The following is a 288,358-nucleotide window of genomic DNA, read 5'->3' as shown; positions in this document are numbered from 1 at the left end:
CGGATACTTTATTACAAATTATTCATTACATTGCAATTTTTTATGTTAAGAAGTAAAAAAAAACTCAATTTTTTTCTTCAAATTTCATTATTTAAAAATCATTTTTGTTTTTTAATAGACAGGAGGCCTCAAATAGGTAAGTGTTCCTGGCCTATATTGACCTCTGAAAGGCCCTGATTATGTATTATAATAAACTGTAAAGAATTATAAACTTTTCAAAATAATTCATTCTTTTTGTCCTGTAGACAATAACAGGGTCTTTTTCTATGCCCATTGTGGGTTCAACCAGACCAATAGTGGGAATTGTGGGATTGATAGGATAAGGCAATCTGCCAAAGGCAAGAATGCCTCCCGGAAAGACTTTCTATAGGAAACTGGCTCCTGAATAGGAATTCAGGTGTTAGACACGTGAAGAAAACCTGGAACATCACATGGCTAACCTGTCGGTGAGATGAGAACTCCAACTACCAATGTCGAGTGGTTTTACCTACCAATGGTGCCATTGCTGGTCCCATTGAGTGGGAACCAATGATGGGCGTTGAGGGAGGAAGACCGACATATCTGAAGTATCACCGAAAAACTAGTGTGGATTCGATTCCGGGTACCTCACAGCGGTCTCGAGCAATCCAGCCGGTTTTTACAGAAATTAGAAATATTGATGTCATTTTTATAACAGTAAAAAATTTACAAATAATTAATTTAAAAAATTGACGTATAATGTATTTAATTCAATTAATTCGTTACAATACTCGTTGCATCTATTGAATTGGAAACTTTTACTATGAATAAATGTCTTCGATATTTTATGATATAATTAAATTAGTTTTAAAAATTTTCTATTTATTATATTAAGAGAAAAAGTCGAGCAATTTCTTCTTCTGATAAAAAACATTTTAAATTCTTTGTTTATAGAACAAAATATTCTTTTTATACCATCCGAAAATCGAATACCCGGAGTATTTCTTTAAAGTTTCGCTGACAATTTTCTCTTTACCATACTGAAACCATCTGTTAACATAACTGAGATCAATCATACGGCATATAAAATAGACAGTTCATTTTTTTTTACTTCGGGTATATACATAAGAAAAAACTAAAGTCAATTCTTTCTCTGTTATCAATGTATGCCCTTATAGCCGAAGGACTTACAATAACTATATGTTTCATTTCTTGAATGTATCAGTTGATGTTACAATGCCATTACACGATATCATATGCTACAAATATAGATTTATTATCCGACTTTCTCGAAATTGCAACTGTTACATTTTTTTTTTCTTTTTCTAACGATCAGAAATGCCGTTTCGTTTTTTCACTGTGCTTTCCTTTGATATTTTTAAAATTTTGGTATATATAAAGGTTTAGCTGTATCTAATGCTTGAATTATTTAGTTTTATATATATATATATATATATTAAGCATCGGCAACAGTATAAAATATTAGCAAAGTAAATCCTATGAGAACATTTAAAATAATTTGAATATTATTGTGAATTTTGTATCATAATCTTTGCATAATTTTCATACTTTGTTCAAATTATTCCACAGTTAAGAAGTTTTCAGTGAGTTCCTTGAGTGCCAACCAGTGGTTGAGTGGATAAAAGTCATAAAACCACCGAACACTGGGTTCAAGCCTGACCAACACACCGGCAGTGTAGTGTTTTCCGCAATTTCTACACGTGTGTAACACCTAAACAGGGGCTAATCTCTCGTAGAAAGTCTTCCTTCCGGAAGGCACTTTCCCCTTGACAGAGAAATGTTTTAGTTTAATCAAATCAGACATTTGATACATCGAAACAATATTCATTAATAAATATAATCTGTTTTTAAGCAAATTAAAATATTTATTTTAGCTTCCAATTAATAAGATTTTAATTAAAAAAAACTGTATTAAGTTAGCTGCAAATAATGAAAATGTCACGTTACATAAATTATGTATTCTTTAATAATTTATATTAAGTTTTTATTATATAAAGCGAACTTAACACAGAATAAACATTAAACTATTTAATAAATCAAATAATATCAATAAATTGATTAAACTGTCAATTAACAGATTGTTATATAAAGGACTTACATTCGTTTATAGAGGGGAGAAAGGTTTATTTAGTAAATAAACGTTCAGAAATCCGGAAAAATAATTAATAAATTTTAATTTTTAACACATTAATTGAACAGATTAAGTATAGGTATGCGATGAAGTTCCCATAAGATTATAAAGGAGTTAAAAATACCTTTATACCTTTTCTATGTTTAGATATACAAATACTTATCATCGTGTTGCATATAGCTTATATGAACAGTAAACTATACCCAGGGCCTTCGAGAAGGGGAGCTGAAGAAAACTTGGAGATAAAAAATGGTTTAAAATTCCTAAATACGTTTAAAATACAAAAATCCAGTTAAAATTTAGTTTTAAAATCAAGGATATTAATTTTGAAGTGTTTCGGTCATTAAAACTCTAATGAAACTAGGAGAAAACTAAAAGAAAAACAGGAAATTAAAAATATTTTATTTACAGCAACAACACATTTTTAATAATATTAAACACCATAAACGATCAACACATCCTTATTATTACTTTTAAAAATGTTTAATCTCAAATGGGGCGTTTAAAATGTTGAAAATAAGCAAATTTAAAGATATAAAACTTATATTTTACATGTTTTAACTAATTTTTATACTAAACTTTATTTGTTTTCTGCTTGAAGAACCATTAGAATGAAAACATTATCTTAAATTACATCCTATTATTAGATGAAGTAAGGTAATTCCTCTTACCTTTAATAACTAAATAACTAATGTAACGAATAAAGAGTTTATTTTTATGGTATTTTAAGTTTTTTTTATATAAAAAAAATTAATTAATTAATTATAAAATTTGCTGAGTACGAAATTCAGAAAGTATAATTAAAATTAATTATTTTATTTTTCTTTTGTTTACGTTAATTTTAATGTCCTATTTATTATAGGCCACATTTTTGTTTACTTTATAACAATGTAACCAACTGGCATAAATTTTAATAAAATTTCATTGCTTGATTGCTTGGTAGGCGCACTTAAGGCCTCGTCATCTCGAGGGGCCTCCAAAATTATGTAGCAAAAACATAATATACCTCTAAAAAATTATTATTATATTATCGATCAATTTACAGATTTAACATGTACAGTACGTTGTAATATTAACAAGAGAAATTAAATAAATAAATTATAAATAAAGGAAAAAGTTGTTATTATTTAAGGATGTCTTTTTAATACAAAAAAGCATTTTTACACAAAGGGCCTTGTAACAAAATTGATCTTAGAGCCCAGGACAGGTACAGTACATAATCACTAACTCCATATAAAATTATTTGTTTATTTTACTTACAAACTTATATAAATAATATTCTAAACTTAATTAAAATTATTTTTCTGGCTCGGAAATAAGTTATAAATTGAAAGTAAATTAATTAGATACACATTGAAATTTGATTAATGTAATTAGTTTATAGTCTAAGCTAATTATTCAATACTATAAATTGTGTAATAGAATGAGAATTACTAATACTGAAACTAACATTGGTGAATCCATCGATACAGAATTCTATACTAAATTGTATTTATATTATCTACAGTTCTGAAAAAGATGCATTTTATTACTTTTAAATTGAATAATTTTTCTCTATTTTACATTATTTTTAAAGGATTTGCATGATAATCTGTATTGATATAAGGTAGATCACCCTTTGTACGGTTCAGTACATTGATAATATATAAAAATTGTGTATATTAATACTTGAATTGTCACTTATAGATATGATTTAGAAGAGTTTAAATCTCCTTCTTCCTCTCCTGTATATTGTTTGATCGCCATTTTCTGCCTGTCAATAATTTTAAAAACATATTTAATTCAAATTCATTTTAAAATGTATTTTATTCTTTTAAACTGTACATTATATATTTTTTTTTTTTTGCCTAACTTTAACTTATACACAAGGAAGAAGTCAACTCCCTTAAAGAATCGCCCTCAAATTAAAGGATGTACAAAAGCTCAATAACTTATTAAGCTTATTATATTTATATTTATTATTTTACTATTAAAGCTTTCTAATTTGACTGTATTTTTTACATACAGTATGCATAATGTTGTTCTTATTTGTTACATCTTGAGACGAAGTCACCTACTGCTTTAACAGGATTTTTATTCTTATTACAACAAGCTAGTAAAATAAATAAATAAATATTTAATGTAAAACAATTTAAATTTGCTTAATCCATATCATTCATTCATTTTTCACCAGTGGTTGAGTAGATAAAAACACTGAACAGTGTGACAGTTGTGGGTTCGTGCCTCATCAATGGGCTGTCCACGTGGAGTTTTTCGGGCTTACTTTGCGTGTCCAACACCTAAATAGGATTTTCTATGAGAAACTTTCCAAAAAAATCCTCCTGGGAGGCACCCATTTGGCAGATCGCCCATCCCAATCCGATTTTCATCCCTTTTTTTTTTTTGGTAATTTAAACCAATTAAACCGGAATAATATTAGCAAAACTCAAAATTTTATAAATACATAAATACACTTTATACTATTAAATACAACAATTTTAACCTTTCTTTCGAGATATTGAAAAAAATCCGGATGACTTCAAATATTTAATCAGAATTGACCGTCAAACACTTGGTTATCAGAAACAAGATTTAACCCGAAGGTTAAAATAATAAAATAAATTCGTTATTTTCGAATAAAAATACTAAAGTAACTTGATAAATATGTAGAATAATTAAACAAGTTTGTCATATTAAAATTGAGCTATTTCTTGTCAAACTTGATGGTTAATTAGTACTCCAAAAGGCTTTAATTAAGTAATGTTGATATATCTTCTTGATTTACTAAATATAGATTTATATAAAAATCTGTCATATAAGCTTTTCAGAATTATTAAATATATATATATATAATATATTTTTTTTCAAAAATACGTAAAGTTTATAATACTTTATTGTACGGTCAAACCTCTGAACAACGGTCACTGACGGAAACATAAACATGGAGGTTATTTTATATATGCAATTTTGTTCAAGAACAAAACATTCCTAAATAAATGGCCGCTGTATAGAGGTGACCGTTGTTTGGAGGTGGCCGTTGTTGAATGTAGAAACGTGTTAAATTAGTCTGTCTGTAAGGGGTGTCCATTAATTACGTGTAATGTTCCAGAGAGAGGGACTGCTGGTGAAAAGCCATCATTGTACAGAATTGGGAGAGACAGCCTAGGCATTGTCTACATGAGTCTTTTTATTGATGTTAGTGTTCTTATAAGCCTACTTACTAGACATATAAATAGACTATCAGTTAAAAAAGTCCTGCAAATATTTTCTGAGTCAGGGATCCACACTTTTGTACACGTTAACTAAAGGGTTTTATTAAAAGTACGTCATTGTATACAACAGAAGGAGGGGGACGTATGATCCTTATAAAGTTTGATTTATTATTATTATGATAGTAATGTAAATGCAAATCTTAGTTAAGTGTTATACAGAAAGTAGAAAAAGGTATAGTCACTTAATAATGAATTTTATCGTGTCTGTATCAGTATATATCTACGTAGCGTGTAGTTAATATTCTGCTTTCTGTAGTATAATGTAAATGTGATTAACATCTAATATTTCTCGACTTTTATGCACTGTACACGGTATGACAGAATCGAGGAATGTACGTATAATAAATATCTTATCCATTTTCCATTTCTTGGACCAATTTATCGATTTTACCAGTATAAATATTTGGTATAATGTAAATGTTTAGGATGTTAACAGATCATTGATATATTTTGTTTGTTATTGAATATGATGTCTGGTCTAATTGTTTTATTATTATTTTATACAAAGGCGATCTGCCAAAGGGAGGACTCTATGAAAAGCTGTCCTATTCATATGTTAGTCATGTGAAGATTTGCGAGAAATTGTTTCTATTTAGGTGTATTCCAGTAGCCAGGAGTGAGGTACGAACCCACGACCTGATTTTATTTTAATGTAAAATAATAAATCAATTATAATAAATGAATATTGTGATGATAAAGTTTTAATTGTCTTTATTATTATTTAATTCACGTTATATTTTTACTAATTCTGATTATAAATATCATACTTAAAGAAATTGTTATAATTTTTTTAATATTAATTACGATGTATATTACGACAAAATTAGACTTAAACGATGACGTGAATATTATTATATATTTAAATCTTACATAATAAATGGTTTTTAAACAGAAATAATTGTCGAAATTAATTTACTTAGTCGTGATTAATCAACAGTAAATGATCTGGAACTGCAACAAAATGCATATAAGGCCAAGGAAATGCTTAAACTTTTATAAAATATGAGAACAACTAAGATAAATTTATGAAAATTGTAGTCATTTCCGTTTAAAAATGTAATTTAAATTAGTTTAAAAATATAAATTTTAAAGTCATTTATTCATTTATATTAATATCAGAGTATTATTGGTATAATGGATATTTTCGTTATAAAGAACAAATTAAATTAATTTATTTGTAGAAAATATGTAAATAAATAAATCTCTTCATTTAACTAAAATAAAGGATTAATTGAAAACAATAGTGAATTATGAATATTTAATTTGTTTGTAAAAAAATGTTTACAGTTTATTTGATTTATTTAATAAATATGACTTTATATTAACCTATATTAGTCTATATTTTATAAAGTATATAAAGCAGAATGTCTGTTTGTGTGTCTGTTCTCTATATGCTACACTTCTAAACTCTTTAAGCGATTTTCACCAAATTTTTCATAATTACTCTCTAGGATCCTGTGTAAAGTATAAGATACCATAAAACCCCCACACCCTACTCTTCCTCTGTTGGGTAAAGTGGGGTGTCAAGGTGTCATGACCTTTGACACTTCCTGAAAAACGTGACTAAAACAACTTTTAATATTTTTATGTTTGTTTTTACTACTTTTCACTTAGGTATATCTGCTAAAATTAATTATTAATCATTCTTTTTTATGATTTTTAATAACTAAACGTGCCTACGCGTTATATACGGGTACATTCATTTTCTCATTGGTATTACGCGTCACAGAGTTACGCTCATAAGAGAATCTTAACTGAAAAATAATTATGGAGCTGTAATCATTTCATGCAAATTTCATAAAATTAGAAATATTATCGACGATGAAGTAGAAGTTAACAAATAATCTGTAATTTTATGATTGATAAATTAACAAAAATATTTTATTAGGTTTTATCGTCATTTCTTAATGATAAAAATCTCCATTAATCTTAACTTAACACCGTGTTAAAAAGTTACTAAAGTTTCTGGTTTTTATTTTTCTGTATATAAAAAGAAATATTAAGGCTGAGTATGTACAGTACTATTTACTCAAATTTAAATAATTGTACACAAAAAAACCTGTGTAAAGAGGACTCGCACGAGTACCAAATATTTTTCTGCCTTTGACAGGTTTCCGTTTTAAGCAGGTTTTTAAAACAGAAGTTGAAACAAATAAATTTTAATTCTTTTTGTGACAATGGGGAGGATTCAAGCCCCCGGTGGATGCTCCCCTGTTTGAGCGAGATTAAATTCGCTCCTGCACGTTCTTTCTTGGGCCATATTTAAATTTAAAATGAATAAAATATATTTTAGAAATCTTAAAAACTTTTTGTGACTGAAGAAGAATACGGGCGAATTTAACCACGTTCCAAATGCTTAAATTAAACTAAAATTTCCAGACTTTCCTTTTGATTCTATGTGTTTATTTATGAAATATTATCCTTCTTTTTAATCTTTGTATTAATTAATCAACATCCTTCATTTACATAATTTTAATTATTTAATTACCCTATTTATTATTACACATAAATTATTGATTATATTCAGCAATGATATACGAATATAATTAATAATTGATATAATAGTGTTTAATTATTTACTGTTTATAAATAATAATTCTTTATTTAAATTTATTGTAAAACAATATCCGTTTAAATTTAAAAAATAAGATATTTCAAGCGTTAAGTGAATGAAAATAATAATATTGTTTATTCATTAACTACAGTAAAACCTGTCTAAAACGGAAACTGAATAAAATGGAAACCTGCCTAAACAGAAAAGAATTCTTCAGAACAGAGCGATTTTCTGTTAAAAAGAACCTGTTTAAAACGGAAACTGAATAAACTGCCTAAACAGAAAAGAATTCTTCAGAACAGAGCGATTTTCTGTTAAAAAGAACCTGTTTAAAACGGAAACTGAATAAACTGCCTAAACAGAAAAGAATTCTTCAGAACAGAGCGATTTTCTGTTAAAAAGAACCCGTTTAAAACGGAAACTGAATAAACTGCCTAAACAGAAAAGAATTCTTCAGAACAGAGCGATTTTCTGTTAAAAAGAACCTGTTTAAAACGGAAACTGAATAAACTGCCTAAACAGAAAAGAATTCTTCAGAACAGAGCGATTTTCTGTTAAAAAGAACCTGTTTAAAACGGAAACTGAATAAACTGCCTAAACAGAAAAGAATTCTTCAGAACAGAGCGATTTTCTGTTAAAAAGAACCTGTTTAAAACGGAAACTGAATAAACTGCCTAAACAGAAAAGAATTCTTCAGAACAGAGCGATTTTCTGTTAAAAAGAACCTGTTTAAAAACGGAAACCTGTCAAAACCCGAAAGTATATTCGTTACAGTTTACACAGGTTTCACTGTATTAATTTATATTTTATTTAATAAACAAGTATTTTATTGATAAGAACAAGTTATTTGAAACTTCTGTTATTATTCTTTGGTATTCTTATCATCTCTTTCATGTAACATAATGGACTTAGTTTCCTCCATAAATCACAAAATGGCATCGACAGTTGCTATGGATACATGAGAGCATGTAAGTAATATGTTTTGTTTAAGTAAGTTAGTTTCCTTTTTTAAAATAAAATATCCTTCAAACAACTTTGTTTTCACTACGATAACGAATTAATTCAAAGATATGGAGATTAAATAAATATTTGATTCCAAAACAGGAGTATATATATACATATATAAATTATTTTTAAATTAAAAAGTCATCATTAAACATAAAATGTTTATATATCAACGTTATTTAATAGTATTTCGGAACTTATCACGGGTTTAAATAAAAGAACAATGAAAAAAATTAGATAAGAAAAGGATGCTCTTGATCTTGTAGAAACGAGGAAATTTATTGGTTAATTCATAAAGTAAGAGTTTTAATTTTAAATCGTAAAGGGAGAAGGATTAATTACGTGTAATCGATAGAGTTGTTTTCTAGTATTATTAATGGAAAGTCAAAGACTTTTATCGATTTTATTTATAAAAAGAATAAAGATAATGGAAAACAAAGAATAAGTCAAGCATAAAATCTAAGTGGAAAAAGATTTAAGGTGAATATAAAAGTGTTGTAGATAAGAAAAACCAGAGAAATAGAGAAAGTGACGAAATTCTTGAAATAATTGGAAGTGTACACACAGTAACTTTGTCCGTGAAACGATTCAAAATTTGCAATTCGTGTCAATAAAAATGAAAAATTTAATACATTTATTATTCGAATTTCATTGTCGAATTTATTTAATTTCATATTGCTAATATTTATTTATTCTAGAAGTGCGGAATCTCTGAAATAAACCAAACGGTTACATACAAATTTATTACGCACGCACTAAAATATATAAATATACTGTACTTAAACAAATGTTTTTTTTTTAAATTAAAAATATACAAAAACATTAATAGAAATTTATTTTAATAATTAATTAATTAAGTTTATTATTAAATTATATTTTAATGTATGGTAGCTTTTACATAGAATTTGTTTTTGTACCGTATAAAAATATATAAACAAATTTGTTTTTATATTTTTTAAAACTAATTTAAAATATTAAATTGGTAAACAAACCTTTTAAAAGGAGAAAAAATTAAAGTTTAAAAGCACTCAAAGTTTCTTTTTTCGTTAATTTTATCTGTTTATCTTTATTAAAGTTTTATATAATTTATTTTCCATTTGGGATAAAACTCTTTTCCTATTCTATTAAATAATACAAACTTCACTACTATATTTTCGAAAATTTGATATATAAAAATGTGTCTAAACTAATGTTTAATGAGGTTTATTTTAAAATTCCTTCGCCTTGTGGGCACTTAGAAAGCCTTTTTCTATACTCATTATGAGTTCGATCGGGCCTACATCAGTGATACGGGGCCCGACGGGGCCTTTCCACCACTGTTAATTACCACCCACGAAAGATTGTGGAGAGTTTTCACTCAGATTCGAACCTGGATCCACCAGAGCTGATGCTTTGACCTCTTCGGCTACCACAACGTCAAAAAATAAATCTAAAATTAAAAATAAATCATTTCAAATTATCTCTCAGAAGATATAACTTTATTTTATTAAAATAATAAAAATAAAATAAAAATAATCTCATCTCTTCTTTACTCTTTTTAATATTGTTATTTGTTTATCTTATCCTTTTGAATTAAATCAATTTTTAAGAAGGTTTTTTTCTATAAATATTTATTCGAATAAAACAAAATATTCAATTTTTCGTATTTATAACTAAATCTAATGAAATCTTCTTCTGTAATCTAAAAAGTTAATGTTATCATCGCCGCAGAGGGGGAAAAACGAGGCACTTGTTTGCCTGTCTTTTTGTATTGATTCAATAGTGTATTCTATAATATACTTGTGGGAAAAACCCCAAAAATTAAATAATTTAATAAAAGTTTATTGATGTAATTATTTGTCTCCAAGCTTTGTCTCCTCCCTGAAAATTTTCATAATATTTACATTAAAAACTATCGCCCCATAAGACAAAAAAACGGGTCTTATATGGAAACAAATCAATGTTATTATAAAAAAATAAAAACGTTCTTTTACTATTTGAGAATATTATTTAACAAGAAAAATCCTCAACTTCAATTAAATATAATTCTAATTATTTTCGTTTTATTTATGTAAACTATTCTCAAATATTAAAGGAGATAGCTATAATATAATCTCACTTTAAATCTTTCATTAAAATTGTATAAGAAACCGCACATTTCATAGTACAGTACTTTTGAATCCCTCCCTCTGTTGTATTCAATGGTGTATTTTTTCCATCCTCTTCCCCTTGAACTATATGCTTAATTAATAGAAATCCCCTAATATTATTATGTTAATATATACATATATTATTATAGTATTACACATATACATTATTTCATAAAGAAGAGAATTTCTCATAGCTTAATTAATTCATTAAATAACTAACAACGAAGTACAGTAAATAAATTAAAGCAATAAACTTAAACTTTAAAAAATCAATATATGTACATTGTACACATTGTATATTGTGTATATACAATAAATCTGTTCAAAACGGAAACCTGCCAAACCGGAAAAAATTCGCTACTATACGAGTCCGTTCTAAACAGGTTTTATTGTGTATACATACATAAACTTGTTTTCTCTTACCATATAACAACCAAGACCGGATTTGTACATAATTTGTACAGTTTAGGGCCTGGTCTTACAAGGTCTTATATTTTAAAATTTGTTATAAGTAAGGTTATCATATATTTTATAATTTAAGGCTAAAACACGTGTAAATAATCCAAGTTAGTAGAATACAAACGGTATTAAAACACGTAAATTTGTATTAAGATCACAATTAAACTTCCGAAATATGCATAAAATTTCTATTTAATAAAAGAATTTGCTATCATTTCGGAATTTTCCTTATTATTAATTATTTTGAAACTGAATTAATTTCCAATCTCTTATGAAATTTTATAGAAAATTTAATTGAAATTTTTGATATATCTTTGTGACTGTCATGAGAAAATCTAAAAGATTTTCTAACTCTTCAACATTTTAAATTCGATATTTTTGATAAATATTTTTGCTTAATTTCGCTTTACTATTATTTTTTATTATTATTAAAGAAATACAATCAAAATATTTTCGAAAATTAAAACAGTAAGAAAATAATAACTGAAGCATCAGATAAACACGAAATAGCGAAGATACAGATTAATTTTCTACAAATAATCATTTTAAAAATTTACAAGAAGAAAATAATTATTAACTCTGAAAGTTTAATGAAAATTTGCTATTGTTGTAAGTATACATCAAAGAATATTTTCTTTATCTTAGTTAATTTAAAATAAGACTTGTACTTATTACAAACTTCTTGTTTCTACGTAAACATTTTAATTTATTTTAAAAGAATTTATTAAAATTCGATGAATAAAACGTCGTAAAATCTTATATTTCAAATATAAACTCAGTTCCTAATACATGGGAAGTAGAGAAACCATTTGGCTAGGCCCTACGATTTAAGAAGGCCTCAAAAACATCGTTACATATCATTTTTTCCATTGGCCTCTGAACAAAATTACTAATGGAATTATTGATATCAAGAGAATATACATTAAAACCTGTCAAAAACGGAAAATATATATTTGGTACTTTGCAATTCCGGTTTACGCAGGTTTAACCGTACAAAAACTGCATTAAGTTGGTCGCATTAAGGTAAAATAATTCGAACTCCACTCGACAAGAAGGCTGGAAAAGTGTAGAGAAGAAGGAAGGAATGGAAAATAAAATGTACAAAAGTATACAAAACAAAATGAATTAATGAATATTAAATATGAAAAGATAATATTAATAAGAGAAAAATAAGAATATTTTTAAAAAAATACAGATTAAATTCAAGCAAATGCATAGAGTGAGAATGCCTACAATAATGCCGATCGATAATAATCATCAAAATTAATATATTTTCATGACTGCTTATGTATGCAAATATTCATGAAGATAATAAAAGAGAGGAAAAAAAATATATATATATATATATTTTTTTTCCCCTCAAAATACAGCGATAGAAATTAGATTTTATTATTAACAATTAATATAAGATTTTATAACATAAAAAGTAAAAAAAAAAATTAATTAAATTCGTATAATGCTTCGTGTTTTTGTTAAATTAAAATATAGAAAATTTAATCAGGTAACGTAAAAAAATATTTATAAATAAAATATATCTTAAATAAGTAAATAATTAGATTTTAAAGGTAATTTATTATTAAATAAATTTAAAATTGAGCTGTAATTTTCAAATTGCAGACATATCACTGGTGTTCCTTTGCGTGTCTGTTTGTCTGTCCTTCATTAATCTCGAAAACCGAGTTAGATAGATGAAAATTAAGATCAGATTTCGACAGCTTAAGGGACAAAAGCCACGATTAATAATATATAAACTTCCAGTCTGGACCGGAAATCACGTGATTTTTCATAAATTTGTTTTTTACTCGTCCCTCCGAATCATACAAAATACTCTTCTTAAGCACAGAAAAAGGGAAGAAATGTAATTTTTTAAATAAATTAAAAGTATAAAAAAGATAATATTTTCATATAAAAAATTTTTTTGTCTTAAATACTTGTTAAAATCGTGAAATTCGTAGAAGTGATGTATACTAGAAATTCTAGTGTATTCCTGGTTAATTTGTCACGATCTTCTAGCGAGTTTAAAACTTAATAGGTCAAGAAATATTGATTTACAGGTCCAGATAGAAGAGAGCCTTTAGAGCCATTTTGGGGACCAGGATACAGAAAAGGGTGAGCTAGTCACAAATATGAGAATAGGGATTGAGCGATGTCACATAGTTACAAATGTAAATAAACAGAAGTAACATATCAATAACAAAAATTTATATTTTTTTATATACGAAAGATTAAGTAACATTAAAGCCTCAAAATTTAGTCTTTCATATTTCTATTTATTATGTGAAAGACTAACTTGTAGGGCTATAAATTATATAATCTTTTGATAAGGGTCATCACTTATCAAAGAAGCTGTTATTGATTTTATTCGTATATTTTTATGGTTTTCGGAAAGGATAATCTCTACGTTTGTATCTATCTCACTTCTCTAAGTCCGTGTTGATGTAAGGTATAAATATCCATTTATGTCTTTTATTTAAAGTGTATTTTTACATTTAATACTTGAAATAATTACGGGATTTCATTTTAAAAGACGAAATTTTAATAGTTTCTCCTCTATAGTTAACAGAAAATCATTGTTAAAATTCTGTATTCATATTCTAACTTCATTTTACAATATTTACTAAGTACATTAACAATATTGATATTTCTCTGACTAATAATGAATTCTCACTTTTATCTCATTATAAATTTTCCGATTTATTTACATTAATGAAGACCATTTTCAAGATCCTAATTCCAACTGTAAACAGTCTAACAGATTTTTAATAAAATATAAATTCCAATTTATCTAAATAATTTATTGAACAAATTCTTAGTGAACAATACGAAAAGCGAATAAATTCGAATCTTATATGATTAATATATGTTTAAAAACGTTTTAATTCGTTTAAATTATAAGATATTAACGAGTTCTTAATCTTAAAAATGTCTTCCGATAAAAATTAATAAATTATTAAACTAATATTTATATATAGGACCACAGAGAGGAGGTAGCAAGAACAAATTATCTAAGTACTAAGAAACGTCTAGTGGATAAATAACACTTGGTTGGTCGTGGGTTCGGGCATGGCCAACAATCTGGCCACTTGGAATTTCCCGGGTGTTCATCACGTTTTTAATACCTAAATAAGGTCCAGTTTCCCATAGAAAGTCCTCCTGGAAGACTTCCCCCCCTTGGCAGATCGCATTATTGCCCTATAAAAACAAAACAAAACACTAAGAAATTCAAACTGCCTATAAAATTTCTTATAAATTATTAGAATATTTATACATTTTATTATTTTGGCAATCAATTATTATTGAAAAATATATATATATATTTAATAATAGTTAAAAAATTTTTAAACTATTATAGGAGAAATGCAACGAGTCCTGTGCCCAAAGTAATTGACAGAGCTTATTAAAAATCTATACAAATTGTATAATTTTTGATAGTTTTAAATAAAATAAACTTGAATTTTATGTAAATATTAAAGAATTGTTTCTATGCTATGTAATAAGGAAAGGGGATTAGCAGAATGCTGAATTCGGTTTGTGTCTCAGCAGCTCTCGATGCATACATATTTTGGAATTTTTAAAATTCAATTCTATTAAATTTTAAAGAATTCTTTTAAATTTAATAAAATTAATGGTTAAAATCTAATATTAAATAAAAATTTTAAAACGTTTTAACAATACTCTAAATCGATTTTTAAATACTTTTTTTTTTAAGATTAAAATAATAAGATTTTTGACAGAAAATTGATTCAAATTTTTTTTAATTTTAAGTTTTAAATCAATAAAAATTTACATATTGTATTTATTTGTGTAAAGTTTCATGTAAAAATTATAAAAATCGAAATCAATATTAACGTATGTTTTTATTTAATTTTAAACATATTGAAATCTAAATTTAATATATATATATAATTGCTATTATATCGCTGGAATTATTAAAAACGGTTGATTTAATTTCAATTTTAAATCCATTTTATTTATTAAAATATTCTATATTATTAATTTATTCCCTTATTAAAAAAATATCTCTTTCTTTTTATATTTTCTAGACATATAATGTATTTTTAATGGAATAAAATTTTGATTTTGATAATTTAACTTCACAAATTTTAGGTCTTTTGAGCAAGCCAACAGCACTCAAGACAGAGATTTTAATTCATTTTTGCACTCGAAGCAAGGTAATATCGATAATGAAACTGGAAAAAACTTCCATCAAAAATAAGGGTGGATCCGGAATCCTTACAAAAGAGGAAGGAAATTTCAGTGATTATCCAGAAGCATACGCCTTTATTAATAAAATATTAATTAAGGTTTACTTTATTGAATATAAATTAAGAGATAAAAGGGAAATTGTATTTTATTATTTCTAGATAAAATATTTATTATATTCTAATATACAGTCTATAATATTTATTAATTTACAACATTATTATATAAACTATAATTTGGATTAAATTAAATATTAAAATTTAATATTCTCTTTAATGAGTTTAGTAGATGCAAGTTGTGAGTTCGAAGAAAATGTCATTAAAATTAATTTTAAAAAAAAAGAGAGTTGATAAACTTTCCCGGCAAAAGAAGTGAAAAATTGTGTATGGCTTCTTCTTTTATGAAATTTTATAAAAAGTTTATATATTTAACTATTATAAAATGGCAATAGATATGACTTTTATTTATTTATTTTAATTGTAAATGCTAATGACGAGTGAAAATCTCCATTAAATCCGACTACACTCGAGATATGACACGTGACTCTATCTCGCCAATCCCTCGATCTGTAACTACCAAAATTCAATAGCATTAACTTTCATAATATATAAACTTCTCTGCAAAATTTCAAAAATATACGACAAAATGCACAGAAGTTATTAAGCTTCAAACTCGAAGAACAAATTAGTACCCCCCTCCACACACACACATACAGAAAAAGTTTCTATGTGTGAGGAGGTTTAAAAAACGATTAAAAGCTAAGATATTAATTTTTAAATTATATTGAGTTTATTTTTTATTTCTTTTATATTAAATTAAAGATTTTTTTATATCAAATGCCAACTAATTAAGTAAAAATTGTTTATTTTTTATATTTTAAAAACTCAAAATTAATGGAGATTTTTTTTCTGTTTTTAATGCCGGAAACTAAATTAAATATTACTTTGCTGATTTTTATTGGTTTTGATGATAAAACTCGTTGCAATAAAGCGTATGAATAATAATTAGCCTCTATCAGAAAACCTTAACCAATTTAAAAATAATGATTTGATAAAAATGAATATCGTGGATTCTCGCTATAAAAATGAATATTTCCTACAATTATATAATTTATTTTCTGCAAAAAATAAGAAAAAGAATATCGTATGAAAGAAAAACAAGTTAATATAATAGACTTTATCTATAAATAATACCAAGAAACAATACTAATTTCCTGTATCATTTATAAGTAAACCTATTGCAAATTTATATTCCTGTTTCGTGATATTGCTTATATTTTCTTCTCATAAAACTCTGCTTATAAATTGCATTCTTAATATTATTTATAAGTAAAGAAAAAATTGAGGAAATGATAATATTTTTTGCTTATAAATTATATTATATTATTTTTTATAATATAATAATTCGTGGAGAGAAAATGAGAGGAGGAGAAAGATGTGAATTTATTATTCCATTCCTGATGAATTCGAAATTTTCTGTTTATCAGAATTATAATTTATTTTGGCTACTCTTTCCCTCTACTCTTTGTATACTCCAATATTATATAATAATTCCATACAGTACGTTAATTACATTAATTCAATTATAAAAGTCGAGGATCACTTTGATGTTATTTTTAGAAGAAAATAACTTAAAGTTTCAATTTATTCTAGCTAATATTTTCCTTGGTTTCTCTTTGGATTACAGCAAATACGATCGATCCCTGGTTTGTCTCAGATCCTTTACCCAATACGAATTTTGCTAGATGGCTGTAATATTCTATACAGCTGACAGTATCTTATAACTCATCGGCAGTTTTATTAGTATAAAACATCAGACAGGAAAATTTATATCTAAGAGGTTTGATCATATAATATTGTATAAAAAACTACCTTTATATTTACTGTATTTGAAAGGGAAAACAAAAAAAAATGAAATGAAAACTTTCCTTAATGATTTTTCTACGTCAAGAGTTAGAATGAAGGAAAGATGCTCTTTCCTTCTCTTTAACTCTTAAGAAAGAACTAAGAGGCAAAAAATAAACTTTTATCTTTACTGAAGTTATGTTGTATCATTAGAAAATACAGTAAAACCTGTCCCAAAAGAAACTTGCCTGCCTAAAAGGTAAAAATTCTTCAAAACCGAGCGATTCTCTGTGTTAAAAACACCTGTTTATAACGGAAACTTGTCAGAAGCTTTATTATAGCTCATATACCGTATAATAAAATAATAATTATTAGAAAATATTAATGAAAAGTTTGCATAAATATTTTGTTTGATTTTTTAAATATTTTTGACTAATAATTATTATATATACATTGTAATCTAATCTCCAGTTAAAGAGAGAAATTGCTCCTTATTATAACTGAATAAATCAAATAAATAAATTAATATTTTATTTATTTTAATAAAAATTATAGTTAATTAGTTAAAAACTACAATAACAAATCTACAATTTTTATTATGGATTTATATTAATGTTTTATTATTAATATTAAACAGATACAGCCGCATTATACAAATACAGTGGAGAAAAGTCTTATAAATGTGAAAGTGATGAGCAAACGAAATGCAAAATGAACTAAAGATAAGGAAGAGCGCCTTTACCTCGTATAAACAGAACAAACAATAATTAATTTAAATCGAATGCTGAGGTGCTGAAGCTGCAATGCAACCTACACCAACCAGTGACAGAAATGTTAATAGCTTCCACGTCTCGTATTGTCCTATTCTCAAAATAATTAACTCTTATCAAACAAATATTAAAAAAATCTTACAATAAAATGTTCTTCCCCTATTGTGTAACAATATAATTATGTATAATAAACTTTGAAGAAGTGATTAGTTTTCCGGGATTAGGGATGTTGGAGTGGCATCACCCCCGTGTACGGTACATCATGATTACATTTGCTTATGTTTATAGGATTTTGGGGGAAGATAATAGGGGTGAGATACCTCCCTAAAACGTCATTAAAATGCATTGTCATTGGAATTAGGTATGTCTTCAAATTTAATAAAAGTAAAAGCGTTTAATAAAAATATTATGTAGGCCTATTTACTTGTGTAAGAGATATAAAATGTTTCTTTATTGTTTAAAAATAGAAAGTTTTACTCTTTTATTCTTAAATAACTTCCAGAATTTGTATTAAAAATATGAAAGCAATAAGAGAAAATCCACAATCATGAAGTTGCAGAACGTAATCACAGATGAAATTTCTGTGATTATGATCACACAAATTTTAAAAATTAAAATTGTTGTAGACAGTACATACAAAGCAGATACAATAAATAAGATGACTCTGTTAAAGAAAAACAACGTAGTATACAAGTCTGAACATAACATTGAAGGAATGTACAGTAATGCAGCCTTGTACCAATAGTTGTCCGTGCCGTTTTCTCCATTACGCGGTTTACAAAATGGCGTCACCCATATCAAACAGCAGTATTGCATTCTTGGCAGCCGAAGGCATTAGTCTTATTGAGATCCATCACAGAATGTATGCACAATATGGAGAATCGTATATGTCGCTACAAAATGCTTGGCTTCAAAAGTCTATGCGGCTCAGGTCTATGTTTGTTTGGCATTTCTTGAACTTTAGAATCCGGTTCAATCGTATGTAAAGTAAAGATCTATATTAATGTATTAACGGGGGATTGACTTATAACAGTATCATAGTAAAGTCCAGAATATAAATATGATACTTATTATTTATATTTATTAACATCACTTTTAATTTATTTAGTAATTTTTATAAAATAATTTTCCTGATTATAATTAAAATTCCTCGATGGCCCAGGTGATAAAACTCTCGTGTTCTACAGGACCCGGACTCGAACTCGAATTGGAATCTCAGAAATTTTTAAGGCTGGTGTGACCTAGATACGTCACATTCCTTCCCTCAACTGCTATGTGCCAGTCCGAACCTAAGATGGACATGAAAAAAGATTCACGTACCCGCAGGCAGAAAGAATTAAAAAATAAAAAATAAAGGTCATAATTACGATCATAAATTTCAAGTTATTTTATATAATGATAATTATAAACCGTTAAATTATTGTTATTGAAAATATTGTTATTTAAAATTCTACATAAAGAAGTTATAACGCTATTAAATTATATAGCCTAAAAAGAAATAAATATTAAACATGTATACAGTTCTTTCCCAATAAGTTAAATGTAAACCAGTAGGGAAAAAAAAGTAATTTTATGGCAGTGTATAATTGAAAGATAATATTATAATTAAATATAATTATATAAGTTAACGATAGAACGTATGAAAATATATCAAAATAAAAAATTGTCTACGAAAATAATAACGTCACAATAAAAAGTTAACAAAGCTTTTGGCTGTCCCCAATATAACTGACATTAATTAAGTTGTTTAGGCCTGTAATTTTTTGTTTTTTTGGGGTTTTTTTTTTGTATTGACAAAGCGTAATGACTATAAAGTCGCAACGATATAAACTTATCCGGTTCTGTCCTTCTACTTAATCATATCTGAAGCATTATACATAACTGTCATCAAAATAAACATTCAATAAATTTAATATTACGTTATTTATTAATTTTACTTAATGTTAAACTCATAATAAGCTTAATGTTTAATTAAATTTAAGTGCTTTTGATTACATTATGATTTAATTTTATAAAAAAGGAATGATTTTTATTTATTTTGTTACAATTATTCAGATTTTAATCGGAGTTATGAGTTAAAATGCCCATAAATAAAACTGGACACAGTGGTGTAACTAACATTTTGCTGTGAAAAAAAATTAAGTGTACCATAAAATACCATTTATTTATAAAAAAGTTATTTATTTTTATAATTTTTTAGTTTAAATTTTATTCCTAAAGCTTCTGGAGGATCTAACGCCCGCATCATTCCCATAAGTATGGTACAGGCTGTGGCGCGTTATCCTATGGGCAAAAAGGGGCAATTGCCCGTGGCCCCGCTAACAGGAGACCCCAAACCAATCGTTTATAAGAAAATATTTCTCCCGAAGAAAAGTGCACGAAATCAACACTGTATATGTTGCCCCTAATTTAAATTATCCTGGAATGAAGCTATAACGTGCCACTGGGCACAGCATGGGCATGAACTCTATCGACAAATTTTAATTAATTTTAAAATTATATAATTAAAATATCCTATAATATAACTTTCCATTAGATCCTTCTTTATAACAATGAAATCAGGAATAAAATAAATATTGCCCTTTAAGTACAGATGTAAATTAAGTTTAGATTTCCATTCGTACTTATAATAAATTCCAATAAAGTGAAAATATTTTATAGATTAAGGCATTAATTAGAATTCTTTTAACTAGTTTCTACTTTAACAAATGGGTTCAAATACCCATAAACGAAATGCTTGGACATAAACTCTTTAGTGAATCCACAAGTAACGAGATATAATCGACTGTCGTAACTTGCTCCGAAGTAACCTCGACTGTGACGTATCTTTATCGGTATTTTATCGTAATTGCTACTTACTCGTTATAGAAACGGAAAACAACTATTTCACGTTGTAAAAGGATAATCTTATTGCTTAACCTTAATGTTTCTCGATAACTTTAAATAAGATAACTTTATAGTTACCAGAATTCTCGGTAATAAATAGAAATGACTCATAAATTCACTCTGGTATCTTATCTCTTACCATTCCTAAATCGCTAAAATGTATAAATTTAAAAATCTATTTTACTTCTGAAACTATGTTTTATACACCACACCGTCCAAATAATATTTTAAGGGCGTACAATTTTATGTGTTAATTTATAAATCACTAAAAAAAAAAAAGTTTTTTTTTATTCGTTCAGAAAATCGCTTTAAGTGTAAGTTCTTGGACTTTATTTGAGAAAATACGGTAAAATCTCGACTTAACGAATCTCTATTTAACGAATTTAATGTTTATATCATATAGGAAGTGTTTATAATGTATTTTTTTTTTCCTTTTCTTTTCTATTCCGGTGTGTGGATGTTAGTGTTTGTGGAAGGGAGGGCAGGATTTTGTTCACCCTCTTCGAAGCTTAATAACTCCTGTGCCTTCTGCCGAAAATTTCTGAAATTTTGCAAGGTGGTTTGTGTATTAGTCTAATTGATGCTGTTAAATTTTGGTGGTTAAAGGTCGAAGGGGTAGGGAGATAGAGTCACGTGTCATATCTCGAGTAGGGTCGGACTGACGATTTTACTCGTTATCTGCATTTATAATTTTATTATTATTATTATTATTATTATTATAAAACTCATCCCTACGCTAAAATTAAGCCTTTTGCCATTTTGTAATAATTAAAAATATAAAAGTTTTTAAATAAAATATCATAGCAGATGGCACCACAAAAATTTTAAATGTCGCTGGGAAAGTTAAGCAACTCGTTGCTGGATTTTTTTATTTATTCGTGGAAACAACACATAAAAGATGAGTAGATAAGTAAATGGGTATAAATTACTCAATGTACTGTACATTATAATAATATATTAATATATTCTGTACAGTTCATTGTAATTCTTTTATCAATATGTGTTTTTAAATATATTCGATTTAACGGATTTTCGGTAATAGCGACAACTTCTTTCCTCACTTACGCTATTAAATCGAGATATATTAAGCTGACACACGAAAATATAAGGAAAAATATATTTTTTACTTCCCTACTGTAAAATTTTATACGTTTTCTCGCCGTTCTTCGTGAATGAATCAAGAACATTTCAGAGTAATTGATGAAGCTGACAAATAAGAAGTTTTTATGAATATATCATACATAAAACTTATTAAATCAGTTCTCATGTATGCATATACATAAACATTTTCGTTTAATTTCGCTCGTGTCTCAGTTATTGCATAAATTGCCGAGTAACTGACGAGCTCTGTTATAATACATAAGGGAAAGATTACCTTCTCGTGATCAAGACAACAGTAATTAATTATCAAATGCAATCAACGCTTCTACACTCAACTGTTGATGCATAGAAGAGTATGAAACAGCCGAATAATCATTAATTTAATCGCTACAATTGGATTTTTATTCTAGATTTGTTTAATGATTATTACATTTCAAAATTACTTTATAAATTATAATTCTTCATTTACTCTATCTTGTAAATTTCCTCCCCCTTTTTTTTTACCGAAAATAATCGTGAAAAAATTAATGTTAATAATAAGAGAAGGCTGTTTAAAAGTGCTCGTGAAATATTTTCTCTATTAAATGATGATAAATGGTAATTTCCAGCAGGTATGATGGAAAGAAATTGTTAAAAATGTCTTTTTTATCAGGGGTTTACTTGTTATAAAATGTGCACGTAGTTTAGAAGAAAATATTCAGGAAGTTTCCTGCAGAAAAAAATAAAATTTGTGAAGTCTGAGCCGCATGAAAACTGATATTGATGAATAGAAAACATTGGAAAGGGAGAGTCAAGCTAGGCAATTTCACTTTCTTCCTCTTCGTATCGTACATTGCTGCATGAAATTACTATTTTCTGTTGTTAGATCGTATTTAGAGAATAATAACCGAGATTGCTCCATAAAAAAATACTGACAATTAAAGAAGATTGCGCAGAATTTTTCATGTTAGCATGCAAATCGATTCTTCTGTTAGCATTTATAATCTTACTTAAACAGTGGATAATATATAGAAAATTAATATTTGTAATTAATTAGATCATATTGCTTAATGTTAATTTGGGGAATGCTCGCATATGGCTATCTGCAAACACAAGTAATTACAGAAAATCTATAGATTAATATCTTCTCTCCACGAAACATTTGCAAAATTTCAGAAATAATTAAAGAATTTTTCAGTTTTGTCATTTATTTTACTTTAATTTTCTAATTTACGCTAGGGTAATAATACCGATAAGAACATAATATAATAAACCCATCTCATAATGTCAACAGTTAGATTTTATTGAAGTAATCGATATTTTCTGAATTAAATTTACATTTAAAAATGGGATATAATTTACGAAAATTTAATTTTAAAAAAGTAAATATAATACAACGAAATGTGATTATTCTTTAATTAATGTCAAGTATATAACTGAATTATGTTAACAATAATTAAATTTTAATTACTATGTTAAATTTTTAACATAAAATTTAGATAAAACTGTATTTTTTTTAATATAAATCATTTGCTTTTTTTTTTTTAGATTTTTTCTGTGCTTTTATTCCTTTTCAGGACTGTAGGAATGCATTACGTGCCAATTTCTTTACGTTCATTTAATCGGATCGTTCTTTTCATTAAGTCTTGTATTGGTATTCTTTCCGTGATAATCATTTCAATTACTTTTCATTGGATTTCATTTCTTTCATTGATTTTTTCTACTAGTTAATAAGAATGGAATTAATTAGTTCTAGGATAAGCTAGATACAGACTTCAAATACTCCAATACTTCATAAGATGTAAGAGATTTTACTATTCCGGTTGTTAAATATAATAGAGGGAAAGTAGGGCATTAAAACAAAAAATGACCCTTCCTACTAGATTTTCACATTTTTGGACTGAGAGCCTTGAAACGTCGAGAAATGAAAATAAAAACGTGGGGAGTTTCTGTACGTATAGATGTTAGTATGTGTGGGAAGGGCTCGATTTTGTTCACGCAATTTGAAGCTTAATAACTCCTGTGCCTTCTGTCGAAAATTTCTGAAATTTTGCAGGGAGGTTTGCGTATTAGTCTAATTAATGCTATTAAATTTTGGTGGTTAAAGGTCGAAGGGGTGGGGAGATAGAGTCACGTGTCCTATCTCGAGTAGGGTCGGACTTAATGAAGATTTTACTCGTTATTATCATTTACAATGTTTTTTTTTTTTTTTTTAATATACGAAACTATTTCTACCCTCAAAATTAAGGTTTTCAGTTTATAAAATCTCATAACAGATGGCGCCACATATAATTTTACCGGGAAAGTTATGCAACTCTTTTCTGGATTTCTTTTACATGCTGAAAAAACGAAATTTCTGATTAATATAATTCTACGTTAAAATTCTTATATATTTAGAAGGAATTTTGAGATTTAATGCTATTTTAAAACGAATTAAACATAAATCGAAATTGCAATATCGGGTTCATTATTGATGAATTAAGAATTGAATTTGAAATTTAGACCAATGCAAATAATTTAATGTAAAACTTTTATATATTATTGAAATTCTAATAAAATTCGAATTAGAATCCGAACAAATTACTCTTTCTGTTAAATATACTAAATGATATATTAATTATAATTAATATTGATTTATTCACGGGAGAAGATGAAAGTATTCCTCTTTCTAACAACTTAAATTACAATTGGATTATTGTTTAAAATTAATTTCTGTAAAGGAATTTAAACAGATTATCTTCATCCATTTTTAAAAACAAAATTATTAAATTCCTTCTTTATAATTATTTATTATTATTTATTTATTTATTTTTTAAACAAAAATTGAAATGTAATATCCTATTTTAACTTTCATAAGTTTAATTTTATTAAATTTCTGCTTAGAATTTTAATTGTTTAACTAAATAAATAAATTTCTTATATTGAAAATTTCAGAACTTTAATATAAAAATACAGCAAAACCTGCGTAAACCGGATATTTTTTCCGGCTTGGCAGGTTTCCGTTTTGGACAGGTTTTACCGTAATTAATTATTTACATTCTTAAATAATCAATTTTCTAACTGTTTTTTTTTTACACTGTAATTCTTCAAAAATTACTGTTTATGTATATAAAAAAATGCGTTAAAAATTGAATTTACATCCATATAAAATTTGAAATTTTTAAAATATAATTTAAAGTTTTTTTTTTTTGAAAGATTTTTAAATATAATTTTCGAGAAAATTTTTATTACTTATGCAGTTACTAAAATCCGTCATATATTAAGAAAGAAGAAGAAGAAAATAGTCGAATGCTGTAAATTGCATGTTTAATACTCTCGTGAATATACTAAAAATGTGTATCGATTTATATTTGATGAATATTTAAGCATAAACACGTGACTAGAACAAATTTAGCCACGCTCTCTGAACTTGCAGGTTATTCGCAAATGATTAATAAGGTCGTAAATGTGAGGAATTCCCTAAAATCTATCCTTGTACAAGGCTAAAACATGTCACGAATTAAGTTTAATACGTGATAGTCGTCGAGAATTTCGTGAAAAATGAGACAGGTGTTCTTTTTTTCTTTATCTCTAATAAAATCGTTGAAGTATTTCGACCGGGTCAATACATTTAAAAACGGAATTAATACTTATTTTATTTATACTTAAAAATACTTTAAACCTGCGTAAACCGGAATCGGACGTTTTCGAATATATTTCCGTTTTAAACAGGTTCTTTTTTTTAAACAGAAAATCGCTCAGTTTTGAGGAATTGTTTGTTCCGTTTGGGTTCCGCTTTTCACAGGTTTTACTGTAATTAAATTAAAATTATTTAATTTTTTACATAATTAATTTACATTTTTTAATTTCGACATTGTGTAATTTGTCCTAATTAATTGCAAAATTAAAATGATTTTTGCTTGTTGCAATGAGATCATATCAAGGAGGGAGGGAAGGAAAAAAAAAAATATGATGTGCATTGATCATATCTAAATCGAAATTTAGATAAGATTTCATAGAAGTAACAATTTAATTATTTGAATGCGCCATTTTGATAAATTGTCTTGCTAAATAATTAGAAAATAATAATCATCATCATCAAGGTTAAGAGGACAGTTTTTGTTCATCAAAAAGTAAAGATGCATTATACTACTTTTTACAAATAATAACTTTTTTTTATGAAGGAATATTTTTTATTGTAGCTGTATAATTATCTAGAATAAATAATAATAAATTACTCCTAGCCTAAATACAGCAGTTCGTTCTTTTGTAATGGTTCTGCGTGTATTAAATCCATCAATATCAGGATTAAACTTCAATTAAAATATCATTTGATCATCTAAACTAGGGAAAAAAATTAATAGTTCTTTTTATGTAATTTGTATCATTGAATAAAATTGGCTTAATATGTTTATTAAGTTAAGTAATTAATAATAAAATTATCCAACACAAATACACACATGCGGAATTTTGTAAGGATTTTTTCAAGATTGTAGTAAAAAAAAAAAAAAATGACGAGAAATTCCAAACAAACTGGGGGAGGGCCAAAATTTGAATTCCATACTTTCCCTGTTATATTCTATAACAACAAAGAAAGTAAACTTCAAATATATTTATTAATAGCGTTATGTACAGATTCCTAAAACAACGCTTTATATAAAATGAAATTACAGTAAAACCTGTCTAAAGCGGAACCTTAATAAAACGGAAACTTGCTTAAACGGGAAAAATTCTTCTGTTTTAAAAACCTGTTTAAAACAGAAAAAATATTTGTTAATCGGTTTACACAGACTTCACTGAATTAAAGTAAAATAAATAAATAAATTTAAATTTAATAATACAATAGAAAAAGAAACTTTAAAATGATGTAAAATTCAGTTGAAAGTGAGAATTGAATGATTATTTATAAAGTAGAAATGATAAGAATGAGATATGACACGTTCTTATGATCAATAAGAAATCACAAAATATAAAAAGCGTTGTGACATATCAAAGAAAGATGGCATTCAAAAAAAAAATATATATATATATAGCTCAATTTTTATATATCTGGATGCAAAAATTGAGAATGACAGTTCTGGACAGATAGATTTTTTAAAATTCTGCGGGAAGAAAATCAATTTAAATATCAGTTATCGATGAATAACAGTGGGACATATCGACTGATACAAGTAGCTCGTCGCTTACATTCATGAATAAAAGTTGAAATAAATAACATGTCTGTGGATCTATACATAGATAAATAATAAAAGCAATTTTCAATTATATTTTTAATTTAAAAAATGAATAAAATATGTAAAGATGGACACATTTTTTTTTCTTAATTAAAAATTTTGTGTTGTTATACAGATATTTACAGTAAAACCTACGTAAAACGGACTGGCACGGTGCCGAATATTTTTTCCGGTTTTGGCAGGTTTCCGTTTTATTAAGGTTTTACTCTCTTATATTATTATTATGATTTATTTACGTTTTATTTTAAGAATAAGCTTATTTATCTCATTAAAAAGTTTCTAGGAATTTCGATCCGGGATGCCCCAGAACGGTAAGATGACTCTTTAATCGTTTCAACCGTTAAATATTTTTATTTATTTTACATTATAATCAATTTTAATAAATTATATATATATAATTTACTCTTAAAATATATAAAAAAGAAACCCTACATTATTTACTTCCTCGACTTTAATTTAAAATTTTAATGGAAATATTTCCTCCGAATTTCTACAAATTTTATATTTAAAAAGAAATATGTAACATTTGAATAGTAATTTTTATACTGTAGAAAAAAGTTTTCCTCGTCTCGATTAAATCTGAAAATTCGTGGAAAAAGATTGTCAAGCGGGAAAAAGATTGTCAGGTTTGACAAGTGACAGTTTGAAGTGGTTGGATTGAAGAATTCTTCAAGTGTAAGAACTGAACGAAAAGTATCTGATCAAACCGTCACTGGAAAATACCAAATCAATAAATTCCAAACTCACTATGGAAACTTCCAACGCCCACTTTATTCTTCACTTCGCTTCTTTGGGTTCCATCAATGAACGTTGCTTGACCGTATGGATGGCCCATTCTTCTTTCAAGTATTGAGGTGAGCTCTCTGTCAAGATAATGAATAACGTCTTGAAGTGTAATTAAATAAAACTCTATTCTTACAAAATGAGTGCCTTATACAACGAAAATTTTTCATTAAATTTACAAAAGCTAACATTATAAAATTATCTTATAATTAAAAATGTTATGTCGCCTTGATATAATGATTAAAAACCTTCATGATCTTTAATTAAACTTCTAAGAATCATTTATTATTGTCTTTTTTCTTTTTAGTTTGATAGTCCTATAAACCAATATATATAATTATGACATAAAAAGATTTTAAGATAATCTATATAACTCGGTTACAGTTGACTTCTCATGCATATATTTATAGGAGGTACAGTACGTTAATGTATAAAATAAAAGTGTGTGATGGCAAAAAGTGCATACTTATGTTAATGAAAATAGCTGAATTTCTTGAAAACTTTTCCGAGTTTTTGCATTAAAATATTCAAGGAAAAAACCTGTGTAAACCGGAATCGTACGGTACTAATGTTTTTTTTCCGATCTTAACGGGTTTCCGTTTTAAACAGGTTATTTTTTTAACTAGAAAATCGCTTCGTTCTGAAGAATTTTTCCCGTTTAAACAGGTTTCCGTTTTAGACAGGTTTTAACGTGTAAAAATTATTATACAATATTATAATAAATAGAAAATAAATGGAATATTTTTAATTAAAATGTCTAATTATTATTCTGTTAATTTTTCGTTATTTCATTAAAAATAGTTAGCATATTTTTAAAAATATATAATAATTTAATTTATGTGTATACAGATAAAAACAATTTATAAATTATATACAGCCAAATTTCGATTTAGCGCCATTGTAAATTTGGTACTAAATCGAGTGTTGGATTACACTGGAGTACAGTACCTCAAACAATAACGATTATGTATAGTGTGAGGTCTATACATAAATTTGATTTTGAGCGTTTGAAAGTCGTGCGATAATGTCGTTTACAATGCAAAATAGTAAATTAAGTAATTCGTATATAAAGATTGTTTAATATTTATAGAATAAAAAGCTCACAGGCTTCGAGCTTGCAAGAGTAGCACTGTCTAGTAGAGCTCTATATAGAGGTTCGACTGGTATTTATAGAGAAAAATCCATTCACAAGTATTTATTCGAGCCTTACACAAGAGTGTCCACATTTAGGGAAGCGCTATATCGAGGTTACACGGGTATTTATGGAGAAAATCCATTCCAGAGTGGATCATTTAAGACTATATGGAATTTTGATTATAATTTAAAGCTTACAATTTACTCCCGTAGAATATAAAAGATTGTAAATAAGCTTTTTATTTAAACGTATATAAAATTCTTAATTATAAATAAAAATATTGAACGTAACTATTGTGTAACGTTGCAGATATAATGATTATTATCTCAATGCATTTTAATAGTGTATACTTTATCAGGGGGACGACGATAACGAAAATAATAGTTGTCACTTGATAATATTAGATTCCAGGAATTGATTTCTGACGTTCGATTATTTCAATTTTCTTTTGGATATCAAGAACAGATATCGGATATTTTCAGTAGACTTATAATAGATAAGTTGAATATCACTTTTCATCAATAACTGTGAGATTGATTTTCTAATATTCCTTAAATGAAAAATTCGAAATTTAATATGTAGAATTATGTAAATATATATATATATATAAAAGATTCTTGCTTTCAAAATAATTGAAAAGTTTTCTAAAGTAGTAGAAAGACGAACTCTATCTTAATATTGTTTAATGTTATACAATAGTATCGAATTAAATTAATATTTATATTGTATATGCATAATAAAATACAAGAAAAGAGGAAAGAAAATACAACTCTGCACACATGAAAATACAGCGTGAGTTTTTTTTTAAATTATAATTAATTTTTTATCATTTATTGGGTTGCAATTTTGAACTGTTCTGTTGTCTGTCCGTTCGTCTTTCGTTGTTCGATTTTTTTTAAAATTAAAAGGCGATTAAAATTTGCATACCGGTATTAATTTTAGACCATTTTAAGTTTTATTTTTTTAATTAAAATTCTCTATATTTATAAATTAATTTTTAGTTAATTTAAATATTAATGATAATACTTTGACGGAAGCCGGATGACCGAGGCGATAAAAGGCAGCAGATTAGTGATAGAGGATCCGGGTTCGAGTCCGGGTCAGTTCAGAAGCTTTCGTGGATGGGTTAACTCGAATATATCAGAACCCTGTATCTGTCCACTGGCTAAACACACGATGAACGTGAAATATTATTCTCCCTTCTCACTCCCATTAAAATATATAATAGCTATTATTTGTTTTAGTATGTATTTAATTAATTTAGTAATTGTTAAAAATACAATAATTAAAAAGTTATGCTTAATTTAATTGTTAATTTTTCGTAATTAATTATTTTATCTCTAATTTAATTAATATTAAAAATTGTTTAATAATAATAATAATAATATACATTTTATTGCTCGTTAAATTCTTATTGTTAATTTTATTATTTATTTATATAAATAATTTTTTAACGTAAATATTAAACATTCTGACTTGAATGTTGTCTGCACTTTACACACATACAGACTTATACACAACTTAAAGGTAAAATTATAACTTTCAAAGCAATTGTAAACAATATTATTTAAATGATATATATATATATATAATTTGATTCATTGATATATATATCAATGAATAATTTGATTCTATTGTATAACATTAAACAACGTTAAAATTTACAATTCATTTGAATCATTTGCTTAAAGATGCCGTGGATCACTTCATCCCTGTTGTTCTTCAATCTGATTATGTATTTATATTATAACGTGTATATATATATATACGTTATAATATATATATATTAAAACTGCATGTATATTATAACGTTTATAATATAATATATATAATCAGATTGAAGAGCAACAGGGATGAAGTGATCCACAGCATCTTTAAGCAAATGATTCAAATGAATATGTAAATTTTAAGAAGGGAGCTAATATTTGGTTATAATTTTGTATAAACTTTGCTAATTCTTTTAGAGCTTAAACTTTTAAACTTAAAAATCCAAGAAATTACTCAAGGTGACATCCGTGGTACGTCCAAGCACTTACTACACCTTTAGTATCGCTATAGGCCTACATGAAAATGAATATTGAACTTTCAATAAAAAAGACCCAGATCCGTCTTAATAAATATTTCAAGAGAAAAACGTGCAAATTTCTCCATATTTCGTGTCTTTAAAGAATGTATTGCATTAGATTTGATACGCTTCTCAATATTCTCAGCATTATAACAGAAGATAATTATAGAAATAATCTGTTGTATACGAGAAAAATAAAGTTATAAAAGTTTTGTCATTACTAAATAACTAAAATATAACTTAAAAACAAACAAACAATTTAAATTTGCTAAATAATAATGTTGTCAGCTTATTAGTACACCCTCGTTACAAAGGAGGCTTTGTAACAAGGGTGTGTACTCCTTTAATGTATATTGATTGATTGATTATAAATACACAGCGATTTTTTTATCACTCCGATAAATCTTAAAATATTGACTTTTTTATCAATATTTTTAGGTTTATATCTTTATTCATATAAAAATAAGACTTGTAAATGAAAAATATTTGCAAGATATTTAAGATGATAAATTATTTTATGATTCGTTTATCACAAAATTATTTCGCATATTCATTAAAAATTCTAGCATGGTTGTTGCTTCAAATTTATCGATTTTATCATCATGAATAAAGTTGGGAAGTCGAGGCACTCCACCTTTTCGTTATTTTCGCAGGAAACTGTTTTAAAATATTACAGGTTGGTTCTTTATTTCGTTTACAATCGTTTAAAGGGGGGAATTGGTTTCTCCTTTTCCCCTTCTTACCACTGAACATTTTTGTATGGTTTCCACCGCTTTGTTTTTTGCACTTAAATTGGGTATTTTGTGTATTTTTCTATTTCCGTGTATTGATATTTAAATATCTTTCTCTGATGCAAAATAATAAGGACGATTCCATTGTTCACGAAGATTAGGAACGACAGCTTAACGGTTTAATAATGCCAAAGATACCGAAGTCAAAACTGAAGCAGTTAGTTAATAATTTTAATGAGAAAGGAATTAGGACCGACGATAGTATTTTGAGATGTGAACTGTGTGATATTACCATAAATTTGGAGGAAATGCATTTCTCTTCACGAGTTGAGCAGCACATTAATTATGCAAAACATTATCTGTTGGAAATTTTTTGTATATTTTAATGTGCTGCTTAAAGAACTAAAAAGGGGACAGTTTTATTTTGACGTCATTGAATTCTACAATGGGCATGCAAGGAAGAAGAAGCTACAGCTTGAATATATTGAGGAATTCTCAAGTCATCCTGCATTCAGAAACTTTCTAGAAAAGTATACCGAGCAATCAGTCCCTGATCAAAGGGTGTTAAGGAAGAGCTATGTACAGCCTGCATATGAAGCAATTTTCAAAAAAGAATACAGGAAGTAGCATGAAACAACCCAGTTAATATTTTGGCTGAAACAATGGATATGCTAAAAAAAAGATACGTGCTGAATATTGTCGTCGGCCCGTTAACAGAGGAGCAAGAACTCAATCCAAGCTGTTTACGAATTATAAAAGACAAATTCCACAACTGTTGTGCAGTCCATCAATCATGAATGTGCCAAATTTTGAAACTTTGCCATTCCGTATGAAAAAGTTTTGGTTACTTATAACAGACTAGGCATTATATGTTTAAGTTCATGCTCAAATATAAAGCTTATGTATCTAAATCTGAGCTACAGTATTTGTCTTGACATTGTCTTAACAAGGTATATGAATAAACTAGGATAGAATTGTCTTGATCCAATAATTTTATTTCGAAAATAAAAAAGTCTTTGATTAAATGTCCTACGAACGTACTGCACAGTATATATATGTAAAGAGACAAGTGGCTTTCACTTCCAAAACGCCTCGTTTATTACAAGGTGTTTTGGAAGTGAAAGCCACTTATCTCTTTACTCGAAATGTTTTTATGTCGAAAGTTTGTCATCCATAAAAGCATTCATTGATAAATACATATATATAAAGAATTTTGACTATAGATATAGTCAAAATTCTTTATAAGCCACCATTTGTTCGTCTCTGACACTAGGCTGAGTGTGGCGCTAAACTGAAGTCGCCTATCTCAAATACTAAGAATTATTTGTAGTAACGATGGCGCTATATCGAGAATTGATTATATTTAAATTTTGCATTAAAAATTCTACATTTTAACGTAGATATGCGTATTATTTATTCAATATTTTGATAAGTGAAAATATAACTTTTTACAAGATTTTCACTTATTGAATGTTTTAAATAAAAAAAAAATCGAAAATAAAACTACACAGACAGCGACTAAATTTTATTAACTTTCTTTTTATAAACTTTTAAAATACGTCTTTATTACCATTATTTAACTTTTATCAGATATAAATTACGTAGACAAATATGAAAAATAAAATAACAACTGCATATTCTTCTAAGTTATATATAATAAGCTTTATAATAATAATAAATATTATTGAAAAACAGAAATTTTGAACTTCCAAATAACCTTAACTTATGTTAATAAAAGTTCTTCAAGTATAAGTTTTATAAAAGTAAACTTTTCTTATCAATATTTCAAATTTTGACAAGAAAAATAAGGAAAAGAATAAAAAGAATTTCATGTTTGAAAGAATGATTGATGAATTTCGAAAATGAAAAATTTAAATCTAGTAAAAAGAATAACAAATGCTATTATTATTTTTTTTTCTTTTATAATAATCAATAAATAATAAAAGCTCTTTAATTGCGGTTTTAAATTCGATAATAAATTTAAAAATTTAAAAATTTTTTATAGTTATAATCATATAAAAATTGAATTTTTAATTATATTTTAATTTAAAAATAAGAAAAACAGACGTAAGAAACAAGTACAAATACTACTACACCGGTACATATTAATTGAAACTGTTGAATTTCAGTCGAAAAATATAAATAATAATTAATTATACTCTTTTTCTTTTATTATCTTATCATTATTTATGTATAATTTATAAACAGAAAGGTAACAAGGGTGGTGCAGAGAAGGACATATGCCACACGCAACGATTAGGAGTGCTTTGAGCTACATTAATAAACAATAAAAAATTAAAAGATTGTCAAAGAAAAGTTACATATTATGCTAATATTAATATTAAAAGTGTTATAAAGAAGCTATTTTATTTATCATCAGTATGTGAATGCTGTTAAAACACGCACTGATGACTATATATTACCCCAGGGTGCCATAAATTCTTCACTGTTTACGGATTAAGCGAGAACGATTTTATTCGATAACAATAACAATTTAAACGTAATTATACAAACAGTGCAAAGCGAAAAATAATATAGAAGCAGACTGTGTATTAATAAATAAATAAATAAATAAATACCTCGAAGATTCTTTTGTTATAAACATTTCCATAAAATTTCATACAATGAATAAGATATAAGTGAAAGTATTCAGAAAAATATGCAAAACTTAACAATAGGAATTGAATTTATTCGGGTGAAAAACTTGTAAGTTGCAACAGAACAAGATCCTATTTTATATGATTTTTGGTGATTTCTCCGTAGCAACACAAAATAAAAAGAAAAAGGGTTTTAAAAAATGGTATAACAAAATAAATTCTATGAGAAAAGGGTATAGGATTTATTAAGAAAATGTAAAGTTTTACTTATATAAGCGACGTATTGATAAAATCTTATTCCATGTCATTTTGTATACATTTATATTTTTGTATTAATTTAAAGCAAACAACGGAATAAGTTTTTGCTTGTCAATTGAGTACAGATAAAAACAGCTTTGGATGTAAAATATAAATATATTTTTCTTTTCCATGTTTATCATATTCATCCACTTTTTAAAAATATTATCTCAGAATACTTTTGTCTGTTTATATATCATACACGAAGATAATATCTTGATATACATTTTTATAAGATTAAAATCGAGTTTTAAAAATAAACTAGATAATATTTTCGATTAATTTTCTAAAAAATATTAGAAATTTTTATAAAAATTCTCTTCATTATATTAAATTAATATTTACATAATAATTTCTTATCGAATATTTTATATATTTTCCATACATTTGCATTTATGTTTAAATAATTCTGTACATAATTTGTCTATAAATAAACTCGTGTATTAGAATTTCATTACTATTTTAAATAGAATAGTTTGAATGGATTCCTACCCTTCAACAGTACAGTTTTAGCTTATATATTATTATTATTATTATTAGGGTGTAGATCCTACTCAAAGATCTAAAGAAAAAGTGAGGGAGTTGGAAAGAAGATAAGAAAGAGAGGAGAAGATCACAGAAGAGTAGTGAGAAGATAGGAACGAGAAAGTAGGAAAATGTAGGATATTTTAACCTAAGAAATACGCAAGACACATAAGTAAATTCATAGTATCAACTTGTGGTAAAGGAAGAGCAAGCTCACTTCTTTATATTAATCTAATCAATAAAATATTTAAGCATTACAATAAATCATTAAGCATTATTAAAGAATTAAATTTAAGAATGAATCCTGATGCAGCATTCCTCTTAATTGTTAATACTGTTCATAACTTAAGAAAGATATTAACTGCATCAAAAGTAATTTGCTCCATAATTAAGTAAAGGATTGTATTTTGCGATCAATGCCAACTGTAATGATGTATAAAATTTATCTAGTTATCCAATGTTTCTTTTGTCTTAAATGAAACCAATTAGTTTAAAATGAACACGTTATATATATATATATATATATTTTGAAAACTTGCTTAACTCCACAAAGAATTTATATTTAAAAAATCGAGCAGAGTTGCATAACTTTCCCGGTAAAAGATTTTAAAATTGTGTGTGGCGCCATCTGTTATGATATTTTATTCAAAATCTTTTTATATTATTAACTATTATAAAAAGGTGAAAAGATTAATTTTGATGATTTTTATTTAAAAATTGTAAATGCTAATAATGAGTAAAATCTTCATTAAATCAGACCCCACTCGAGATACGACACGTGACTCCCTGTATCTCTCCATCCCCTCGACCTTTAACTACTAAAATTTAACAGCATTAATCTCCATAACACACAAACCTCTCTGAAAAATTTCATAAATTTTTGACAAAAGGCGCAGGAGTTATTAGGCTTCAAACTGGATGAACAGTCTCGTTCCCCACGCACTAACATCCATACGTACAGAAAAAGCTCCGAAATTTTGCATTTATCGACGTTTCGAGATCCCCTGAGTCCAAAAATGTAAAAATTCTGGGGAGATGGGTTCATTTTTTGCCATTTTTCCTCTGTTATGTTTCCATATATAACATATGAACATAACAGTGGAAAAGTATGAATATGAGCTATAATCCTAACAAGATAGTAGTATTTGTTACATCTTCTTCAATTCAATGTTTTATTAGTCGTCTTTATAGTAATGAAACATTAATATAATTAATTCAGAATATTCTCAGCTATATATATATAATACAACTTAATTTGTAAAACGTTTCTATAATTATTAAATTAAATTATTTTCTATAATTCGTACTATTTCAACGTTTTTTCTTTCAAACGAAAATTGAAATCATATACTTCGCGTTAATGAAACACAGTACGTTAAATCTCTTAAATACAATACAATATTCAAATAATCAATAACTCATTTAAATTCAGGGCCGGATCATAGCATAGACAAATGAGACAAATGACTAAGGCCTGGTTTTTTAAAGGGCCGGGTCAAACTGTCTATTTTGAAAAGATTTGTAAATAAGATAGTTTACTTTTTTGTTGGACGACTGTATATAATAAACAAAAAATAAACAAAAATATATTGCTTTTTATATGGTTATTGTGAATTCTAAAATCTAAAGAAAATGTGTTCTTATGTTTCTTCTTGTGGGGCTCGGTAAGAAGAAAATGCCTAGGGCCCCAAAGTCGGTTAATCCGGCCCTGTTTAAATTCATTCAAAATCAAAAATACAAATGAAAATTAGGAGTTTCGAAATGAAATTTCGAAACTCCTATTTTTATTTTTATAATATTTTCTAAAAAAAAAAAAAAAAAAAGAAATCTATTCGGTCATTCATTATACAGGTTGTCCGAAAGTCGGTTAAGCATGTTATTTGCAAGCAATTCAGCAATTTTTGCAAGGAAGACAGCAATTTGCGAAATTACGTCAAAGCGTTGTAAAATTTTTGCCCAAACGCCAGTTAACAATGATTAACTGACTTTTGGCTACTCTGTATTTCATATTCTCAAGTACTGTAATAGCCCAAAGTCAGTATAAAGACTAGAAATTGCTGTCTTATTCGAAAATCTTTATCACTTTGCAAAAATTGTTTAAAACGAGATCCTTCTTGTTCATTAAACACATTACAACGCTTTGATACACTTTAACAAATCGCTGAGTTTCTTACAAAAATTGGCTTTCGGGCCACCCTGTTTAAACACAGAATGAAATAAATTCTTTCAGAGGAGGGAGAAACAAAACGATAAAAACGACAGAAAGTTTTTAAGATCGTTATTAAATTAGACAATTATATAAAATTTAAAATTTCATAATTGAAAAATAAATATAACAAGGGAAAATAATATTTAAACAACAGAAATAACTTTTGTATTCTTAATTATTGTACAAGAAAAAAAAAAACATTTTTTCCCCTGTTTTGTTTTTCTTCCTTAAATAAATATGACGTATAAATTTAAACAAGTTATCGATCGCCATATTTGGACATGTTTACTTTTATGGTTTGTAGTGGAAGAAATTCCCGAATAAGCCTTTTGAAGCGAAAATAATTATTTTTTATGATAGAGAAAGAAGAGGAAAGAAATCGTTTGTGAAGCATTCACTTCATAATTCATTAGGTTTTACTTCTTTTCTGTAATCATTAGAATAAAAGAAAGTAAAGAAACGTGCTATTTTTTCCGTTGTTTCTGTCGATTTTTAAAACAGATAGATACTTACTTCTACAATAGTGCGAGGATGAAAAATTCGAATTGATTGTAGTGCTAAAGTTAAAAAAGACCATGTCTTGTCTGTTTGTATTATATAACTCTATACATAAAAGTCAAAATATGTATGTTTACTGTATTTAAGTAAAGGGTTCTATACCGTTCAACGTTATCAGCACCATATTCGGAAAAGGATATCTATCGAAAATATAGAAAAAATCCATCAACGAGTTGCTTAACTTTCTCGGTAACATTTAAAACTGCGTGTGGCTCCATCTGTTATAATATTTTATTTTAAAAACTCTTTATATTTTTAATTGTTATAAAATGGCCAAAAGGGTTAATTTTTAGGATAGGGATGGGTTTAATAAAAAATTGTAAATGATAATAACGAGTAAAATTGTCATTAAGTCTGACTCTACTGGAGATATGACACACGACCTCCTTTATCTCCCTACTCCATCGACCTTTAACCACCAAAATTTAATAGAATCAATAGTCCTAATAAACAAACCTCCCTGCAAAATTTCAGAAATTTTAAACAAAAAACACAGGAGTTATTAAGTTTCAAACATGGTGAACAAAATTGTGCTCCCCACATACATACTAACATTCCTACATACAGAAAAAATCCAGGGTTTTTTCTGTATGTAGGAATGTATAAGGTCTTCTAAGTCAAAAAATATATAAAAGTCTTCGGGGATCATTTTTGACCGATCGCCATATTTTCCCTCTGTTATATATAACAGAGCCGGGAAAGTAAAAATACTATGTGGGTTCCACCCCCAATCACCCCTAAAGCTCATACCTCTTAAGCCCAAGAAATTTTTTTGTGTTTTGCAGTTTCATTATAGTAAATACTTGGATCAATAAACGTACATTTTAGTTACTAAGGCCATTGTTTTTATTGCCCTCTCCCAACAATCTGAAAACCTCACCATCTTCAAAAGCCCGATTAAAGCCGGGCACGTGCACTAATTTTGTATAAAAATAAAATATATAAGCAAAGAAAAATAAATTTTTCATAAAAACTGTAGTTAATCATCAGAAATCTTCCACAAGTTTCGTTATATCAAAGCTTGTGTGTTGTCAATTGAATCACCTAGTGTATGCGTTGTTACAGCTACTAATAATAGATAAACTGTGGAAATTTACCTACGCTTATTTTATTAAAAACTAACGTAAATGAGTAGATCATAATGTAGATAAATAAACAGAAAGAGCTAATTAATTTCAGTATTAGAGCCTCTACTTTAAAATCAGCTGTATGTCCTACAGAGCTTTGCTTTCTTGATAATTGCATTTGTATATGAAAAGATAAAGTAAATCAATGTTTTTTACAGTAAACATAACTTGCAACGAGAAGAAAACGCGTGATAATTAAAGATAAATTATTTATTAAATGTTAATTAAATATTTTAGCCTGCTTAAGTTTGACACACATACCATGTAATTGCCATCCCTGATTTAATATAACATGATGCACTCCTTATTCACTTGTTTACTTTCTCGATTCGCTATGTTGATGATTACAGAACCCCTGCGAAGGCTTCTAATTAATGAAAATTTGAGAAAAATAGTTTTTTTTTAAATTAAATATTTAACGTGATTTCGTGTTAATTAATTGATAGATAACTTTTTTACAGGATGTCCCATAAGTCTGAAGAACAATCAGCGAAGAGTCGCCAAAGAGTTTAACAGTTTGCATCTAGACTCCTTTATGTAATTGGTGGAACCTGTTAAACTATTTGGAACTTTTATTCTAACTGCAGGTCCCTATCATCAAAGTAACTTACTCAACGCCATGCTTCACCTGTAGAAGAATAAACAATGATCAATGTAACTCTTATGGTTCCACGCTTATGAGAAAACCTATATATTTCATAATGACAACTAATAATGTACTTTTATTTCATTTACAATCATTGTAACTGCAACAAATAATCCATTGTCTCATAATTATACTTGATAGGAACAAATATATTACAGTATAAGCATTTAAAAGCCAATTTCCAAATACATTTTAATCTTTTGAATTCTGCAATGCTATTTGTAAGCAGATGGCTTTACACAAAAATATTCCAAAAAGAATTGCTTGCAGACAGTCAGTTGTTCAATTCAACTCGATCTATGGAACAAGAACAATTGAAAAAGTTTAGATTATAAATTCAATTTTTTTTTTTAAATCTATTTTTTATTCTGTATGAGGTTGTTTATTTTTTATTTGTTAAGTATTCTTATACCTCCATATTCTCTTTATTATTTCTGATATTAATTTATTACTTAAAAACTTCACAACACTTTGATACAGTCACAAATTGCTGACTTTCCCGAAATAATTAATAAAATACATGCTGAAATCACAATTAACTAGACCACCCTATATATATTGAAATAGTTTTTTTTTAAATCTAAAGTGAGGACCTTCAGCATAGAACCATTGCAAGAGGTCCTCGCCTCTTGCAATAATTGTTTCTTCTCTCCTTCAAGCAATTTAATATATTTTTAAATATGTAAAACATTGAAATTACAAATGTTAATTACAGTAAACCCCGATTATCCGGGCTAATGACGGGGATAACATGGACGAAAAACCGAAAAACACGAATAGTTTGACAATTTTCATCCATGAGCTGTAGAACTAATACAGGAAAGCGCTCTAAACAAACGTTTTAGTTTATATAATAAATCTTACTATATATATATATCTAATCTATACACTCGTGTTTCCAGTTGGATGCTTTAATGTTCGTTAATGTATCTAAACTTGAATTGCTCGATCGTATTCAAAACAGATTGAAGGATCTATCAAATACAATAGGACATTTCAAATATTGAATAAATATGCAAATTATTTTTCAAAAAAACTACTTAATTAGATTATTAACAACATTTTAAGAAATTTATCACACGTAGAAGATAGTAAATAAACCGTTTACGAGAATAAAAAGGCTGTCGTATCTAACTTATGATCATTATTTAAGGTTTAATTTAATGTTTTCTAGTAAAGCATAAATATAAATTTATTAAATAATTAAGAGATGATTGTGTAGAAAAGATGATAAAACAAAGAATGAACGAGATAAAATACAATGAATGAGTAAAATATATATATATATATATATATATAAAGTGAAAAAGAGCAATGAGCACATCTTAATCTCTAGTTAATTAAATTATAAAAGTTGAGAATAAAATTGTATATCTTGCAAACACATTTTGGGGGATAAATTATTGAATAAGAAATAAAATTTGTGAAGTGGAAAGGACACGAAATATGTTAGCTCATGTTTTTGAAGATAAGACTGGAAATAATTACAATCAATGAAGAGGTGAACCAAGTCTAGAGGTTACCTACAACACAATGTAATGGAGACTTGTAGATTAAAATGAAGAATCAAGGCTTATTTTCGAACATTAAACTTGTTGAAACGAATTATCACTATTTAAAAAATAAATGTATCTGCTTCATGTATAAGGTTTAATATTTTTATTTTTGTTTCAAATTACTTTTAAAAAATTAAAAAGTTTTTTTTAATGCCAAATTATTTACAAGCAAAATGTATCTGTAAAGAGTAAAGAGTTAGTAATTTTTTATTTATAAAATTTAGTAGAAAAACTATAAAAATACGACTTCATTTTATTAGAAACATGCGAAACTTTAAATAAAACGTTGAACTAGTTCCAACAAAATTGTAATTTTTTTTTTAATATTAGAAAAAGCTTTAAAAACATGCAATAAAATTTCTGATAAAATATTTACTTATATATTTTAAAAATAATAATAATAAATAACTCCAACGAAATTATTCTCATCAAACTTCAATCTGAAAATCCCAAAAATGCGTGTAAATAATTTTTAACACTTTAAAATTGTGTTAAAAATATAAAAAAGACATTATTTTGAGGTAAAAATCGAACTGATAAAAAGAAATTAATACTTCAATTAAACTTTTTTTTTGTGAGAGTTTAGAAGAAGTAATGTCGCTTAAGAGACTAGGTTGAATCGGAATGTAATCTTTTTAGTAAAAGATAACCTCAACTTAATTGAGATTTTATCCACGTTCGGCCCAAACCTATCCTTTGTAACAATTCTCTACCGATTTATTTTTGTATTTTCTGCAATAATTCAAAGCGAGATGTGCTCGATGCTTCAACTATTTCGGAAGTTATGTTTCACATAATTTTGGAAATCTCTCACATTCTTCGACAGTTTCTCAAATTATTTTCTATATAAATTTTTCTCCCCCAAAGAATTAACTAAATAAATAACAATAAAAGTGTCTTGTATTTGTTTAAATAATAAGTTTTCTTAAAAAATCAATCTGTTTTTATTGGTTTATTTAATAAACATAGAAAAGAGACCTTTTTAGTGATGCTCATAAGGCATAAGAGGAAGGGGGGTTATATCCACAGGCCCACAAAGAGTTTCAAAAAGTCTTAATTATATAGAATATTTCTTTAATTTAAAGGATATGTATAGGCTATATATGTATTTAAGTTTAAATTATTCATATTTATTTGAAATTTTTGATTTATTGCCTATATAAAAATTGAGATTTTCTGTATACATAAAATATGTATGCGATTTTGATTTCAGTTTTAAAAATTTAGGTTATAAAATATTTGTATTATTTTAACTGATTTAGAAGAATTTATCTTCTAGACACGAATATTTTCTTTGTAAATTCTTTACTGGAAAAAAATTGAATTATGTAGCTCAGTGATTCTTCAGACAACTACATCTTTACCAACGTACCGAACACCACATAATTTTATATATTTTATAATGTTTTCTATAGAATTTAATCAAACTAATATACCGAATTTTTGATGCTGAAAAGGATTTTATTCTCTTCTTTGCCTGTAAAGAAAAAATAAAAGAACATTTAGGTTTTGATTTCTTCTATAGAGATGTTTGTAAAGTAAGCTAATTTAACATAAAAAATACATTAAAAAATAATTATTTTTAATTTTTTTTGCTTACTTTACAAACATTTAAATCAAATTTATATGTTTAGCAATATATAATAATAATAATAATAATAAAATAATCATTTCAAAAAAAGTTTAATTGCAAGGAAAAGGTAATTGCTTTATAAGAGCAGCACTATACTGAAGTTAAAAATCAATAAACACTCGTAAAATATTTATTGATTTTTAACTGTATATAAAATTCTTTATAATACTATGTATAAAAACTTATATTACAATCAAATATATAGCGATTTCTTAAATAGAACCATCTTCGTAAAGTGCTCCAATGAATACAGTATACTTTCGCTTGGGGTCATGTCATCAGTTTAAGTTCTTTTTGACTACCTACGCCTTCCCTGGTCCATTTTTTTCATCAATTTTTAGACTGAGGTCAGGCTTGATTTACCACCCCCTGATATAAAAATCTGCCAAAGTAAAGCTAATTTTAGAAATAGGCAATCGAAAAAATATTAATTAATTAATTAACTAAATTTGTCGATTTATCACAGAGGAAGAGTTTGATGACATTGTACTAATTCCTAGAATAAAGATAATATGTTATATACTGGTAAATCTTTATCTATAAAGATAAAATTGTTACTATTACCCTTTCATGTTAAAAGCGCTTTCATCAGAGCATATTTAATACAGTGCTTCTAGTAAAGTGCAACAATTTTAACATAAACGTATGTACCAAATACAGTATAAAAAACATATACTGTACGCTTGTTTATAATTCTTATTATTTTATTTCCTTTATATAATATAACCTTGTTAATCCGAACAGCCCGTACATTAATTAACAAGGTTATATATACTGAACAGTACTTGTGAACGGATCTTCTCCTTAAACGTTAAATAAACCGTGAATTACTTAATGTATGATTTTGTATTGGAAACAATTTGTTATTACTAAATTTGTGATTTTCAAATTATCAGGCTGAAACATATATCTATCAATATGTAGAACTCACCAGTGGCGAATGGTAAAAACCACAAAACACTGGTTTCGCGCCTAACCAACGTGGTTTTCCGGGTTTATTCACGTGTCCAACACCCCTAAATAGGGTTTAATTAGGGACCTTTTCTTATAAGAAGTCTCCCAGAGGCACTCCCTCTTTGGCAAATCGCCTATGTGTTGCGTTGCCTTACCTATTAATCCAGTCTAATATGTAGATCTCATAAGGCTACTACATGCAATTCTTATTGTTTGAAGTACTTTAGTTTAGCGCTAAAGTCGATATAGTACCAATTTTAAAGTATTTTGAAAAAAAAGTAAAATAAAATATACGTTAAGTGTTCGTTTTTCTGTACAGAAGATGGAACTCAATAAAGTTAAAACTAACAATTTTAAATTTTAAGTAAACAATATTCTTCGAGTAAATTACATCCTTAAAACAGTAAATTCAATCTAAGGATAGAAAAATATCCGACATTCGATCACTAAGTAATGGCTTTTGTTTCACGTATCATACACTTTGTAGGGATAGAGAGGGAAAAAACTATCGATTTTTTAATACTCTTATATTTATGAAATAGTAAAAACGATTTAAAATAAGAACTTCGTAAAGAAGAAAAATAAATTAAAATAATTGATCTGTAATAATATTAAAAAATAGGTAAGCTGGAGGAGCCCATTACGGTCCACCTAGTCTAGGTGATAGCTTAATCATTTCTGGAAAATAATTGGAATAGATCATAATAATCGTTCGAATTTGTGGGCCATAATGGACTCACCTACCTCATTAAGGTATTTTTTTTTTTTTTTTTTAACAGTGAGTGAATTCTAATGGATACTGTTAAAGTGTCAGTCTACCGCTCTGGGAGATCCAGGATCGAATACAAGCAGTCGGCGGATATGCCCGTCTCTTACCATTGTGGACCTGGTCGAACGCTCGATGAGTAAGAAAAAAGACACCTTAGGACCCCCTGGGAGGAAAGAGTTAAAAAAAATCGATTTCTAACATTAAAACAACATTTAAACAATGGTAAATCCAGAAGAAACCTTAGAAAGACGATTTTTAATTTATAAAATATATAAAAATCTTATTACTTTAATAATTAATTAAATTTTAAAAAGTAATAATGAATCTTCTGTTAGAAATAAAAAAATCTTAGAGAGGACGTTGTCCACCCTCTCTGGATCAATTCGACATTTAGAAAAATGAATTAAAATTAATAACAATAATAAAACATTAAACATTAAAAAATATTTATTAACATTTTTAAAATACTATTTTAATATAATTTAAATAACGAGCGGTTTGATTATTCATTTAAAAAATATGTATAAAAATCAATATTAAAAATATATCATTAAATAAATTTTTATATTAAAAGATACGACGTATGTAGGATATTAAAATATAAAAAATTACGTATTAAAATTCTTAAAATATAAGTTTAATAGACCTTAAACAATGAGTGATTTAGACGAAGTTGGTTAAAAATTGCAGTGACTCGACATCCCTTTTTTTCTTCCTGTTTTTTGCTCTTTTCTATCAGGCGGTTTTCTTATTTCAATAGTCTGGCAAATTGATCGATGCTGTTATCTTACTAAAAAACAAACTTTCAAACTGGCTTTTAAAATTGCTCAATGATACTAGAATTAAATTATTTTTCCCCCTTCTTCTTCTTCTTCTTCTTCTTCTTCCATTTTTTTATTTTACAATATACAAATTTTAAATTATATTACATAAAACACACACACACACATACAAAATTATACTTAAAATTTAAATTTAAACTATATTAATTTCTACTAATATATAAATATATTAATTAATGTATCCCATTAAGAGAATAAACAGAATTTCAGATTCGTATATTCCTAAATGGTCTTTTTTTCCCCCTCTCTCTCTCTCTCTCTAGGCACGAAGCGAACATTTGCATAACTAGAAATAATCTAGACAATAGCGAGACCTCATAAAGAATCCATCAACACATTGGTTAAAAGAATATTATATAGTGACTGGTTGGTACATTCCGGATTCTGAAGAGGCGTGAAAAGATGGTCCCTTGAGGGGTCCACACTAAAACATGTCAGTCGTCCTATACTCAACCGGCTCCTGTAATAAGAGGACAATGACGCCATTGGGCCCCCGAGGAATAGATTGCCAGAGATAGATTTCGAAGCATTGTCATCAGCAGCATTCCTTCACGTTCCTTACAAAACCCATAGTGATAGAAAAGAAACATTCAATTCTTTAACTTGAACCCATGCAGTTTTTATTTACGTTATCTCCCGGCTTAATTCCCTCTACTTCATCCATTTATACTAATATAACTTAAAGGATTATTTCTCTACTCAAATATTTATTTAATTTTTTAAAAAATTTTAAAGTTAATATCAATTAATTAAGCTTAAATTTGATGTTATTTATAAATAAAAATAACGTTAAATCTTAATTAAATACTCTAAAAATTTAATAAAATAATGTCTTTTTTTTAAAATAAAAATTTATATAAATTAAAATGGAATTTTGTAGAATTAAAAAATTATTATTTATCATTTTAACTTGACGTAGAAAAGATTTAAATCGAATTAAATGTCTCTTAATATTAATTATTGTAAAATTGTTTAAATATTTTATTTAATTAAAAAAAAATAATAATAATAATTCATAAATTATAATTCTCTTCGCTTCTATAAACATTTATTTAATTAATATTTATATTTATTCATTTAAAATGAAAAATGTGAATGACAAAATTCCAAATAAAAGAGAAAGAAACTGCAATAAATAAATAAATAAATAATTTAAATGATTAAAAATATTTCAAATTATTTTCTTTTATAATTTATATCTACAATAATTTTATAATTTTTTTTTTAAATAAATTAAACGTTTAATTCCTCTTCTTGTAATGTTGATTCATTCCACAAATATCTCGTTTTATTTTATAAAAAAAAAAATAAGAAAAAAATTAAATGAAATTTTCGTGAGATGAAATAAATTATTTAAATAAAAATATTTATTTAAAAAAAGTTTCTTTTTTTACTCGAATTTATTGTTAAAACAGGAAAGAAAAATACTATTTATAAGACTTGAACGTATATTAAAATAGTATAAATGCGTTACATTTACTGACTTAGAAACAGAAAAATATTGCCTGTAAGTTTGTCTGTACGTCTTTTATTAAAATTTCTCGAATTATTAAGATTTAAACGTCGTATTTTCGTGATATTTATTGACTTTATCGTGTATTTTCTACTTTTATAATGAGAAAAAAATATTAATCAATTGTAGAATAATTAAAATACGAAATTAATTTTTTTTTTTTAAACTTAATCTTAAATCAATTACTATGCAATTTAGTTCGATAAGTAGGCCTACTCAACTCTCGTTTCCATTCAAATTATAAAGAATCTGACGAAGTGTTGGGAAAATAATTGTTTACTGAACTATCAAGGAAATATTGTTGAAGTTGATCAAACTTGTACACAAGAATTTAAATAAAAGTTTATAAAAGTATGTAAAAAATGTCAAGACCTTAAGGATAATTTTCTTTGTGGTTAGCGTAGTTATGAGCTGCTTCATTATGTGTATACCTGTTTTAGTTAGAATGATATACAGTAATTATAAAAGTGCCTGATACGCCCTGCCCCCAAGTACCAGGTCAGGTAATAGCGGATGCAGGACCATTCAATTAACCAATTGGGATAAGTATCGGCAGTCAGGTGACCGAAATTCTGTTTAAATCATCAGAGGTCATATCGACAATATACGAATCTCTTTTATTTATCGTTTTCATTTGTTTACTTACCTTTTTTTTACGGCTTCCCTTTGATTGTAATTCGTTTTTATAATGAAATTAATATTAAAAAATAGGCTTGAATAATACATAAATTACACAGGAAAAAAAAAATTAAAAATAATTTTAGTTATAGGTAATTAAAATAAAATAAAATTTAAAAAAATTTTCTAATTCATAACTAAAAGACTTTTTAAATATTTTAATTATGAAAATTATAGCGTATAAAAACTTGTAATAATTACACGTAATATTATTTAATAATTTTTCTTTTATAAAATAAAAAGTGCATTTTTGTATAAACAATCTTCAGGTTTAAACCTTGAACTTTTCTTAAATTCTTTATTTATTTATCATTAAATTGTTACGATAAAAATCATTTATGACGTCACTCCTTTTTCCAAAAATTCGATTCAATTTGACACTTGATGAACCTCAGAAAATAATAATAATTAAAAAAAATGTACACGTCCTCCATTTTGATCTATGCAATTATTATTTCAGTTGCCAAGGGGAGGGAGTGTCAACCTGACCTAAGATTACAGTTCTAACCATTGCCGTGGGATGTACAGAGTCCAAACATTCATACATAATAGGTACTGGGTTAAATTATTCTATATGAGATCATTCATTTTTCTTGACTCTCTTAGTTTCGTCCTGTTTGCAACTTGTTTTTTCTTCGTATCTAACATTAACAAAGAAATTTACTCTTTATTTAACTCAGTTTATTGTTATAAATATTAATGTAAGCTTTATAAATTCTACTTTTTTTTAATAAAAATAAAATTTTTAAACTTTTTATATATATACATAATACATTAAATATTGTACATAATTTTATATTCATTAATATATACATATACAGTAGAGCGTCGATAAGTGGAACGTCGGTAAGTGGAATAGCCGGAAAGTGGAACGATTTTCAGTCGGACTGTGTCGTGCTGAATCGAATGTTTTTGATACTAAATTTACTTCTAAAGTATAATTTTCATGTTTTTTATATTCTTCAATATATTTATTTTGTTTGTACAAAATAAAGAAATAATTTATAACAATACGATGGCCTCGATGATTATTATAAAAATTTTCGTTAGGCTTAAAATCGACGAAAATTCAACACGAAGCGACACGCAACGGAGAAAAATTCAACAGGAAGCGATACGCAATGGAGAAAAATTTGAACATCGGACAGGTTAATGTATTTTTTCGTACAAAGTCGGAAACTAGAACAAATCATTAACTGGAAGGACCCCAGTCCCCAATTGGTTCCACTTATCGACGCTCTACTGTATATACATAGTAGAAGAAAAGGAGCAATTAATCATTTTATAATTATTAAAATATTTTAAAATTTAATTATAGCTTAATTTATAATTAATTTTTTTTTAATTTAAAACTTATTTTAAATATAAGTAATTTTTAATAAATATTTACAACTTATAAATTGCCGTTCGATATTACTTCGCCTTTTTAAACGTGTCGCCATCTGTTGACAGATATAATAAATATTGATTCCTTTTATTAAAATTATTATTACAAATTTATTTCTGTAAATTATTACTGAATATATTTAATTTAATATTATATAATATAAAATAATGTATATATTTAATATAATTTATTTTCTAAAGTATTTTATGTATAATTATATAAAATTTTACTTTATTATTATTTATTGGAAGAATGAGTCTTATTATTATTATTATTATTATTGTTATAGTGAAGAGTCTAGGCTGAAGAAAGAAAGAAAATCAGGGTATAAGAAAGAGGAGTGATGAGTGGTAGAGTAAATGAGAATGAGTGGCACGTTATAACTTCATGGGCCCCAGGCAAATTCGAATTAGGGGTTCCAAGTAAAGTGTTGACTCTTAGCAGGAATTTTCTAAGGAATATATTTTCTTATAAAAGATTGGTTAGGGGACCCCTGATGTGGGGACCCCAGTGCAATTGCCCTTTTGTTCATAGGATAACGCGCCACTGTATTATCAGCATTTAGATGATAAAGTTTATACTACAGTAGAGCGTCGATAAATGGAACGCCGGTAAGTGGAACGGCCGGAAAGTGGAACGATTTTCAGTCGGACTGTGTCGTGCTGAATCGAATGTTTTTGATACTAAATTTACTTCTAAAGTATAATTTTCATGTTTTTTTTTATATTCTTTAATATATTTATTTTGTTTGTACAAAATGCAGAAATAATTTTTAACAATACGATAGCCTCGATGATTATTATAAAAATTTTCGTTAGGCTTAAAATCGACGAAAATTCAACACGAAGCGACACGCAACGGAGAAAAATTCAACAGGAAGCGATACGCAACGGAGAAAGATTTGAACATCGGACAGGTTAATGTATTTTTTCGTACAAAGTCGGAAACTGGAACAAATCATTAGCTGGAAGGACCCCAGTCCCCAATTGGTTCCACTTATCGACGCTCTACTGTATTTGCAATTACTAGCAAAATTACAGTAAAGCCTGCCTCAAACAGATCTTCTACAAAACGGAAATTTGCCTACATATAGAAATGGAAGTGGAAATAAAAAATGAAAAATTAATTTGGAAACGGAACAATTTGCTACGTAAAATAATATTGTAAACAGGAAACCTGTATAATGCGGAACGAAATACCTTAAAAAAAGGTGTCAGTTGTATAACGTAACCTGAGTAAAACGAGAATTGGAATTTATCTTAACGGAAGCCACATTTTACATCATAAAACACTTCAAGTGTGTTGAAGTTTTATACAGTTTTAGACAAGTTGTAATGTGTACGAAATTCTTTAAAGTATGTTTATAATACTTCGAATCTACAATAATCCTCTTTATCATTCTATGGCACAATATTCTGTAGTAATATATTTAAATAAGTAAGAAAATTTGTACTCCATACATTATGTAATATATATGTGTTATGGTTATGTGTTAACGATAATGCGTTGACAATTCTTATATATATATATATTATAGTTACGGTATCAGAAACCCGAAACCCAGCCTGCTGGATATGGGCATATGGGAGTTTCCAAGTAGATTTTGTAAGTTTGTTTTAGGGTTCCATCTATTAAAACGGATTGAAAATCATTGGCTTAACTGATGTATCTCATTAATCCAAATCTAGTTTATTATTTCACTTCGCAAATATATCAGAAATTTAAATTTATAATTTTTAAGGATTATTTAAAACTTAAAATGTGAATTTTATTTATTCATATGTTTGAATATACTTTACCAAATTACAGACGTTTATGTATTTCGAAAAATTGTGTTTATTGGAATTGTTCTATTGAAGCAGATGACTAGCGAATCTTCTATGTGTCTAGAGAATTGTGTTAGTTCTAAACATTTGATCGATCGATTTTGATTAAACTTTAAACTTTGCCTGCCATTTTCCATAAATTGCTATGAAGAATCCAAGAATGTAATAAAACATGGAGTCCATGGGGTCAAAGTGCCAATGTCTATGTTCCTGACGCGATTGAACATGTCTAATAGGATTTTGGGGCCAAAAAAAACTTGTGCACTCCTAACGGAAATGGACACCAAAGACGAAGAAAACACAAGAATAAAGCAATCGGCGCTGAGCGAGTGGAAGGATCGCCTCTTCCGTGCTCATACACATACACAACACTTTCATTCTCGTATACACACGCACGTCCTTACACATTCAAACACGTCAGCGCTCGAGTTAAACGGAGCAAAAGATAATTTATATGTACTAATACTAATAAAAATTTTTAATTACAAAAATGCAAAGCGATATGACAAAGTCACACAGTGTCCCCAATGTTTGCTTATCTGGTTTGATTTAATTAACATTGTATCAATATTATATTAAAATAAATAAATAATCAATATTGTTTTTTGAAAAATCACAAAGGACAATGAGAATTTATAAATAAAATTACAATATTTTTAACTTTTAAATTTATCCGCCCTGTGGGTGCTAAGAGGAACTTTATCTATACTCATGATAGGCTCGGCGGGTCTACAATAAAGGCGAACAGTAAAGGTTGGGTCTACAATAAATGATGAGGAAAGGAGCCTGTGTATCCAGAACAGAAAAAATACCTGAAGCACCTAAACTGAACCCGAACGCTAATGTTCAAATCTAGGGTTGCCACATGTTCCGGATTTTTTCCGACGGCCATCTAGCGACAGGACTTTATTCTAAAAACTGTTCCAACGATGAAGTATGTTTCTCTTTTTCCACATTTTAAAATACCCCTCTATTGCATGTCCTGGAATGAAGCGTTCCAGTAACTTTCGAAAAGAATTCATTGTACAGATTTTATCCTCAAGTACTTGGAAAGTATAAGACCCCATGTCTTTTTTAGGTCGGTTGCCTGTTGTACCTTTGTTGCCTCGCCATTCGACCTAATAAAAAATAATTAAGATTATGTAAATTTTACTGCTACGAATCGAATAAACAAATAAAGTCTCCTTCTTTCGGTCCATTGACAAAAAAAGTTTACACCAAGAAGAAAGAGTTAGAATCGAATGAAACTTCATCAGTGTTTACGTAATGACTGCAATAAGTGATTACACTATCATAGCAATGAACAGTTTCTTGTTACTAAAAACCTATTACCTTATAGGATCTCTTCTTGCGTGGATACTTGAAGCGATAAGATCGAACATGTAGGCATACAGGCATACAGATACCAAATGCCAACCTGATCCACAGACGTTCACAGAAGTTGCAACTCTCGCTCCAGATTCCTCACAATCATAGAAGCTGGAGTCCTATATAATCCCACCAGGCTCAAATCTGGAGACCAGGCATGCCAAGTAAGTGTGGCAACGTGACGAAGACATTCCTAGGAAACCCCGACTGTGTGTGGCCTGGCCATTATCTTGTTGGAAAATAGTTGTTTACGTCGCTATCATAAAATGCAACAAATGTGGTTGTAGAAATTTTTGGGCATACCACTGTGCCATCAGTGTCACTTGCACCACTTTTCAAATTTCATACACGGCGACTGCTAAGCGTTCTGCCATTATCGATCTAACATCATCGGATTCGTTTGCAATTGAACCTTGACAAAGATTTGGTTCTATTTCGGAACGGACGACTACCGTGTTAGAACGTAGAGGGCGATAGGTGGGCACTTCAATCTTTCCTACCATTGAGAGAAACACTGCCCTCACTGCTGATATTGCTGGTTTGGCAAGCCATCTCATATGACAGTCGGTTACCATGAACAGTACTGTAGTACTGTAGTCATTAAGACCTAAAGTAATTCTTTACGTGTGAATATTTTTAGAAAATATAATTACGTAAAACTAATTTTTTCATTTAGTTTTTTTGTTTACTACAATAGAGTTTGAAAACATTGTATAAAACTTTTTCGATGTTAAGATTTTCCTGAAATTGTCTGTTTATTACCATAAGCTCTCACTTTTATATCATAAACAGTTTATAATTTTCTCTATCCTTGATGCGTGGACGTGAGATTACAATAGCGATAACACTATTCTGCAGCAAAATCCTCCTGTGAAAGAAATGCGAATTTCCTATGTATTTTAGTGTGCTGAATATGAATCTAAAGTCCAAAATCTTCTATTAGCCACAGCTTTTTTTTTAAATACTACGCTTTTCTTCAGAAAAATGCCTCTTTTAAACAAACTTTTCATTATTGTTGTTTGAATAACGGAAGAAATCATATTTGCTTAATATCAAGAATAGTTTTAAAAGGACCCCTGGGTGTCTGATAGCTGTCAGCTATCAGATGCCAGGTGGCCTATTTATCCATCTCTCAGGTGTGGAGGCGTGCCCTTTCAGCTATATAAGATCTAGCAGAGATCCAAGAACTCAGTCTTGGACTCACATACTCTCTCTCAGACTCAACATGTCACACGTGTGCAAAAACTAGATGGACTGTTTCTGCTGTATTTGAGGAGATTGATTTTGAAAGCGCCTTTAGTGAAGAAAGACTACCATCGTTATTTCGGCTGTAAGGTGGGAGGTCAACTCGGAGAAAACTCGAACTGCTAAAATATGGTGTGATTTATGCACTCGGATACTGACGGGATAGTTGAAGATCACACACAAATCAATGCCTTTTGCTGTCTCTATGATCTGGCGGGAATCTCGGAATCACATTGATGATTGTTACTTCGGCATGACTGACATCAAAGGCTCTACAGAAAATCAAAAAGCAAGATACAATATCCCAACTGTCCATCTACTCTTCGACCAGTACCAATGATGAATCGATTCTAGTAACGGTCCAACCTCTGAATTTCACGGAAAATTCAAAAGAAGAATCCAATTCTGAAGAAGTCTCGCGAAAACGATAACGAAGTTATAATTAGCACTTCTCACGGAGTCCCACAGAAAAGCCATACCTCATCGGTGATCTGATACATGATTTAGATCTTTCAAAAAGAAGAGCTCAGTTACTTGCATCACGTCTCCAGCAGTGGAAACTTTTGAAGGAAGAAGTTAAGGCGTGCTGTTACAGAAAACGGGAATTACAAAATGTAAAATTTTTTCAATGGAGGACAATCTAGTTTTTTGCAACGATATACCGCATCTGCCACAGGATCCTGAGGTTTGGAGATTCTTTGTTGACTCATCAAAATTCAGCCTTAAAAGTGGTTTGCTGGACAATGGCAACAAACATCCATCCGTTTCGGTCGCTTATATCTATTCACATAAAAGGAACTTAAGACAACACGAAGAAATGCTGGACAAGATAAAATGCAATAAGCATAAGTGGAATGTGTGTGCTGATCTCAAGGTTGTTGCAATACTAACGGGTATTCAAGGAGGATACACTAAATTTTGCTGTTTTTTATGTGAGCGGGTCAGTCGAGAAAGAACCATTCACTACTTCGTAAAAAGCGTGTCCCCATCACGCAGAGAACATTCAAGATCAGAAGAATATTGCTTTTCCTGCTCCAATGGAGAAAACTAAAATCCTCTTATATTAAGCTAGGTTTGATTTAAAAAACTTTGTGAAACTTTGTGTGGATAGAGGAGGAGAAAGCTTTGCTTACCTGAATCAAATTTTTCTCATCTGAGCGATGCAGAAGTGAAGGAGGGAATTTGTGTTAGTTCCCGAGTAAGACAGCTTTTGAAGAATCCTAGTTTCAAGGAAAAACTTAACCCATAGTAAAGGCCATCGTGAGACGTATTCGAAAACATGAGCAAGAATTTTTTGGAAAATCTACGAGCTAGTAACTATGAGGAAATCGTGGCAAAATTGATAACGTCCTACCAAATACTGGGTTGCGATATTAATTAGTAGATTACAGTTACAAATATATTCATTTGGCCATAAAAATTAATCCTTATGCGTACTTACAAAAACGCTGTTAATTGTAATAAAATTACTGAATAGTAACAATTACGAAATAATAATAATTAATATATAAATAATAATTACAAAACCGGCTCTTCGTTACATCCTTGATTATAAGAATTTATTAAATTAACGTTACGTAAAAACATGTTTATGAAGTAACAAAAAGTTTCAGAATAACGAAAACTGCACACAGCCTGTAGTTAATTCATGTTTTTATAAAACGACAGTTTATTAAATTCCTGTAATTATGAATGTGAAGAGGTTTTTTTTTTAAAAATTATTATTTAGTAATTTTTGCTGTTATGTAAATTAATTATGCTAGCAGTTCCGATGGAAGTTTAGCTATTGACACAGTTAAAATTCCGGGTTCTAGCAATAATCTACAAGAAAAATTATGTTGAGTTTGTGCACTTTTTTAAATCAAATTATAAACATGTTTACAAAATAGGACACGATATATCCGGGCGAGCGACCCCAAGAATTTTTCGGGGGTTGCTCGCCCGGATCCGATTTCGGATCCCTCAGAGTGGTAAGCTGACGTCTCAACCGCCTCGGCAATCCAGCCACGTTTGTCATGAATGCCTAATCGAAATTACGATCGTAAAATATAAAACGAATCACACAAATACGGTAGTAATTTTCTTCCATATAAGAGTTTCTGATATCAAATATCGTTTGGGATCCGTAGATACAGAAGGTTGAGGATCGTCCTTGTACATAATTTTACATCGTAAACTAATAACGCGTAATTGTAGCTGTAGAATCATAAATCTTTATAAATTATGGTATACAATTGCAATGCAATGATAAGATTGCTTTATTTTTTCCTATTTCGGGGTTTTTGGGGTTTCCGAGACTTGGTACTGTTAGATCTGTACCTCACGCGCAGAGCCGTGCCGAACAGTTTTGGAGTCCGAGACAAATCTCATACCTGACGCCATGATTTAACGTTAATTACAAAATAATTCTAAGGGTTCAATTTTGGTGTCCCCCAAGATCCGAAGAGGGCACACGTTCGTCTTCGCCCTCTTAGTTGCGCCGCTGCTCACGTATCTAACGGATAATCCGACACTGATTGAAATATAACACTAATACTATAGTATAGTGTGTTAATTCTTACATTTCCTAAATATTTAAATACAGAATATATATATATATATATATGTTACAGTCAAAACCCGTTTTTAGTTAGAACGCGTTTTAACTAGTTGCAACTAGTTTATACTGGATGTCTTTGTTATAACTAGAATTTACTGCTAGTCAAAAATGAATATGAGTTAAAACTAGTTTTAACAAAGACATCCAGTAAAAACTAGTTTCAACTAGTTAAAACGCGTTCTAACTAAAAACGGGTTTTGACTGTAACATATATATTAGCTAAATATTTTAATACATAAAACATATTTAATATATTTGATCACAGATGGCGCCACGAGTACCAGTACGCCATTAAAGTACAGGAATTAAATTTAAGAATAATGCGTTATAAAAATATTTCAAAAGGGTAAAAATAATTATATAATTTTATGATTTTGTATTATATATATTTCTGCTTTTTTTCCCTCTTTAAAAAATTATTCATATGTTTATATTTATACATAGGCCAAGCCTTAAGTCAGTTAGGGGATGTAATCGGATTCTCGCGCTCGGGGGGGGCACGTGCTAAAGTTATAACCTTAGCAAAGGGGGGATCTTCACGCTAAAGGGAAATTGTATTAGAGGACTAAAGTCAGGGATTTCCGGGGGCGGATTTAGAAGGTGCGCGTGCACCTCCCAAATTCCTTCTGGGGGTTTTTCATGAGTAAAGCCGAGTACCTCAGATATTAAAAAGTTTTGTAAGGCATATTTATTTTCTTTCTGCACTCCCCTCTAAAGATTTCTGGATCAATTATTGGGATATACTTAAAGATGATTAACAGTGGATAAATTGCTTAATAATTAAAATTATAAATAGATGTAAGATGCATATTTTTTTTAAATATAAAAACAGCTCCTCTTACGCGAGTCGCGAGAGGCCCTAATCTCGTAACTTTCTGAGGCCTTCAATGTATTTTACATAATGATTTTAGCGAACAAGGAATGAATAATTTGTAACAAATCATTTGAGGCCCTTGATGGTGCTTGTTTATTTTGAATTAAACCCATTTTAAATTATGTCTTTACTTATCTTTTATTTCAGTTTAGTTATATTTATGAAAACTTATATTAATATTTAGTATAAGTGCTTTTAGATAATAAATGTAAAGTACAGAAGAAATCAGCAAATCCTTGGCGCCAAGTATTCACGACGCCTTGTATTTATAGTACTATTTTCCTATTTTTTAAACTGTTTTCGTATGTAAATGGTTTCGAAACTTGGCGTCAAGAGGATTTCCAACTTCAGTCACATGAAAAACATCGAGTAAAGTTTGATATATTAGTGGTTTTTGTTGTATAAATTCAATCGAAATCAGCATCATCCTCTGAAAAAGGATGCGAGTAAAGATTACCAATAGTTTGGAGACGTCATTAATATTAAATAAAAGCTTTAATTTATTCCCTAATTATTTAATTTATCTAACAATTTAATAAAATTATATAATTTCAATTATTTAAATTTTTATGAGGTTTTTCCATGAAGAAAAAACAGAAATAAAGTTCATTTTTCCATCTTTTCCGTTGCCAAAATCGATATCTAAATCAGAAAAATCGACTGACACTTAATCTGGAAGTATTAAAACGTAAAATTCCTGTAAATAAACCGTAAAAAGTACGTAAAAAGTAGAAAATATTTTACTGTGTCCCGATGAACACTGTATACAAATTAATTCAGAATTTAATTGTTTAAAATTGATAAAATTTCCCTAAAAATTTATAAGTCATTATTACATTTTGATTCATCTTTACGAACTGGCACATACACGGAGCCATGGAGAACTTGTAAGGAAGAGCAGGTCCTTGATTTATTTATTTATTTATTTGTGTTTTTAATAATAAAATACATAGAATGTTTCCTTATTAATTAAAAAAAATCAGTTTTAGAGATCCTTTTGTTAGTAAAAATAGCATTTATTTATAGGAGTAGGAATCACAAGGAAGAAAAATCCCAAACTTCCCTCCTCCGGACGGTCCTATTACATTAACGCTATTATCCTTATTAATCATTTACACAACATTTAAAATACAAAAAAAAAAGAAAAATTAATTTAAAAATGATCAATAATTGCTTACTCTTTTAAAAATTTTTAATTATGTGTACTATAAAAACATGACTATAAATAATTAAAAAATGTATCATTACGACGTAATGAATATACTTTTTTAAATTTAAATATCGTAATTCTGTTACGTCAATTTGGAGGCCAAAATGTAATTCCTAATTCTCTAAATCATAGGTTCGAATCCCGGTTGGGGGTGGATATGATAATTTGAAGCCATTACTGAGGAACACTACACATAATTAAAAATTTGATTTAAAATAAAATCAGTTATTAAACAATCAAATAATGCAATTTTTAACTGAAAAAAAGCATTGCCAATTTAACTATCTTTTCAATCTTCCTTCTGTTCCGATGCTTTGTTAGGTCGTGTTAGTCGAAGCCTTACATTCGTCTCTTCCCACAATCTTTCTGCATGGATCATCCTCTAGTCTTTTCCTATTTATCCAAGACCTCTTTAATCTGATTTCCCCATCTCTTCCCGGTCTTCCTTCTTGGTTTACTGCCTTCTATTATCTTTTCGTGTTGCCTTTTTCCAATATATTTAAGGTCTTCCTTGTTGCATTAATGTATAAATTACATAATTAAAGGCAGTAGAAAAGTAAATTATTCTATAAAATTAAATAAAAAAAAATGAAACCTAATTCTTGTATGTAAGCCATTTTGGAAAGAAGTAAAAAAATAAAATATAAATTTGTAAAATAAAAAATGTACGAGTTTTTTCGGACAATCCCCTTTCGTTTTCTTTCGAATCTGGTTCATTTTAAAGTCATGTTGACGTTTAAAATCAATCATGTGAGCACGCCATGCACATTAATTGATACTAATTGATGAAAGCGTCGGATGTGCAACTCGTAACGTGTATAATTTGTATCAAATTTTCGAAAATGGTATCTAAAACAAAGCAAAATTGACCAGATCTTGATTTAAAGTAATAAAACTAGACTACATTTATATTTTAAGATGTTTTTTTCTTAGAAATAAACTAGAAAACAAGACAAATTCTTATCCCAAAATATCTGTTTTTCTGTAGTTTCATTCAGTCACACTTCGCAAAAAATGTTATTTTATTTAATGAATATTTATTCTGATGGTTTATATTTTATTTAATGTGTAAATGTATACGTTTTTTTTTTTTAAGATTAAATATAGAAAATAAAGTGTCAAACTGGCGTAGAAGCTTTCGATAGTTCTATTATATCCGAAGCAATCAATCCTATTTCTAGTGATTTGTCGTCCCGTTGGACTTAAAGAATGCTTTTGTTTTTCTTCTATCGTATACAAAAGAATGTATTTACAATTTCTTTTCTCTTCGTTTACTTGTGTTAAGTAATTTAGTATTTTAAAATGCACTCTTCTCTTTAATTTCTACCTCTAGACAATACTAAAAGAACTAACGTAGTCTATCCTCTACAAAGCATGTGTAGCATTAATTTTATTTTTGAAACGAATTTTTTATCTTTATTTTAATTAATTATCTATTAAACTTTGTAAATTGTAAGTTAAAAAAATTTTTTTACATTTATTGTATTATTTTTTGTTATTTATTTTGCTTAACAGGTGGCACCACGTTTAAATGGTATTATTGTGATATAAAAGTCTCGTGTTTTCCTTATTTTTCAGTGTTATCAGACGTATTCGGTGTAATATTTTTAATTATACATTAGGAAAAGAATTAAATAAAAATATTTTAAAATGAAATTTACGAATTTTAATCCCAATTTTAAGAACAGCTTAAAATATATCCCTTTCGGGCCACCCCCGTACGCTTATTCTAATCAATAGAAATGATGTGATTTACGTCGATTAGAATTGATCGAAAGAATTAATTTTACGTAAATAATTAATTTTAGTTAATATTTTAATGATAAAATAATTGATATACACAACATTAACATTTTGCTACATTAATAATTGAAAATGTACTGAATTAAAAGAGTATTTTGTACAGTATTTTTCTTCAGTTATTAGGAGTAAAGAGGAGTAAAGTACTGGCGTGACATTGTACGTGTCACGTCTAGTTTAATAAATTATTCAATAATTTGATATATATCGATTATTTAAAAAGTTATGGCATGTTTTTTTAGGTTCTATATACACTACATTTGCAGTATATTTCTAATAAATGATAAAGAAATAGGAATATAAATGTCACAATTTTTAATAAATTATTATTTAAAATGTTTCCAGAATAAATATATAATAAAATTTATATAGAATATCGCCGATAAATAAAGTAGAAGGCCCTATCACAGCGGTACAACTAAGCGATTTGTTATGGGCGGGCCTGCCAACAATAAATGATGTAGGCCTCTTAGATAATACAAAAATTATTATTTCAAACTATTTAATTTTGTTAAATGTATATTAATTGAAGAGTTTGGGGATAAATTTTGGTGGTTAAAGGTCGAGAGGGATGGAGAGGGTCACGTATTGAATCTTTTAAAAAAATTATCTTAAAAATTATTAGTTTTTATTTTTTTTAATGACTTAAAAATTATCTTGAGTAGCATTAAAAAGGCATAAACTAAGTTATAAATACATTGTATGAAGGAATTATTGTCGAGCTTTTATGAAAGATAAGAATTTTCAGTTTCAGATTAAATTTTTAATGCATTTTTATTAATATTTTGTATTATTATGACTTAAAATTTCTACCTTTACGCAAACTTTCATGTTTAAACATATATTTTTTATATTTAATACGTATAAATTATTGTTAATTTCCATGGAGAAAGTCACGAAATCTGTTTTAGTGTAAGCTTAATTATTGTATTTTCAATAAGGTAACCCGGGGAAGATACCACTAAATTCATAATTCGTTCATCAACCCATAGAAGTCAGCCAAACTGATTTGTAAGTATTGCTGTGTAATGTATGTAGTGTAAGACACGTAAGTTTATTTTGTTGTATGGTCATTCATCCAAGGGATCTGCGGATTTATGAGTTGACATGTTATATTTCTCTTCCTGATAAGAAAAACTTTTGATCCTGGTTTGATGTAAGTCAATATTTTAACATATTACATGGAACTACGTGGCTTGGCTAACAAAGAGTGGGCGGGGCCGTGTTTCCAAAGAGGCAGTTTGAGCAAGGTCTATAAACACAAGGTCAAGACACCAATGTTTCCCTATGAAGACGCCATATTGGGTCCTTAATTTCAAGGTCACAGTATAGATTTCATGCTATGTACGTGAAATAAACTGCACGTTCTTTCGAGTTCAAGCCACGGAATTCCTTTTGTAATTTCAAATAGAATAACTTTCCATTTAGAGGTTACTGTGACGTATAATTAAAGGCTTTAAATACGTTTTGAAATAGAAAGCTATCAATGGTTTGTGTGATACAAGAATAAATTCATTTAGTTTTGCAATGAAAAATTATAGAAGGAATTTGGAGATATTTGTTAAAATAATAATATATTTAATTTTCTATATTCACATGCATTTTTGCATTACAAAAACTGCAAATAGAAGCTTAGAGTAAACATTTTTGTAAATTAAAATTAGATCAAGAGAAAAGAAAACCAATCTCACAAGTATACAAAGTAAACCTTTAAAAGTGTTTACAAGAAATAATAAGGTTTCTAATTGAGGGAAGTTATGCATATAAACTAAATTTAATTATTTTTATAGAGAATTAAATAAAAGTTTATTAAACAGTAGACAATATCAAGAAATAGAAGCACCAACTTCATTAATAATTAAATAACATAATTATTCATTAGAATATGCAATTTGTACTATGATACTTTACTCTCAATTATTATGAAATATTAATTTCAATTGATGTATTTTATTTTAAATTTTAAAGTATCTTTTCAGTCCACAAACAACATATTATAACATTTAATCTGTATAATAAGTTACATAATGTTGTTATACAACCTGTCAGAAAACTAAAACTTTACCACGGTCTATAGACTAGTACTGGTCTGAGAACCATGTTTTAATGTAATTTAAACAGGGTTAATTAAAACCACTTTAATGATGCATACTGCAAACATTTTAGAATAAGTGTTAAATGTTAAAGCAGTTTATATACTGGATTTTTGTTAAACAACATAAAAGAAATCTCTATTAGTAACCTTATACTATATTTTTCAATTTCACTATTACTTAAGAAAATGCAGCATGTTCACACTAAAGTATGCAGTAAATAGCACTATTTGTACCGAAATATGAAGTTATAAAAGCAACAATAATTATAAAATATGCACTAAATTTCAGTTAAATTTTCCTTATTGAATACATTCAAGTAATCTTGTATGGTTGTTGTTCCTGCTAAAAGAAAACATCAACTAGAAGAGGAAAATAATTTTCTGTAGTCTTCTAAACAAGTAATTATTATTTGTTAAAACGTTTATTATTATATTACAAATCTCACAGCAGAAATCTTCACTATTCACAACAATAAATAAATAATAATAATAATTTAATTAATATAAATAAGATGTTTTTGAAAAATTATTGATTTCTTATGATAATATTATGTAGTTCGTGTGATAAAATTTTTTTTTTTTCAATCTGAAAAAGGAATGTTTAATGTCCTAAAAACAGTTGTTAAAAAGAAGCTTCTAAAATGTAAGCAGAGCATGTTTTTTCATATGGAATCATACGGAATAAGAAAGTTGAGTACATTATCAAACAACAAAATGCCATCTTGGGACAGAAAATCTTTAAGGCAGCATTTCTTTAATAATTTACGATGAAAACTTATTATTTTTCAATTCTAATAAATCTGGTTCCTCTGTATATAATTATTAATAAACCATTAACACTTAAATCATCACTCTCCTGGAACTGGCAGCGGAAAACAAAACAATCTTAAACCTTTCGCTGACGAATTTTTACAACTCAGTGCCGAATACCAAACCATTTAAAAATATAAAATAAATAACTAGAAATTCGACTAATTGAGATCGAAAATAACCAAATTCGCCTTAGAAACACCGTACACACAATCTCAAAAGACCCAATATGGCGACTGCCGCGATTCATCACGGTATCGTGTCCAGACCTTGTGTTGACAGACCTTGGTTTGAGGAATAGACAATGGCAACATCTTTTTCTGATGTTTGGGATAAGATGCCATACTATATTTAGCGTAAACAGTGTTTTAAATTTAAAATATTGCTTGTTTATAGTTTTATAAAGTTCGTGGACCCATCATTTGTCTTTTTTTGGAGAATGTTACACAATTACTTTAGTTATCTAATTTGACCTAAACGAAGTCATGTCACACGCGTTATTATATTTATTTTTGTTCTAAATTTAAAAAAATGATTGATTTGGTACTAAGGGAATGCTACAATATTATAAATACCCTCCTGAAATTCGCTCCTGATAACGGGGTAACCGAGGATATAAAACATCATCATGCCAATCTGGGTAGTTTGTTTCGGGCCTCATACATGGCTGACTGTATTGGGGCCTGGCCACGTAGACAACCAGGCCTGGCCAAATCCATTGTGGGTATTAAAAAACGGCTTTCTTAGTATCCGCAGTTTGGAAATGGTCAAAAAGGAAAAGATAAAAAGAACAATAGTAAAAGCTTCACACTGAAGTCATTTTCATGGGTATGTATCCTCCAGTGTACAGACTGATTAAGGATTAACTGAAAAATTGAAGTATCTTCTAGTGACAAGAGACTGTTTTCATAAGTAGTTTGAGTGCAATATATCAGGCCTCGTTCTTCACAACCCTATCGGGAAACCACCTCGTTGCCAGGTTCCATTGGATGCCCTCGTAAGGCTTACTGTAGGGAACAATTGTAAATTTGTTCGAATCTGTGATGAGGTAGTATATAACAGAACTCAGTACTTACAGGATGAGAATAATCAAAAATAAAAATAGTGGACGTAAGGAAGAAAGAATTTAAAAACATATTGCAGAAACCCAATCATTACATAAAAATGAGATTTCTTTAAAATATTAATCGATCGATGGCTTTAATGAATTTACAGAAAACACTAGTATATAATACTTCCTTTTATCAGAGTCATTTACTAATATTATTGATATTATTATAATACGTAATTAATTACTAAAAATAAGCATTATCTGGACATTTAATGGTTTATATTTAAAAATATTATATATCGTTGGTCATGGTAGAATTTTTAAAAAATTTATTACGATTTAAAAAATGCTAACAATGCAATAAAGTTGTTTTAATCAAGTAAAAGGGTTATACAATAAAACCTGTGTAAAGTGGAATCGCTTCTGTTTCTTATTTTGACAGGTTTCCGTTTTAAACAAGTTTTTTAACGTTCCGTTCCGAAGAATTTTTTCCGTTTTCAGGCAGTTTTCCGTGTTATTCGGGTTCCGTTTTTGACAGTTTTTACTGTATTATAAAATATTAAATAAACACGTTACTTCTTTTTACTTAAGCTCATGTATTTATACGCAATAATGTCAAATTTTCGTCTTAATGAAGCCTTGACAGAGTTGGAAAGTAGTGTATTAACGTTTCAAAACAATGAAAATGAATACGTTATATTGAACAATGGTCGAAACCAAGGTCATAAAGAGTACTTTATCCAACTGTTGTCATTAATTATACTTTAGATAAATGACAATTTTTTCGTATATTAAGTTTGAAGGTTATTTCTCAATTCTGAAGTGTTCTTAACAAGAACAAACAATAAACTAAAGGAATAGAATATAAGTTAGAAGTCGTTTAAAAATCCAAGTGCATTTAATTCTCTTTTTAAAAATTATTTTATAATAATTTAAAATATATATTACTGGAAATATTTTAAGCATATTTCTAAATATACAGGATGGCCCATAAATCATAGAAATTATAAAAATTGTTTTAAATAATATATTTTATTATTAAATATATATAAATTATAACGCTTCGACACACAAATTAGTGAATTTTCTTGCTAAAATTTATGAATTACTTGGGAGAAATGCGGACTTTTGGGCTGCCATGTCCATTATATAAATACATATCGAAGAATAAAACTAATAACGAATTTAAATTAAAAATTACGGAGTATTTTAAGAATAAATTGTATATAATATATTCTTAACAAAATATCTTTTGAATTTGAAATTTGTATTTGCTTTCAAAGTAAGAAGAAGCTAACAGCTTACTGTATAAAGCTTAAAACCCATCCATTGTGGAGGAAAAAAAAGTACATTTGAATATTATTTGGATTGTAAAGGAAAAGAAAAGCAATAATTTAATTGAAAATCAGAAAGGGGAGAGGAGAAATGGAAAAAAAGACATATAAATTGATCCTTTGCTGAAATGTAAAAAGGAGGAGGAGACATTATAAAATTCTTATCTCTTCCTTATAAAATAACTAAGATTATTCTTCAAATAACTAAGTAATAAAGTCGAATGTACAATCATGTAAATAACTTTATAATTCAAGTGACAGAGCAATAAAATAAAAGAACAAATATTTAAACAATTTTAATTTGAAAACTCGATAATACAAAAATGAAAACAATTAGACCAAGCGTAAGATAAACAACAGTTAAAAACTTTGATTTTAACTCTTGCGAAATTGCAAAATCTAGAAAAGATTACTGTTTGTTCACTACAATTCCATTAAATTTAAAAGGGAGGGTAATGTATCTATAACTCATTAATTTAAACAAACTAAAAATAAGTTTAAATTCAATCGAATGGACTAAACATGCTTGAAATTTTATCAGATTTTTTAATGATGTTAACACTTAAACTTACGTAAATATATAAAAAACAAACAGCATTGAAACTTTTGTGAATAATCGTTCAAAGTTGAAACGAAGAGAATTGAGGATTTTGAAACTAAATTAACTCGGATAAAATTAGCAAACAAAATATTTCAACTGAAGATAATTAAATAAAGCTTAAATAAATGACAAAACTGAGAGTATAGAATGTATTTTCGTGTCGAAAGAAGAGATGGAAATGACAAATTGATAATAAAATATCATAATTCTAATCAAAGGAAAGATAATTGATAAAATGGAAAAGAGTATAAATTTGAATGGTCGAATTTTTATTGAATTTAGAAAAATTTCGAACGGATAAATTAGAAATGACGTGCCAATATAATAACATTGAAATTAATAAGCGCTTGTAAAATAATGATTAATGAACGGGGAAAAAAACGGATTGATAACTTGAATAATATTACTTTATAAATGAAATATTTCAAGGAAAAAAGCGTGTTAAAATATATTTTTTCCAATTACTTTCTTGAAATATTACTTAAACAGACTTAATGCTAATAATTATACTTTTTTTTTAACTTAAATAAAAAATAGAATTCTTTTGGAAAATATGTAATGAAAGCTTCATTTTTTTAAAGCTAAACAAATTCATCCAATATAAATTACTGTTGTTGTAATAAAAATAAAGTCAAATTAAACATTTATTAATTAATTATTTTGTAATACATATTCGACAATTTATTAATTATGATTAATTTTTTTAAAGTAATTAATAAATAACAATTAATTATTGTAATAATAATTAAAATAATCGAGAAAAGATACGGAAGATTATTATTATTTTTTTACTTTTTAATATTTCTTTATATAAAAATCGTAGGAGATAATCCGGAATTGAGGCTCGAAAGTGACGAGATAAACCGGAAGTTAGGGGTTGAGACCCGCATATCCGGTATTACGCCCACCCGAAGATCCAAGGAGAGATTGTAGTTACTCCAATTGTGTCCAGCATCCGCCACGTAACACAAATCTCACGAGAGCAGCCAACAGCAGTTGAACGGCAACTTGTGGGGTAGTTGAGGAGCTAAAGACCACCAAAAGTCGTACAAATCCAAATATAGTAGAAGTCCGAATTCAATCTGTAAACCCTTAGAGCATCAAGCAGCCATAACCTGACAATAAAAATTGTATTCAAAAATTTTTCACAAAAAATGAAAATAATTTACAAGAATTGTCATACTTTATATTAATTCAACTAGTGTTTAACTTGTTGAAAATTTTAATTAATTGAATTGTTTTTATAAAAAATATAAAATTTTGCCCTTATAATCTTTGAAAAAAAGGGAAATTTTACATATACACAAGCTGAATAGAGACCATTTCAGGCTAGGAACAGTGCCGGTTGAATAGGGCCTGTATTGTTCCTAGTGAGTTCTGGGTTCCCAAGCGTTAAGGCATTACCACTCTGAGGGATCTGGGAGGAAATTCTAGAAATTCCATGAATTTTTCAAGAAGTGGTTTGTCCCGAATATAGTGGGTCCTGTCCCTTACCATCCAGTCACTCCATTGCAACCTGGTCCAAGATGGCCTTGGATAAAGGCCGCTTTGGTGCCAATAGAGTGGAAAGAGTTCTAAGAAAGTGGACTAGGAATAACCCTTAAAATCATAGAGGACTTTCGGATCTTTTATTGTAAGTTAACAAGTAATATGTCCTCCAAAATGAAGACATGTCCTTCTTTTGGATGTTATATTGAAAACACTCCATTTTAATTTTGAAAAATGATCTCTAATCTTACGTTTGGGCTACTGATTGAATTAATTAACTGTATAATTTAGTTTAAAGATAGATTATTAGGCCACTAAATTGTGTAAATAAAAATAATTTCAAAATAATATGGAAGAAAAGAGTGATACGGAGTGGGACTCGAACCCACATCTTCACATTTCTTATGTATACTTATTCATTAAACATTATATTTCAATGTTATTTGTTATTCAGTTTCGTTGTTCTTTAAATTTTATATACGATTAGGATAGTTTTAAGTCTATAATTTGATAAAACGAACATTTCTATTAAAACTATTTTCTTATAACACTTGAATAAGTACAGGATATTTGTGTACCTATCTAAACTCTGTTTCGTATAAAATGTTATATGTATAGGAGTTTACATAACTTGATACTATTACTTATACAGGAATTGAAAGCAGTTCAATTCGATTTTGTAAAATTGAGTCAATCCAGTATAATCGAATAGAATCTACAAAAACTCTGTACAATTGATAGTTGCATATCTGTACACTCGCCATAGCAAGTGGTAGCCGAATACGTCCTATAAGCTGACAGTTTTAAAAAATTCATTCCATACGATTGACATACAAACACAATATTTTCATAATTATATCTGTTGTAAGTAATTTTATAAATTTAAATATAAATCTGTAAAGTTTTCTGTTATGTTTAAGACGTTTCTGATACGCTAATGAAATTTATACATTATATCCCACTCAGAAACAATACAAAAACCTTGTAATATTTAATGGTAGAACGGAGTTATATATCTGTTTATAACGGAAATATATTGTTATTTAAATATATTTGAACATTCTTATCAGAATAAACATCTTTGCTGCAAATTTAATAATAATAGTTTAATTAAAACATCAAATTTTCTCTGTTATAAACACAAAATAGTGTTATATGTATATAAACTCTCCCCATGCAGTTTATTATCTCAAACAAATCTTTAATGAAAAAAGTGAAGTTGAAAACAGATTTATCTGTGAAAATATGCAAGTAAAAACGAATTTAAATATATTTTATGAAATACAGAAACATAATAGAGTGTTAGATTAGGAAATAATCTTTAAGAATCAGAGAAATTAATGACTTAAAAAAAAAACTATTCATAAATTTATGAAGCAGATTTTAGAATATTATAGCATAAGCCTTCACAAATTAAACAAGAAAGATGATAAAGATTCCAGCAACATAAAGGCAACATAAAGAAAAACCATGACAGATCACATTAAAGGTAAATGAGAAATAAAAAAAGAGAAGAGATAAAGGAAATTTACAGATCTTAGTATCGAATTTAAGGAAATTAAGTGATGACGGAAAAGATAGGAGAGGAAAATTCTCTGTAATGGATAGGCTTATTGCCGAATATATTCTGGAAAATAGGAAGAGAAGAAAAGGGAATAAATAAACGTTTTAGAGGTTTAGTTTAACTGTCAACAAAATAATGAAAAAAGCTGTTGGAAAACTCAACGTCAGGAAATAGAAAGTGTATTGATAGTTGAAGTTACGTTAAACATTGTTACACTTCCTGATAGATTTAATACAAAAGCACTTCTCGAAGAAAATAAAAACCAAACTACTTTAGTAATATTAAATGTAAATTTTAAAAAAAAATATTGAAAAGACATAATTAAAAATGTGGTTTATTTATCAGAGATTTAATTAAATGTTTCATCGAAACTTTTATCAATTACAAACATTTAAAATATGTTTATTTGAACACGGGTGTGTATTTCCGATCGATATAAAACGTGTTAACCATTTACGTAAAGAAATTCAGTAGAAATATTCGTAACTGAAATTATAAAAGTATATATTCGAGTCTCAATTCAACGCCCTCCTAAATAGCGACAACCTGATAAAGCGCCAATGAATACCGTATTATCACGGTTAGTATGGTTAACGAATTCTACGTTAATCGGGGAATGTATTTAATAGAAAATATGATAATTCATTTCAGAAATGTTTTTTAACGTAAAGGATAATTAGAACAGATTTGATAGTGTAGTCATTAAAAAACTACAAAAGAATGAAATAGAAATATGCTATTAAATGTAAATGTACGGACCGAGCACGAACCTTATGGGAAATGGGTCCCGGTGGATTTATCTGGATCTTTCACATTCTGTAGTTCTATTCTTATACGTTTTGATATTTTGTAGTAAAACTACAAAATACATCAAGGATTCAGCCAAATCTATTGAGACCCATTTCCCATAAGGTTTGTGCGAATCTTTTATAAGTTAATAGCACAATTAAAATGGCGTTGATCTACTTTTAATGGTTTACATTTATATCATTTTTAAATAATTATTCTAAATTCTCTTATACCGAGACTCGGAAATGATGGCATTATAACGAATCGTTCGGTATTAATTGAATATTGTAAATCGCTCAGTAGTGAATCCTCACAATAAATAAAGTCGCAATAAGCGAGATGAACAAAATCTTCAGCTTCTCCATAAATATCAGAGAATATTCTGAATTCGTTAATAAATCAATAAGCTATTTTGCATTCAAATTGCACTGTGGTTTACAACCTCTCATATTCAAACCCCATTACAATAGACTTAAATAATTATTGTATAAGGTTCTTCAGTTTAGCGCTACACTCGATTTAGCGCCAATCTAGAAATGTAGATAGTTTTAAACATAGAAGTATACAATTAAGTGCATTTTAAATACAGAAGTTTGATATGTTTTAATGGTTTTCATTTAGGAGCGAGAAATTTTTAATTTTTATAAAATAAACATACATTTCTATTTGAACAACGTTTACCAAATACGATAAACTTAAAAATCTTATGATATTGGTAAAGTATGCTACAAAATTTAATAATATATAACATATTTGGTGAGGAATCGCATTGTAAATGTTGAACAGATGTTTATAACATACGAGAAAACCTGAATCAACAAATACTTAAAAGATTCAAATTTGTCACAGCGAGTTAAATATTGTGCTTACAAATTTTGGTATTTTTTCACAATTCAACTAATATTTATTTATTTATTTATTTTAAAACCTAAAAAAAAACATAAAATAATTTAATTAATAAAAAAGAAATATGTGAATTTAAAAAAAAATAACTGTTATATTTAAATAATTTAATTTTTAAAAAAATATTCAATTATTCTTATATATAATTTATGAGTATATTAATAGGAAAAACATATTTTTTTAAATGAAACATTAAAAAATAAATACCAAATTTTAATTACTGTATCAATTGTATGCAATTTTATCATTTCTGCAATGCATAATTTGGCTCTACCCTCAGAATTCAGTTCCTCGACCTTCAAAATTATTAATTCCGTTGCGTTTTTTAACATAAAAGATTGTATTTTTATCCAATTTTATTAATTAAAACAATTTTAACGTCTTTTTTAGTATATCGAAGGCCTGAAAAAGGCAAGTATTCGAAAGGCATTGTGAAGAGCAAACGTGATATTAAAGTACGATGATAATAAGCAAATGTAGTCTTATTTTTTATAGGAAATTATATATAAAAAAAGTTTATAAATTTAATTCAAACTAGAATAAAACGTGCTTAATTAATCAAAAGTGTATGAATCAATAACACAAAGCGTAAACTAAGATTTATTTATTTATTTTTTTGTCGTAAAGATTTCTACAGTTCTTTAAGAATGGAATGAAGAAATGTTTCTTAAGTTATACGAAATGTCTTTTTTTAGTACAATGGCAAATCTCGGCAATACTTCATAGCTCTGCTAAAGTGAGTAAAAAGCATTCAGGTCGTTGCAAAATAAGGCGGCAAGAGAAGTCGTATAAAAATAAAAAGAAAAAGAGGAGAAAATCACCACAACATAAAAAGGTGCACAGACTACGACCAAGTCCATTAGAGCTTTGCCAAGTATTGATTTCTTCTTTTGCAAATCCGGTTGCCGGTCAATGAAAAATATGGTGATGCACCCATCATTTCTTTACTCCCTTTCTCTGCGTAATACCCACGACTTCTTTTTGGGGCACGTGGGAATTATTAATTTCCAATAAAAACCAATCGGGAATTGAAGAACAAACAGCTATGCCTTGTTTCCATTTACTGAGATTTTAAACATGTCTTCCGATGTCTCTAGTATTCTCGTCAGAGATTCACTCCTCCCTCTCTCTCCTTCTCTCCCTTTCTGTTACCTTGGTAACGTCATTGCACATTCCATCGACGTAAAGTCTCTCCAGTATGTGTTTGATCTGAAATCTGCATCTATTCGATTGACCAAGTTGCAAAATAGTGTCTGATTCGCAAGCTAAATCATATCCATTCTCTACTACACCCAATTAATACGCCCTGTAAATCAAAGTTTCGGCAATATCACGTCTCGTCTTTCTGCTAGATTATATATATATATATATATATATATTAAATAAATCTAAATTTATGCTAATTAAACATTGTCTGCTATTGAAATTTTATAATGATTTTTTTGAATTTTGCTCGACACGATATGTAAATCATCCCATACAAATTTCGCCTGTATGAATAGTGTTTTTTTTTTTTTTTATTTAACTTTAAAGTGTGGTAAAATATCGATTTAATTCGATTTAATTTACTCGTCAAGTCTTCCTTTCGAATACAATAATTTTTATTTTAAGAATTCCCAGCTCAAATTCTGTATGATTAATATTTGATGCGATAAGTTTCTGTAATGAGGTTAATATTATCAATCTTTAAGCCCTGTAATTAATTATAATTAGTTGAATTCAATTAGTATATTTAAAGAAAAAGAAAATTAAGAATTCGTTATCTAAACTTTTTGAAACTAATCTTAAGTATATAAGAATTCATTAAAAGGTTTGATTAAACTTATAATTGCATTTCGTTTCTAGAATTTTAAACGATTCTCTTTCTGTTCTCATAGGATTCTGTCAGCTTTGACGAATATATTCTATAAGCTTTCATGTTTCTATAAAGTTTTTTTAATTACTAATTAAATTAATTATGAATATTGAATGAGGTAGACGATAATCAACTTTTTTACAAAATTTTCTACAAGTAAATTATCTATTTCTATAATAATTATAAATATATAAAATATTCGTTACTGAAGAATTAATTGTTTAGCATTTCTTTAAATTATATTGCTTAAAATAAAAATAATGTAATTTTATCCTCTTCTATGTGATAATTTTAATTTCTTGTTTCACTTTAAATAGTTTATAAAAGGTTAATTCTAGAAATTTTACTGCCACGTAGGAATTTTCTTTTATTTAAATAAAGCAAATTAATAGATGTAATTTAAATTTTAATGTATACATTTTAAATTATATCTCAAAATAGGAATTTAAAATTAGATTAATTTTATTTCTTCTAAAAATAACTCAAATTTTACGAAGGTATATTCAAAATATTAAGTGTTTTTCTATATTCATTTAACGCTTTCTTTAACATTAATGTATAAAATAAATACGTAAAACATTCTTCTTTAATCGACTAATTATTCTTATTATGTGAAACGTGTACATTAATCATGGCCTACTGTAATATAAACTATAATATATAAAGGATTCTTCTACCTTCACCAAATAATGAACATGAGGCCCTAAAGCCGTAGACTCATAGTATGAGGCTCTAAGCTCTCACTCATCAAGCCTAGTGTTAAATATTTTGTTGATCATACAGAGGTGACTGTTCTAAACCTCTAAACCCGTTCTAAACCTCTAGAAGTTTAAGGAAAAGAAGAAACTGATATTTATATATGTATATAAATAAAATTTAAAAATTAGTTTAATATAATATTTATAAATATTTACTATATATAAGAGAGAAATAAACGTATAGAATTTAATTTAAAATAAAAATCGATATAAGAATCAACCATAAAAACTAGAAATGTAAATATCTATTCGAGATTTTTAAATTTAAGTATTGAAGTAATTGCGTTAAATCATATCAAATTTTTTTATTATTATTAATATATAAAATCTTTAATTTATTTTCATAAAATATATCTTAATTTATTTAAATAAGTTTTATATCAAATCTTTCGGTCGTTAAGGTTAACAACTTCAATTGGAAGCGGATTCATCACAACCTGTCTAACACGGATCATTTTTCAATATACACCAGTATTAATTAGTAGCGGTTGACCATCTTTTCTACCGGGAGGAGGTCAACGAGTACTTTTGTTCGACTCCCTTCCGCAACATTCACTTCTTCCTATCGGACCTACCGGTATAGTGGCATTCGAATAGGAACAATAGTGCACAAGTGTAATTTTTAAGTCTGCAGAAAATACGATTTAAGTGGTTTTCGGGGGTTGCCGAGTTTAAATATTTGGTCTTTTTTTTTTTTTTGCGAAATTTGATTGGTTAGCAAATTACTCTTCGGTATTAATTCTTTTTTGGTTATGTGATGTGTTACTGAGAAATTATGTGCATCGAATCTCCACACAGGCTTTAGAACGGGGATGAACTTCCACAGAGGTGTATACGTTTAGTTTTGTATTCATAATAACAAGTAATACTGTTCGTTTGGTTGAGCTGGTGCACACTTTTACCGTTTATTTGACGTCATTTTTAAACTTGTTCCTTGTAAAACTGAAAAGATGACGTCAAATTGATGTTGAAATGTGCACTTTCTACACGAAACACGGCTATGATATGTGACGTTTAGCATTTTCATGAAAATGGCAGTACATAGGTGATCATACTGGAGGGTGTGCAGGATTAAAAAGTAAGTTACTGATATTATATTTTTAAAATATTAATTTAATTGCTAAACAATTTACAGAAACGATTCTAATATATCCTACATATAAATTTTTTAAATGTAATTTTTGGTTCAATATTTATTCATCTTTAATACTATTTTATTTAAAAAAAGAATATTATAATCGAATATAAAATATATAAAATTTTATTATTTGACGAATAAATAAATATATATATTGAAGTAAATAATTTTATTATGTTATATAAATATACGATAAAAAATAAGGTTTATTTGTATGGACACATATAATAAAATTCTTTCTATATTTAATAAAATACAAAAAGTTTTTAAATGGCAAAATATTTTATAAATATAAAATATCTAGAAGCATGTTTGCTTGATATTTTATTCTATTTTTATAATTCTACTGCCTTTGCTTTGATGTTGAAAATTTTCTATTATAAACTTTAATGTAACATTTGAATTTTTCTCCTTAAATAAAAGGCTCAGTCTTATGTACTGTACTGTACATAAACTTATTATTGTACAATAAGAACTAAAAATCTAATTTTTACAGTTTAAATTATTAAAAAAATGTTTACGAAAAGTCTGGAGCCAATTAAATTTACACAACATATATTGCTTATTCTACCTCTGCTCTCATTTACAATATGATTTCAAGTGTTCATCTTGAACTTCCATCCTGACGTTCTTTCAGGATGGAAGTTCAAGATGGAAGTCTGACAGAGACCGCGAGTCTTTGTATTATGGGATAAATATTCCTTCGTATTTTTAAAGTTATAACATAAACTTGCACCTATATTTTTATAGTTAATTGCAAAGATAAACTTTTGAAAATTCTAATACTGTATCTTCGATGTTTATAATGTAATTCAAAATAGCACATTTAAAGAACGTTTGTTTTAAGTAATTGAATTTCATACAAGACATGAAAAAAATATATAAAAATGAATAAAAAATGTGTAGTAAATTATGAGTGACATCTTGTCTAGTTTTTCATATTCTGAAGATGAATAATGTGATTCGACTAAGCACCATTTCCTTACACTTAACGAGATCAGGATAGAATATTTCGTGACATTTCCTTATATTATGTATAAAAAACTTTGCGAACTTTAAATTGGTATATTATACATAAAATTTGTAGAAATATATTGCTTTAAAATATTAGACAAAAAGTTAAATTGCCATAATTAACAACAAACATTAAAAAAAATCAGCATTGTATTATCTGCAGATTAAGTTATTAATTTATTTTATTACACTAATAGTTTAAATAGCTTATCTGGATAACTAAATACTATTGAATAAAAAAAAAAAAAGATTTAATTAATCATCTGTCGTATTGAAGAACAATATTAAAGCTCTAAAGTATTTTATTAGATACCAGAACTAATAGGAAAACTGTAAAAGACATTGCCAACAGGTCGATCACGTGTAAAAGTGTCTGTTGAAACGTGGAAAACACTTGTAATTTTCACGTGAATATCTTCAGCAGTTGTTTAATGAAATCCAGATGACACTACAGTAGCAAGTATTTTGAATATTTAAATAAATATAATTGTTTTTTGTGGCTTATTGTAAGAATTGCCAGACTGAAACTTAACAAAGAAAAATAATAAAGTGGTAGATCGTGGATACTTTTGATTCGTGAAAGTAAATCACATCCTGCAACATAATCTATTGAAAGATATTGTTTTTTTTTTAAAATAGAACAATAGATTTTGACTTGTTGAGTTTGAGAAATGTAAAATTAGTTTATTCGAAAGAAAAAAGATAATGCTAATTTAACAAATAAATAAAAATATTTTGTTTAAATAGAAGTGTTAATCGCATTTACAATCCCTTGAGAAAAGAAAAATGCATTTAAACTAATTAAGGGAATAATTCAGAAATTATCCTAATTATAGTAAAGCTGGAATTTTAATTTTTGCTTCAAAGTTTTTACTCTTTGCTTCAAATTACCGTAAGAGCCATCAAGAAGGAAAAGGTTAAATGTACCTTAAATACTTTCCCCCTTCAAAATAAAGGAAGTTTATTACTTCTTTCACTTTCCTTATCACATTTTTGTGACAAAAATTATCATTCTACAAAGTTTATATCGATTATATCTTTATTTTTCAGCAATATTTTATTTTTTCAATTGATTTAAAATTAGTAAAACTTTAAAGAATTTAAATTTCGTTATTTTCAGAACGAGATATCATTCGGAACATTAGGAAATTAATAGCATTCGTGTGTATTAGAGATTTACTTTTTGTTTTATTTTTAAGTTTTAATTACTTCGAACTCATAATACTCTTTTCCTTTCAGTGGAATTAATGAATTATATCCGGTACAAAATGGTAAATGTAATAATTTTGTTAGATTTATTAATACATTAATGGAAGTCCCGATTTAAATCGGACACGTGTACAACTGAATGCGTTTTTTTAATACTGAAATGCGAATGTCTTGTATATAACGAGTATGAAATTTAAAGCAATCAAAATTTAAAATATAATAAATAAATATAATTTTTATTTATTCAACGTTTTTGCATTGAATACATTCTAATTTTTTTTTTTTTTTTTTTTATAACTCTTCCCTCCGTGGGTATTAAGAGGAGCTTTTCCGTATCCATTATGATTGGTGATGGATTTGGAAAAGGCACTTCATGGGTTGAATTCTGAAGGCCCTAAATGAACCGAATAAAGAAAGACAGGGCTCAGCGTATCGTGGTCAATCCATCCACGCAAATTTCTGAATTGGATCGCGCTCGAACTCGGATCCTCCAGAACAACAAGGTTATGCTTTCACTGCTATTTCTAATTGAAATTAGTAGATAAATGTCAATAAATAAAGAATAAAATTATTATTTCGGTATTAAATATGATAATTAATATTAATTTCTTTTAAGAAAAAATTATTTTTTAATATAGAAAGTTTAAAATATGTAAGAACTATATAAATTTAAACAGATCTATACAGAATATAACCTAATATTACGTATTTGTGGCGCGTTATAGCTTCACGAGACCCAGGCAAATTTGACCAAGAGGCCCCGTGTACAGTACTAACTTCAGATATTTTTCTTCGACGGGATTTTCGGGGGGAAAAAGTTCTTATAAAAGATTGGTTTGAGGCCTCCCGTTGGTGGGCCTCAGGCAATTGCCCTTTTTTGTTCATAAGATAACGTTCCACTGGTAGGGCCTATTTACATTGACTATAGCGAATGTATACACAGTTTATATCCAGAAAGAATTGTTAAAAATTAAAATATCACATATTTTTATATATTTTCATCCAATTTTCAATATTTGTGATCATTTCTATGTAAAAACAATTAATAAAAATTCATTCATTTTAATAAATAAATTTTATTTAAAAAAATTAGCAATATAATATTTTATAATGTAATATGTGTTATATTGTATAACACTAAGACAATTTTCATTTTTTATTAATAGAGAAAGCAATTCTATATAAATCAATATTAAAAATAAATAAGAGAAATCGGGTCAGACCTGTTGCGTGTTGAAAATGTTAAGAAAATCAAATTAAAAGAAATGTTAAAAGGTCAACTACTTTAGCTATTCAGTCAGAAGAATCTCTTGATAGATTGTTCAATTATCACAAGCTATTTTCCGTCATATAAATTACGTTAACATGGACATTATCTGTGATTGTTCGCTTTCTTGTTAGCTTTCATTCTTCTCCATATCGTAATTTGTTTACTTATTGGTTCCATTATTTCAACGGTCTGATTTTCTTCCACTTGGCATTTCATTCCATTTCCCCCTTTTTCATCTCTTCCTTCTGAATAACATTTATTTTTCTTCTATTAAATTGCCATTTTTTTTTTGGTTTTTTTTTTAAATTCAAACGAACAGACAAATAAACTATCTTTCTTTATTTTATTTCTTAAATTTATTAGTTTAATTTTCACTTTAATAAATTTACGGATTATTGAAAAACTAGTTAAAATGGCAAATTCGAAAAAAACAAATATAAATTATTATAAGAAGAATAGGCCTGTTTGTAATAATCATTAATGAAATATTTTATGGTAGATTTTATTTGCGTTTTTATAATTGAGAACTTTTAATTTTAAAGTGTTTTAAATATTTTGAAAATTATATTTAAAAAAATGTTGTTATATTTTTTAACGAGGTGTTTATATTTTAGTTTTAACTTTAGAGAGTTTATTATATAGGAATTTTTTATTATTTTTTTTAAATATTCTATCATGAAGGGTGTCCATAAAGTCCGTGTGCAATTTAAAAAATTTATAACTTTGTTAGTATTCGTGATAGAGAAATTATGTAGAATGTATTGCAAATAAGAAAATCTATATTTTTTTAATTGTTTTATTGTATTGTATTAATGCTACGTTTTTTTCGCTGACGTGTGGCCTACCAGATTGTGGCTTATCGTGGATTAAGACTGTCTTTTTGAATTTTTATATCCATTCGGCAATACAGTTCTTATGAGGTGGTTCTTAACTGTATTCAATTCTAAACTTCCTTTGTACAGTCACAGTAGATTTCAGTTCAGCCAACCAAATGACACAGTTTACTTTTTCTTCGGTTGAAGCCGTGGGTCACACGTAATTCTGAAAAAGAAGTATTCTTAAAATTTCGAAAAATTGTTAAATTATTGTGTTGAAAAGTTAATATTTTTACTTAAAACTTGATATATAAAGCTTTCTAATACTTTTTACTGATTTTTTCTACCGCAAACACTAATAAAGTTATAAATTTTTAAAATTGCACACAGACTTTATGGACACACTGTATTCTATACATTTTAATTAATTTTCTATCTGCTAATTTATCTACAATTTATAGAGTTAATAATATTAAATTAATATTTAATATTAATTGATAATATTAAATGATTTTCCAATTTTTAAAGCATTTTTAACACTTTAATTTCAAATTTTTGATGTAAATATTTTGTGTATTATTCTCTAAGTTCATTACTAATAAAAAAAAAATATATATATGTTTGAAAATTTTTAGTTTTAATAAAATTTAAACTTCTTAGTAATTTATTCATATATTTTAATTTCGTCACGGTAAATTAATTTACAAAATTTATGGTTAAATGAGTTGCCTTCATATTTCCCTAAGCGTTATTAACTAAAAATAAATTAACGATAACATAAGAAAGGTAACTATTTCTGTGGTAAGTACAGTACATTAATAAAATTACTCAATTTGTAAAATAAAAAATTTATATAAATTAATTTTTACACTAATCTTCAAGTAAATAAGCTTAAATAATCTTTAACAATATAAAAAAATTTTAAATCTACAATTCTTAACCTGTATACCACGGACACAAATGAGCCTGTAACTCATTTCGTTTATACATATAAGAACACGGGGTTTGTGTGACGTGTGGATGTGACACTGGCTCATTGGTGAGCCACAGATTTTAGAATTAAAAAGGTTATATTTATTATAATTATTTAATTTTAAAGTTAATTAATCAGTACAATATAGTAGATTTATACGTTTTATAGAAGAAACAGAAATTGGAGAATTAAAAACTGATAAGAGCTCTTGTATTCCTTGTATTCTCTTGTATTTCTTGTATTCCTTGTATCTTGATTTGGGATTTTATTATATTTGTACACTTCCTACGAAATTATTTATTCAAAATTTAAGAGATAAACAGTGAGCTTAACTTTCATTTTTAAAAAAATTAAATTTGAAGTATTAAAATATTTCTAAAAGATTATTATTTTTTAAATTCAATTTCCTCTCTCAAGCAGGGCAGGATTTAAGGATTTCGAGGCCCTAAGCTGAGTGAGGCCCCTTATCAACCTTTTAAAATTCCAGAAGTCAATGATAAAAAGAAGAAAATTGACATAAACATATTAATTAAATACTTATTAATATTTTGTTGGTTTATAAATATTAATTTGATTACGAAATTTGACTTCTATCTCCTTTTTGGGGGGATTTTCGAGGCCCCTAGGAACTCGACGCCCTATCTTACATATTATACTTGTAAATCCGCTCCTGCTTACAAGCCTACATATATTTAAGTTATATATAATGTATGTGTGTATGTAGGTGTGTGTGTGTGTGTGTGTGTGTGGGTGTGGGTGTATTCAAAAATACAGTTTGTGAACTAACGAGTGTAAACATTTATCCAAATTAAACAATACACTGTGTTTTGTATTTTTCGAAAAGGTTTTGAAAATAGCATTGTTACAGTAAATATTTTGTTACTGGAACAATGCTTTAAAATAACAAAATCTGTTACATACTTTTTGAAATTTTGTTGTAGATTAATCACTTAAAATTATAAAATAATTTATAACATCTTTAATAAATCTTTTCGCGTTTTCTTTTATGAAACAGCAATTTATTTTATATAAAGACAGAGATTTTATCGACATAGCGACGAAATCTATTAGAATTCTGGTTTCTTTTGTCTGTCTAATCGCGTGTTCGAATCCTATTTCAGAAATAAATGTTTATGCTGATCTGTTTTGCTCGGCAAAAACATTTTTTCCTGAATTTATTTAACGGAGATTTCTCATGAAGATAATCTATAGTCGCAATGGTTGAACATTTCTTTCTATTCAAGTAAACGAATGGAATCATTCTCTTGAGAAATAGAAATTATTTCCAATATGTGAAAAGTCATGCGCTGGATATTACCAGTATTTTCAATATGTAAACAATTCCTTGTAATTTGTGCAAAAAATAAATTAAGAATAAACTTAAAAACAAAATATGTTATTTCGATTTAGTACCACATCATTTATTTCCGTATATATTAAGATGCAAAACCAAAATATGCCTTTTTTGAGGGGGCCCTGGATCGAATCAGGTCAATCGAAAAACCCCAGGAATTTTTCATTGTTCCGATAGATTCGGAACAATGGAAAGGACGAGGCCCTTCATCCCTACTTGGCCTAACCCACAATGAGTATGGGTTTAAAATATCCAAAATAATTCTAATAATTTGACTATTTAAGAAACTGTTGTAATGCATTCTGTAAGCTCTCTTCTAAGGGTATTAAATGTAATATTTCATTCTCGACATGATTTATTAATACTTAATTATAATTTCTTATATGTAATTATTATTATATTTGCATTATATAATTTATTAATAATATTATTAAAAATTTCTATCAGAGTAATCAATAAATATCTTACGCTACTATCGTACGATGGTGTTTACAAGAACGAAAATAGAAATATAGAAGTTATACAATGAATGTAGTTATATAAATATACGAATAAAATATCTACTGGAAAGAAGTGATCATTTTGTATTAAGTAACCTTCGAAGAAATTATATAAATTCATAAATTAAATGATTTAATTTAGTTTTATTGTGGACTTTTACAGGTGTCGACTAATCAAATAAATAATTACAACACAGCGTTAAACTAAAGACAAATAACAAAATAATTAAGAAGTTAAGGATTGGAATGAAGAACATTTCGATCTTTTTACGTTTGTTTATATCTTCATTTTATATTTTCATATATAATATTACTTTGTTTTTCATTTTGACCCCCTCTTGGGCACTAAGATAGCTTTTCTTCTATACCCATAGAGAGTACGTCATATTCACAATGGGAACAGTCAGGTGACGAAGGAAAAGGACTCGACATATTTGGAACTTACCATCGTATAAAATTTTTGGGAAGCCGCTCGTTCGGATTCTATCTGGGGTCCCCCAGAGCCATAGCTTGATGCCTTTACTGAGAAGTATTAATATCTAAAGCATCTTGATAACTTAATTGTTTATTATGTATAGATCCTTTATATTTTATATTGTTTTATTACGTTACGATATTACAGATTATCGTACAATAGAATTTGGCTTTGCTACTTTTGACACGATTAGTTAACTAGTTCAAGTACAGGAATAATTGATCATTATTTCAACTTTTATCACACTTAATTATTTTGAAACGGGTCTCAATAATTTATATTAATTAAAATTTAAATATTAATAGGAAAACTTCTAATTTCTAGTTGGATAATTTTAAGTTTTGGATAAAATAATGCATATATTCGCACTTTTAATCATGAAATTAGATATAGATCAACTTCATCTGAAGGAAAGGCGAAACATGAGCTATTCGTTCATTTAATATGCAAGATAATTATATATATTTCAAAAATATTCGTGATTAAAATGACTTCAATTTATTTTAAATTGGAGTCAATACTTTCGCACATTTTGATATTTTTCTCCCCATTAAAGTTTGTCTATGTCTAAGCATGTTTAATACGATTCCACACTACATAAAAATAATACTATATTCATTAAAAATATTTATAAAACTTAAAAAAAAATCACACATAATGATAACATAAAATATTTAACTATTTTATGTTATCATTATAGTTTCATATTTACATTTTCTTCTACCGAATAAGTGATACTGTCTTCGATTTTTTGTAATGCTTATATTAATAATGAATGGAAAGAAAACGAAAACATGAATAAGGTAAAATAAAAAGTAAAAATATATATATATATTTAATGGAAAAGTTTTATTTTTAAAAATCTTGCAACATATTAAGAAAAGTTTTTTGGTATTTAAATTTATTTCATTTAACATTTCGATCATATCAAGATTATTAGTGAATAAATTAAAGGAGGCTGGTCATAAGCTGTTAAGATACGGCTTGCAGAATGCCCCAAAAATGTATAAATTACAAATTTATTTTCTTAATTTGAAAAAAAATTTTGGACCTTATCTGTCTTTCCTTAATCTAGAGAACAGAGTTAGATAAACGAGACACGAGACTATATATGTAAATTTTAGGGGCAAGAGGCCCTGATTAACTATTTCAATTCAAAAAGTTTTCCTAAAAAGTGTTAGATAAATGAGTGGAATGATTCCGTCGTTAAAGGAAAAGTATGATTTACAGGGGCAAGCCACTACTAATTTGAGGTGGAGAGCGTATATTTTAAATTAAATAAATTAAAAATATGATTAAAAATTGCAGCCCGGCATTGAAACGATGTCATAATAAACAATCGTTGGTTTTAATTTGATAATTTTATAATTTCGAGTAATTTAACTCTAATTTTTTGCTGTAACTGAAAAAGTGTTGTAGTTTTTACCTGAAAAATTATAATCATCCTCTTTTTTTTGGGTGATTGTTATTATTTTTAGGTAATTTAGATCTTGGAAAACGTATACAGGATGCCCCAAAAATACATTTTTTGGGACATCTCGTATATTCCAAGTCAAAATTTAAGAGGTAATAATTTCAAATTTTGCTTTATTTTTCTATATGTGTATACGTCTTTGCAGATACGTCTTATGGAGAAAGGAACCACTAAATTACTTTATAAAATACAAAAGTTTCTAAGTACATTAATTATGAATAAGCGATAAGAACTAAAATTAAAGTCAAACATAATTTCAACGCTTATTTTTCATATTGACGTATAAAAATATTGACAATTTACTCATTAATGACAATGAATCAGTAATGAGCAAATAGAAAGACGTGTAAATCACAACTTCTTTCGTTTTATAATCAAATAATCATTTTGGTTTATGTTGATCTCAATGTGCAGACAGCGATCCAATTAGTAAAGGATGATGAGACAGAGACAATGTCAAACATCTAATGCGATAAGAATAGCGGTTAACTACTTAAGAGGAAGTGAAAAGACTTAAATATTTATTTTATTATCAACGATTTTTCCATTTTAAACAGACAATAATGACATCGTACAAAGGCAATATATTTATTTTTAGTCAAATTCGTTATAAACAATAGGCTTTACTTGTTATTTATAATACTTCTATATGTCTTCTTGTATAGATTACAATAGAATTGAGAGGTTTTTTAAAAAGATAATGTAACAGGAATGCAAGCCAAACATAAATTGTGGATGTTGTTCTGTCATGTCAAACAATGGTTATGTATATTTAACAATAAATACGAACGAAATTGTATTTAATTTTGATGTAAATTATTTTTCGAAATATTAATAAAGTGTGTTATTATCTTGCTTTTTAAATTTAAAATAATTACCTACAAATTAATGGGAAGTAGTAATTAAAAAATAAAAAAAAGAAGAAACTTAGTTATCTCTATTGTCTCTAGATGGCATTACACTTAAAACTTTTTGAAAGAGCTGCCAGCTTTTCTTTTTCATTTTATTATTATTATTATTATTTTTTTTTAAAAAAAAATTAAACTTTCAACTAAATATAACAAAAAATAAAATAGTTATTTACTATTTTAATTGTTTTTATAAGCTAAAATTACACGTCTTAATTAAAGAAATTCGCCAGAAAAAGGTATTTAATAACCTTTATAAATGCAAAAATAAATTATTATACTTATATTTTAATTAAATTTAAACCAAGATTAGATTCTTGCTTTGTAATGAGAAAATAATAACAATCAACATATAGTAGGCCTACAATTACAGTCTCTTAATTTCGCAACGTGCTAATAAGAAAAAATAATAGAATCATTCATTTCACATGATTTTAAGTTCATGAGTAGTTATTGAATATTTTTATTATTAACTCTATATTGTTTAAATCGGGTCATTGTAAGTGTTATTAAATTATTACTACTTCAATTTAATTCGATACGCTCTAAATATGGCAAACAGACCTGATCTAGACCAGTAATAAATATAAATTGGCAAATTAAACAAGCATTTTTAAATCTTAATATTTAATTAAACTTAAATTTTATTTTTAAATTCTAAACCCCGAAAAAGATTTGAAAATTATAAATTACTCATTGTTCGTTAGTAATTTCAAATCAGAACCTTTTTTTTCAGTAATTTGTATGTTTAATATTGCAAATTAAACTAATTGTATGTCTGCCTACATTCTCACACATTAATTAAACGGGTAAGTCTATATCCGTGCCTCATCATGGCGATACAAAGAGAAGAAAGAATTCTTTCCAATTTAAACAATCTTAAGTACCTCAACATATATAAAGTTTAATAAACAAAGCTTGTTAAAATTACAATAGAGGCGGATTTTATTGTTGAACATGTTTTAACTAGTTGCATTTATGCTTCAACTGCTTCATTTCATTCAAAAACAACTGAACCGAAACAAGTTTGACTTAATATCTTGTTCGAAAAGTAATACAGTAAACTTATTTTTCTTTTTACTTATTAAGACGAAGAAGGTTCAGTAAATTTAAGTACCTTTACGATAAAATTTCGTGTAGTTTTACGTATAATTACAGTCTCATTTAGTAATGTAATATTGTTATTATTATTATTATTTTTTTAATAGTTGGATTTGCCGAGTGGCTTGGGATCGATTGCCGAACTTTATAAAATTTTGACTTCATGAGTAACTATTTACGATCTCATTATAGTCATATGATGCAGTTTAAAGGTATCAAGCGATCCCAGCACCACCAAACGGAGGCAATTTGACTCGGTGGCGGTGGAGAAAACGTTTACAGACGCCGTATCGGATTCGCTGGACGTAAGCGAGGCGTCTGTTGGCCCCCCGGTCCCTCCTTCTTTCTCTACCCGCCCCGCCATCAACCTCCCCCAAGTTAATGGTCGATACAGGACTGATAGTCGAGGCAGGAAAGCGAGCTGCCTGCCGACGGCACACATAATGTGCTATCGGCTCGCTTCACGTGCAGCTGTCACGTAGATTAGAGTGTGTGCGGTCGGTTTTCCCACAATTCGCTGCGAACACAATGGGACTAGAGTTGAAACAGCGGACGGTATCAGCCAGTGCGACCAAATCGTTGTAGCTAAGCTAAGAAGAATACCATAACCGGTAAGTTTCATGCGTTATATCGATATACCTTAACACAGTTGTTTGATCTGAGGTGAGACATGTCGTCAGATTGCTGTTTGACCCGTCGGCAATCTGAAGCAGGTGTTGACGGTGCGTTTATAGCTCGGTTTAAACATTGATCCTCTACGAGACACTCCCGGTGGTGTCGGTGCTACCGGGACTTTTTTTCTTTTTTCTGGGAGGATTTCAAGTTATTGTTGTAAGATCTCGGGAATTAACTGGCGACTTAAACTAAACTTTACGATCGAAGTTTGCAATGTGCGTACTTTCGACCGAACTGGTGTGACGTCCCGATAAACCAGAGGATAATGTTATGACTACGGCCTTATTTGACTCCGTTGGGATGATGTCAGTTTTATGGATGACTGCTTTCCACCAGGCTTAGGTCAATAGCGAGCGATTAAGCGTCTGGTGGTGCAGAACTTTGTGCTTAATGCGAATAGTTCGAAGACCTACGAATATCTCTTTCCATTATATTCTTATTTAAATGTCTTCTCGGCATTCGGAGAAAAACTTGATCAATTTAGTGTAAGAGCGGAATACGGTTCGTGCTTTTAACAGATTATATTGCTTCAAACCTAATCGCAAATACGACTGATTTATAAATAAAATTATACGGGAAAATTAGAATAATTTTCGAATATATAAAATTTATAAGACGATTTATTTATTGAACTTTGAGCATCGATCTATAGACCAATATCTCATTGTTTCTCCTATTATAATAGTTTAATTGCTCTTAAAGTATTATAAAGAACTAAAACTAGTGTGGGTGTATATATATATATATATATATATATATATATAGGCCTATATATATACTGTAGATACACAATTTATTTAGTTAATGCTGTATAGATTTAGACAATATCCGTCTACTCAGGTGGGTTAGTGAATAGATTGTTTATATAGATTCCTAGGTCTATAAAACTTTATGTAGTTTCCTTTTAATTGTTTGTTTCTACAATAAAAATTAATCGATTTTTTTTATAATTATCTACAATATTTTATGTTACAAGTATAAAGGCAACAATCGTTCTACACTTATAAATTGCAAAATTTAAAATTTAAAACTGTTAATAAGATTCCCTTGATGACCTATAGTTTATATCACTATATTGAGAGATTAAACAATTTAAATTTTTAGTTATAAAAAATTATATACTGTATTTTATATATTAATAGTTAGACATAACTAGAATTTCATTTACTATCTTTAAAGGGCATTAATTTCTACTATTTAAGACCAGAATGTGAATAGAACTAAAAGAATGGGTCATATAGGCTTAAAATATTATATTAAATTGTAAATTTAAACGATATAAAATTATATATTCTTTAAATTGTAACTGTAATTTTGTATAAATTTAAATTTATGAGAACTTTATTATCATTATAACACATATAAAAATTAATTACTAATATTATTTAAAGTTTATAATACACAGAAATTTGAAATTCCCATTAACCAGATATCTTTTATAATTTTATTATTTTAAATTTTATTCATTTATATACTAAAAATTTTTTTTTAAAATTTAAATAAATAATATAAAAGTTAATATAAATAAAGAATTAACTGATTAAATTTCTAGTTAAAAATAGCTTTTTAATATAATGCAAAATATTAAAATATACTAATTTTATTCCAATATTGCGTTCTATATACGTATAATATATATTATAATCAATTTTATTGGCATATTTTTAATCGATAAACGGTATTTTTATACCACAATTTGTTAATAATATCCATCATGCCGAAAGTAAGATACTGACAGTTCTATCTATACTCAAGAGTAGATCAACTTACTAAAAATGTACAGTAAGGTATTATATTACAGGAGAAATATCACATTACGGACTTTAGACGTAAATAAATAAATCATTCCAACTGTACCTAATAAACAACAAGATATGCGCTTTTTGTTAATTTATAACGTTTCTTTACGTTAAAATATTATTAAAATCATTAAATCTGTGGTTTATTATTACAGCAGTTTTATTACATTTAAAAAGTTAGGAGACGAGCTTAAAATATTATTGTTAATATTGATTAAAATGTTAAAAGAAATTATAGTTTCTCACGGTATCCATCTTTAGAAACGAAGATGAACCGACAATGAAAAGAAAGCTGTAAATCTCGTGCTATCGCTTAGACCCTGTGTAAGTGTCCTTGCCCTTCTGACACTCCACATCCCTCACATGACACTTCACCGGTGTCTTCGACTCACCTCTATTTATCTCCGACTCAGACGATTTATCTACTAAAGTAAATTTCTTGCTTTTTTCCCCCTTTCTTTCTTGTTTTTTTCTTCCACCCCTTTTCGTTTTCTGTATATATTTTGTGTTTAAGCATTACTAAAATAATTATACGTAACAGAAATTTTATTATCATCGAGTATGGAAGCGTTAATTTAATCGCCAAGAGTGACTAAAGCCATAAAATAAGCATGATTTAAAACAGAATGAAGTGGAGAAGGCGTTACTTGGAAGAAAAAAATTCGGCTGACTTCTGATGTGCAGGTAAGAGAGGTCAAGGAGATTTGGTAGTGGTCGTAACCCCGTCTATTTGCCGGCAGCTATCGCTGTCGTGACCAAAGCTACTGGGGTTCCGCTTGGTCGGTTATACACAAGTAGAGAAGTTATACGATCCTTGCTGGCTAACGTTGTTGACGTTTCTATGTAGGGATTTTTTTTTTTTTTTTTAATCTTTCTTTCGTTCTATTTCCCTTAAAGACGACAATCATAGAAGATTGCCCGTTCTCTTCTATCCTGTTGCTCGTCCCTCCTATCCCACTCCATCGTGTGTTGTTGACAGCTGTTGCTATTTCATCATAACGAGAGATTCTTAAAGTCGAGCACTTAACTTTAAAAACGTTTTATGATTAAGTTTTTCGTGTCGTATTCTTGTAATTAAACTGAAAGTGTTTATTTTAAAACAGGCTTCGACCCACTCTTAAAAAAAAAAAATGCATATAAACAGTAGACTCTCCTGTCTCGTATGATATTGGATAGTTTGCTTTCGTCGTAAATTGAGAAAAATTTGACAGTTTTTTAAAAAAAATCCCAACTTCAGAATTTAGTGAAAACGTCGATTTATCATAAGGTGAACAAATCGTGACTATAAAGGCAGATGCTTCCTTGCCAGTCGCATGTGTTCGTCGGGATTATGATGTGAGTGAAATTATTGTTTGAGAGCAAACTGGCGTGAATCTATCACGCACACAACTTGCCATTGATTGGATGAACGGTTATAAATCTCGAATTGACCCTTTCTATGGACTTCCAACTGTAATTTAATTGCTAACCATCCTACGAAAGGACAGGATTGTATGATTTTTAAATATTATCTTTAGTAATATTGCTTAAGCAATTTAGAAATTTTTTAACAAATCAGTGTGCAGGAATTGCATTTATTTTGTCGTTTACCTTGTACACGTTATAATTTATTTTATATTTTAATATTTAAATAAATAAATAGAAAAAAGATTTAAAGTACTTACGATATTATCTAAAAATACTTATCTTTTCTTGAATACAAATTATAATCCCATTATAAATTTTCATGGAAATAAAACGTTATTTAAATTACAAAAAGGGAAATATATTTGAAGTTTCAAGGGTTTGGTGACTAAGTTTTATACGTTTTCAATTTTCAAATGTATTAAATATATTTATGAAATGCGTAGAAAATTATCCTTGAATCTGTATGAATAGTCAAGTGCATGGGCTCAGAAAATTTTTCACAGGGACAAATCTTGGAGACAAATAATTATATCAATAAATTTTTATTTAATTATTTAATTTTGGGTTTTTTCTTCACAAGTAGAGTAGCCTAGAGAATAAGCTATGAGATGAATACAAAAAGACAAGCAAAACGTCACGTCGTGTAGGTGTAAGGTTGCATATCTCGATCATTTTTACGATTATAATTTGTAGAATATTTTATTCAATCCCAAGGGAGAGAAAGACCCCATTTGTCTCCTCGGATTCTCATGGTCCAGTTGTATTATAGACCCTATATTATATCATAAAATATGATACCGTTGTACATTACAGTACACGATTTTTAAACGTTAATTTATAAAATTTCTATCTATATAATATGAATTTTAAATTATAGTCTGTGATATACAGTTTTTAAATATTATTTAAGCGTAAATCTCTAAAGTAAATAAGTAAATGCTCATATTATAATGATATCCTAGATATACACACTGGATACATAATTACATTTGTCAAATTATAAAATCTTCACTGTCTATATAATATATTAATTAAATTAGAGCATATAATCGTTGAAAGTTATTTATTTTTCTGGCTTTGAAACATTTTCCGGAAGGAAAAACGAATTTTTATTTCTTGGTGACATTTTAAAGAAATACTTTACAAAAAATAAAATATATAATTCGAAATTCTTTGGTAAAATATTTTATTCTATGTAAACAGTAAGGAATGCAGCAAATCTCTGCGGTTTGCAAATTATTTATGTGTTCCTATCAATATATTCCATTTTTCTGTACTAATTAGAGAGATAGAAAAACCGAGATAGCGAAGCTGGAAGACTTCTTAAGACTTCTTGTTTTTCTTATCGTTTTAAAGTTGTTTTCAAGCCTCGGGCATTAGAAAATTCCGTACATATTTCCTCGTTAGAGTTCAGAAATGAAAACAGAAGTTATCAAAAAATGCAGAAAACAAAATGGAAGTATGATAAAAAGATTTTTAAAGTTGCTAAATCAAGCTGTAAAAAGTCGGGAAATCTTTCGGGCGTCAAACACGAACCTGTTCTGCTTTTCCCTTGTGATTATAGCACCGAGCTTGTGGTTGGCTGATAAAAGCTTCTTCTCTCCAACTTCGCTCGGGTTGCCCTTTTATCACATGGGTTACATAAAGCAGGTTTCACCTATCTTACCCGAGGGGAAAGGGACGATTCACTATCCTACGTTGTGCCTTTTTTTTTTAAATCCTAAAGTTGTAAACGATCGGGAGCCGGAATTCTGAAAATTATAATTATGTTGTTCCACTCTTCATCTATTGTTTTATTCGAAGTATACTTTTATATTCTAAACGGGAATGCATTAAATTAACTTATCGAATGTTGCAATGTATATTAAATTTTCGTAATACTTTTCGGGATTTTAAAATCGTAAAAAAATCCCTTACGAATTTTACGGTGACTCTCGCTGATATTTTACTTTAATACCCGTAAAAGTGATGAGATGCCAATTGATTTGTTTATTTTGAATCAATTCGTATGTGATTAATTAAGTATAAAACACAAAAATTTAATGCTTTTATGGTCATTCGATCAATGCAGTCAATGCAGAACAAGTTTGGTGTTTCGGTAGACTCGGGTATTACTAATAAAAATCCTGCTCGTAAGCGATAAACTCCTGCTCATTTCGAATAATAATGTCAGCAATAAGACATCACCTTCCAACGCATGTTGCTAGAATAATTTAATTGACATTTACAAATGAGAAGATCTCTCACGTTACCTTTACTGCCAGCATAATAACGGCGTTTGTATTTCAAACGCCATTTTTAACGATACATAATAATTTAGCGAATACGTTTTTACATATAAAATGCTTAAATATATAAACTTATATATATATATGTAAGCTGATATACATTTGTAAATAACATCTTATCTATAGATTTTTTCTCGCTATATTAATTTTTATAATTATGTTAATAAATCATAAAGTTATTTATATCAAATTATACAGAAAAGTTGGAAAAAATCGTTCAAAATTTGATACATAAAACACAAAACGTGTGGAATCTTACTGGCCCGTCATAGCTTAGGCATGGGGCCTAGGCAAATTTGAAGTAAGGGGCCTTACGTACAGTCATTTTTCTTCGGGAGAAATTTTTTAAGAAAAATATTTACTTATAGAAGATTGGTTTGTGGCCCCTGCTGGTGGGGGCCCCAGGCAATTGCCCATTTTGCCCACAGGATAACGTGTCACCGTGGGAACTTATGTAATATAAAACTTAAAACAAGCAAAAAGCATTTTAAATTATAGTTCTTCTCAAAAAATTCGATAATTGTCTCCTATATATGTAAATTTCCAGACATTATAATGATAGGTCATTTTTTTTTAGAAGTCGATAGAAGCATATTTAAGTTATGCGGGTAGAAGGAAGGTCTCCTTAACTATAAAGAAGCATTCAGAAGCAACGCTTTTAGAATGTAGTTAAATTAGAAGCTTCACTTACTTTAAAAACGTATGGAGTTGGAGATTTGGTATAACTTTATCTAAACCGGATCTGACCTTATTGGTTGGTTACGGCGGACACCACAAGGCGACAACACATCGCATTTGTCTTCCTTGGCCTCATGCAAGCAAAACGTCAGATAATCTTTTATAGAAAGCCTCAAGCTCTTTTTTTTTAAATCATGGACTGTTTCTGAATTTCATTATCGTTGGAATTCCTTGCTTCTACTTTTATTCTTTCCACAGAATATTATTTTCATATTTCCAAGGATCAAACAAATTTTATGAATTCCAAAACGACAGCATTGTTAACTTTTTCTTTATATTTTTGAATTGCAACAAACTTCTTATGATAAATGCAACGTTGTTCAACAGTAAATTCAAAATTATGTTTATAAGACGACAGAGTTTATTTATTTATTTATTATTTTTCTTTTTATTTCTTGGTCGAGTGAAGAACGTAACAGAAATTTATTTGTTAAGTAAATATTTAAATCACGTTTCCCTACGTTGAATCTAAATATGCTAAATAGCTGAATTTTATTGTAGGATATGTTTTTATTCCCAAGATATTTTATGCATTAATAAAGAATATTATATTATGTAAAAATTGATATATTCGGTGTACTTTATGTCACGGTGTGGGAAGATATTTTATGGATTTTCGATTTTTTATTGATTTCTCTATCGTCTAGAAAGTTAAGCAAATGTGTAATGCTAATTCTGACATTTTTTTTTTTAATTTTTAAAGTTAAAATGATATCTTCTCTGTACTTTTATTTTGGAAAGTGGACGGAAATCAATAAAACTCAATCGACAGAAAGAAACTTGTTTGGTGCATTTAGGTGGCTGGACAAAGGTGGGGTTTTAGTTGTTACACGTGTTTCTTTCAGATGCTCTTCTTCAGCCGGAACGTTTAGTAAGATCGAATAAGTAGATCTACTCTACTGACAAAAAAATATATAAGGATTTCTAACTTAATTGAAGATAGAAAATAATTGGTAGACTTACATTAGCCACGTAATTAATCAAATATTTAATTTATATTGTTTATTTTTAAAATAAATCACGTTTTGTAGATGTTTTAATATCGTAATTCCACTTCTGTTTTTTTATTTTTCTTAATTTAAAAATATATTTTAGTATCATAAAACAGAGATTAATTGCTTTAATGGGTTGTAACGAAGTTATTGTTTTGAAGAGTTTAAAAGATTGAATGTATTTGGAAAAGGGGAAAAAATATAGAATTAATCATTGTTTTTATAACATATTTTCTTTTATTTTAAGAATTTTTATGATTAAAAACGTGTTTATCAAACTTATTCATTTAGGAAATCTGTGATTTGAATGCATTTAGCTTATTAAAAAAAAGAACTTAAGCGAAATATTTAAATTTTGCAATATGCAACGTCAGTATTTTAATAATTTTATAATTACAAGTTTACATGCTCTTTTTTCTTTTTTTCTTTTTTAATTATCCACTCGCGTAGCATGGCTTTCATATGTGAAGGAATTGAAAATCTCTTAAGATTGGTCAAAAATCCAGTTTTTGGCGGATGTAATCTTCGGGTTTCCGGATCGATTAGTTCCCAATTTACAGTGATTCCGAGTTCTATGACTTCTTGGTAAGTCTGTAGAGCAGTTTATTACGTTTCTATTCTTGAAAGTGTCCATTCTTTCAAGTTTCCTACTAAATCCAACTTTTGAGGATCCATCCATCCGATTTCGTGTAATATCTAAGTATTTTCTGTTTATTTAGTTAACGGATATGAAAATAAAAAAAAAGATACATGAAGATGATCCAAGGGCCGTCGAGAGAGGGGAGAACTGGGGATTTTTCCCTATGCTGGGATATTAGGGGGTATCTCTAGTGATTCCTATCCCTTATAATGCTAGATTTGCTAACAGAAAATGAAATCTTTATGCTAAGTTTTATTAATAAACAAATATTTAACGTAATTTACTTGTTTAAAACACAGTAAGTTAGATGGTAAGAAGCGAAAGGAACTCTATTATAAGCTCTCGATGGCTCTATGAAGATCCATGCAACATAGAAGGCACCATAATTATAAGTAACCATTAATTTGTATGGAGTTATTTACTTTGTTTCCATGTATTTTCGATTATTACTCATTTAATTTAGTAAAGTTGTTATTAATTTTAATAATAGAGGAACTTTTACATAATTACGTATCGGAAAATAATTAAATAACGTTATTTATTATACATATTTTAATTATTGCTACATAAGTCAACTGTTATTAATAAAGTTATAAGTATTCTTACATAAGCCATGTACTGTATTTAAATTTTCAAGAAATAAGCTAAGAATATAGAACTTAATGTTAACTTATATAAATGTATTTAACAAATTCAGCTTTATATAATAAAATTGATTAAAATCAATAAAATTCTTTTATTAAAGAAATAATTTTGAAAGGTTTTAATTTTTCACGATTTAAGCTTTATATTATATTAAAAAAAAAAAAAAAAATTATTCAATACGAAATGGACTTTTATACAAAAATATCTGCATTTTAGAATGTAAAATAAATAATAATAATATAAAAAAAATTACTTCTTTAATGCAACTTACACATTATAATGTATTTTTTTTTATCCTTCAAATGTAATTTATTTTTATTTATTTTATGAAAATATTCCTACTTCTAGGAAAAAAAATCCGTTAAAAGCTTTCTTGAAAAACATTAAAATTAAAAAAAATATATATTTTTTATATTATCTTCTTTAAACTTCTCAATATTTTAATCTTTTATTTATTTTAATATAAATAAAAATTTAAGCTTAATATATATATATATATATATATATATATTTAAATTAATGCATTTCTACTGATTTTTTTAAATTTGAAAATCGATATTTTATTTGATAATTATATAAACTTATTTAGTAATTGAGCTGCTATTTATTTATAAATAATTTAATTAATAACACGATTATTTATTTAAATACTGTACAATTAATATTTAAATTAATCTAGTTAAATTTTTATATAAATTATTATTATTATTTTTTAAACTGATCTTATAGTGTATGAAATTCAGAAATTAATTGAAAAAATAAAGTAGAATACGTCTTTCGATGATATAATTTGTGTTTTAACTAAGCCAAAAAAAAAGAATATATTCTAATTATACTGTTAAAATATATTCAATTTAATATATAATACTATAAAATAGCGTTATAATGTAACATATAACAATATAAAATCATACGTTTGGACATTTTTAAGCCTGTATAATTAGCCAAATAATGTCGTAGTTGAGAATTTTTTTAAAGTTTAATGTAATTTTATTTTAAACTTTGATATCGAAATTAAATTTAATAACCATTAGAGAAATTTTCATTAAAATATTGGATGAATAGGGAAATCTGTTAAGTAGATGTAAGCTAAATGAAAATTATTTAAAATATAATTATAATGTCTTATACGCAAACAATAAGAATGAAGCAAAAAGTATATATTAAAAATCTTATGAGAAGTTATAAGAGGTTTTAATGTAGATAATATATATCAGAATTTTCTTGTATTCAATGGCGTGTTATGGCTTCAAGCATTGTTCTTCGAGGGAGTTTTTTTGAGGGAAATATTTTATATTAGTTTGGGGTCCCCAAGTAATTACCCTTTTTGCCCATAGAATAACGTGCCACTATTTATATTTGTATCATTTCTTTGTGAAATTATACTCTAGTTATGTTACTTCTTTGATATACTATACAGTACTGTACATCCATGTATTAATGTTCTATATAAAATATAAGAATATAAGATGGAAACTATATAATTTATCTCAATTAAAACGTATTTATTAAATTTATACAGAATTTTTAACTGAAATCATCACACTTAGACCTTAACTCATGATAACAATTTTCCGTACTAATGCAGCTTTACTTTTTCATTTCCAATTTGTAATACATAGAAATGAATAAATAATATTAAAAATTGTTACTTTTAATAATAATTAATTTTGTAAATTAAATTATTTATTAATATAATTACGTATTATTGTGTCATTTCAAACGTTAAGGCCTATATTGGATGTCATTGGATCCGTAAAAATAATTAAATTAGCGTGAAAAATTATAAAATTGTACTGTTAAAAATCACGTTTTGGGCTTTATATTTGACAATTCTCTTATATATTTTTTTTTTTGTCGGTAGGAAAAATCTATTTTAAATAGACTACTATAAAATCCAGGTGTTTGATTCCAACACGAGTTTCCATCCATAATGGATATCTCTCGTTAATAGTCACCTCCTACTCTTTTCCTAACTATCACTTAAATCTTTGGCAAGCAAGACGGCGAGGCAACATCGAGGCGTCACCATAGCAACTGCTACCACAACCACCCTCCTGGCGTGTGGCGTTGTTAATTGTCTTAATTAATTGTTGACGTCTGGCTTCTAGTAAATCGATGTCAAGGCCAAACGATGCTAGAATGTGCGGCAATTAACAAACTACCTATTAATTATCACACTTACCGTTAAGTGGGACTGGTTTAAACTAGATACGGGATCTGCTGACCCTTCTATCCACGAAGAAAATTCTTGTATTCCCCCCTACTTAAAGGCTTATAATTATAGATTTATTTTAATAACTATATATAGAAATAAAGGAGGAATAGTAACGTGGATGAACTTCATGGTTGTAGTTAGTAGAGCAAAGCGTATCGTTGTAACCCACTAAATAGCATTTAATCTGAACGGTGAATGTACCACCCGCAGCCAACAGATAAGGGCTATCCGAATGGCCAGTTTGCAGTGCATCACGGGATTATTGTTGGACCACGTCAGTTTAAATAGCCTATTGAATGAACCACGTCTCTTGATCTTGATTGAGTTGATGGTAACCGTATCTTTAAATGCTTCTTATACAGGATTTCCTATAGAAGTTTCGATGGATACATTGGAAAAACAAAGTAAAACTTTTATTGCCAAAAAAGTAATTTGTCTGTTAAAAGTTTTACGTTAAAAAAAATAATTTAGTTCTAATTGTATACTTGGAAATTTGTGTTATTTTACGCTGTTAGAATTTAAAATAATATATATAAATTTTTAAGATTTTTGCCATTTCTTTTGGCTTCGTGTGTTGAATCTTAAGTCATATTTCTATCTTAAAATATTTAACTTTTTCTAAGTCTTCAAAGCGAAATATTAGACCAAAAAAAGAAACTTTTCTATAAATAATCTATATATATATATATACTATACGTTTGAACCGAAATTTTATGATTTTTTTTCTTCTTCAGGAGGAGAACATTTTCTTAGAAAACAGCATTTTTTTCGATAAATCCATTCAATAGCAATATTTAACATGTAATGTTGAATGTTCATGAGTATATAAATCATTTTTAGATAGAGAACTATTATAAAAATTCCATGGAAGATCCATTATCGTTCTGTTTGCTATTTTTCTTCAACAGAAACATCTGTTTTACTGTTAAACTGCTGTATTGACGATTTACAGTTATATATGTAATAGTTGATTTATTTTTAGTTTAACAACTTTAACATAAATATATATAGTAAAACCTGTGTAAACCGGAATCGTACGGTACCGAATATTTTTTTTCCGTTTTAGACAGGTTTTTGCGTATACACTTTTTTTAAACAGAATAAATTTGAGTACAAATAATTAAACACAATTACTTCCGATAAACGAAATATTTAAGAATCGGCGTGTTATTTATAATTAAAAATATAAATATTTTATAATAATATAATAAATAAATAAAATATAAGTTAAATATTATATTTTATATTTAAATCACTGAAAAAATATTTCTATCTTTATCTGAAACTTCATTTAAAAGGACTCGCACAATAACAATTACCATTTATTCTAATTCACAGAAGCGTATTCAAGATTGTTTTTCAGGATAATTTGACCTTAGAATTTCTGAAAATTAACATTCTTTAGTTTTCTTATCTGTTTTGAAAACAGTGAAGTCAGTGAACAAGGCACTGAGTACAGGAAATACAACGAAGGAAGTCAAGAAATGACTTCTTATCCGAGAACCTTTCTACTGATGTAACATATAAAAGACAAGTCATATGAACGACAAAAGAATCATTTTTAAACTTAAGTGTTCGTTACAGTGATGTATTATTTGACAAGGAAAGAAAAGATTTTTAACTTAAAGTATCCATTTCGTTACAAAACATCGTATACAATCAGACTTACAATCTTTAACAACGAGTAGCATAGGTCTATAGCAGAGAATGGTATAATGACGCTCGACATAAGTTAAACTCTTTTAAGGTTTATTTTAGACGTTTGCTTTCATTAATTTATACGGAAATAATACTTTTAAAACGTTATTAGTTTTATTAAAATATTGTTTTTTTTCCGGGTAAATTTAGGACGATTTCAAGAAAATTATGTTATACAATACAGTAGACCCCCCATAACACGGTAGATACACGCCGTGCACACGGGCTGTGATTGGCTCATGTATTTAAGTGACTCGTACAACACGGATTCATATAACACGGAATGTATCTACCGTGTTATAGGGGTCTACTGTATATACAAACCTAAAAATAGTGACAGTTGTTCGGAGATGGCCTTTGTTTGGAGGTTACTTTGTATGCGTTTTTATTCAGAACATATCCTGAAAAAGTGGCCGCCGTCTACAGGTGGCCGTTATCGGAGGTTCGATTATATAAAATTTTATTTTAATGAAATAGATCGAAGTGTAAGTTGTAGACAGTTTTACATTAATTCTATTTAAATATCCGAAATAAAATAGGAAAGAATATTCAAAAATGATCAATATTCAGGTACTTACAATTCATTTCCAATTATCTGATGCTAATTTTTGAATCGATAATGATTATAAATTTTCCGAGAAGCTTTACTTCTACCGTTCTCCATTAGATTAAGAACGAAACTAAATGTTATCTAGTTGATGCTATAACGTGATTGTATTTTAACCGAATCATCACACCATATAATCGAGATGTAATTGATCTGAAACGGCAATTTACACGGTTAAGAAGTGTAAATTTAAATTATTATTCGTCACTTTGAATATACGAATAACATTATTGTCCACGATATAAAATATTTTCTATAATAATTAGAAAAGAAATTATTTATTTGATTTATTTTCTGTTTAAATTAATTAATTGTGGATGTATCTGGTATTCTGGGCTTAAATACATGACAATTTTTAATTAAAATAATTAAATAAAAATAATTTAAATAGTATAATAATTTTAAAAAATATATTAAGAACTATTCAATTTAAAATTGTTTAATTCACAGAATAATTTTATAACATATAAACGTTATAGTTTTTTAATAAAATCGAGGGATAAATGTAAAATTAACTGACAATCGAATTAATATTAGCTCACAAGGACTATAAAAGTCAATAAATTTGATTAAATTAAGTCTTTTTTTATGCAATCATTTAATAAAAATCTTCATCTGTATTGAAAGATTCATTAGAAGTAACGAAATTAATACATAAATGTCTCTTATCTACACCTATTTATTATGGGATAGGACATTATAAAACTTGGTAGAAATGGTTTTAAAATGGTTAAATTCTAATTTAGTTATTGAGAATTTGTCATTTCTTTTAATTATCTGGGCAAATTTTTCTCTTTACGATTATATTTCTGGGTGTAATGTTGCACTTTCTCTCTCTTTTATCTCTCTCTCATCTCTCTTCTCTCTTTTGAAATACAGTTTTAATTATTTTTAATACGTTGAAAGTATAACATTATTTCATTTATATTGAAAAATATTAATTATTCAAAGAAATTATTCAAATTTAACAGTAAAAGTTTGAATACCATCAAGTATGTCTACGAAATAAAATGTTATAATCAGTAGTATAGCAAATTTCTGTTTTATTTTCCTAAACTTTAAAGCAGTCATTAGACGAAGATGGACCTACTCACGTTGATACACCATAATTTTTTACTTTTTTCTTTTTTCTATTATGAACTTTATTACAAAAAGTTTTCCCATAAAAGACTGAAAGTGTTATTTCCATCCTAAATTGTTATTTTACTACACACAAAATATCAAATAGATATCCACCATCAAAGTACTGAAATAGGACAGTAATATAAGATATTTTTTCCAAAGGATAATATAGGAACCGTAATTTGAAAAATGTCTTTTCTTTCAAGAATAGAAGCTACTTCCTCGGTCATTCTTGGGGACAAATCGCACTCAATCCATATCATAAACTATGCCCATATCTATCAAATTTATGTGATTCTTTTACTATGCTTTCAATTTAATTAAGTACTTGGATTCGGCCATAGTTTTAAAATTTTGTCAGTACGAAGAACATAGAACTGGCTCTGAAAAATGCCCATATTTTGATATATCAGCTACTCAGATGTTACTAAATAGCTACTTCTATATATATATATATATATGTGTGTATCAGTAGAATACTTTGATACATTATAGCGCTTTAATGGGATTCTAGAAGATGAACTGCTTTAAAAGATGCAAATTGCGTCATACATAATTCAGTCAGATGGCCAATCGTTTCCTTCGTTACTCAGCATCTTTACCTTCATTTAATTGCACTTTATCTGAAAACGGTTTTCGTGTCGACATTAGTAGAGAGTGAAAATATATTAAACTCAACAGAAATTTAAAAAACAGTACCTTAATATCTCAGTATTATTAACTTAAAAAAAAATAAATAATAAATAAATACATGAAAAACTATAAGCCATAACTTCACTTTATATGAAAAATTAATAGATTTATATTTTTAAACCGATAATTCTTTTAAATCTGCCAAAATAATTTAGTAAGAAAATTCCTCTTTGAATTAATTTTAAGACAAAATTTAATTTAGTAATAATATTTTACATTTTAATTAAATTATCTTAAATGTATGAAGGGTTTTTTTTTATAAGAGTAAAAAGTTGTTTAAAAAAATTATATAAATTTTATTATTTATAAAAATTCATTTCTAGACTTGAATTTTTCATTTTTTTTTTATGTCTGACTGATGAGTCCACTATCCTAACAACAATTTAACATTTACTTTTATTGTATTTGCATATGTTACTACAAAAGGAAGTGGAATTATTCTACATAAATATTAAATTTTCTTTCGTGATCAGAGAACTTAAACCCGGCTTCTCTCCTTAGGCGATAATTATTAGTCTGTAGTTGCAAACAATTTTTTCTTGTAATTCAATTAAAGTTGAATTTTCGTTGTAAGTCGTTTTCCCTGTAGCTTCTAAGAAATATTAAATTGATATGAAAATTCGGAATTCTTATTAGAATACGAATAATTGTGTTGATATGAGACGTCGTAATTTAGAATAATAAGAAAACAAATTTGTCGAGGAATAATACTTTTAGTAAAAGTAGTAAATTGATTTTTTTCCCTTTTTTAAAAAATAAAATAAATAAAATATAAAAGGAGAAATAATTGAGATGATACGCAATTGTTTTTCGAATTTACTTAAATTAAAATTTAACGTAGTCTTTTCCGTGTAGAAATTATAAAATGCGAGTGTTTTTTTTTTAAATTAAAATTTTAAAAAATTTCGCAACTACTCATACAAAACGTAACGAATTCATTAATAATTCATTGGAGAAGGTGAAAGCTCAAACATGAAACGTTTAACCCTTCATTAAGGATATTATTCTTTTATGGAATTTATGTATTAACACTGAAATAATATCGTGTAACTTTAAAGAAATATTCAAATATTCTAATATAGAATTTGAATTTATCAGTGATATATTCAAATAATGGTAGACAAAGAACTTGAGAGAAACTCACAATTTGGTACAATGCCCCGTACAATCAATGAACTAAAAGACATCCGATACATTTTCCTATTGAAGGTGTAGATTTCTTATCGTTATTTGAAGACATTTTACGAACCTGAGCTTCATTTCTTGCTATTCTTTTAGAATATTTTCAATAAATTTACTAAATCTTCAACATTTTATTTTTCAGTATTTAAGTTTTTAAACAAATGATGCAGTGGAATGATTAATTGTCTAATGTTTAAGTGATAACATTTTCTAATATTTTATCAGAATTTATTGCCAAATTATTACAGAACTTTCTGTGTAAACCTATAGTTAAAATTATTAATAAGAAATTTGAGAATCTTAATTGCAATTTCGGATAGACCAAAGGATACATTCAAAGGAGAATATTTTTTAAACATTTAACCCACGATGGTAATGTATACAATAATACACACAAAATAATAATATAGTTTATAAAACATGCGATTATAACTTAAATTCTTAATCTCGTATATAAAGTTCTATTGGTGTAATATGATAAATATCATCCAAAAATAGTATTTATTCCTTTTATATTCAACATGGAGACAAATTAGGATCTCATTGCATAGTCTGGGTATAAGAATCCGGTCGTAAAATAGCATTAAAGCTTGCCTCCATAACCCAAATTCCTTCTAAAAATTTATATGCCACTCCTTAAAACGGCCTGAAGCGGTAGTGCAACCTCCTCATTGACAAATTTTAAAGCTGTTAGGATGGTCGTATGTTGTTGTCTTGTCAAAATAACTTCTGAGATATAGCCCCTTTATGATTTTATTCAAAAGTCATTACAGATATTATAACTTATTTAAAAATTCCACGCTCTAACATTGTCCATTTTAATAAAAATTGTTTTATTTGTTAATTTTTCACTTATTTATGAATTTTCAATTATTATTAATAATAATAAAGTTTATAAAAAATATATAAGAATAATTCTATTTGAATATCCTGTAAAAAAACTCCATAAATTTACCATTAAATTGCATGGAATTCTCATAGCTTCCTTATGAAATATATAAAAAATAATAATTCTACTGTAGTCTGAAGTACAAAATATACTGATAACTTTGTAAAGTTATTTACGTAAATATTTTACAATAAATTCTAAATGTTAATTCTTGTTTGGAGAAAAATTTTCAATAAATTTTATAAACAGGAAAACCTTGTTTAACGTTTACAAAAATACAAGATAAATGCGAATTCATTAATGAATGCCACTCTAAGAACATAAATACAAGCGATTTCTTTTAAATACTCCGACCACTTTCCTTAATAATAAAATGCCTGACTGGTTCCGATTATACTTGTAAATGGTATTTTAAAAAAATCCTTATAAACCGTGTATAAAAATTTAAAATCTTTTTGAATTTTATACTGCTTAATTATCTTGTTTAACAGTTTGTATCGGATGATTTGTAGCATTTGAAGTTTAAACTAGATTCTGTTGTAAGAGATTCTTCTTTATATTCAAGTCGTTAACTGAAGAAATCTATTGGAGATGTACGCTGAAGATTTTACACTGAATAAAATACATAAAATAAACATAAAAATGTCTTAATTTCGTGTATTTTTTTTTTTTTTTAAATTAAAAACGTATTCCTTAATGCTGCTGATGATTACTTGTTGAAAGCTTATAACTGATTTTTATCAAAATTTTTTTGAAGTTTTAGATTTAAAGACTCGAATTAATTTAGTGAAAAATATTATAAAATTAAATTAAATTTTATAATAGAATATTTTGAAAATTAATGTTATGTTTTAAGGGAATCTTATTGAAACGATTAATTCGTTCATTTAACATCTTAAGCTCACTTTTTTTGTTTTTAAATAAGTAATGATTATTTATTGATGTGTTGGCATCACTTTTTAATGCCTTGTAAAGAAATAAAACTTTTGATTAGTTGGTTAATTGAGGTAAAACCATTTTTATAGAAGTTTTATAATGAAAAATATAAAACTAAATAGGCTATCTACAGATTAATTTTATGTTTGCAGTTAAAAGAAAAAGTAAGATATCATAAAGTTTTTCATCACATATTTCTATTTTTAATGCTTTCAAAAGCAGTTTTAAAAGAAAATTATCTTCGATTCAGCTCAATGGAAAGAAAAATGTAGAGAAATGATAGGTCGTGTCTTAACCCATTCCAGTTAATAGACGAAAATAAACGTGTAATGTTGGAAAATATGTCCATAATAATTATACTTTTAATGATTTTCCATTTTATTAATGTCATTTAAAAAGTAAAAAAGAAAAGAAATTGAAAATCTAAAATGTGGTTTTGCTTTACCAAGTGTGACAGAGGATAATGGCGTAGAGTATGAAAGAATCCATCATAGATCAGGTTAGACAAATGGTCATTATCGAGAACGAGAGAGACATTTTAAACAGTTCTCTCCTGTGTTAGATCGCCCTATTATTTCTATATTCTAAATCGGTTTGAGTAATTACAGAAATGCAAATAAGCGGTTGAATATTGCAAACTCGTAAAAGGGTTGAAAGAAGAAGGAAAAAATTCCGGTTATAAAATAAAAGAGCGGCTTACCGTCGCCTGTTCAATGACAATTGTCACGTCTCACGTGTGATTTACGTCGACAGTATATATTGTCACCAGTCTTATCTAGAGCCTTCCAGCTCGCTACATTGATTATAGGGTAGACGTGACACCAGACTTTTGAACGAATGAACTGAAAGTGTGGAAGGAAAAAATCGATCTCCTATTTCGTTTCTTTTATTTCATTCTAAAATCCCGTATAATTGCATTTGTTATTGCTTATAGATAATTGCTGTTATCTCTTTCGAATCGGTATTTCAATTTCGTTTTATTGAATAGGCCCCATTCATCAGTTTTACGAAGAATTCAGAAATTTACAATACGACTTTAAAGTCGAAAAAAGACATTAAAAAAATTATTTCTAATTAAATTTTTAAAGTGTAAACACGGACCAATTAAACTTAGATCGATATAAAGACAATAAAATCAAAGTTTAATGAGTATTTTATATAATATAAAACCTATTTTTGTACAGAGAACATTAATCATTTCTTGTATAGAATAGTGAATTTCAAAATATTACTCATTCTTGGCATCTTCTATCTATATTCTATCATTTCTTGAGGAATGTTTGGCAATTTCGAATAAGTTCTTGAAAATAGAAAAGTTTTCTTTAGTTTATGCCTCATCTTTTATTTTCAATTCTCTTTCTTTACAACGACACATGATGAATATATTCCATGTTTTTCTTTTCTATAACAAGTGATATATAACAATAAAATAAAGTTAATCTTTTATGTATACAGTGAAACTTACAAAGGGTTTCAGTGTTTAACAAACAAACTGAGGATGTATTTAGTTTTGATAAACATAACTGTAATTATTCTTTATTCTTACGTTCACAAAACAATGCCAATAGGCAAGTATCGCCTCTCTCATTAACGAAACAATAGAACGAACAATACCTCCAATAAAATCATTATTGCTTGTCCGTAAAATAATAATTACTTTCATAAGCATAAAAACTGTATTTTTATAAAGTTTTTCTACGAAATATTGCATTTCAAAACATTTTTACTATTAAATTATTGTATTTTTTAATCAATTCATTGTGAAAAAAAATATGCAGTTTGCTAAATATTGTAATGCTTTAATAGAAAATAAAAATTAACATCACCTGTACATAAAGTCTATATTTTTTCTTCTGTGTGTGGCTTCTTTACGTCCAGGAAGCCACATACACCCACACAAGCATACACACACAAGGAAGTGACTTATAAGAAAACAATAATAAATAATAAAAATTGCTTAGTAGAATCGCGATATTTTTCAATATTGCACATCCCAATTTAAAATATTTTATCAACTAAATTTTCGAATTCTTACCTTTACGGGTTAACATTATTTAACCTGTATAAAATTCATGTATATTTATAACAGATCCCGTTATAAATTTCATTTATGTATTGTTTTTAGTAAGTTCTTATTGTAAATGATTAGCTATAACACGAAGAAAATCCCATTTATTACATAATAAAAATTCAATACTCGTACTGTTCGTGACGTGAGTATGTTATCTTTATTTTCTGGACAGCATTTTATAATATTACAAATGAAAAATAAAAATGCCAAGCAATGATTAGACTACATAATTATAAAGACGATAGAAATATATTTTGCATGTAACGTATTGATTTTAAAAAAAAACTTTAAGAACATTTTCATTAAAATAATTAAAATTAGAGACTTAATGCTTATATGTTCATCCGTATTTAGCGAGTTATAATTTGCATTTTTGAATTAAAATATCATCATTGTTAATAGCATTTCCATGTAAATCTATAACAAGCAACCCATTTCTTCTTTTACCTATCGAGTTGAAAGTTCCCATTTATAATCAGTATTCTTTCAGTAGTTCAGCAAGTTTTGCAACGATAAGGGGCTAAGTAACTCAGAAGTTAGAATGTTAAGTATCAAAGATCGGCGAACAAATTTCAAGCGAACATTCGATAAGAACTTGCAACAACTGCAGCTCTAACGATCTGCATTCAAATCGCTAATATTATGGTCAGAAATCATGAAAGATTACATCAGCTGAAAATGCAAAAAAGAAAACTTTCAAAATATTTCTACCTTAAAATAAAAGATTCTTACGTTATGAATATAGATTTACCTACCGAACGATGAATTCAAAAACTTGAAATAATTTATAATTCGAAATTTATGTTTAAACTTTATCACATTTCCTTCTTATACATTTTTAAAATACAGTATAACCTCCGAATAGCGGACATCATCGGCACCGAGAAGTTTGTCCGCTATTTAGAGGTAAGTATAAAGGATGTATCTAATTTGAAGGGTGTGAAGATTGTTAAACTGTTCGTTATTTTATGAATTACAATAGCGAGCATTGTGATTAATATTTTAAACCTTTTCAACTTTAATAATTAAATTTTTATGCGAAGAAGAGGCGATTAAAGTCATAACTTAGGAAAATAGCTTCTTTTTTTTTGTGTGTGTGTATAATCTAGGCTACTTTGAACAGGCTTGTTGCTATGGCATTGTTTAGTATCTAGTAATCGTTGAATAACTACAATTTTGATGAATCACATGTTTAACAAGTAAAGTTAGAGGATTGCGTGGCCGAATGGAGATCAGTTGCTGACTTATGGTCGTAATCCAGAACAGTATTGATTGGAATACGCTGTAAAACTGTCGTAAATAACCCGTTTCTTTACTGTCGAGCGTGTATTTAGAAGGTAATTTAGTAATATATTTCGATTTTAAATCATGATTAACGCTTTTTGTTATCCTTTTCTAAGGATCATTTTCATTAAATCCACTCGGCGCTAATCTAATTAAGTGCAAGAATATTCTTAATAGCGTAGTTTTGTGTATAACTAATCGAGTTTTATTATATAAAATAGGAATATATTGTTGTAAATCATAAAAATTCAGTGTGATTTTAAAGAAATTTAATACGTTCAATTTTAGCTTAGCTGATATTATGAACCGTAGCAAAAACTTTTATTTCCTCGTAATATAGAAAGATCTTGGAATTTATTATTACATTTCTCTTAAAATAAGTTGTTTAAATGTAATATAAAAAGTCTAATTTGCTACCATTTTATGAGGGAACAGAATGTCTTCTTCGTAACATTCACTATCTAAACCCATAATACGATTTTTATGCAACTCATAAAAAGCTTATAGAATACAATTTCCATCATATTTTTTTAAAAATTTTCTTCCTTTATTTTTTTAAATACACAGCATACGTTTTAACTAAAAATTATTATTATTACTACTCGTTTCTTTTCTTACATAATGGAAGTTGGCGCCATATTGACTAACCATTGACCTTTAAAGTACTTGCACTCTTTGATTATATTTGAGTAAAAGGTTAATGGTTTGCCCTTTCAATAAAGAAGGGAGATTTGATTGCTTCTGTGTATTGTTATCTGTCAATAGTTGAAGATGGGTCTTAAAATTCATTTTTAAAGTCACGAATTCACAATATTCTATTGTTCTAAAGTAGGTTATTTCGTTCTTTGATAAGAATAGATTCGATTTTCAGTTCGTATTATTATTTACAGACTTATTTGAATGAATTCTCCACGTTTACGTATGTTTAATCATTTCATTTATTCAGTTATTTTTATAAATTTATATAATCTCTGCATAGGGACGTTCACCATAAGACATAAATCTTATGTTTTACGTACATACAAGACGTCTTTTCGAATTTATGTATATTTGTCTTGTATGTACATACGTACATACAAGACAAATATACATAAATTCTATTCATTTTTTAAGATTATATCGATTTATATTTTCCAATAATTCTTAAACACTGGCTGTATTATCGCTGTTTTAATATAATGTTAGAATGCATAAGTATTGATTATACAGTTTATTAAAATTATTGATTATCCTAAGTTACCTTTACATTTTTGTCTAGGTCTATATTCACCTCCTGAATGTAAATCTATAGGAGAATACCATATAGAACTAAATAAGAAGCTATAATACTTTATATAAACTATGTTACAGTCGAAGATATTTAAATATATAAATGTTACACGTATATAAATATAAATGATTTTCGTAATTCTATCACGTTTAATTTGGTATAGAAATTTACTATTATTGTAATTGCTTAGTTATAATATACATATATAAATTTCAAATTATATTGTTAAATTGGGCCTATTTTAATGAGGTTTTAAGCTGTTTATTATAATTAAATAATTCATAAATATTTACAGCTTAAATAAAATAATTGTTGTAGATTTGTATATTGTAAAATAACTTTATATATATATATATATATATATATATATTTTTTTTTTTTTTACCTTTTTACTTATAAAAGAGAATCATTTGAATAGCATCTATATCAAATCTCTTTTTCATTTTCGTCTCAAATTCTCATTTTCAGCGCCTATATTTATCGTTCCTTTTCTAGATTTCCACGAAATCTCATTCGTGAAACACATCAGCTGGAAATTCAAAGACTGAGAATATACTCTGTGAAAGCAAACAAACAAACCAACAAGCGAAAGGGGGAGAAACATTCTTTTTTTTTCCTCTTATTCTGCGTCTTTTCATCCTGGGTTTCTCTTCGGTGTTTCGTTGTTTTGGTCTTCATTTCTTCGCTCGATCGATAGCTTTATTCGCTGCTGCTCTAAGATGCATGCATAGACTCTTGTAAATCACACGCTTTCCATTCGTGAACTTTCCTGATTGAAGCAGGTGATATTTTTAATTATGAAACCTATCCATTTCTCCGTATGTTTATAAATAATATGAAAAATTCTGTTAAATCAACCAAACCAAACTACTTAAAAAATTTTTTTATAATAATAACTTTAAATATCTGATACACTCTTTTAAGTTTTTGCGTGATACGAAACGGTCTACGCTTTCACTAAAACTATAAAATGTGGCATTAAATTTAGTAAGAAAATATTTAAAATGTTTAAATATTTACGTATTTAGTCCAAATAAATCGATATTTATCGCTTTAAATTCGTTATCGGTAAGGCATTAACTTCGCTTAACACACTCATAAACATACTTTTTATATACGAATAAAATGATGTTAATTAAATTATAATAGAAGGAAAAAACAATTATCAGTTGATAGCGATAGATTAAAGCTGTAGGCTATATCTAGGTGAAAATGCAATTGTGAGAAAATCCAGAGAAGTAGGAGAGAAAAAGAATAAAGGAAAAAAAAAAAAAAAACCTCATCAGTTACATAAAAGTACATTTTATCTGCCTTGTTTGAACACGTGTATTATAATAAGTCGAATGCAATTTTTATTATAAAACGTAAAAAAAAAATATATATATATATATCTTTTGTCTTTCATTATCTTCTTTATTCGAAATTAATTAAAAATATTAAAATGAATGTAAATTTTACGTTTGTACATTTTCATTTTTTATGCTCCAGGAAGTCTCCTTTAAGATCATTTCTACTTGAGAATATTATAAAAGTATTTTTAATTGCTTAATATTATAAAGTGTTTTTTTTTTTTACAATAACCCTTGTATTATTCTGTCAAATACGAGTATTATATTATATTCAAAATTTTATTTTTATTTTATGAAACGTATTCAAAGTATGAAGCGAATTAATTATATAAAAACTTTTTTAAAATATAATTATTAGAAAACTCAGTTTTATTATTTTACTTTGCTGAAAAAGCATGTTTTTTACCTTAAAAAATACGTATAAAATATAAATAAAATTAAGTTTAAATCTCGACGATGCATTTTATAAAAAAAATGGAAAAAATGTATATATAGTCCCAATATAAATATACAGTATAAGATATTTGAATATTATTAAATAAATTTATTAATTTTTCTATTAAAAGTATTAAATTATATTAAATTTTCTTTCATACAAACAAACATTTGTAACAAATATTTAGTTTTTAATACGCTTACATTAATATTGATAATAATTACAGTATACAATACGCCCAAAGAAATAAACTATAAATTTACAGTTTTATTAAGCGATAATATTAAAAAATAATATTCAAATTAGAAAAATATTGTATTTATTTATTTAATCGTTAATAAATTTAAATTAATGAATTACAACGGAATTATTTAAATTCTGTTGACGTAATCGCTCCTCGTCTGACGACACTTTTACTCTTGTGTTTTATTTTATTCAAATGTGTTACATTGTAAAAGAAAAAAAAAAAAGTTGATAATGCACCAGGCTATATAAAAAGTTACTCCACGTGGCAGCATTGAAATTTTCGAAATGAAGTTGTGTCTAGGCCATAATAAGTTGCATAAGATGGGTCGTTTAATATCGTCAGCGAGTGCATCAAAGAAGAGACGACTTTTTTACTTTGGAATTCAGTAAAACCGCTACCTGCAACGATTTTCGGCGACAGATTTATACCAAACAACGTTAGCTCGGCTTTATAATAGAAAATCAATACGAAACCAAGCGTAATAGCTAGCCGCCAACACTTTACAGGCTTGCCAGTACTCGATGGAGGAAATTCTAAGCTTTCTACTGAACACTCCGACTATCATTGCCCGGAGGCCGATGGTCATATGACGGTTGTCCACGTTTGAGGTACGTACTGCCTACTTGTGAATTGGTGGGAGGTTATCGATTGCAGCACCTATCTGTGAGGTAACGAGCTCGCAGCGACAGATAAGCTGCTGCGCTTTATCCAAACTGCGACTATTGTCTATATTTCATGTTTTCCATTCGAGCTTTCAGTCTGTAAAATCTACTGCAACAATTGCACGCTCCTTTTTTTTCATCGTTTTTATATTTATTTCTTTAAATTTTATACGAATAAAACTGGTATTAATTGAAGAATATTTTAAAAAGTTCATTATTCGTAAGATTTTCTCCATTGTAAAGTTTTTTATTTGGCACATTTTAGTATTTAATTCTCGTTAGTTTTTTACATTGAAAATTTGGCCAAATTATTATTAAAATAACCTTGTTTTTATATAACATTATCATGTTTAATGTTGTATATCTGTTATATTTAATTAATTTTTTTTGAAATTTAATTTTTAATTGTGAAATTTCGTTTTAAGGTTTATAAATTCACTGAAATGTACTTTATATTATATTAAATATCAAGCTTAAGATAATATGTTAATAAATTATAATTTTCTTATTATATTATCTTAAGCTAGATATTTAACATTTTCGTATAGGAAGTTTAATATATTCGTTTTATATCTAATTAAATTTTTATTAATTAATTAAAGAAAAACAAAATACTAGCAAAAAGTAAAGGATACCTAACGTTTTGTTTAGTTTTGCTTTTGTTTCGTTTCCAATTATCTATTGAGATAAATAAAATTTAATTTTATAAATTTATTTTTATACTTTAAAAGTCTCCAGGCCTGTATAAATATTTTTACAAAAATTTTATTTTTTAATTTGTTAAAACGTTTTAATGTAATAGACTACGTAGTGAATAAAAATGGTTAAAGAAAAATACGTTTTATATTAATTTTTTAAAGGAAAAAATATTCTAAATTATTTTTACTTTAATTCTTCGAACCTCAAATTTAATTCTATATTTAAATTCAAAGAATATAAATTTAAGACTATAATTATATTCTTAATTTAATATTATTATTATAATTTAAAATCACATCAGATATATTTCATGAAAAGTATTTTAAAAATTTTTAAATTTTCTTTATACATAAAAGCAGTTGTTGCGCTTTTTCTAATATTATTTTCATTAATTATTAACATTGAAATCATTTATTAAATTTATATGAGTCTTAATCGTTAAGAATTCGAGTTCAACTCATGGAAAAAATCTCTTTTAATCGCTAATTGATCAATCCTTCGGGTGTAACCAACCAAAATGTGATACTGGTAAAGACAATCAAGAAATACAATTCATTCGAGTGCCATTCCAAATTCATTCTTTAAACGATAATTATGGATAAGATGAAATGAGTACAGTTTGATGAATATATCTAGAAATAAAATCGCGTAATTACACTTTCTAAATGGTATTCAGTTAACTATTTCTATCTATACGAAGTTCTAGATTAATCATTTAAAGATTGAAAATATAGGAAGAGTTCTTATAACTAAGCTTTTTATTATAATTAATTGTATTGTGTATTCATTGAATCTATAACCTTTTATAAATCGTTAATATGAAAACTTCTCGAAAGAGTTGGACTTCTGAATAGTGAATGGACTTGAAAATAAAGTCTTTATTTTTTTTTAAATAAATAATTTAAAAGTATTTTCAATAGAATTAATTTTGCTGATAAAAAATATTATAAGTTGGACGTAGCTTTTTTAAGGCTAAGAATAATATTTATTTGTTTAGTAATAAATACCTGCAGGGCTATACCTAGTGGCAAAAGTTATAGTATATATCCATACAGAAGTACCGATACAAAATACACAAATGAATATTAACTTCAATTATGTACAGTGCAATGATAGAAGTTGGCTTTAGAATGTATTGAGATCAAAAAAATATAATTCATATTGTTTTAATAGACACTTTTTTAAAAAATAGATTTATTACAAAATTTTGATCGTAATTAGAGTACCCTATTCAACGTTGTCAACAAAGATATTTAACAGTCCAAATGTACCAAATCTGGCATAGTGTGGAGACATTTTAGAATACGAGGAAGTTATTTCTGTAAAAAGATATTAGTACTAAAACTCACTATTATGACATCTTTTGCGCTGCATTTGTACTGTACAAAATACTCATGCTGTACAGGACATGAGTGTCCCCTGCATTGCATTGCATGCATGGGATACTGCTCAATATAAAGGTTACCATTCTGAAGGGGCAAAACTTGAAGGCGATAAACAGTGTTCAATGGCCAATCGTAGTTAATTCTCTGTGATGCTTTTACATGCAGTTTAATATTGTGTTTAGGGTTGAGAAATTTGCAACGTGTCCTCGATAGACCACGCTTTTGAGTATTTCACAACCAAAAATCACACTAATCTTAATCAGCGTGATTTTTGGTTGTGGCGATATAAAACACATGACTAACTACTCTATTATTGGTAAAATGTCGCAGAAACTATTGTATACAGAGTCTGACATGTTGAGGCGCTTCATCTTTGCATGAAAGTGGTTGACTCAACGCATTGTCTCTATTGCAGTTGGAGTGTGACAAAAATGTTGGGCATTTCTCGATATCTCTGAGCCGTCACAGAGCATGTCTTAGATGCATCGGGACTAGTAGCTTCCTCGAAGAAGAATGGTCAGATGATAAATTGATTTTGAATTAACACAAGACTTGTAACTCGAGTGCAGTAGAATTTACTATACTGGAAAACATGAGACCGTTACGGGTGTTCACTGTTTCACTGAGATGAAAATGTCCTATGTCGCTCCACAGGATCTTTCATGGCTACGATAATTGCCTCCTTGCCAGAATAGAAGTGTCATTCTGGCAAGGAAGGTCAGTCGAGTTTTCCTGTCGGCAGCAAGCAAGCAACTTCTGATTGTGGCTGACCTTATACGAATAATAACGCACCTAACTTTCTCAGTATCTTTCATACTGTGTCATAGGATACATCAAACTGCCATGACACTACTGCACACGTGCTACTGGAGCCTGCAAAATTATTCATGACTGTTCAACAACAGCTGTGACCACTTGGCAACATCTTCAACGACTTGTGAAGTGATAGGTTTGCGCCCTCGACCGGATTAAACAACCAGACGCCCAGTTTCCTTGAATCGAGTGATCATTCTCCCCAGAGTTTGTGAAGTCATTGGCCCTCGACGTAAATTCTTACGAGCTGAAATTCCCGTAAAGCAGCCACGGCATTGCCGTTATTTTCATAAAACATCTTCCCAAGAAAAACGCATCCTGGCAAAGTGTGGCCATCGTAGCTGATAAGGATGGATATTCAGCAGCTGTGGCTACTTGGCTGCAACATGTACGCATATGCAAAAAAGCTGTTTTTTTTATTTTTTGTTCTTTGAGCGCAAAACTTGTCTTCGTTTTGGGGTACTAATTTTTACGAAAACGTCTTTCGCATTACACCAAATTTTGTTGATTTGGACTGCTATATATCCCTATGTCTGGAGCAGTGGTTCTCAAACCGTGTTCCGTAAACTTGCTCCGAGTGTTCCACGAAAAAAAAGATTTTAAAGTTTTTATTGCAAATTTATTCCAATGTACTCCAACATATTACTTTATTCGTAGACAATTCCATGTTTACTATTTTATTCCTTTCGATAGAGGTTATAGCTTCATTGTTTCGTGAGAATAGTATCGATTTTTGAATATATTGATGCTAATGCTTCGCGTAATAAAAATTATACAAATGATGTTCTGTCGCTTCAACAAGGTTGAGAACCACAACTCTAGAGAGAACAAAGGGTACTGTACTTTAATTATGATTACCCTATATAGCCTATACTACAGGTCTGTATGTGTGTATGTGATGTAATTGCCTATCATTATTATTTTGTGGTCTTGCACGAATTAATAGTTTACTAAAATGGAATTATTGAATAATTAATAAATAATTTTTTTCAAAAGAAACTAATATTATGTACTATTAAAGCTGTTTATTTTATAAGTTTCTGAAATTTAAAAAAAAATATATAAAGTTAACTAAAATACCATTTTGCTAATCGTTGATTTTTTCAAAGTTCCAATAATTAAACTAATTTTTAAAAATCCTCCAAATAATAAAGGATGATTCTTCTTTAAATTAAGAAATTTGCAACGTTTTCATTGTCAAACGATTGATTCAAACTAGTTTTTTTTTATACTTTTTCAACTTTTTTTGGCACTAAGTGGGTCTTTTTTCGCATACCCATCGTAAGTTCGGCCAAGTCCACAATGGGTACGGCGAGTGATAAGGGAAGCGACACGACATATCGGGACAGGCCACCCATGAAAAATTCTAGAAAATTCTGGGCTCGCCAGGACTGGATCCAGGATCCCCAGAATGGCATCCTGCGCTTTAATCGCCTCGACCATTCTGTAAGTAAAACTACCAATAATTAGTGATATCAAGGAGAGATTATGCTAATACAAATATGCAAATTTCAATATTTCGATCCTGCAATGAAGACTATAAACAGAAAAAATTTTAGAATTTACATGGCTGTATTATCTTCAACATATTGTAAAATTTAAAAGATTTTATATTTTAAAAGAAAACTGATAGCTTATAATTTTAAATCATTTTATTCTAATAAAATCAAATAAACATTATTGTGAAGTTGTTACATAATATAATTGCAAATTATCAAATTTTTAATTATTCATATATATTTTTATATTTCTGAATGTAACAATCGGGGGCGCCCGTGCATTGGAGCACTTGGGGCACGTGCCTCCTTTCCGTCCTTTATCTAATCACCGAAGGGCCCCAAATTCCAATTACTAACAAACAACAGAAAACTCCCATTATTTCTAGCCTATTCTGCAAATATAAAAGGAAATAATGAACGATATTTACCCATTGTCTCGTGTAACTTCGTCGTAGCGTTGGTCAACGTACTGCGAAGTTGCTGAGACAATGGGCAAATATCGATTAGACACGGCCTTGAAAACAAGGAACGTTCCTTGTTTTCAAGGCCGTGTTAGCCCCAATTGCCACCAGTGCCACCTTGTGGGCGCGCTGATTCGACATTAAATCATAGTTTGAAGCTTCTTCCATAATGTATCATGCCCTTTGTATAGCTTGGTGCCCCCATTTTCTATGATCTGCGGGCGCCGTTGGCAACAATACTATCTTTAAGTATAAATTTAGCTAATTTTTTAGTATATACTTAACCAAATCTTCTCTCTATATAAAATACTTAGCTTAAAATCATCACGAATGGGGAGGAAAAAATAGAAACGGCGACACCGAGAATCGATCGTCACAAAATTTTTGAATTCGTAGTATTATATAAATTCGTAATTTGGAAACGGTATTAAGAAAAACAATTAAGATTATTTCAATATAATAATGGATTTATTTAAATAGATATAAGATTATATGTATTTATATATTTAAAATATTATATTTGGTTGCATTTGATCTCATTATATCTGATGCATTTTAAAACATATTAATATATAACTATTTATCCATTTTGAGTTATATCAAATCCATCAGACAAAAAAAAGAAGCTTCTCCAACCCCTTCCTTTTCTGAAACGAGTTTTTATTGCATCGTTATTCGGTCCAAATATAATTATATTCCTTAGAGTAGTTATTTTCCAAACGTCTTTAGATCTACCCTGTTTCATTCTTCTTCTGTGCTGCAATTCGGGAGCTCTTTTGGATGTCTTAAATATGGCCCTAGATATTATAAATTTAGCCTATAAATAAGGGATTATAAAATATAGAAAATTAATTAGAGAGGAATATTTCTACATTATTTATAATTTGGAAAAAGTTACTTTACAGGTGTATAAATTTGTGTAAACTTAAGCTATTTTCAGGTTGAGGTATAACTGGAAAAATTTATCTGATATATATATAATTTATTATAGATTTTTTTAAAAAAGGAGGTATCAAAATGGATAGTTTGAAAGTTAAGTTTTATTAGAAATTTATTGCGGTGCTTGAAGTATGGTTTGTGCCTGTGCATGCTTGACTGGATGAAATATCAAAGGAATTATGGACGTCTAAAAGATCTATGGACGATTACTTAATGCGTATATTTAGCATATTTTGATTTAAAGTGTCACAATTAAGCAAACTTGTTATAAAAGGCAGGATATAAGAGTCGTTTCCGAGCTCTCAATCATTTGCTTTGTTTAGGAATAGGATTAAAACTCATTATAATATCATTTTAATTTTAAGTTCATTATCCGATTAAATAAATTAAAATAAATCAATTATTACGGTATTAAATTAAAATAAGATTTTAAAAATGTATATTATTGCCAAATTTTAAAGAATTACCGTTATATATTTTATTCGATTTTTATATTATTCAACTAAGTAGCGTAGAATAAGAGTAAAAATAAGTTTAATAGTAAAGTTTTTACTTATTTCCAGGAATATTTTCTTTTATTTTAATCTAGTTTAAGTTGATTTTTAGTTTAAAATTAACTAAAATAAAAGCAAAATAATTCTGGAAATAAGTAAAACCTTTATTATTAAACTTATTTTAATATATATATATATATATATTTATATTGAAAAATAAAAATGTTTTCTAAGCATATTTTATAGGATTTTTTTTAAAATATATTTTTCCAATATTACATATAGAAATATATGTTATAACTCCTATATAAGTTGTTCCATATAAGCCTATATAAGACAGTAGAAGGAGCAATATTATGCTTATATGAAAGTCTTACATTATCCCTTGTATTGTTTAGAATAAACATAAAAGTATTTACAGATCTGTTCAAAAAATATGTATAAATAAATTAAAATTTTTAAAGAAGATAATGCTACATTCTTTAAAATGTTATCAAATACTATAAGAATAAAAGGAGGAAAAAAAAATCACAAGCGAAATTATGAGTTTTAATAAATTATAATTTAATTATAGTAATAAAACATGATTGATTGATCTCATGTCAAATATGACCTTAAAAAGCTCGTTCATGTTTTATGTTAAATGCTTTATTTCGTTCTGTGCAGAAGGCAAAAGGGTGATATCTAATGATTCGAATACATTAAACTGAAACAAAAGTGATATAATAACTAATTTACGAGTTGTAATTGCTTTTAATTACAATAATTTGAATATAAAATTAAAACGAATTAGTGTTTTAAAAGCATTAATTAATAACGTAATAAATATGCATGATGAAAAAATGAAGTTATTTACTAATATAAATTTATGCATTAATACAGTCGCGATTCAAGGATTTATACAGAATTTTATACGTGCTCTTACACAGGATTTATGCATTAAAATAACTATGATTTCAGACAGAGATTTACATACAGGATTTATATAGAGTTTTAACATAATTAAATTAATAATATTTAAAAATTCGAATTATTTTATTCATAAATCAGTGTTCTTTTTTAAGTTATTCTACTTCTTTTAATATAATAATAATAATAATAATAATAATAATAACAATTATGAAAATATTTAAATTCTTAAAAGAAACATTTTTTTTAAATTTAATTAAATTTAATAATAGGGATTAAATGTAATTAAGTTTTGCGAATTAAAAACAACGTACAAAACTATAATTCCTTTAATATATTTATGTATTTTATATTAATTTTTATTGTTAATTTAAATATGCTGTGACTTTTGAGTTTACAGAATTTCATCCCTTAAACTTTAAATAATTTAATTAAAAGAAATTTTATTCTAATTTTAGTTTTCTGTTGTTATAAATTAAAACCTTTTTAATGAAAAACATAGAAATTAAAATTTATAGTTTCTATTTTAATTAATTTTTATTTAAAGTTAGAAACGTGAGGATTTCATTATTATAGAAGATTTATTCTCATCAAATATCCTATTTTCATGTATTTTTTTTTTTCTTATTTCTGTTTAAAATAATTTAAAAATTAATCAGAATCTAATTGAAAAGTTAGCAGATATTTTTATATTTTAAATTACTCTAATTTATTCTTGTTTATATGGCGGAAAATTAAGTCAATATATATATAACTGAAGATTTTTTTACGAATATTTCGCAAGGTAAATTTAAAATAAATTGAAATTTCAGAAAAATAATCAAAATTTCCTTGTTATTAAAATGCATTTTCCAATATCAACAGAATACAAATTGGCGAAAAATCAGATTTATTCATGGAAGACTTGATTCTTCTATGGTGACTAGAGACTATAAGTCGCTGTGTATTAAGCTACTGGATTAAATCGCTTGTGCAAACAACTCGAGGAAGATCCAATTTAAAAACGCCGCACTCCTCAGGCAAGGTTTTTTAACTGTCTAGCTTTATGCTTTCTTCTACCTTTATAACTTCATCTTTACCCTTCGATTTGGCAAGATTCTAGTGAGCGAGAATTGCTGAGTTTTCTATCATCTGCTGACTTAGCGAAAAGTATCTCTAGTAAAGATTGTTCCAAGGATCTTATTTCCCTTGGGTGTCTTTCAATGGACTTTTGGATTGAAGTGTACTGATTGTTTACGAAAATATACTGGAATCATATTCGCCGAGTTTAAGAAATTCGATTTTGCTACGCCTTGAATATTTATAATCAAGGATGAATCACAATTTTTTTTTTTTCAGACAAGCCTGTTCTGTATAAAATAAGAAGAATATAGAATTTTTTATTTTCAACAGAATAATTTTTATATATATACATTTTAATTATCGATTTTCTGATTGGTAGCATTAAATCTCGAGGTGAAAAATAGGGCTGTTTGAAATGTTTTAATTAATTTTTATTATTGTTATTTTTTGAAATTCCAAATGCCAGACAACATTATAGATTTATTTTGTAGTATATTGCAATCTTATTTTTGAGAAAAAGATAGCAGAGTTCAATTCTTTCTCTGTAAAGAATTTATTGGAAACCACGGATCACGACAAAATCAAAAGTTATCATAGACTCATCTTATAATGTCGAAATAAATCTCGAAACATCATTAGTTCTTTAAGAGACAGTTGCAATAATAGATATAATTTTTTTTTACTAAAATCTGTTTTAGTTTTCTTTCCTTCTAAAAAACAGATTTTATTATTATTATTATTATTTTTTTTTTTTTGTAAATTATTGAGTTTTTTCTACTGAGAATTTACCAGATTCCTTTTGTTAGCACTTTAAGAAAACAAATAAAATGCCTTAAGCAGTTAAAAAATCGAAAAGAAATAATTTTTAATTAATCAAATAACAATAGTTTTAATAAGAAAAGTTTAAAAAAAAAAATATTTTAACTTATTTAATTTTTAATGATGTGGATTCTTTCCTGAAAACGTTAATATTTTAATTCATTTTCCGGTTATATTTGTTCATTTTTAATTACGAGTTTTTGAGTATATAAATGAAAATTCATAAAAAATCATTTTTAACGCATTTAATATATCTAAATATAAACTTGCTTCGAGAGTATATAGCAATAAAAAATAAGTGAAATGGTCTCATATTTAAATTTAGTATATTAACATATTTAAAATTGATCACTTATTTTATATATACATATACATTATACATCTATACATATATATTCATTTTGTGTATAATAAGTTATATGTAATATGTGTATATTTATATACAGATACACACACACTGCACAAAGTGATGATATACATGTATACGTCATTGTGTGTGTGTGTGGATCACTTAGGTCTGCAGAGAGGAACAAACGGGGTCTTGCCCTCCTCTGGGATAGACTAAATTTTCCACAAATTATAATCGTTAAACTGATTGAGATATGTAAGTTTACACTCTCGACCATGGGCCGCTTTGTCTGTTTTTTTTTTTCTTTTTTGTATTGATGCAAGACTGTATTCTATAATCTACTTGTGAAAACTGCCCAAAAAATTTATTGATGTAATTATTTGTCTCCAAGCTTTGTCCTCCTGGAAAATTTTCTGCGGATCTTTATGTATATGTGTAAATATATGTGTTCGTATTGTATAAACTGTATACACAATTTAGAGATCAATTTACTCTTCACTATGTGAAAATTATATTTCTCTTTAAGTGATGTCTTCAAAAGTTTTATTATTTATGAATTAATTATAATTAGATACTTGTAATTATACTTTTTCAGATTTTCAAAAGAAAAACGAAAATTTAGTTTACGATTCGTATTCACAATTGTATTGAAATACACAATAAAAAAATGTATGTACGCTGTATTTCTAAACGAATTAAATATACAAAATAATATTATATTTAAATATTTTTAAAACGTGAAGTATCTGAAAACTTGTGATCAAAAATTTAACATTATTTATAAAGAGAACGTATTTCTGTTTGAAATAATAAAAGATTTAGACTCGACTATATTGGTGTAAGATGTCAATTTAGTTTCCTTTCTTTTCATTTATAAAAGTTTTATTAACTTTTGTACTGATTTAGTACAGAGAAGTTGATTTGTATTTAAATATTTTTTAACTTAAATATATAAATTAGTATTTAAAAACCTTTTTTTTTCTTATAATTTAAAATATTTGTTATCATCAGCTTATCTTTCTAATCAGGAGATAATATGTGATATTTTTTTTATCATAAATTTTATTTTTAGGGAATTTATGAGTCCTGTTAATTATCCAAATCTGATAAGCGTAGGTAGATTATTTAAATTTATTATAAAGAATTTTAAATTAAGTTAAATAAATACCTGTACTCAACATGCCTGTATATAAAATTTCACTCCAAGGAGGGTAGACTCCAGTTTCCACTGTATTATTTGATTTTAAAAACTTCAATATCTTTATAAATCTTAGGAAGAGATAAATGCCTTAATACAGAATGATAAAATATATTTAAATTTATTATAAATTTAATTTTATATCGTGTAAATTGATAAAACAGATCAAAAACTTTAATTTTTACTTTAAATAGGCAAGCACAACATAGAAAATTTGTAAATGAGGTGGCAAACTGTGGCTCTTCTAGATCCTTATTGCATCTCCCGTATATCAGACCTTATTATTTAGGGATAGGGGTCCATCTTTGGTGTTATATATATATATATATATATATATAATATAGGTTACATATGAAATACCGTTCCAATATAGGATGCGGCTCTCACGTATTTCTGTTACTCAGTATAAGGCTCCTATCGTGAAATTGTTTGGCCATCTCTATATTAAACCATTATTAAACGTTTTAATATATATATATATGTGTGTGTGTAGAAATAATAATGTGTGTGTGTAGCAACATTAATAATTGTTATATTTAGAATATAGCTAGAGATTATATTACAAAGCTTAAAATCTTTTAAAAACTTTCTCAAATTTTGTATTTAATAAAATCTTTAATAATGATGACTTACTGTAATCTCGTTAAGTTCTCCCAATTTTTGGTGAAATGAAATCCTGTAACCATCTAGAAATGTTTCTCCCAAATCCCTGGGGTCACGACTCCTGTTTGGTAATACAGATAAGATTAATTATTATAAAAATTATGTTGAAATTGTATCATCGACTGAGAACCGTATAAATCCATTTAATCTGCAATTCAGTCACAATCATTTTAAAGGAAACTTCAGAATTAAAATTATAAAGTTATCGTATTAGATCAAGGCATTAATTTACTTGTTTAATTATCAAATGATTATAATTATCAACAGCTTTTGGCACTAATAATTTTCATCATATCAGTATCATAATATTCCAATTTTCTGATAAATATATATTATTCTAAATAATTTTATCCTTTTCTAATCTCTTTAGTAAATTATTCCTAAGCGACAACAGTGATAATTATTATTTGAATTACTCTGAAACATATAAAAATCCGAAACAATTTCGAAAAAAATCGAACATAAAATATATATTTTTTCGAAATTATCTTTTAATTAAATAATTATTTAATTAATTCACTTATCAACTGAGTTTTTAATGAAACTTCAATAGTAAGTCAGTTAATTGTTATGTGGTAGCACTTTTTCTGACTAGCTATTTCAAAATTATAAAATTCATATTATTATTACTTTTAAATAATTCTTTTACGTAGAAAATAAATTTATATAGTTTAAATTTTTTTAAGTATAATATTAAAAGAATTTCTTTGTAGCTCTTATAATTATAAGGCATATATTACGTCATAGGCAATCGTAATCACACGTGTTTATACAATGTACCACGTGAATTTTTCTTATTAAATTTATTTTACATTTAAACAATAATCATAATAAGAAAAGTATTTAAAAAAATGTTTGCTTTTTTCTGATTTTTCTTACTCGTATCAATGTACTGTATTAAATTAACAAATGTGAATCCAATAATGATTTTCATTTAATTTTCAGGAATTAACAATCACTAATTTTTTGAAAAATTTCAAATTAAAGAATTGCACAGTGGATCATTTATGAATAAAATGAATGCTTTTTATATATACAAACGAAACCTGACAAAAAATGACTGTTTTAATCTTCTTAGACAAACATAATGCCGCTGTGGATGACATTTCCCAACTGTTTCGAAACGTTAAAAAATATCGCACTTTCAAAAGTCAAATGTTAAGAATAGAAATATTCTAAAAAGGAGATCTTTCTCTTGTTTTTATTTCGACACAAACAATGCAAAACAGAATTACAATTATTATCCTAAATTGAAATAAACATGTTGCGACACGTCAGTCGCGTAGGCGTTGTGCTTCTGGTAAAACGTGAAAATATATTGCTATTTCTCGACAGTTTTCTCTATTAAGTTTAAACAAATAAATTTGTAATTCGACCTTTTTTTTTTGGCATATCTACTAAAAGTTAAAATGTTACTAATCGCTTAAACACCGGAAAATTAGAGTACAACTATTATAACGTTAGGTATCATCGATTTAATGTATAGAATAGATATAATTTCATTTTTGCATTTCAGTTTCTTCAGGCGTTATTGGACTTTTAAAAGAGATTTGCCACACTGACAATTTTTAATACAATCAGAGACATTCGATAATAGAAAAATACATTTTACAGCCGATCGTTTTTGCGTGAAAGTCGATATTCTTTGCTAATTTGCTAATTTTGCGCGTTTTTTTCGATTAAGAAGCTCTGAAAAGTGTACAAATAAATTCTCATTAAAAGTATTTTAATTTCATGAAAGAATGATTCACTTCAAAACATAAGATCTGGAAAACATTTCATTAAAAATTCTCTTTGTTCCTTTGTAATCAAAGCCGATTTTCTTGCGATAAATAGCATTTTCAACCACTCTCGTTGCCCTGTGAGAATAAAACATTTATTTTCACAAATAATGCAGCTTTGATACTTACTTAATTATATTCTGTAGTTGAATATAATTATCAGTTTATCAAAACTAATGACCGAAACAAATACACATTCTTTTAGGTAAAAATTATAATTTTAAATAAAGAAAATATGTTTATATTACTGTTTTATTTTAAAACGAGAACAATAGCAAATTATGAATTGATAATCACGAGACCGAATAATTCGTTGACGAAAACTGTGTTCGGTATGATGTTTTTGAGTTCAGAACTTAATATTTTCTGATATTTTAAATATGTTTACAGTAATTATAACATTTTTTTATATCAATTGAAATAAATTATATTCGTTTTTTCAATGTCTTTATGGTAGAGTTTACATTGAAATGTTTGCTCAATGCCATTTGGTAGTTACGAAGATATAGAAGGATCGTTACTGGTTGCCATACTCGCTTTGGGATCGATATACTTGATAGAGAACGAGGATCTTACGATTGTAGAAATAACATGGAATCTTTTTCCTCATCAGGCAAGTCGATTTCATCGCTATGTAGTCAGCTGCAATCGCTTCCTGTTCTAATATCTCTTAATATAAGTAAGGTTAAAAAGAATGTAAATATGCACTCAAGCCAAGTAGATATGGTGGACTCGCAATGCAGTCATTAAACGCACTTAGTATGGCTAAATGTTATATATATTATGTTTGCAGAACTCTAAACAATAAAGTATAAAACAATTCGAGGTCAAAGAATAAAAAGTCGGGAACAAACATAGGTATCATGATAGCATTTTAATTCGATTCTGGAAACTTCAAGGACTATTTTTACATCGCTATAAAATAAAAACCACCACAACCAACAACCATTTTATTTAATCTAATATTACACAATAATGGAAAAGTTCCCATAAAAAAACATTACAAACTTAGACAAACATTTCGATTTGTTTTAATTTTTCTAAACTTCGCATCTTGGTCTCTGAATTTTGTTATTATTATTTCAAATTATTACCGAAACAATTACTGTATAAAAGAAGAACATATTCCAGACTTTGAAGTTATATTTTATATTTTATATACTCCAATACTTTGAACTAAAAATAAATTTACACTTACAAAATTTTCAGTTGTTTTGAGTTAAAGAATTCAAAAATTTAGTAATCAAAATAACAAATAGTAGTGTATAAATTATACACGAATCAATAAAGAGTAATTGTAAGTTCAACATAAATTATTAATATTTATTATTATATAACGTCGTTTGTAACTACAGCTTTAAAAATTGTTCTAGTTTCGTTTGTGCCCTTTGCAATTTACATTAAAATTAATCCGTACAAATCATTCTTTCCCAGAAAAATCTAAATCGTTTACTGTATTTCTCTTGTAACTGATATGGCTTCAATTGAATTAAAATGGCTGCCTGAAGACTTTCAAGAATACTCTCTCTAAACAAAAAAATATGTGAAAGAGTAAAGGTTTGGATTAAATTATTTTTACACAAATTATTAATAATGAAATCATTTAAAAATTTAATTACTTTTTTCATTTAATTGAACTATTAACAGTTGATACATAACCCTAAGAGTGGATCTTTGAGGTTCCTACGAGTGAGAGTGGATGAGCAAGATTGTATCCGCATTCGCTAGACTTTAATATAGCATGGAGATCCTATTTCTTAGTATTTATTGTCAAAATATGTTATAAATCGCATCTCAATATAGCTTCCTGCTTTAGTTAACTCCTTACAACCTTGCTTCAAGTTATATTGCCTGTTCTATATAGAAAATAAAGTTATTTGTTTTTAGTATGTGCTTAGTACCTTTTAAACTATTAAATACAAATCGAATTACTAATTGATAAGTATTTTAATATTTTATTTAAATTCCTATTCGTTGATTTTATTTCAATTTGTATTTCTTTTAGTAATTTGATACTTGAGCTAATTGGACATCATAATTCTTCAATAATACATAAATAAATAGAATGTTTATAAGTTTTAAATTCTTCAAGAAGAATTTATTACTCATGATATAAATTATATTTAAAAAAAAATATGTTTGGAAGAAACATCTGGAAGATTTTCCATACTATATCTAATACTTGCCATTAAAATGATCTGTCCACAACTGTGTTTCTTTTTTGAAGAATCCTAAGAATCGCACTTGGATTCCCCAAAAAAGGTGGGATTAGGATGAAATCGATCCCTTTTTGGAAATAATTTCGTACCAATCCCTTTTTCATCCCTTTGAGATGAATTTCATATTGTCTCAAAAGGTATCACTTACCGAGGGAATGAATTTCATGGGAATTGGGAATCCCCATAAGATGATACTTGATAGAATGATGGAGATTGGGGACCACTATATTTGGATCAAAGAAATTCTGATCAAAAGACACGTTAATTGCCTTAAATTAAGAGAAATTTTCTTCTTTCTAGCAGTTTAAATTAATCCGATAAGATATATTTTCAATAAATACTTACACGTAAACAATTAATTATTCAAAACATTTTAAAGGATTTAAAACAATTATAATCGTAAAGAATTATTTAAGAAATGTTAATTTTAAAATTAAATTTATAATAAATTTTATATAACATAATATAAATGTATATATTAGACAATTCAGTTTACAGTATTATGTATAAATTTATCATCATTTTATTTTTATTTTTAAATTTTAGTTTAAATCTATGATAATATAATTTATATTCATAAGAATTTAATTAAATTTCGAAATTGTCTGCAAAGAAAAATAAAGTATATATATATTTAATTTAATATCTTATAAATTAGTAAAATAAGCTATTATTTATTATACTGTCGAGCGAATATAATAGCTTTTAACTATATATTTAATAAGTATTAATTAATATTAATTATAAAGCGCATTTTATAAATGTTTCGATAATTAAATTCATAACATTTAAAGTGTAAATAATACTGTATATTATCAAGAAACGTACAACGAGATAGAAAAATGGGCTCTTCAAATAAGAGCCGAACCCACAATTTTGATAAATCGCTCGAATTAATGGGCATTTTATCAAAGGTGCCCAATTTTTCGGTCTTCATGTCCACTTTGTATTATATTTTATTGTTGCGTTATGGTGTATTGACAGATCCCGAATCTACGCACCCAAGAATTAATATGGCTTTATTTTTAGCCTAGTTCTTTGAGGTGCTGTTGAGGATCCACTATTATTAAACCATAAAAAATGCCCAATTTATTGTTTGGTGAAGGTATCTCCAATTCATTTTTTTGGTAAAATGCCCAATAAATTTAGATTTTACCAAACTAAGTTATGAAAGGTATTCATTTGAAGAAGAATTAAGACATGAACCGAACCCGAATTACTAATTTTATTAGTAAATTGTATGTTCGATTTCTCATTTAATTGTATTTTAGATAATATCTTTTTATTAAGATTAGCAAGTTACTCATTATATATAAAGTTTTATATACAGTAAATTTTAATATAATAAAACTTTGAATTTTATTATACAAGTTTGGAAATTACGAATATATTAATTCATATTCCAGTTTTCTTTCTATTGATTAATTTTCTTTCTGCATCAATGTTAAATTTGATAAAATTTATACTTTAGACTTCTCTGTACATTTTTTTTCTTACTTATTAGTTGTTCATCTCGGTTTCTTGCCAGTATAATATTTTTTCCTCGTATTTTACATTATTAGTAATTTAATATATCTCGTGTTTGTCTATTCAGTAATTTAATACTGTTGTGTCCTGTATTCAGTAATCTAATTTGGCATTTACTAATTACGCCTTTGAAATGTTGTTATTTTATTTAATTTAAAAAATTCATAAATAAATAAAAATTGCGTATTTTATTTATCAGACACAATAGAAAAATATATTTATTTGAAAATTCGCAAATAAAAAAAAATTAACTAATATTAAAAGTTCATATTTATTGTAATGGAATAATAATAATAATAATTGGGAAGATTTTATAACCAGAATTATCATTTCTAACGTTAACAGAATGTCGAATTTTTTGTGTATTTGCTGCTTAATTAGCAAGAAAAAAAATATATGTATTTTTAAATATAATATACGTTAAAAAATTATTTGAATAGCTTATTTAAATTTTTGAATAATAATTACGTGCCTCGGATGCTTATAAAATGAAAACAAAAATTGAAAAAATATTAATTATAGTATCTCATTTCTCGTGTAAAGTCATATCACTAAGCGGCTGGTGGACGAGATGAAAAGAAAATTCTGACGAATGACAGACTTAGGACTTATGGTTGAGTGTTTGGAGATTTATCCTTGGCGACATCTCTACCAGATAACTCGTCCCAGTAGACCCGTACTCCATTGCTGGCGTCACCATTTCAGACTTGAAACGGTCCATCATCCGGCGATTTGTCCCAAGACGCCACTGGTGTCGGTCATGCTGAGGAACATCCAATGATGTGTGTCTTCCGCTCTGGATAAGCTACGTGATGCCGCTAAACTCTCGAAAGACGTATATGCTCTACAACAATGCCTAAATTTAGAATGACAACCGTAAACACTTCCTTCCTTCGTGTTACTTTAAAAAAAAAAAAAAAAAAAAAAAAAGATCCTGCAAACTTCGAACTGAATTTTATATCCATTTAATTAAACATTATATATTTATAAAATAATTTCCATATTTTAAGTTTATACATGAATTAATAATTTTATTTTACTAAGATTTAAATACTGTATAAAGTCGAATACAAAACACTCATATTTTTCTTTACCATTATGCTATTTTGAGTATTAGATCCACTTCTTACATGGTTCTGATGGAAGAATTCTATTTAATTTCTAATATTTTGACTCGATTACTAAACTCATAACTTCTTTAAAAATATAGTAGAGCAGTTTAATGTAGCGAAACTCAACGTGGAAATATGTATAATGTAACACACCAACGATGCGTGACGATGAACGTCATCCACGTTTTTCCCGTTTTATTTTTTCATACATAGTCTACATCCTGTATAATATAAAGGGGAAAAAAACCAACTTCTGTCAGTTTAAACTTCATTTCGAAAGTGTATTATGGTATTTGCTGTTTCGCAGTCTTATAAATAGCTTAAATCTTATTGTGACTCACTAACAAGTTTAAGTAATTTATACGATTATAAATGTCACAAGACGAAATATAAAAATTATGAAAACCTTTTCCGGTTTTTAAGTTGCTCTTCGACGTTCGAAATAGTAAAAAAAATTGATGATGTATAGGCCAAGATCTAGTACAATTAACAAAACAGGAAATTATTAACATTTAATTGGAAAAAAATCATCTTAGTTTGTTATTTTGGTCACGAATTTAGTGTAAGCAATGGTAAAAAAGAACAGGAAAAAATGTTGGTTTTTATGATTTTTTGGTACTTTTATAATCTGTAAAATCTATGAGTTCGGTTAGGTTAGAAGTAACAAATAATAATAATTTAACTTGAGTTTATGATGTGTTTTATGGCCAAAGTACTGATTCGATAAAGGAAAAGGGGGAAGTACAGTAGTATAACATAAAAGAAAAGAAAAAAAATAGTCATTTCTCTTTAGGAGATCATAATAACTCTACCTAAGGGAACAAGAATGCAAATTAACAATGAATCAGCATTTTAATTAGTTCTCCAGTCAAAGATTTCAGGAAATTTTCTCTTGAAGTAGGAATTTGTAAGAAATATTCACATAGTTTTACAAATAAATGTGAGAAGCATTTTACACTTGAATTAATCGGAAGATTGTAAACCGTGATTACGAGTTGAAAAGTAAGAAAAAATAATTCTAAATTTTAATAATCTATCAAGAGAGTTTAATATAATTTTATGTTTTTTAGAAATCTTTCGAACTAAATTCGAGATTTAGCTATATATATATATATATATATATATATATATGTGTGTGTGTGTTTTTTTATTCATATAAAATTCGCTTTAGATTTATAAATGATCATTAAGTTTATTCTTCCACAAAATTGAAGTGATTTCTAGTGGTTTTATAAGTTACCGATGTGTTTATTTTTCAAATAAGTTTTATAACAAGATTTTTCTTCTAACATGAGCAGGATTGTGCATCAGCCATGACGGTCATCTCAGACATTCATTGTGCTATCAGCCAGTCACCTGCAATCTTTCCTCAGCCGGAAATAATCCAAATCTCATAGGTGGGGGCAACGCCCGCACTACCACGCATCCCTGACCATGCTGCACTCGAGCGATTTCTTCGACAAACACAGTGCCATCTGGTTGCCATTTCGCGAATTAAAATTTTCATTCACCCCTTCATTAAAATATGTTGATTTTACTATTTTCCTCGAAATACTTTTTTTTTTTTTTTAATGATAAGACAAATGAATTTTTTGTACACGATTTAATTATTTACGTATAAATTTTCGTATTTTTTATTTTTAAATATTAAAAAAACAAAAGTACAGTGAAGAGTCGATATAGCGCCATTCTAAATAGAGCCACCCTGATAGAGCGCCAATGAATACTTCTGAATATCCATACCGTAAGATTTTGTGAAGATCTCATCATTACAAAATTTTTTATTGTTTGAGCTATACCTCAGTTTAACGCCACACTCGATTTAGTGACGATCAATAGCGGCGTTAAATCGAAGTTTGAATGTGTATCTTGTTTAGCTACATTTCATAATAAAGGATCATCTATAAAATTTCTATTTAAAAAAGAACTGTGACGAGCATGACATTTTATATTCTAATCAGAATTACTTTGTCTACTCTGACTAATCATTGAACCACTTAGGCCTATACATAATTGATATCAAAAGATATTATTACAGAAAAATTAACATTGAAAATATTTATTTATTTTAATAAACTGAATTGATAGATAATATAATTTTTCCTGTAATGATTACTTACCATCATTTTCTTTGCCGAGATCCTTATTGAACTCATTTTCATTCATGAAGAACAAGTTAGTTCCCCAAAACAAGTTTTTTTTACAATGGAAATTATTGACAAATTCGTACAATGTTTTTTTTTTTAAAAATGCTCATCAGAAAGTAATTATCCAATAAAAAAACATTCGAATTCGATGGATTTGTAAGAAGTTTTTGCCCAGTTTACAACACACGGAATGGTAGAAACCTTTAAAAAAAAGTTCAGTAGGTTATTTAGTTGTGGAGTTGATTGTTCTTAGATGCGTTGATCATGAACATTTCTTTGAATTAAATCAAGTTAACTGACTGAAATTATTGGAAAAATATGTAAAAATGTATATATTATATTGTGGTTAATAGCTTTATAATAAGTACTGTACTGTACATAGAAGTAAAGCTGATTTTTTGTGAAGTTCTTTGTTATGAAGTAGGCATTAAAAAAAAAATTCTTTCATATTTTTTAATAAATATAATAACGTATTCGTTATATAAGATACTTTTTAATATTAATTATAAAATATCTCCATTCAAGACACGTTTCTAAAGAATAAATAAGTAGGTTACATTATCTTGATAATTGCATCTATGTGTACAATAAATTCTTCTTATGCCATCTATTGAGATAATTTAGAGTTAGAAAATTTAAATAATATAATTTATTTTAAATTATATAAACAAGAGACGAAAGAAGTTTCTTTGAAAATTTTATCATGTTATAATAAACAAGTTTACAAGAAGAGGAATCATCAATCGTTATTGGTAACACGAATTTCGTGTTTCCACTAGACAAGATCTTTTGTCAAAAACACCAAATAACTAAACTGGCATTTCCCGCTGAGAACTTAATGCTCTTCATTAATTTATGGATGTAATTAAGGAATAAAAGTTCCGCCCATATTCGGTAACTTCCTTTCAGAAGGGGGGAAGAAAACTCTTTCTTTCTCTATCTGTTTGCATATTCTGTTACCAAATGCAAGAATCGAGGGAAGTGTTTTTATCTATAGTTAAATATGATCTATAAACGCGAGTGATGGGGTATTGAAGTGCTCATTTTTTAAATATATTTCTTAGAAAGTCATGTTTGTTTTTTAGATTTTACAACTAAGATCACTTCGTTTTTTCATTCTTCTAGGAATTACACATCAATCAAAACACTAATGTGACATAATAAAGGAAACAACATTACTTTAGCCCTGGACGAACCCAGTTGGAAAGGACACCCTCACCCCTACCATTCACCGGGCTTAGGTCCCCAATCTCACCCGGGCCACGGTCCTCCGCATCACCCGTCGAACCACAGTGCACAATCGCACGGATCTATGCCTGGTCCTATGCCACATCACCCCCCTCCGGGCCCTGGAGTTATGCCACACGGTCCGGCTATGCCTAGTCATCCCATGCCTCATACCATGCCTGATGGTCGACCGTTAGATCATGGGTAAGCATTTATATTTCTTTTCGATTATTGTTCGAAGTGCCACGATTACTGTAGATTTCGACCATTCCTTTACTTGAAAAGTTGTATTAGAATAGTTAATTTTGTTATGGGGAAAATTCTGAAATGTATTGAGAAAAATCAACATTTTCCGTAAAAAGAAAAAAATACCCATTTTTAGAAAAATCGGTGAAGAAATTCAACATCAATCATCGTAAAAATCAATCTTTGTCTTATTATGCTTAATTCCAAAATCAACTTTTCTTTTTAAAAAATAAACTGAGTATCTAATGTATTATTTAATAAATTAATACTGATTATTGACTATTTTAATCGATTTTCTTCCGTAAAATTTAAAAAAAAATTAACAAATTATCCTTAAAAAGTCATAAAATCTAAAAATAAAAACATTATTTCCTCTGTTAACAGTTAACACTTAACACGAGTGTTAAATGTATTTTATTAACAGTGTGTTTTTAAGTGTTAATATAGTGTTTTTGTTAGTGTTAAGTGTTAATACAGTGTTTTTTAATGTATTAAGTGTACGAAATATTTTGTAATTATACTCACAAAATCGTGTATTTTTATACATAAATGTAATGGCTAGGAGACATCTAGAGGTTATTTATATGATTTCAATGCCTTATTACATATATATATATAGCCTTAAACATGATACAAAAATAAATAAATAACTAAAAAGAATATTTAATTAATAACAATATAAATAACCAATTCATATAAATAATGATTAGGATTCGAAGTCAAATCATTTATTAATTTCTACCTATACATATTAATTAATGTTTTCTTAAATACGATTTTAATTATAAATCCATCAAAATTAATTCTGGTTTATCTTATTCTACATTGTTATAAATGAATAATTGTGTTTATATTCCAGTCAATATCATAATATTTTATTCATAGTGATTAGAAGATGATCTACTGTTAAATATTAATGCAATTTGTCATGCATTGCGTGGTAATATCGGTTTGTTAATATTTAAAAGTGGAAAAAAGTCGTCTTTATTAATAGGTATAGTCTTTTCTTGTGTAAGAATGGAACCGATGTTCATGCGCGAAGAAAATAGTTTCGTGTTCATTACGAAATAGCAAATGATATATATGGAACATGCATTAGAAAATTATAAGATATATTTAAACTCATGTCGTGAACACGGGAGGTTTGCCAGTTAATCCTTCCCATTTGTCAATTCAAACAGAAAAATTTAGCAACGAGTTGCTTAACTTTCCCGGCAGCATTTAAAATTGCGTGTGACGCCATGTGTTACGATATTTTATTAAAAACACTTTTTACATTTTTAATTATTATAAAATGGCAAAAAGCTTAATTTCGTGGGTAGGGACGACTTTTATATATATATATATATATATATAAAAATTGTATATGCTAATAACCAGTAAAGTCAACATTAAGTCTGACTCTACTCGAGATACGACACACGATCCCCTTTATCTTCTCACTCTCTCGACCTTTAACCGTCAAAATTTAATAACATCAATCCCCCTAACACACAAACCTCCCTACAAAATTTCAGAAATTTTCGACAAAAAGCACAGGAGTTATTAAGTTTCAAAGAGGGTGAACAAAATCGTGCCCCCTACAAACACAAACGTCCATACATACAGAAAAAAACTCCCAATATTTTTTTTTCCTCGACGTTTCGGGGTCCACTGAATCCAAAAATGTAAAAACCTTGCATTTCTCGTCTTACTTTCCCTTTGATATATATATATATAACAGAGCCGGGGAAGTAAAAATGTTACTATGTTAATAAAAATAGTGTAATGTATTTTGCACTGTAAAGTTTCTTTACTGTATTGTATTACTGTGTATACCTATATACTAAAAATTAATAAATTAAAGTTTCGAAACCCTAATATGTTTTTTTAAACCCCAACCTTTCAAATTTCCGACACTTTTGCAAGAAATTTGAGATGATAAAAGGAAACAAAAAACGTCACACGACGTCATATGATATTACGTTTTGAATTTTCGAAGTTTTTCTTCCCCCCCATAATTCAAACATCGAATTTTGAAGAATTTTCGTTTCTTAACTACGACTTCGGAATGATACACATCCAATATATTTCCTTCCCTGTATATATTTAAAATAATGATATATTTTAACATTATTATATTTAAATAATACGAAGCTGTTCTAAACTGTTGTTAAGCACATCTAAGTTGTGACAATCGATAGAACTTTTTAGCTTTTACATTACATTTTTATTAAATAAAGTTTAATAAAAATTTAATTATAAAAAATTATTATTTTATTTTCTATATTTAATTTTCAATAAGTTCATTTTCTAGAAATATTTGCGCTTTAAAAGATTTTTATATTAGAAAAATGTTAGGAGCTGAGTAATCTTTCTCGTTAGACGAACGAGAGAATTTATTATTAAACTTAATTTTCTAGATATATTGACTTTTATTAAATGAAAGAGTACGTGTATGGGATTTTTCATTTTAATTTCTTAAGTAGATCAAGGAGAAGTTTATTACTTTACATAAAAATGTTGACTATCATTTCGAATATGAAGAATTTATTTATTTATTTTATTTTATTTGTTTTACAAAAATTTCACGTGTTAATTTATTAAAGTTATGGGCTATTTTGTTACATTTATTGGCTTGATCAAATATATCTGTACACTCAACAAATATGGAAACATGGAAAAATTTCACTAGAAACAAAGAATGTTTGTTTATTCGGAGTTGGTTTGTCGAGAAATAAAATTGGTTTCTTTGAATTCGATTTCAATTTATTTGATGATTATATCAATATTTTCCTTCATTGCAGGGTTTGTCATCAAAGTTATTATGTTGGTCCCTATTATATATTATGGCATCATTTAAATGCTAATTGATATGCAACATTTGCTATTATACTTTACAATTTTCTCTTTTCTGTGAATGATTCTTTAGTCGATTTTCCTCTTAGCATTTCCTTCAAAATGTCTATTGTCGCATACAAAAAAGTCGCTGAAAATTTATCTAAAATAGCGTATCTAATTTATTCTAAGCATATTTTTACATAGTTATTTAGACAAATTATACAGATAAAGATGCTAATTGAATTGACAACAGGAGATTAATTAATTGTAATTTTCTAATTAGAAATTTTTAAAAAATAATTTATAAAAATAAGAATAAGAACGAATAATTCGATGTGAGAAACTTTAAAAAATTATTTATTTTATTTAAATTTTTATAAATGAAACATTTATTAACAATTTAAATAAAATAAATATAAATGCTTCTCGTTCGTTTGCCTGTATGTACTCTGAAGTCTCGACAATTATTCTGTGATACAGATTTAAAATTTCAAATTAATTTTAGGGAACCAACCCCTAAAATTTGACGTTAAGTTTGACCAGAATTTGAGCAATCTGATTTAATTTTATACGAAATTTTTAAAAAAAATTTCGATTATTTCGAATACTATAATTTTAATAATTGATTTCTTATCGTCCGTCTGTCTGTTGTCAGTCTGTCCTTCCTTAATCTCGAGAATGGAGTTAGAAAGATGAAAGACGAGAGCAAATATGGAAGCCTTAGGGGCAGGAGGCCCTGATTAACTGTATATAAATTTCTAATGCTAACCGGAAGTCACGTTATTTCAATTCAAAAAATTTACCCTGATAGGTGTTAGATAGATGACTGGCACGACTCTATTGTAAGGAAAAGTATTTGAGGTGAAGATTATATATTTTTTAAATTTAAAAAAAAAAATTAAAAATTCCAGCCCGGAATTGTGATGATGTCACAATAAATAATTGCTCGTTTAATTTCAATTTTTATCTTCTGTATTTAAAACAATTGCTCTATAACGAGTGCTTTCAAAAAATCCAATTTGCGTATTGTTAGACCATTATATTTAATATTAAATTCAACAAAAAAATCATGTTGTTTATATTTTTACTTCTTAAAAATTCTAAAAATATTTATTTACTTTGAAAAATTTAATATTTTATTTATTTGATTTCTTAGTTGCCTTATCCATCGATAAATCTCAAGCTGACTTTGATCATTTCTGTTTGTGATCGCTATTAAGAATGCTCTCGTTTTAGATAGATAGGAATTCAATATAACATTTACGAAGGAAAATCTTTATACTATAAGAAATTTAATGTTTCCTTCAGGTTTTATGTAGCCTATTTGTTACGTTTAACAAGCAAATCACACGGATCCATTAGAATTTCATTTGAAGTGTACCCATTGAAAATGATAAATATTTAATGGATTTATATGAAGAAAGTTTCTACTAAAATGCATTTTAAAATTATTTTTACATATAATGAAGATTTTAATAGATCAATAATGAGATATTGGCCTGGCTGTGATCATTATCAAAATTGATCAAACGTCTTCACTCGACTCTTCCCTAGTAATTTGATACGAGATAATATCTCACCGTCTGCTTGTGAAATATTCAACCTTTTGAAAGGGAGTGAAGCATGCCGAACAAAAGGAAGCAATTCTCTTTTTCATGGCAATTACATCTGAAAATTTGGCTCTAATCTTGCTTAATCTTGCCTAATAATTAATTAATTAATACTAATTGACGTAAATTTAATCGTCTGTCATTTCACTTTCATTCATAATGATTATAAAGGATTTTTGTGTTAGGAAAAAAGAATATTTTGAAATATGTGCCATTAGGTTCATTGATTTGGTTTAAAATTCAAATATAAAACATGGGAAGACGTGCAGACTTTTTAAATGGGTAAATCATTGTATTTATTAACGCTAAATTAAAATTTAAAAAATTATTTTACTTGAAGTATATTGTAAATAATTCGAATTTTTCGTATAATATAACTTATTTGTAATAGTGCGTGTAATATTAAATGCTGTACTATGATATTTAACAATTAATTTTACAAAATGAAGTACTAAAAGAATAGATTTAGGTTTAATTTCTACACGCTTTTAATAGTTTATCAATGTTGAAAAATATATATTATTTGGGATAATATAAATATATATTCGTGATAATCCCACATTTTTTTATTTAAACATATCCATTATATAATTAAATTTATAAAATAATATAAAATTAAACACCGTGAAAATGTAATTTTTCAATACAGTTAAGACGTAGCTAAGATTGTTCTTCTGGGGGTGATTTGGGAGGATGATGTAAGTACAATCAAAATGAAGACAAATTAAGCGTACCATAAAGTACCATTTATTTATAAAAAAGTCTTTATTTATTTATAAATTTTATTCCTAAATCTTCTGGAGATCCAGCACCCATATCACTACCACAAGTAGCCATACTTTTTTTTTTTTTTTGTAACTCTTTCCACCCTGTGGGCACTAAGAGGGCCTCTTATAGCAAGCCCATTATGGGTTCGGTCAGGCCCACAATGGGGCGGCCGGGTGGTGAGGGACGGACATATCCGGATGCACCACCCCCCGAAAAATTCCTGGGGATTTTTCGACCCGTCCGGATTCGATCCCGGGTCCCCCAGGGCGGCAGGCTGCTAACCTTGACCGCTCGGCCATCCGGCCTAAGTAGCCGTACTTATGAGTATTTTAATTAAAATTATAAAATTATTTATAAAAATTTAGAGTGACATCAGGGTATCGTTATTTATAAATATGGTTAGAGCGTTAAATTTAATTATCGTTCAATATAAAGTTATATACGGGTGACATTTTAATACCCGAAATGTTTCATTTGCTGGCAACATAGTAAAGTTACAGACGTGATTGCTATTTTTAAACTTGGGAATAACACCCAAACTGAGAATTTATCAACGAAACTCATAAAATTTCAAATTAATACCAACCATGACAAAATTTGAGGAACATATTGAAGTTCAATGATTTACTTGGTATTAAATTGCATTCCCTGAAAGCAATCCGAACTCCAACTTATTAAACACAATATTGGTTTCAGCTTTCCAAGCTTGGAAAATAACAATCTACTGTATCCTATTTGTACCTATAGAACGGTATACGAGAAACTAAGAGAGTGAACGACATGTCAGCACCGTTGAAGTATAAACGAAGGAAATTGCGAGGCCGTGTAGTCAACTGAAGTGCCATTAAACGTTATCCAGTTCCGGAAAGTAACGACCAGATTTAGTGACGTAGCTTTGTTGTACTCCTGGGACAACCATCCTATGGCGCCCCTATCTTTTGGAAGACGTTTCCGTTTGTGAAGGAAGATATAAGAGATCGCTCAGCTAGAAAATACGGTTTATATCGTAGCCGACCCGTCCATCACCTATACCAAAGCAATCTACTTTTTTCCCTCCTCTTCGATTTCAGAGGAATGGCTAAAATTTGTTGTTGGAATTGAATTATATTCGAATATATCAGCTTTGTCATTCGATAAATCCTGTTTTTTTCGAAATGGTTCCTGGCTCTACGGCATCCTGTGTCACGCTATTAAGGAATTGTATATAAGCTAAACACATATAAAATTAGATATTATTGTATCAACGGAAGACATTTTTCCATTTATGTGATGATTGTCGTCTCTCCTTTTGATCTCACTGCATGAAAATTAAAGATTTATTCTTCCTCTATCGAACAATCTAAATGTTTATTTTTATAAATTGATAATAAATATGAAACATTTCAATTATTAAATGTATTAAAATAATAATAAATAGCCATTAAATGAATTTAAAAGCATCGTAATTAAAAAATGTAGTGTGGTAAGTTATTTATTTATTTAATATAAAGCAGTTGTTTCAGTATTTATTGTTATAGCGGCAAACAATTATTTAAAATATCGAAAAATTAAACTCTCTGCTTATATTTTTCCATTGTTTTTATCAATAGAATTAAGTTAAAAGTTAAAGAAAATTTTAAATAAATCATAATTTTCGCTGATTAATTTGAATCTCCGAATTAAAGGAATTCCCGATTGTCCAATAAAGTTGAGTTGAATATATTTATATATTTGCATACAGAAATTATCGGATGATCGTATTATTTATGCATTCATTAAAGGGTCTTAAAATTGCACTGTGATAAGTTATTAAAGCTAAGGATAATTCTAAGTTTCCAGTTACAAAATTTAGAGAAAACGTCGATACTGTAAAGAAAAATTGGATTTCTCTTACTTTAAATATTTAATAATTTTGGAAATTTCTATTTTAATTTTCGTTTTTAATATTATTTATTTATTTATTTATTTAAATTAAATTAAATTGAATCTAATATTATTATTGCTAGATCTAAATTAAAATGATTTAATTTGAAACAAATAAATATTTCAATTAATTTTAAAGATAAATAATTACAGAAAAGAATTTTCTATAACGTCTTTCTATACAAATACTTTATTAATAAGCTAAATATTTAATTAATAGAATTAATTCTTTTCCTCTTCCATTCATTTGAAATGTCTTAAGATAATCACAAAAAAATTCATGAATTTCTGTATAGTCTCTGCCTTATCTATTTTATCTTATAATGATAAATCAATTTATTTATAATACATTTTTCAAAAATAAAAATATAATTTTTTACGAAAGATTTTGTTTTCTTATTGCTTCTTAGTTTTACTTTCTCGGCTATTAGTCTATATATAACAAAGGCAATCGGTCAAAAAATGACCCCCCAAGAATGGACCATTTTTGCACTCAAATTGTAAATGATAATAACGAGTAAAATCGTCATTAAGTCCGACCCTACTCGAGATATGACATACGATCCCCTTTATCTCCCCACCCTCTCGACCTTTAACCACCAAAATTTTATAACATCAATCCCCCTAATACATAAACCTTTCTGTAAAATTTCAGAAATTTTCGACAAAAGGCACAAGAGTTATTAAGTTTCAAAGAGGATGAACAAACACGACAGTCCATACATACAGGTAAAAAAAAACCCGATATTTTTTTAAGGTTTATCTCATTTAAATTTTATACCTGGATAAGAGATAAGCGCATTCTTACAACAATAAATGATAATTGTTATTAAACATTTTAGGTAAATTAAGTATGAGGGCCTAGATTAATTTTTCTGTGTCGTATCTTCAAACAATATATTCTTAACAGATTATTTAATAAGCATTATCCGTCTTCAGTAAGTTATTGTATTAAGAATTATTCAAATATATTATTAATATACAACTATAAAAACTTGCCAATTTATCTCAAAGCATTATAAATCACCGAAAAAAGTCTATATATTTCAGTTTTAAATTATTAAAATCCTAATTTTTTCCTGAATTTTTACGCATATCTACTATAAATAGTCGAATGATCTTATTAAGGTAGTATATTTGCATATATTTTGAGTAGTTTTATACTATAAAAAAAAGAATTTACAATGCTTAAGCCTTTGTATATATTTTGAAAACTTTTCAACAAGTCTTTAAAAAAGTATTACCACTGATTATTTATAGCATATTTTATGAAATTTTTATGAATCTTTACCATGCTATTTTTTTAAAATAATGAATAATTAATCATCTACTGTAAGCCATTAAATGTTTTTTTTTTTTAGTACATATATTCATAGATTATAGAACTTTCTTAATACAAAAGTAAGCTTTACGGATTACAAAGGAAGAAAAATTGCTGTGTTGATGAACACAACAAAAGGAGAAGGAAAAAAATAGAATTTTATTTAAGACGAAAAGAAAAGTGCATTTTTAGAAAATCAAGTGTTTTTAACAAGATAAAAAAAGAAGAATAGAATAAATGATGGTGAGAGAATATATATTAAGGCATATCGATAGTAGTCTTATCATTGAAAGATCGCAATTATAAGAATTCATTAAAACAAGTTGTTATTTTAATAGTTTTTTTCCCTATGAAAAAATAAAGTGTTGCTGTTAACACTTGACTTTGCTAGAAACATTTTTTTTTTAAATTTTCTTATTTAAAATGCTTTCAAAACTAAACTGAAACCAGAAAAAAATAGCTTAGTTTTTAGACTATAGCAGCAAATAAGTGTAATAGAACACTTACTTATTTCACAAATACATCACAAGTTTTACATTAAAATTGTTCCTGTATCCTGTAAAAATAGTTAATAAAGTTATGATAAAATATCCAATCTAAACTTGGAAAAAAGTTATTTTCTTAACGGATCATCGGGTCATACTAGTCAAGTAAAGTCATCTTTTGCTAGTTTATTAGTGTAATTAGTATGTGTGTGGCTAATTAAAAATTTAGAAATATGTTTAAACATGAATCCATCTGAAGTATTTGCTTAATTTTTATGGATTTTGATAACGAAGTAAATAAATTAACTTTATCATACATTACATGCTTCCTTAATTAGCATATGGTTTTTACAGCTAAATGTCTTATAAATTAAGTAATAACCGTATGAAAAAAAATAATTCTTTAATACTACATAGACCATCATCATATTATATAACATTATATTTTTCATTTTAAAATTAATCTACGTATTGGAATTATTCTACTGATTATTATAATTTTATAAGGAAATTTTTGTAAGATTTAACTGTAGAACTTTTATTTTCTTTATGTAATTATTCAGTAAATATGAAATTGTTTTATAATATGTTAATTTAGAAATTTAACGTTTTTTAATTATTGTAAATATGTTTAATATTTATTTATTTATAACTCTTTTCGTGCTATATGTACTAGAAGAGCGTTTTTTTTCATGTTCATGGGTTCTGTTAGATTCTTTGAGCGGTAACGAGTCAACCACATAAAAGTTTGTGTTCCGAAATGAATTCGAATTCGATTTCTCACAGCAATAGTCACAAAATGTGTTTTAGTAATTATACTGTACACAGTGGCCAAACTACGTTTCGTGAACCACATTGCTGTTCTATAATACACCCTTATTGTGGCTCCTGTATAACGGACATCTACCGATAATATATATATATATATATATATATAATACGTAGAATATGGCTCTTAGAGTGACAAGGTTTGGCCACCCCTGAAATAGACTAATAGAAGCAAAGGTTAAAGAATATGTTGCCATATATCAAATCTTATGACTGCAATCAGATTGATAGATGTCAATAGTATTACATTATTAATAACATATTTACAATTCTCATTAAAATTTTAAAATTTATCTATCTACATATATAGGAGTAAGCGTCGAAAAATGTCACACATAGCCAATCAAAATCATTTTCATATAAAGCACGTGATCTATATCCTGCTAATCATACAAGTCTTCGCACTCCATCAAACTGGAAGTGCCACCATTATTTTTCTCTCGCTTCCAAGATTTAATCGAAAATTTAAAGTAATTACATTACATTTTGAGTTAAAAGTTCGTCGTAAGCTTGATATATTTTGACAGTAGGGATATGTTTATTAATAGAGATGGGCGAATACTCAAATACTACTGTAGAAGATATTCAAGATTTGAAAACTGGAATATTTCGTTGATAAAAAAATAAATTCGAATACTACAAATGTCTCTAATAGCGTGTTATTTGTTAATTTGTATTATTTGCTAATCTAATTAAGTATTTTCCCAATTACTTTCGTGTTTATAGTTGTTTGAAATGAAAACAGAGTTGCCAGATTTTCCGGTATCTTCAAGTATCTGGCAACTCTACATTTGAAAATGATTTCTATTCCAGACGATAATAATGGGGCGGCATATCCGGTTATTATAGTGCGGTTTTATTTTAAAATCTTTACACTCCATCATATTTTTTTTATCCCAAGTATCGATCTCGCGCATACCAATCAACGCAATTAACTTTAAATTATTCTTTGTTTTATGAACATAGTATGACTGTTCATAAATTATGTAACGCAGATATGGGTGGATGAGTAATTGCAAGTAATCGTTACAATGAATTAGAAGGGGATGGGAATCTACAAAAACATTACGTAATACTAGGATCAAACCTCGGGTAACAGAATGATTCACTTTTGTTTAGGAAGAGTTGTATAGCGAACCATACTGTTTATGCCACTGCTGTGTGCGCAATTAATAAAATAATGTAACATTCAATATGTTTTGTATATTATTTCTTAGGGCAATTAAGAGGTTTAATCAAAGATATACCTTACATAATTTTGGGTGTTGGTATGTTCAAAGTGTTATGGAGCGTTATTAGAGGATGGTATAGTACTTGAAAAGTATAAACATAGCGTTACATAATTCTTGTAACGAAAACAAATACAAGCCATATTGAAACATAAAATAAATTTAATATACATTATATGTACTGTATATATTAACGGCATGATTACGCCGTGCGCCTGTTAGTAACGTTTAATTCATTTTTTTTTTGGTTTAAACTGGCTGACGATTTTTATACATAAAAAACATGTAGAAAAGACTAAAATGCCTTCATTTCTTGTCATATCCAATCACCAGGAACAACAGTCTTCCATTACAAAGACGACCTTTTATTACAGGCTACGTCTCTGGAAAAATATGCAAAACAGTTTAAAAAGTTCACCGGTGACAAGCCGATACTTGAAAATACATAGTTTCTTTTTTAAAAAAAAGTCAGCAACGACTTGCTTAACTTTCCCGGCAACATTTAGTGGCGTCATCTGTTATCATATTTTATTATTATAAACGTTTTAAATTTTTAACTATTAAATAAAATGGCAAAAAGCTTAATTTTAAGGGTAGGGGTGAATTTTATAAAAAAATTTTAAATGCTGATAACGAGTAAAATCGTCATTAAGTCCGACCTCGACCTTTAATCACCAAAACTTAATAGCATCAATTCCCCTGATAAACAAACCTCCCTGCAAAATTTCACAAAATGCACAGCTTAAGTTGTTAAACTTCAAAGAGGGTGAACGAAATCGTGTCCCCCACACTAAACTACTAAAATTTATTATTATAGGAAGCGAGCTCAAAAATTTTTATGGCAGTACAGTATACAGTACAGAAATGTACAGCTATAGTCGTTAGTAATTTACTGACTACATGAATATACCGCACAGTATCTCAGACTTCCGGATATTAAAAACACTATAGAAAAATTATGATTAACGAGTAATTATAATTTGAAATTTGAAATTACTGTACAAAGAAATTTGTACAGTAATTTCATAACTTAAGATAACTTTTTCAAAGAAATTTGTCCGAGTTAGCGGGGGTTTACTGTATGTTATCTAAATTAATGCGTGAAAAATATTTCATTCACTAATTTAGATAAGATTGTAAAATTTAGTCATTTTAAATGATCAAATCAATTTTATTTTGAAAAATATACTCAAAAGTTTTCAATAATTGGATTACATTGATTCGTTTTTTTTTATTTTGTAAGGCACCAGCACATTGTGGGCTTTGTCAGCATCAGTTTTGCTCATAAAAGATAGTGCTAATCCCCAATAAGATCGACCAGAATGGATTAAGGATGAGATCCTGTCCTAATCCATGTATCCGTAAAAAGTTATAGTTGTGATTCATAGTAATTCAGATTCGGTTCGAAACTGAAGAATAAAGATTGTTGCGACATAAAATTCTTCTATTTGCATGAAAATAAAATCTTATGACTTTTCAAAAATGATTAAGCCAAAGATTTTTGCCTTCACCTTAACTGTTTGTGATATTAAGTTTATCGTATTAATTGGAATGTCGTATAATGAAATTGATCTTTCTTTTTCTTTCATTGGAAATGGAAATCGCGACCAAAGAAATTTAACATACATATTAATATATAAACTATTATAAACCAAATAAAACTACTGTTTTATAAAATTATACCTAACTGGACAGCAAAATTTATTACGATAAATTTAATTTTTGAAGATTAAAAAATATGTGAAATACTTCTTTGTTTCAAGATGTGGTTAACAATTGAAGCTCGGAATGAATTACTATACCGTTCTTTCTTGATCATTCATCTGTAAATACTTATTGATGAAATCATTAAAATTAATTGTTTAATGAAGACTGTTATAAGTATTATTAAGTACGAGGTAATATTCGGATCTGACGAATGACTGCTTAATAAGAAAGATTTTTCTGCCCTCAAGGAATCCAATTACAAAAGGAATTCGAACTTCTCTCGTAATTTTTTTAGTTCGGCTTAGCTTCATCATTCATTCGGCTAACCCATAGTAGATAGGTCCTATTTTTAGCAGTAAAAATTTGAGGTGGCAGTATAATTCATTTAATCTTGTAGCTTACCTTGCGTAACATATGTAGATCAAATAATACTGTTTCCTAAAACCAAAATCTCAAAGATTTGTCACATTCGTAGGAAATGTCAAATTCTATAATATTCTTTTCTACTTTAATATCAGATGATTAAGCGTAGAAAAATATTTTCAGTATTATTTTTCATTTAGAAAATTTTTTTTTTGCATTATTAAAATCAGAATCTCAGATTAAAATTTCATATATTTTCAAACATTTCTTGTAGATTTGATATCCCATTTAAATGAATGTACAATACTAAAATACTTCCAAGATATTAAGAAAATTAAATTTTTTCTAATAAAAATAATACAGAAATTCTCCATTATGTCATATATTTAATTAACATAAAAACTAGCTGCGTATGCCGGGCGTTGCTCGGGCTTTTCAGGGGGTGAGGAGGATTGGTGAGGTTGAGTTTGAAGAGGGTGATAAAAACAATAGTTTTAATGAGGTATTTACAATAATGAAATTGCAAAACACACACAAAAAAAAAATTGCTCGGGCTAAAGTTAAAGGAGTGAAATCTCTCACATGTTTGTCCCATATACGTAATATTGTACTGTACTGTACAGTACTTGTGTCACTTTGTCTGGCCTGAACCATTGCACCTTTTTCAAATCTTTCTTTAGTGATATCATCTATAGGATAAGGCACTTCGTGGATTCTCTAAAATAGATTTTTATTATAAAATTTATATAGAACAGTCGTATACGCTTATTAATTCTAAATATTCAATTTTCTTTCATTGCTGCAATATCCTATACCATGTTTTGATTTAAATAAACCACAGACGATTTGTATTAGATTTAAGCCCTAAATTTTCTCGTAGCCATTTTATATATTTTATATTAATTTAAGAATACATCATGCACAGTCAAAACATGTTTTAAAGTCTCATTTTGGTAGTGTAAAAGTAGTAAAAGTTGATAACAGTATTCGTATTATCGGAAGTTATTCCTCTCGTATGCCTGTCAAATCAATTTCTAAATTAAAATTGGACCTATTGTGAATTTTATTCGTTTGAAAAATATAATTTTTGTATGTGACATTTTGATACAAATGCTAATATTTAATTGGTAATTGCATAAGTTGTTGAGTAGAAATAATTTTTGTAGATTCTTTCAGGTCATATATATGTAATATTTATTGATATTTACTGAATATGTAATAAAAATTTTATTTTTAAATCGACTTAAAATTTTTTAAGATCGGGTCTTGTAGGATTTATTTCGATTAAATAAGTAAACTAAAATAATTGCCCATTGAAAAACTAAAAAGTGTATAGTTTATGTATTTACCTAACAATTTCAATTGATAATTTTCAATAAAATCTATTAAAAATTATTATACTATTTTTAATGAAATGTTGCTGTTTAATTTTAAAATAAATAAAGAAAATTTACATTTATTCTTCACATTTCTTATAATCAGAATAATGAAGATATACTGTACATTTACGATCATTACATAAGATTACAGTAAACTCTCGATTTAACAGACCCCGATTTAACGGGCTTCGGGTCTAACGGACAAAAATTTGTCTTGTAAGAAAAATATAAAACATTTTTTGTTCACGAATAAAGAGTGCTAAAACGTTAGAACAATGAGCCAATGAGTATAAATGACGAAATGTAGCCTACATTGAAATACAGTAGAGCATCGATTATCCGACTTATCGGTTAACCGACCGCGTTCTAGTCGGCAAATTCAAATATCCGCTAGTGATGTGGCGCTACAATATTTAGTTATGTCTTGGCTACTTTAATATTATTTTTGTTAAATTTTTGCATGTTTTAGCTGGCAGCACTGGCTCTACCATGAAAGGGAAGCTAGTATTTAAACCAGGCCTAATACACTATACTAATAATGTATTTTTTCATACTTTTTGGTTATCCGACTTTTCAGTTATCCGACCAACCCCAGTCCCCAATTAAGTCGGATAATCGATGCTCTACTGTATTATTTTATTCATAGCCTTGATGTAGACTGTCATAACAAATTTTTAACATATCTTACATATTTTAAGTTCGTTATAATATATGTTTTTAAAATGAATTTAACGAATTTTCATCAATAAAGGACACACCTTTCTCCCAATTTATCCGTTAAATCCAGGGTTTACTGTATTTATAAGTTGTATTTTTATTGCAACTTCCACAAATATGTATTATTTTTAACATTCTTCATAATTTCAAATATTTAGTGTAGCTTTATATATATATATTTTTTCCTGTTAGTGTTCGTCCATAAATGATGTAACGCTTTTTTACACTTTTCGACTTTCATCACAATCCACGTATCCCACCCACTCCCAAAATTACGAAACGATATTCTGAATCAACCCCTTAATTATACTAAAGAATAATACACAGCATGGAGTACTGAACATTACATTATTTTATTAATTACATATAACGTACAAAATAGTGACATGAAAGGTACGGTCAAACCTCATTATTACGTTATCGGTTTATGCGAAGTTTTCGTTAATGCGAGGTAGATTTGCCACCCCGTGGACGAGAGAGGATAGACATTTCAATATTAACGAGTGTCCTTAATACAAAGTGCCAGTTTTTAAGTCCCTTTGATTTTGTATTAATGAAGTTTGACTGTGTAGACCTGTATACATTAACAATGAGATAATGAAATTTTTATTTTCCTATTTTATATAAGAAGTTATAATAAATTTAAGATTGATCTTTTATTAACTAATAATCAGTCTTTTAATCTTTAAATTGTCGAGATAAAAGTCTTTAAAATTAAATCATAACTTGGTTAGATATACGAACTTATGTAAAGTTGTAAGTTATTTTTGTCCGTTTTTTTAAAAATGGTATTTAGAATAATGTATATTAACTGAAATTTTCAAATATATAATGAAAAACAGTTGATGGAGAATTAATCACTGTTGTTTAAGAAAATACATGCATTACACTTGTTAACAGTAATAAAGAATTGCAAGTGATCGATAATTTGTACGTTCCTTGTTTTCTTTTGTAATTACTGCTGCCATCTACAATGGATAAAGAAAATAACCAAGTAAACAGTTGTTTTATTTGTAATACTTTCACAATGTATTCTTTATAGCTAAATATTTAAAATTTTCTCAATACCTCGCTTTACATAGCTTCGATAATATACTTCTAGTTATAATGATTCGATATAAAGTAGGAGTTAAACTGTAATAGTGATAACAATTTTTGTTTATTATGTTATAAGTAAAAAAATATATATATATAAAAAATCTACTGCGTTTTCCTTAAGACATTTTTATTAAATTAATTTTTTCTGCATTCTATCCGCTTAGAAAAAATAGTGTGTAAGATGCATCATTGCCTGCTGTATTGAAATATGTATTACGTTTTTCCTCTCACATTTTTATCTCATACAAAATGGATTTTGGCTTCATGATTTGAATTCGGAATGACACCATTTGATATTACATTATATCCCAAAAAAATAAATAAAATAAAGTAAAAAATAGAGTTAGAGATGATCGGCATTTGCATTTCGTTAAAGAAGAATTAAGTTATCCTAATAAACAAATATCTACTTTAAAAGTTACTTATTTATTTAATTTTTTTGAAAATATTATAGGGTTGTCACTATAAATTTTAAAGCATAAAATCGAAATAAATTTTCTATTATTTAAGTGTTTAGACTTTTTCATTTATTTGTTAATTAATGTTGTTATTCTTTAAAATTATAAATAGATATTGGTGAAATTTCCGAACCGTAGTTATGAAATTTGTTTATAATAATTACAATTAATTATTTTATTTTTATTTCTAATTTAACGTGACAAATTTTAATTGAATATATATATTTTTTAAATCTTATTTAAAATCTTATTAATTTAATTAATGAACTTATATTTCTTCTGAAAGCATGCATTAAAAATTATTTTTAGGTTTTTAAAGCGACAAAAATAATATTTTAAACTTCTCTTAAATAAGTAATTATTTTGAATTTATTTCATTGTTTTTAAAACTGTAATTTTTCTAAACAGTTAAGTGTCTTTTTAAAAAGAAAAATTACGCAATTTTCTCCGATTTATATTAGAAAAAATTGTGATTTTTATATATTATCTTCAGTTTTATTTATTAAATTATTTTTATTTTCAAGTATAAATATATATTTTATCCTCGCTTATGAATTATTTCATAGGAATTTAATAAAATAACATTATTATTTTATATTATAAAATTTAACTTTCGGAAATTAAGAAATAATAGTATATTGCATACAGACATTCTTATTTATTAAATTAAAAAAAAAAGATTATATTAAAATTATGTCTGTAAATAAATATTTTATTTAAGTTTTTATTACAAATTTTCAATGTTTAAAATATTTATTCTTCTTAATTTTTGCAAAAATAAAATAATTTCTATATAAAATCAGTACAAGAACAGGTGTTGTTTCGTCGTAAGCGCTAATAATTAATTTATATTTTTTAATATATATTACGTATTATGTACGATCTTATCTTTATTATGCATTAAAAAAGAAAATTAGATTAAATATTTAATCAGAACATTTGACAAGTAAAGTAAAGTTTAAAATTTGTATAATGTAAGCATAAAAAACATGTATATAGACATGGGCGTTAGCGGAAACGTTGGAGACGAATAATTACGTCAATAAATTCTGTTTAATTATTTAATTTTTGAGATTTTTTAAGACATATAAAGCGACCCATAGTCGAGGATATAAGGTTACATATTACGATTATAATTTGGGGAATTTTTTAGTCCATTCCGGGGGGAGTAAGTGTCTAATTTTTCCCCTCTGCGGACGCTCATATAAAGTACATCTTAAACTATCCATTTGGCTTGGCTTCTATTATATAATTTAATTCTAATTTTAACTTTTTAAACTGTTGTTAGATTCGTAGATTTTGTTTCGGGGTATTCATTAATATTATTTATAAAATTGTTTCTTAGTAGTATATACAGTAATAGAATAAAATATTTCTAGTAATGAACAAATTAGAATTTTCATATTGATAATTATTTAAATTTTAAATTATTTATACGTAAATTTGAATTTTACATTGAATATAAATACAAAATTTATTCATTACAAATCGAATTTTATTGGTCATAAAAAAAATTTTTACTTCTTAATATAGAGCAATATAAAACTTGTTTACCTTTAAATTATTAATATATATTAATTAGATTAATAATATAATTTTAATTTAATAGATTTACAAACTTGTTTTGAAATATTTTTTGAATGCGGGATTGCTGTTTGGTATCATATGTGGCGCTGCAAACGCTTATCGTAAGCTAGCCAAGCCAGAATGTCTTCTATACTGTAGTATTGTATTCATTCGTCTGTTTAAATGATTCACTGACATTAACAAGTTTATATCACAAAAGCATCAAACTTTATTATGAGTATTTTTGCTTTAATTTTTTTTTGTAAATATACTCTTATAATAAGAGTGTGAACTTTTTAAAAATATAATTTGCTAAGCCTAATTTATTGAGTGGAAGAGCGTGCTTAACATTTGAGAACAATTTGTACTTCAGTTTTGACACTATCAACTATTAAACAACAATTGGTTTGTTGTGTCATCGATCACGTGATAAAATCACTTTACAAAAGTCACGCGTAACTCTTGAAATTTACAGATTTTATTGTTTATGGAACAGAACTGTATTAGTGTATTTTTTTTTAAGTGTTTTTTCCGCAAGTTTTATCGAGGAACACGTGAAAAATTCGTAAAATAAAAATTAATAATAATAAAAAAGACATTTATAATAATAAAAAGAACTCTCCTGTATCAGAATTTAGATATGCAAACACAAGAATTGTGGTGTTAAGTTGTGTGTGTGTGTATGAATTGATATCCAGTCTTCATCATTGTTGTTTCTTTTGCGATTTTGATTAATTTTAAGCTAACTGATGAAGCCAATGTTTAATCAAAATATGCTTGGTGGTCCACCTGCTGATCCATTTTATTCATCACCATTTTCCTCATATTTTAGGAGGCACACTCCATATTTTGGACAACCAGACTATAGGATATATGAAATGAATAAAAGATTGCAGCAAAGAACAGAGGTAAGTAAAATATTAAATATAAAAATAAATATTAGATTTTTATAAAATAATTGTTTGAATATTTAAAATAAAATCTATATGTAAGTGGAGAAATTTTTTAAAGGGGAAAAAAGTGAATAAAATGGTTTATGAAAAATTTTTATCTGGCATGTTATATTAAATAAGCAATTTATACTTCTAAAATGGAAAATGAATTCAGTATAAAAAATTAAAGGATTATGTGATACACAGAAGTAATAAAATCATAAAAGATTATATTGTAATGAAAACAAGGAATATCTAATAATTTATAAATCAGATAGTTCTAATATAAGTCTTTACATAGGAAAAATCTAATATGACAATAGAAGAGTAGAGTAGATATAACAATTTATGTAATTATATATAGTAAAGCATTGAAAATCCAGATTCAGTTGTTGAAAAATGGATATTAAAACCCTTTCTTTAACTTTTTGTTGATGTGCTTTTAGCTGTGCATTTTCATGTTCTAACATTCATTCAGAATTTGCAGTTTTTTTAAGTTTGAAATTATGATTAGTGTATTTCTTTTTGTTTAAATATAGTGATTCCATAAACTATATTTTAAACCTTTAAGTATTCCTACAACATGAAATACTGGCTTGAACTAGAACACCTAAACTTGAATTACAGTATATTTGGAGTTTACAGTACTTAAAATGCTAATTTACATGTATATCTGAAAATCTGGATGTGTGTCACCCCAATTCCAGATTTTCGATGCTTCACTGTATATGTAATACCTGTATAATTGATTAAATACTTTCTTAAACATTCAAGATTTGAATAATTTTTTTATATAATTATACTGCCTGTTAGACATTACTAATTATATAAATGATAAACACAGATGAATTATAAATCTACATTTCAAACTTCGGTTTTACAAATACAGTTCTCAAATTAATAAAACTTTTAAAAGTTTCATATAGTCATTTTATGTTTACATTGTTTTGTCGCAATGGTCCCTATCCCCCGCATAAAAACAGGTTTGACTGTATATATAAATTTACAATATAAAATTAATATACAACCTTATATTTCATTTAAATTTTTACTTCACAAAGCAATTCTAGAAATAAAATCATTCAGTTCTAACTGTAGATAGTATGAAATTATAGATATTATTAAATTTTGCTAAAAGATTGGAATTTTTTTTATGAAACTTGTTTCCAGTAATTAATTTAATACACTTAAAAATAACCTAATTATGCATTTAATTTTGTAATAATTATGAAGACTACAAGATATTCTGACAAAAATCTCTTTAATACTTTATGTAATTTTTTTCGTTTTAAATGAAACTTTCTTGCATTCAGCAACATTTAATTGTCATAGTATACAAAAAATAGTTTTTAAAGATTATATCACATCTAGAAAATATCTCTTTCTGAAAAATTATTATTATTATTTTTTATTTGCGTTTTTATCTTCTGCTTTTTATTAGTAAAAACATATTGCATTTGAATATTGCTTACTAAGATATTTTTACGAAGTGTTTTTTTGTTTGTTCTGAAGTTGTATAAATGAATGAAGAAAATATTAAATTTCAGATGTCTTGTATAAATTTTTCTTATATTCATCTGCTTCAGAAATTTTCTGAAAAATCCTCATATTTAAAATGAAGTTTCTAACATGGTATTGTTAGAGATGAACCAAAATAAGCTAAAACTTGTTTTAAGAATTGCCAGGAAACAAGATTAAGAATCTAGAAATGAATTAACAATATTTGAGAAGTTAACAGAATATTCTATTGATTAAATTGTCTTAATAACTTTCAGTTGGTTAACTTAAGTGATTTATAAACTACCTAATTGGAATTATTGCAGACTAGTTTAAATTATTAGAAAGGATATAATAATTTTGGATACTAACTTTTTAGTTAGAATTTTTAATTGATGATCAGAAGTACCTTGTGATATATATTGAATCTATTAGAAATAAGGGAGTCATGTATACTTCTAAAACATATCTTAAAATATCAAAAATTAGTATATGATAATATAAAATGTATTAATAAATTATTTTTTACAATAATTGTAACAATAATATAGTATTATTATAGTTTATGTAATATATTTTTGAAAATATTTTTTTTTATTTTTAATAATCAAGCATGTTATTATACATTGTTGTTATAGGTTGACTTATTTAACACACAGTTTTCATAAATGCTTAATTCATACTTTTAATTGTCATTCTATGTATTTCTAAGAAACTTGCAAATGCAAAGAAATACAATGAGAGGAGAGATAATACTGTCTGTATTAGCCAAAACTGCCATTATGAGTTTCAGCTAGATAATAATATTGTGCCAGTTTTAGCCAATATAGACAATATTAGAAATTCGTGGATCTCCACTAACTGTTTCAAAAGTATTTACAGAATAAGATCTATATAGCCTTCCCTCCCTGTATTTTCCTCTCTGTCTCTGCTGCCACGATATACAGATTTTCATTGTATATTCTAATGTGTTTTCATACTACCAAATACTACTGTTAAACTAACCAGTATATCAGTTGACCAGAATACAGCCCCAGAACATAAAGTAATTATAAAAAGTGACATTCATTATTCATTATTTATGAACTGTTTTAAACCTTTTAGTAAATGTACCCTTTATTTTAGCAAGTTTCAACTTAAGAAGTTAAAGTAGTAGTAAAATAATTCTAAAAATAAACATTAAGAGTCTTCTATAATCAATGAAAAATGTACTTATTAATAAATTTCAACTTATTTTAGTAGGTTTGCAAAAAAAATTATTTTTTATGTTAACAGAATTAACTACATGTTATTATGTTTGCTTTTGATAAATTAGATAAAATATGGACTTTTTTACTTGAAATTTCAGGTGATCAATAGTAAGAAACTTTGATATTTTTTTTAACAACTTGTATTTTTAAAAAATATAAAAAATGCCATTAAAAATAAATTATAAACAAATTCTGTCGTTTGATTTTAAAAAATAGCCAATAAACTATAAAAGAAGTTCATAATTAAAAAGTATTGGGTTGTCCAGAAAGTTTGTAGTGATTATTTTTAGAGAAAATGAATATAAATTTTAAAATATTAACTTTTATCTTTGTTATTAATAGTGATTTATGCACTATTGTTTTTAATGACCTCTCACCATCTATTTGACAACTTCATAATTTCATCTTGATAGAACTTTCCTGTTTTTTGTGCAAAAAAACTAGTTGTTTGTGATTTTTACAGGCCTCCAGATTTTTAAAGTTTTTACCACAAAAGGAATTCTGCATGGACAGATGAATAGACAGATGTCATCATCTCTTGAAATACAATATCCTTTTTATTTTGCTGTCCATAGCCCGACATATGTTCCACAGCCATCTTGTATTATCTCGCGCGCATGAGATTGTGGGATTTCTCTTATGACTGGATCTACTTTCAAGAACTCTCTTGAATCGATTGCGATTAAACCTTGTTTCAGTCGAGAGATTGCACCAAGGCATAGTCCCTGACCTTGCTCCCAATCTAGATTGAAATGCTCGGTGCGAACGGGGTATAAGGCTCTAGTTTAGTAGTTACAGAGTATAATACGTATATTTTAATATATTTTTTAAAAGAAACAAAACCACTGAGAAATGTTACGTGTGTTTAACAAGGTTCGGGAAACTGAAAATTTTACCAACAGGTTCAGCCAAACGGGCTTGCGAACCCGCTGAATATCACCACTGGACGTGATAGAATAATAATGCTAGCAGACACATTTTTTATCATGGGAGAAAGGCCGTGCAGTGGTTTTTCTCTCTTTTTTATATTAGAATAAGTGCACCACTCCTATGGGTGTATAACACTAAGAATACATAAACCAAAATACATGATACAAGATACTTGATAAAATTAGTATTCGGTTTTTAGTGAAAACTAAAATGTAAAACTAAAAATTAGAAATTATAAATGGTCTTATCTTCCATATTTTTTTGAACATAATTGTAAAAAGCATCAAACAGTTGCTTCTGAACAAGCTTATCGAGTGGACATGGCCACCTGAAACCAAGCATAAAGATTTCTAATTTCAGAATAAGTCTATCTTGATCATAAATTGGACAATGATAGCTCGTATGGTCGACGGTGTCTAGGTTTTCTGTAGAACAAAAGTAAGAGGCAGTTTCTGCCTGGTTATACATTGCCAGATAGCTTGTAAAATTATCATGCTCAGTAAGTACAGTAAAGTGTCATTTATCTGAATCAATTGGGGACTGGGGTTGTTCGAATAACTTATTTTTCAGATAACCGATTATGTACAAAAAAATATATTAATGTATCCCATGTTAAAATTTTTCTTTATTGCGTGTCACTATGCGTTGAATTTTCGTCGATGTTAAGCCTAACGTAAATTTTTTAAAATAATAATCATGGCTATTGTAGCATTAAAAATTATTTTTTTATTTTGTACAAACAAAATAAATATATTGAAAAGTATAAAAACAAAAAAATTATATTTTGGAAGTTAATCTAGTATCAAAAACATTTGATTCAGCAGGACACAGTCTGACTGGAATGCTTTCGGTTAACTGACGTTTCAGTTAATTGGCTTTCGGATAACCGATGCTCTACTGTAGTTGAGCAGTAGCAAACGTTAATCTTTAAATGGCGACGAGAACCTGCATTCAACACTAGGAAAATAAAGTCTTGTTATTCTACCAGTTTTACTGCTCAACTATTGTTGATTCCACTTTTGCATAGTGTTGTCATAAATATAAATTTTAAGAATGCTGCGTGAGAGAGGGTTGTGAGTAGTTCAAGTCAGTGTCCTTTGCAGCTGACTTAGCCTCAAAGTCGGCTTTTTCATTTCCTAGTATGTCAGTATGGCCATGAACAAACATAAAAAGTTATCTTATTTACAAGATTTTTAATATGGTGCTGGATACATGTGATTTTATTGCTATTGTAATTGGGATTTAATAGAGCTTTTAGGATAGACTGAGAATCACTGTAGATAGACAGAGTTTTGTTTGGAAGTGAAGTGGCCTACTGAACAGCTTAGTAGACAACATCTTCTTCAGCTTGATATTTGGGGGTATCTGTACCTTCTAATTCTTCTGGGACTGCATAATTTAACTAAACACCTACTCAAAAACTTTAATATTTCGAACGTTTTTGGTCTTGTTCAAAGACCTTTCTCAAGAAAAGAACAGTGTAAAATTAAAATGTAGTACGAACACAAACCGAACAAGCTTTAGAACGTTTTTAAAAATTAATCCATTGCAAATCACGTGCGTAGTCTTAAAACATAGCTAAAGTTAAAAAATATGCGCATAAAAATACGTAAAGTACTGGAAAAACAAAATAAAAATAAACATAAAATACTAGTAAGACATCGGGATCGGGATAACATCCACTGTTATACTACGGGTTCTGAAGTATAAAGTAAAACAAGAGAGGGCATATATTAAAGTAAGCTTGAACGCCAAGCTGCAGAAACTTTAATGGAGTCCCTGAAGTTGACAGAGCGATCTTTATGGGCTGCTTTACATATCTGCCATGCTTCTGCGTAGTGGCGGTGCTTAATGTCTCGAACTACTTGTAAAAGCTGTGTTTGCCGCTTTGACTTGTTGTGGGTTGGCTAACACGTAGGTGACCAGCGCTGTGCATGGTTGTTTCTTATTAATGTTTCTTTGATGTTCCGCTATCCTATCCTTGATGGATCTTCCTGTGGCTCCAACATACACCAGGCTATTTTGTTGTCGTGTGTTGGTAATGGGAATTTCATAAACCCCAGGAAGTGCGTTTCTGTCGGCCTCGTCCTTATTGGATCTTAAGAGCTGGTAGATGGTAGGGTTCCTTTTAAATATGATTCGTTTGTTTGTGGCCTGTCCAATACGTCTGAAGATGTTACACAGTGATGCCTGGTATTCCAATGCTATAAACTCTATTAATGGGTTGAATACTTTTCATATGGGGTGTCTTTGGTTTCTTGTTTTGTTGGATAATTGCATTAATATTGACTCTGTAGTTCTTGGCCAATTTATATATATAATTCAGCTCGTCTTTTCTGTCCGTGGTGGTGTTACAATGCGAAAAAGCTCTTCTTATGAGCGCACGGAAGGCAGCAATTTTATATGCCGGGGGTCGTGGGAGATCCACGGAATAAATATAGGATTGTAGGTGGGTTTCCTATACACCTTGGTGCGGAAGTTTCCTTGGGGGTCAATTTGTATGGAAATGGCTGCACTATTTAAAGGTTTTTGAGTAGGTGTCTGTACCTTCTAACATATTTTGGGCAAAATATGCCATTTTGGAGGAAGATACAGATACTTGAGCAGACATGAAGGGGCTTTTGGACCCATCTGTGTAGATATTAATGTCTGCATGGTTATCCATGGAGGAAGCAGATGACACCAAATGTACCCTGGGGATAACATTGTTTACAGGGTGGCGATCAGAGATAGAGTAATTGCGATATGGTAACATATGAACAGCTGTAAATAGGAGTAAAGACCATTGTTGAGCCTTAATGTTTGTAGTTCTGATGTAGTAGTTTAGAACTTTTTCTACAATACATAGTGGCAAAGGAAGGAACTCTGCTAGAATCAGCGAGGCATTGGTAGAAACAGTTCTGCAGCACTTTGAAATTCTGATGGCAAACTGTCTTTGAAGAGAGAGTAATTTACTTGCTACTGAATTTTTACTAGTTACATGACTCCAGCTAGAGGCATGTAAAGTAGCATTAGTTGTATTGCCCCATTATATAGAGTTTTATAAGCTTTATGATTTAGTCCCCCGGTGCACCTAGCACATTTTAGCAGCATGTAGTTTATTTTCCATTATTTTCCATTATGTAACCAATATGGCAATGGAATGTGGTTTCTATTCTCTCTCATTTTATTTTGTATGAAGTTTCTGTTTACACGTGCACTAGCTGGTCGATCTGTCAAAATTTTTTTTGCGTCCTTTTGTGAAAATTAATATAAAAATGAATATTATGATGTTGATTAATTTAATGGTAATAATAAAAAGATTGTTAATAATTAAAAAATAAAGTTCTTAAAATAAATTGTTCATTGGAATTTATTAAATTTTTAAATTTGTTCACATAGTTTTTTATAAATAATAGTACATATTAATTAATTAATTAATAATTATGTATTTTGGACCTAAGGTTTTTAGGGTTTCATTAAAAAATTTATTTTTCTTAAAATCTTTCTATAAAATTATGCCTAAATATTACGTAAGATAGGGGAGGGGAGGGGGATCAAAGAAAATATTACGGTTTCTTACACAGGGGTGGGTGGGAGTCTAGAATGGCCAAAATCACCCTTATGTAATTTAGAGGATGCTTTTGTTTGGTTGAAGCTTAGTCATTGCAGTGGTTAATGATGATTTAGTTTGCTTGCACTATGATTGTTTATGGATGATCCACTTTCCATCACCTGTTATCATTCATTTCAGAAATGAGTCATTTTTATTGAATTTTAAAGTGAATCAAAAAGAGATTCAATCTAATAAGTTCTTTTTGGTAATTTGTGTGGTGTCCAAATATAATAGTGATCAATGCACATATATGTATTTGACCATTTAAATGGTCAAATTCAGTACTTTTTGATTAGTTCATTATTTCTGCTGTTTCCTGTGTTGTATAACAAGTATTCAATTAAAATTTTAATCTGATCATCTTGAATGGTGCCAGGTGCTGTATTCTGGTCATTGTCTCTGGTCTCTCGTCTCTCACAAGCCGGTCGCTGATCGGCTAATCCTTTGGATTAGCCGGCGACTGGCTTGTGAGAGATGAGAGACCAGAGAAGGTGACCAGACTATGGTCCCAGGTCTTCCCAAGCTAAAGCATCTTCTACGTTAAAATCATCTGTTTTGAATTTAGTAAACCATTTGCAAAATATTGATTCAGCAGCAGCACCATTACCACAAACAGCACATATTTTATTTGTTGCTTGTACTAAGTTTTTGCTTTTTCAGAAAAACAAAAGCATCAAATGTCATAAATACGTACCTCTAAAAACCTGTTACTGGTACATATTTAATCATCAAAAAATGAAAAACTAGATTTGATGAACATTTTCGAATCTTCCAAGGTTTTTAGAGGTACATAATTGACTATCTTCTTGGTGTAGAGTAAAGGGAAGTTATGTCAAAAATACACCTTGTTTGCTTCCATTTTAATGAAGATGCAGATTAAATGTAATTAAAAATTCTTAACAAGCTTTTTTCTAATGGATGTGTCTTGATGTTGCACTTAATCACATGCATAAATATTTTAATGCTTTTAGTAGCTTTGACATTCTCCAGCATGTTCAATTGTCATCCATTAAAAGTAAGTAAGAAATTTCTGGTTAACCCAATACTTCTTTGGTTGACAAAATAACCTCTTATAACAGATCTTTTGTTTTACATATATAAACATACATAAACAGATCTTTTCTTGTGAGCTAATACTGAAGCCAGGTTTTTATTCTCCATCTAGCCAACCTGTATTTTGCTGCTCCACCAGGTAGTATATGGATGGTTTAACAATGTTGTCAAACTTAAGATACCAAGATGTAAGAGTGAAAACAAAATCAATTCATAAATAGTATACTTATGGTGAGCACATTTTTTTGAAAAAATACTGAAAAGTTGTTAAGGAGTGAATTATCATAATATGGAAAATAAAGTAAATTTTCATATTTTTCTTAGTGATGACGAAAAGCAAAATAAATGGCTTAATGTAAATAAAAAAATTAAAGCTGGTTTGTAGTGATTGTCCCCAAAATAACGTTTGTTATATACATATATTTCAGGTGATTTAAATCATACTAATAATTATTATTAGAAATATCAACAACTAAAACCCTAAATTAGATAGAGTTAGATAACCTAACAAATAGGATTTAACAATTTGGAGGGCTTATCACACCAAGGCCGACAGAAAGAAGGACCAGATCTTTTACAAAAAAGTTAGTCTTTAATAATCACATTTCAAATTTAGGTAAGGATGCATTTCGGGTACAAAGACTCATCAGCTTACAAACACATGTCACCAACATAATAATTATAACACTAACAGTTAACCAATACAAAGGAATATCTAATATATACGGTGCACTGTATTTACAATTTTTAATGTAACTCATATACTAAAGAACTAAAACTATCGAGCATAAAATTTTTTAATACAATGACAATGTGATATATCATATTATTTGGGACCAGTAAATGTCTTATTTTCTCCCACATTTTCCAAATTCTGGTAGACTGTTCCACTATTACTAATAAATATTGTTAATTTTCAATTTTCTATTTCTTCTTTGAAACCGTGTTTTGTTGATTGTTGGACTATGAACCCAAAGTTGAGTTTTAATTAAACACTTGGCTTTATTTCCATCTTTATTTAGTTGATACGTGCCATTTGCACGTTTCGGGCATAGAGCCCTCATCAGTCAACATTATCATATTTGATCTGCCATGCATATAAGGTTTAAACTCAGACGACACATGTATCTTATTTTTTCTATAAACGGAGTAATCCCTTTTACACACAATATTTATATCTTGTATCTTCTCAATCATGTCACTCCAATGAGATGGCTGTATTATTTTCTTGATGGAATTCGCTGTTTCTGTAATGCCAAACGTGCAAATGGCACGTATCAACTAAATAAAGATGGAAATAAAGCCAAGTGTTTAATTAAAACTCAACTTTGGGTTCATAGTCCAAATATTGTTAAGTATATTAAAAACCAAAAAGGGGGGGAAACTAACAATGAACTTACTACGTGGTACGATCCAAAAGTTCGGGGACTGCAGTAATCTATGATAACAAAAGCATGTATTTGAAGCATTGTTTGAACTCCAGGGCAAATTTTTGTGGAATTTTGCATTTGAACTCTGAAGCGTTCAAAGTACAGAGTACCACTATACCATTGTGTCTTTAAGCCAATTTTTGGTTACTGTGATGGAGTTATCTAAGAAACCCACCATAGAGTATACATTAAATTTACAAATTATTCTTTTGAGTTTTAAAAGTAAATGTTTGTCTCAGTCTACTTAATTAGAAAATTTATTATTTATTCTTTGAAAGTATTGCAAACTGAAAATAAATTTTATTAATTTTTTTTTCTCTTAAATTGTAATTACCTTAGTCTTTTCTTGGACAGAAATATAAATTGAGCACAGCAATTGTGTACAGAAGTGTAAATTGCATACAATTGCTTGTTCTCATTTTATATTTCTATATAGGATCTTTCCTCTTGTATTAATCATTTCTATTTAAAAATATCTCATTACATAATTTGTAGTAGTAATAAAAATTGTTTATTTTTTATTAAAGAATTGTTTGAAATTTGGCACCATATTAAAAATAAAAAATAAATAAACTACTACATTAAGGAAACCAAAATATTTAATGGAAAGTAAATGTTTTCAGACTAATTTAGTTAAGTATCAGTTAATATTTTGTTTAGAGGACTATCAGCCATTTCTGATATTTTCTGTAAATATGTATTAAAATGTGAATAAAAGTTTCATTTACTGTATATACTAGTATTCATTATCCCAAAACTTATATACAATAAGATAGAGATGGTAACTACAGAGGTGTAATGATGGTTGCCTACTATAGTCAGAGACATGTCCAAAATTTCTTCAGGCCCATAGCGTTGCCAAATTTTAGTTTTGGTAGGTTATTTCATAACAAAATGATCATTTCGTCAATCTGTACAACCCTTAAATTTACAGTGTATATGACATTAATATTTTGTCTCATACAAAATTGGATCTTTGTAAATGATGAAGCATTAGATGTGAATGTTTCCGTAATATTTTATGAATAAAAGTAAATATTCAAAGTTTCTTTGACTAATTTTATGTTATTTCATTAGCTTCTTTAGATTGTGATAATTACTCAATTGATGAGTGGGACCAGTTTTATGTGGACATTCTATACATATAGAAACCCAAGCCTGAATTATATTAACAATCAAATGATATACTTAAATTAACTATCAGGCTAGAACTTGGTTAATTAATTATACAGATATTCTGTAATTTATATTAAAGTTAGAAGGTTATGCCACTTCTTGCATTAAATTTAATAATTAGAAATTAATTAATTTAAGCTATTCTGGAATAAAAAATTGATCTAGAGCAGCTACCTCTTCTTGCACTCTTTATTCATTTATTGTATAAAGGGTGTGTGGGTTATGTACCAATTTTAAACTTGCACTTATGGAGTAATGGCTAATTCCGCAGGTTTAGTATATACACCCAAATTTGTTTTTACATAGTAAATACATTTCTGAAAATTCCAAGTAAAAAAGATACTATTCATGTAGAAAAATATAAGATAGATTTCAGATGTTAAAAATAAAACAGTAAACCAATTAATATAATAGGATGCATGTAATTTTAGTTAAGAAATCAAAGAAAGGAGAATTATAACTTATCAGTAAAATTTAATAAATTTATGTTATTTATATGACTACACTATTACTCATACAAATTTTATTTTAATATTAATTTTATGTTTTATTTGGCATTTTCAACTAAACACCAATCTATACCTTTTAACGCCAAGTATCAAAGACTATTCAATATTGAAAGAAATCAGAAAAAATGCAATGATACAAGCAAATTATCAAACTTCAAATAAAATTTTTTCTATCTATCTTGGAATAAAGTTGGAATGAAAGACTGATTGTAACTTGTTCAGATAAGTCATTAAAAAAAACAGCTAAATCTTAAAATTTTCTTGAACATTTCTATCGGCCTTACATGAAACACTAAAAATTTTTTAAAAAGAGCAGTTTTATAGAAAACAATGTTTTTTCTTAGATTAAATGAAGATTTTTTTTAAAAAAGAGAAATTTATTGAAACATGTTAGATCGAAACAAATAATGTTAAAAGACAAGTGAATTTTCTTCCTAGACTGTATTAAATCAAAATCGTGTAAAAATAGATTGATTGTATTAAGGTGCTGGTTATGCAAAGGTTTGTTTTGTTCTGACAATTTGCTTCAGGTTATATTTATGAAAATATAGTGTTTATTTCTAGAAAAATTCTTCAACTGAATATGTAGAGAAAACAATGAGTCATGCAACCAAATTTTATCAAATGTGTAGGCTACCTATTTATAAAAAAATTTTCATACATTTTAAAAGTTAAATTAAAAGTAAAAAATTCCATCAACTAGTTGCATAACTTTTCTGGTAACATTTGGTGATGCCATCTGTTATGATATTTTATTTAAAAAGTTTCCATATTATTAATTATTAAGAAATGGCAAAAAGCTTAATTTTGAGGGTAGAGATGAGTTTTATAAAAAATAAAATTGTAAATACTAATAAGGAGTAAAATCTACATTAAGTTCGATACCAATGAGATAAGACACGTGATCTCCTCTATCTTCCCACCCTGTCAATCTTTAACCACCAAAATTAATAGCATCGCTCCCTCTAATAAACAAACCTCCCTGCAAAATTAGAGAAATTTTTGACAGAAGTTATCAAGCTTCAAATTGGGTGAATAAAATTATGCCCCCATACACATACAAATGTTCATACATACAGAAAAAATCTCCAACATTTTTGCATTTCTTGACATTTCAAGGTCCCGAGTCCAAAAATGTAAAAATGTTAGGGTGTCATTTTTTGATCAATTGCCATACTTTCCATCTATTATGTATAAAAGAGCCGAGAAAGTAATAATTTTAATCATTATGAAATCATTCACATAACTATTATATATTAGAGTTGTATTCATAAAAGTTTTGTAAAAGCTGTAAATGTCATATTCTTTTAATGTTAAATACAACAAATTTATGAACTTGCAATTTGTAAAATTCATCATAAAGCTGCTTACTGATTATAAGGGCAATATCAAAATGTTCCTTACAGACAAAAATTATCAAAACACTGTGTAAACATTACTTGGCATTAAAAATAAATATATATATGGTTGGATATTGTGTAAAATAGTATTTTAGTTATTGTACCAACAGGAGTGCTCATACATTGGGACACATGCCCCCTTTTTCATCTTGGTTGCCCTTTTCCTAATTCCAAAGTGGACCTAAAATTCCATTATCAACAAACAACAGAAAATTCATGACTTCTAGCCTATTCTGCAAACACAAAAGAAACTAATGAACAATATTTGTCTGTTGTCTCATGCAATTTTGTCTTATGTTGACCAAATTCACTGTTTTCAAAGCCAAGTTAGCCCCAAGTGCAACCAGTGCCATTTTGTGGGGCTGTTGCACTTGCCATTCTTAATGTGTCAACAAATGCAGCTGATTTCAATGGGCTCATCAGAAGAAAAACTGGGCCATTCGTTACTATCCCAGTATATTAAAATAGAACATAAAGTGTTCTATTTTATGTTAACTGAAGAAGATTGTTAAAAAAACAGTCTAAAACATTTTTATGTTATTAAAATAATTTATTTGCTGGATTGTTAAAGGTGCATTTTATTCATAAATTAAATTTATTTGTTGATGAATAAACCCTGAATAAATTAATATTTGGTTAGTACATATTATTTAAAATTTCTATGGAAATGTAAAAAATCTTTATTCCTATTTCTCTTTTTGAATAGCCATTTTTTATTAAGCTGTTCTCATTAAATAAGTTCAAAAATAAATTTAATGTAACGTGGAAGTCCACATCATTGGCCATTTTTATTGTTTTTCTCTCCCAGAATTCCTGGCAATCAATGTTTGTGTTCTCTAGAAAACACCAGCAGTTGTGTCACTTCCAGCAGCTCTCACTGGATTGATGCTGAGATTTTGAATACGCCCAATACCATTGCTTCCTTTCCTTTTAGCTCCATCATGGGAAATTCCATGTTAAATGTTTATTTATTCTTTACATTAGTCTTTTATATTCATTTTATATTAATTTCTTATTGTTTTTAGTATTAAACACTATATTTATTCTCTATAAAATATGTTTTTGGTATGTATTTCGGAATGTCTAGATGAATTAATTGGATTTACATTGATTCATATGAGAATAATTGCCTTGGTTTTCATCGGTTTCGGATTTTGCTGATTGTTTTTGGATGGATTATCGATGAAAACTGTGATATCACTGTAATTGATTAAAACTACATTTCATATTTAGTTCAAAATTAATACATAATTTAGAATTGTTTTTATTTTATAGAATTTGATTGTTAGTTTGTATTTTTGGGTTGCAAATTGAAAAAACTGTAGACATATAAATTTTCACTGTCATCCATTTATCTGTCAGTCTGTCTTTTCTTAATCTCAAGAACAGTGTTAAATGAAAGTTGAGACCAGGTATGGATATCTTAAGGATGGGAGGTTCTGATTAACGATATGCAAACTTTTGGTCTAGACTGAAAGTCACATGATTACAGTTCAAAAAATTTCCCAAAAATGGAGTTACATAGAAGACCAGCATGACTCTGTTGTTATCAGGAAAAGTATGATGTACAGTGGCAAGGCTCTACTAAAATGGAGAGAGCATATATTTTAAATTAAATAAATTAAAACTAATATAATTGTAATACAAATTGCAGCTTGGCATTGTGGTGGTGTCAAAATAATTAATCGCTCATACATTCATGATTTTTTACTAAGTCTATAGTGTCACATATTATAAACAGCCACAAACAAAAACCTTTTTGCCAGTGTTGTACTTGACACAAAAACCAACTAATGTTTTCGGCCTCCACCAAGGCTTTCTTCAGGTTCTGAACTAAGTGGCATCCCCACTGGACTGCCAGAACGATGCTGCCCGAGTTATAAACATTTTACATATCACATTTCACCTCTTCGCCTGGCTCCGTTCAAATTCCACAAACAGGTAGTGTACCTCCATGCATGCGCGATTGTCTCCCCGTTCTTAAAATTGAAACAGGTGCCCCCAGCATTGGCTTTATAGATCTTCCAGGCCTCAATCTGATCTTAAAAACAACAGGCATACCACCTGAAAATTAAGGCAGACTTCCGGAACACCAAATTAATTAGAAGGCATTTCAAATCAATCACATTCGTCACCTGGAGGTCTGGGAGATCTATAAAGCCAACGTTGGGGGCACGTGTATCAACTTTAAGGACGGGGAGACGATCACGCATGCATAAAGGTACCTGTTTGAGGAATTCTAATGGAGCCAGGTGGAGGGGTGAAACATGATATGTAAAATGTTTATAACTCGGGCAGCATCATTCTGGCGGTCCAGTGGGGATGCCACTTAGTTCAGAACCTGAAGAAGGCCTTGGTGGAGGACGAAAACGTTAGTTGGTTTTTGTGTCGAGTACAACGCTGGCAAAAAGGTTTTTGTTTGTGGCTGTTTATTATTCACTCCAGTGCTAATAGTTAGAAGATTATTTTGTGTCACATATTAATCTTATTTAAATATACAAATCTTTTACATCACTTATAGTACTGTACATTATATACAGTACTATAGAAATGAATTTAACATAATTAATTTCTATAATATATATATGATAATTTATAAATTTAAATAAATTTCATGAAACAGTTAACCTTTTAGTTATTGTTATAATTAAAAGGGTTTGATGAGAAAGATCCTTTTAATTATAGCCGTAACTAACAGGCTAACTGTTTCATGTGTAGTTAATTTTTGGGTTAGAAGTGTATTTACTTGAATTATTAAATAAATTTATAAGTTATATAGAAAAAATATTTTGTGTGCAATAATTGTTTTTGTTTTCTTTATCTCGGTTTTCAATTGTTGACTCCATGACTTAATAGTTTAAATTAATTTAATAATTTAACTGATTTTTGCAAAAGTAATTAAAAATGTATAAAAATTAATTTTCAGGAAAGTGACAATTTATGGTGGGATGCATTTGCAACAGAATTTTTTGAAGATGATGCAACTTTAACGTTGACATTTTGTTTAGAAGATGGACCAAAACGTTACAGTAAGTTATTGTTTATTGACATTTATATATTTATTGTATGGAAGAAAACTTTACAGATAAACAATAATAAAATCTCCTAAATTATCAAATTATTGGTAAACTTCTTGAAAAATTTTTTAATTAAATTTTCCCTATTCTATGGGTTTTGTATAACAGAAAAGAACAACAAACTAATACTGCTACTAATAAATTTCTTTAAATAACTAAAAGATGTATTGTATTTTGTTAAATATTTAATGATTTAATAATTTGTATATTCAATAATTAAATTTAAATAATTCATTAAAATATATATCGTCATATCTTTGGCACTCTTATTTAATGTTATGTATACTTATATTAAATTATATGTCTTGTTATATTTTCTATGAAATTAGTTCATAAATCATAAATTTAAATCTTACCTATTATAAGAAAACATAGAAAACTTTAATAAAAGTATATAAATATGAAAATTAATTTTAAGCATCATGCCTTATTTTACTCCAGAGAACAAAATTTATATACCTAAAAGTTATTTTCATTTTGTGTATAACAACAATAAAATTTTCTATTTAAATCATAATTATATCTATATATATAAAATTACTTGTCCTGTCTGACTGACTGATTAATTCGTCATTGCCCAGAGCAAACCGCTGAACCTAAAGTGATGAAATTTGGTACACAGTTAGGATACGTCACGGGAATGCACACTAAGAAGAGAATTTTTGAAATTAGGGGAGAGGGAGAGCATTAAGGCTTAACCGGAAGAACGGCTTCTACTCTACTATTTTAGATGCAATTTTTTTTTGTTTGAATTGCTGAAAATTGAACAAACTGTTTTCAGCAATTCTCATCATTCTCAGTGGCAGGTGTTATATAACAAATACTATCGTTGTTGAAATACTGAATGTAAATGGTGTTTGCTTGCAAAATCTGTGCGGAAAAGTCACAGGTAACAGCTAGTTTAATTATATAATTGTTTTAGCCTTAATGAATTTTATTTTGATTTCAGATATATGTTTGTCTTTAATCTAAAAAGTACAGCTAATTTGCTTTTTATATTTGATTATTTTAAGTAAAAGCAAAAATAATAAAGCAATAGTTAAAATAGCATTCAGAATATTTTTTTAATGCCATTTTCAATTGTCTCTCTTCTTTTACTTTCATACAAATATAAAAATAGAATGACCTGATTTTAGAGTTTAAATCTTCAGTTCTAACATTGAGTGAAAGTACATTTTGCCAGTTATTATGGTTATCTGGAAATTGATAAATAATTTCATAGATTTTAAACTTTGTAAATTTCTTTCTCAGAATATTCAAATTTATAACTTATGGTATGTTCAGATTGTAGTAGTAAAAATTAAAATTTTATCAGGAGTTATTTTATCTTAGAGATATATATATATATATATACACACATCTAAAATTAAGTAATAGCTAATAAATTATTAAATCATTATAAGGTCAACAGTTGGTAAGACTTATTTATAAGAAGTTTTTTCCAATTATTAAAACATTACATTACACTGGTAACAGGCTCCGGATTTAACATTACATCAATCTGACTCAAACAAAATTGTTCATTTTTTAAGTTTTAGATATCAGGTAAATTTGATATTTTGTACTTAAATCCTTTGTCAGTAGGTCATCTTTATTGACATATAATAGTATGATTCTTTCAGTGTTGTGCAATAAAGTAATTAGATATTATCTTAATCTGTTTATAATTTATCTGCACGAAATTATGGTTTTTAAAATATTTTTAAATTTATATATGAAACATACATAAATGAAAAAATATTTATGTACTATAATTGAGCAAATCTCTACAGAAGTCAGAAAGTGTTTTGTCTGTGATTGAAGTTTAAAGCAGCTATGTGACCACTAAATGTGATTTTTTGCATATATCTACAACCTGGCAAGGCCAATGTCATGACAAAGCTGGAATTTTGAAATTTGATCTATTGGCTGAGATATTCAAAGTTTGCCATGTAAAGTCTATGGGCCAATTGCTTGTTGTAAGCTGGTCACGTGCTACATGTCAGTTGAGCTTTCAATCCTGTCAGTTTACATTGATTTCTACAATAATTTTTATTTTAGATTTAGATTTTTTTAGTTTTTCAGAGAACCCAGTTTTGTTTTCGTAGAAACTACCTACTTTAAATTTAATAATAAGAGAAATAATTTTATATTATATAAATTTGAAACAGCATGTTTAATTATTTATATACTTTTACATTTCATATTTTACAATTTAATAGTATTTTGTCTAAATATAAAAGTAATGAGTAATGTCATCAATGATTAAAACTGTAAAATAGATTAGAATGCAGTTGAATGCACACCATGTCAGATTTTTAATATTAAATTTTAAGCTTAATATCATTAACTATAAAAAAGTAAACAGTTTTTTGTTTACTTATAAAAATGTAAAAAGATTATCATCATCAATTCAATAAACATTTTGAGACACTTATAATAGTGACATTATAGTAATTTATTTTGATATATGATAAAGAAATATAAAATTAGAATAGATGAACTATTAGAAAGAAAACTAATGTTTTATTTTATTGATAAAGTATATTTATCAATAATTGTTAATCCATGTTTAAATTGACTGAGAATAATTTGTACATTTAGTAAAAATCTTTTAAATACATTCTATGAAAAATTATTGCATTTAAAATTTTAAGCATTAACATCAGTTATTATATTGTGCTAAAATTATCTTATTATAATAAAGTTAATTAATAACTATAATCATAGATAAATTCGATAGATTATTGTAATAGTAAAATTAAGATTTTACGATACATTTTCGTTTTTTTAATCTTGTGTAAATGTTGTATTTCTGGGGAACCAAAGCAAAATGTATTTTTTGAAAAAGTTTAGTTTTTAAACAAATAGGAAAAGATAAATATATTTAAAGATTGTTAGAATATAAAAATTCTAATAATTAAAATAAAATAGTCAGTTGAATATAAGGTAAAATTTTTCTTCAAGAAAAATTTCAGTATTTATTTGAGTTTTGATTAGCAATATAATTTATTAAATAATTATCATTTTATATATATATAATAATATATACAGGAAATCTTTCTTAATTCAAACTCGGATAATTTGAAATCCTGTTAGTTTGTAACTGTACCATTTATCCTGGCTGGGGATATAGAGAATTACATGTTAAGGAATTTGATTAGTTCAAAATATGGCTACTTTGAAATTTCAGGGAAAATTCAGTCTGAACTGTGATATGCATATGTTAATTCATTCATTTAGATCAAAGTATCAAAGTACCTCCATGGTATAAAATAACAGTAACCAAGAACAACCCTAATCTGGTTAACGTGGCCTCACTTTTACAGTAACATATTTTCGGGGTGTCACCTTACATATGGACTACCCCTTTTTTTCCTCTTATCTCATAAAATACAACTGGGATTCAAGATTGAAAGATTGAGCTACAAGTAGCAAATTGAGATATTTGTAGGGCTCTAGCTACTTTTTGAGCCACTTTAAAAATAGTTTGGGTTACATTTCAAGGAATTCAGCTTTAGTTTTTATAAAATTTATCTGGCAATCTGTGAGGTTCTCAATAGACACGTGCTGTTTACCTCAATTTTATTTATATTATTATTATTAATTATTAATTAACATAAAAGCATTCTGTATACATAGTCATATTCCGTTTGCTTAATAAATTACATCAATTACATGGCATTTAGCATATTGTACAGAAATTGTAATTCATGGATAATTTGAAACTTGATAATTCAAAGTTGTGATTATTTCATCCCTTGAATTTCAAACTAACAAGGATTTCCTGTAAATATATTTATATATATATAAAAGCATTGTATGTTTTTTAGCATGTTTGTTATTTTTATATTTCAATAATTTTCTAATTTTATTATTCAGAAAGCATTCTGTATACATAGTCACTTTGAATTTTCTTTTATATTACAGCAATTGGAAGAACACTTATTCCAAGATACTTCCGAAGCATATTTGAAGGTGGTGTTACGGAACTGTATTTTAGTCTCAAACATCCCAAGGAGTCTTTTCACAATACTACAATTACATTGGATTGTGATTTGTGCACAATGGTAACTCATCATGGTAAACCTATATATAATAAGGTAAACATTAATAGCATTAATAATGTGCTTAATGGTTCTTTAAAGGTATATCTGAAATGCACATCTTTTGTTCTTCTCCTTCAATATTTGAAAAATATATAAATACATATATAAAAAATTATATTGGTATTAAGTTTAATTTGTTTTATGTAACAGATTACATCTGTTTTTGATGTTGATCTTTCATAATTCTTAAAACTATTACATAAGCGATAAAATATAACATAAGGATTGATTAAGTCTAAGATAATAACATGCAATTTCATTAAAATTGAATGAAAAAGAAAGTCTTAAATATAAAATTTATAATGCTATAATAGATGTATGTACCACTTACTGTAATCAGATACTTGTTTAATTTGGTCAAAATTTGCATATCTCAAAGCAAGTAGTTAATAACAATTATAAACAACATACTGTTAAAACTATGCATGGTGTCTATATCTCTCTTGTGTATTCTGTTAGATCCTGGCCAATAACCTGGATCTAAAACAATATACAAGAAACACAGACACTATTAAGCAGTCCTAGTTCCTGGAGCTCCACAGTAGTCATCCTAACTATCTTGACCAGTTCCCAGATTCACAAGCACCTCGTATTGTAGGTTATGACAAAAATCCTCACAAGTTGTCAGATATAAAAAGTCTCATATTCACAAAGCATATTATAAGATACGATATTTAAAAAGTTTTGTTCTGTATGGTATCTAATAGTTCTTATAAGCCAATGTGTACTGGGAAAGGTGTTGTCTGGGTATTTGGCTCTATCAAAAGATAATCAAGTCAATTATTTTTTCTGATTGTTTCAAGTTATTGAATGCCAAAAAAGTTTGTTAAATTCTACACAGTAGAGTTAAAGCTATTTATAAAAGTCATAGAAAAATATTTCATCTGTTATAATTTAACATTATCTTAGTTTTTGGTTAAAAAACAATTTGTAAGTTTCTTTCAAACTTCATAAATATTTCTATTAATATGTACCAGTTTTGGCTGTTGAAAATTGGAAAATAATAAATCTGAACTGACTGTATGTTACACTTTGAGATTTTAAAACTTTAATTGTATTATTTTAAAATGAATTTTTTAATTTCTTTTTGATATTTGAGAATACTTTTTTAATTATTAAATCTTCCCACAAATTGAATTATTTCATTGCTGATACACCAAGGGAAATAAATAAATAATGTTACAAACTTACACAAATTATATGGTGATAAACAACTTTTGCTGTCAATAAAAAATTGCATCCTGTGAATTATATGTCACTGAGAATTATAGACAGGAAATTACAAAACTCTGTAAATAGAAAATGAATAAAATTTTGTTTGCTTAACAAATGTAATTTGAAAAAGTTAGACTAAAGAAAGTATTCTGTTTTGTTTAAAAAGCTCTGAGAAAGTTATACAGTAAAAATGTAGATAAAACATTTTAAAGGCATTTTAACATTTTTCTCTGGCAAATGTTTGTATAAATCTTGGACTGTTTGGGGTAAAACATATCTCTGTGAAATTTAATTTTACTCTGTTTGCTGACATATCTTTTGAATAAAATAAGATCATACTGTAAAATATAAAATTAAGATCATATTATATTCAAATTATTGTCAGTTCTCATTTGCACTGTAAAAGTGTCAAATGTGTCACTCCATTTTGTCACACTAAAAAAATAATATGCTTTGTAAAATGAGTTATCGCATTCAGAATCTATGTAAATGGAACATTACTCACTTTATCCTTGACAACATAATAATTACAGCTAAGCTATTAAAAGTGAAGGTAAAATTATAAATTTTATGATTGGCAATTTATTTTTTAATGAAATTGAACAGATAAAAACAATTTGTTTTGAAGTAATCATAATAATCAATAATTTGTGAAGTTGTCATATTGGCAATGCATTACTCTATTTTGTAGTCTGTTGTATTGTTCATTATGTAGAAAATACATAAATAATGATCAAAAGATAAACATGACGATACAGTGACAACTACTGTATTGCTTAATTTCATTGATTAATTGCACTTAACATGGAATAAGGAGTACCAATCAGTTCCCTGTAAAATCAGTCTCTCCCATAAATATGAGAATTTTTAAATTATATAAGAAAAATATTAATACTTTTTGAGTTTGTTCTGACTAGAATTGATTAATTTTAAATAAATGTATACTATTAATTTTAGACAGTTTAAAGTTTTTTTTCTGATTACACTTATCATTTTGAACTGTTTCAAAATTACAACATTTTACACTATTATGACAATATACCACATCTACTTGACTTAAATACCGGTTAACTTAATACACACTCACTTCGTTTAACCTTAATATCCGGTATTTCTTGATCGTCCAAACGAACGTTTTCGTCCTCTCCGAGGACTGCCTCAGGTTATTCGAACAAAAGAATAAATTAGAGCAGGATTCCAATTTTTTTGAATTAATTTCTCGAGGAACTTTCAAAATATTCGAATATAATTTGACTATACGCGTGCGCTATGACGCGTTGCCTTTTTCGTATTCGTCACACACGTAACGCCACGCGTGCGACAGAGTGTTGCCGTCTTTGGTGTTTATGCATTTTCCAGTGCGTCCGGCCCTGTATATTTCTAGGGCCTCTAGGGCCCTGATGTCATCCGTTTGCAATGCTGAGTTTATCAATCTGGCGTTATTCAGGTCAGCGTGTATTTCTGGATCTGTGGCGTAGGTTGACAAGGCGGTGGTACACCGTTGATGGCTTATATCATACCTATGTTCTTTGACCCTTTGTTGGATTGATCTTTTCGTGGAGCCGATGTATACCAGTTCTTGCCCAACTCTGTCATCTCTTACTGGGATACTGTATACCCCCGGTGCTCTAAGAGGGTTCAGTTTGTCTTTGGCGTTGCGCAACAATTTGTAAACATCTTGTGACCTTTTGTATGCCACCTTGGTACCCGTTTTGGTTGCGATTTCTTTGTATAAGGTCTTTAATCGCTGGTTGTACTCGACTACTGCGTATCGGCTGGTCTGTTCCTGCAACCGATTACCATGTGTATTTTGCGTATTTCTTGGTCTAGCATAGGTTCCTGCTAGCTTTCATATTAGACTTTTCTCGTATCCATGTGCTATCGCGATGCGCTCTATCCTTCGTAGCTCCCTCTTAGTATCTCTCATCTTGGAAGGGTGTGTATATGCCCTTCTAATCAAAGCCCGGAAGGCTGCAATTTTATACGTGTATGGGTCGGCTGATTTTGCTGGAATAAACCATGGGATGTAGCCCGGTTTATAGTATATACCAGTTTCAATTTCTCTTCCATTTAGTTTGACATCTATATCAATATATTTAGTTGTCCACTTCTTGGATATAGATGTCAAACTAAATGGAAGAGAAATTGAAACTGGTATATACTATAAACCGGGCTACATCCCATGGTTTATTCCAGCAAAATCAGCCGACCCATACACGTATAAAATTGCAGCCTTCCGGGCTTTGATTAGAAGGGCATATACACACCCTTCCAAGATGAGAGATACTAAGAGGGAGCTACGAAGGATAGAGCGCATCGCGATAGCACATGGATACGAGAAAAGTCTAATATGAAAGCTAGCAGGAACCTATGCTAGACCAAGAAATACGCAAAATACACACGGTAATCGGTTGCAGGAACAGACCAGCCGATACGCAGTAGTCGAGTACAACCAGCGATTAAAGACCTTATACAAAGAAATCGCAACCAAAACGGGTACCAAGGTGGCATACAAAAGGTCACAAGATGTTTACAAATTGTTGCGCAACGCCAAAGACAAACTGAACCCTCTTAGAGCACCGGGGGTATACAGTATCCCAGTAAGAGATGACAGAGTTGGGCAAGAACTGGTATACATCGGCTCCACGAAAAGATCAATCCAACAAAGGGTCAAAGAACATAGGTATGATATAAGCCATCAACGGTGTACCACCGCCTTGTCAACCTACGCCACAGATCCAGAAATACACGCTGACCTGAATAACGCCAGATTGATAAACTCAGCATTGCAAACGGATGACATCAGGGCCCTAGAGGCCCTAGAAATATACAGGGCCGGACGCACTGGAAAATGCATAAACACCAAAGACGGCAACACTCTGTCGCACGCGTGGCGTTACGTGTGTGACGAATACGAAAAAGGCAACGCGTCATAGCGCACGCGTATAGTCAAATTATATTCGAATATTTTGAAAGTTCCTCGAGAAATTAATTCAAAAAAATTGGAATCCTGCTCTAATTTATTCTTTTGTTCGAATAACCTGAGGCAGTCCTCGGAGAGGACGAAAACGTTTGTTTGGACGATCAAGAAATACCGGATATTAAGGTTAAACGAAGTGAGTGTGTATGACAATATATTATACAAATAATAACAACAACAAAAATGTTATGAATAGTTGTTTATTTTTACAGCTGTTTTATTTATGGAACTATTGTTTTTACTAGAAATACTTCACACTTCAACAATTGATCTGATTATAGTTAGTTATTCAATAAGTTGTCCAATGGCACCACTTAAACAAGATATATTTTAACAAAAATATACCTCATTTAAGTATTATTTAAGGATTGATTTGCTGGTTAGATTTAATTCATTGTTTCATGTGTTCCCAGTGCAGTGTATTGTACAGTACCTGTATATGACTTAACATGTTAACCTATGACATAAAATACATTAATAAAACTATTAAACAGTTTAGATGTAAATTTAACATTTAACATAATAAAGTTTAATAATAATAATAATATGAAATTTATATAAATAAAAATGTAAATGTTCGTTTGTTCAAAAACTTAAATCTCTGAAAGTTCTTCGCCGATTGCTTTGAAATTTTGACACAATATTGCATTCGAATATGTGCCTGTTTTTATATATCTACTATTATATAGATGTCACATGAAATTCCCCCCGAAAGGGAGAGGGACAGGATTAAGGCTTACCATGAATAACTCTGCTTCTATTATACTATTTTAGATGAAGTTTTTTGCACTTTTGATTGCATTTTAATAAGGCATGTCACAAGAATGTACACTTAGAAGGGATTTTTTGAAATTTTCCCTTGTGGGGAGAGGGAAAGATTAAGCTGTAATAATCTTAATCTTTGCTATCGTTACTTTTTGCCTGAGCAATGCTGGGCTTATCTGCTAGTGAAAAAATATTTATTATGATTTTGCATTTGTAATTTTGTCATTTTTTTATCTTTGTTACTTTGTTATAACTAATCATTTTTGTTTTGTTTATAAGTATTTTGTACAATTGTTTTGAATGATTTTTCTTTTTTGTTTGATATTAAATTTTCTTACAAGAAAATAAATTTTTAATATACCTCTTATTTATATATTTTCTAACATTTTAAAATGGGCAATGAATGTGGAGGGATTGTGCCCTTTACCATACTTTGTTTAAGAAACTAAAATTTCTAGTTACACCAAGCCTCTTGAAATGGAAATGATCTGGCATGTTTAAAATACTTGGAGTCTCTAGAAATTTATAAAGCCATGAAAAATTGGACTGCTGTCAACTTCAGGGAATTGGACAATTTATCAATGGTGTGGAGAGTGTGGTTCAAAGTATAGTAAATTACTTCTGTATGCTATCAAGTTTATTAATCAAATGTAATTAATAAAATAAGAATATTAACATTTTTTCTTTATGATATACATTCTATACATACGGCACGTCTGAATCTTTAAAAATTCTGTTTAAAAATTCCATTTGAGTTCTAAATTCGATTTGGTATTTTTTTCTCTAATAGACTTATGTAACCCGAAGATGTCCAGTTGATATGGATGAAAGCATTCATTATATATTAAATACTTTTGTTGTTTTACCAGTTTGGTGTACTGGTGTGTTTTTATTTAAAGTATTAGAGATTTGTTGTACTAACCATGTATAGCTTTGCAGTTACTACTTAAAAACATAACACAAACGTCTTTAAGTAGTAACTGCAAAGCTACACAAGGTTAGTACAACATATCTGTAATTATCACTTTGTTTCCTAGATGAATTTGATTAAAGTATTAGTTTTTACTTTCTTCAGTAATTATAAACTTTCTTAAATATTTTTATTTCTTTACTACTTGCTTTAGCTTTTTTGTATTTACTATCAATATTTTCATTTTATATGTTTTATTTTATAAAAGGTATTAATGGGTGGTCAGTATGCTAGTGATCCTATGAAAGAACAACTTGCTAAAGACAATGCTGTTGTGGTAAGTACATTAATTAATCTACAATAAAATATGTTTATAAAGAAGAGTTTACAAATATTATATAAAGATCCAAATGTGATAGTTATATATTAAAGCCAAATGATTGCCAGATTATATTGGACTAAAAAGAAAGTGAAAACACACCGAATGAACAGTTTTTTTTATTTTTGCTAATGCTTTCAATGAACTTATGTTTATCATCATCAGATGAACAATAAACTGTTAATGCTGCACTCAGTGTGTTGTTTATTTTTTTAATGTGATATTTGGTATGAGGTTCAAGTTGTATTGTGTTATATTGGACTTTATTAAAATATTAATTTAATTATAATTGTTAAATTTATCAAGAGATGATGCCTAACATCTGTTTCTAGTGCCAAATTACTTAGCATTTAATTAATAATAATAGTAGTAGCAATATAGCTCAATAGAGAGGTTTCAAGGTCGTATGTCACATGATAAAACACACGTTTGCTCCATCCTTTACCATTTTTGTGGTTGGTTTCGCTTGCTTAGCTTGCTGTTTTTCAGGTTGGCATTGCCTTTTTTTTTCAGTTTAAACTTATAAAAATACTGCAGTTCTATTATCATGGATAAAGTTAAAAAAGATTCTTTTCTTGCTTACTATTCTAGCAGTCTAACAGACGAGATGCAGATGTAGCTTTATAGGAAGAGAAAATTTCATTATGTTAAGGTGATCCATACGAAGCCGGCTTGTCTGACTTTGTTGTAGATCAAGAGTTGTAGCCTTTGAAATATTAAATCTGTAAGCCAAATCTTCCAAACTTAAATTTAAGCAAAGTCTCATTAAACATACTATCATCTCTTGAAAAGGAGTAAATTTTCTGGAATTTGGATCAATTTGTTTGCAATAAACATTCAGCACCAATGAAAGCAATTTAAAATTGCTGAGTCTAGTAAAAAAAATGAACCTTGTTGTCATCACCCTCAAAGAACTTCATTAAAAACATGTTTTTTTTTTAATAATAATACTTCAGTTTTTAAGTTTGTACACTTATGTTGCAAGCTTTCTAAAACCTTATCCTTAAATTCAGTCTGGGAAATGACAGTTTCAACTAAAGATGTAGTTTGTACCCATGTATTAGATTTTAAAGGCTCTGCTTCTTCCACTTCTGCAGTTGTTGAGATCTCTACATCTTTAACAATAGAAGGTTGGGTGCAAGCTTCAGTTGCCTTAGAAGTTTCAGCTGCTAAGGCAACTCTTTGTCTCTTGCAATTATGTACTCTTTCATAACGCTCCTGATTTGCAGTTGGGTTGTGGCTACTCTCATACCTCATGTATAATGTTGGCATCCAGTCTGATGATGACTCATCGTACAATAAGGAAGGTTTTCCTTTGGGGTGAAAAAACTTTTTAAATAATATATTATGACAATTTAATATTAAATTATCATTATTATTAATATACTGTATGTAAAATTACTAACATTAAACAATATTAAAAGAACTTATCATTATGGTATGTTATATATAAATAAGAATTTGTCAGGAACAAGTTGAAGGTTACTATGTAATGATTATTTGTTACTAATGTAAAAAATCATTATAAGAAGTAACATCTTAAAGAAATGTTAATGTTGCTCACCAAAATAACCTAACTTAGCTATTTGTAAAATAACAATGGAAATTATTGGTTTATATCTTAAAAAATACACAATTTTATTTATGTAAATTAGACTGGAAGGACAATTGGCTCAAATGCATTTCTAATTCTTCATCTGCTAAGCGATTATCTTTGCTTAACACTTTAATATTAACTCTACTGTATATTACAAGCAGGCACTTTATGATACTCATGCAAAAGTTTATCTAATTTATTGATTACTAGTAATCTAATTGTTGCTTACCTGAAATGAAATGTTTCTGACAAACTCTTGTATTGATATTCACTTTATCCGCATTGAAATTTTTCCAGTTAATTCTCAAGAACCATGCAGATTGTCTTTGTTGTGAAAGCTCCTCAGTTTTGGGTCCTTGATGACAAATAATGCCAGGAATTTTAAAAAATGATGTTCCTTTGTTCTTAAGTGAACTAGCATTACACCCAATTACACAACAAATTACCATAGTGATATTCGGGACGAATAAACAACACAAGAACTCCAGCTAAAGTGCACATGAACACACAGGAGACATAAACAAGTCACAAAGATGGCACTGGACAATTGCACATGCTCATGACGTCACTCGTGACGTCGACATGAAACCTCTCTATATAATCAGACAATTGTTTGGCTTTAAAAAATAGTTTATGTACAACATTAAGTTTTAAACAGTATTGTTATTTTGCATTTATTATTTTTAATGATGAATAAATAGTATTTAGTACGAAATTATTAATAATTATTAGGTCTGTACTGAAGGCCGATTAATATTGGAATTTACATTTGATGATCTTATGAGGATAAAATCTTGGCATTTTGCAACAAGGCAACACAGAGAGTTAATTCCTAGAAGTTTGATTGCTCTGCAGGTAAAAACTGATTTAAATGTTTAATCTTTGCAGTCCAAAGAAATATGATAGTTAAAATTTTGAAAAATTTGCTAATTTAATATGTAATTTGACAAAATTTCCATTAATAAACGGTAAAGTTGTTGATTTAATTTTTGTTATATTAAGATAATTAAAAATTTTGATAAATTTTATTTGTTCTTTTAAGAATTATGAAGAGTATAAAAAATTTTTAGTTTTTGCTTCTTGCTTAAATAATAAGTGTTACTATAAAATAAAACCCAGATTTATTTAACTTAACAAATATGCATGTTTAAAATCCATTATCTTCAAGCTATCTTGTAGTTAGTAGTGTTAATTATCAAAAGTGCTTATGATTAAAGTATGTATTGACTCAAAATACATACATTTTGAGTCAATTATAACTGTTAACACTAAAGACAGTTTATTTTATGCTTAATGAGTATATCTTGTTGTAGGTTGACATTATACTTAAGATATAATCTATAAAACAATTATTTATATTATGAAATTGTTGTAATTGTTCAATTCTGGTAAATTTGATGATTTATAAAATATGATAACTAAATAATTAAAGTATATTTACTATTTTAATAAAAAATTATTTGATTTTTATATTTATTTGCATTAAGTTATGGTTATTTTTTAAAAATAAATGTAAATATCGTAATTGTGTATTATAACTATCAATATTTAAATAAACTTTTTGCTACAAAATGTAATATGGTTGCAATTTATATTTATGATTTTGAAAAATAGCAATTTTATATTATTAAGTAGTATTGGTAATAAATAATTCTTTTTGTATAAGAATTCAAATAATACATTTTATATTTATACAGGATAAAAAAATTATATAAAATTGATTCAAGAAAAAACTGTAGTGAATGATATTTATACATTATCTCTATTTTTATTGTGTGACATTGATTAATGATCGCAAATCAATGGCACACTTTCCAAATTTATTCTGATATGCATCAAATTTAATAATAATTTTTTATTTTATTAGATTTTGTCTAATAAAATAAAAATTTATTCCTCTTATCAGAATTCATGTAGTGAATTTAAGACAAGGACAAATGACAAATCTACACAAGTTATCTCATAGTTGACCTATCCAGAGAATTCTTTGCTTCATATACTAACTACAAGATAGCTTGATCAGCTTGCATAAAACCAAATATAACTGTAGATTATAATGATGGTTTGTCTGGCATAAGTCAATCATATCAAATACTTTATTATTATTTGGCATTAAGAAAAATCATCAGCTGACCAAAAATAATTGCATTGCATATTCTGAAAATAATAATATATAATATATGCATCTTTTTCCATCAGATAACTGATTTCAACAACAAAAGGTCTGAAATATAGAAGGAAGAACTGTTAGATATTTGATTGGAGATAAACATTGCAAATAGAATTAGAACTGAAAGCAAATTTCGTTATTTTGAAGTGTTATTTTTCGGTATTTTGATACTGGGGAACTATCCTGATTACGTTGTGTCAATTATGCATAATAGTAAAAAGGTTTCAAAACATGCTGTTACTGTCCAATGTGTATGGATAAGCCAGCTCTTTGTATGGAAGAGTTTAAAAAAAAAAATAATAAACATCTTTAAACGTAATATTTTCATGAGTTTTAATGGCACTGTACTTTGTATTATTATTATTTAATTGTTTTGTTCTTTGGTGTCATATCTCATTTCTCAGCTTTATTTCAGATGCCAACTATTATTTGATTTATTTGGATATGTTTCAAATATTTCACATATTTTAAATTTTAAGGCAACGTATTTGAATTACGTAGTTAATTGGAACTTTTAAAAACATTCTATTCTACTAGCTGTTAGTTCGATATTGTCAATACCTGAGGATGTCTATTACATATAGATGAAAACGTTTGTAGCAAGAATTTTTTCTGTTTGATTATGAACTGGTGATGGTTTATTTGGTGAGTGGTCTATATATTTACAGCTCCACAATGTCACTCAGACAGCTAACGTTTTATCTGGCGAGGTATATATATATATATATATACCGTTTTATCTGGTGAGATATATATATACCTCGCCAGATAAAACGGTATATATATATATGTGTGTGTGTGTGTGTAACAAACATTGCAAAGCTTGATAAGTATATAGAATGTCTACCTCTAGTAACAAATTACTTTGTATTAATTATTATCAGGTCAGTCCATAAGTTCATGCGTATTTTTATCTACAAAAAAAGCAGCAAAAAATTTTAATTAAATTTTATTTCAATCTATAATGTATTCACCATTATTTTGTACAATTTCTTGCCATCTTGATGGTAGCTTTTTAATCCCGTCTTCATAAAATGATTTCGGTTTTGAATCAAAATATTCAGAAATAGCCTTTTTTACATTGTTCTCATCCTCAAAAGTTTTCCCTTTTAAAAAATTCTGCAAACTGCGAAAAAGATGATAATCACTGGGAGCAATATCTGGCGAATACGATGGATGAGGTAAAATTTCTCAGTTGTAGTTTTCATGTTTCTGTACAGTTATTTTTGCAGTGTGTGGTCTGGCATTGTTATGCTGCAAGAGAACCTGCTTTCTGTTCACTAACGACGGTCGATTTTTTTCAATTTTTCATTTAAACGCTCTAATTGCTCACAATACATTTGAGCTGTAACTGTTTGATTAGGTTCTAACAGCTCAAAGTGAATTACACCTGACATATCCCACTAAACAGACAAAAGAATTTTTTTTGGATGCAACCCACCTTTTGCGGTCGGTTTTGGCTGCTTGTCGCGATCCATCCATTGTCTTTTTCTCGTCACATTATTATAGAGGATCCATTTTTCGTCTCCAGTAACCAGCCTACCAAGAAAAGGTTCTAAAGCAATACAGGATAAAAGAGACGTGCAAATGTTTACACGTTGTCTGTTAGCTATTGACAGTTCATGTGGTATCCATTTTCCTAGCTTTGAAACTTTTCTGATTTGTTGTAGGTGTCTATGAACAGTTCCATGGGATGAATTTAAACGTTCCACAATTTCATCAACTGTTAAAGATGGTTCTGCTTCAACTAGTGCAGAGAGAGCATCATCATCAAAGTCAACGGGTCTTCCAGTACGAGCCTTATCCTCCACACTAAAATCATTGTTTCTAAATCTTTCAAACCACTTCTGCGCAGTCCTTGCACTAATTACAATTTGATTATGTACAGTATTTATTTTTTTGGCTGCATTTGTAGCATTCTCACCACTTAAGAATAAAAAGTATAAAACATGTCTTTTATATTCATCGGTTACTTCCATTTTAACGAAAATAAACAACTGAAATATTCACAATTCTGAACAGTATTATATGAATGAGATCCAATTTAACACTTCAGTGTAAAAATTATCACATTAGACTGACATGTTTAACAGCAAAACAAGATTTTTCTCAAGGTCATAAAAATGCGCATGGACTTATGGACTGACCTGATAATTTAGCAGAATTATAGCCCAATTATTTAGGTGATCATTTGGTGACATTTCTATATACTTATCAAGCTTTTCAATGTTTGTTACACACACATATATATAGACCTCACCAGATAAAACATTAGCTGTTGAGTGCCATTGTGGAGGTTGTACTTAGGCCATGGGCATAGGAGTTGTCCCCAGTTGGTGTCATGATTATTTATATTTATTTGTTACAAATGTGTTTATTTCTAACATTAAAGGTAAGATCACATTTTACCAGATAACTTGTAGATTATATTTGATAAAAGAATGCCAACTACAAGTTAACTTGGTAATCAACGTGTTAAACACAAATGGTATATTTTTCTTTTAAAGCCATTCTGTCATTTTTTCATTTCTTTTAAAGTTATTTATTTGCTGAAGATAATGTTAATAAAATCTTCATTTCTAAAATTGGCAATAGATTGAATATGGAATTAAACTGAAGTACCTTAAACAACAAGAATTACATGTAACTAACTGATAGTGGAACCTCACTTAATGAGCATAATTCATTCCAGAATCTTACTCGTAATGTGAAACACTCGTTAAGCAAAACAATTTTTCCCATATAAATTAATCTAAAATATGATAAGTGAGGTTCCACTATACACCTAACAATGCTTGGATTATCTTAAAACATCAAATAGGTTTGAAAAGTTAACATGATTTTGTTAAATGTTGGTACATGTGATTGTTGATCACTATATAGGTCTACATTGAATAATTGCTTCTATCACAGCATTAAGAACTTTATCACTTTTTTATCTTCTCTTAATAAAATAAATATTGTTTTATTTATGCATTTTTATATAGACTTGTTCCATTGTATTTTGCAGAAATATTTGCAAAGGTTAAAAAAATATCTGAAATGACATAGAAAGTAATAAAAACATTTAAAATGTATTTCAAGAGGTCTTATTTATATTTTAAAGAAAGTAGATGAGAACAGAAATAATAAGATTTTTAAGGTTTTACATGGTTAGGTTTTACATTCATAAGGTTTTACATCAGAAGTGATAAATTAAAATGATTCATTTGCTAAAATGAACATGAACATTTTATGGCTATCTGAAAGAAATTTGAGGGCTTGAATTTTTATATAAAATTTAATGGAAGGGGTTCATAAAAAGTTCATAAATAAAAAGAAAGGTTAATTTTCTGAAAATTTTGAGAAAATGATCATATTTGATGTCACCACTGTTCAAAACACAAAGGTTTCTACAAAGGCTTTGCACAGATGGAACAATGCCACAAACAAACAAACTTACAAAATTTCTTGTCCTAAGAATTCTCTGATGTGCCTAGAAATGAATGTCCTTTGTGGAAAAAGTGTTTGTACGTACTGTATTTTTTATTAACTTACCTGCTCTGTTATTATCGTCAATATCTTTGCTTCTAGTGTCTTCAGTAGAGGTTGGTAGTTTTGGTTGAAACAGTTCTTCCTTTGGAATAGTTTCAACCAGAACTACCCACCTCTACTGAAGACACTAGAAGCAAAAATATTGACGATAGTAACAGAGCATGTAAGTTAATAAAAAATAATAAAAAATACAGTACGTACAAACACTTTTTCCACAAAGGACATTCATTTCTAGGCACATCAAAGAATTCTTAGGACAAGAAATTTTGTAAGTTTGTTTGTTTGTGGCATTGTTCCATCTGTACAAAGCCTTTGTAGAAACTTTTGTGTTTTGAACAGTGGTGTCATGAAACATGATTTTTCTCAAAATTTTCAGGAAATTTACTTTTCGGAACTACGAAGAATAGTTCCACACTGAGCGTCAAGACAGTTTTGGACAGAATTGCTAATGAGTCCTTCATTCTGTACTTTTATGAATATTGTTTTTCATGGAATGGTGAATTCTTTATCTGAATTTGAACCTGAACTAATGAAAATGTTCCATTGGCTTTTAGGAATAATCAAATTAGTTTAGAGTATTTTAAATTTACAAAGATATTTTAAAAATTTATAATTTTATTAGAGTTTGTAATTATTTGTTTTATTAGTAACCAACAACCATGTTCGTCATTGCTTAGTCTATTGGACTAAACATTATGTAATGATTTCAAGGAACCATCCAGCTTAGCAGTTCTGATGGAACAGTTCCACACTTGGATCAGTTCCAACAGTTCCAGCTACAGCAGAACTGGATCTCCCACCACCATCTTGGGTCATCTGCCGGTGACCTCTGGTTCACTACTGTTGGTCCTACCGAATTACCCTGTTCTAGAGATTTCATTGTTATAACCTGTTTGAATGAGAAAAATTATGGATAACATCATTGTTATTTCTCAGTACTCCAAAGAGGCAGATGACTTACCTGGTGATAGGTCTTTTTGTGCTCTCCGTAGCATGAATAGTTTTTACCAGAACTACCATCAGAATATTTATGAATTTATTGAATCAGAATAGTTTCTAACATTCTTTTAATAGATGCCACTTACTCATTCCTCAATAGGTTCTTTTGTGCTAGGGCAGCGGTTTCCAACTTTTTTTGACCAGGGACCACTTTGATTTCATTGTTGTTAGCAGGGACTACAAGATTTAAGAAAAATAAACTGTGTCAATCTAAAAATAAACTTTAATCAAAACTTTTAACATAAGTAATCATTAGACTCAAGAGTAACATGCTTTAACAGTACTATTATAATTACAGTGACCATATTTTTTTGGGGAAAATAAAGGACATATCGAAGAAAATAAAAAAAATACCTTATAAAATTCATAAGTTTATAACTTTATTATGAAAATAGTAGCATACAACAATGCATACATTAAAATTTTAAACAATCTTAATTATTACACATACACACACATTGTAAAAATTTAAATAACATTAATTTTGATACTTTTCAGTAGAATTAATTTTTTTTGATAGCGCTGGTTCACACTTTGAAAAGTCATAAAATTCCATACAGTTCATTTGAAAGTTGTATTTGACGGAAATACATGCTTCTAATGTGCTTACTTTTAACTGGGTTTTTTTCATTTATCCACATATTATTTACCAATAAAAATATTCGCTTGACAGGGCATTTGATCCAGGGACAGGAAGAAAATTCTACAATTTTACAGATGTTTTTGAAAGCAATTTCTTTTGCTGTAAAATGTTCAAAAATCTCAACCCATCTTTGATGGCAGGGCTTGTTATTCTATCGCCATGCGTCGATCTTTGCGTTTGTGACATATTTTTTTTTACACACGAAACTTCATTAAATAATTCACTGTTGAGTATATTTACATATGTTTCATTGAAAAAGTTTTTAGAATTGTGGGACATTTTTCCAGATTTAAAAAGTATGACTTTAATGGATTAAATAGTTGTAAAATTCTATCTAAAGCTGGTAAAAGAGTTAGCCAGCGTGTTTTGCTGTAACCAAGAAGCTTTTTATATTGAACCTCTGCGTCATCACAGTATTCTTTCAAATCTTCTACTCGTATTGTGTAAATATAGAAATGTGAATAAATTTTTACTAATGTCACTTTAATATCTATCGGAAGACAATTTACAGCAGTGCTTATGCAATTGTTCAATATGTGGGAAGCACAATTAACTCCTATCAATTTATGTTTACTTGATTGTTGCATTTTAAATAAAACAATATTCTTTCCTTTTCTCTGGGAACCACCAAAATTGCTGTTGGTATTGTCAGCACACAAAACAAGAAATTTATTACTAATTTCAAATTTTGACAGTGATTCCTTGATGGAATTTGTTAATATATCTGAACTTTCTCCAGAAAGATTATTTATATTCAAAACTTTTACTCTGACACCACAATTGGCTAAAAAATATCTGACCGGAATTGTGCACAATTTAGTATTACCATGATTCGAACAATCCGAATAAATAGTTATATAATTTGTTTTGCTTAAGTCAGTTTTAATTGATTCAAAAGAATATGGTGCGAAAACATTACAAATGATTGCTTCCGTTTTCGTTCTTGCACAAGAATATTTTTCCTCAAAACATTTCTTAATTAATTTAGAAGAGCAGTCATTTGATCAAAATGAATAGTTATGTTGTATTGAGTGATAACACCAAGATGCCTCTTTTAGTGCTAAAGCCTTTAGGTTGTCATCGGAATTTTTATTAACGAAAAATGAGTTTAACGATTTGTTTGTTGAAGTCTGTATGTCCGCTTCTTTGTGTTTTGCTGTATGAATATGTTTTGTAATTGCTGATCTGCCACTATTTGCAATATTAAAGCTGGCTAAACATTTGTTGCATTTGACGTCACTATCTCGTTATTCCTTTTTTAATAAATGAAAATTCTTCTTGTGATGTTTGATTGAAAATGCATTTTCTTTTGGGTGCCATGATAAATGGTCTACAAAATATAAATTAAGTAATACTTAATTACGAAAAATTAGAAATAATGGACTAAAAACTTACATGCAGTCCCTGTGTAACTAATTAACGTTGCGTAAAAGTGTAGTAACTGATGCGAGGTCCACGTGTGTACTGTCCAGAGAAAAGGAGTGTACTATAAAGAGAAGGGAAACTCAATAGTAAAAGTGTCACATGCTCGAGCCTCCACAGATTGCCGACAAGTGGTGACAAATGCTCACCAACGCTCCAAGTGTATTATCCACCAACTAGACAGTTAAAAACTATCACAAAAATTCCCATAAGAGTGTCCATCCCCTGGTACTTTCAAAGAGCCATTCAATTGGCGACACACTGCACTACCAAGCTCTACGTAGCAATGCACGACACTGGTCGTAATGGTGTACACGAAACTAACTTGTTCAATATATTATTTAAAAAAATTTTTAAACTTTGTGTTGACTTTACAAAATAAAGGACAAAATGCCTATTTTAGAAAATAAATAAAGTTAGAGGACAGAGCAGTGAAATAAAGGACTGTCCTCTTAAATAAAGGACGTATGGTTCACAGTACTATTATAATAGAAAACATAACATTTTTAGTAAAAATTAAATTCAGTTTGTATCAATGTGGGAATAATAATTTAAAATGAATAAAAGTTTTAAATCTTTCGCGGACCATACTTTAGCTCTTGTGGACCACCGGTTGGGAACCGCGGTGCTAGGAAGAGCAGGAAAAGACCTATTGAGGAACAAGTATGTCTGTCTTTCATTAATCTCAAGAATGAAGTTAGATAGGTAAAAAGCAAAAGATATAGAAAGCTGGTGACCCTGGTTAACTATATACAAACTTCCAGTGTGGATCAGAAGTCACGTGATTTCAATTCAAAAGTTTCTTTAGAATGGAGTTAGATAAAAATTGAGGCTAGATGCAGAAAGCTTAGGACCAGAAATCCTAATAAATTTTTAAATTAAAATATGATTGTTACAATGCTGGACTGTAAATTTTAATGTCACAATAAATAATTAAGATTTTATTTTCTTTGTTTTATGATTGTTGGTTGGGGTTGTTTCCTTTTGAAAGTTTGTATTTTATTAGTTTTTAGTTTGTATTTTGGTTGTTTTAGTACTAACAAAGTGTTTGATTTTGGTTTGATGTTAACACTAGAAGCACTATATTAATCAGTTTGACTGGAACATGATTTTATAAGCTCAAATTTTAACACTTCCTTGAATTTAATTTTGCCTTCATGATTTTATTTTTTATCTAAAATGAGTGCCTAAAACATTTTGACAATATTTTTAATAATTAACAAGTATATATCAGGTTATATTACTACTACTATTATTAATTAACAAGTATTATACATGTTTACTTAAAAATGCCAATTACAGTTATAATGACTGGTATTGAGAATACATCTAGTACAATGTCAGATGATTACAGTGATATCAATTTGCCATCTCCTGGTCCTTCTACAGCAAGTCAGCATGGTTAGAAGAAGAATCTGAAAGATTTAGCAACTTTCAAATTTAGAAGTAAACTAATTGAAAGATAGGATTGCTTGAGAGTTGTAAAACCTGAAAATTCAAGCAGGATTGATGATACAGGAAATCCTCATTTATTCAAACTCAGATAGTTCGAGATTCCATTAGTTTGTAACTATATTTTTGTCCCGACAGGGACATAGAGGTTTACATGCTAAGGAATTCAGTTAGTTCAAAATACGGCTACTTCGAAATTTGAAGTAAAAGTTCTGTCCAAACTGTGATATGCATATGTTAACTCATTTGTTTAGATTGAAGTGCCTCCATGCTATAAATGAACAATAGACCAAGAACAACTACTCTGGTTAATATGGTTTTGCTTTTACAGTAACACATTTTCAGATGTCACCTTACATATGGACTACCCTTTTTTCTTCTTATCTCATAAAGTACAGCTGGTTTTTGGGATTGCAAGATTAGATTACAGTACAAGTAACAGATTGAGATATCTGTAGGTTCTAGGCTCTACTACATTTGGGTGACTTACTATTTTTTGGGCCACTTTAAAAATAATTCAGACTATGTTTCAGGGAATTATGCTTTATTTTTTTATAAAACTTATCTGGCATTTTCTACAGAAATATGTAAATCTCTGATAATTTGAAGTCGCTATTATTTTGTCTCTGAATTTCAAACTAATGAGAATTTCCTGTATAAGGCTGCATGGACAATCTTACAAGAGAATGCCTCCTGGGAAGACATTTTGTGGAAAACTGGATCTTATTTAGATGTTAGGTGCCTTACCAAGTGTTGCATATACAGTCAGCCCCTTGGTGAGATGTGAACCCCTGATCAACTATCAGTGTTATAAATATTCAGTGGTTTTATCCACTTGACCATGGTGGATCCTTCATTTTAGAGCTGGCAGAAAGCCTGCGAAGTGACACATTAGTGATAAAAGTACCTTCTGTTCCAACATCAGGAACATTGAAATCAATCGATGACATCAAGATGTTCTTGTTTTATTAGAAAGTTTTGTAAATCTTCATTATTTTCAATTGTTTGTAACATATAATTTACTAATAAATTAAATAAAGATAATGACAAACTTTTTTTGTTTTGTTATCAATTTTATTTTTCTTTTAATATAACAGAATCTTTATTAAAAGTGTTTTAAAGTTTTAGATACCATTTACAAACATCTCAGAACCCAATCTATTATTAATAAGCCAAACAATTACTGGATTACTGGATTACAAATAATTGCGAAAAACTATCCCAATGTAAACTGGTAATTGTTTAGTGTATTAGATTTCAACTTTAATCATTAATGACTAAAGTATTTTGTTTTTTTCAAAATGTTAAAAATAATTTTTATCATTATAAAACACTTTTTTGCTGTATGCATTTATTCATACTTATATTTTGATTTATAGTGATTGAAAGATACATTTGTGAACAAATTTCTTTCAAATATTTATTGTGTGTGTGTGTTTTGTAAAAATTAATTACAGAGAACAAAATAAAATACAGAAATCATATAAAATTATTTATTTCAGCTATAATTAAATAAAAGTTTGAAATGTAATATTTGTATTAAATTTATTTGATGATATAACATTTTATCATACTTTTTCAGACACAACAACAAGATCCTGCTATGCTGGAACAACTTTCTAAAAATATTACTCGTCAAGGTTTAACAAATTCAACACTGAACTACCTCAGAGTAAGTATATTGAACAAATACAATAAAAAATATAAACAATAAGTTGTTCCAAATAATTAATTGATATTTTTGATTTCTTAACCCTTTCTCTGCCCTACTAGATTTTTTTTTTTTTTTTTTTTGCTGTCACTTTTCACTAAATTGACTTACTTAGCTGTTCTTCCACGCTATATGACAGTAAAAGTTTCAGTCAAAAAAATTTCAGCTTATCATAGGCTCCCAAAACAACTGCAGCAGAAATTTGTTGCCTTACTTTGCATTATATATGAATTCATATATTAGATTATCATGAATAATAATAATAAAATATTTTACTTTGTATTTTAGATATTTATCTTTATTACTTACATTTTTAAGATAAATTCTACATTCAAAGTAATATGAATTTATTAATTAACTAGCAAAGAATGCTCAACGTTGGCAGAGAGTAACTATGCAAAATTTGGTCAAGTTAGTCAAAGGATTTGGTAATTTGTGGGGATGAAATCAAGAGAAAGAATGAGGGTCCAAGTTTTAAAGTAGCATGTATAAAATTTCTCCAGATCATTGAAAAGGTTTGTGAGTTTGGGGGTAGGAGATGAAATCAGAGAGGAGTGATGAGTCAGTGTTTCATGGTAGTCCGTGTTTCCCTCATACCCAAAGCTGAATAGATAAGATAATCAATTTAAAAAATCCCACTAGGTGGTAAAGTAGATTGACCTTGAATGAAGTAGACAAATGCCTGTGGTAAAAACATCTTTTTTGTACATTTTTTTTTTATATGAATATAGTATATAGCTTATATTCATCTGAAAGGAATAAGCTTTCCAATAGTGAAAGAATTTTAAAACATTCTTGCTTTATATGTTAATATAGATTTATATAATATCTTTTATTCAAATATTTAAATTAGTGTTTTTTTACAATTCTATGTGCATAGAGATAAAATATAATATGGATATTTTTCAAATTATTTAATAATATATATGTAAGTGATTTCTTATCACTTTAAGATTATAAAATAAGTATTTTGTCATATCTAATCTTTTCAGCTGTGTGTCATATTAGAACCGATGCAAGAGCTTATGTCAAGACACAAAGCATATGCTCTAAGTCCTAGAGATTGTCTTAAAACCACACTGTTTCAAAAGTGGCAACGCATGGTTGCACCACCAGGTATGAGTTTTTAATTAATTTAAGAAATGTTGTAATTAAGCTAATTAAATCATTATAAATATTCCATATTGAGTAAATGAATATTTATAATCTATATCTTATAAAAAAAAATAATAGTCTTATAAAATTTTTGATGAACTTATTTGGAATTAGTTTTGCTTTTAAAAAATTAAAAGTTTTGTGGTTGACTACACCTATAACACTTATGGAACTCAAAATCGTGTATAAATACAGTGTTTGTGGCACCTATACCATGCACAAACACTGGTTTATATATGATTTTGATTTCCATAAGTATAGTGTTATAGGTGTAGTCTAACCATAAAATACCGTATGAAAATTTGTTTATAATAAGCAAATATGGTATTCGTGGAAATTGGTCCACTCACTCTGCTCATGTGTCAAACTTCCATTCATGCCATAATTGTTTATATTATAAACAAATTGCATAATATACTATTACTGCATATTTAAAAAAATTATTATATGGGAGAGAAATTGATAAAAACAATTTTCACTTCATGCTGGGAATGTTTTATGGTAAATGTTGTTATTATTAGTTTCTTTTTACTGTCAACCCTGTTGCTGACCACTGTTTAGATTTAGATTAGTTCTACAGATACCCAGGAAGAATAACATAACTGCACTTTCTCAGTGTGATATAAGTTAGTTTAGTAATTACATCTGTTCAAATGTGACATTTGTTGTTTTGGCAGGAGTTATTCTATGGATGTTCAATTAAAGCTTGTAAACAGCCCTATAGCAAGATAGTGAAACATCATACAGCAGTTCTCATTATATGGACCTAACTAAAAATTACTAAAATTCCTTTTATAATCCATTACTGGTTATATCACTGAGTGTAATTCCATTACCTCATGAGAGAGCAATCTGTTTGGTCTCCATTCAGCTGTAAAATATCTCAGCTAAACAAAAATGTTTAAAAATCCAGCTGTTTTATTCTGAACAAACATCTTTGGCCTTTCTCAAAGGCCATTATCAGAATGTAGAATCTGACGACCGTTGAAAGTGATCAAAAACATTCTCTTACTTCAACAAATAAAATACATTGGTTTGTAATAAAATGCTGCTTGCATTCTAATTGCTTTTTACTCTGATTAGTTTTATCCTTGCAAAAATGCTCACTTTAAAATTTATTAAAATTGTTTTCTTAAAATTATCATTTTTGACTATTTTGCACCTCCCAGCCACAGGAGATGCAATCCTTGCATCGACCATGTACGGAGAGATGATCCTTGCACTTGCCAACATAGAGACTTGGATCATCTCTATCCAAAAACAAAGCAATCGATGGAAATAGCAATTGCTTTGTTCTTGTATTCATTTTTCACACCTATTCTCTGTTAGGCACACATAATGCTGTTTTTATATTTGGCTCCTACGTCTAAATTTCATTAGGCATGCTCAGTTGCACAAGGGAGCATGAACATTGTTACTTTAATACCTCTGTGTATTGAAAACAAGTCATTTTTCCCATTTAAGTGGACCCTCATTACATTTTTTGATTCCTCATTGCAATTAATGGAAAATGGTAAAGTTTTCTCAAAATTGGCCATTAAGAATAAACTCAATTTTAAAAGCCCATAGAACATGGGCTAGTGACTATGGAACATCTCATGACAAAACTGCGTGATTTGTGTGAAATCACTTTCTCTCATGCTCGTGCTACGATCTTATATTTCCAAAAAAGTTATAAACTCCTCTATTTTTTATTTACATTTTTGGATTCTTCATTGCAATTAATGGAAAATGGTACTAGTTTAATAAAATTTGATCAAACAGATTTTGAGAATGAACACAATTCTGTAAGCCATATAAAAGAGGTTTTGCTAATGCTCAACTTCAAATATTTACAAATAAATAAATAAAATAATATGTACTGATATTTTTAGTGTTTTTTTAATCCATCTTCAAGAGCATATCTAATACATTTAAGCAGTTGACTTAATAAATTAATGATAGCTTGAAAATCTAATTTTTATATATTTAAACTTGGAAATTGAGAAATTGGAACATAACAGAATGTACTCTACATTGCCACAGAGATGAGATAGAAATAAACATAGATACTAATTACACAAAAAATTATCATATGATTAACAAAAGCAATTAAAAAAAATCCAGCAATCAATTGTATAACTTTTCCAGCAAAAAAAATTTAAAACTGTGTAAGGCATCATCTATTATGATATTTTATTAAAGAAATTTTTATATTGATAATTATTATAAAATGGCAAAAAGTATAATTTTGAGGGTAGATATGAGTTTTATAAAAAAAATATGTAAATAGTAATAATGAGTAAAATTTTCATTAAGTCCAACCAGACATGAGATAGGACACATGACCTGTCTATGTCCCCACTCCCTCAACCTTAACCAACAAAAGTTAATAGCATGATTCCTTCTAATAAACAAACCTCCCTGCAAAATTAGAGAAATTTTTGACAAGGACACAGGAGTTTGGGTGAACAAAAATATATATTCCCCCCCCCACACACACACACACAAACAAAAAACAAACACAAACATCCATACATACAGAAAAGCCCCAACTTTTTTGCATTTCTGAACATTTTAAGGTCATGAGTCTAGAAATGTAAAATCTTAGGGGGTCATTTTTTGATGGATTACCATACTTTTTCTTTGTTATTTTTAACAGCCATGAAAGCAATTATACAAAAGTAATGATTGGTCAAAAAAGATGTTTGCATTTGTTTATAATTTTGTAGGAAAATTAACTGTTATCAGGACTTGATAAACATCTCTAAATAAATTAATAATGTGTTTTCAGAGTTTAGTGTTGATTTGTTTTTTTAAGTATTTACTGGAATCTTAATGAGAGTATTTTTTCCCTATAGAATAGATTCAGTATTAAAGGCAAATGATATTTTTCTTATTTAAAGTTATTGATGTAACTGCATAACTCTCAAATTCATTACTAAATTTCATAATTGTAAGCACTTATGAGATTTAATACATAAATGTATTGTTAAATATTTATTTAAATAATAAATTTATAAATCTAATTAAAATGTTGTGTCAAAACAATTTAAATTTTTCATTTCTTAACCTAAACAATTTATAATAATTTTAATAATATAATCTGCATTTAACAGTATAGTATATTTTAATAAACATTTCATAGATTGTACAGTTTAGAATTGAAGCTTCTTATTTGTTTATCAAAATTTAATATGAAAGAAAACTTAAAATAGAAGTAATAAATCTGTTTTACTTTATTTGATGGATAGAAACACAAAGACCACCAAGTAAAAGAAGAAAGAGAAAATCGTCAACAACAAACAATGCTGGTAATACGACAGGTGGTACTGGAACTGGCAAAAAGAAAAATATGTCTCCTGGTCCTCCTAATTTTTCTCTTGCATCTCAAGTATGTATTTTAGTATATATGAAAGTTAAATTATTAAAATTGCTGTTAGTAATAAAAATTTTTCTTTACACTATTTAAATATTAATATAATAAAAAATTATAGAAAAACTGTGTTTTATCATATTATATTATATTCAATAAAGTTTCGATTCGAAGTATTAATAATTTTCATTATTGATAAGAAAATTAATTTTACCATTTCAGTCATAAAATTATTAATTTTTTGAGTAAATCTCTATACTTTATATTATCTTAAGATTTTAACATTGTCTTTGCTGTTAATCTTTCATTAAAGTAATCTTCTAATAGCAAGGCTTTAATCAATATAAAGAAAACTTACTAAACTTATGTGGGCGTTGTATTTAATTGTGAAAACTGTAACAGTTTTTGCAATTAAATTCAAGGCACACGTAAGGTTAGTGTGTTTTATTTATAACCTTTTATTGTTTGCATGGCATCTGATAAACTGTGATTTTTAATTTAGTCAATAATAATAATAAATTATCACAATGCAGTTAATTTTCTACTTAAGTGTCTTGTCAAAGTGATATGTCTCCACTAGGTTAGCTAATATCAGTTTGAATTATTATAATAAAATGCATGAGACTTTATTTTGTGAGAATTTGATTATTACAGAATATGTGCATTCTTGTGTTACAATATGCATGTTCTTTCAATCTGACAATCAAACATCTCTGTATATAAGAACATTATAATTATTTTTTTTATTAATTGTAATATTAAGAAGATAATTAATGTTTTATCTGTAATTTCGTAGAAAAAATTATTTGACTAAATATATGTACAGGGTATCCATAAAGTCTGTGTGCAATTTAATTAATTTATAACTTTATTAGAATTTGTGATAGAGAAATTATGTATAATGTATTGGAAATAAGAAAATCTATATTTTTTTTTTAATTGTTTTATTGTATTTTATTAAGTTTTCACATGTCTACCATCATTAGTAATACAAAGGGTAATATAATTTTGTAGTTCTCTAAAAACATTTGCCAATTGATTTACAGTAATGCCTGAAATCACATTAGTTATTTTAGCTTTCAAGTTTTCTAATGATTCGGGTTTGGTTGCATACACTATTCTTTTCACATGTCTCCGTAGGAAAAAAATACCTAATGGAATCAAGTCTGGCAAATGTGGAGGCCAAGAAAATGGTCCATCTCTTGTGTTGAAGAGTTACTAAATAATTTTACTTAAAACTAGGTTCATTAAGCTTTCTAATATTTTTTACAGATTTTTTTTCTATCACAAAGTTATAAATTTTTTAAATTGCACACAGACTTTATGGACACCCTGTATTTGTAATTTGACTATTTTATATTTCTATTATATGGTAATCAATTTTGTGATATGTGCAAAAATGAGAGGTTAAGATTAGAATCTTTCAATTATTATGTTTTAACAAATAAAAACATTTTTATAAATTAATAATAATATATTTAGTAACCATACTAATTATAATGAAAATTATTACAGATCTGTTCTTGTGCATTAATTATAATTAGAAATGGTTTCAAAATTTTTCTTTGTTTTATTAAAAGCTTTGAAAACTAATTTTTTTTATCTAAAAAAATTTTAATTTTATGATATATGCAACATATGTAGCAGAAAATAGCATTAACTAGTAAAAAGAAAGGGGAAAAAATTAATTTATTTGACATAAATGAAGTATTTTGTCTGTTAATATGACTATGATATCATTCTGAAATTAACAGAAAATGAATTTGACTCAAATTATGAAAGTAATATTACAAAAGGTATTGAAATTTTGGAACAGTAAATTTAAGAAAAAGACTTTTAAAAATCTGTTGTTAATAAAATAGAAACTTAAAATACATGGAAGTAAACACCAAAAGCCAATAAAACATAAAGAAAGATATAAGATTATACTCTTACCCTATTTTAGTATTATTTAATTTTAAATTCATTATTGTACTAACATGATCATCTCAGCACTTTCTTCACTAATATTACTGTCACTTTCAAACAGTAAATTATATTCAGTATATCTATTGTATTACTTACACTATTTTTTTTTAAAGGATTTGACTGCAATATTCATATTAATATTCTTAACAACATTTGTGCTTTATTGATTACTCAGTTTTATTATACCTTCACTTTTTAGCTTCAAGAAGCAGCGAGACTTTTTAAGGTATTTATAAGATGGGGGAAAACATTTTATGTTAACAAATATAATATTCATTGATCTTTACCTATTTAAGTTGTTAGAAGCTATAAAATACTTTCTAGAATTTCCAAAATATTGTTACATTACATTGTAATAATGCTGATAGTCCACAACAAACAATAATAAAGTAGCAAGTATCAAACAAGTGTAATTTGTTATCTTTTGACTTTATATTCTAATATTTTTCTCTAAACTGTAATTTTAGAAATAAAAGTCAGGTTATGAGAAGACAGGAACCTGTAATATTTTAAAATAATTATACTTAGCCCATTTTTTTTTTTGTGTTAAATATTAAATTTACAAAGTTTTGGTAAATAAACTTGAAAAATTTGACAAGCATAAAATTATATAAGAAAACTTCTATTAAAATTATGTATGAAGTACTAAAACAATTACTGCATAATATTTCATAACTTGTTGTTATATATATTCTGATTAATATATCATTTAAATTTTAAAGAATTAAACTCAAAATATTACATAAATTTTTGTTCTTTCTTTGTCAGTACATATAAACATTGATTCAGTTTTTAAATTAAAAGTATTTCAGTCATTTCAAAATAAATTGTTTTAATGATAAAAACTTACTTATTCATTTATTTTATTTTTATTTTTTAATACTGATATATGGAAAATAGAATTGATTTTTTAATGTGTTTACTATTTATATTTTCTGTATACTAATTATAATTATAATAAAAGCTTTAATTATAATTTCTTTTTAATGAAAATAAAACTTCACATTCTAGGATGTCATGGTGGTCGGTGAACCCTCTCTTATGGGTGGAGAGTTTGGTGATGAAGATGAAAGGCTTATCACCCGACTCGAAAATACTCAGTATGATGCTTCTGCTGCAGCAGCAAATGGTTTAGATGAAAATGATGATTTCACAAATAATCCATTAAGTAATGCACCAAATTCTGGAGGTGGACCCCCTCATTCAGCATGGTCGGGACAACAGAATACAGGTGCACAGTCTTCCGAAAGAAACCCCTCTGGACAGGGTAATGCTCCTCAGCAACCTAATCAAGATGACAAGAAGCCATCACCTGCCATCAGTCAATAATTTTGAAAAAGACAAATTATATATATGGATATCAAGTATACAATTCACAAAAGTCCTTAAATATGCTCAAGATGTGACAAATTTGTATGTTTTCAGCATCTTTTACAAGTTAAAGGTTAGAAAATTGCCTTGGAACAGTTTATGAACGTTTAATAGACAATGTACAGCATTATTAGTGATTTTCAAAAAGTGATTAACTTACTGAAATAGTTAATTGTTGTCCCTGTTTCCTATAACTTACTTCATTTAAATCATGGAGATAAAATTCTCTTTCATTTTTCATTAATTTTTGAACTGTTAATAGAATTTAACTAGATCTGATATTATAGAACTTTGTTTTTATACATGTAACAGTATATAATGATTATAGAATTCTGCATTTTTCATTGAATTGAAAATTTATCACTTCAAATTACAATTTAAAGAATATATAAAATTATTTTAAGCAGTTTTTACTGTAAAATTTCTCTGAAACTTTATATATCTCATTTAATTATATATATAGTCATTTATATTGCAAAGTTTTTTAGATGAAAGAAAATTAAAATGTATACGAATTATTACTTTCTTTCACTTAAATTAAATATTTTAATTTATTTATTTTGGTTAAATGCAACTTTAAAAATTTTATGAAACTTTATATATTAAAGTGTTTTAGCTTTTTATTGTAAGACAAATCTCTTCTGCCATAATTTCAGTGCTGAAGACAGATTTTATTAAAACATTAACATTAGATTTTGATAAATAAAGTCTGTAAAATAACAACACATTAGATAAATTAGTTTTATTAATATATTGATATTTAACTTAGTAATGAACAAGAACTTAAAATAAAACTTTTAACATTCATTTTATAATACCAGTTTAGATAAAATACAAGAGAACAAATCGTATACCATATTAGAATATAAATGTTAGTCTAGTTTAAAATATTATTATTTTAATATAGGATCTTAGATAATAAATTTTATAATACAAAAAGTTATTCTACATTAACAATTAATAGTTATATAATAAAAAAAATTGATAAAAACTTATTAATCATAAGAAAATATTGAAAAGATTATAAAAAAATCTTGTAAAATATTTTATTATTAAAACAAAATAAGTAAAACAAGTTTTCATTCTCATAAGAGACTTATTCAAACTCTCATAAGACACTTACAATTTAAGAAAATATAATTTATTTATTTAATTATGTTATTTTGATAAGAAATTTTTAACACAATTTTTTTTATTAGTGACTTTTATGATTGCAAATATTTATCATTAAAAATATATATATTAATAACTGAGTTGATTTCTAATGATTATGTAAAAGAAGAGAGATGAGATAGAGGTAATACAGAAAATTTTTGAAGTCATAGTTTATGATGATGATATTTCATTTACAATAGTATTGTAGATCTAAAATTTATTATTAGAAAGCTGGCCAGATAGTTGGAGGAGAAACTATTTGAAAGTCTTTGAGAAATATAATTTCTTTATATTCATTTATAAATAATAAAGTAAATTATAGTAGTTTCAAATTGTTATTTCTCTGCTATTTTCTATAAAAAGAAAAAGGAATATATATTTTATTTTATTTTTTTTTTTTTGAATAACATCAACCAAATTTCACAAATATTTTGAAAAAGTGCCTTATGTTACCAATAATTTAATCAAAAAACTTCTGTAAAGGTTAATTTATAAATTTAAGAAAACTTTTTCTTTGAGTTTTGAATATTTAATTTTTGAAGGATTACAGATCAATAAAAAGAACATTTCCAACTAAATAGGATTGATTTTTAAGATAAATAATTTTAATATGATGTTTTAGAGCATAGTTTGCCATTTTTTCTGTAATAATAAACTGATTATCTTGCTTTAGTTTCTGTTACTTAGCATCAGTATATGCTTATTTATTTTGTTTTTTTTTCTAAAAGTTTTAAAATAGATTTAAAGTAAAACTTAATGGTTTAATGTAATTTTCTATTTGCAATATAAATGACGTTATATATAATTTTTATTTATTTTTAGTTATCACTTTTAAATGGTTATGTAAATCTTCATTTTGAAAAACAACAATCAATATATACACACCTATTTATAAATATACGATATTTATTCAAAAGCTTTTGAAATTCGAATGAATGTTTTTTAGTTGATCATATTTTGATATGTAAGTTAAATACTTATATGAGTACATCCGTCAATGAAACATTTTTAAAAGAATTTCTTTTGAATATGAACAGATGTTAAAGCAATTTTCATGATTTATAATATAAAATAATTTTATAAAAATTAAAAAAAAAGTAAATCTTGCAAGAAATATCTAATGCGAATGTAGTTTTTCTCAAATTATTGTATTTATAAATTTCTATATAAATGTTTAGTAATTGATTATTCAGTATTTGATTTAAAAATTTAAATTCTTTTAATTACTTTTTTTGATAATATAATTTTAAAATTTGCATCATAATTTAAGATTTAACTATTACAAAAATTTCATATAAATTCTTCACGAAGTTGTGAGTATTTTCAATGCTGTGCAGCTAATTGCTAATTCATATATTAAATAATAATTTACTTTGGCTATAGACAAGTATTATGAATCTAATTGTTGTACAATGTAACTAATTCACATTTTATAATATCGGTAAAATTTTTAATAAGATTTTGAACTCCGAGCAAAGACTAGAATTTGACTGTATTTCTATTGAATTGAACTAAAATTTTGAATGATGATGATGTGGAAAGTTGTTTATGAATAATAATTTAAGATTGTAAGATTTGTGTAGATTAAATTTTCAATGAATCTAAACTATTTAAAATCTGATATAAATTACATTACAAAAAGTCTAATTATGGAATGGCCGATCCAGACCACCGACTGTCGTCTTATATCCAGCATTTCTTCTTAATATCTTTAATGTTTTGGTACTGTATTTGAAACATGACCTATTACAGTATTTATCTATAAAAAGTTTGTGCCAAAATTGATTAAAACAATTATTTTAGCATATATTAGAATTATGAAAAATTTACATTCTTAGTCCCAAGGGATGTAAATTTACAATCCCATAAGTTACAATGTTGATGTCCAGTTAAGGGCAGAATAACCTGGCATTAACTGCACTGCATTTATACTTCACAACAGTTCTTATTCAAAAGATGATATAATTAATTTTTTAAAGTTTTATAACTAAAAATGTTTGATTTAATGTCAGTTTTTTTTTTATTATACAAGTGATCAAAATATTTATTAAATTTAATATGTAATAATTGGAACTTAGAGATATTATATACTATTTAAATTATTATAGAAAGATCTTAAAGTTTTTTGGTATTTAAATATAAATTTTCAGTAATATGGTAAATGCGTATTAAAAATTTTAATAACTTTGCACGAGGAATGTATCTTATGTTCTGCAAAAATTTAGGAATAAATGTCGTTCGTTAAATTCCAAATTTAAAGGAATTTTTACATAAAAGTCAGGCTCTTAGAGAAGTGCATTTTGTCCATTTAAAAATGGTATTTATATTTTAACCTCGTCAAAAAAAAAAGTGTCATTTTTTCACGAAATCAAAATTTTCATTTTCTTTAAGATTTATATACATTTGTTATGTTCATAAATTAAGTTGTAGAAATATATGCTGTTGAAATTTTATTTCAAACGTGGGATTTTGAGGTTTATTTTTGCACAAGCTATATTGCATTTATATAGAAACTTGTTTGGTTAATTGTTGTTGTTGTTTAAGTTAACAGAAAGTTAAGAAATTTATTGCCATATAAATAAATTGTATACAGTTTTCGGATTTCAGTGAAATATCAATATTTAATATATTATAATTTTTTCATATTAATGGTGAATGGACAATCTGTAATATATAGAATTATAATTTTCTATTTCTTTTGACTTAAATGTGCTATTGTATGTAATTTAAATGCTAGACGATATCTTTATCTATATAAACCGTACGAAGTTTTCATTTATAGTACTAACTATTTAATTTATTACTTAGTTTCAGTATTAACAATATTATTTTAAAAATAAACTTTCTAAAATCATGTTAAAATAAGTAACTACTTTTAATGGAATATTTTTAAAATTAATAACACTTATGTTTTTAATAATTTTATTTATTCAAACTGTGATAGATTAAAATTTTTTAAAGCGTAATGTTGTTATTTCACTGAAATTTTTTTTTTTTTAATTTAGAATCGATGGAATTTCTTTCGTTGGAACAGATTTCGAATAAGAATTCTTCTGACTTGTTGAAATTGTTGATAAAATATTATACGAATTAATTTTTAAAAAAATTTATAAGTGATGTCTGAAAGACAAAATTACATGAATTATGTTAATAATATTTCTATTATCATTCAGAAAACTTCTTTAGTTTCTTTATATTTTATTAATTTTAAATATAATACTATATAAAAGTTTATAGAAGAAGCATTTTGATATTTAAAATTCGAATTATTTCAAATATTATTTATTTTTCTTTCTCATCTGCATGAAAATGTTGAAATTACATCAGAAAATAGTTTAGTGTTATATAGTTAATATCATGGCAGTATTTCTTCTATTGGAAAAAAAAAAAATCACTATGTAAAATATCGGTAAATCATTTAATCGGGAATTTAAAGTAGAATTTTATATCATTCATAATGTACTTCTTTTCATATTTTTTAATAGTTTTTGTAGAATCATGATTAGAACAACATCAGTCAAAAAGTTACAATAAATGAAAAAAAAATGTGATGCACAGAGGAAGATATGTGAATATTACGAAACAGTATGCTGAAAGTTGACAGACAGAGACTGTAAAATTCAGTATACAAAGGAGTTGATTGTGAAATATGTATTTAATCTGCACATGCTACGGATAAATTGGACAGGAAAGTATTTTTTATTTCAACTGTTTATCTTGTTTATTATTATTTGGTGATATGTCATTCTTTATTGTAATGTGTTGTCCTATTTCTTAAATGTGAATATTTGGTAAATAAATGGATGGTGTTTCTGATTTTCTTATTTTATTTCTATCCTGTTTAAATTTCTTTATTCATAATCATATGTTTAGTTAACAATTTATATAACACAATATTTACATGTATTGACGCACTTGAAACCATGTCGGTAATTGTTGTCTCCCGAACACTATAAAGTGCAGACGCACGGACACTTTGCAATCTCCATCTTAAGTTTATTTCAGTTTAAGTGTCCGTGTGTCTGCACTTTATAGTGTTCAGGAGACAATTTACATGTATAATAATATAATATAAAATTCTGTTTAATTCTAAAATATGAAACGTTTTAGTATTAATATAATCTCTGATTTTAAAAGTATTTCCAAGTATCTTTAGGATAAAATCTAAAAGAATTGCTCATAATTTAGAATTATCCAGAATTAAAAAGAAAATTAGTTTTTTTAATAGTTTAATTATTACAACTATATAATACATTATAAGTTTCCCTTTTGTGGTGGAAACTGAAAATATAGTTTCAACCATTGTCAGTAAGCCATACAAAATTTTCATCATACATTCATTTCTTTAGATGATACCTTTGATTCTTACTCTTGTAGGAACTTTTTCTTTTCATAAAAGTAACGTTCTATTCTGGCTTTTATGAAATCCTGTTGAAACAAATAAAATATTTAAAATAATACTGCATGGAATTCTTAATAATAATTTAGATGTATTTATTTTTTAAAATAAATAACAAACAATCTATTGAAAATTGATTTAGAGGAATACATTATTTAGTGAGCAATAATCCGAGTCGTTTAAAAAGGCAAAATATTTTGAAATCAATGTTCTCTAAACAAAAGATGAATTCTAATGTTAGTTTACCACCCTACAAAAATGAAGCATTGATGAGTAATTTGGAGTAATTACATTTTTTAATGCTAAACTTTAAATGCCCCAGCAAACGATACTTTGAATATAGAGATATTCAAAGTATTGCTATGGATATAGAGATGCAGATGATGCCTTTTCGCACAAAATAGTACGGTAGTATGTCGTTAATTTTGGTACGATAACGTTTTGTAATAATCCAAAACTTAAAATTTAAGTTTATCAGCACAGATTTATCAATGGGCTTGTAAATCGGATAAATCTAATAACTGGTAACGAAATTGGTTTCTGATTCAGATTTTGTTAGAGGCATTGAAAAATTGGGAAAGTAACCTAATAATGCAATTGTATGTTCCAAATGTGATAAATGTTCAATACTGGTGTAATGTAACACAGTTCTACCAAGATCGGGGTACAGTTGTTACATTGTGAACAGTCTTTGGGACGAAAAGTGAGGTTGCATCTTGCTTGATACCACAGGACGCCATTGCAGCTAGCAACTGCATGTATTGTACAGTACCTCAGATGTAAATATATAATCCAAGTTATTGCCTTGATATCCTCTCGTCGCGTTAGCAACTTCTAATTGCATTACTATCATCATCGCCCTCCTAACAACGTTCCATGTCTACGATTATTATCGTTAGGAACAAGTTTTGAAATTGGAACGAAAGTGAAAATTTTATAGAATATTTTTAAACCAGTCAAAATTATAACACGGCACTTCTACAACACTGCTGGAAAATTGGGGAAATCCCTCGTACAACACGGTTTCTGGTTTCGCTCTGACACGGTTCGAGAATTTGGAAAATTCTCTATTCCGTACAAAATTTCATAACTTTTTAAGTACAAACTCTTTATTCGATATTTTTTCATTCAAGTAAGCACACGTGCTATCTCAAATTTGCCCATGGATTTTAGAATATTGACATTTATTCAACTGAATTTGTGCCTTTCAGGTTTACTTTAATGAAAACTGATAGTGAAATTTGTTTCTTCCTTGTCCTAACTTTCCTGTCGTCGTTGCTTTCAAACTTTAGCCCTTAAGACTGTCATTGTATATTCATCTTCGTATTTAGTAAAGTTTATTTAAACCTTTTCAGGTAAGTGTTATTAACCTTTTTTAACCGTAGTATATAATCATTCGTAAAAATGACGAACGAAATACAACAGTATCCCGGTACTCGAACTGTTCCTAACTCGAACAGTTCGGTATTCGAACACATTCTGAAAATAATCGCTCGGTCCTCGATTGATCAAACACGGTCCACTAGAACAAATTTTCGATTAATAACAATTTTTATGGTAAAAATTTAAAAAAATGAAGACGTTGCTGATATTTCTGATCAACAAAAAAGCTCAGATGACGACTATACTTTGTATAAAGAAAACGCCCTGGTTTAACTAAATATTTACGCGTAATACAGTACTTTTAATTGTAATTGTTAGTTAATTATTGATTGCTTTGATAAACAAATTTCTTTTTGTAACGAAAAATAATACTTTAATTAACTTTTGGATTAGTCCTATGTTTCGTATAGCACGAATTCGCTTAACATGGCACTTTTTCGGAACGTAACTATCGTGTTATAAGAGGGATACCTGTACTTTATTTCTCAACTATATTGTATGGTATACGGCCAGTTTTTCTACACGAAATAATTTCACTCAATTTCTAATAGTAATTTCCATACAATTCTATTTTTATGAATTTTTATTAAAATCATAAGACAGACGACAAGACGGAACAAATAGAATTTTGTCGTCTGTTTTTTCCAAATCAACCAACGAATGTCGAGAACTTAAACCACGTGATTTTGATGTATTACGTAATTCGTAGAATCGGCATCCATTTTGTTTAAATATAATGAAAGTGTCATGCGAAGTGAAAAAGCATCCGAGAAATGTGAATCCACGAAAAAATTGGAAAATTAATAATGAATTTCAAGTACGTATGATAATTGTATAACGTATTACACTTTATTTTTTATCATTCTTACGCATAATGAGGAAGGCATTTATTTAAATCAACAATACGCTCATCATATATTTACTTATCACTAATTTAAAATCATTATTATCTACATACAGTATATTTAATCCTGGAAAAATTAAAATACCATCTTTTCAAATAGGCCTGTGCTCAGTATTTTTAAGAGAGTGAAGTTTTCTAAACTATTAATTATTATTTTTCATAATGTACTTTGTTAATTTTTACAATATAGGTATATAGAATAACACCATACATTAGATTAAAGAGGTACTAAACGGGTACAAAATAAATATCAAGTCATATACAATACCTGTATACTGTTTTTAGTGTAGTGAAATTTGGTTACATTTACCGGTTAATGTTACCTATGGTTCCAAGATGGCGGCTCGTCTGATTCCAGCAAGGAAACAGTGGGGACGCATGTTCTAACCTAACCTATTCTAATAATCTGGTTGGTAATAATTATGGTAATTTATTAGAATAGGTTAGATTAGAACGTGCGTCCTCACTGTTTCCCTTCTTCTATTTGCTGGAATTGGAGACGAGCCGCCATTTTGTATACTATAGGTAAATCTAACCGAAATTTTTGTGTTTGAATTGCCAAATGGCAGAAATTAAACTCAAAATCTCCGTGAACACTCCTTGTTTTTAAACAATTTTGCCAGAAACTGAATTGAATATAACTATTCATAGCCTACTGTTCGATACTGTCAAATAATACACAGGGTGTATCGTAATAGAATAAACACAATAAATCTTTGAAGTTTTTTAAACTATTTGAAATACAATTAGGTTTGTTGTATAATAACCAGTAACAATTCAAGTTTTTATTGATGTTTAAAAATTTTCCATGTGGCTTCCGTACGTAAACTTTGTCTTTTACAAAGCTCCAAATACAGAAATCCAGGGATGTAAGTTCTGGGCATCTGGGTGACCAGGCAATCGTCAGGCCTTGAAAGTCGCCATTTTCTATAACATCACACTAAAGTTTTGCACGCGAAAAAAATAACTCGAATAGTTTAAAGCTGTTTATTATGGTCTTAAAGAAATATTAAACTAAAGCTTTGAAGAAAGAAAATGTTAACTATTTATTTGTAGAATTATTTATATTAATAAATGCTGGAAATTAATTCATAAATTATTTACGCTATTCAGCCTTTCAGAATAAAATGTTGAAGAAATCTACATTGATTGTAATGTGTAAAATAATAAATAGATTATGTAATTTATATATACAGTGTTAAAGTTAAATTAAATATAAATTATATCTATGTATACGCAAATTAAAATGAATAAAACATACCAAATAATTGAAATATTTTTTTGAATAATCTTCAGTTCTAGAAATGGAAATTAGATGAGATGCCAAACGGAGTACTTTTAACTCGTTTAAAAGATGATCTTCGATATTGGAAGGATTATTACGTTCATTAATAGGCCAACAGCTCCAAGTTAAATAAGTTCTAATAAACAATAACTATAAAATAAATTTATGAATAAATTTAAGAAATTTTTGTGAAAATTCTAAATAAATTTTAAATATGACTTCTTAACTTATAAAACTCGGTTGGTTCCTTTTTTTTGCTTTATAAATAATTTTAATACGTTGACATTTTTTTAACTCTTATACTTTATTCAGTTTGTTTTCTTTTATTTTTATGGTTAATTTTCTGTCGAATTATCTCCTTTGCTAATTGTGTCAACTTAAACCTCATCGTAAGACAATTTCTGGTGATAATCTCCAATGTTTGAATAGTGTAAAAATGTATCTTTTATCTGATTCTTCGAATATATTTATATACACACTTTAAGAGAAAATTAATACTAAGAATTTATTATTAAATGTCTGTTTTCAATTTACCTGTTGTTCTAAATTTGGATAACGTTTATAATTAATTTCTACATGAAATGGATTCTTCGGACAATCAATACACCATTGAAAAAAATATTCGGCAATGTCATAAGCTCTATTAAAATTAAAAAGTAAAGATGTTTAATTAATTCCCTAATTGTTAGGAATTGTCACGTATGATTTAATTATAATTCAGACATTTTTAAATAAAATTTTTAATATAAATATAACCAATTTTTTTTAATTATAGTTAAACTACAGCAGGATGTATCACTCGGAGTTGACCCTTTAAAATTGCGAATAACTCTGAGACACGTGCTTGTAACAACACGAAATAGGGCTCAAAATGTTAACTATTCATACAGAGTTGATTGCGTGTCATAAAGAGGAGCAAGGTACTATACTTCTAATGCCAGTGTGGAAGAGATCTAGTCGTTATTTGGAGATAGGGTCATCTCAACAGGTTTGTGATCACCGCGATCGTCAATTTAAGTCCGCCAGATTTCTTTCTGCGAGGACATTTGAAAGACAAGTTTTATGCAAACAAAGCAAAGTCTGTCGGACAAATGATAGAAAACATTCAACATGAAATTGCTACCATCGACAGTGACATGCTACGGAGGAAATTCCCGAGTTGCATTGAGTTTGGACGTTGAGGAAGAACCATTTGTAGTATGGATTTGTTTGACATTAAATAAAGTATGTTCAGCTTTTTACAGCTTGCCTTTACGTTTACGCTCCGGAGTTATTCGCAGTTTTACAAGGTCAGATCCGAGTGGACATCCTGTATTACCTGTAATTACCTGTAGTTATAAGAGCATCGAGCAAATCCTAAGAATACTATTCGATCTTCCATACAAAACTTTTTATTATTTTCGATCCTAATATTGGCTGGAAAAAGAAATACAGTATAAAACAGTTATCACAGTAAAACCTTAAAATAATTAAGAAGATGATTCTCATCTGGTACGATCTTCAAACAACTTATTTTTAATTTAAATGTCTAAATAAATTATTAATATATCAAAATAGTTTACTTACATGCATTTAAGTTATTGTGAGAGAAAACTACGGAAAGTTTCATACTCTTCAGCTTATTTCTATTTAAACAAAAATGAAAATTTAGATTCTGTATTAGTACTTTTTTTGCTCTCCACCTTGTAGGCACCGAGAGGATCGTTTTATCAAGCCCATCGTGGGTTCGTCCAGGCTAATAATGGGGTGGCTGTGTGGTGAGAAATGGGACCTAACATACTGGACACCTCCGAAAAATCCCTGGGGTTCTTTGATTCGCCCGGTTTCGTTCTCGAGTCTCCAGGGTGTGGTTAAGACTGACAACCTTAATCGCTTGACCATCCGGAAATCCCTACAGGAAAACTCCGACTATCCGTGGTAATGTAAATATATGCTACCGCGGATAACTGAAAACTCGGATAAAACTGTTATGTATATATACGGGAAAGTATTGGAATCGTGTCAACTTTGACCTCCGAGTTTATTTTGTAAATCTCGACATTTTCAGACCCCTGAACCCAGCAAAGTCAAGAAAAGGGGGAGGGGAATTGTGTGCTTGTATGCTTGTGTGTTGGTCTCTACTTCGTTTAACATCGCAGGATGGGATAAAGATTAAAAAACGAAATTTGGCACTGTAACTTTTACACAAGGGATGTGATACTATTAAATTTTGGTGGTTAAAGGTTGAAGGGTGGAAAGATAAAGTCGTGTCCTATTACGGGTGGGGTCGAACTTAATAAAAATTTTAATTGTTATTGGCATTGAGAATATTTTTAGAAATTCGTCTCTACCCTCAAAATTAAGCCTTTTGCCTTTTTACTAAAATTAATAAGATAAAAAGTTTTTTATAATTGATTTCCTTTTCTTATTTATTGATAGAACCTCATTCTGGAAGATCATAAAGGTTTGATTTTGTTACACGTTTATATATATATATATATATATATATATTATTTTTTAAATTAAAATTCCAAATAATTTGATAAGCGCGACAAGGATAACGTAATCTTTTTTTAAAATATTATTTGGGAAAAATTCCGAAAACAAAACATTCCTGATATTTTATTTCCTGATATCCTAATATACCAGGAAGTAAAATAGCGTATCACAATGCTTTGTTTTCTGATACGAAACAATTTGGAACTTTATAACAGAAAAACAAAGGTTATTCAAGTACGCCGTTCCTGAAAACTGATGTAGTTTTCAATTTCGAATGTCAAAAAGTCATATTTTACAACAGATCTATTAACATTTGTTATAATGAACAAGTCGTTCATTATAACAAATGAGAGATTGCAATATTTCTATTCTGAACTTCAAGAAATTTTCTCTCTGGATTTCAAAGATTTGCTAATGTATTTGATAACTTCGATAGATTAAAACTTTAAATATTTATTAAAAAACCAATTACAAACTTTACGAAAATACTTTTCAAAGCAAAGTAAGTTACTTCCAAACTACTTCCAATTCCAAACAGTATCCCAGATAATTGTTTATAATCTATTGTTAGTTGTATAATCCTTTAAGTTTTCTATTCTCTTATAGAATTGATTGTTTATCTAAAACAATTTAATATAATTAAATATAAGGTCGAACTTAATAATATGCAAAAATTCCTTACGTTAGCCATTCTAATTCATCCATCAAATTAAATGACGAAATAAGTTCAGAAATTTTCGAAGATGCTTCTTGCAATTTTTCTGATAAATATCTAAATAATTCGTCAAAAACAGTATTAAATTTTAACTAATAATTTCTAATTTTACGATTTTTTTTTCTATCAATACCTTTTTGTTTCCTTAAAAATTGTTATTCTTTTTTCGATAGGAAGTTGCAACGAGTGAAGTTTAGCTAAATGTGTAGCTACTGCGATGGAAATATTTGGATTTGATAACTCTTCATAAGTTAGGCCGTCACCCTATAATACCATCAATTTTTATTTTATGCTGTTCGTTAGAAGGTATTTTTTATGTATAAACTTACTTGTAAATATTCTTCTAATCTATATTCGGCAAAAATACCGAGCAATTTGGGTCCAATTTTTCTTTCCGAGAGCAGAGTGAAAATAATGGCTTTAGTTGCAATTTTGTCGTAATCCGATTCGTGTTCCATTCGAAATATTCGAAATACTATTTCTGTCGGTCCTTTATTATTATCCGAAGGATTTTTATCATCTTTCAACGAACAGTAATAAATTAAACTTGTAGGGGAAATTCTATAATGAATTACATAGAGTTTTATTAAGAAAAATTACGGGATTAGAATCATATTAAAGTTTAATTACAATTCTTATTCTTATTATTTCTTTTGCAATCTTTAAATTTGTCATTATTTGTAATACGTAAATATTGTTAAGGAGTTAGTGTATGAACTGAGGATATACCAAATATACAGTATTACCTACAAAAATTCTTCGTATGCGTTTATATAATTAAAAAGTTTCGTTTATAAAATTTGAATTTTATATATTTGAAAGAGAAAACTGCCTGCGCACTTATTACAGCATTTCTCCAATTTTTTTTTTAAACCTCTGCATAAAGAACTTCCTAGGTTGGTCTACAAACCATCCCTCTATTACCCCAAGGACTTCCCGATCAGAAGCAAATCTCGTCCTCTTCAGGTCCCTTTTTATAGCTGGGAAGGAATGTTAATCTGATAGGGCGAGATCCAGTGAATAGGCCGAATGGTCCAGTAATTCGAATTCATTCGCAATTTCATCTGTCGTTGCTGAAATGTAACACTTCTGTTACCTCGAAATGGCCAGTTCAGAAACGTGTCATCCATTTCTTCACTGTTGTAAAGGGAGAACAGTCCTGCCCTACAGTCGCCTTTAATTATAGAGTCAAATTAACCATCGATAGAAATTATATCCATACGTAGAATATTAATGTCTACGTTACAAAGTTCATCTATTAATCACGGAAGGTACTATACAGTAAGCCCCACCAACTCAAACTATTTTTTTTCCGAAAAACTGTGCAGTAATTTAAAATTTTTTGGCGATAAAAAAAATTATAATTAACGAGTGTTTTTCGACATCCGGAAGTCTTTACGATACCGTGCATTATATTACTGTAGTCGGTAAATTACTAAAGACTTTACATTGCTGTATACAATAGTCACGAAATTCTTTCAGCTTATTTTCTGTAATAATAAATTTGGCAGTATATCCTATAAGGCTCAGTAAAACTTCTGTATGGAGCTCTGTAATAAATTATTGTAGCCTATTATATATTCTTTATCACGTTTTTTCACGTCGTGGGAGAAAACACTTTCGTAAACTCGAACAATTTTTACTTTTAATAGTTCGAGTTAGAAGGGTTTAATTATTTGAGAGCCATTTCGATCTTTTAAACAAGCACTGACGGCGCTAGGATTTACGTAAGGGTAGGCGGACGGATGGGCAGAGACTTTTGGGTATGCATCAGCCTATCCTCGCTCCACCCTTGAGCCGTTCATAAATACAACTACACGTACTGTATATTTATCACGTTAGATCAAATTAACAAATTTTATATTTTTATAACAATCTTTAATGACTTACCAAAAGATTTTAAAAATATTTCCTATAACATGCGAAATTAATCATCGATAGAAATTATATCCATACATAGAATATTCACCTCTACGTTTAGAAGTTTTCCATTAATCTTTATAAGTGTATGAGAGCCATGTCGATCTTTTAAACAGGTAACTAACGTTGTTGTTATTATTATTATTATTATTTTTAAATGAAATTCTGTATTTTGCATCTGAATTAACATTCAGTAATCGTTTTGGGTAATTTTTCTTCACCCGCGAATAATATAAATTGCACCTACTTGATTTCTCGAATTATTAAGTTTGATGTGTTCGCATTTTTCCAACTTCCTCCTATGTAATTTTGTGCCATCAAATGGGCTTTTTCGCGAATTTCTTCTTCGCTAAATAATTTTATATCGGACATTTTGATCGAAGTTTTGTTAATAATACTTGTATACGTTAGAATACTTATCAGAAAGTTGTTCGACTCTAATGATAATCTATTTACCTTTGTACTTTAGAAGTTTGCTCTTCGGTAAGTTATTATATTTACGTAATTTTTTTCTGTTATTTCGATTCAAAAGTAAATATAGATAGTTAAATGATAAATAAATACTTATACTGTATAATATTCCACGACTATACGTTATTCGGTGTCTTTGAATTCGAGTAATTCAAAGACACCGAAAAACATGGCAGAGCATTTCAATTACCAATAACTTTCATTTTTAATAAGGAAAATGAATGAGAATTAAAAATGTTGATATATCGAGGTATCATTTGTATACGTTGGAAGGTATTTTTAGCATAGAGAATTACCAGTGTATAGAGATTTTTCACAACTAGTATCTAGTTATCTTGATTATGATTATAAGAATAAAAGAAATGTAGGAGTTAGGAAATGGATCGAAGATGAAGAAATTCGTGCAGAATTATTACAAGAATTGGTTAGTGAAGATACAATTTCACATAAGAATTCATAATTATTATGAGGCGTATTCATTGTGATTACGGATATTTGCTGAAAAGAGTACAGTAGAGCATCGATTATCCGACTTAACTGGGGACTCGGGTTGGTCGGATAACTGAAAAGTCGGATAACCGAAAAGTATGAAAAAATACATTATTAGTATAGTGTATTAGGCCTGGTTTAAATACTAGCCTCCCTTTCATGGTCGAGCCAGTGCTGCCAGCTAAAACATGCAAAAATTTAACAAAAATAATATTAAAGTAGCCAAGACATAACCAAATATTGTAGCGCCACATCACTAGCGGACATTTGAATTTGCCGACTAGAACGTGGTCGGTTAACCGATAAGTCGGTTAATCGGGGGTCGGATAATCGATGCTCTACTGTATTTTCAAGAAATAAAAAATTCGTAATTCATTAATCGCAAATGTTTATTTTTCACTTCTGCCCCTTCACTTTAATTTTCGACGCCATTTTGCATACTTAAAATGAGTAAACTTTATCGAAAGCTCGAAAATGTTTTAATGAACAAATAAAGCTAAACAAGTCTAGATAATCGTATAAATAAATTTAGATAATGGAAGGTATTACACCTATTTACAAGGAATAATGTCTAGCTTTAGGCAATTTCAGTATGTTGTATTTATATCGAAGACAAAGGATATAGATATTTTCTTGTATTTTTTTTAAGAGAAAAAATATCCGAAAATATGCGTAAATTAAAGGGAAAAAATAATTCGCAATATTTTATGTCGAAAATGCTAAATTTATATTTGTTTGTTTTTTTTTTTATAAGCTGAGTAGTCATGGATCAATTCTCTACACAACTTGAAAATATTAAAAATATATATATATTTAGGGAGTTACTTATTATAAGGTATAAAATTGTGTGTAGGATTTACGATAAATGGTTATAAAAATCTTAGAAGAAAAATATCATTAAGGTTCAAAATAATATATTATTTTTATTCTTTTTCATCGTTGAACAAACATTTAAAATATTTTTATCATAAACCCAGTTACCCGGTTAAACTTCACAAACTTCAGTTATATATTCACAATCCTACCAAGAAATGAATTAAGTCTGGTTAATGCACACTGTACAGAAAACCAGGGCCGTCGAGTATTTGTACCGAGCTTGCGGGTAGAGCGGGAACCCCTTTTCCTCTTAAAGGGTCCTTTTAACCATTTCCCTCCATCTTTCGCACAAACGAAATACATTGAATGTTTATTTATTAATAAAAAGAAGTTTTAAAGATTTTTATTTTCTGTTAGTAAAAATAACATCAATTTTATAGGGGTAGGAATCACTACGGGGCCGGAATTTTCCTCCGCTTCAGGGAAAAATCCCCAGCTTCCCTTTAGCGAAGCAAATATACAGATACTATATATGAAAATTTTATAGTATATGCGTATATAAAGGCTATTCCTGCAATAAGTATTTCTAGAAAGATAAGATTATTGTGCCAACCAAAGGCGTACGAGTTGGGGGAAGTGGTGGGTAACTGGCCTCTCAAATTCTGACAAAGTACAAAAAAAAAAAAAAAAAAAAAAACAGCCAGAGAAAGAAAAAAGATTAACAGATTATCAATTATAGCAAATTAAAAATTAGTATTTGTATTTGCAATTTGAAAAAAAAATATTGTAGACCTATAAATTCCCACTGTCGTCCGTCTGCCTGACTGTCCTTCCTTAATTTCGAGAGCGGAGTTAGATAGATGAAAGTCGTAGATTAGATATGGAAAGCGTAGGAGTGGGAGGCCTCGATTAACTATGTGCGAACTTTCTACAGGTTTAGGTTGTTTTCTACGCCACAGAGTTCAATTTTGTTTTCCTAGAAAATATCTAGTAACGAAATAAAGTATAAAAATATATAATTTTATACTCTTTTTTTGTTTTATATGGTACTGTTGCAGTAAAATTTACGTTTAATTGGTTAAATTTTGAGCCGATAAGATAAAGTTTCATAAGCTAATATATGTATACTAACTTACGAATGCATTTTAGTACATTTAATGATATTTACATTTAAGTACATTTAATGATATTAGTGATATTTAATGATATAAGTCATATTTACATTTTAGTACATTTAATGATATTTACAATGATATTATACATTTAATGCATTTTAGTACATTTAATGATACTTTTCTAATGCGACAATAATAGTATATTATGCAATTAGTTTATAATATAGGCGATTATGGCATGAATGGAAGTTTGGCACATGACTGGAGCGAGTGGGCCAATTTCCACGAATGTCATAATCGCTAATTATAAAAGAAATTTTCATACGGTATTTTATGGTTAGACTACACCTATAACACTATACTTATGGAACTCAAAATCATCTATAAACACAGTGTATTGTTTCATACAACAATAAAATGATACCGTGCCAAAAAATTTTTGTGGCATGGCTTTATGGCTCGGGTGCCACAAACACTGTCGACTTTTTGAATCGAATTAACATGACTTCCCGCTCGTACCAGAAATTCGTATACAGTTAATCGGGGCTTTCTGCGCCTAATCTTTCCATACTCGGTCTTGAATTTAATTTATCTAACACCATTCTCGAGATTTAGGAAAGACAGACGGACGGAAGGTCAGGCGGAAGACAGTGGGAATTTATAGATCTACAATTTTTTCAAATTGCAGCCCAATTAATTCTTATTTGTTATTAATTAAATACAATAATAATAATGATTTATTGCCGCATTAGAAAAATATCATTAAATCTACTAAAATGAATATCATACTGACAAATCAATCTTTATCTTATCGGCTCAAAAATTTGACCAATTAAACGTAGATTTTACTCCTACAGTACTTTACAACATCAAAAAAGAGAATAAAATTATAATTTTATACACTTTTTTAGAATTAAAGCTGGCATCAATGAGATGATGATAACATTTAATTGTAATTGAAAAAATATATATTACAATATTCTATTTTTTTTTTAAAATATTTATTTATATTTTACACATTATTTTTAACTTGAGAATAAAATAAACATTAGTAAAGACAATATGTTAAAATTTCATTATAATCAAAACAATTTAAATGAAATAAAATGAAAATAATGTGTCTTGAGAAAATACAGTATAAAGTAATATAATAAAAAGTTGGTTCGATATTGTTATAATACATTGAACATTTAATTAAAGCACATATATAAAATAATTTATTAACCATAATATATCTACATTATAAAATAAAGTAATATATATATATTATGGCTATCATATATAAATTATTTTATACACAATAGAACCCATTTAAGAAGTCAAATTTCTATTTACACCATAAGACGTGTGTTAAAATTTCCCGCTTAACAAGTTTTCCCGTGTAAGAAATTCCAAAATATCGTTCCCATCTACGACATTTTACCCAATTAAGAAGTTTATGTTGGAGGCAAATCGTAACCTTTTTCTTCACCATAACTTTATCACTTATAAAAATAGTAAAGTTTTAGTAAAGTAACTTCAGGTGTTCACCGTATTGTATATCAAACACTTGCACACCTGAGGTGGTCGCTAAATTAGTTGGGTCTTATCATTTTGTACAATTCCTCATAAGAGGTTTTCCCAAGTAAGAAGTTTCTTTTTTAGAGTGGTCCCTTCAAAAACTTCTTAACACGGTTCTACTTTAATTAAAGAAAATATATTTGATATTATACATAATTGATACTTTCGTTCGAGAATAAACGTGGAAATAGCACGATATACATATTGATTACGCCATTTATTACATATCCAGAAGTCTTACAATTTGCTGAAATTAAAATAGAATTTTTTAAATAATATAACCGATAATAATAATAATAATAAATATAAATTATTTTGAAATTTCAAATAAGTATATAAACTGAGGAAATTAATATTGTTAAGATGAATTAATTTGAAAAATTACAATCACTAACCTGGGATAAATTAATAGAGTATGATCATTGTGTAACTCGTTGCAGAGTTTCATACATACCTGTTAAATGTATATATCTTAATTAATTGATTTTTGAGTCACCTTGTTCGTGTTATAAATTCCAATAATTTAAATATTTATAAATATTTATATGTATATTTATTAAATATACAGCGGTTAAAAATAAATCATTTTTAAAACACTTTCTATGAACTTACACTAGTTAGGATATTTTTCTTATCATATAATTTTTCTACAATTGTATAGTGATCTTCGTTTTCAACAAGAAGAAACTGAGAAGAAACTCCTGCATTCGTTAATGCCTAGTTTGAAAAATATTAGTAGATAATAAATATTTCAATGGAAATGACGTGGACAAAAAAAAAAAAAAAAAAAAAAAAAAACTGATTTGTTGTGAAACCGTGTTGTATTGTCTTGGAAGTGTTGAACACAAGATCGTGTTAATAACAATCACTTGGCTTTTTCCGCCTTTATTTAGTTGACAACTAAAATAAACTACAACTATAAAATATATAACTATAAAATAAATCAACTAAATAAAGGTGGAAAAAGCCAAGTGATTGTTATTAACACGATCTTGTGTTCAACACTTCTAAAAAATAAACTATTAACAAGATTAAGTTAAAAGTGAAATAAATAGAAACATTTTTATATTATATTTACAATTATTTAACATTTGTAATAAGAGATTTAAGTTATAAATGATTTTTCTCGATTCTTTATCTTTTAATTCAATATAAAGATTAACGTAAACAATGAAACAGTTATAATATCTTTTGTTAATCAACACTCTTTTTAAAGATAATTATCTTTGTTATGATTAATGTATTGAAATTAAAAACTGCGAAAAATAATTCAAGGTGAGTCAGAAAGGTGAAGGTGGCTACAAGTTTTATCTCACGGTGTGCCGCAATTATTTGCTTGTTAAAAGTGATAATTGAAATCACATTTCGTTGGCCTCACAACCTCTCGTACATTATTGTAGACAATCTCCCCATGCTGTAATTGTAAATTGCTGCTATACAGTGCCATCTTAAAAGCTGATATGGATACTGTTAACGTAATTCAGGCACGTGACTTGGAAAGGAGACTTCAAATTCCACTCATCGGTTCCTCGTAAATAAAACAATGCATGCAGCATACCACGACACCAAACGTAGTCACCTTTATAGCTCACCCTGTACAAAAAGTTCATTTATCGGCAGTAATTTATCCCTCAAGTAATTGTATGTGTCGATAGTTTGAATATTGTATATTTTGAAACAATCATATTAATACTGTACTAGCATTTTACGATAGTATGATGTTAGCATGCATAGAATGACCATTTATGTGAAATAAGCTTATGATTTCTCTTAGATAACGTCAATAACCGATTATAGATATGCAAATTATTCACTTAGCAGCTTTAACGAGTAATTTGTGATATGTTTCTGTTTTAATTTTGTTTCCATATTTAGGTTTTTTAAAATAAAAAAACATGAATTCTTTGATAATTTTTAAAGTCACTAACTATATTTAAAATTAGAATTATTGTTTTCGTCGTGCGACCTAATTTTCTATTGGTAATCTAATGTTTTTTCTTGGGAAAATTGTTACCGCTCGTTTTATTACCGCTCCTATTTTCTATTTTGACATTTAACCCACTGATCTTTGAAATGCTTAAGAGTTTTGAAATGTTCGAGAGAAGTGTTAAAATATATTACGAAAATAGTCAAATGATTAAGTTCGTCCTACTTCTTTGTTTAGAAAGTTAATAGGCCGGTGAATTAAACCATAAAAACCTTCTAAATAATAATATTAATCCAATATAATGCTACTTAATTAAGAGATATCTACGTCTGTAAGTTAAAATATTTTACTATTTCGGCTTTTTATGGATTCTTATATTTTTATAGCGACGTCAGCAAGAGTGATCCAAGTCTGGTTTTCGATGTTACATCATATGGAGTTTGCTTAAAAGTAACTGGTTTATCTAACGCAATAGAGATCCAAGTCGAATTAATCGTAACATCCCAAGCCCAAAAAGAAGAAAATGTGGGAAATATTGTGTAAAAGTTTTCGTTAATTACCTCAAAATTGGGATTTACTGACATGGATCATTCTTGCTCCGAGGTCGTCAAAGAAGAAAGAATATAAGTTTTAAAATATATTTAAAGCACCTTGTGATAGGTTTTAGCTTGTTCGATATATTTGGGAGGATCGAATTCTGCTACCACCACTAAGATTTTAAAATCGGGTCTCATACGTTTTGATATCTCGTTTATAACTTTGATTGGACTTGTCGTCTCGGCCGTTTCTCTTAAAAAATAATAATAATTATTATTAAATAAATTAAAACTTTATTAAAATATTATTCAGAAATAATGATAACAGATTATAATTTTAAATATATATATATATATCATTTAAATTTTATAGTACTAAAATATATGCATGGATTACTTACTGAGTGAAATTTGCAATGTCCCCAAAACTCATCTTTATAATAGGCGAAAGATCGTAAATGCCAGATATCAAAACTACAGCTAGAAATATATATTAATATTTTATAGACTTTTATATACGTATACTTTTATTTTAAATACTCTATCCGGACCTCTAAGATATCGCCGATTTACTGGATTATCCATCCAATCGGAAGAAATTGCCATGGCTGCTAAATGAGCACCAGCAGAATGTCCCGATAAATAAATTCCCCTAAAAGAAAGATAATAGCAGCAATCAATCACTAGAAATAAGCTATTATTGTCAATTTTAAAACATTTATTTCATTGTAAACTTAAAATTTGGCTTACTTTGATCCCCTTTTCCGAGCCAAATTTACGATAAATGTCAATGATTGCTTTATTTCGTCCACCATTTTAGGTAAAGTCACTAAAATTATATCAATATATAAAATTGTTATATGTTGTAATCGTACAGCATGAATATCATCGCGCATCAATGCGCCGCGTTATGTCACGCGCACAGATTATTTTCCTTTGCTTTCCTTTCTCTTTTTCTTTTCTTTTTTTTCAGTGTCTTCATTTAATTTTTATTTATTTATAAATGTCATTGTATTATCAATTGAAATAAACAAGCACACGATTTATAACAGTTATTTATGTGATTTAATGCGATGCTACGCATAGAGTTGAGCGATGATCAATAACACGTTTGTCAATTAAATCGTGTAACAATAGTATAACAACTAGGCATTTTAGATAGGTAGTCTAAATAGAATTGTTTATTTATGCTCTTTTATACGGGGTGTCTCAAGCAAAACCGGTCTTACTCGCCCATTGAATAAAACCGGGCTCAAACGACGAAGAGTTGGCAATGGCGCATTATAACTGCATTGAATTAGGGTGCTCCATGCACAGTGTAGACTTCAGATTTCTTTCTTTGGGGCAATGTTTTAGGAAAGATGTTTTCTTATAAAACATTGCTGGGGAGGCCCGAGGTAATTGCCCTTTTTGCCCACTGCGAGTTGGTTATGTAAGTCGACGAAATACTTTGTGAATAAAACTAAGTTTTCAAACAGTTCTTTTTAAATTTTATTTTGTGTCATATGTCCCTTTTTTCCAATATGGAGATTACAATAATTTACTCCATCAAATAGCTGGGCCAGTTTTACTTGGAACAACCTTTATTTAAAAACGCGTTTTAAAATTAAAAACTAAAATTAAATAATTATTTTAATCACAGTTAAATGCTGTTGTTAATTAATGAATGGCGTATATTTACCGAAAGGAGCTAAATCGTATTCGATTGTTATCAAAACAATTCCCGAATCCCGAAGAGGTTCCGCAATGTATCCATAAAGGTCGTTACTAAGATAAATATGAAAAAAATAATATTATAACGATAATTATTAATATACTTTTGTGTTTACTTTATATATATATATATGTACATTTTAGCTTATTTTCTCAAAATATTTTTTCCCGAAAAAAATTTTACAAAAGATAAATTTGATTGGAGGAAGTTAAGCTAAAAGCTTCCATTGTTTTTTGTTTGTGCATTTACAGGTTGAAGAAACTTTAAAACGATTGTACATACAAAAGTTGATAATTTAGTACAGTATTATATACAGCTTTTTTCTTTTTTTTTTTTGTATTTTATGTAACGTTTTACTCGTTTTTATGCTGTTAATCGTGTTATAAAAGAGGATGGCCACTTCATGTCCTCCGGCACAAAGTAGTCTTCCTCTTACGTTGCTTGTAACTACGAATAATAAACACAGTAAATAAATACTATTGATATTTAATGTAAGCAGTCAGGCGAAATTATGAAATTTTGGATTAATTATAAATACTATCGATATTTTCATCTATTTTTCAGCAAGTTAAAGATAAAAATTGAACTGAAAACTGATCTAATTCATTGACATTTTCATCATTTAATATACTTATAATAGAATACAGTAATTAAAATCAAATAATAGAAGTTTCATTTATAGATTGACACATTAAATTTATTCTATTTTTCAATAAGGAAATTCATTTATCCTTTCTATTTAGACGTTTAATTTCAAAAGTTTTCACGGAAATTTTTAAGGAAAGTTCCAATAGAAAGATTAATATTTGATTAAGTTATACTTAGATCTCGAATGATATTTGATTTTATTTTTTTTAAAGAAATTTGAATGATAATGTCCTGAAAAGGCGAAAAACAAGATATAAATTCCTACTACGAAACAGATTAAAGTTAAAAATAATAAACAGCGGACAAACACAATAAAAGATTTCAAAGAACTTAAAATATAATTCCCATAAAAATAAAATTCCTAAAAAAGCACTTAAAATTCAAGTAGTTGACATAAAGTGAGTTATATTCAAACTAATCTTATTTAATTTAAATTAATAAATTGCAAATGATAGCGACAAAGATAACTTACTTTCCTATAACCCAACCACCTCCATGAACGTAAACAAATATTGGTGAAGCTGTAATTTTTTAATATAAACAATTCGAATATATAAATCATACGCACTGTTATCTTTACAAACAATACATTATTACTATTATTATTTAAATAAAAATATATTATATGCCAAATTTTCTTTTACTTCCTGGCAAATCTTCACTGTAGATATCCATGACGCACCTTTCCGCATCACCATATTTTACTTTAGATCGATGAGGAACTTTTTCGTTTGTCTTAATAGTAACTATACAGGAATAAATAATTAAATCTTAAGCACAAAGTTTATATTTATGAGAAAATGTAAAATAATATTCATTCATACTCTCATGAATAAAAAAAGCGTGATTTGTCAAAGCTTCTTTGGGTTCGTCACGTCGAGACCAAAAATTTGGATTATATTCTCTCTCCTGTTCAAATATGTAAATATTTTATGCGTAATGTTTTAAATTAACAAACATATGAAGCTAACTACAATATATTTAACTATATAATTACGGTATAATACAAGTTGATTCAAAAGTCTCCATACACCGTGATATATATAATAGAAAGAAAGAAAGCATTTAGCCTATATGTACTGTAAATTAAGTTAAAGGACACTCACAGATATCATATTCTGTGACGTATTAGCTTGTATAAAAAGATAAACTCTCTGCCTGTATGAAGAATTTTGAACAACCCTGTAGTAGTTAGTAAAGTACTGTATACATAAAATTACTACAGTAAAGTATACATAACATACAACCCAATTAAAGTATACATAAAAAAATAATAATATTTTACCTCACGATTATTTTCTTCTGTCATATCTTTCAGATTAAATTACTCGATAATGTTTAATCAGATGATTTTTAAACGAACTTGATGCGATATATAACGAATGTCTATCTATAATCGAGATATACCCACGTGCTAAAGTCGACGAAACATATCCATATAAATTCAGGAAAAACACTAGTTATTTATAATATATACAATCTACTATAAAAATAAAAACAATGTTAACTTTTCAGACTAAGTATAATATATATATATATATATATATATATATTTTCCCGGTGAGTTTCCTTTAAATAAATATTTTGTTTGCTGTATCTTATCGTATGACGTCCTTTAACGAAGGTTATGCAAACTGCTCATTGCTAACACAAATCATTTTTACGCTGATTTTTAAAAAAATTTTAACTTTATAAAGTAAAAAACAAGAGTGATTTTGCGTATATTCATTATTTGTTACTAAATCTTTAAGTGTGAATAAGCGAAAAAAATAAGCTTATCGGTAAATTTTATCACGTTAAAGTATAATTATCTTGTTCCACGAGTAATTATAATTAAATATTACAACAAATGAATTGTTCGATTGCTATTAATAATTATATAAAAAAACTTGGAAGTACTTACTCGTTTTTAATCGCACTTCGTTCGTCTACTTACGAGGATTTTCTGAAAGTTCTTGTCGTATTACCCAATTAATTAATCATTAGAAATTGTTATCTTATACGAGATCGCATTAGACGGTTTACGGTGACCGATTTTAGAACGAGTTTTTGGAAGAGTGACTACGAATTTTGTGTTCAGTCAATTCATACGAAACTTTGTTTGTTTCCTCTTTTAATCGTTTTGAATTACATCTGCTAGTTTTTATATCGGACAGATATCAGTTATCATATTAACACAAATAATTCATTAGTTTTTTTTATTATTACATTTTTTAATAGGCCTACTTTAAGTTTATTTTACTTGTTAGCTTACCAGTTTGTTTTAGTTTTTTTATAAACAAAAATAACTAGAAAGCTCGAACTTGTATTTTATTCATTTAAAGCTTTCATTATTATTATTATTCCAAATAATTGTACCGCTAATTAGTTTGTTTTATCTATTTTAATTCCTACGCTTTGTTTTCTAGATAAATCTACACTTTCTTTTGGCTTACCTGGTCTTATTTTCTTTTGACCTGGAATTAATGCCTTATACTTTCAGAATGTGTTTTAAATGACATTTTCGCGTGGTGGTTTTGTGTTTAAATTAAATTAATAACTTAACAAAGCTACTGTCGTAATATTCAAAGAGCGTAAACGGGTTAAATGATTAAAAAATTACAATGATGAAATGCCTAACTGGGGTAATAGAACAACATATTTATTTTCGATTTATTTTTGTGAGTGGTTGATATAATTTACTAGGCTAAAATATATATATATAAAAAATTAATCTATTTTAAAGTATAAAAATAATTGGAGAAAAAACTTGTTTTCTATTTTCAGATATAACTTTCATTTATAAAACTTCATTTGTTTTAATTGATAACACTTGTTTTAGAAGTTTACTGTAAAACAAATAATTTATTTATTAGCTTTCTTAAATAATGAAACTTCTATAATTAAATTTAGAATAATTTTAGTCGTGGTGCTGTAGTGTGACGTTTTATCAGAAGTCAATCGGCAATTCTTCCATCAATAGCTGGATTATTTAATCATTAGAAAAAGTATATACAGTACATCCTGTTTTGCTTGTTACTAATAACTAAATTGCTGTTTTATCAACAGAACACGTTGTTTTACTAATCGATTTTATGTTTCGACTTTTTACATATCTAATATCCTTTAATGTAAATTGGAAAATTTGAATATACACGAAACACTGTAATAAACAAAGTAATGAAATAGTTGAACGCTTTCAGAACTAAATTAATGCATTGATTTAAGTTCCATAAAGTTTCGCAAATAAAATATAAAAGAAAAAATATCATAAATGTTTTGATAGACTCTCAGAATGTATTTCTTTTTATTCATAGACGTTTCAAAACATTTTAAAATTTATTAGAATCACAAACTATACAAGTCCTATGTAGTCTATGGTTAAAATAAGCAATTATTCTATTGTTTATATTATTCAGAACAGAAATTTAATAAGAACAATTGATTTTTAAAATATTTTCAATTCTTTTTATTTATTTTTATTCGACCTGTAAGATGAATAGAGCAATTTTTAGGTTCTAGGTTACACTGTATAACATGTTTTTCGGCAGGGTCCTCAGGATAAAAAATTAGTTTTAGGTGAGAAAAAAATCGGAATCATACTAACCAGGATGGAAATTTATTAAGAATAAAATTAATTTTTCTTTTTTAAAATTAAGGGTTTTAGTTTGTTTTTTCATATTTAGCATAATTAATTACTATTTTTGTTTTATCCAGTTCATCTCCTTAAAACAATTAACACGATGACATTGTTCAATATGTAATAATAAAAGATTTTCAATCACATTTTTTTAATATGTAAAAAAAAAATTTAATTTACTTTTTTTACGTCACATTTTCTGCATCATATATTATGTAAGAAAAAACGTGCATATTTGTATTAAGTTAATTTTTCTTCTGTATTTTGCACTACTTAAGGTAGCTCATCGATAACGATTATGGTTAGATGCGCTTTACCAAACAAATTCATGATGCAAAACATTAACGTGATTGACCCATAAACGGGGCATAATCATGTCAATAAATAGAATTAAACTATCTTCATACAAAAATAGATCTATCGGGAAAATAGAGAAATTTCAATTAAGACGATATTATAAAGCATGAAATCTTCCTAAATCTGTAAGTAAATGAACGTTTTAAGAAATTACTGCAATAGTTCGAGAACTTCTCAAGTGAGAAGGACCCCGTGATTTCGGGATTTAAATTTAAACTGTTGTAATATTAATTAAAACAGCTTATAGTAAACAGAAAATGATAATACATAAGATATTTACACATATCTAAAAAAGATTAAGACTCACCATCTAATTCTTTGTAGAAATTGAACAACAATACTCTAGGTCAGGGGTGGCCAACTTTTGTGTACACAAGATCTACTTTTTATCTTAAAAATGTGTCGCGATCGACCTGTTGTCATAGGCATAGTCTAAGTGGGGAGGGGAGGTGTGAAATACATACTATGTTTACACACTGTGTTTCAGTACGAGGTGCACTGCTTATGAGTGGAGTCATAACTGCATGCATTCGGTTACAAATATAATACATTAAGTCAAGACATCGCGAGCGATCGACCAAAATTGGCTTGGCGACGACCGGTCGATCGCGATCGACTTATTGGGCACCCCTGCTCTTTGTTATATACTGTTTTTTACAAAAAGGTTTTCTACAATCGGCTAGGGAGAATTTTAGGAAAGGTCGTAATTTCTTAAATAAGTTTACTTCATTTGATACATGACAACTAGATAAGTGAAGATTGCGCTACAAACGGTGAGTAAGAGTCCACGATTTAAATCAAACATCTTCCAACCAGTAAAACTGATTGAATTTTCTATACAAATGGACGAAAATCTAAATGCAGCAGCTCGAATTATTTCTTCTTTACAAAAGATGGATTTCTTGTAAATTTCTTTCGCTATTCCTTTAGACGTTTCACTTATACTCGCCGAAGAAACACAAAATATGATGAACATACAGGTTGGAGCGAAGCTCCAAATTATCTGGATTATTAATATATATAAGCCATTGGCCGAAAACTTTAGAACATCGTTAACAGTTATGGTCACTTTTGTACCAATTGCAACGACCCACAGAAAGAATATCGGAGAATAAATATCATCCAAATTGCCCACAATATCGCACAGTTCGGCATATCTAATGTTGATAAATAATAGTTTCTCCTCTGATAAATTTTTGAGTAATTTAACGTCTGCGTATAGATCTTTAAATCGTTTTTCAATCTCTTTACTAATAGAAATAAGCAGGGTCATCTTTAAAAATCCTGGTATAAAAATCAAAATAATGTAACAACTTTGATATGTCATCATGTATATTTTATCGCTAAAGAAAGTTTTCAGAACAGAAGTGAACTTTTTGTCGGGTGATGACCTTAAATCCTTGAAAACCATGCTGTAACAGACAAGCATTCCAATACAGTTCAACCACGTTAAAACAATAACAGCAATTAATATCCTTTTCACACGTTCGGAGTGCTTTATCTCGTTTTCTATAGGCAATTCGAATAATTTTATTATCTGACTGTATAATTTCTTTCTATAACATTTAAAGTGAATATAACACAATAAAATTATTATAGCTTCGAACGCGAACGAAAGCGTTTTCATTGACCAAACCACGCTTGTGTACAGAAACATAAATTCGCATGCCATACATATCATAATGAAAGTGAATGAAGTAATCAACAATAAGACTAAGATTCCGTACCAATTCCTTCTTCGACCAAAACGTAGGCCCCATAAAGCCATATGAATCAACATGGGGCTCCAAGTCATTTTAATCCTGTGCGTAGCAGAAAACGGAGGTTGTAAAAAACGAATTTTAGTGGTGACTCGGTGCATTGTCTGAAAATCATAATTGAAAGAAAGTTACGCGAAAAACTTCATATCTAAAATAAAATCAAGAATTAATATCGAGATCGTACCTTTATATATTAAAGGAAGGTAAGATTTGCCAATGCTATACGAATTGTTTTCTCACGAATAAACCAAGAATCGATTTTTCGCACCTTTTCTACCCTTTTCTTATTTATAGAGTTGCTATTAAAATGACGCACAACTTCCATTAGGTAGCGTTATTAAATATATAGATTTTTAATGCAGCAAATGACGTGAAATGCTTAAATTGAATATATTTTCTTTTTTATTAGATGAAAGCTTTTAATAAGGTAAATCTAACTTGTTTCGTAATTTAATATTAGTAAAATTAAGAAGTTGTATGAGTAATTCCTTGTTGTTATTCATAGTATTGCAATTTACCCCCTTTGTGGGGATATTCTGTATTAAATCAAGATATATTTGTATTATAATTTATTAAGAATCGAGTCGGGTAATTTGTTAAATTTGTTTTCAAGCATATTATCTGTAATAAGATTTAACATTTAATTAAATTTATAACAGTTAAATTTATTTGATAGTATTTAATACTTGAAACTTCATTGCCGTAGGACTGATCTTGTAAGCTCCAGGCATTATCTTCCACATCTTATTCTATTTTTATTTATTTATTTATTTTAATTTAGACTATTGTATAAGCACGTGACTTTCTTTGTAATAATTTAAACTAGGAAGTGAAGGAGAAGATAGTAAAAGAATAGGAGGAAACAAGTTATAAAATTGATAAACAAAGAATATACTAAATATAATTTACATGAATGATCTAGTCTTAAAAAAAATAAAATTAGAAGATGAAATTTTAGATAAAAATATAAAACAAAATGTAAGTAAAATATTTTAAAGCAAAGACAAAATCAAGATGTTGTGCTATGGAAATTTATTGACAGTTTATTAAAATGATATATATTAATTTAATTAATTACCATTTAAAGATAAATAGTTACAATTATTACCCCTGTCTGGTTTCAAATATATCAGTTATTTGAATAAATAATCACTTTTCTGTCTCCTTGTCGTCATCCCTTACGTTGTCGGTGTTTTTTCGTTTGATTATATTCAGCACAACTCAAACGATATTTCATTAAAAAATTATCGAGATATTGATGGTTGGTATAAACATCAAAGTTTGACAACGAAATCTTTATATTCTACAACGTCTGGAATATCTTTAAATATTTCTTATTCTTTATTCTGTTTATCTTCTTGTCTACAGACATTAACTCTTCATTCGCTTGTTTCGCATCAACAAATCAATGAATCAAATTCCAATTTAAAAATGCTATATCTAGTTAAAGATAAAATTAAGTTAACACATTAGATATAATTGGTTGAACTTGGATATAGAATTGAACCCTTCTATCCTTGGAACAGGGGGCTGTAATTATCTCATCTATAAGAACATGCGTATCTTTTAATTTAACTCATAACATTTTTGTAGGGACAGTTGATAATGTATTCAAAATGCAAAATCCTAGTATATGAATCCTAGTATATTCCTTTTAGTAATTTTCCTCTTTCAACGCTTCTCGTTCTTATTTTTTCAGGTTTTCCTTGCTCTACTCTTGAAATGATACTATAAGCCGTGAAACTCTGCAAAAAGTGTTTAACTGTATAAGATTTTCCATATTCGGTATAAAATCTGCCAATTGCCTTCGATCAAATTCATTTAATCCTTTCATTTTAAAAATGGAATGTTATTTGCGTAAACTTTTTCGATAAATGGAATCGAAAACATTCTAGGAAAAAAAAGATGTATGCTGTCTCTTGCGCCTGCAATTATTCGAAATTAACAGAAAATGCTATTGAAATTTGTGAAGGTTTTTATAGCCTATGTGTTATTGTATCCTTTCAAATAATTTCTATGTTTAGCAAACTAATAGCGAATTAAGTTAATATACAACTATACAATAAGAATTAGATTGAGTTTGTCATAAATCCAAAAGCTTTAAAATTTTCTTTTCATAAAACTTAGTTTATATATATAAACACAGAGGCGGGGCTGAAGCTGCAAATGACTCGACCTACCAAAGAGGGAGTCCAAGATCAAATTCCGGGTAGAGAACCTGAGGAATTTTTCATGGATAATCTGTGCTGGATATATCGTCTCGTTCCTCACAATCCGGCCTCCCCATTGTGGGTCTGGGTAAGAGCCGTAGCTACGGGGGGCTATGAGGTGGCTAAGCTTTCTCGGCTTAGTTGGCAGTGCCCATGTGCAGTATATATATGCTTTTGCTTTTGTCACGTAAACTTAGGTTACTAATGCTTTTTTATACTTGGACTGTAGCTAATAGGCCTAGTGCTGGCTAGATAAAAGAAAAATACTAGTCAGAATTTTTTCATCTTGCCCTTCTAACCCCCAATGATTTATTCCTGGCTGCAGGACTAGACGTGGCTAAACAATTGATGGGTACGATTAAGACCGTCTTTGTGCCCACTGGATAGAAAGTTTTAATAAAACATATATGTATAATTGTATAAAAAACCGTAAAACATTTGATTTTTATAATTTTTAAACTGTCTATAGATCTTACTAGTCTTGTATCTACTGTACTTGTAACTACTGTATTTTAAGCTGTTTTTAAAAACTCAGTACAAAAAATTATTTTTCATCTAATTCTAACGCTAATACTAAATATACTAAATTAAAACTTTATAAATCGATAAGATTAGTTCATACACATATTTGAAATACTAAATTTGATAAAATCTATTGTTGTGAGTCAAGGTAAATAGAAAATTTGGTGCAATTTTTCAGTTTCGCTTCATTTTAATACGCCTTCGGTTGGTACTAGAGTCGTTCAATTAGACACAACTCAGTAATATTTACAATGTTGTTCTCTTTGCTGACACTAAGAATATGAACTCGTTACGACTCCATATTCTTTACTTTTCTTGTTTTTAAATTTTCCCTCCCTAGGGCACAAGAGGACTCTTTTAGCAAGCCCATTTTGGGTTTGCTAAAAGTGAGCCGGGTGGTAAGGGATGAGATTCAATACATACAGATGAACTATTGCCCGAAAAATTTATGGGATTTTTTTGACCCTACAGGCTTCGATCCTGAGTTCCTCAGTGCGGTAAGCTGTGACTTAAACCTCTCGACCGTCCGGCCGATGCTATGAACGCTTCAGATCTTCCTTTCGACAAACCAACATATTTTGAGGAAATTTTACACGACATTTAAATTTTACCAGTGGATCAACCTCAGTCTCATTCTTGCAACAGTACGTGTTGTTCCCAGTGCAGTCACTTCCATTAAAGTTAAAATACAAATCACCGTCTATAACAACGTTCTGTCCGTTTGAAGCTTTGAAATCGGCCTCGCGCGATTTTTCGCAGCAGAATCCTTTGCAATTTGAAGCTTTTATTTTGTATATTTTAGGCTGGTGTTTGCTTTCGAAGGACAAGATTTTTGCTCGAATAATATGTTTTTAACGTACTGATGAGCTATTTTGAACTTTCTCCCAAGTTGTTTTAGTGATTGTCCAACTTTTCCGACCGCTTCTCTTTCTAACGACTCTCTTTTGCTACCTGTCATTTTAATTCTCTTTTGCCTACTCCCTGACATTAGCAACAGTCTTACCGCTTTCCAGCCTTTCTATGATACTGTAAATTATTCTTGCCATTCCTGTATCCACAAAATGATTAGCTGTGAAGCTTCTCCCTTTTCTTCGTGGTGTTTGTAAAATTCGCCAACTACAATTATTCTTTGTTCGTCATTAAGCTTCTCCATTGTTTACGTTTGGAATAGTGTTCTCGTTAAATGAATTTAAATCTACGAAGTCTGAGCTATAATCTGTGCAAGCACGTTCTCAAATTTATTATTATTATTTTTTAACTTACAAAAACAGTTACCTTTTATTCATTTTTACATTCTGAAACTACACTATAACAATATCGACCCTTCTTTGTGGATTACTTGACCATCTAATAATGCTAAAATCTATTTAGTTGCATATAGACAGAAGAAAAATTCCCTAAACTTATCTTTAAAACACCATTATCTTAAAGCTATCAAGATAAATTAGTTTATCGTGATCAGTAGAAATGTTTGAAAAGGCAATTTTGTTAAAGGAACAAAAATAGGGAAAATATTTAAAATTATTTCAAGCGTAAACTGCTATGTAAACTGACGTAGATAAATTGTATTGTCAAAGTATTACAGTCTTTTTACACAGCATACAAAAGAGACATCAAATATTATCATAAAGTCATGGTATATTTAATATTATAAAAATAAGGACTAGAATACATTAAAATATAGAATGTTATAATATAGAACGTTAAAAACGATATATAACACTAATTTAGAAGCCATCGATAAAGTATTCATGATAGAGGACATTACCATTATTTCTTTTTTTGATTGTGACGTCAAACAGTATTAATGAGCGGCCAAACAATTATAAGTGTTTGATCGAATATACAGTATTTCAGACCTACTTCTCGTTTCAGTTATATGCATATGCTTACTAGTGTCTTAAAATAAAAAATAGAAGTTGTCAAAAGGAGTATATTTAAAAATGAAGTATATATGATATTCCAGCTGATAATGCAATAAAAGTTGACATAACAAGCATAATATATGGGAAAAATTTGAAGAGTTTAAAGAATGTACGCTAAAGGGGATATGTGATTGCTCGGGATTTTTTAAATGCATGAAAATAGAGATATAAAAGGCATAAAACTTTCTTACACTTGTATGCAAGTTATAGATAACAGAGCCATTAACGTTTCTATACATTCTATACAATAAAAAAATATTTTTTTGATAAAATACGGCATACAAGTTACTCTATAAATTTATTTACAAAATTGTCATGTTTGAAGATAGAAATGTACTTTATACTGTTACAAAATTGTTGTTTGGAGATGACACAAATTTACTGCTAAACTTAAATACTATTGAATATAATAATAAAGTACAAATATGTTTCATGAATAAAATATAATTGTGTGACAGATCAATCGATTGAATAGACACGAAGCATTCATAAAGAAACACGGAATTAAACTGACAAAAGTGAAATGCTTTCAATGAAGTTTGACTACCAAAAGTGATGTTTTTCTTATTATAAGTAATTTTAGAAAAAATTATAAAGTAGATAAACGGACTTACTATAACACAAATCTTCAAAAAATTACACTTTTTTTTGATATTATTGTATATTCAAATGACTTATTTAGAAACTATACAAAACTAAATGTCGAGCAAGTAACGTCATATAATGTACAGTACAATAACTTTAATAAAACACTAAGTGCTCTGTCTTTGACTACTGTTGCCAACCTGTGAGAAATTTTCCATTTTGTAAGTTTGCCGATTTTTAAGGGGCAATCAGTTAATTGCGCATCAAGAAAAGCTTAGGGACATCGTATGTGGGCGGTGATACTGGAGGCAAAGATGACACGTGTCCTTACAACAAAACCGTTTATTATAGTAAACTATGGCTTACACGAATGTCGACAGGTGGTTGTCGTCGAAAGGTAGTTCAACAATGCCGCACTGTCCAAAATAACCGAGTTCGCTCGTCAGCTCACTGTTCGGATGTTTCGTGATGACCGATGATGATGCTTGTTGGTTCGAGACGACGCAGTGGCTGAGAGGATGATGATGCCGATGAGGTGTTCGCCGAAGTGAAGAAACGACGTCAAAGTTCTGTTGCGGGACAGATTAGTCGCGATTACATTAGGCGAAAATCGGCGATTCGACCTTGAGATTCGGGGTTTCTATAGGATTTTTTCCTCGAGTCTCACCCTTTGATTGGTCCTGTATCCCCTTCCTCGCTTCCCGATTGGTCTCCCTTTTGTTTCTAGGTGAAAATCGAGACTTGATCGGCTCACGAGAATGGTCCGTTTCGTGTCGTCTGTCCGATACCTCTGTCCGGGTTTGTTGATAGAACCATAAACCGTGCGCTCATAATTTAGCCCGTTGTTTCTATTTCTGTGAATTTTTGGATTTTAATGATCGCACATGATGTTTTTCTAACTGTGAAATCTTTCCCCTGCATCGACTGTTTATGAGGGCTTGTGTCAAAGTTCTACCTTCCTGGACCGACATTCCGTCTGATCCTTTACATCATTCGTCTTCGCGTTTGTTTTAACAACTAGTTTTTTTCCTCTCCTCTCCCTTACATAAGTAACATGACCTTTGATCCGACTTGACAATAGCGTTTCGCTTTTAGCATGTAAAAATTAAATTTCAGTTTCGTGCCGTTCTGGAACCTAATAGAAATTAAAGAAGCGTGTCAGTGTGTGTGTTTGTATTCAGGAATTTCCTAACAATATGACATGTATTCAATATAGTGTGCCTTCTGTAGTGTGATGTATGTGTTTCTATTCAATTGTAATGTGCCCAGGCTTTTGTGTAGTGTGTATGGTATGACACCTGTAAAGGAGAGAACAACAGGTGCAATTAGCACCTTATCCATCCTCACAGATGCCTTATTTCCTGGGCGAGTTCTGTGTACTTGCTGAATTTTTTCAGTGCATGTGTTTTGTACATTGTGAGTGTTTGGAATGGATATGTCTATAATGTATGTGATTTTATTGTGTTTGTCAATGAGTGTGATGTCTGGTCTGTTGTGGTAAATTGTTTTATCTGTGATTATGGCTCCGTCGTAGTACATTTTGTGCGTGTTGTTTTCCAATACTGTCTGTGGAATGTATTTGTAGTATGGTTCGTGGATGTCTTATAATTTGTGTTTGTTTGCAAGCTCTTGGTGTATTATATTTGCTACTTGATTATGTCTATGTAAATAATCTGTCTGTGCCAAGAGCTTGCAACCAGAAGTGATGTGTTGTATAGTTTCTGGCATGATGTGACATTTTCTGCATGTGTCATTTGTGAGTGTTACAGCACTCTTTGAGTATGTGTTTTCTGTAGTTTTTAGTATTTATGACCTGATCCTGTATGGCAATCATGAATCCTTCCGTCTCTCCAAAGAGGCATCCCCAAGCTAACCAGCTGTTTGACCATAGTTTAGTCAACAAATTCCTGGGCCTGGTCATAGGAATGCCTGCCGTGGAGTGCCTTTTGAACCCACGATTGATTAATGGTGTCTATGCTTTTTATATGTCCTGAGTCTAAATTTAATGGTGTGTTGTTTGATTCTGCTAGAGTTACTGCTTTATGTAACTGTGATGTTTCTTGTTTTTTGTAGAAAAACTTGCAGTGTCTGTATTTGTTTATAGTGAAGGTTTACTATGTCAATCAGGCCACGTTCGCCATCTTTCACGTGTAAGGGTTAGTCTTTCTACGGCGGATTAAGGATGATGTTGTTTATGCTTAGTAAGTACTGTTGTTGTTTTCGTTTGGAGTTGCTCGAGGTCTGTGTGAATCCAGTGTATAGCTCCAAAAGAATAAGTGAGTACTGGGACGACATATGTGTTTATTGCTTTAACTGTGTGTTTTGCATTTAACTGTGTTCTGAGAATAGTGTTTAACCTACTTTGGTATTCTTTAATTAATCTTTGCTTTATTTGTGTATGACCTGTTAGTTTGGCGTGTTGGAATCCTAAATACTTGTAAAACTTTCGCCTCTTCCATGGATTCAATAACGTCTCCATTTCCAAGTGCAAAATCTTCTTTCTTCAGGATTCCTTTTTCTATGTGAAGTGTTTTGCATTTATCTAGGCCAAATTCCATTTGTATGTCCTTGGTGTATGAATGTGTGATTTGTAGGAGTTGATGAAGTTGTTTTTGTGTGGATGCATAAAGTTTTATGTCATCCATGTACATGTACTGAATGTGACAGTGTAAACTGTGTTGTTTTTTCATGTCTGATATTGTAGCCATATTGTGTGTTGTTTAACATGTTGGATAATGGGTTCAGGGCTAGGCAGAACCAGAGAGGACTCAAGGAATCTCCTTGAAAAATTCCTCGCCTAATAAAAATTTAGTTTGTTAGTATGGAAGTGTTATGTACCCTGAGATGTAGTGTTGTTCTCCAGTGCTGCATAGTGTTTTGAAAGAATGCAATGAGTGATGGATGTATTTTGTACATGTGTAGAATATGTAGCAGCCAACTGTGTGGAACACTGTCGAATGCTTTTCTGTAGTCTATATATGCCATGTGTATGTTTCTGTGTTGTTTGTGTGCTTGCCGTAGAATGACTGAATCTATGAGTAACTGTTCTTTGCATCCCTGTGGTTTCTACGGCAACCTTTTTGTTGTTCCGTAAGAATGTCGTGTTCTTCAACATGTTTGTATATTTTGTTTGCGATACAGGATGTCAATAATTTGTAGAGTGTTGGAAGACATGTAATTGGTCTGTATTGTGTGGGGTCTGTGGTATTGTTGTTTTTAGGTTTCATGTAGGTGATGCCCTGAGTAAGAAAATTTGGCATATCTTGTGGATTGATGATGATGTGTGTTAGATGTTTAGCTAGTTCCTGATGCAGTGATGTAAATTTTTTGTATCAGAAATTGTGAATGTTGTCTACACCAGGTGTCTTCCAGTTGTGTGTTCTGTTAACAGAGTAGCGGATGTCGTGTACATTTATTTCAGCACAAGGCATAGTTGATATGTTATGCATGTTTTTGTTCTCCTCGATCCAGCCTGCATCAGCATTGTGCATAACAGCACTGGACCAAAGAGAAGACCAATAAGTTGTGAGTTTTTCTTCTGTTGGTGTGCTACTGTGCTGTGTATCAGTGTTTGCTTTGTTATTAATTTGTCTGTAAAAGAGTTTTTCATTGTTTGTAAATAATTTATTTCGTTGTTTTCGTAGTGTACATGTTTTGTATCGTTTGAGTCTACGTGCTTTGGCTTCAAGTTTTTGTTTTAATGTATCTATGTATTCTGTAATGTATGTTTTGTGTGTGTTTTAATTTTCTTGAAAATGTTTTCGAGTTGTTTCTTTAATTTGGGTGTTATGTTGTTTTTAGTATATTGTGTCAGCTGTCTAATGTCATTTATTTGTGTTTAATTGCTGTCTAATGTCATTTATTTGTGTTTAATTGCTGTCTAATGTCATTTATTTGTGTTTCTATTCTTCTCTGCCAGGCAGGCTTGTGATAGAATTGTGTTTTGCGTGTATCTCTCTGTGATTGTATTTTCAGTTTACAGCACCTGACGCGCTATAACGAAGACCCCGAATTTCTCTTCGTATTGTTGCAAGAGACGAAACATGTCGCCACCATTACACTACCGAAACGAAGAACATGAGCAAGCAATGGACCCACTCGTCTTCCCCGGCACCACATAAGTCTGTAACGATGTCCAGTGCTGGAAACATGATGATGACTTTTTCGACTGCCTTGGACCGCTGTTGGTTGACTTTATTCCACCACACGCAACGATTAACTCCGAACGCTATTGTGAAACTCTGTCACGGCTGCGCAAAGCAATAAAGTGAAAACACCAAGGACTCTTCTTACAAAAAGTCATTTCGCTTCACGACAATGTCCCTCTTCATAAGGCAAGTATAACCATTGCCACGTTACAGAAATTCCTCAGGGAGATACTAGAACATCCGCCATGTAGTTTTGATCTGTCGCTATGCGACTTTCACATTTTCGGACGTCTCAAGAAAGCTTTGTGAGGGCAAAGATTTATGTCGAACGATGAAGTGAAGAATAAGGTCGAAGAATTTTTTTACCAGCAGCTACCAGAATCCTACGAGAGGGACATCGATCTGCTGCATCAAACATGGAGATTTTCTTTTAGATTCGCAATAAATGTTTGCCAGTCCTGACGCATGTCCACTTTTCATTTGGGCAATCTTTGTATATCCTACGTTCACCAAATTAAAATTTTAAATCTATTATTTTTGTTAAGCGTATCTCTTATAAGTGATGCCATTGTCAAAATATTTTTTCCCGTTATATTATTAGCTAACTACTTACAATTATGCCACATTGTTCTTTTAAAACTGCAGTTTTTAATAGAGTTACCTTACAGTTATGTACGGTTGCAAAATGATAAGAACAATACCAAAAAATAAATTGTAAAATCTGTCTAAAATATAATGTACTGTACATTTATTTAAAATTAATCATCCCTACTCACAACATATACAAAAAAATATATATTAATATTATTCTTATGTAATTAAGAAATACTCATATTTATACTGTTCCGTAAAAACAGTTTTTAGGGCTGGTCAGGGCACCTTTTATTTACGGGTCCTTAAGCGTCATTTAATTGCGCTTAAATTGCGTGTGTCGTCTAGCGTGTAGCAAAATGACCTCCTTTTGCAGCACTCCAGACGCTACACGCAAGAATTTAAATCCAGTTCAATTGTAGTTACGCCATTGTGCACGACTTTCCTGCGCTCGACAGGAGATTAAGGGAAAAATTATGTGTGTCGCCATCTGTTAACCGATAATAATGTAAAATTTATTTTTTAATAATAATTATTTTAAAAGTCAAAAGCTTTATTTTGGGAGATTGGAATGAGCTTTTTTAAAAAATTGTAAATGTACGATTACGTACCAATAACGAGTAAAACTTCCATCAAATCTGACCCCTACTCCTCTCTCTCTCCCCTCACTTATAGTCTGAAAAATATAATAGCAACAATGTATAGAAATACTTTTGCAAATTTCAAGATCTTTGAAGTAATCACAATATCGTAACAAAGAGACAATATCTTGCGGAACAACGGTACATTTTAACGGAACCGTTAGTACCTTGTAGGATCTCCTTTTGCCTGGATACATGCGATGATACGGCTGAGCAGAAGGCATACAGACACCATATGCTATCCCGTCACATCTTTTTACTCCAGATACGTTACTCCAGATCATTTCACATTCATAGATGACAGAAGCTGGCGTCCTATCAGTTCCTACAAATGCTCAATGGGCAAGAAACCTGGAGACCAGACAGGCCAGGTCAGTGTGGCAACCTGACGAGCACATTCTTGGGAAACCCTAGCTGTGTGCGACCGACTATTACCTTGCTGTAAAATGGCTGTTTGCAGCCTTGCCATTAAAAGGAAATACGAGAGTGGAGGATTTCCCGAATTAATGCTATGCTATTAATGTCTCTCGCATTACTGCTAGGATAACCAACTGTCCATGAAATGGCTCCTCAACCAGTATACCAGCAGTTAGGACAATCTGCTGCTCAACAATAAAAGTGGAATTGAAGAGCTTACCAGAATCCTTCACACTCTAACACAATGGACGAACCATTGTGTTAGTGTGAAGGATTTGAACCGGACTTGTTACTAAAGATGATACACTCGGTATCAGTCCTTACACCTCTGTTACAAGCATACTGCATACGAGTTGACAATTTTGGGATGCTAATGGCAGGACGCGTAGCGGTCGTCTTGCATGTAAATTTGCCTCTGTTAGTCATCTGTCTATGGTATGGGAAGGGTAGGACTCTCTTTTCCATCTGTCTCTGGATGATGCACAAAGACGCCATTGCAGCTTTTCGTGCTTATATAACCATTATGCGATCATCTTTCCTAGACTTTATAATTTTTATAAAGTATAAAAATATGATAATATAATTCAAGACTTGAAATGCAATTATTATTAATCAAAGTAATTTGATTACTAAAAGTAGATCTTTCAGACTTTCATTAATAACTGACAATGCAAATTTAGTACATATTTAAAAAGGATGTTAAATAAGACCCTAACTTGATGACCGAGACAAAGGTCAAGATCCAGATTGTAATTTTCAAGAACAAGGTAGAACGTTCTAGTACTTTATAACAGTGGTGTTTAAACCGTCGATCGCGATCGACGGGTTGAACGCCACTGTCAATATCAAACGAATTGGAGGAATAAATTATCGGCTTATTCTGAAAAACAATATATGTAGGAAAACTGAGATGATTTGGTTTTGACAAGATGCCAGTATGTCTGGCATACGCTCTGGATTTCAAGCAAGGATTAGGTACAGTACAGCCAAAGCTTGGCACCTCACGTTCAATATGCATTCCACAGCTTAAACTTAGTCATAAACGGTTCCGTAAAAAACAGGAAAGAAATATCAATAGTTTACGAGATGCTTTAAGTAAAGTATTTTTTGCACACAGCAATAAACGATGGGCGGAACTTAAATCAGAATCTCTCAACCAATTTTCCTAAAGAGACTTTGTCCTAGTCGTTGGAATTCCATAAATGATTACATCAAAGCCCTCCGTTTCTTGTACCCTGATGTAATGAAAATTTAGACTCGGAGCACACTGACCAGATGGCCATCAGAAGAGATAGACAAAATAGTCAGTTTTAAAAAAATACTTTGAGATAATTGATCAATAATATCATTGTTATTGTTGTTGTCATTGTTAGGAGACAAAGATATTGTCCAGTTTAAACCTTGTATCAAAAACGTCATGCTATCCCAACCAAGAAGTTAGCAAAGCAGCAACGGTCCTTAATTACAAAAAATAAAACTAAACTATAATAATATATGTAAAAACTATTGCATGATTCGCAGAATTTAGTTAACGACTGTAAGATAATAAGGTGACGATAATAATGATAATGTGAAATAATCAACTTTAATTAATTTTACTCAAATATTTTTCTGTAGTACTGTATGTGAGTTATGGAATAGAAATCTATTCATAATATGATATGTTAACTAACATTATAAATATTAATTTATAAAGATATACAGTGATATTACAAATGTCGTATATTCAACAAATATTATTGAATACGTTCCACAGATTAGGTTGTGCCTGGACGAACCTTGACCTAATTTCGATAAGATAACAAATTTTATTTATATATAATGCATTTAACTGCTAATTATTAATATTTAATTTATTGTTCATTCAAATTCAACTAATTGCAAAAAATTAAGTAAAAAATGTAGTTTTAATTAGAATAAAAATCTCTCTAGTTTTTATTTATCATTCAAGGTGAAAAGTAACTTGATCTGTAATCCCTTGCAAGTTCACTCTACTGTATTTGTCAGCATTTCTTCTTTACGTGGCATTCGCGTAGTTACACAAGTAATCTAAATTCTTAAATTACAAGGTAATGCCTTATTTAACTAATGTTTAAGCCATAAAATACAGATTAATCTGGCTAAAGTTATTTAATACGTTTTAAATTGTGTTTTAATCGAATTTGTATTTTAAGTCTTAACTATAATTAAGAAAAGTTTCTCGTGTATTTTAGTAGATATTCTGTTCACAAATATAGATAATCCAAACAGATTAGTGTTGTTAAAGCTTGAGTCTCTTGAGAGAGGCCACGTTATAGCATTATACCAGGCCTGGCCAACCTAAATTGTTTCGCGGGCCACTTTGATCACGCGTAACATTACGGTGGGCCACAATTTAGGCAAACATGCTTTTAAAAAAGTAAAACAAATACAAAATGAATAAGATTTTATTGTTATACCAAGAATTCGTACTCGCACTTGTGCGCATTATAACATTGACACACGCAAATTTTCATTTATTTAGACTAATTGTTTTGGTATACTCATAACGGGAAACAAAAGTTGTAATAGATATATAATATCGCTTAGCGGGCCAACAATTTAACGTGACAGGCCGCGGGTTGGCCAGGCCTGTATTATACTATGGGTAAAGAAATGATAATGCAATAATAGTATTTAAATGTTTATTGCGATTAATTGCCCCAAAAAAAACTTGATTTTATTGATAAATACGTAAAAAAGGTGATAATTTCTTAAACTTATACGTCTGCAGTAGGAAATAAATTTAAAAATAGATAAATGCTTTTAAGCACTTATTTTTGAATGACTTTATGGTCATATATAGGCAGAGGCGGAGTAAGGCGTAGGCGACGTGGGCCACCGCCTACTGCCTCGCGGCCTCGCGGTTCGAGGGGCCTCGCGCCTCGAATGTTTATGCATTACTTAAAAGCCGTGAACGCAACGAAAAAATTTTACTCGTCATAAAACGATAAATATATTGACATACCAAATTTGTTTTTATTTAGTCTAGCAACATTTGCTGGCGTTGCGTTGCTATCGCGGGGAATCCCCGCCAGCCAGAGCTGGGGATTTCCCATTCTGTTTGTTTACGTTACTTTCACGCTGGATTCGAAAAATGCTTGTCTGACGCTCGTCAATTTATTGAGAATAGCAGTTATGAACTGCCAAAAGACTTTAAAAATGAAAGGGTAACCAAAAAGAAAAGGATGTTCGATTATGAAGGCAGCGATCAACCTATACAGTCTCCCAAAAGACGGTATGAAACAGATTTTTTTTAACACCATGATTGATTCTATAATAAGCAATATGGATTCGAGATTTATGTCTTTAAATCAACATTTTGAAAATTTTGGTTTTCTCTATGATCTAAGCGAGTTAAAAAATATTCCAAAAGAGCAAATATTAAAAAACTGTCAAGATGTACACTCAGTCCTGCGAGTGGGTGAGAGCAATGACTTCCAACCTTTCGAATTATATGAAGAATTACAAACAATGATCCCAAATTTACTCAACTTCATTAAAGATGTGAAACGGCTTCTCCAATACATAACAGAAAATAACCTGAAAGAAATTTACCCAAATATTTACATTGTCGTTCGAATTTTGTTAACAATACCGGTAAGTATTGCCTATGCTGAAAGTAGCTTTTCAAAATTAAAACTAATAAAAAATTATTTAAGAAATACAATGGGTCAGGAAAGACTTTCAGCTTTGGCAGTTTTATCTTTTGAAGCATATATAGCATCTGAGCTGAATTACGATACAATTATTAAAGAGGCTAAAAGCAGGAAATTTCTGTTTCTTTAATTCTTTTTTTTTTTTTAAATTTTTCTTTAATGTTGGTCGAAGAATATAGTTTTCATTTTTATGAATAAAAATTTGACAGTTTCAACTGGTTTTTATTTTATAAAATCCGTCTTCTTGCGCCACCAGAGGGCCTCGCGAAATGTACAGTACCTTGCCCACATCAAATTTAGGTCTTGTCCCGCCACTGTATATAGGCATATGACCTAATAAATATTACGTGGCCATGTATGAACGGCCTTGAACCTCAATATAATATGTATGTTTTTAAGTAAGTAAATTATTCTGTGTATGTTCAATAAAATTTGTACAAAGTTGATTGATTATATTTTAATATCAAATAACTTTTATAAATAAACAAATTTTTATTATTAATAGGTTTATTGTCATTTTAAAATTATAATTATAGCAAAAAATATTTCTTTATATATAATGTGCTTAACCTTGGCTGTATATGTGTGATAATCTCATAATGCTGTACATATATAAAATTATTATTGTTATAATTATAATTTTAGAATTAGAATAAAGCTACTGATAATAAAGTGGGCTAAAAGCAATGTTAAATACAAGATTTTATTGTCATTAAGTAATTAGAATTTATGAAATTAAAAGTTTAATTCTTATTAGGTCATATCTTCGGGCTAAGTATTAAATTAAGTTTAACAATTACAGCAAAGAAGAAATTAATACCGAAGTAAAAAATGATTTCAGAAGAAAAAGAAGCGCATGAACCTGTAAATATACATTGATCTTATTTCGGTTATTTTAGCACTTTAAATATTTTCTAATCATATTAATATAGGAAGAAGAAATAAATTATATGCCAAGCAACTGGTCACATCGTTATGAAAGTGATAAAGCCGTCGAAAACTTTATCAATGTTTTAAATAGATGTAATGACTAATATTATTTTGATTTAACTCTTTATAACTTATTTCATTACTAGTTTTAATTTAGCAAATTCTTTTGTAGTGAGCGAAGATGTAACAAAATCAATTCCACATCGCGTAAACGTAAAAAGTGAAAACTTCAATGGAAAAGGCATGGACATTTTCAGTGAAGATTTGCCAAATGGTATTACTTTTATTGTCGTAAAATTTAAATAATGTAATTAAAAAATAATTAATTAAAAATATCATTTCAGATTCTCCGATCTTTGCTTTCATTCATGGAGGCTTTTGGAGTGAAGGAAGGTAAAATACATTCTATTTGTATGTATTGATTAAATAATGTTTAAAAAATGAATATTTTATATGTGTAAATTGGTTAGCATTAGGTTAGGATTTGATTAGAACCGTTAAAATTAACGGTTACATCACTTTGAACATAATACAAAACGCCCTATGAGATGAAAATTACAGTATCAATAACATCTTATCTAGAAAATTAGTGTTGGGTTGCAATTTGAAAAAATTGTAGACCTATAAATTCCCATTGTTGTCCGTTTGTCCGTCTGTCTTTCCTTAATATCAAGAACACAGTTAGATAGATGAAAGACGATACCAGATATGGAAACTTGGCAGGAGGCCCCAATTAAATAAACTATATATGAACATCCGATGCAAACCGAAAGTCACGTTATTTCAATTCAAAAATTTTCCCCCAAAAGATGTTGGATAAATGACCGGCAAGACTCTATTGTTAAGGGAAAATTATGATATACAGAGCAAGCCACTACTAATTTGAGGTGGAGAGCATATATTTTAAGTTAAATATGATTAAAAGTTTCAGCCCGGCATTGTGATGATGTCACAATAATTTCACTATAAGTTTATGTTCGAAATATTTTTTTCAAAAAATTATGTATTAACTTAATACATAATTTACATAAATTTAAGTTACATTGTACATAATTACGTATAATATAACTTAATAATAATTAATTAATAAGGTTTTAGTGAGGAACATAATAAGTTGATCCGCCACACAAGTATTTACCAAACAGATGAAATAAAATTCCCAAGCTAAATGTTTAATATATTTAATAAAATAATAAAATAGATTATTTAAAAATACGGATATAAATCAAGTGCTAAAAGTTAAATAATATATTTTATATTTTAATAAATGTAAATATATTTTTAAAGTTAAAAAAATTTATTTTATTCATTTTTATATTCTTGATTTAGCAAAGAAATGTATCATTACCTAGCAAAATTATTCCGTAGCAAAGGAGTAATTACAACTTTAATCGATCATAATTTAGCCCCTTCTGGTAAGAAATTTTAATATTATCAATTAAAGTATTACTAAATTAGATAAAATTCGGCACTGTACAGCAAAAGGAGGTTACACGATAAGTCGACTAACATGAGAAAGTAATGCAGGAATTAAAAAAATCTAAAACGTATTAAGGACCTAATTGTCTTCGAGAAATAAGCGGTTTGCGACCTCCCAAATTGCATCCCAACCGCCTCATTCAGAGCAGCAATTGTACCATGATTTTCATAATTGTTTATAAAAAATATTTAATTTATAGAAGGATCAATGTCAAGACTTCAAAGAAAATGTTACCATTTAAAATTGTGTGAATCATATTAATAATAAATATTAAAAATATGAAGATACCGCTTAAATTGATGGATCGCTGGAAGACCGCGTTGTTCTATGACGTGTCGTTTATTTCAGACTTCTAATTCTTTATATATTTCTATGGGCTTATATAAATTATCAATGCTTGAATAGTAAATAAGTTGATTTACTTCATCTTTAAATATAATTGCACTGTTATAATTCTTAATTAAATTTTCAAAACAATTACCACAATCGCACTGTGACGTTCGTATACATTAAAATTTTTTGTTAATGTTACCTATGGTTCCAAAATGGCGGCTCGTTTCTGATTCCAGCTAATAGAAGAAAGGAAACAGTTGGGACGCACGTTTTAACCTATCATAACCTAACCTATTCTAATAAATTACCATAATTATTACCAACAAAATTATTAGAATGGGTTAGGTTAGGTTAGAACGTGCGACCCCACTGTTTCCTTTCTTCTATTTGCTGGAATCAGAGACGAGCCCCCATTTTGGAACCATAGGTAGCATTAACCAAATTTTTATATTGTTGTAGACTCCTTTGTATATTTTATCATCAAAAATTGAAAAACTGATTAAACTATCATTCTTTTTAATTTGAGAGCTGATTCAGAAGCTCATTTAGCTCTTCAATTCTTCTAATTCGATGTTATTAAAAGTATGAAGTATTGTTGTCATGTCTTACAGTACTTAAACTACGAGTATTTAGCATTTTTTATTGCAAAACAACACAATTATTAATAAACAATCTCTGAAATGTAATATTTAAATAGCATATATTATTTTTATTAACAACAATTTTTCATTAAAGTCATTTCTTTCAAATGAAAGCCACACTCACGGAAATTATTGAAGAGAGCAAACAAACCATCTTGTGCTTAGTTCAATTAGCTGCAGAAAGAAAGTCAAAGTAAGCGAATGCTTTAAAGACAACATACACAGTGTATTCCTTTATAAACCTCAATTAACATAATTTTTACGTAATATTAATAACTTGTAGAGGAATCTACTTAAGTGGACATTCTTCGGGAGCTCATTTAGCAGCCATGTTTCTTTCTTCAGAATGGAAAGACAATCCGATGATAAAAAAATATATTAAAGGTATAATTCAATTTTAATTTTAATTATATGATTTCATATTATTTTTTGAAAAATTATAAATTTTTAGGTGTTATACTTATATCGGGAATCTACGATATTTATCCTTTATTGAAAACTAGCGTGTTTGAAATCGTTCAGTAAGTTATAAAATCAATTTTTTTTATAACTAATTTGATTAAAATAAATTAAATGCATAAAATTTATTTATAAATTTGTATAGTTACATGATTATACTTGCGTACTTAATTTAGTAAGGTGACTGATAAAGCCAATCCATCGAAATTTCTAAAAGAAATTTCATCGAACTTGATAGAAACAAACATGAAAATTCTCATAACAGTAGCGGAACACGATCCTCCGAAATTTATTGAACAGTCACAGCATTTTTATCAGGTAAGTAAAGAGTAAATAAAGTGTATCATTTCAAAGTAATTTTTTATTTTATTATTATATTAAGTATACATAAAACTTAACTATAAATTAAATTTTATTTATATTTATGATATTAAAATATGGATGAATGATCGCAAAATAAATGCCTTAAAATGATTCCTAAAAAACAAGTAATATAAAAAAAAAGTTTTTTAAAGTTAATTCCTACTTAGGTCAACAAAGAAAAATTTTATTCTAGTTACTTTTTATTAAATAATTACAATTAATATAAATATATAAATACATATGCTAAATATCTTATATAAGAGAAATTTTTTTTCTCCCATATAAAACTAAAATTAATTAATTAAATTTAATTAATGAATTAATATTTGAAAAAACTGTATTAACATCAAGTGTCATCCACTACAAGTTTAAAAAAAATGTATTTGAACTTGAGTGGATGAATAAAAAGTATTTTATTAACGATTGAAAATTTGAACAAGATATATAAATATATATAGGGAGAGTGTGAACTAATAGTAGGAATTTAGTAAGTACTCACTATGTGGAAACACTGCCATACAATACATTCTGTGAATAATAGTAGTACAGTAGAGCATCGATTATCCGACTTAATTGGGGACTGGGGTTGGTCGGATAACTGAAAAGTCGGATAACCGAAAAGTATGAAAAAATACATTATTAGTATGGTGTATTAGGCCTGGTTTAAATACTAGCCTCCCTTTCATGGTCGAGCCAGTGCTGCCAGCTAAAACATGCAAAAATTTAACAAAAATAATATTAAAGTAGCCAAGAAATAACCAAATATTGTAGCGCCACATCACTAGCGGACATTTGAATTTGCCGACTAGAACGCGGTCGGTTAACCGATAAGTCGGTTAATCGGAGTCGGATAAACGATGCTCTACTGCAGTGATTCTCAAAGTGGGGGTGCGACCCCAAGGGGTCGTGAAAAATATTTGGGGGGTCGCTGAAAAATTGATGCCAGATCAATTTTTTTCAAATATTTTATAAATTTACTATAGATTCATGTTTAGAAATAATAGAAATAAAAAATATATAAAATAATTTTTACTTAAATAAATTGCACATATAAATAATATAAATATTTAAATACGAGCCTAACCCCCTCCTTCCGGGATGTTTTTCGACACATACTTATTCTTCGGGGGTCCTTTGAAATTTTTAAGTGCAGAAGGGGGGTCGCGGTCCAAAAAGTTTGAGAAACACTGCTCTACTGTATAAGAAAAATTTAGGAACAAGTTGCGTGACTTATCCGACTGTTATGAGATTTTATTTTAAAAATAACATTTATATTATTAATCATAATAAATAAAATTTTGTGTGGCGCCACCTGTTGAGATTTTGTTATAAAAACTTTTTACATTATTTATTATTATAAAATAAAAAAGCTAAATTTTGTAATAGTGATGTCTTATATATATTTTCTACTATATATATATATATATATATTCTTCTTTATATATATATAAAGAAAAAGTTATAAATGCAAACAACAAGTAAATTTTTCATTAAGTTCGACTCTATCTCTACACTCCCTCGACCTTTAACTGTCAAAATTTAAAAGTTCAATGCCCGTTATATACAAGTTACTGTGCTAAAATTCGTTTCTTCATCTTTACCTTATCTTGAAATATTAAACAAAATAGACGCCAACAAATACATATACATAGTTTTCATATCTAAGGAATTTTCCCTTTTTTTTACCTTTTTTTTGGGGGGAGGGGTTCAAGACATCTCATAGTCAAAACGTTCAGATTGCAAAAAAATTCGGAGGGTCAAATTCGACATGATTTCAATACTTTTCCTTGTTATGTATGCTATATGCATAACAGCCGGGGAAGTAATAGTGGTGAATAAATCCCTTATTGTATAGTTTTAGACAGTGATTAAATGGCGTTTGGAAAATTTGACTTTTTGCCAACTTTTTCATAGTCATACTCCACTGTGCTACTGAACATAATAGAAATATGAAGTAAGTTAAAATAAAAATAAAAAATAATAAAGGAGTTTTCTTACATATAGGACATTACAATTAAGCTTTCAACATAAGATTGAAACAGTTGTTTCAGCTTTTGAAGAGTTCTAATCTATGTGATATAAAATATTTACAGTATATCCGATTTCAACAAACTTAAATAAAAATAGATTATATAAATTTACTCATTGTTCATTTCTATAGTGTTGTGTTCTATAGTGAAATTAATAAATTCTACGAAGTAATTCAACCAGATTAGTAGCATATAGATCTAATTATATTTTTAACTTAATTCCTTTTGCAGGAATTACAAGAATTTGGAGTAAGTTCAGATTATCTACAAGTCCAAGAGGAAGATCATTTCTCTATTGTAGAGAAATTACATGACGAATCATTCATTTTAACACAGGTAAGATAATCGTATTATCCAACTCAGTGATACAATACTATGGGAGGGCGAGATGGAACATTTAAGGGTTTTCTGCTTGTAAAAAATTAGCTAAATACATTCACATTTTTTAACTTAAAATATCTTTTTGATACATATGCCAACTAAATTTTAAAAATCAAAACAATGCACTTATTCTTAATTAAAATAATCATTGCATATTAAAAATATTGACTGTGTGTTCCATTGTGCCTCACTGTATAGGGGTTTTTTTATTTGTGGTTTAAGGCCCTTTACCACTCAATAAAGAGCATAAAAAATCCCCATCACTGTATAGGGTAGTGTGGAACAGTGTGCAGTGGTGGTAAGGGCTAGATGGAACAATCATAAATAGCAACATTTAAGTGAAAACTTTTATTTATTATTATCGTTATTGTATGGATTATGTAAATTTTCTGTAATTGTCCGATTTCCATCGGAAGATACTATAACCAAAGAGGTCAGCGTCTATGTACAGGTCTATTATTATTATGTGTATTGTTTTTAATAGTGTATCGTCGGTTCTTTTTAATGAAGATTTTCGTATTTTATTTTCAAGTCATCCGCTATCACTCCCATGCCTAGAATAAAAATAACTTTTTTTTAAAAAACTACAGTTTGTGTATATGGCTTTCATTACTTAAAACGTCAGTAATACTAAATTTATGTGAAATTTCTATGTTCCATAATTATCGCCGTTTTTTGCAGAAATTTAAAATGTTACATTTTAATGAAAACGGGGATTTCGTTATAATCACGAAGACGATCTTCAGGAAACTTCAATAAACGAGGATTACAAGCCAAAATAAAGCCAAAGTGCTAATAGAAGTATTTAAAAATGGCTAAAGTTAAAAACGTAGCATCTCAATAGCAATAAGTAGTCCCATGCGCTTATAAAAACCAATTCTTTCTTGTTCTAGAGAACAGTAGATGAATCTAGTTTTTAACTAAATGAAAGAGAACCGTCTGCAATGTGCTTCCACGTGTTGATAGTTTCCAGAAGTTATCGTATTAATTATTTCTGAAAATGTTTGTGTACAATGTTCCACATCTTCCACTTGTTCCACAAATGTCGCTTCATCCTGCCGTATATTTTATTTACAATACACACACATCAAAAGTCATATATTTCGTATTTTCTATTATTTATTATTATATTATTATTTTATATTAGATTATTATTGCAGTTCAAAAACTGCAATAATACTCAGCATGTAATAATAGAGAAAATATTTTTATATTCCATTATCTGTCAAAATTTGATACTTATTTTCTGTTTACGTTATAGATAAGCCTTATTTGTATCTTACATTAGGGCTATTCAAATGATAGGCCGCATATTTTCGCGGTACGTTAAAAAGTTTGGACTATTCAAATTTATATCTGTATTATAGTTTTCTCTTGTTTATTGCTTGTCTGCTTATTAAAACCATTGGCCATGACAATGATGGCAAATCTTTTTCCGAAGTTGAGTCAAAATTGAATTCGAAATTTAGCAACTCCAAAGCGCGGGACAAATATTTAATTTGGGTAATTAAAAACTAACAAAAAGTATAGCACGACACAAATTAACATTGTACTCTGAACTTGAAATGTATTATACGTAGTAAATTTTACGTATACGTATACGTAGTAAATATGTATAATACATTTAAGCATATAAGAGGAAAAGTAAAACAGTGTGAAATTATTCAATAGGTCACACTTTTTTAAAAAAGTTAGTCAAGTGTGTTTGTTTCTTGTTTTTTCGATAGACTTGTCACAGATAAGTTGTCTCCTTCCGCCGAAAATCCAATCACGTGAAAGACAAGAATTATTGTAAGGGTTAGAATGTGAGCTAACCTTTACAATGATTCTTCGTTCTTTCACGTGTATCGAATACTGAAAAGGAATGAAAAACCGGAAAGCGATTTATTCGCTTAGTGAAATTGGTTCACACTACAAAACGTGGAAAGTGAAAATTTACAATGTGTTGGACTGACGGAACGATTTGCTAAACGGGAAAATTTGTCGGAAACAACGTCACGTGTTTACATATTATTCGCTTTACTTTTCGCATTTTCTGGCGATTCGCTGTTAGTGTGGCTAACCTGAAGTGTATACTTAATTCGCTTTAAATTTTTTCATTTTAAAGTGAGTAACACATAAGTGAGAAAACTGGTGTGTGGTATTAAAAAATGATGTACAAATGTGAAATCGTATGAATAAAAAAACGTACAACTGAATGCTTTATAATGGAGAAACGTATAAACGGGCTTCGACTATATATCGCTTAACGGAAAATTTGGTATTGCTTAACTGAGCTTAAAAGCTTTAGGACCCTGCTTTCACCCTACATACCAAATATATTTTTAAAATAGTTTATAAAACGTAATACTATCTAAATATTCAATGAAATCGTCACGCGGATTACTGAGTGAGCAAGCATCAGTCACGCTGATTGTCTTTTTTTTAGTGACTTTCAACAATTATTTTATTACTACTTTTTAAAAAATATATTAAGTATTTATTTAAATTTTTATTATCAGATAATTAGAAGTAGCATTTACTAGTATTATTAGGAGGTTATGCAAATCAAATTCATTCTGAGCTTATTTTCAGAATTTGTTAGTCTGAACGACTTTTATAATGAAGACGTTGAAGTGAATTGAGTTGAAATGTAATTTTTGCATATAAAAATGCGCTGTTCTGTATAAGTTGATATGTCAATTCTGAATGCGTAAATCGAACAAATTTGGAAAATCAGAATGAAAATTTTAATGTGACCATTTCTAAAGAGAAAAAGAGATTTTTTATAATCGAGAAATTGATGTGGCATTTTCTCTGCCAGATGGAAGGGGTTTGGCAAGAGTTCCATTAATGGTTAAGTATCCATTTTGAGCAATAGCGTAGTCGATACGCTCTGGATAGTTATCTTCTGGAAGAATATATTCCCATTTATATTCATTCAACCGATTTGTATGTTTGTCTTCGTGTCTAGCGTGTACCTTTAACAAATATAATACCAAAATATGAATATTTTATAAAACAACTAGAAAATACTACGATATTCACTTAATTAAACTAAAATTGAATGTATCGAAATGATTATTTAAAAGTTTACTGTAATTGTAAATGGACAGGAATACAGGTGACTACTTGTAGATCTGCAGAATACGTAACAGAAACTACGTACGTATAATGCATTAACTTATACCAGTATATCATTATAAAAAATATGTTAAGGTTAGGTGACCACATTTTCTAGAAACCAGAAATATCCAAAATATTAGTTAAAAAGATATAAATAAATTCTCATTCTGTGAGTATATTAAATGATTACATTAAAAGAATTGTTTTTATGCAGAAAAATAAGCGTAAAGTTATTCTAAATATTTTAAATTTAGAAATTAAAACTTCCTAAAGCATTGCTTATCATATCTATGAGTTATAATTAGCTATAACACCAAATCAAACACTGCTCAAATTTTAGGATATTAACTTCAAATTCAATTACTGCAGTAGCATACATATTATTCTTTACTCTTAACAAAAATCTTTATGGTGTTTTCACATGTATGCCTATTCATTATATTGAGTCTTAAATTTTAATCATTATCTTAAATAGATTTATAAATCTTACTTGTATGAAATTTCCCTTGGAAGTAACAGAAATATCTTCGGGTAAATATGCTTTCATGTCAAGACAAAGATTTAAATATCTTCCATTACTTCTGTCTTCGACCATAGGAAGATAATTATCTGTACTTTCTTGATTTCGCGTCGAACCGGATGATTCCGGCAGAAATCTCCTCGAATCATCCACGTGCCGCGTAGAATCTGACAAACTAAAGGTTGGTTGAGATGACGATGGTGATGGTGTTCCTATTAATTCTCGTTCTCGATAAGTCACTTGACCTCCTAATCGATTTATTTCCATTGCCAATCTTTGCATTTCCTCGCTGAATCTGTCTCTAGAAGTAGTTAAACTTTGCTCAATATTATCGTAAGTTTTTCTAAGAGATTCTCTCCGATCCATTTTAAAGCCGTCTGGAAGGTAATGTGTTTATTTTATAATTACTTGTCGATATAAAATTATTACTCATTTTATAATTACTTACATGACGCAAACTTAATTAACACTGAATAAATTTATAGATTTACTACTTAATTTTAATATTGCCTAAACATAATTTTTTATAGATCTATTATTGTATTTAATTATTATTGTGATAAAACTGATAACAATATGAAACATTATTAATTATTAACACTCATTTTTCAACCATTTGTTTAAGTTTTCTACTGTTTTTGTATTATAACTATTAATATAATTGATTATTATTATTGAAACACGACTGAGAAATGCCATAATTTTGGCTTCACATTTTTAATACAGCAGAATTCGAACAAAATACAATTAATAAATTTTAAATCTTCAGTTTCTGTTCGAATAAATCATAGAATATTCAATGGAATATGATGCCTATCAATTTGGAAATGTCCGGGAGAAGTCATTTATATAACGTATAAAACGTAATACAAAAATTATCAGTTTGTAAATGTGTATCATAACCTAATTATTATGAAGGGCAAATTGGGTAATTGATATGAACACGAGCTTATTTAGGTTATAGGTAGGTGTAATTTGCAATGGTTTCGGCTAGCATGGATTATGGATGGGAAATGATGTATTATAATAACTAAATTTCTATTTTCATTTTTAATTTTAAACTAACTCGTAAGACTAGTTTCTTAAATTCACAAACATAAATAGCGAAGATACGAATAAAACCGCTTTATATTTTAAATCTTTAACACACTTTACACGTTTCAAACATTTATTTCTTTCGAATGGCCATAAATACATTTTTGAAACATCGATTTTTCAAAACCACATTATATGAAATCTGTCACAATTTTAAAGTAGTAACTAAGAAATAAAGAAGTTCTATTTTGTATTTGTTCTGAAATATCTGAATATAAAGTGACAACAAAAACTGAAAACTCATCGTAAATTTTCATTTGTGTTTTTAATAATTAATTTCTCGTCTTTTTTATAGCATAAAAGTTAAAAATTGTATATTTATTTTATGGTTTCTTCTAAACTAAAGGTATGTTTCTTCTTATTATAAGTTTCTTGTCAGAATTAATCGTCTCGATTTCTCTTTTGTGAAAAAAGTAGAAATTTGCGAAATCTATCAATTTTTTTCTTCTTCTCAGCATGTTGTTCAGCAAGATTATTAACGATTTGATGTTTTTATATGCAAAAAACGAGCGCTGCTGGTGTTCTTTTTTTTTGTGCAATTCGAATTTGGCTTTCCTTTTTGTATAATTAAGTTAGTATTTGAAAGAATTAGTTAATTTTTGGTTTAAATGTTTTTATTTAATTTACCATCATTATAGTTAATTCTTATTTTGTTGGAGATTGGAGGGGTGGAACTGAATCAGGACCAATGTCTCGTACTTCTCCCTCTGTGGAAAAGATGGGTATACTATAGATTATTCCCTATGGAATTTCGTGTGTTTGGGTATATATCTGAACTCAGGGGACCGAGACGAGTTCAACGATACTCTACTTTTGGACCGGAGACGAAAAATAAAAAAGTTATACTTTTTTCCGGCGATCGCGCGATGATAGGGAGTCGCGTCGCTCTCCGCTAAGACGGCCTCGCTATCGCGATCGACAGTCCCGTCGCTTGCCGTTAAAATTGCCTTTAGTAGACGTTTCCCCCATTTTTTTACTTTGTTCAAGAACTACCGTGAATCGATCACTAGTTTAGAACGTGACGCCCGTACGAGAGGTCAGTCGGGCCGCCATGTTCGCTGCAATAAGTAACATTAACCGAAATGGCGATCGCGCGATGATCGAAAGTCGCGTCGCTCTCTCCGCTCTCGTATCGCGTGTTTAACGCTCCGGGAGATGACCGTAGTCCGACGTCACGGTTTGCAAACTTTACCGCAAGATGGCAGTACTAGCAACTATGGTGCCGTCTTCATGAGAGCATTAAAAAAGTATGGTAAGTGAAAAAGTATGATAACTTTATTTTTCGTCTCCGGTCCAAAAATAGGGTACCGTTGAACTCGTCTCGGTCCCCTGAGTTCCAATATATAATCAAAGTCGTGAAATTCCATAGGGAGTAATCTATAGTATACCCGAAAAGGTTCATCGTCCATTGGAAACCATCGATGTTCCCCTAGTGAAACCGGTGTTAAAGATTTCACGTCTCAATTCTCGAGAAATTTCTTTGTTTTGAAAAACAGTTCGAAATTATTTTGTCTAAGTTGGATGAATTGTTGTCAAAATTCGACTGGCTAACTAATTTGCATAAAGAACACGAAGAACGACTGACTCGTATAGAAGAGAAAATTGATGAGTTAAACGTTGACAATTTTTCTATGCAATCTCTTTTGTTGGATTCATTTCACAACGAATTAAATAATAATAATACAGTAGAGCGTCGATAAGTGGAATGGCCGGAAAGTGGAACGATTTTCAGTCGGACTGTGTCGTGCTGAATCGAACGTTTTTGACACTAAATTTACTTCTAAAGTATAATTTTCATGTTTTCTATATTCTTTAATATATTTATTTTGTTTGTACAAAATGAAGAAATAATTTTTAACGATACGATAGCCTCGATGATTATTATAAAAATTTTCGTTAGGCTTAAAATCGACGAAAATTCAACACGAAGCGACACGCAACGGAGAAAAATTCAACAGGAAGCGATACGCAACGGAGAAAAATTCAACAGGAAGCGATACGCAACGGAGAAAAATTCAACAGGAAGCGACACGCAACGGAGAAAAATTCAACAGGAAGCGATACGCAACGGAGAAAAATTCAACAGGAAGCGATACGCAACGGAGAAAAATTTGAACATCGGACAGGTTAATGTATTTTTTCGTACAAAGTCGGAAATTGGAACAAATCACTAACTGGAAGGACCCCAATCCCCAATTGGTTCCACTTATCGACGCTCTACTGTAATAATATAGTCATCTCTGGTTTAATGGACAATGACGAGGAATTGGCAAATAGCGTTACAGAATTTCTTAAGTTGATTAAAAGAAACAACGTAGAATACATTTTTACGAAAATTTGTTATAGAATTCCAAAAAACCAGTTTAATTTTAGTAGAACTTAATGGTTTGAATGATAAAAGATTGGTATTTAAAAACTTAAAACAAATTCAAGAGATTCGAATTTATTCTAGAGTTAAAGTTTTTGACGATTTGACTTTTAGATCTAGGATAAGACTTAAACTTTTGCATCATTTTAAGAAGACAAAATCTCTGAATAAAACTGCCTACTTAAGAGCCGATCGTTTGATAATTGACCTAGAAAAATTTACTTATAACTTGGACACTAATGAGCTGCAGAAGATAGGTGTGTGTGTGTTTTTTAGACAGAAATAACACTCAGAAAGGAGTTCTTCAGTGAGAACTTTTTCTTGAAACTGTCAGGGAACATTTAGTATGACTCTAAAAGATCAAGAAATTGGTTAATGTTACCTTAGGTAGCCAAGATGGCGGCTCGTCTCTAATTATAGCAAGGAAATAGTGGGACGCACGTTCTAACCTAACCTAACCTATTCTAATAAATTACCATAATTATTAGCAACCAAATTGTTAGAATAGGTCAGGTTAAGTTAGAACGTGCGTCCCACTGTTTCCTTGCTGGAATTAGAGACGAGCCGCCATCTTGGCTACCTAAGGTAACATTAACCCCAGAATTTGTTGATATTCTGCAAACTTATGACGTTGTTTCTATGGTCGAAACCTGGTTTTATTTTTCTTATAAAAGTAAGATTTATATGCAAATATAAATTGTCTTCTAATGTTCTTTTAATGACAAATTCAGCTATGGCTTTTCAGGAGAGATTAAATATGCTTCAAGAATACTGTCACAACAATCATTTAATAGTTAATTTAGAAAAAACGAAAATAATGGTTTTTCGTAGAGGAGGAAATTAAAAATTCAGATAAATCATCTAGTAAAACGGCATCGTGGGAACCCACGTTACCCACTACTATTGAGAAGTTGTTGAATAATCTTGGATTACCGTTTGAAAGTTGTTTTGATTATCCTGACTAGGGTTTCTCATTTCCCGGTCCTTTGCTCGTCCCGGAATTTCGGAAAAAAGGATATAATTATTTTTAAGATATAAAATAAATCTTAAAATCGAATGATATAATTATTTTCCATTTTTTAAGTAATTTAATACCTCCTGCATCCTTCAAAATAATAATAATAATAATGCTGTGTAAAATATGTATTAAAAATTACCTTTGAATAACGTAGAAATTTTCACAAATAGAAAAAATTATTAAAGTTAGTTGGAAACTGCTTACAACAACAACAAAATGCCTTTGAACTGAGTTGAAAATTTACAGAAAAAAAAATGAACTTAGGTCAAACTTCTAACCTAGAAGAGAATTTTGATTTTTTAAATAAAACATAATATAAAAATTTACAATAATATTTGGTATTAAGATTTTAGAAAGCAAAGATGGTCACTCAATTTGGTTCTTATTTTATTAATGAAAAGTCTTGCTACCGAGAATGCCCTCTTTGATTCAATTGATGTGGATGGAATCGTGTTTAATTAATGCATTTAAGAGAAGACAGATGATATGTGTTTTCTCACTTGAAGCTTCCAATATTTGTCGTTCGTTTCCGAGATGCGTTGAAGTACTACTTTTGCCGTCTAATATTCTTGATTTGTCTACCTCGATTGCTTTAATAGCGGCATCAAGCTTCTAACCCGGTATGGGTTGGTTGTATAGGTGGTTATTTGAAATATTGTAATTTTTAAATTCATACAGGTTTAATTGTTTAAATATGATGACAATTTTTCTGTTGATTTATATAAGTCTCGATGTAATTAACCATAGAAAAACTAAGTCATTTTTATTGTAGATATTATTGTCGGGAAAAAATTTCTTAGAATATCGTTGTAATATTATAAATCTTTTTTTAATACCGTGTTGATGTAAACCTGCTGAGGAAAGACCTTAAGGTCCGAAACACAAACATAATATATAGCCTACAGGTGAAATACCAGGTGAACAATAAAGATTGTTTTTTTTTTTTCTGAATAAGTTTTTCTCAATTTGCAGAAACCGAACACCAGTACAATAAGTCCTAATAATACGATATGTCCTAGTAGACATTTATATAATAAATTGTACATAATAAGGACACAAAGAAGCATGAATTAACTCAGTAATCCCTTTGCTTCAAAATTGCGCTTCGTACGCGCTGGTTATTTTAAACAAAAATGTTTTTCTTTGAGAATTGTTTACACCTTTTTTTTTTACTGTTACCAAATTATTGTTCACACGTACCCAAAATTTGTCTATAGCCAAATTTTGGGTGTTTGCGCAACGCTCTTTCTTGTTCCATTCCAAGTAAAACGGTAGTCAGAAACAGAAATTAATTTTAGTTTTCGTTTTCAATTTTTCAGAAATGAGGAGCACATCTTTGTACACTCACAAAAGGAAGCCACGAAGTGGTCATCACAGATTTCAGTAATATATTTGTGTAGAATCTTTATTGAGCAAAGGGAGAAAGCGCGCTATTCAAACGTTTTAAAAGAAATCGACGTTTAAAAACTCCCAAGAGTATGTTTTGTGGAACCTTTCAACGAGGACTCTGTATCTTGGCAGCACCATATCTGACTGATAATTGCTAGATCCAGTTAGTTCGCATATCTACTAGTGAATGTTTTTTTAAATCAATGCAATTTTATATAAAATAATTATAAATTACAAGGATTTGTGCATTAGCTATTTATTTTCTATTAAAAAATGCAAATTTTCTATGTTAAAAGTAAATTTAAAGCGTTTTTTTATTTAGGAATGTAAGAATATTATGAACAACTTGACATTTTAAACAATTAAATAAACGCAAAGACTTATTAATTATTACTAATTTCCGAATATCGTATTGAATTGTTATATCTGACGATGAACAATCATCTTTCGATGTCACTTCTACTTATTATGGTTTCTTATTGGTTACATCGTAAGTATATTCCATTTTCAAAGCTAATAAAACAAGCAGACAATAAACGTAAATTAAAATTATAACACAAGAATGATAAAATAATAAACTATAAAATAATTTATTTTTAACACACAACAATTCCGAAAACGTTTCATAAGCGTTTTTTTTTTCCTTTTTCTCGATAAAAGTTTATACCAAGGCTTATCCATACACAATATTTACTGAAATCAGTGACGACCACGTCATGTCCTCTCTTTGTCAGTTCGAACAAACCGCTATAAAATCACACACATTTTGTTTACTCTCTTAAAAAGAATATTCTAATTTAGCAAATTTTAATGTGTAATTTTTATTCTTATAAAATTTATTTATTTTTATTAATTTCAAAATTAATTAAATGCATATTTTTAAATTTTATTTTAGAAATCATAAATCTCATATGTGAAGAAAAATGAAAGAATAACGACAATTTATTTGAGTATAAATTTATATTATTTTTAAATAATTCAATGTTACATGTCTTTTTTAATTATTGTTTTTATGTTTTATTTAACACTTTTATTATATTTATAATAATAATAATTTTTTCATTTTATAATCAAATTTTTTTAATGTAACATTTTTTGATTTTTGTATTGATGTAAGATTATGTAACACTTTGATTTTTAAAATATAAAATTATATTTAAAAATTAAAAATTAGTTAATATTCTAATGTAAAAAAAACTATTAGTTATACGTTGTCTACATTCACAAATCATTCAGACGTTTTTATTTAATCTTTCGAAATATTTGATAATATAACCTTATCCGAGATGATAATATAATTAATATTTCATTGAAATATATTGGTATATGCAACTGATCTCAATATATTAAAAACAATTAAATAAAATGTTGTTTATTCAAAGAAAAATTTAAATTTACACCGAATATGAAAATCTAATACGTGAATTCATAAATATATGCACTTTAGGGAAATTAAATAGGCATGATTTAAAATATCGTACTGAACATTGTTACAAGGAAAAGCTCTCAAATCTACTTTTCTTGTTTGAAAATTATTTTTAGTGTCGATATTGAACGATATTTAACATACACTAATTAGATCTCCTCATAAGCATGTGATAAATAAAATAAACTTAATAATAACTTGTAACAGAATTTAAATTTATTCCGTGAAACACTTTACCATAAGGTGGCCTTAGTTTTGCCCAGTAGGAACGAATTTGATGTAAATCATCAATCACCAGATTGGAATTCCGATGTTTTATACTACAATGAAACATTCGACACGATGTCATCTCTCCGATATTTAACAGATTACCAGAAATTTGACAATTCTCTAAATGAATACTAAGAAAGACTTCAATATTCTATGTAAACAAAAACTCTTGCTATTAATCTTTTATTGGAAGTATTCTATAGGGTGATTCGCTCGGGACTGTTCAATGCCTCGTGATTCCACAGCCACATTTGAATAACGTGTAACGAAGCAGTCGATGAAGGTACGCTTTAGCGTACCTTGATCGACTGCTTCTTCATGAAATAAAGAATTGTTCTGTTCGTATTTCATGCTCGTCTTTTCATTTTACGTACAGACATTCCAAGTGTTCGGTCCCGAGTCAATGACCCTGAATGTAAAGAAGAGAGTAAAATGAAAAATTTCCAACAAAAACATAAATCCTTAAAAATAAAGAAAAAGACAAATACATTTTTATTTTATGGAATTTATGATTTTTATTTACATGAAGTTTCTGGATTTTACTTATGATCTCACAAATTTAATTCGTATAAAAGCATTAGTGGGCGATAATGTATTTGAGTATAAAATCCTTACTCTTGTTTCGTTTTTTATGAATTTTTCTGTTAATAGTTTTTCAGAATATTTCTTTACGACTAAGATTAATAATGAAATTGTTATGATTCTTCGTCATTATTCTCGCTGAAACCCAAGACACCGGATACATTTATGTGAGGAAATGCTCGAAAGGCATAAGTACATTGTACTTTGCACACGTTGTCTGCTAGAATTGCTTCTTTAGAATAGGTACTTGCTAACTTGTAACAGTTCGTCACTTTTAATGATTGGCATAATGGCTGTAAGCAAAAATAATTCAGTTTTAAGATATTTTAAAAGAATATTATCATATATTATAATACAGTATTTAGTCTTTATTGTTTTACTTACACCTTCTTTGCTACAAGTACACATAATGCACGGCGACACTCTTCCAGCTTTTCCAATTTCAATTTCCACATTTCCTACATCACACGAAACACTTTCTTTCCATTTTGAAAGATCAATCGATGGAAGCATTTCGCACGGTATTCGGGGATTGCTAATGTACAATACATAGTCTAATTAGAGTTCGTATTTTATATTTAAAATTTTTTTCTAGTCTTTTTAATTTTTAATTTATACATCTATAGGGTGATCGGAAGATATAGTAAACATTTCATAGCTTTACTATATAAACATGTTTAAAAATTCATAAACGAATGTGAATTGCGACTTTTCGTTTATGGTAAAAGTTATTTATCAATTTAACAAGGATACTTACAGGAAATTATCATATAGATCCAAAGCATTTCTTTGTACGAGGTCTATATTATCTGAATTTTCGCATACAATCTTCGATAATCTTACTTTTCGTATTTCTGTTAATTGTTCTGAAATTTATTTAACAAATTTTTGATTATTTCATATTTAAATAACATCGTTTCGCTAAGTAAGTCTCTATTTTGTGCCTTTTGTTAGGCTTCCATTTTCAGTCAAGAGAAATAATAATATTTCCCTAATAAATCCACAGTTTACCTTTTAAACGTCTTTATTTTACATTAAGTTACCTTATCAGAGGTTAAACACCGTAATCTATATATAGAAATTCAATATTTTCAACTCATAATAATAATTTTTAACATTAAACTTACAAATACAGTAAAACCTCTTTAAGATGGTCATCTCCAAAACTTAGGAAAACTGATCATTTCAAGAGATTGTCTTGTTAAAGGAGTTGACGAAAATATAATGAATATAGAGTACAGTACATTCTAGTATTCTACTTTAGTGTAACAGTACACAAGCTATTGTGTGAGTACAGAAAAGGTTATTTAAAGTGCTACGTATTAATTAAAAACTATACTGCAAGAATTATTTGTTAATACATCGCATATAATTCAGTGTACTGTACATGAAAATATACTGCATACAGTCTTAAATACTCGTACTTGAAAATAATCTGAAATAGACTTTTGCTTCCATTGTTTTAACTTCTTTTCATAATATTTCTTTTTTATTTGGCCAAAACAAATCCTTCTTTCAGGCCGGAGTCCAAAAACCACCCAAATCTGTCGTCGTCAATTATCATTTTACTTATTCCTTTTAATGAAAAGATAGGAAAGATTATTCTTGCTATATTACAGGAATTCCTTGATTAACCGCGTTAATCAAGGAATCCCTCTATTCTATCACGTATATCAAAATCGAGTTAACTAAAATACGGTATCTATGTTAAGTAAAGACGGCTGGTAATGCCGCGTAAATTAAAACTACTGCCGCGTATATAAAGGGGTTACCGCAATTAATTTCGCGCGATAATCAAATTCCGTGTTAAGCAAGGGATACCTGTATTCTTGTAGGCTAACTTGTTGTTGAGGATGTTAACACAAAATTGTTTATCTTCTCCACGATAGGATTAAAGAGGAGAAAATAAAGACATTGAAGTTAGAAAAAAGGATTGATAGAACTTTTGCACCTAATGTAACAGTGCAAAATACTCAACATTGTATGTATATTGTATAGATACGTGCCCATGATTTTGATTTTATTATTCCATCCGGATAAAACTGCGTTCGGCTTAAGGAGAGACTAAGAACATTAAATCCTATGGAATAAAAATTCTGTTCTATGAAAACTGATCATCTAAATGGGTGGTCATTTGAAGAGGTTTTACTGTAAATGTTTTAATTGTGGTAACAGTTTGTAATTAATGATTATAAAAAAATTGATTACCTTCAGTAAATCTCACTAGGGAGTTGGATGTTTCATACCAGAATCTATCGCATTTTCTTAAACGATGAAATTGTAAACCAATAATGCAACCTAAAGTTGGTCCAACTAAACCGCCGTGTAAAGGAGTTTCTACTAAACCACCAGTAAAGAGATCTATATCTTCTACATTCCTATGAAAGTTTTTAGATTTTTAATTTTTCAACTCTCGATAAATATTCCTTTAAGATATTCACTTACTCATAAACATGCTTCAATCTATTTATTATATGAATGGGAATATTATCCACCAGATCATCAAAGTTTCCGACTGCGGACATATTGCAGATACGCCTGTAATGTACGTAAGGTGGAACCCCGTGGTCTCTACCACGTTGAAGATTTAAGGATGCTAAATCCATTCCGGAAAATGGAACTTTGTTATCTTCAAACAAATGATTAGTTACTTCTTCTGTGATAGCGTTATCGAACGTTTCGATACTTGATGTTAATAAACCTCTCAGAATATTATCTATAGTGTCATCTGTAACAATATTAAATTAGTATATTTTTACTACTAATTTATATAAATGCATTATAGTTTCAAACCTTCATATAATATATCTGGATTGAAAAATGCAGAGCGCAAACGGATCGGACTTGTCATGGTTAAGTAGCCTTTCTCTACTCTTTCAAACATTGGTCTTAATAAGGTATGACCCAGTCGAAATGCAGCTGATGAAAATTCGTTGTGAATTGTTGCATCACATTCGGGATCGTAACCGTCATAATAACCATCATTTATTAATTCTAAATCATATTTTTTGACAGCTTTTCTACCTAAAAGTCTTGGTAAAAACTCATTGTATGTGATGTGTTGTAATACTGCCGATAGAATCCGTCTTCCTATAGAATTTTTTTATTTATTTATTTGTAATTTTCAAATATTTTTATCATGTATATAATATTTATAAAATTCGTACCATTTTGATATAATTGTTCATCATCCCAATGAATATTCACTCTTGCTAATGCCTTTACTATCCTGTTATGTTCTCTCAAAAATATTGTATGCATCGATGTTAATGCTGGCTGTTCGCTCGCTCTTAAATCGCCTAATTTTGCAAAATTTAACTGAGAAAATGTTTTTAATTATTCAAAATATCTACATTTATTATCTTCACTTACCTCCTTCGAAACACACTCCGGAAGGAGATCTGCATTCCGGGTGAGTCGCCGTTTGAGGAAGGAAATCTTTCTTTCCTTTAGGGTGGCGAGTCACGTTGAGTCGACCTTCAATAAACGATCTTAACATTTTGGCTTCGCAAATTTCAGATCCATAAATATTAGATGCATCCAAAAAAGAGGTGACTTGATTCATTTGCTCTCTTCTGCCTATAACGTTGGATATCATTATGATTTTTATAAATAAACCCATATTTATTTAGTTTTATTTACTGCGCGGTATGATTCTATGCAGTAATAGTAGTAAATAATAGTAAATGGAGTATTATTCAATTTATTACTTACTCGTACAAGTATATATAGGACATTACAAGATGATTCAACAAAATATTCTCCTATAATTTTAGCTTTACAGACACAAAATATATTATTTGTTACTTGTAAAGTGTAGTAAAAAAAAATATGTCAAAAACAGGGGAAAAATCTTTCAATTGGATTATTCAAATATTCATTATAGTTAAATTGAATCAAATTAAATTATGACTAATTGGACTGCTGCAAAATAAAAACAATTAAATTAAAATTGCAATAGATAGAATACTACTGCTGCTGCTGCTAATGCTGATGCTTACAGGGCAAATTGCGGAATATTTGTTTTCACAGATTGCCTCAGATTAACATGCACGTTCAATTTAACATCATTCTCTATTTGCTTGCATCAATAGCGTTAATTACATATACAGTATACTTGTACTAATTATGATAAGCTTCTTGGAGAATACATGCAAATAGCAATTAATTGCAACTTATTACCTTAAGTTGTGTTTCTCAGATTTTTCACCCTATTTCCAGTAAGCTACAAGTGATATTAATATTTTTATTTCTTTAGACCTAAAATTTCATTTTGCAATGAAGTTAAGTTCTTTTCATCTTTGTACAGAAGATAAAAATAATTTTCTACTAAAAAAATTCATTAAGCAAATTTAAGTTAAAATATTGATTACTTTTTGTATATTTTTGCCTCCTATTCTAAATTTATAAATTTGGAATCGTAATTGATTCCAAATTTATCAATTTCTTCAAAACATTTTGTAAGTTTAAAATTATGCAAAATAAATCTGATTTAATTATCTTTCCACTCCTTGTTTTCAAACGAATTTTACTACTTTACTTTAATTTCATTTAATTCTTTAACGTTAATCAACTATTAATTGGACTTCCATAAGAAGTAGTATATCTCCTATTAATCATTAATAAAATCATTTGCAACCCGCGCTCCGCGAGTTCCTAACATACTGGCCCCGGGATTTTGGCAACGTAATTTTACTTTCTTGTTTTTTCCTTAGTGCCATTTTGCAACTCTAATTAAGCAGATATTCGTGAAGAACATTCAACTAAACTTGACAAGTGAAAAGATGCGAATAAACTGTATATTGATATATGTTGTTGATATGCAAAATAGTAATATTATTTTAGTATCTAGTCTACTGACGGTTATAAAATATGTTGTTACTTGCGGTACGTGTACAGAAAAACTTGCTCATCAGTGATTTAAATAATAATTTACCTAAGGTAAGTTGTCCAGATAATGATCTTGCAAAGGATATACATGTTGGTTCGCCCGTTTTGTTGTCCACAGCAGGATAATATGGATCCTTTTTTGGTACTGGAATTGGCCAACATTCGGGATGCACTTTTTTGGAGGAATTGCAATCCTTGCAATTAAGTACTACTCCACCTATACCTATTCATATTAAGAAAAACTTTTGTATTTCTATTGTATTCATTGAAACAATAAATAAAATGTTAATCTAATTACATAATTTTTATTTAATTTAGTTCATCTTAAATTATATGAGAATAAGGAAAAATTAACTGTACATTACTGTGAAATTTTAATTTAATTCTTATTTTTGTTTCTTTGTGGAGATTTTAAGAAGAGAAATTGTGTAATTTTCTATAATGAAAGTTATTATTTCAGGATATTTATATATGCATTATATATTTCAACGAGATAGAAACTATATATTAAATTCAGTTTAGCCCATTTTTTGCAATAATATTTTTACAAATGTTCATCAGAGTTAAAATACTTTAAAAATATATTTAAAATAATTTCGTAATTGAAATATTATAATATAATATACTTGTTCCTTAATCGATAACTTTGATATTTTTTGCTTCAAGTGGATATATAATCTGGTATTTTGATCATCATATAAATAGATGTAGTAGTGAAAATATCGGAATGCATAGAAATTTATATACCTGTACAGTAGTAGTTCATTAATCCGGTACTCGATGATTTGGAATGTTCGGTAATTCGGAACGTTCTGAATATTTTTCCTTTCCCACAATCCATTGCGACGACAGCGCATGCCAAAACAGATTTTTCATCCCCGAAGCATATTTAGCTTTTGTAAATCATTTACATAGTACATCTCTGAGAAAAAATTATATGCACATGAATCATCGTGAATATTGATTTTGTGCAAATGTGTTCATTAACGTTCTTGTAGATTTTTCAATTAATCTTAACGCAGCATGCGCTATGTCGTTTTCATACTGATAAAAAGTGTGAGAAAACAAACCATATACAGTGGTACCTCGTATAACGTACTTAATCCGTTCCAGGTGCACGTCCGTTAAGTGAAACGTCCGTTATACGAAACGCATTTTCCCATAGAAATACATGTTAAAACATCTAATTCGTTCCGCAGCATAAAATAACCGTACTGTATCATAAAAAAAGAACATGGGGTGCGTTCTTTTATTCATCCGCGTAACTCTGCGCGAGCGACATCCGTTAAAAAATTCTTGCGGAACGCGTTCCTAAATTCCGGTGGTCGAACGGCAAAAACGGCCGCTTGTAGCAGTAGTTTACGGTGGAAAGCAACATTGCGTCCTCCATGGCTAAGATAGTTTCGTTTCCGGGTCCATTATGTGGTTTTATGAATGAGAATTTAGAAATTGTGAAAGCGCGAGTTAACGCACGCGGTGATGTAAGTGTCTTTACGAAATTTTTTTCGAGGCTCTTTCAACAAATAATCCATTTTATGGTTAAATTGGGACCCTTCTTTTACCTTTTAAAGCTCATAGTTTAGAATTATAGATTCCTCCATCACGATACTATCGATAGTGCGGGCGCCGCCATCTTTCTTTCTTTCACCGTCGTTCCTAAATGCCTACAAACAGCAGCGCACTCCCGTAGTAGCGGAGACGCAGAGCGACCGCTATTAAAGAACGCACCCATGGAGCAGTCACCGATTATGCCGGAAAGTCCGTTGTTCGCAGCGTCCGTTATACGAGGTACCACTGTATTGCAGTATATAGAGATGCACTGATATAAAACGTATAGCAATAACTACGACGTTCAGATCGCATATGACTTATGGAGTTTTGCAAAACTACAAGAACGTCCGATAATTCGGACTCCTCTGATGCCGTTGATGCCGGATCAAAGAACTTCTGCTGTATTTTGATAACTTTAATTGAAGCAGAGATTAATTTAACCGTTTTTGTTAATAGATGTCAAATGCTCATTTTCATATTAGTAAATAGAGAAGAAAATAAAATTATTCTGTACAATAGTAGGTCTATAACAGGTTGGATTTGGATTATTTCGTCGCGATGTGTCAATGTAATATAGTTTATATGGCCGGCCTCAATTTTTCCCCTTATGGACAAATTTGACTCACAACACTATTGCGAGTCAATTTTTAGTGAGGAATGAGACATAATATCCGATCCAGAAATACTCCGATTCTTATGAGCACAGGGTAGCCCTCATGATACGCTACCCTCATGAATAATCATGAGGTTCCAGATTGTACACGGTGAATACCCGTGCGGTCATCTGGTGGATGACCTATAAAAATACGATATAATGCATTCGCTTACTAAATTATGCATCTTTTTACTTATTATAATATATATTAAGAGTAAAATTACCTTCATTCATTGGAGTGAAAGTCAAGTCATGATCTAAAAACTGTCCCCATTGCATTAACATTAATGAATAACGAAGATGCGGTGCGCTGATATCGTAGTGAACATTAGTAGAGATATATCGAGGAGAAGGTAGAAACGAACCTGATTTCCCTCGTGTTCGTGGTGAGCTAATACCTATAATAATTCACAACGTTACATATTATATACATACATTAAAATAAATAATAGTTTATTAATCAGGAACAAATTTATCCTTATACCGTCATCGTACAATGGTGGCAACAATCGACGAAATATCTTCGTACTCTTTCCAAATTCGGGATGTCTGAGATTATTGCACCATCCGGTTATGGTACGAAACTTTGTAGTGTGATCGCAAGGTAGAGTTTGTTCGTCGCATTCAAAAACACGAGGTATGTCTATCAATTCGGTAACGTCGATGCTGGGCAATTCTGATACTAATTTGTTAATATCGTTTGAAAGTCCTCGTTGTTCTTCTTTGTCTCTTTGGATTCTGCAAAAATGATCCGAAATGTAAATTATCTTGTTAATTTCTAAAATTGTTATATTAATTCTGAGTTACACTTACGACTGATCTTTAAAAACTTTCATAAATCCTTTAGAAGCGAGTTCCAGAATCAATGAATGATTAGATATAAGTCGAGCTTGGCGCTTTGGTCTTAAAAATCCCCAATGCATTACTTGAGGACTTTTTGCTTCTGCTATTCCAATGTCTAGAAAATACGAAAAAATATTAAAATTAGTAACGTTTTTAAAATTCTGTGCATACTTTAATGTAAAAGATCAGATTTATTTCATCCTGATTTAAATTATTCATTATTTACACGATAATCATATCAAAATACGCGTGTTATTCAGATAATAAAGTTTGATATCAGTAAAATATCTTAATTAATTTTAATTTTTTAAAACAATTTCAAGAACTATGAATTAGCTCTTGCAATTCTAATTAGGAATTCAAAACATTTCCCTAAAATCGGAATAAAATTAAAAAATTATGATTAAATATACACATTCATCCGCCATAATTTTAATCAATTTTATTGTAATTATTAATAAAGTCAAAATACAAATTATCAACGGAAAATATTTACGATTAGCAAAAGTTTCCGATTCTGCTACTTTTAAGTCATTCATGAGTCTTACTGCAGATACTAAAGAGGTCTTTAATAATGTGTTTGATACCATAAATGGTGGAGAAGCTGTTGAATTAATAAGGAATTAATTACGAAAACAATCTTTACTAATCTTAATAATTTATATAAATGGAATAAATTTACTCACAAGATTTCCATTTTGTTAGATCTACAGAAGATATGTCTTCAGAGTTGCATGTTTGAAAAGCATTCCTATAATAATCAATTAAATTAAGCTATTAATCATAAGATTGAAATATAATATTAATTAAACGTGACTTACAAGAAATTATCTGTCAAATACATTGTCGAAGGTTGTATAAATCCTAGTTTTGTATCTCCATTATCGCATAATATTCTAGCTAATGTTACTTTCCTCAATTCAGCTAATTGTTCTGTAATCAAATAACGCATTATTTAAAAATGAAATTTAGAAAATTGATTTGTTTATTTTGAAAAATAACAACCTCTACTGAACGAAGATGGTGGAATATCATTCTCATACCAAAATCTATCGCCTCTTCTCAGAGCATGAAATTGGCGACCGAGAAGACAAGAAAACGTTGGTCCAACCATTGCTCCTCTTAAAGGAATTTCAGCGAGTCCGCCAGTATATAAGTCTATATCAGCTACATTGCTGGAAAATTTCGCATTAGATTACTAATATCTAATATTTTAAATATTTAGTAAATAATATTATCGAGCAGTTGTAGCGATAAACCACATTTTAAGAAATCATTATTTATATCAGATAGCTGATTGTTTTTCTGTTCTCTATACCTTTAAAATAAATTTTGTAAAGATAAATGTAGGCCTGCATAATTTAATTCATATCATTCCGTAAAATAATTCTTGTTTTTCATTCTAAATAGGTAAAACCTAACCTAAAGTAATTTACGAGGAATTTTGCTATTTTCTAACTTTTTTGTTTCTATGAGACAGTGATATTTTACTATGATTATTATTCGTTAATCGATTATGTGTTCAATATAATGGATTAATCACCCGGAAATATTCATAGGACAAATCTTTCAGAATATTCTTCATGATCGTGTGTTTTCATGTTAGAACTTCCGATTTCAGAGTCGAAAGTTAATAGCAATGCAAGTCTTATCCAAGGAATGATATTTTCTTTTCTATCATAAATATGACATTGCTTTTTTAGGTCGAATATCACGTAGTTGTGTATTAAGATGTAAAGTTTTATGGTATAATCAATAGTTTGAAAACTATAAATGATGAGAAAAACAGTATTTTCGAAGTGAATTTTGTCACCAAAGTTTTGAAAACCAACCAAAAATAATAAGAAAAGAAACCCAAGAGTTGTAAATAAATATACCTGACAAGACTTGCATCATTGTAGCTTTCCAGCTTCAATATTTAAAAGCTTATTAACTGTAGATTTGACAGTTAATAAACTTAAAACTTCGTTGTATCCAATATTTATTCGTTTATAAATCCATTTTGCTATTTTTCTATCTATCATTCTATTCATATATTCTAACCATTCAATTCCTCTCTTTGATGTCCAATTATTTATTGCCTGTGTGTTACAATTCTTTTTTAGATCATCATTCCTTATTTATCCAATCATGCTCTGTCTAATATTTTCCTCAATGTCGTCATTTCGCATTTGCTCTCGTCGTCCACTGCAAATGTTGCTATTGGTAACTGAAAGTTATTTTTTATTATGTTACGATCTGTGACTATTTTCATATGTATTCAATACATATGTAACAATATTTCTTCACACTCTTCGTTTTATGTAACAACATTATAGTGACTAACGTTTTATAGCAATAACGATTATCCTTAAATTGTGGCTTACCAACACGTTGCTCTACCAGTTTAAATGAATTTGTTTGTTTTACTTGTAAATTTGAGCAAGTCTTAGTACAGTTTTATTGGACATAACACTACGAAGATCGTTCATATTGGTAATGTGAGGTTTTAAATTGCAAAACCTTCTCCATTCTAAGTAGCCTGGTATTCCGTGATCTCTCCCTTGTTGAATGGTCATTGCAACCATATCCAAACCAAAACCTAAGCGTTATTTTTAATATATTTAATTAATAAAAAAATTTCACAATAAAAATTAATATATTTTAAAAATATCATAATTGAGAAATTGTATACAGACCAATACTTACCAGATTTAGAATCAAAAAATATATTATTTGTCATTTCATCAGAAACAAATTCATCCATATTTTGAGCATTCTGGCTAATTAAACCCAACATGTATTCAGTAACTCTATTTATATTGTACATATCCGTAGGTTGATAATAAGTCTTTCTCATAGGTGTAGATCCGACTTTTTTATATTCAGTTGTATAAAGATCAAATTTCGATGGCATCATGGATAACAAGAAAGGTAAGACAGCCGTAGCTACCGAATTAGCTACTCCTGCTTCGATATTAATATCATAATCTAAATAATAGCCTGAATTAAGAACTTCTAAATCATATTCTTTCATTGTTTCAATTCCTAAAATCGAAGGAAGTAATTCGTTATATGTGATGTGTTGTATCTATAAAACAAAAACTTTTAGTTTAAAGACTGATTATCTTTGCATGCATTTTGAGAAATTTGCATTTAACTTTTGCAAACAAGAAAATATTTAACTTACTTCCGCTCCAACAATCCTCCTCGATTCTTCGAATAAATGATCGTCATTCCAATGAGGATTTAAATCAGCAAGATTATGAGCAATACGATTGTGTTCTCTCATCCAAATAGTATGCATTACCATAAGTCCTACATTTTCATTTACCCTTACATCGCCTACAATATATAAAAATTTTATGTATAATAAAACTTTTTCAGTTAATTTTAAAATAAAAGAATTCTGGGTGCTTAGGATAAGCAACTGCGCGAAAGAAACCACCGAAATGTTCAATGGGAGGAAAAAAAAAGGAATATTTGAAAGTATAAAAGTAGACACACCTGATACAAAGCATTTTTGTCGTTCATTATTCATACAGTCAAAATAATCTTCCTCCGGTGGAAGTAATTCACTTCCTAATGATGACTTTTGAGTCCTCAATTTTCCTCTATCGAAAGTTCTCAGAAATCTAGATTCTCTTTGGGAAGAACCATAAATAACTGAACCATCTAAATAAGAAGTAACCTGATTGATCTGTTCTCTTGGACCTAAAGTGCACCCAGTTCTTGGTACCGGACTGGATCTGACATAATCCATGCATTCGTGTTTTGTACTTCCCGTTTTAGAATCAATTACAGGAATTGGAATAGGATAGCATTCCGGATGAAAATATTCCAATTGCACTTGGCAGCATTTTATTCTATGTCCTCCATAACCTTAAATATACGAAATACCCATTTAAATAGAAATTTTACTCTATATTATTAAATATTACAATAAATTAATAGAAATTCATTATTTATTCACCTGCACTTTGAGAAGTATGTGATATATCATGATATACGAATTCTCCAAATATTGTCAATATAGCAGTAACGTGCGGATGAGATCTGTCTGATTCTGTATGTACTTCTAAACTAATTTTTCTCGCACTCGGAAGATAATCACCCGTAATTGATTGTCTCGGTACACTGATAGCTGTTTAAAAAATAATGTTATAATATTTTATAGTTGCCATAAGTACCATTATATTTATAATATTTACCGTCAGCATAATTGGGTGGAAGATATCTGAGATATCTGGTATTAGCATTTCCCCAAAGTGGATTTTGAACGTTGTTGCAGTGTCCGCTATACGACCGATATTTTCCGGGTTGACATGGAAAATCTACAGTTATTGGACACTTTGTATATAACAGAGTTCCTCTTATATCCATCGTTGGAATGCCATGTGTAATCTGATCTCGACTTAATCTGTATCTGCATAGAAATTTAATTGTGGTTTATATATAAAAACATTTAAATCAGCGAATTACTTACTTTTGTACTATGAGTTTGGTTGTTTCTTCGGACAAAAGAGCTACATTAGAATAATTCTTAGCAATTACTTTTGTTTTTGCAGATGCAGCAGCAAACCATGCTGGAGTTCCTGGAAGCTGGAGAACTCCTATGAAAAATCAAATAATCTCGATTTAATAATCATTATTTTTAATTGATTTAATTATAATAATAAACTCCAAGAAAATATATCTGTTTTCAGCTTGCATAAATTTATTAGAATCGACAGATATTTTGTATTTTTAATTTCACTAATTTCATTGATGACGAATTATCGTTAATAAATACTCTTCGAATTATTAACAAATGATGGATTTCACAGGCTATATGTATAGAAAATATATTCATCATGTGAATAATTTACTATTTAAATATATTTGTATATATTCATCTTGGACGAGAGATATACAATATAATTTAATAGTATAATTTTATTAAGTTGGGAAGATTTCCAAAGATAATTTTGATATTTTATATTTTGATTAATATCATTTAGGTCTAGTAATATATAAAACAATAATGTTTTATTCAATTACAATTATTATCTAAAGAAATTTTTTTCTGTTTTTTATTTTGTCTATTAATATTACATGCTTTTCATTCTGAATTTCTTCAAATTTGACTTTCATTACTTCTGAAAATCGAACTTGAAATTTGTAAATCGTTTCCGTAATATTTCCTACTCACAATACACTATTCATTTAATCTAGATTTATTCTTGGCATAAAAATGAATTTCATTACAACTGTACTATTAATATTTAGGTGTTATTCTATGATAACATGACAGCTCCTTAACACCGAAAAGGAAATTACTTAAACATTGACCTACAGTGTAGTGCCCGTTAATGCGAATAATAAGAATAGATTTTCCTGTATTGCGTACAATACACAATACTCAACAAACGATCAGTGTCAGAGAATCTATTTTCTTTTTCGATAATATCGGTTTTGTTAATTGTATATTTTTAAATTAAACCTCTAAAAACTTATTTTCTGAAGATGAAAATTAAAATTTAGCTTTAAAAAATAACAGTTTATCCCGTATTGTAAAATACTATTATCGAGTTGCTAATAACTCAAATATAATAAGAATCGATTAAATACGGTAAATCTTGAAATTATCATGAAAATTCCATATACAGTATACATTATAAAAGTACACGTTTTAATAGTTTAAGATTATAAATACTTACCATTCTTGAATATCTTAGACTCGGTAACGTCTATTCTTTGATGAACAATTTGTTCAGCTTCTTGAACGTATCTTCTCATATCATTCGTTTTGATTCTAGGCATCGGAATGCGTGAAAATGGTAACTTGAATTCCGGCGCGTTGTACTTTTCATGAGAAATTCCCACAGTTCGACTTTTGTTAGAATGCCTCGAATTCCAACGACTGTTGTCTAATCGAAACTCGCCAGACATAGCGAAACACCAATTTATTAATATGCAGCTTTGAATATACCTGCAAAAGTATTTTTATTTTAAATTTTATTAAGCTTACTCCTATATTAGTTTGTTTTAATTTCTTAAGCATATAAAAACCTATCCTTTTTAACAGATATTTACCCATAAACTAAACAAGTTATAGCATAGAATCCCACGCTATGAGCGTATAGTTTAGGGCCTCATACTTATAAATTTATCATCAGTTATCAGAAGCCGTTCTTCTTCTATTATGTTATAATTTAGAGCTATAAGTCTAAATCCGTCTATTCTTATCTATATTATTTAATGATTTATTTATAAAAATGTAGACTAAAGCATCACTTTAAATCTTACAGTGGCAGGGTGTGGCTTTCCTGCGTAGTTTGTTAATAACACATCCTCTCATATCAATAATTGAATTCTTCAGCAGTTCGTTTAAATATATAATATCTTTACTCATTTATATTGTATTTTTATCTCTTGGTATATGCTATACGATAATTAAATTAAATCTAATAGAAAATGTTATATGATGTAAAAGTTTTAATTGGAAAAGTGTCTGATGTTTTAAATATTAGAAATGAAATGAAAACAAAAGGCCATAAATAAATGAAATTAAATATTTAAGTTTTAAAAGTATGTAAGTCTATAAATTAAGGTAATTACATAAATAATTAAGTGTAGTATGGTATAAATTTTAGGTAATCATTTTGCATAATAAAATATTTAATGATTACAATATTATATACTGTACATAGATTTATATATCAGATATATAAATTAGCTACTCCATGGTGTTTGGTCACCTACACCCAATAAGAAACCATTAATTAAGAGACTAATTTGACTCCTTAATTAATTATTTGTTGTTGGGATGTGATTTTATTGGAAGAAATAATTTCTAGCATTTTTATTGAAAACATGAAAGTAATCTGAAAGATTTTATTACACTTTTAAACAGGGGTCATCGAGGCATGCAACATCTTAAGAACTATCCATTATAGAAAAATGCGGTTAGTAACGTTTTGTTTCTACATTATATGGGAAGCAATGTAATTGTTCTAAAACAGAATAAGAACGTTTTAATGGATATGGATGTAGACAGAAATGTTACGGGTGCATATAAATTCCTACAAAAACGATCGAGTTATTTTCAAACTTAAAAAAAAACGTATATTATATTTAATTTATACGCTTTAATTCGCATCGATTCGACTTTATAAGGGAGGTGGAATCGGGAGCATCATCGAAGTTATCTTATCTAAAATCATAGAATATTTCTTGAGAGAAACTAGGAAATACTTTCCCTATCCTATTATTTTCATCCCATTTCATTATCAAATTATAAATCGCGAATCACGTTTTCACGTCTGTGCACTGATTCACGACATATCATCCACTTTTTAATGATCCTTAGTTCCTTATTCGCTTTTATTGTTCCGATATGACCTCTTTCTCTACAAATATCGTCGAGCGTTGCAAGGATGCATCTTAAATTCAGTTATTCTTGGATTAAATGTGATTTAATTTTTATAATTTACAGTTAACTTCTTTCAAAACAATTGTATACCAGAAAGGTACGCGTGTGACTAGTCTAAATTCTGTTCATACTCATACAATGGAGCCAACAAGCTAGAGAGGAATGAAATTAATGTATTTTCTATTTTTTTGTAGTTATATTTTGTCTGAGCATAAATATACCTTTATAAAACAGCGGAAGCTCGAAAGTTATCAATGAATTGCGTACTGTCAATCTTGACATCAATGGTGAAGGCAATCAAGTGGTTCACTCAACTGATTCGAATATCAACTGCTTCGTTGAATTTAATAGACATATCTCGGTCACCGTAATTTATCAATACCCTTCAACCCACCGAAATTATACATTTTATTTTTTCATACTAGAAAGAATAAACAATATAATCCCTACGTGAATAAAATATGAAAAAAAAATTGTTTTTTCTATTACGAAGACAAACTTTAAATACTTAATTATATAAAATAATTATGCTTAATACAATTGAATAATAAAATGCGTAACTGAATATTTAATTTAGTGTACAGGAAAGTTTTTCTGGGAAGCATTTTTTTTTTATGCCGATTAACGAAATCGTCGAACGAGTATAATTTTTGGCGAGAGAGAGACTTTTTAGAGCAAAATTTTCTTACATAATTCGCTTGTCCTAAATAATTGATATTAAAGTGATAATCGGTGAAAGAAATTAGGCCTATTACAGAATCACATGCATATAAATTTTAATAGCAACACATGAAATTGCTCGTAAAAAACGTGCTTTGTGATATGCTCATTCCACATTTAATCATATAACTAATATCTTACGAGATGTTTCGTTCAATTATATCTTATAATCCTATAAAAAAAAAAATATATATTTTTTAAATTAAACATTTTTTAAGTATCTTTTAAATTTCAAATAGAAATTTCGGTGGCATTTTTATTTACACTTTTTTTTTAATTTCATGTATAAAATAGGAATGTTGTAAGCTTACAATTTAAAGAAATACAATATTTTAAATAAATTTCCTAATTAATAATATTCGTGAACTTATTTAAAAATTCTAGATTTGAATTATCAAAATCATTTCATGTAATTTTTATTTTTCTAAACTTGTTTAATGAGAAAATCTACCCGTTAACACAATAGATAATTTATCATCCTTTCAAAGTAAATTATAAATAAACTTGAAAAGCTTTAATTTATTAATAAATACTTAATTATTTTAAAAGTAAAAAATATATATATAAAATCTGTACAGATTTAAGAGATTAAAGGAAGTTAAAATGACCTTACCTGAAGTGTAGAAGCGTCATGGTATCTTAGGGGATTGGATATTCACAGTTCAGTATTCATTCGTTCGATTGTTGAGTGTAGGCAGGTTGTTTGTATCACCCGGAAAATGCAATTGCAATATACAGCTGGGTGCTGTTGGGCATGTTACCGGTAGATTGAGGTCGACTGGACGTATCCCCGATCCAGTCGATGGCGAGAGTCGTTTGAATAACGTAGGAAACGGGACGACTATCCTATGTCACGTTACCATTGCCATATTCTCTGACCATCACTCGGTCACATTTCCATAACGGAAATATTTATAAATTGATTTCTATTTAAAAAAAATAAAATGTATCTATATTCTTGTATTGTTAGGTTAAATCGATACTTTAACATATTTTTTTAACTTTAAATTCGGTTAAATCTTCAGAAATAAAATATAAAGATGATAATTTTTTATTAAAGAATATTATTATTGTACCGAATATGGTGGAAATAATATTTTTAATGCTTAAAAGTAATTTAAACGATCTCGAGATAATGATAAGTTAGCCTACTCGCACGCTTTATGATTAAAGACGTTTCTTGGTAATCTCGAATAATTAAATCGAAACTTGTTTTACTTTTATGAATATTCTAAAAATATATTTATCTATTTTTAGTTTAATTACTTATAATTTTCAAGTCATTTGCTTTAAAAGCTTCAATTGAATATAAATATTCGTATAATTAGTTAAATTTCTATATTTATATAAAAATGAAAGTGTTAAATCGTTCTCATTTTATTTACTTCTCAAAATATTAAAAGTTATATATATATATAATTTTACTTTCGAATTAATCGAAATGGAAGGCTGTCGGGAGAGTAACAACCTGGAAAATAACTTATATTTGAATGGATCAATTTAGGAAATCGTCCAAAAGATGGAAAGTTATTTTCGTTTCGTAGAAACAATACACGGAAATGTTTAACTATGACATAACAAAAAGCTTAGCTTTATCCCAAACAAGGGTCACCGGGTTAGTGATCTCTGGTTTCTCATTTTCTTCTGGAAATAAATTATTGAAATCTTAACGGATAAGAATAGATAACAAAATATTTTAAGAGACTTTCCTCGACGTTTAAAATCTAATCTTCCCATACATTTATATATAGTCCCTAGCTAGACATAATTCGAATTTCAGCTCTTTATTAGTTATTATCTATTTTGTCGAGTTTATATCTGGAATAAAATATAGAATAAATTCCCGCACAAATGTTAATTATTATATTCATAATATGGTTTAAACAAAGCTTATACTATTTCCATTATGTTACACGTGGCAGGGATTGGGGGATCCTAGGAAAAGTTTATGGTCTAGACTCGCAAAAAAGTCAATTATTTCGTTATATTTACTACTTGATCCTGTTTGTAAAGCTGCAAATATTACTTTATTCGCATTCTTCATTATATATTTAAAATTTTATTAATTAATTTAATTTAAAAATTAATTTATATGAATCAGTCAGATCCGTGCCTTGCCTAAGTTCGGCTTTGTATTTTAAAATACTGAATTTTTTTATATGTTTGCATTTTTATAAACTATAAAATAATAACAGTAATAAAATTCTCCCGTACAAAATATGTATAAGCTTCATGTAATGTATACACGGAAATGCTTAACTATAACATCCAACAATTCCGATTAACCCAGAGTCAACGGGTTAACAATCTGATCTTTAATCCTTCTTCTTTTCTTTCTCATTTTAAATTAATACATTATACACAGTCATTATCTAAAAAATAAGATTGTTAATACTAAATATTTTATTTACAATATTTGTTACTTCGCTTTCTATCAATGTTTGGTATAAAATATAAAGCACGGTCGAGTGGTTTTCCGGTAATATTCATTTCGTAGAATGGATTTCGTGTGTAAAATTCATGTTGTTGAATATAATTTGTTGACTTAAAAAATAAATATCTGAATCGTGATACAGGTGAAGCATTTCCGAATCCACAAACGAAATAAAAATCAGGAAATCTTTGTGAAAGATAACGGTTAAAAAAAAAAACAGCGTATAATAAAAATTTAATCATAGGCAAATAGTTTATGAGGTCAAAGTTTAAATAGCCTGTATTTCATACTCTAATGATGATAGGAAATATAGATGTTTTTCTCCAATATTGAATATTTTTTAATGATAATTAGTTCTAAACGAATTGAACTGACACATTTAATGAGAGTGTAACGCGTGGTAAAAAATTACACAATGTAAATTAACAGCTAGGAAATTTTTTTTAAGTTAATACATAATATATTGTACTTTTTAAATTATATATTAATCAATTTATACAGAAAGTAAAGATTAAGTTTAAAACAAATCAAAGATAATTTTAATTAATCTGAATTAATCTAAATATATTTTTTTCTTTTTTATAAAATAAAATTTTATTTGCTTTAGTTCAGTCGGTTTTATAACGATGAAATAATCTAATGAATGAAAATAGACTAAAATTTTCGAATTAATACATCTAGAAACATCATTATTTTTACGAAATTACTTGAAGCTTTCTTTTATTCACTCAAACTATTTTAAAAAACGGATATAGGACTCATTCGTGTTTTAGAAATCAAATCTCGAAAATAACTTTTGTCTTTATTTTTCAAAAACTTGGTAAATTTTTCATAATTTTGTTGATATTTACTAGCGCATTAGAGAAGCACATACATTACACACACACACACAAATATTATTTCAATTGTATGAATATTTTACAATTTTTAATTTAATGATAATTAGAAGGATTTTTACGATAAATACTCCATAATTTATTTTAAAAAGTACAGTTTTCAAAAGCAAAACAAGTAGAATTTAATCGTATTTTTTTTTTTTTTTTTAGTTATGCCGTATGAAGGTTATATAGGATACAATGCTATGAAAATAAATAACAAATGTTAAACGGAACTTACAATGAGGAAGCAATTTCTTTCATGGCAACTTCTGTTTAATGTCTTCTATTGCATAAATTGGAGTCTACTCGTTAGGAGTCTGTCTATATACAAAGTCTAACAGTTGCGTGTTATAGCTTCACGGGGCCCAGGCGAGTTTGAATTAACAGGCCTATGTACTGTATAGTATTGACTTTAAACATTTTTCTTCGGGGAAGTATTTTCTTTTAAAAGTGATTTGCGCGTTATCCTACGGGCAATTTCCCTTATTGCCCGTAGGATAACGCGCCACTGAAGTCTAAATAACCATAGTCAGAAAGAAACATTAATAAAACATTGTTTGCATATAATACAGAATATTAATTTTTGGGAAACTTTTATAACGTATTTATAATTTTTAGAACTAAATTCAATATTTTATTATTTAATTTTATTTCTACACGTATTATATTTTAATAACATTAAAGTAGCATAGAAAAATTCGTCGAACGTCGAGCGCAGATACAAGATAGCGGTTCTCGACGTTCGACGTTCACGTTTGAGAGATGAAAACTTCGGCCGCAACCTCGCAATTAATTAATTAAATAGCTTTAATAATTTACTTTATATCAAGGATATTTTAAATGATATTCTACATCTGATTAATATATTTGTTACTGATTAATAGCCCGTTACTTTGAGTTTTACATAAAGATGTGATTCTTATGTATCCAATTACATATAGACCCACTTCTCGTCTAAAGGTATGCTTTTCATAACCGGTTCCGCCAACTTAGACCCTATCTTATTCCGATAGAGATATTTCTTAGTTATAATATTTTAATAACACCTACAATTAATAGTGAAAATACATTTTTTATAGATAATAATAAAAATAGTATTATTAATAGTGATAATAAGGAGAATTCCATGGAGAAGTCTGGAATAGTTTGTAGTTTTAAATGTGTAGTATGTACTGTACAATCTACCATTCATATATCCTAAAATAAGTATCCGGACATTGTCTAAAACGCTCGCAGTTGGATGTAGCAATGCAGTCACGTGATAAAGCATTTACATTTGCATAGAATATGGAAGTTGGTGCACGTAGACTTATTTGCTTGGAAATATGGGGCAATGAAGAGAATGACTTTGAGGGAAGAATAGCAGGATGCTTTTTTAGCAAACAGCCAATTTGAGCTATTGCGACCACACTATGGCCTTCTTGTTTCTTCACAGATTCTGTTCTCTCATGCTTCTAATAACATCTGCCACTGTCGAATTTGAATGGCATAGTGTGGTTGCAATAGCTCGAATGCAATACCTCGTGGCAAGATAATGTTGAAACCGATAGTAATGACTAACCGCTATGCTTGGGCCAGTGGTATCAAATCCTTCCAGAAGACCAAAGGAGTTCGGGTAGGCACAAAAGCTGTTAGAAAGGAACTGCACTACACGAGTTAGATTTTAATGGCAGGGTTACCGCGTATAAGCCAAACATCCACCAATGCATCACCTTTCCTAATGTAAAGAATGTCTTCATTAACCATTACTGGAAGGATACTAGTACTTTCTATATTTCAACAGGACTTATTATACTGAAAAATATGGATGCAGATATTTAGTCTTACAGATCAAAAATAATGTTCTTCATTTACAAATTCTGTAAGAGGAATTTGTAAGAATTTTTAATTTATTGTCGGGAAATATTTGTGTTTTTAACTAATTTTAGTTATAATTGTACCAAGAAATGTTTTTTTATTGTTAATTGTAGAAAACGTCGTTTAAAGGCCTGCTGAGGAGGGACGAACAAGTCCGAAACACAAGTTTAAAGTGTATGTGTTCAGGTGAACTAAATAAAGAACATTATTTTTGATCTGTAAGACTAAATATCTGCATCCATATTTTCCAGTATAATAAGTCCTGTTGATATATAGAAAGTACTAGTAGCAATGTTCAAAATAATCCACTCAGTCGGTTTGACGAAACACAAAATTTATATTTACAGTAAAATGTACAAAATAATACAAATTAGAGTCACAATTAAATATGCACAAACACTAATCCAACGACAACCGACTATTCCCGTACAAATTCGTCGAAAGAAACTCCTTACGACCTCCACAGACAGACTTGTAACTAACAGCACCTCCGAGTCAGGAACAAGTTCGTACTCAACCACTGGGGTTTACTTTCCCCAGATTTCCGTAACGTCCAACGAGAGAGTTAGTTAGCACTTCGATAACGACGATCTTGATCCGATCCGATCTTCCCGATACGAATCCAGCCGATCCCGATACGAACTTACGATACGAGCTTCCGTTCCCGCCGAAACTACGGCTTAAATAGTCTCAACGTTCGAATCGTCCGCCAATCAAATTTGAAAGTTTCCACAACGGCCGACAACGGTCACTTCGCGCCGGCCAATCGTCTGTCTGTCGTCGATTTGAAACACAACGGATCTTCTCACGGTCGTTTCTAACGGCCGATCCTAACGGCTTTTCCGTTATGAAAGTTCGTTATAATAAAACAGGGCGGAAATCGCTCGCCTAGCGATTCCAAACCCTACACTAGTATACAAAATAAATTTTTAATTAAGTTAAAAAAGGACACAAAGGCATAATAATTACTGGAAGGACATTGTGTGGCGCGACGGATCATGCTACTCACGCTACCGATCTGATGGTAGTGTATATGACATGAAAATGCGTCGACGAAGTTTGAAAGTGGAGAAGTTAGTTTGGAATTGTTTCTGCTGATCCGGACTTGTCCCATTGATCGTTTTGCCTGGAACTATCAATGGCAGTAAATATTCGGCTATCCTAGATAATGATGCACTTCCTACACTTACAGCACTTTGGGGATGGTTCTTTCTTTTATGAAGATGACAACACTCCCTGCACACAGAGCAAGCTCAGTCAGGCCTGGTACGAGGAAATCGAAGTTCAAAGGCTGAAATTGTTAGCATAGAGTCCTGATCGGAACCCCATTGAGGAGACTAAACGTAGTGTGAGGGAAAGACTAATTTGCCCAACTTCTCTACAGTAGTTGTCTACAGTCTAACAATCCAAAATACTGGCGATTTGTTACCAGTAACTTAGAAAATATACCCAAGAGGGTCAGAATGTCGTCAGGATTAAAGTTGGACCCACATCTTATTGACTTTTATGGAATCAACGTTGTTATTGAAATATATAAATGTCTGGATACTTATTTCCAATTATGGGAAACAGGTAGGAAACTGGTAAAACGTTTCAAGAAACATTATGGCAGCAATTTGCTTAAAGTACTGTATGTACTGTACTATATACTGTGTAAGTCCGTAATATTTTAATTAAAGTAACGGCTAACTAAAAGTAAAGGTTTTAAATAAGCAAAAACCTTAAAAAGCTTCACATGACAAAGGCACGAACCTTACACTACTAAATGACCTTGTCTTTATTTATCAATGTTGCCAGCTAATATTTTAGCTGTTGGTTCCCAACCAGTGGTCCGCGGACCACCAGTGGTCCGCAAGAGCTAAAATATGGTCCGCGAAAGATTTAAAACTTTTATTCATTTTAAATTATTATTCCCACATTGATACAAACTGAATTTAATTTTTACTAAAAATGTTATGTTTTCTATTATAATAGAACTGTTAAAGCATGTTACTCTTCAGTTTAACGATTACTTATGTTAAAAGTTTTGATTAAAGTTTATTTTTAGATCGACACAGTTTATTTTTCTTAAACCTTGTGGTCCCTGCTAACAACAATGAAATCAAAGTGGTCCCTGGTCAAAAAAAGGTTGGGAACCGCTGATTTAGTTAGTCAAAAGCTGTGCTAATTTAATATACAAGAGAAGCTTAAAAACTAAAACTAAATGTACAGTGCCTGTATGCGTTCAATGAATTAGTCATAATGACGTTAAAATCTATTTATTGCATAAAATAAAAAAATTAAGCAACATTAAAAAATACAAAATTTCAAATGAACTAAACGCTTCAAACAAATTTATGCATATATAATAAATTCCATAACTTTTTAAGTCCCACGTATTCTGATTGATATTTACACAAATAAATTTGACGAAGAATCAGATTATTACTAATTCAATGTAAGAAACAAATACAGTATCATTTTTCATCTGATTCCTTTTCCATCTGGAAGTTTAGCACCATCACCGCGCATTAGAGACTTTATAAACAGTAAATCTTCTATGGTTTGTTTTTAGCTTCTTTCTCAGTCTAGTTACTTTTCAGGCTCTTTTATATATAACAGAGAAAAGATCAAAAAATGACCCTCAAGATTTTTACATTTTTGGATTCGGGAAATTTCTTGAATCGTCGAGAAATGCAAAAAAGTTCGGGTTTTTTTCCCTGTGTGTATAAATGTTTGTGGGAAACACGATTTTGTTTACTCACTTTGAAGCTTAATAACTCCCGTAATTTTAGTCGAAATTTTCGAAGTGAGTTATAAATCCTCACAATGTAAAAGTTCAAACTTTTAGTACGTAAAAGATTCATTTGTTTTTGTGACAAATCGTTTGCCACGGCTATTTTATAACCGAAACACGTATTTTCTAATGGAAGAAGTCGAGATGGCTTTATATAACGACCCATTATTGTTGTTAAAAGTGGATTAACAGTTCCATAAAACTTCTGCATTTGTTGTTGTTCAGATTTTATTTGCAAATTAGCATTAGTAAAACAAACCGGAGAAACTCTGCAATGAAGCATTTGATGGAAACTATTTAATTTTGATGCATTTATATCTTCTGGTAAAACATTTTTCATAGTATATTTTTAACGTATTAAATTGTTCAAGTATCTTAAAAACATCTTAGTTTAGTAACTTCTATTATTAAAAACAAATCCCAAATGTACTCGAAAAAGATGGAAATTTTCGCTAAAAATATGCGGTTGTGCATAATATTAAAAAAAAAACTGAATTCATAGCTCTGTGTGGGCAAGGACCTTGGTGTGTGGGAACATGGCAATATGATCCTAAGTTACATTTCTAATTTTGCCAACTAAAACTTAAAATTCATCGCTCATATTTCAAAACAATAGCCAAATCATAAATTTAAATTATTGAAAATTATAAAATCGAATAATTATAATTGAAACATCAATAAACTAGTTTGTTATAATTTTTCATTAATTTCGTGTAGTTAAAAATAAAAATTAGCTCCTAGAGATTTTGTTACTGATCAATTTGACGTAACAGTTTCGAATCCCTGCAATGCAACTTTTCCATCCATTTTTCATCGATAAATTCGATTGGTTATTTCGGTGTAAAAAGAGATCATAGTTAAAAATTAATAATAAATATAAATACATCTATATACACAAATTACTCACTTAAATATTAATTTAATATTAATTGGCAATTGAGCTTGGCATCTCCAAAAGTAACAAGAGTTGAGCCAAAATCTTTTTATCAAATTTTATATAACTTGGTAGTATCTTTTTTACAGTATTTGCATGATGATTATAATAAATTCATTATCGATTTATTTATATAATTTTCGACCAACTTTATTATACTTATTATAGATCATGTATTGTGAAGCATATTGATTCCATAAACAATCATCCAACCCGACTTTTATCACTACTGAACCAAATACTAATTGCAAATTTATCGACCAAAATCTGGCAATTAAATACCTGGATATGACTCATTGAATTCTTTTTGAATCTGAAAATTTCGGAAAAATAACGATATCCGAGAAAATTTTGCATAAAATAAAATGTTTCGATTAACTTTATATTTTCTATAAATCTATTATTAATTTCCAATTTTGCTCGAGTATGAAGTCCACGTCAACGTTTCTAAATTTAGAAGGTTTTCTACGATTTTCGTAGAAAATATGTAATTATTTTGCTGCTTTCTCTTTCAATTTTAATACCGTGCAGCCCTGCGTGAATGGCATCTCCGTTGCTATGCGTGCGTGCAACCCGACTTCATGTAACCCGTTGCGAATGGTTTGGGTAGGCACAGATGCACCCGTTGACAGCGACGGGTGGATTCGGGTGTCACATGCTGCGGCAAACCTGCCATCGTGCGCTGATGCCATCTATTTCCCTCTTCGGCGTGTTGGCAATGTTCCTGCGTCCGTTGGGTCACACATCTTGCCCAACACGCGTGGCAACTACGCGCATCGACAAACCGAGATCGCGCTGCTGGTCTTTATAGTCCGAAACTGGGTACCACATGACCGGATGCGTACGCAAACTTAATCATTTGCATATCTTCGTCACCTCTACTGCTGCTGCAATCTACGCGCATTCCTTCGTGGTGTTGTATAAAAAATACTCTGCACTGTCTAATACC

The 288,358-nt window shown here is 28.5% G+C and overlaps 6 protein-coding genes across 12 annotated transcripts; 2 read left to right on the top strand and 4 right to left on the bottom strand.

Moving 5' to 3' along the window:
* The first annotated feature begins 86,159 nt into the window (after positions 1-86,159).
* On the top strand, positions 86,160-205,092 carry LOC136989690 (LIM domain-binding protein 2-like). Of its 4 annotated transcripts, XR_010882944.1 has the most exons (12): positions 86,161-86,521; positions 132,960-133,265; positions 152,391-152,466; positions 168,257-168,359; positions 172,317-172,489; positions 178,634-178,702; positions 181,074-181,196; positions 192,144-192,233; positions 193,265-193,388; positions 196,661-196,800; positions 199,762-200,194; positions 204,282-205,092. XR_010882944.1 is itself a non-coding variant. In XM_067287912.1 (11 exons), the coding sequence occupies exons 2-11, from the start codon at positions 133,147-133,149 to the stop codon at positions 200,077-200,079; spliced, it is 1,302 nt and encodes a 433-aa protein (XP_067144013.1). In that variant the 5' UTR covers positions 86,160-86,521; positions 132,960-133,146; the 3' UTR covers positions 200,080-204,104. The 4 variants fall into 4 exon arrangements, 3 of the variants coding, with proteins under 3 accessions (XP_067144013.1, XP_067144010.1, XP_067144011.1); XM_067287912.1 differs by lacking the exon at positions 204,282-205,092 and having other exon boundaries at positions 86,160-86,521; positions 172,317-172,456; positions 199,762-204,104; XM_067287909.1 differs by lacking the exon at positions 204,282-205,092 and having other exon boundaries at positions 199,762-204,104.
* A 450-nt stretch (positions 205,093-205,542) lies between these two features.
* Positions 205,543-214,791, bottom strand: LOC136989699 (choline kinase A2-like). 2 transcript variants are annotated; one of them, XM_067287935.1, is made up of 9 exons: positions 214,608-214,791; positions 212,770-213,001; positions 212,574-212,704; positions 212,408-212,497; positions 210,814-210,872; positions 210,576-210,663; positions 209,782-209,887; positions 209,224-209,397; positions 205,543-205,704 (listed from the first exon to the last, which is right to left on the bottom strand). In XM_067287935.1, the coding sequence occupies exons 1-9, from the start codon at positions 214,730-214,732 to the stop codon at positions 205,642-205,644; spliced, it is 1,068 nt and encodes a 355-aa protein (XP_067144036.1). In that variant the 5' UTR covers positions 214,733-214,791; the 3' UTR covers positions 205,543-205,641. The 2 variants fall into 2 exon arrangements, with proteins under 2 accessions (XP_067144036.1, XP_067144037.1); XM_067287936.1 differs by lacking the exon at positions 205,543-205,704 and having other exon boundaries at positions 209,223-209,260.
* Positions 207,631-253,673, top strand: LOC136989700 (kynurenine formamidase-like). Of its 3 annotated transcripts, none has more exons than XM_067287938.1 (12): positions 207,790-207,875; positions 244,891-244,952; positions 245,021-245,111; positions 245,191-245,292; positions 245,363-245,411; positions 246,348-246,433; positions 247,587-247,665; positions 247,756-247,856; positions 247,924-247,993; positions 248,108-248,249; positions 250,556-250,660; positions 253,280-253,673. In XM_067287938.1, exons 2-12 carry the CDS (start codon positions 244,920-244,922, stop codon positions 253,292-253,294), a joined length of 873 nt encoding a protein of 290 aa, XP_067144039.1. In that variant the 5' UTR covers positions 207,790-207,875; positions 244,891-244,919; the 3' UTR covers positions 253,295-253,673. The 3 variants fall into 3 exon arrangements, with proteins under 3 accessions (XP_067144038.1, XP_067144039.1, XP_067144040.1); XM_067287939.1 differs by lacking the exon at positions 207,790-207,875 and adding an exon at positions 242,433-242,536; XM_067287937.1 differs by lacking the exon at positions 244,891-244,952 and having other exon boundaries at positions 207,631-207,875.
* Positions 221,380-229,436, bottom strand: LOC136989657 (kynurenine formamidase-like). The gene is made up of 11 exons (XM_067287881.1): positions 229,340-229,436; positions 225,540-225,769; positions 224,922-225,022; positions 224,461-224,545; positions 224,281-224,382; positions 224,109-224,157; positions 222,956-223,041; positions 222,025-222,103; positions 221,826-221,926; positions 221,676-221,754; positions 221,380-221,527 (listed from the first exon to the last, which is right to left on the bottom strand). The coding sequence occupies exons 3-11, from the start codon at positions 224,943-224,945 to the stop codon at positions 221,380-221,382; spliced, it is 753 nt and encodes a 250-aa protein (XP_067143982.1). The 5' UTR covers positions 224,946-225,022; positions 225,540-225,769; positions 229,340-229,436.
* Positions 253,413-254,713, bottom strand: LOC136989702 (uncharacterized). The gene is made up of 2 exons (XM_067287940.1): positions 254,301-254,713; positions 253,413-253,665 (listed from the first exon to the last, which is right to left on the bottom strand). Exons 1-2 carry the CDS (start codon positions 254,694-254,696, stop codon positions 253,471-253,473), a joined length of 591 nt encoding a protein of 196 aa, XP_067144041.1. The 5' UTR covers positions 254,697-254,713; the 3' UTR covers positions 253,413-253,470.
* A 7,678-nt stretch (positions 254,714-262,391) lies between these two features.
* LOC136989740 (uncharacterized) lies at positions 262,392-279,334 on the bottom strand. The gene is made up of 25 exons (XM_067287991.1): positions 279,144-279,334; positions 276,096-276,367; positions 274,883-275,009; positions 274,608-274,822; positions 274,370-274,540; positions 273,904-274,278; positions 273,587-273,741; positions 273,106-273,487; positions 272,827-272,998; positions 271,423-271,592; positions 271,239-271,350; positions 271,104-271,168; positions 270,914-271,021; positions 270,388-270,532; positions 270,059-270,312; positions 269,799-269,972; positions 267,415-267,591; positions 265,851-266,057; positions 265,646-265,777; positions 265,272-265,568; positions 264,924-265,206; positions 264,687-264,856; positions 263,236-263,344; positions 262,863-263,013; positions 262,392-262,771 (listed from the first exon to the last, which is right to left on the bottom strand). Exons 1-25 carry the CDS (start codon positions 279,161-279,163, stop codon positions 262,592-262,594), a joined length of 4,623 nt encoding a protein of 1,540 aa, XP_067144092.1. The 5' UTR covers positions 279,164-279,334; the 3' UTR covers positions 262,392-262,591.
* Between the last annotated feature and the right edge of the window lie 9,024 nt (positions 279,335-288,358).

Source organism: Centruroides vittatus, unplaced genomic scaffold (assembly GCF_030686945.1).
Source record: "Centruroides vittatus isolate TY-2023 unplaced genomic scaffold, ASM3068694v2 scaffold_752, whole genome shotgun sequence".
NCBI lineage: Eukaryota > Metazoa > Arthropoda > Arachnida > Scorpiones > Buthidae > Centruroides > Centruroides vittatus.
Note: the sequence above shows the minus strand (reverse complement) of the source record. Positions and strands in the feature narration are given on the sequence as shown.

What these genes read in the sequence shown, in the direction of transcription:
- LOC136989690 (XM_067287909.1), top strand. Translation starts at nt 133,147, where the DNA reads ATGCCTGGTCCTATGCCACATCACCCCCCTCCGGGCCCTGGAGTTATG. An exon ending in GATTGCAGCAAAGAACAGAG is followed by an intron (nt 152,467 to 168,256) that starts GTAAGTAAAATA and finishes ATTAATTTTCAG; the next exon opens with GAAAGTGACAATTTATGGTG. An exon ending in CAACACTGAACTACCTCAGA is followed by an intron (nt 192,234 to 193,264) that starts GTAAGTATATTG and finishes TAATCTTTTCAG; the next exon opens with CTGTGTGTCATATTAGAACC.
- LOC136989700 (XM_067287937.1), top strand. Translation starts at nt 207,795, where the DNA reads ATGAAAGTGTCATGCGAAGTGAAAAAGCATCCGAGAAATGTGAATCCA. An exon ending in AAATTAATAATGAATTTCAA is followed by an intron (nt 207,876 to 245,020) that starts GTACGTATGATA and finishes ATATTAATATAG; the next exon opens with GAAGAAGAAATAAATTATAT. An exon ending in GATAAAAAAATATATTAAAG is followed by an intron (nt 247,857 to 247,923) that starts GTATAATTCAAT and finishes ATAAATTTTTAG; the next exon opens with GTGTTATACTTATATCGGGA.
- LOC136989699 (XM_067287935.1), bottom strand. Translation starts at nt 214,732, where the DNA reads ATGTCCGATATAAAATTATTTAGCGAAGAAGAAATTCGCGAAAAAGCC. An exon ending in TCACAATAACTTAAATGCAT is followed by an intron (nt 210,664 to 210,813) that starts GTAAGTAAACTA and finishes TTCTTTTTCCAG; the next exon opens with CCAATATTAGGATCGAAAAT. An exon ending in ATCCAAATTTAGAACAACAG is followed by an intron (nt 209,398 to 209,781) that starts GTAAATTGAAAA and finishes TTTATTTTATAG; the next exon opens with TTATTGTTTATTAGAACTTA.
- LOC136989657 (XM_067287881.1), bottom strand. Translation starts at nt 224,945, where the DNA reads ATGACAGAAGAAAATAATCGTGAG. An exon ending in GCTCGGAAAAGGGGATCAAA is followed by an intron (nt 221,927 to 222,024) that starts GTAAGCCAAATT and finishes TCTTTCTTTTAG; the next exon opens with GGGAATTTATTTATCGGGAC. An exon ending in GACATTGCAAATTTCACTCA is followed by an intron (nt 221,528 to 221,675) that starts GTAAGTAATCCA and finishes TTATTTTTTAAG; the next exon opens with AGAAACGGCCGAGACGACAA.
- LOC136989702 (XM_067287940.1), bottom strand. Translation starts at nt 254,696, where the DNA reads ATGGATCGGAGAGAATCTCTTAGAAAAACTTACGATAATATTGAGCAA. An exon ending in CCAAGGGAAATTTCATACAA is followed by an intron (nt 253,666 to 254,300) that starts GTAAGATTTATA and finishes TATTTGTTAAAG; the next exon opens with GTACACGCTAGACACGAAGA.
- LOC136989740 (XM_067287991.1), bottom strand. Translation starts at nt 279,163, where the DNA reads ATGACGCTTCTACACTTCAG. An exon ending in TATTTGACAGATAATTTCTT is followed by an intron (nt 271,169 to 271,238) that starts GTAAGTCACGTT and finishes TGATTATTATAG; the next exon opens with GAATGCTTTTCAAACATGCA. An exon ending in GCCACCATTGTACGATGACG is followed by an intron (nt 269,973 to 270,058) that starts GTATAAGGATAA and finishes GAATTATTATAG; the next exon opens with GTATTAGCTCACCACGAACA.